This window comes from Crinia signifera, chromosome 6, assembly GCF_055691185.1.
Source record: "Crinia signifera chromosome 6, ASM5569118v1, whole genome shotgun sequence".
Taxonomy (NCBI): domain Eukaryota; kingdom Metazoa; phylum Chordata; class Amphibia; order Anura; family Myobatrachidae; genus Crinia; species Crinia signifera.
Genome location: NC_139222.1, coordinates 271403196 through 271691553, shown reverse-complemented (window position 1 = coordinate 271691553; position 288358 = coordinate 271403196). Strand labels below are relative to the sequence as shown.

Sequence of the window (288358 nt, the reverse complement as noted above, 5' to 3'; positions counted from 1 at the left end):
TCCAGACTGAGATGTGTGGTGGCAGCACTGATCACTGGTACCATGGCGGTCAGAACCTGATCATTAAGAAGGACGTGATCTTCTGCTAGAGTCCCCCTGTCTGAGAGAGGGGACAATCGTTTTACTACCGGTCTACCTAAAAATTCATCAAGTAACTATGAAATTAAATAAGGAATAAAAACTGTAGAGAGAAATGCGAAATAATGTCACATATTACCAAGGCATGCGTCCTCATTGCATAAGCATACCTATGTTACACTACAACAGTATAATACCAGGACCAATGCGCCTGAGGGTAGTTGTCACGGTTACTCACTGGGAGACAGTTATACAAACAATAATGTCTTGTCCATCTCAGCCAATAAGATTCTGGTTCCTCTGTTCTAGCACAGTACAGACAAGTGATTTGGTGCTCTAGAATCCTACACTCCTTACACAGTAACAAATGCCTCCTACTCCCCCAGCTATATAGGACTCCTGTATGGCTCAGACAGGCAGAACTAGAGACACGCCCCTCCTTTTTGTTCTGTAGGGTATCAGGGGAGGGGCACTGACTATGACGCACAAAAGAAGGGCTGCAGGTATTTAACCCGGTAACCTGGTCGATAGGTGAAATAACTGGTTGGTCTGTAGGACCCATTGTCTCAGTTGGTTACGTAACAAGTGATTATGCCACACACACACAAATGTTAGAATTGCGGTTCATCACCTTGCGTGGCGGCCTGCACAGTCAGGGACAGCAGAGAGGGCACCACCGTCTGCTGATAGAAACACAGGGACGGGGAGTGTTCCTGGCACTGTAAAGCCACGTGATAGAGGCTCCTGCACACCGCCACCACATCCTCCGCACCCGTTTCACCTAGTGTGGTAATAAAATAAAATTAATATGTTAGATTTCAGGGTAGGGGTTTTCTAAAATATAAATATATATTAATATTATGGTCTTAAAATCTGTTAGTACCCTCCAACACCCCCTTAGCAGCAAAAAAAAAAAAAAAGGTACTCTTTACTTAGTTGGGCGCCCGTCGCGGTCATCGCGGGTACATTTATGTCTGGCCACGACGCGACCGACGCGATGCCCGCGATTTCCCATTGAAACCCATGTTAAACATGGAAATCGTGTCGGTCGCGTCGCGGCCGGCCATAAATGTACCCGCGATGCCCGCGACGCGATGCTTCCGATTTACCATAGGAATCAATGTTAAAAGGCGCGATGGACCCGATTTTACTGTTAAATGGCTCAATGGACCCGATTTGGCCATAGGAATCAATGTTAAATTGGCCACAGAGCCCATTAACCCTTAAATGTCCCCCCAAATTTTTAACGCCACCCCACGATCCACGCCAACCCAAAGCGTGGCGAGCGCAGCGAGCCCGCGAGGGGCGGCGGTACGCGTCCTCCGACCTTTTCATGCCCTACTATCCACTAGGGCGTGGAGTGAGAATAGAATAGTGTGGCGAGCGCAGCGAGCCCGAAGCGTGGCGAGCGCAGCGAGCCCCGCGAGGGGACGCGGATACCTTCACAGTTATACGCGTCCCCTCGCGGGCTTCACAGGTGTCCGTGGCGACGCCGACACCTGTGAAGCCCGCGAGGGGACGCGTCTACCTGTGAAGGTATCCGCGTCCCCTCGCGGGGCTCGCTGCGCTCGCCACGCTTCGGGCTCTGTGGCTCGCTGCGCTCGCCACACTATTCTATTCTCACTTCACGCCCTAGTGGATAGTAGGGCATGAAAAGGTCGGAGGACGCGTACCGCCGCCCCTCGCGGGCTCGCTGCGCTCGCCACGCTTCGGGTTGGCGTGGATCATGGGGTGGCGTTAAAAATTGGGGGGGACATTTAAGGGTTAATTGTGCCTATTTCGGCTCTGTGGCCCATTTAACATTGATTCCTATGGCCAAATCGGGTCCATTGAGGCATTTAACAGTAAAATCGCGGTCAATCAGCCTTTTTAACATTGTTCCCTATGGGAAAATCGCGGTCATCCCGATTTACCCGCGATGCCCGCGATTTTTACCCCCGACGCCCGCGATTTCAATCGCTGGCGCCCATCTAGGTAAAGAGTACCAAAAAAAACCAAATAAAAGTGGATTTTGGTCCTACCTGTAAAATCCTTTTTTTCTGAATCCATGGTGGACACTGGGACAGTGGGGTGTGGGTGGAGCTTCAGCTACAGGCACCAAGGAGATTATATTTCTTTGAGTGCAGCCCAGGCTCCTCCTCCTCCACGCCCCCTACAGGCTTCAGTTTGTTCAACAGCTAGCCATAAAGGAACAGGAAGAGAAAGAGAAAAAGGAAACCATGCAACCAGAAGGAGGAAAAAAGGTTTCTGAAGGAACCCCCCTATTGCCAGCACTGTGCGTGAGGGTGGGCGCCCAGTGTCCACCATGGATTCAGAAAAAAGGATTTTACAGGTAGGACCAAAATCCACTTTTTTCTATCATACCAATGGTGGTCACTGGGACAGTGGGACGTCCCAAAGCTGTCCCTTTACGGGAGGGAACGCACCTGAGCTGCACTGAGGACACGGCACCCAAAAGCAGAAACTGCTGTGGCGAACGTGTCAAATTGGTAAAAACTAAGGAAAGTATGTGACCAAGAGGCCACATGACACAGCTGCTCTGCAGATGTCTCCTGCCGAGCCACCCAACTGGGTTCTCCTGCACGAGTAGAATAGGCCTGAAGAGACCAAGGAACTGGCATATGCGAAGACAAATACGTCTGTTTGATAGAGAGGCGCCGCCAGCGGGCCCAAGTTTGCTATAACGTCAGGCCGCATCATACACCACAAAACAAAGCACTTGAATGCGCATGGCCGCATCAAACAACACAAGTATTTGAATTGCTGATGTCTATAGTTCGACCAACGGAGCCATAGAGCTCTGACAACAGTTAAAGAACAAAGTTCTGGAGAGTCCTCTGAGGGAGAAAAGGCTGGGAGTACGATTTCCTGATACATATGAAATCGAGCAATAACTTTAGGTAGGAACTCCATGCGGATACAGAGAAACGCCCTATCAGGACAAAAACCCCGATAAGGAGAAACGTGTGATAAGACTTTTCCAAGAGAGCCACTTGAAACCACAGGATCCAGGGGGTCCAATGGAGAGCGCTGGAAGGCCGACAATACTAATCGCAGGCCCCCAGGCTAGATAGGTGGCACAAAGGAAGTCTGTATATGACGCAATTTCTGGAAAAAAAAAGGTCTGGGTCGGAATCCTTTTGGCTCGCCCGCTTTGAAAGAGGACGGAAATTGGTGAACCCTGTACCTTGAAGAAGGCTAATCTCAAGGCCAGATCCAGACCGAACCGAGACAAATAGAAGTCTTGTGGCTCAAATCCCGTAACTGAACACCAATGGTAAATGGTTTGCCACACCCGATAATAAATTCGGGATGAGGATGGTGTTCTTGCCGCGATCACGGTCGTGACCACCACAGGAGGAAGACCCTTAGTCCTCAGGAGTTCTATGTCAAGAGCCACGCCAGTAAAGCCAACCTGGGAATATCCGGGTGCAGGCACAGACTCTACAATAGCACCTCAAGGGAAGCCGCTGAGGAGGCTCCACGGAAATGGCGAGGAGGTCTATGAACCAAGCCCTCTGAGGCCAGTATGGGGCCAGGAGAAAAACCACTGCTGATCTGTGATGCTGAAGCCTGCGATTAAATCACGAGGCCATTAGGTCTATCTGTGGGAGGCCCCAGTGATCTATTAACAACTGGAAATTGTCCTTGTAGAGAGCCCACTCGCCTGACTGAATGTGTTGGCTGAGAAACTCAGCTAAACCATTTTCCACTTCTGGGATGTGTACCACAGACAGTGCAAGAAGATGGTGGTCTGCCCAGTAGAGGATCAGAAGCACTGCTCTCATGGCGGCCATGCTCCCAGTCCCACCCTGGTGAATTATATACGCCACTGCCATGGTGTTGCTCAACTGGTCTCTCTCTGTCTCGGACAGAACCAGACGAAGGGCACAGGTCAGCGCCCCAAAAGGGCTAGGAGCTCCATAATGTTTATGTTGAAGACTGGCTTATTCTCTAAACACCCAAGCCTGCAAGGAGAAGCTACAGAGGAACGCTTCCTAACCTCTAAGACTCGCATTGGTCATTTCAAGTGTACAGTCTTGAATGGAGAACTGACTTCCCTTCCAAAGGATTGGAGGAATAAAACCACCAAAGAAGAAACTTTTGGGGTTTCGAGGTCTATTGGAGAATGGTTCCAATGGCGGAGCATCTCCAGTTGCAGAGGTGTGTAGTGTAGCCTGGAAAATTCTGTAATTTCACAACAGAATACCAGCTTCCCCAGGACCGTTCTGCATCGGTAAATATATACTCTGCAATGCTTGAGGAATGCTCTCAGGGGGGCACAGAGGAAGAGCACCACCAGGTGAATCATAGTTTGTGGTGGGACCATGCTGGACTTCTTTATTAGTCAGCCATGGCATTGAAAACAGGTCTAAGGTCAGTTTGTCTGTGAAGAGTCTCTGGAGACCATGCTAAGATTAGTATAGGTTGTCCAGATATGGCAATAGATGGACTGCCATAGGTCGCAAGAACCCTGCCATGATGGCTATGACCTTGCTAAAAACTCACGGGTCCGTTGACAGTGCCAAAGGCAAGGCCGTGAATAGATAATGGTGATCTTGGACCGCAAAATGAAAGAACCGCTACAAACTACCATATCCTGAAAGCTGCTACGGGTTGCGGATGGGCCGTAAGAACTGTCCAGCTTCTTCACGAGGAACAGGTCAGAATAAAAAACTGTGCCAGGTTGAGGGGAAGGTACCAGTATAATGGTGTCCCCTGACAGGAGTGACTGTATCTACTGAGTACGCATGCACTATGTGCATTGAACCAGGTACTCTGAGTATGAGTTGTGGCCCATTACCTGGCCATGACGCCTGGTAATCAGAACCAGTCTATTCGATAGACTGAAAACTAACCCCAAAGCAAACGCTCTAGAATAGGATATACTGTACTTCCACTAGGTGGAGAGATCAGCAATAAGGCACAGTTATTGTAAACGTTTCTCCCTCTAGGGAGGAATGTCCGAACCTTAGGTAGCAGGACCAATGTTCACATAGCAGACTAGACACTATAGGGAGACCCAATACCATCTTGAATTTTTCCGCTGCTCCCAGCGGAGATGGGAAAAAGTGTATAGAGGCATCCCAAGCATTATAGCCAAAGGGGCCTTAAGTGCCTGCCCAAGTTCTAACCGCTGGGACTGAATCGCTGCATCCTGGCAAAGCATATATTAGTAATGCTCACCCAAAGGGGCCAACTGTCCCTTGTGAGTAACTGCGGAATGGGCAGTTTATCGTCCTACTAAAAAGTAGCATACCACATGTGTGACATGTACTTTTATATATATTACTATGTGCAACATAGGAAAAAATAATCCACAATGCAACCCAATTATTACTCTGTGTAATCAACAGAGCAGACTAGCATAGCCATAGTACATCACATACTCTGTGTACTCTAGGACAGCAGTATACCTCATCTGCAGTACATCATATATTACTTGTGCACTACAGGATAGCAGTGAACTTTTGACCCTTTGCTGCTGAATATGTTTATACAAATATTCAGTAGAATTCACAGCAGCACAGGCAGGGTAAGCAGACTGCTTAATAAGCCCCTGTCCTATGCTATCCATCCCTATATGGGGGAGGAGGAACAGAGGACTGTAAGACTGACAGGTATATACTGTGTATAAGAACAGTTTACCAGCCCACTAAGATAAGCATGTGGCTTGCAGTCAGGCATGAACTGTGTATAACAGTATGCCAGTACACTTAGGTAAGAGTGTGGCTTGCAAACAGGCATGTGCTGTGTATAAGAACAGTATACCAGTACACTTAGGTAAGCATCTGGCTTGCAGACAGGCATGTACTGTGTATAAGAACAGTATACCCGTACACTTAGGTAAGCATGTGGCTTGCAGTCAGGCATGAACTGTGTATAACAGTATGCTAGTACCCTTAGGTAAGCATGTGGCTTGAAGACAGGTATATACTGTGTATAAGAACAGTATACCAGTACACTTAGGTAAGCATGTGGCTTGCAGTCAGGCATGAACTGTGTATAACAGTATGTTAGTACCCTTAGGTAAGCATGTGGCTTGCAGACAGGTATATACTGTGTATAAGAACAGTATACCAGTACACTTAGGTACGCATGTGGCTTGCAGACAGGTATATTCTGTGCAGATAGGCACGTACTGTGTATAAGAACAGTACACCAGCACACTTAGGTAAGCCTGTGGCTTGCAATCAGGCATTTGCCTTTGTGCTTTAGTTTGTACATACGAGTAGGCGGGAGAACGTTTGCTGAGAAGCCTGTTCTCTAATATGCCGCCCCAGATTGGGTAGGAGACCTACAGGATCTGTATTACTGTGGTCTCTCATCCAAGAACAAACCAGGCCCAACACTGCTTAGCTGTGAGGTTGGGCCAATCCTGGGATCTGAACCCAGTACTGTTTGATGATCTGTCTGCTTGTGTGACTGCAAGTGCCCAGCAGAGATGCTTTTTTCTTTTACATTAGTAAAAAGCCTCTAGGACCCGACACCAACACAAAGGAGTGAGGTGGGGAACAGTGTAACCTGACACCAGGTCAGCGTGACAGAGGGTGCAGAAACTATCACTTCACTCCTCAGGCAAATACTGAGGTAAAAGTTTCACACATATATACACACACTGCTGAGAATACAGCAGGAAGTGTAAAGGCAACACACCAACCCTGTACACACACTGAGATAGTGTGGTAGCAGGGAATGCAAGCCTGGTCCCTGACTGTAAGGTCTGGGGGAGGCCGGGTGCCCTTCTCTCTGCTCGCTCTGACTTGCACCTGAGCAGCATCTCTCATGCTGAGAGGGGGAGGGGGAGAGAAGACTCCCCTGGCGGGAAAAACCGAGTAGGCAGCCGCCAGGGGGGGTTGGGACGGAGAAAATGGGGAAGCTCCGTCCCCTCCTGGAACCCCAGGGACTGCTGGATCCCCATTCAGCTGAAAATCCCTGGTGGTCTAGTGGGACGCGGAAACGACCGGGTGCCACTGCCAGGACCGCCGGGAGCGCACCAACTCCCGGCGATATTGCCGCTTAAGTGTGCCACCTCGCCGGAAGAGTGACTCGCATGCTACAGCAAGCAGTTCCTCCCGGCGCCACGTTCCCTCAGCGCACCTTACTGAGGAGGTGAGGAGGCTCCACTTACCTGACCCCTGCACCGGGAAAACGGTTCCCGGCGCCGCGTGCTACCAGCGTGCTAGAGCCCGGAGGAGTCAGCTTACCTGATCCGGCCGCGGCATGTCCCGGTGTGTTGCCAAGAGGGACGGCTGGCAGGCTTGGCCATGAAGGTCAGCGAGCCGGCCCGGACCAGGAGAGCAGCCTGGTATATTGCACAGGCTTGCTCCAGTAAAAAAAAAAAAAAAAAAGAAGATAAAAATAAAATGAAATTGAAGTATAATCACAGGGCTGAACACAGCCCTTCCTTGGACATCCTGTGCCATGAGGCACCAAGAAAAAACTGGAGCCTGTAGGGGGCGTGGAGGAGGAGGAGCCTGGGCTGCACTCAAAGAAATATAATCTCCTTGGTGCCTGTAGCTGAAGCTCCACCCACACCCCACTGTCCCAGTGACCACCATTGGTATGATAGAAAAATAAATATATATATATTTTTTTGTTTATAAATATACCAAGCAAAACCCACCACAGAATGAGGAAGGACCCCTCACCTCCGCTCCAGCGTTTGTACGCCAGAGCTTCAGTGCCACCGCTGCCTCAGCCGCCAGTCAGCAATGACCACAGGTGGCAGGCACGGGGATGTTCGCGGCGGCTCGGGAGGAATCGGGCGCCTGAACTCTTGAGCGCTCCCAAGTCCCCCTGAACATCCCCGAGCCTGCCGCCTACGTCACTGCTGTAAATGGCGATAGGCGGCTCGCGAAGTGGCAGGGGAGCTCCAGGGTACGATCGCCGGAGTGGAGGGGGTGACCGACAGGGGGTCGACAGAGGTGGTGCTCCACTGGAGGCAACACTGGCGTGCACCTACTACATAGTGTTATGCACGGAAATTTTCCGGGACAGCCCGCTGCGGCAGCGCAGCTGAGCCCAGAAAATTTCCAGGCATAACACTCAAGTGGTTAAATATATTTTAATATAATTTTAAAGATACTTCTTAAAGAAAAAAAAAAATAAGAATTTCTGAGCAGTTTTGTTGGGAGAACAATTGTCCCTAAAGCGTTTCAGAGATGACGGTGTTAGTGGGGGCCACGGACGCACATTCTGGAGGTACCTTTCTGCGCTTGCCGGATGTAGCTCAGTAGTATGGGCACCGTTTCTCGAACGATACTGTGATGCGTAGACACTGCTGCCAAGGCTTCCAGACAGCGCTGCCGTATGGAATATTCCGGGACATTATTGCCGGCGCGGTCAGTACCTTCCATCGGCTCTGTAAGAAGCAAACACATCTTATACCATTTACAGGTAAGCATAGGAAACATTTTAGCAGCCCACCGACCACATGGGCTACTGATGGACTGGGGCCCCTTGATCTAGCCCAGCATTTAAGTGCACTAGGTGTGTGCGAGCGGTGCTGCCGCACCAGATGCAGGGCATCATTGCTGCACCCAGGAGGGCTACTGCAGAGCCACCCAGGCATGCTTTCGCTTGTGGAACTGTATCCTTCGGTGAAGCTGGGCACAGTGCAAACTGCCACCATGATACAGAGTATAGTGCGTGCCACACATCACAGTGCATAGCTTCACGGCACACTCCATCTCTCTGCATGCCTGCTCAATAGAGTGTTAGGAGTTCCCTGTGGCAGGACCAGCCCAGGAGGCCATTTGCCAGAACAGTACAGCCGCGAGCAGCATACGTAAGACATTAGCTACAAATTGCATCTTACCAGTCTGTAGCCTTGAACACAGCTGAGGCACCATCCTACTAATAAACACCGCAGGATGGATTCTGGCTAATGTACCGGAGGCTTCAACTGCGGCCTGGCTGCAACAAACAGAGTACAGTCAGTCAGCTCGGTAACAAGATACGATTCGCCAGTTATGCCAATAGAAATCCTGTTCATAATTACACCAATAAACAAAATGAATTTACATTACTTAATCTACACCAGGGGCATTGAACATGCAACCATCCAGCTGATGTGGAACTACAAATTCCAACATGCCTTGCCACATTCTTGCAATTATGGCATGTTAAAACTGCGGCAAAGCATGCTGGGATGTGTAGTTACAGAGCAGCTGAAGGTAGGCATGTTGAATACCCTTTGATTTAAAAAACAAAACAAAAAAAACATGTCGGGCATTTAACTTATTTAATGAACTACACTCCATAATAACATTAAAGATTAGATTACCAGCTCTGAGAATCTGCTTCCTCTACGATGAGCCGAGTCAGGTGGTCAGCGACTAGACCAATGTCATCGGACGACAAGAAACCTTCCAGAAAGAGGAAATATTAGGCCAGCAAACGCAAAACAGACACAAATGAAACACTATGTAATCGTAATAAAGCAGATATTATATACTGGTGGCGTTTTGTTACAAACAATGAAATAAAGAGAAGACATAATCCCACATAATGATAAATACACCAATCAGAGAGCGGGATCACTGTCGTCCTCAGTAACGGCTTACAGTTATTATGTACTGAGCCATTTTAAAACTAAAATGAATTATAAAAAAGACAGTTTCTATGGGAGACGACCGCCTACTGTCGAAAAGTTATAATTCTGCACAGTAAGGTATAAAAAAGTATAATTGACATCACTTTAAGACATGGGGGAAGAGCGACCCCCACCCACCAAAATAGTTTCCTACAATACACATTCTCCTTCATAGATTCAGAGGGATTAGACTCGGTTAAAGGGATAAAAACCTTCTTGTGTGCCTAGCACGGTCATAGCCTTCACAGCCACTAGGTGGAGCTGTGCACTGGGATCGGTTATTGCAGAGAACACCATAGTGCACAAGACTTCTCGGAAGCTACCCAGGCCGTTTCCATCTGCAGAAGAGAGCGGAACATTAATTCTTACAGTTACAAACAGAGTCTTCAACTTTAACAGAACTAAAACAATAAATTATAAGGCGTGTATCTGGACTAATTAAAAACTGCAGTAGATTATATAAGCCAAAAACAATAGGTGTGACATATACTTTTTAGCAGTGTGCGTGTTCCATACATGCATTTATAAACATACAATGGTTTTTAGTTTTTTTTTAGGATTTACCCGGAATCTATGGGTCACTGCAGGTTAGCCGCAGGACTGACATCACGAGAAAGGCTGCTAATTGAATAGCTTCAGGCACTAAACACGGGAGCTGCATTTGCCCCAGATTGCCCCTACTCGCCTCACAGCTACCACGGATTCCACTTTTAAAAGCACCATCATAGATGCAATCTATTCCCACATGCTGGACAGAACTTAGGTCTGGCAGAGCTATGGGTAACAGCCTGGTAGCGCACGCCCCCTACAGAGGAGCACATGAACTACAGCAAAATGCAGCAGCGCCACCACAAATTACCTTCTTCCTGCAGCCACCAGCTCTGCAGCTTGAGGAACCCTAAGGTCATCTCCAGGATTGTTTTACGATGGCTGCTCTGGGATTACACAGAATGAAGAAAGGTCATAAACAGGTTCTTTTGGTAGTTGGATTAGGTGTCACTGATAGGAGCATACAGGGCCGCGAGTCACTAAAGGTCAATGGGAATTAGTACTTGATATTTTACCCATTAGCCAAAAGGGAAGAGGATAAAAGCAAACAAATGCTGCTCAATCCCTCGCACGCTCATGCAGTATTAGGTGGTTGTGTCGGAGCTGGTTGGGAAGGGGGAGAGGATGACCCTCTGGAGACAAGTGAATTTAGTTTTGGGGAAACAATCTGTTGTGTGGAGCCAGGACAAGAGGGAACTGAGAAAACGTTTGCTCTAGGGCCCTGACACAGCAAAGCATGACCATTCCCCTCCATTAATACAAAGCTAAAATGCTGGAAAAGGGTTAAGAAAACAGGATCGTACTTCCTGCCTGCAGATGGGTCCAATGACGATTTCTCCAAAGCACTTCAGAATGTAACAATATAGTAGAAGGACCACTTGCTTGGAGAACCTTTATCACTAGACAGATCTACTGAAGGACTAGACTGGGGTCCATGCGGGTTCTGAGATGGATGCAAGTACTGTGAACGGCTGCATCGCAGATAGGCAGCATGATATAGCAAACATTGGGACTCCAGACTCTTAGGGCACAGGTTCTCAATGTCGGTCCTCAGAACCCCACGCAGTGCATGTTTTGCAGGTCTCCTCACAGAATCAAGTGAAATAATTAGCTCCACCTGTAGATCCTGAACTGTGTGGGGTCCTGAGGACCGAGTTTGAGAACCCCTGTCTTATGCTGGCCACACATCAGACCAACTTTCCTCCAACTATCCAACTAGTTGGTTGGTTGGTTGGTTGGTTGGTTGGACTGAAAATCTGGTACTGTATGGGGGCAAATGCCAATAAGCAATCTGCTCACAAACTCAGGAGAATGGACAAAAACATTCAGTGAAATAGTTTGAACCAAATAGGTCAAACTACAGCACATTCTCTGAGGGACAGTTGTTGTCCATTTACAGATTTGGGAAACAAATGACTTAATTACAGATTACATTTGCTCCTATCCAGTACCAGGTTTTTTTTCCACCCAACCAACTAGTTGGATGGTTGGAGGAAAGTAGGTCTGATGTGTGGCCAGCATTAGGGTATGAGCCCCTGATAGTAGTAAATATTGGCCCCAAACAGAAGCAGAAGCTGTGCTAAGCCCTCGGATAACCAACTAGTCTACGTTAATGGAGATAGAGCGTGATGTGATCTCCGAACGATCCTGTGCGGACTTTGAAAGGCGTTCCAATTTTTTGTGGTCACAGAATATTGCGCCAGAAGTTTTTCTATAAACGTAACAGTGAAAAAAAATATTTATTTTTGCTTTTTAAACGGTAACTATAAATTATAAATTTATGGTGGCAAGCGTAAAAAAGTTCTTAGAAAAAAAAAAAAAAAGGTGGGAAAAATAAATTGTAAATCCCAGTTTGGTTGAGTTACGATCGCGGAGCCTCTTACCTGCGTGTGCTGGTTGTACTGTTCCAGTAGCAGCGGGAGGACGCTGGCAGTCACCTTCAGACACGCCCTGGGGGAGGCACCAGCAGCAGCCTGTAGCAGTTTAGCACTGGGCCACACTAATTTCATATCAGGCTCGCACAGGTGATGTTTGCAGTCTAGGAAAAGACGGAGCTTGTGGGTAAGAGTGTGTGGTATTTAGCGGGGTAACAACTACACAATGACTGTACATCACTAGCACCCAGGCGCTGCTACCTTGCAAAATATTGTTCAGAAAGGTGTCCAGTAAGTCCTCGGAGTCCGGACCTAGCACAGAGCGGGACAGAGAGGCAGAGAGAGCCTGTAGGGCAGCCAGGCCTTCAGCTTCTATCTTCTCACTCGCTGTCTGGAATACCTGTGATATCGGGGACAATGTTAGTGCCACAAGCGCCCCCTGGGAAATGTCCTTATCGAACCACTGGACACAAGAGCTAACTGTAATGGGGAGAGTACCTCTCTGCGGAGGGAAGACCATAGGCCCTGCAGGAACTCCTTCAGCTCCTTCTGTTCATATACTGCACACGCGGCACCCTGTATATAGGTAAAATGTTAGGTAAATCATGGTAATATAAAGGTTGAGTTAAACAGACGTCTTATTCTTAAACAAGTACATTAAAGATAATGAATAAACATACCCTAAGCAGCCATTCACGCTATGAGCATGTTTTTACATGTAATTTCTATGGACATGACACACATAAAATCCACTTCAAAGACTTGTAACATCTACAGTTAGTATCAACATCGTGCTGCCTGTTAGGGCTCACACACCTCCCAAGCACTCTTCGTCAGGCATGGCCGAACTGTGGCCATCCAGCTGTTGTGAAACTACACATCCCAGCATGCCTTGCCATAGCTTTAGCATTCCCTAATAGCAAAACTGGGGCAAGGCATGATGGGACTTGTAGTTTCACAACAGCTAGAGGGCCATAGTTTGGGCTTTACAGGCTTCTAATCAAGACCAGCGAGCAGGGATTCATCCTGCATTATGATAAACTGCATCTAATCTATAATCTATTGCCAGACATTAAGTAGGATGCCGGTGCCAGAATCCAGAATAATAAGACTGTGGCCAGAGAAGTGGGGTGAGGTACTAGTGGGGGAGATGTAGGGTTAGGCTGCTGGGGGGGGGTTAGAGTTACATAGGATACAGGGAAGAAGGGTTAGTTTTAAGCTGCTGGGGGGTTAGGCTACCTGACTGCTGTTGGCTTCTGTATTTTGACTGGATTTCACTTTAACTATACAGAACTACATGAAACACTGGCTCCATATATATAATAATGATAATGGTTTGTGCGTCCAAGTAGGGAACTCAAAACAATGATAGTAGATAATGAGCCTCCTCACCAAGGTTTGCAGTGAGTCCAGTTTGGCACTTTGTACGTCGGAATCCATTTTCTCAATCAGCAGCGGAAGCAGGAACTGCAAGAGAGAGAACAGGGGACGTCAGGTAGGAGCAAAGAAATCCAAAGGAGCAAATTTGCACAGCATGGGAGGGGGTGGGGGGGACTTTGTATGAGAGGGAAGATTTAGCATTGGGAGGGCCGTATCCTCCAGCCTCGGGTCTTAATTCCCATGTAAAGTGAAAGCTGTACAGTATTTGTTACTACCTACATGCAAAAACACCCAGTATTTACCCTGCATTTAAAAAAAAAATGAATCTGCACCCCTTGTATTGCAACATGGTTTGTTCAAGGAGAAAATGTGCATTTTTTTGCCTCTATTCTGGACTACAATGTCAGCTGTGGGGATCACGGTCACAACAATTACCGCGCTTAACACAGGGGCGGTAATTAGATCGGATTTAAAAGAGGTCGTCTTAAAGGCAGGCGCCAAACTGTGATCTTAACCAGTCTGTTGCCAGCAGAATAACCACACCCTCTCCTTACTTTCATGAATAAATATTAGATGGTAGTTTCCCAGATCTCCCACCTGGTATCTACCAGTAACAACTATGGATCCCTTGCAATTGAGATCCGATTAGGTTGACATCTTTCTGAGCCCACATGCTTACAGCGTATTGGAAGGGAATCGGTACATCTGTCCGACCAGACTTAGGTCTACAGTCATTAGGTCGATTGGCCCCAAGGTCGACAGGGTTAAAGGTCGACATGTGTTTAGGTCGACATGCGTTTTTCACTGTTTTTTTTTTTTTACCCGAATGTCGACACAGTCGACATGGACACAGTTGGAGTTGAACCAAAGCCCCTCGCATCACTCGCTATGCTTCGGGCACGGTGCCTCGCTACGCTCGGCACACTATTTTATTCTCCCACCACGCCCTAGTGGATGGTAGGGCATGAAATACCGCCTGTCGGCACATGTTGGCTCGAAAAACAGAGAAAAACTCATGTCGACCTAATGACTGTCGACCTAAACCCATGTCGACCTTAAGTCCTGTCGACCTTGACCCATGTCGACCTTTAACCCTGTCGACCTTGGGGCCAGTCGACCTTCCGGGGTCGACCTAATGACTGTCGACCTAAGTGTGGTCTGACAGATGACCGTTTCCCATTGGAAGACCTTCTGCTGCCCAGTGTCCTACCCCCAGGATAACAGCTATGATGTCTGGAATTAGAGATATGCAGGTTCTGATTTACTCTGATTTCAAAGCAGGATCTTATTGGCTGTCCCAAATCACATGACAGTTGTTGACAGTTGGTAGCCAGTAAGATCCTGCTTTGAATTCAGAGTAAATCAGAACCTGCACATCTCTATCTGGAATATATAAATCCACCGAAAGCATGGCCCCACTGGTTGCTCTCATGGCCCACACTCTTTGTGCCCCATTTGTGATGCCCCGGTACTGCAGTGCCGCCATCACCCCATCCCAGATGGAGGGTTTTATTTTTACAGGGATTTGCTTCAGCGCCAACCCTGCAGTCCTTTATACTCTTCCATAAGGTTGTTTATCTCAAGTTATCGGCCTTGTAGACTTTGGCAAAAGTTCATCCTCACAAATGTATCCATCACTCAGTATAAAAGACTTTAACGAGATTTAATAGTAAATCTTAAAAACTGATCTATCCAAAAACAGCCACAATGGATACCTTTCACCACCTCAAATGAAGAATTAAAGAGCTAGAATGGAAAGTCTTTCATTTCGCACAATGCAGCCCCAGCCGGTCTCCTCCTGTGTGAAATTGCGGTGAAAGTCATATTCCAAGCAGGGGACAGACGCAAATATGTAACCAATATAAAACATTCGTAGCGAAACCAGCCGACGCGACACATGGGGATCAATGCACGAATACGATATTAAAGAACACAGGCAGGCCTACAGATGTGTTCTCCTGCCTCAATGAGACATACAGCGTGAGACTCCTGGTGTGACTGAGCAGATCCAGATGTTGTAACAGACCGACTTGGTCTTTTACATTGGCCTCACTTCAGAGGAGGTTAATGAACACATCACAGTAATTCACCGATCAGGATGTGCAGCTGTGCACTTCAAGTAATTACGGTAGACCAATATCACATATTTTTTGCACACCTTGACGGGATAAGAGGCCCATACACACTGGGCGATTTTGAGCTGAAAGCAGTTCGGTTTTTTTATTTGAGCTGCTTTCAGCTCGAAAGCCGCCCAGTGTATGCAGGCCACCGATGATCACTGTTGCACTCTCCACATCATTGACGGCGGTCGCCAATCATCTTCTGGTATTGCCAGCAAATGCACAACGGGGTGGACGGCTTTCCGTAGTGCCCTGTGAAAATCGCTGGCCAGGGGGAAAAAAAAAACGGTACTTGTGTAGTTTCACGGCGGCACTTCCCAGCAGATCGTATGCAAATCGTGGCGAGCACACCCCCACTATCCACGTCAGACCGAAGCGTGGCATGCGCAGCAAGCCCCGCAAGGAGACGCGGTACGCATCCTCCTAACCTGTTCATACCCCCACTATCCACGGCAGTATGGAGTTGATTTTATAAAGCGTGGCGGGCGTAGCGAGCCACCGTGCCGAGCGAAGCGTGCCCCACGAGGGAACGCGTAAAACAAGTCAAGTAATACATGTCCGCTTGCCACGCTTCGGGCTCGTTTACCGCGGACCCTCGCCATGCTTTGGGCTCAGTGGCGAGCTGATTTTGCCACACTTGGTGTGGCGTGGCTCGGTGGCAAGCTGAGCTCACCACACTTTATAAAATCAACTCCACGCCGACGTGGAAAGTGGGGGTATGAACAGGTCGCAAGGACACTTACCGCATACGTTCGCCACACTTCGGGCTGACGTGGATAGTGGGGTGTGCTAAATCGCATGCGATAGGCATGCAATGTGCATACGATGTGATCCGCAGGGAAGTGCCCCCTTGAAACTACACAAGTACCAAAAAAATATATATATATAAAAAGTGTGTATGTACTGATTGATTTTCAGGCCAGTGATTTTCACATCATCACTGTCCATACAGGCTGGGCAAAATTGTCCACTGTGCATGGAATTTAAGAGGGAACATGTGTAAAGTCGGAGGCCAAAAGGTGCCGGCATTTTCCCACACCGTGCGCCCTTCCTCAATAAATTAATAGCTCCCATAGTACTTTCACAGTTGCAAAATGAACATTCCCGTAGAACACTTATAATACAGATCACTAATGAAGGAACATGGAAGATGTCACGATGTACTATGTAATGTTTTACAACCCTGGCGCAGGAGAACTTCACTTTGTTGATGCAATTTGTTGAACGCATTCTTTGCTCTTGATTTTAATTGCAAGAGTACATGTGCTGACAGAAGCCACATTTACGAAACACACGATGGGCTCACTGATCCATCAATGTCAAGGGGTGCCTCACGTAATGGCTTGTAGATGCATATGAAAGCCAGAGAAGTCACAGTAACCCAGATCTGGAAACACATGACATGACCTAGACCAACAAATATGAATTCACCGGCCGAGGCCACCTTTAGTTCTTCAGCTTCTGCGAAATCACAGCCCTGTCAGGCAAGAACCAAGGATGGCAGGGAATGATGGAACCTTTAGTTCTACAAAAGTAAACCTACTTACCTCCGCAAAACGAGGGGTAGATGCCAATACAGCTCGAAGGCCCAATATTAAGTCTTCCCTGGTGATCCCATGCGGATCATTGGGTGGCTGCAAGAGAAAACCAAGAGGCCGTAAGCTTCCGAAAGCAACATGGTGACAACGTAATGGGTTTTATAGAAACTTACAGGGGTGAAATCGATGGGGAAGTAGCAAGACGTCACCTCAAACAGCTCCTCCACAAACGGTCCTGGCCAAGACATAACAGAAACCGTCAATGTGCGATGTACAAATAATAATGCCAAGAGCTGACGCTCAATGGGGGCTGAAAGATCAGAGATGAAAGAACCGGCATCATTTTGGCAACTTGCCGCTCAATTTAAAGCGCCTTTCGGCAAAACCAGCTTTAGGGTTGATTGCTGCTTTAAATTCTCCCAAATCTTAATGTAAGCGTTTCCCCTATACTTTTTACATTGACCTAGACTGTTACTTTTCTGAGTACTTTGTACACAATCTCATTGGCACCTGGCACCATTCCAAAAAAAACAAAAACGAATGACAAATGGCCGTTAGCTGAATATATAATTAGATAAGACAATATTAGCAGTTATGTAATAATAGATTTCCTCACTGTAACACTCTTAGCTACAGGAGTTATATGAAAGAGCATCGCAGAGGTGGAATTGACTGATTAGGATTCGGGTAAGAAACACAACAGTGATTCACATACCAAAAAGAAACAAACAGCGAGAGTCTGCTTAACAATTATTCTAGAATGCAGCTTCTACCATGCCACAAACCAGTAGTATAGTAATGCTACATTTTACACTAAATAGTATAAAATGAGATTTATGTCTTACCTGGTAAATCTCTTTCTTCGAGGACATCAGGGGCCACAGCTTTACAGTGGGTAATAGGAGTGGGAGAGAGCTCCAGCACCCTAGAGGATAACTTTAACTGCCTCCCAGGCAGTCAGGCTCCTCCCCTCCTATACCCCGCCTCCAGGCCAAGAACCTCAGTTTTTTTAACAAGCCATGGCAGGAGACAAGGGAGAAGGAAGAGAAGCACCACACAGAGACACATTCTGAAACATGTTAGTACCCTCAACAGAGGAGTAATATAACCAGTGAAACGTAACTTTAACGTAACTGAAGCAGGCGCGGCAGGGAGGGATCCCTGTGGCCCCTGATTTTCGAAGAAAGAGATTTACCAGGTAAGACATAAATCTCATTTTCTCCTTCGGGAGACATCAGGGGCCACAGCTTTACAGTGGGACGTCCTAAAGCAGCCACCTATGGGTGGGGACGCGCCTGTGCCGCAGCCAACACACTCTGCCCAAAGGCAGAGTCCTGGGAGGCAAACGTATCAAAAGCGTAAAAACGCAAGAAAGTAGCAGCTGACGACCATGTCGCAGCTCTGCAAATTTGCTCAGCTGTTGCACCGCCCCGAACAGCCCAAGACGCCCCCACAGACCTGGTGGAATGTGCCCGGATACCAGCCGGAACCGGAAGGGAGGCGCCCAGGTATGCCTGCCTGATGACAGAACGAAGCCAGCGGGCAATAGTCTGTTTAGTGGCCGGCAATCCCCGCTTCTGAAAGCCATACAGCACAAAGAGCGAGTCCGACTTGCGAAAGGACCGAGAGCGGCGCACGTAGATGCGCAACGCCCGGACAACATCCAAGGAGGATTGATCCGGAGACGCATCTGACCCCTGAAAGGCCGGAACCACGATTTCCTGGTTAACGTGGAAACTGGACACCACCTTTGGTAAGTGAGAAGGGACAGTACGAAGGACCGCCCGGTCATTATGCAAAACCAGGAAAGGGGACTTACAAGACAGGGCAGACAGGTCGGACACCCTCCGGGCTGATGCTATTGCCAATAAGAAAACCGTTTTCCAGGTGAGCCAACACAGGTCCACTGACCGCAAAGGTTCAAATGGTGGTTTCTGAAGCGCAGATAGCACAAGTGAAAGGTCCCAAGGAGCAACCGGGGGAACAAAGGGAGGCTGGATGTGCAAAACCCCCTGCAGGAATGTGCGGACATCCCGCAAAAGTGCTAATCTTCGGCGAAACAAGATGGACAAAGCCGAGACTTGAACCTTCAAGGTAGATAAGCGCAATCCAGCCTCCAGGCCCTTCTGTAAGAAAGATAGGATCCGAGCCAGGCGATAAGACTTAGGATTGAAGTGGCGAGTCCTACACCAAACGAAGTAGGCCCTCCAAACACGATGATAGGCCCTCGCCGAGGAAGCCTTCCTCGCTCTAAGCATGGTGGAGATTACTCGTGCATTAAACCCCCTAGATCTCAAGAGGGAGGTTTCAATAGCCACCCCGTCAAAGCCAGGCGCCTCAGATCTGGATGCAGACACGGACCCTGAGAGAGAAGGTCCTGACGCAACGGCAGACGAATCGGGGGGGCCACCGACAGAGCCTGAAGATCTGAGAACCAGACTCGTCTGGGCCAATGCGGAGCCACCAGGATCAATGTGCCCCCTTCCGCCTTCAGCTTGCGAATCAGTCGCAATAGAAGGGAGAATGGTGGGAAGGCGTACATCAGCCTGAACGGCCACGGAGCGGACAGGGCGTCCACCAAGATGGCGGCCGGGTCGCGAGCCCTGGATCCGTAAAGGGGAACCTTGTGGTTGTGCTGAGAGGCCATCAGGTCCACTTCGGGTAAGCCCCACCGACGTACCAGCATCTGGAACACCTCCTGATGGAGGGACCATTCGCCGGCATTCAGTGTTTGACGGCTTAGGAAGTCCGCTTCCCAGTTCTGGACTCCCGGTATAAAGACCGCTGATAGAGCAGGAATCTTCCTCTCCGCCCACTGAAAGATGCGGGATGTTTCCACCATTGCTGCCCGGCTGCGGGTGCCACCCTGGTGGTTGATATAAGCCACCGTGGTCGCATTGTCCGACTGGACCTGCACCGGATGACCCTTCAGCCAGGGTTCTGCCAGGCAAAGAGCTCGGAAGACCGCCCTCAGTTCGAGGACATTGATTTGAAGCTTGGCCTCCGATGTAGACCAAAGTCCTTGGAATGACCTCTGGCAAGTGACCGCTCCCCAACCGCGGAGGCTGGCATCCGTGGTGAGAAGGGTCCATTGGTGGATCCAAAATGGCCGTCCCATCGTGAGGTTCTGGTCTAGGAGCCACCACGAGAGAGAGAGACGAGTTGCCGGCGATAAGGTTATCACCTGAGATCGGAGAGAACGATAGGATCCTGACCACTTGGAGAGGATCTCCTTCTGAAGTGTGCGGGAGTGGAACTGGGCATATTCCGCCATGTCGAAGGTCGACACCATTGAACCCAGAACCTTCATGCAAGCATGCATGGACACCCGTCGGGGACTTAGGAGCCGACGAATTCGGGACTGCAGGGTCCGCCGACGGTCGTCTGGCAGGTAGATCCTCTGATGGATGGTGTCCAACCTGGCCCCCAGGTGAACCATCGACTGTGCCGGAATCAGTGAGGACTTGTCCCAATTGATGATCCAGCCGTGTCGTTCCAGGAGCTGTATCACCACAGTCAGGTGGTCCCGAAGAAGGTCTGCAGAGGGAGCGAGAATCAACAGGTCGTCCAGATATGGGAGTATCCGGATACCCTGGCTGCGCAGACTGCTGCCCATCACTGCCATCACCTTTGTGAACACACGGGGGGCAGTGGACAGACCAAATGGTAGTGCCCTGAACTGGAAATGTTGGTCCAGTATGGCAAAGCGCAGGAACCGCTGATGTTCCGGACGGATGGGGATGTGTAAGTACGCATCCTGTATGTCCAAGGATGCCATGAAGTCCCCTGGCTGGAGGGCCAGGACAATGGAGCGCAGAGTCTCCATCCTGAACTTTGGAACACGTACAAACTTGTTCAGCTTCTTTAAGTTGAGTATGGGCCTGTAGGACCCGTTTGGTTTCCTGACCAGGAAGAGGCTGGCGTAAAACCCTGAACCCCTTTGGGACCAGGGGACGGGTATGATGACTCCTGCTTGAAGCAAACGTTGAACTGCCTGTTCTAACGCTTTGCGCTTTTCCAGGTCTGATGGAAGACTCGTGGAAAAGAACGATGTCGGTGGGCGATGCCAAAAAGTTAAGGAGTAGCCTCGGGAGACCACCTCCTGAACCCACGCGTCTGTGGTGGATTCCAACCAGATGGGAGAAAACTCCAACAGACGACCGCCCACCCTGGGATCCCCCAGGTGGGGGCTCACCCCGTCATGCGGCGGGCTTGTCTGCAGGCTTGGGATCAGGGCGTCTGGTGGCCCAAGGACGCTTGCCTCTAGGGCGGGAGGATCTGCCCCCCTGGGAAGATCTGGAGGAGAAGGCCTGTCCCCTACCACGACCCTGGAACCGAAAGGCCGGCCGGGGCCGTGTAGTCGGGATGGATGGTAGAAAAGCCGTTTTTGAGGCTGCCACCGTAGCGACCATCCTATCCAGCTCGGGACCGAATAAGAGGGAACCGTCGAATGGAAGAGCTTCCAAGGCCTTCTTAGAGTCCGTGTCAGCCTTCCAGGAACGCAGCCAAAGTGATCTGCGAGCGGCCACTGCTGAAGCTGACACCCTGGAGGAGAGCGTAGCGGAATCAAGAGCTGCCTCGCCTAAGTAGAGGGCAGCCTGATGTATCAACTCTATAGTCGGTAGTAGAGTTTCTGCTGGGGCCCCCTCAGACACCCCTGCTGTGATGACAGCAGTCCATTTAGTTAGGGCCATAGCCACCCAGGCTGATGCCAGGGCAGAGCCTGCCGGCCGCTCCAGCCGTGGTGTAGATAAGCTTCAGGAAGTTTTCCAACTTCCTATCCGCCTGATCCTTAAGAGACGCTGTAGGGATTGGCAACAGAGAGGCTTTCACCAGTTTTGCCACATGAGCGTCTACCCTGGGGGCTGTCTCCCAGGGGGTCCTGTCCTCCTGGGGGAGAGGATAGAGGGAGGAGAAACGTTTGTGAATGACAAATCTCCTATTAGGGACCTCCCAAGCTTCTTTAATGACCATGTCAAGATTATCCGACTTGGGAAATAGACTTAAGGAGCGTTTAGGGCGCTTAAATATAGGGCCCGACTCCGCAGGCGGATCAGCGTGGTCGTCTATTAGAAGGACCTTTTTAACCGCTGTAATCAGGCCTGGTACATCAAGGCGAGATGGGGGATCCTCTCTATGAGACGGGGGGTTCTCTCCAACAAAGGCATCCCCAATGTCAGCGGCGACGTCAATGGCGTCATCGACGGCCTCCTCCACATAGTCGTCGTCATCATCATCATCTTGATTGTCTTGCTCCTCCTCCTCCTCGTCTGAATCATGCATGAGGAGGGGTCGGAGTGCCGCCGGTCTTTTAACTAAAGACCTGCGTCTATCTGCGGGCAATGAACCCTCCCCCTGGGCATCCAACGCTGGGGGGGTTGCACCCACCGCCGATGAGGACGGCACGGGCTGCTGGGGCAGCGCAGCCGAGACTTTATCAACTAGCTGCGCCATCATCTGCACAAGGGATGAGGCCCAAGCAGGCTCCTGAGAAGAGGCCGAAGGCGTGGGCAGCGCCTGCGCATTGTAGCAGCTTGCGCATACGCCGTCCTGTACATAGTCCAGGGGAGATAGGCCCGCATTACAGGCTGTGCATGACAGCAATGCTGGGGCGTCCCCCTTCTTGGACTTGCCCTTGTTGGGCATAATTACTGTAAGTACAGGAGGACTAAGTACAAAATGACACCAAATACACTGCAGTAGCTATTGGGTTAATAAGTACACATATACAGCAAGCATACATAGGCATACAATGCAAATAGAAGGCAAATGGCACTATGCTCTTGCAGCAGCTATGGCTGACTGGAGCACTCAGAAACTGTGACCTGTGTCCCGCAGGAGAGGTACAGGGGGGACTTGCCCAAGCCTCCTGGCAGTGAAAGAGTGGAACCCCGGGTGGCACTGGAGCTTCTCCATGTCCCTCCTCACGTGCAGCCAGGCAGACAGGAAGGGATGTCAGTGGCGGGAACTCTGTGCGCCAAGCACAGTTCCCTGCCTACTGTCCCCGGGGGAGGGGCTGATGTGGGGGGAGCCACCTCCCCCTGCTAACAAATGACCATAGGGAAGGTGTCCTCATGCAGCGCTGGTAAAATGGCGGGGATCCGGCGCGCGCCGGGCGGCCCCGCATACCAGCGCTGCTGCCCACAAACTAGTATCCCTGGTGGTCCAGCAGGACGGGCGGCGAGCCGGCCGACCGCTTGCTAGCACAGCCGGCGGTCACCCCTCGCCGGCTGTGACAGCCACATCTATGCGCCTCGCTGCGCTATCGCACACGCTCCCGGCGGGGAGCGTGTCTTACTCACAGTGCGTCCCGGCTTGTTGTGAAGGAGGCGCCTGTGGTTCCCGGCGTCCGGCTGTGGCTGTAGGCTCCCCAGTGCCCGGGGGCCGCTGCAGGTCCCCACCCGCGGGTGGCGATGCAGCGCCGGACCCGGGTGTTGGAGCCAGCAGTGCAGGGGTCTATTCAGACCCCCAGCGCTGCTGCTCTGACACTTAAAGTGTAAAAAAAAAAAATTAAAGTTATGGCTGCTAAATAGCAGCCCCTCTTTTGGGTGCATCTGGCTCCTGCCAGCACCCTAGAAAAACTGAGGTCCTTGGCCTGGAGGCGGGGTATAGGAGGGGAGGAGCCTGACTGCCTGGGAGGCAGTTAAAGTTATCCTCTAGGGTGCTGGAGCTCTCTCCCACTCCTATTACCCACTGTAAAGCTGTGGCCCCTGATGTCTCCCAAAGGAGAAATATTAATGAAAAAGGTAAAAAAAAAAAAATTTTTTAACACTATGGTGAGATGTATCAACCCTTACAGACAAGTATACTATCAACCAGCTACTACCTGCCATTTCTCAACCACAGCCAGTAATATGACCAGTTCAGACTGGACTGGTTGGTACTATGGCCCTTATTCTAGTTGTATCGGATGGATGCGTATTTTCGGACGGCCACGAGTGTTCTTAGCCCCGCCTACCGTACGGATCGCTCACATAGTCCGAATGCGGTAAGACACCGAATGGACGTTTCATGTGGACACCTCCATATGTGGGAACCTCCCACATCCTCCAATGGTCGCCGACCATCGAATGCTGGACTGAGTGGTCAGACAGCTACGAGTGCTCCAGATTACTCGGACATTTTTCCGAATGAAAGCAGGGATATAGGCGGGCAGTTGGCATCCGGCTATGTCAGCTGTCCGCCCCCCACACGTGCGTCACGGCCGGATTACCATAAGTACGCCCGGCATTTTCATGGGAACGCCCATGAAAAGCGGGGCGTACGCATATGGTAATGAGCCTTTCACGCCCCTCTCCACCCCTGATCGGATTGTTCCGACCGATCATTTTCTGTATGGACCTCACGCCGTGTTCGTACGTGTGAGGCGTTCGCACATGCGCAGGTACGCCTCCGCACATGCGCAAACACCAACCATCGCCCATCCATCCGCATTCAGAGCCATCCAACTCAATCAGAATAAGGCCCTATATGTCTCTCCGATGTTTAATACGTAGATTACAGTGCCACACTAGGCACATGTATTAAGCCTGGTGAAATGATAATAGGCCAGATACACGAAGCTTCAAAATGTGATGACGTAGAGAGGGATAAACCACCAGCCAATCAGCTCACAACTGTCATTTCCCAACCCTTCTAACATATCAGTTAGGGGCCGATTGGCTGTTGTTGTTTTTTATCACTCCATTTTATCACTTTTTGAAGATTAGTGCATCTGACCCCAAGTGGTGCTAAAGTGGCAGGTGACAACACAGCGGCCAATCAGCTCCTGTCATTTTTTCAAACCCAGCCTCTAACTGGGCAGTTAGGAGCTGATTGGCTGCTGCATGATCACTTCATCAGGCGTAATACAACTGCCTCTCTGTTCTAATGACCCCCACTATGCCCAACACATTAATGATGGGATACAGAGACGGATCTGTCCATGGTCATTACCATCTAGTACATATTAAGTGCTGATACACTGAAGGGATCGCAATACAGACAATGTAATAACCTGTAACCGAAATAGTGATGGACCTGCACAAATGCATCGAAGGCATCTTGGGGGGAAACGCCATTAAAATAAAAGTGTAGTAAGGTTTGTGTTTGGGTCATTAGAAGTTGGAGGCAGCCTAGGGGGCTGTATGTGGCCCTTCCAGTAAAGCGATCACACCAAATACACAGATATACCGGATGGGTCATGGAAACAAAAACTGTGACACACATTCTAGAGTAATGGACTCTCCTTTGTGAAGGGGACTCGTGTGCTAGGAACGGGGTCTTACCAAGAGCATAGTCCTTTGTAATGATCTCCTGAACGATACGGAAGGCCACCAACAGGTTACGAGGGTCCTTTTCCCCATCCATGACTTGAATAAAACCAAAGGTGAAATCTGCTCCTAGTCCCTTTAACTCTGCAGGTAGACGGAACATCAGTGTACAGAGAGACGTGGAGAGGCTTGTGTACGGCTGCTATATATACCTCCTCTCTGATGACATATCTATAGCCAGTATATGACATACTGACATCAGCAGCCTACTAGAGTGACTGACCTATCAGAAGAGCAGCCAGAAGCAGCGCGGTTTTGTGCTTTCTCTCCATTGTATAAATGACAGGACTACAGTGTTACCACCCACATACAATGCCCTGTGTTTTATTTAGGGTAAATGGAATCTATACTATTTACATTACATTATAAAACAGAATATTAACAATACTAGCTTTGGGTGAAACACGTAAATGGTCACCATACACCACAGGTTCTCAAAGTCGGTCCTCAGAACCCCGCACAGTGCAGGTATCATCACAGAATCACAAGTGAAATCATTAGCTCCACCTGTGGACCTTATAAAATGTGTGTCAGTCAGTAATGAGCGCACCTGTCGGGCGACCTGGAAAACGTGAACTGTGTGGGGTCGGGAGGACCGAGTTTGAGAACCACTACCATATCCACATTCATGATGTCGGCAGCATGCTGACAACGTTGACAAGCAATTTTAAACCACTAACGCGTCGTACGTCGACATTTGCTTCATAACAAACTAAATTTGAAAATATGGTTCTAATATAGACATTATAAGTTTTACCTTCTTCACGGATCCTCATAAAATTAGTGATGACCATATACACGGTATGACGATCGAGCATCATTAATGACTGCAAGAAAGTAAAGTGTCAGCGCTTAGTGTTATATATATTTAAAAAGACAAAATCTTAATAGAGAAAGCTGGACGGCTACCTGCACATGGACTTCTTGGAATATGGATTTCAGCACGGACACGGCCCGACCGGGCGGGAATACCTCAGACAGGCTCTATTGTAAAGGGGAACATACAGGTTATCAACGCACATTGTCCTTATAAACACACCTTCATGCTTTACTGTACAGGCTGGTATTCAATCCTGGCCGAAATTTGCGCTTGTGGAAAAAATCAGCAACTTTCACCCGTTTTTTGGGGCTATTTTGATTCACCTTATTCAATTTTCCACGTGGGCGAACAATCCAGTATCGGTGAAAACCACGTGTCCGCAAATTCACATGGTTTTGGCAAATTTGCGGCGGTTTTAGTCCAGACCGATTTGCTCAAAAAATAAAAATTATGCAAAAAATTACTCAAAAATGAGCGAAAATGACTGATTGAATACTGAAAGGTGAATCTTCGCCCCACAGAACCACACTATCACAATCTAATCTTTATAGGGACATAAGTGAACATCACTGATTTAATTTTAAGGTATGTTCGCCTCCACGATTCCTATATAAACTCTTTCAAAACTTTTCTATTTAATCTCTATGGGGGTTATGTGTAGTAGGTTCAGTGTACAAAGAACCAGCATAACTTCCGCAAGATTGTAGGTAAATTTAAATGAACGGTTGCCATGGCACCCAGGTAGTGCAGTTGTTAATGACATGTCACAGCGACAGATGGCAGTTACCGATCAAACAGACTTTAAGATAGTCCTGATCCCTTGCATCTGGGATGGCTAGTTAATTTATGCCCACGCGTGCAATAATGTGGGCAAGTTTCTCATAAGATTTCCGTGGCGATTTGGATGACAAATGTACTTGGGTTGAGTATGCGGTATATAGGATCGTTAGAAATCACTTTCAAACCATCTCCGGTAAAACGGCAAAAAAAAAAGATAAAAAAAACAACCCGTTTCATACTAAAATTAAAAAAAGGTAACTTGCACTTTCCACAACCTGCAAGGCTATTGCATTTGGTCCCGAAGCAACTGCCAATTGCACTTAACTAGATCTACCTGACATAAATCCTGCCCGTGGCACTATCACGGAGATGTGGCTGTGTGGTACATGTTACTTACCAGAGCCTTGAGTCCCTGAAGGACATACGGTATGATGACGTGATGATCCTTTAGCCGGTTTTCATAGAACTCAACCAGGACCGCCACTAAATGATGGAAAGTGTGATTAGAGAAAGCGAACGTCAGTACCGGCAGATGTAAGGGTTGGCCGGGCTACCCTCACTGAGGTGCCCAACAAAAGAGACATGCCAATTATAGACCAGTGACAGCACCAAGGGGCGGTCTCAAGTGTCTTTATTTTGATATACTTTTAATATGCCATAGCAAAGGAGACTCAATTAATTATTGCATGAGATTGCTACATAGCAGACAAAGATGCAGCATTGTGCCTCTGCAGCACCTAAGACACCACGGCCAGAACCACAGCGTACAAGGGTGCCGCCACTGGCTGCGACACGCCTCCAAAAACGAGCATGTCTGTCATTTAGTACCCGTTACCTCCAGCAAACACCATGCGTCCCAGTACACACTACGACCAACCTGGTAAGACCATCGCAATACATTCAACAACAGAAAGAACATCCTCCAACTGCAAAAATATCAGAATTACTTCCAGTCTCAAAGGCCTCCTACTACGGTACAGTACGATACGATACGATACATGTTTCATTGTGGGGGTCGGGGATTCGATTGCTGGGGATATGCTGACAATTATCCCCTTGATGCAAGGCAGCTTGCATATGGACTGCTTACTGTATTGCCAAGACCACAAGTTCTCCTGCATAGTAACCTGTGGCAAGTACAGGGAAAGCAGATCGAGCCATCGTGCCCGGTGCTAAGATACAGATGGAGCAGACTGTATCTTTGCAGGGGCTGGCGGCCGGCTCTCGCCAGGGGCAAGCTCACGAGACGCCTCCCCGGGTGCCCCTCGCTGTCCCCCCATCCCTGCCCGTCTCCCTGAAGAGGAGACGGGCAGGATGCTGCTGCGGCGCCGTCCTGAAACTGGGACACACACGTGCGTCCCAGTCACATGGAGCGCCTCTGTGCCGGCGATCACCAGCGCAGGCATGCTGGCGATCCCCGGCCAAGGATCAGAGGCACTCCATCTGTAGCCTGCGAGGGTCTACGTTACTACAGATGGTGGTCACAGACCATGGCATATACAAGATGTGGCCTTAGGAGCCTGTTAACTTACTCGCCAACTGTCAATCAAGTCAGTGTAGATACTCTATACCAGGGCCCTCCAGATGTTGTTGAACTATACATCCCAGAATGCTTTGCTACAGTTTCAGCATGACCAAATAGCAAAACTGTAATCCTACTCGTCACTTTAAGCACAGTGCGAGTGAATCATCCTTAAATATGGCAACGTGCGGAGATGACACGAACCACATGAATATGCATTCCTGTGCAGAGATGGTTCATGATACAGAACGGGCTTGCAGTATTGTATGGCTGTAATGGGCCATCCATATCCGCTCTTCCCATGACATTCTGGATAGGAGACGATAAGATCTGGCAGTGATGAACGGACCAAAGAGCCGTAGCGTTTGATCGCATTTATTTCCCGTGCGCATCTTCTTTTTTTTCCTATTTTGGCCACCCACTATGTCAGCTGCTCACTCCGTGTGCTGTGTGTGCTGTTCTGCTGATGGTAATGCTTGATAAGGAATATTTACAGGAGCAAGCTCTGCAGAGCTTTGGAAAACATCTGGATGTGCCCATTAATAGACAATTACACAGGAACAGAACCCCCTTCCCCCCACCCCTCCCCAACTAAATCAATCCTAACATTTGTTCTGACACAGCGGAATGATCACAGTAAATGTAAGAGTGTCCTGATGGTAGCCTATATAATGGGAGTTGCTCGCTAGTGACGGCTGTACCTTCTTTCTCTCTCAGTCTGGAGTAGCACTGTAGTAAGACCTGAGACAGAAGCTGCACCCCTCGCCCCCTTGTCCTCGGTTCAGGGTTTGCCAGGCACGACCTGCGGAATAAAACATCGGCAGAAGTTACAGGAGGCTCTCTGTAGGCAGGGAGAGCAGACATATCTATAAAAGGAAGGAATCTTCTCGCTTGGTAAAACAGCCTTCAACCGATGGAGCCTCTCGCGCGCCACTTTCCGCCGGAGCTCACGCGCCACCTCCCCGGTCCCCACCGAAACCCCCCTAACCCTGCTCATCTCCCTGAAGCGGAGACGCAGGGTCACGCCGCCCAGATACTGAGTGACTGGGAGGCGCGCACAGAGCGCACATCCACAGGCCCAGAGCGCACATCCACATCCACAGGCCCAGAGCGCACATCCACAGGCCCAGAGCGCACATGCACAGACCCAGAGCGCACATGCACAGACCCAGAGCGCACATGCACAGACCCAGAGCGCACATGCACAGACCCAGAGCGCACATGCACAGACCCAGAGCGCACATGCACAGACCCAGAGCACTTCATTTCTTAAAGGACACAAAAGTAATCTCAGTAACCCCCCCCCCCCCCCGAACATCACCAGACTGTATACAGATCCCCAAGTCTTATACACAGCACACACACAGACCGGCTTACCCAAGTGCCTCCACCAGCTGTAACACGGTGAATGCCCCATCCTTTACACCTGCAAAACAGAGCGCAAAACTGAGGCACATAGAGGAGGGACGGAAAGCAGTACATGCATTTCTATATCAGTGTATACGACCCCTATGTTTGCTTTATTAATAGAAATAGCTGGAGATGAAACAGACACCTGCATAACCAATAACGCAAAGGGACAGGTGCGAGACTAAGGGGTACATTTATTAAAGCTCCTACAAATAAAAAGGTGATGTTTACCATAGCAACCAATCAGATGCGGTCTATGATTTCTCTACTGCATTCTAGAAAATGAAAGACCGAACCTGTATGGTTGCTATAAGACAACATCACCTTTTTCATTATTCAGGAGCTTTAGTAAATGTACCCCTTATAATTCTCATCCGCCCCAGGAACAACGGGTTGGGATCATTTGGTCTACAGCATGACGGTCAACAGTCATTAGGTCGACATGGGTCTAGGTCGACATTGTTATAAGTCGTAAGGTCGACAGTCAAAAGGTCGACATGGTGTTTTTCACTTCTTTTTTACCTGAATGTCAACATGGACACAGTTTAAAGTGCACCGCATCCCCTCGCTGCACTTTATTCTCCCACCACGTCCTAGTGGATGGTAGGGCATGAAATACCGCCTGTCGGCACATGTTGGCTCAAAAAAACAGTGAAAAACTCCATGTCGACCTTTTGACTGTCGACCTAGACACTGTCGAACTAACAACCTTTCGATCTAGAACCATGTTGACCTTTCCCCATGTCGACCTAATGACTGTCGACCATAATGCTGTAGACCAGGCATGTCCAACGTTGGCCCTTCAGATGTTGTGAAACTACACATCCCAGCATGCTTTGCCACAGTTTTGCTATTAGAGAATGCTAAAACTATTGCAAAGCATGCTGGGATGTGTAGTTTCACAACATCTGAAGGGCCAACGTTGGACATGCCTGCTGTAGACCAAATGACCGCATCCCGATACAACACGTCACTTATTTTCTATTTAAACCCAACAACTTAGTTCAGCCCACAATAAGGCCAAGTCCAGAGAGCACAGGTGACCTATACACTTTAAATTAAAAACATTTTTGTAAAACTCATGTAACAGAGAAAAATAAAACCACAGCGGATCACTATAAATGTTACAGACTGGGAAAGAGCGGAATTGGGGCACCGTAGTATGCAATGTGGCGCAGTCATTGAACGGATCGGTCTGTGAAACTCAAGAGCTGTAATAAATAATGGATTCCATCACAGATGTGAGATTGGTTCCAGCTACAGCGACCAAGGGATTCCCAGCTCACGCTTCCATCAGCGAGCAGAGTCTATGGCAGAATTCAATGACATCTTCACTGGCTGTTAGCAGATTGTATTTCTGACACACACCATGCACTGCTCTATAGCTACTGCGGCGTGTGCTTACACAGACAGCTGCTTTCAGGTAGGCGGCAGACGAGGAGGTGTATTGAAAGATCTATAGTCAATAGGTATACATGCATTTTTCACAGATTTTGGTGTCAGTGTTGACATGAACATCAATTAATGCAGCGCTTTGCTCATTATTGTGCGCTCAGAACACTTTACCGTTGGAGCCCGCATGGATGTTAAAGTCGGCCTGGATGAGTGAGGTCACTGGGTCCTAGAAAACAGGCCGCACGCTGCTCAGCGAGGTCACTGGGTCCTAGCAAGCAGGCCGCACGCTGCTCAGCGAGGTCACTGGGTCCTAGCAAACAGGCTGCACGCTGCTCAGCGAGGTCACTGGCTCCTACTAAACAGGCCGCACGCTGCTCAGCGAGGTCACTGGGTCCTAGCAAGCAGGCCGCACGCTGCTCAGCGAGGTCACTGGGTCCTAGCAAGCAGGCCGCACGCTGCTCAGCGAGGTCACTGGGTCCTAGCAAACAGGCCGCACGCTGCTCAGCGAGGTCACTGGCTCCTACCAAACAGGCCGCACGCTGCTCAGCGAGGTCACTGGGTCCTAGCAAGCAGGCCGCACGCTGCTCAGCGAGGTCACTGGGTCCTAGCAAACAGGCCGCACACTGCTCAGCGAGGTCACTGGCTCCTACCAAACAGGCTGTACGCTGCTCAGCGAGGTCACTGGCTCCTACCAAACAGGCTGCACGCTGCTCAGGGAGGTCACTGGGTCCTAGCAAGCAGGCCGCACGCTGCTCAGCGAGGTCACTGGGTCCTAGCAAACAGGCCGCACGCTGCTCAGCGAGGTCACTGGCTCCTACCAAACAGGCTGCATGCTGCGTAAGGTCACTTGGCAAACCGCACCAGGATAGGATTTGCTTTTAACATCGGTTTCTCCTCCTGACCATCAGGATTTTCAGTGTTCTGAAACATGCCCACTAAGCTGCAGCACATATTAAACCATATGAGCAGCCCCTGCCCTTTCAGTGGAAGAGATGATTGTACGGTGTCCCAGAATAACACTTGGGCTCCTGTTCCACATTAAATGGACAAAGCACATCAACTATGGGACAGAGAGAAGAACCATCTCACTCCTCAATTAGCTGAGAGTTCCTCCCTCCGGGGGAAACATTGCTTATAATCTGGTAATTAGATTTAAGTGTAGATCATCAGAACTACTTGGAACACAGACCTGGTGATCTATCGGCATCTCCGGACACGAAGCAGAGACTCCCCGCAGCCTTTCGCCCCTCTGTGTTCTCCTTCTACCCTGTTACAGTGCATATTATGTGTATATCCCATCTTCATGTTTGAGTTTATGACAGGCTGCATGGACCACCGGTTCTAAGTGACAGGCTGCATGGACCACCGGTTCTAAGTGACAGGCTGCATGGACAGGGACGTTACCGGTTCTAAGTGAACTGACAGGCTACCTGGACAGGGATGTCACCGGATCTAAGTGAACTGACAGGCTGTCTGGAAAGGGACGTCACCGGTTCTAAGTCTGGACAGGGACATCATCGGCTGTCTGGACAGGGACATAATCAGTTCTAAGTGACAGGCTGCCTGGACAGGGACGTCACCGGTTGTAAGTGCACCGACAGGCTGCCTGGACAGGGATGTCGCCAGGTCCTAAGTGACAGGCTGCCTGGACAGGGACGTCACCGGTCCTAAGTGACAGAACCGGTGACGTCCCTGTCCAGGCAGCCTGTCACTTAGGACCGGTGACGTCCCTGTCCAGGCAGCCTAAGTGACAGGCTGCCTAGCCAGGGACGTCACCGGTTCAAAGTGACAGGCTGCCTGGACAGGGACATCACCAGTTCAAAGTGACAGGCTGCCTGGACAGGGACATCACCAGTTCAAAGTGACAGGCTGCCTGGACAGGGACGTCACCAGTTCAAAGTGACAGGCTGCCTGGACAGGGATGTCACCGGTCCTAAGTGACAGGCTGCCTAGCCAGGGACGTCACTGGTTCAAAGTGACAGGCTGCCTGGACAGGGACGTCACCGGTTCTAAGTGACATGCTGCCTGGACAGGGACGTCACCAGTTCTAAGTGAACCGACGGGCTCCATGCTTGGTGATGTATGTTAATATATTTAAGTGCATTTATATGCTAAATACGGATGGATGCTTCTGGCCATGTGTGGGTGTATAAATGCCATATTACAACAACCAAGCCAAACCATTTATAATTTATTCAGGACAAATGTACGCAGATACTTTACCTAAAGCTACAACTGCACAACGTGTTCTGCTTCATTTCTCATCTACGCACTGCTCCATTCAAAGCAGCCTATATCCCAACACTGACCGGATACTTGCAGCCATTGCCGACCAGTAACTTTGGCGGATTGTCCAATAGCATACCAGCCAGCCACACTGCCTCCAACACTCGGCACTCGCTTAATGCGCCTGAGCTTCATATAAAACCAGGCGTGCATCATTTCAATGCTCAGAAAGTGCACTCTCTGCCTTCCCAGTAATCATGGATGGAACATTCAAGTTGTTGATATCCCCCCCATAATTTACTAAGGTAATAGTCCTGAAAGGGGCATACAGCGACACTCCAGGCAGGGAACAGGAACTGCATGGGTTTTCAAAGATAGCGGGTGCTAGAATTAACACTAAGATCTCTTTGATTTATTCTGCGGAACCTTAATTCCCAAAGCAGCCCCTATAAGTTTCAATGGAGGCTGATAGACTGTCGGATTCACTAAGCTTCAACATGCGAGCGGTTTGAAGATGGCACTAGCATATGGTAGCCTATGGGCTACGGTACCGTTAATCGTTTTCAGAGAGGAATCCGGAGATACCCCAAAAAAAACACATGCGCTTGGCAGCGATCTCGCAAGTGTGGTAAGTGCACAAATGCAAACCTGGAAGCAGAGCGGTCACGCAAGTTATCCCTTCCAGCATTTGGGTAGCCTCTGAACACAGACTGACTCCCAACTAGAGATCCTTACAGTACACTTTCCGCACTGAAAATGCTGACTATGCTAAATATGCCCCTGAAAAGTCATTGGTTCGAACAACAATATGCAGATGAGCGGCGACGATGTGGAGCATGTATCATCGCTCGCCCTTTTTGAGCTGAAAGTGGCTCAAAAGACGAAACGGAGCAGCTTTCTGCTTAAAATCACCCAGTGTGTATAGGCCTTTAAACCGTTCCGAGCTTGTTCATCTCAGAAACATTTCTCTGGACAAGTGAATGCTTAGCCGGCAATTGTCCAGGAAACCTGTCCATTCATATTAGCATTAAGCAAAATGGTCCAATTATTTGGTGGAGAGATATTTTATACATGCATTAGAAGTAGTACATGTACTTATACCATGGGATTCTTCTTGAGTCATTATAGGATTACTTAATGATCTGGCGCAGAGGTATTTTATATATGCATTATAAGTAGTGCACGGGTTTAGAACAAGGAATTCTTCTTTAGTTATTACCTGATGATTTGGCACAGTGATATCTTTATATATGCACATTAAAGTAGTGCATGAATTTATACCATGGAATGTTTATTTGGCCATTACAGCATTACCTAAACTCTAAGACGGCTCAGGCATATTTCATACAGCTCTTTATCTAGTGGTGCTGCTAGGATCAGGGCAGGGTATATGTGTACTGGGGCAGTATGAGTGTGTGAGATGTGGGCGGGACGTCGCTGTCACCACCAACATGGGTGGGATTGCACCACTAATGTCACTGTGATAAGGGCGTGCCTGGCCACCACTGTCACTGATGGGGGCTTGTCCAGCAGCTACATAGGTGATGGGCTTCCTCCAAGCTCTCTGGTTGATGTGAATAGATGCTGGGTGCATGCACTGAGCATTTATTAAAGGTACGCAGTGCGAGCAGGCGGTTTAATCTTGGTGCTGCTAAAGGTGTAGGGTGCAATTTGCCCTTTAAAGATCACGGGGCTTTGCCTATGAACAATAGGAAAAGCCCTGCTCTGCACAGATTGCTCAGCACACATCGTGGTGGCACTGTGTGTAAGGGGCTTAACACTGCTCCTTACCTTTATAAGTGTGAGTGGGGGATTCAAGTGCTCTGCACACTGACAGCCAGAAGATGGTGGCCCGAAGGAGTAATTAAAGCATTACTTTGTTTGGGCGCACACAGCTGCCGGTGCTCATGTTACCGTTATGTTGTTCCGTCAGTCTGACATAAACTACCGAAAATTTTACCAAAGTTACAGGTTCACATGGTTCAGGCAAACTTCAAAGTATCTGCTACATAGTAAAGCCTGTGTGTGCTGTGGGTTGTGCAGGAAGTGACTACTCACACTTATTAGGTAATTGAGGTTAAGTCTCAGTAGGTGGAGCAGTGACACAATTGCTACCAATACAGACTATACACATCTCATGAAAATACAGTGGGGAGAACAGAAAAAAAAGCTCAAGAGTGAGTAAAGAGTGAAAAATCAACCAATCATGTTCTTGGAAACATATGGGGTAAATGTATGAAGCAGTGATAACAGTGGAGAAGTGCGGGGAGAAAATACAAACTACACACAGTTAGGGCCATGGTGGGAATAAAACCCATGACCTCAGTGCTATGAGGCGGTAATGCTATTACACTGTCCCTACTGTACTTGTAAAGATGAAAAAAATGGCATGCACAACCCAAGACAGGACAAATTTAAATTACATACTGTATATAATATCACAATAAAATGTGCATACCACTGTTACAAACATCAAATTATTATTATTATTATTATTATTATTATTATACTTTCTACAAGAATTTGCAGAGAGCTAAACACAGATACACACGTCGACGGCATTTCAGAAATTTAATAAGTTAGATGTATTGTTACTAGCGTTCATTCTAGCACCCTGAAGTCTGGTCTGTAACTCAACACTTATATACAGACCTGACTTTGCTTTAATCAGCAAAGCAGTGTGTGACAACCGAGACAGGAAAGAGGAACTGGACAGGTTTTGAAAGGTGTAGGGCAGGCTTTCCCAACCACGGTCCTCAAGGTACACCAACAGTGAAGGTTTTAGTGATATCCAGGCTTGAGCACAGGTGACTTAATTAGTACCTGAGTGATTCTGATTAATCATCTGTGCTGAAGCTTGGATATCACTAAAACCTGCACTGTTGGTGTGCCTTGAGGACCGTGGTTGGGAAAGCCTGGTGTAGGGGGAATGCCCCACTGTCAGTGTGTAAGAGGGAGGGGCCATGCCCCACTGTCATTGTGTAAGAGGGAGGGGCCATGCCCCACTGTCATTGTGTAAGAGGGAGGGGCCATGCCCCATTGTCAGTGTGTAAGAGGGAGGGGCCATGCCCCATTGTCAGTGTGTAAGAGGGAGGGGCCATGCCCCATTGTCAGTGTGTAAGAGGGAGGGGCCATGCCCCATTGTCAGTGTGTAAGAGGGAGGGGGTCTGGGTTCAAATACCACTGTGCGAATGGGGAATAGAGAGGTAATGCAACACTATCAGTATGTATGGGGGGTGGGGGTCATGCACCACTATCAGTATGTATGGGGGGGGAGGGGTCATGCACCAATACCAGTGTATAAATGGGGGGAGGGGGGTCATACACCACTATCAGTATATATGGGATGGGGGTCTATGTATGGGAGGTGGGGTTCAGGCACCACTATTAGTATGTATGGGGGATGTGGGGGTGGCATTCACTTCTATCAGTATGCATGGGGCTCATGCGGGTAGGGTGTGCAGATTCACACAACCCTACACATGCACAGGTCGGGTGGGGGTGATGTCATACCCCCATTATAGCAGGATAGTGGGCCCAACCTCAGGAACCCCAATAACACCAGCTCCCCGACCTCACCTCCTGACACCTCAGCAGCCTTGCTGTCTTGCTGCCCAGACACGAAGTCCTCCACCAGCCCCCACAGCGCGCTCTGCGCTTCAGCCATTGCACTGCTGCTGCAGGAACGGGGGCACCGCGCATGCGCAGATCACACACACGGCGAAGCCTGCATCACGTGACAGGACGCATGGCAACTAGAGCGCACTAGAGACCGAACTGTGAATGCGCCGCTGCTCATATTCAATATGATGTCATGTAAACAAACAGAGGACTACGGGAATATGGCCGCCGTCGCACATATTACTGAAGCGCAGACTTTCGGCTCAAATAAGATTTCCAAAAGGTTCTACGTAGAACTGTCACGTGACACGATTTTCATTCAAAATCTAAAACTTTATCGACACTCCACAGGTATTGTATGTTGACATTGTATTATAAGATTTTGGGTAGACCTATGAAGCAGTGATAAGGGAGGATAAGTGGTAAAGTGTGTGGTTTTTATCACCGGCCAATCAGCTCCTACCTGTCATTTTTCAAACCAAGCCTGTAACTTCACAGTTAAAAGCTGATTGGCCAGCGATAAAAAAAAACCAGAAACTTTATCTAGGGTTACCACCCGTCCGGGATTACTCCGGACAGTCCAGTAATTGGACCGGGTGTCGAGTCCGGACAGGTGCCGTTACCGGACTATAGAATGTCCGGGAACTGGAGACCAGACTGTAGATCCTGCGCAGCGCTGCCGGGGACAGACAGCTAGAGACCGGCAGCGCTGCGACTGTGAGGAGAAGGATGAGCAGTTCCGCCTGTGACTATTTCAAATATCGCGCCTGCCCTGCTCGCAGTCAGCCAGCCAATCGGGTGCGGCGGCTCCTGATTGACAGCTGGACTGCGAGCAGGGCAGGCGCGATTTTTTAAATAGCGCGACGGCCTCTGGGCGCAGCAGCTGCAGTCAGGTCAGGTGGCCGGCTGACCCTGCTGTGACACGGGGCTGACGGAGGGCGGGGTGAAGCCTGGCCAGATTGGCTATTACGTTTACCGGGGAATGTCCCGGGGGGGGCGATTGGTGTACGGGGCCGCCTGTCATACGTGGCCCCGCCCTCGCCTCCTTCCGTGCACAACACGCTTGCTGACTGACTGATGTATACCGCGCACACCCACCGGCCCGCATTAGGAGAACAAGCCCCGCCCACCCGGCTGTCAGGAATAGGAGGTCCGTGGTAGAAGTAAATATGAGTCCATTTTACACAGTCTGACCATTTCCTGCTCTGCGCTATTTATGTGCTGTCCCTGGTAGGCATAATCTGTATCTGATGTTTCACTTGTGAGCCCTTAGTCCTGCCTGCTATTTAGGTTTAGGCTGTCACAGAGGGTTAGGGTGAGATTTATTAGGATGAGAGATTCAGAAAATGAGAGATTTGGGAAGAAATCTCCAGTTTTTTTTAAAGCGGCAATCATTTACACTGCAAAACCAGGTTGATTTTGCAGTGTAAATGATTGCCGCTTTAAAAAAACTGGAGATTTCTTCCCAAATCTCTCATTTTTTGAATCTCTCATCCTATTAAATCTCACCCTTAGTGTTAGGCTATAGGGGCGGGAGAGTAAGGATTAGAATGTGGGGGGGGGAGTGTAGGGTCAGGACTCGGGACGGGCGGGTTAGGGATTAGGGTTATTTTAGGATTTTTAGAGGGGTCAGTATTTTCCGTTTTGGGATGTCGGGGGAGTTTAAGATTAGGTAGGGATAAAGTTAGGCTGCAGGGTAGGGGTTAGGTTTAGGCTGCGGCGTGTGTAGGGTTACCACCCGTCCGGGATTACTCCGGACAGTCCGGTAATTTAGACCGGCGTCCGGAGTCCGGACGGGTGGCTTCCCCGGACTATACATAGTCCGGGAATGAGTCCCCCGTCTGCCTGCCCCGGCCGCCCGGCTCCCTCCGCTTGTTTATGAGGTGGCAGTTGTGTCTGTGTTGTCCCTATCTTCGGAAAAAATTGAGTCCTGGCATAACAAGTAATAAGCATAATGTGTAATGGGCATCATCGTGTGTGGCATAACATGTAATGGGCATTATGGCATGTGGTATACTATGGCATTTTGTACACTATGTAATAGGTATGTGACATGTAATCAGCATTATGTTGAAAATTTTTGGAGCGCGCCTACGGCGCGCACTGTCTGTATTGTTCCTCCTTACCAAAAAAAAACATTTTTAGTTCTGGCATATCGTGTAATGGGCATTACTGTGTATGATGTAACATGTAACTGGCATTATGGTATGCAAAATCAAGAATGAAATTGAAGCAAAGGTTAAAAATCAACATAAGGCGGGTCAAAGGGCGGAGCTGGGGCGGGACATGGGTGGGGCAGTGGGTGTGTTAAGGGGCGGGCCACTGTCCGGGAATCTCTCAACAAAAAGGTGGTAACCCTAACTTTATCCCTTTACCGAGCTTAATAAATCTGCCCCAAAGCATAGTTGCCTACCTGACCCTCTCCATGCGGGAGAAAATGCTCTGTTCCTGGACTTCCCTGGTAATGTATGATTGCCATCATCATACCCTGCAACATCTGAAGGGCAAAATTCGGTACACGTTCAAAAGGGGGCGTGGCCATAGGCAAAGGGGGTGTGGCCACATCCTCTTTCCGAATGTGTATTGGGCATTGATTGGACACTTTTATTTCCCCCACATATTTACAGTTATATAAATAGATGTTAGATCAGGCACCTGGGGCAACAGAATAACATATATAATTGTCATCCTAATTTAAGGAACTCATGGGCAATCATTAACTTAATATGTACCCCAGTATGAGCTGACTGAGACACTGCTGTGGCTGGCGGCTACAAATCCAGCCACAAACGTGGCTCTGCTGCACAGCTTTCAGGGTCCAGCTATATCAACGGCGCACAGAAGGAGGAGGTAAGGCATTGAAGGCAAGTGTTCAGCGCTGACAAGCCGCGGCACCCGGAAGTGACGCGGCATCAGCGTATGTGCGTTCCACCTGCAGGTGGAACGCATGCCGACAGGAGATGTTTCAGCATTAAATTGGCTGCCCTGACTGGATCACAAGGCCCCACGGGATAGGGAACGGGTGCTGCTACATTGCTAGCACAGAATTCCCGATCCAACCAGCGCAGCCACCGCAAATCATGAAAAATCGGTACATTCGGTACATTTCTTTTTAGCCGGTACAGACCGTTAAAATACGGTACTGTACCGGCTAAATCGGTACACTTGGAGGGTATGCATCACCTGTGGGGAGCTAGGTAAAGGTGTCAGCACAGGTGATGGCAATCATACATTACCAGGGAAGTCCAGGAACAACACATTTTCTCCCGCATGGAGAGGGTCAGGTAGGCAAGTATGCCACAAAGTGCCTGGTACTTTATCACCGGCCATAAACATAGTATATTCAGAAAATATCTTCCCTCCTGCAAAGTTATCTCCTCATTTGTCACTGCAGAATCTTCTTCATATATGTAGTTTAATACACCTGGAAACAGCTCTAATAGAGGCGGCTGAATGGGATGCGGTCAAAATCCCAAATGGGTCATAATACCGACAAGGTCAAAATTCCGACATTTAAAATCCCGACAAGGTCAAAATCCCGACATATGGAATGTACAGGTGAAACAGTCAACATGACTTTTTGTCGACAGGTCGCGAGGTCGACATAGTGTTTTTTCACTGTTTTTTGACCCGACATGTGCCGACAGGCGGTATTTTATGCCCTACCATCCACTAGGGAGTGGTGGGAGAATAAAATAGTGCCCGAAGCATCAAGAAGGGCTGAGGTTCACTTCCAACTGTGTCCATGTCGACAGTGTCGACATTCGGGACAAAAAAAACAGTGAAAAAACCCATGTCGACCTCGCGGCCTGTCGACACAAAGTCATGTTGACTGTTTCACCTGTACATTCTAAATGTCGGTATTTTGACCTTGTCGGGATTTTGTCCTTGCTGGGATTTTAACTGTCGGGATTTTTACCTTGTCGGTATTATGACCTATTCGGGATTTTGACCGTCGGGATTTCATACCGAATCCGGCTGAATAGTGCTGAGTGACATATTTATTATTATTATTGTTTTACAGTAAAAGTTTTGTAAACAAAAAAGATCCCTGGATTACTCTGGACTAGGGATGGCCATCGTTGCCATTGCTATCGATGGTTGCCATCGAACAGTCCCTTCACTGCCGCAGTACGCTCCGCACCGCCTGCCATCCTCCATTTAACAGCGGCGGGCCACGGGTCATCCTCTGCCGCATCCCGCCACGCACCACAAACCATCCTCCATTTAACAGTGGCGGGCAATGTATATACTACTGGCACCACTGCCCACCATTGATTATTTACTGAATTTATTAGCCAGTAATATATACCCGGCTGTCTCAGAGCAGGTCCATCCGTCCATGGCACGGCTATTTCAAATGACGCACCGGCTCGCGACTCCTGAGCCAATCGGAGCTAGCGGCTTGGCAGCCAATCAGGTGCTGCCAGGCCACGAGCTTCGATTGGCTTGCGAGTCACAAGCCGGCACATCATTTCATATAGCCACGGATGGATAGACCTGTTCTGAGACATCTGGATTTCCCACCGCTCTGCCCCGGCTTTCTCCTTTATCACAGAGTGCAGTGCACAGAGTAACTTCCCCTGGCAAAGAGCATGAAGCCCCTGGCAAAGAGCATGTAACCCCTGGCAAAGATAAAGAAAGCCCTAGCTGGCAGCGTAGGACGGGGTTTACCTGATCGCTGGGCTACGAATATACGCAGCCCAGCGATTAGTTCTGAATCAGGCCCCAAGAACAGAAATGCACTAAATACAATGGCCTCTGCTCCCGCCCTTGGAATTCAAACCCCGCCCATTATGTAAATTGCCTTTTAATGAAAGATTTTCAGCAAAGTCTTTTGCCTCCTGAAAATCTTTTGCTCTTTGGGAAAATAGCTCAGTGTGTACGCACTACTTTGGTGAAAGATAAATCTATCAGAGATTTTGCCAAAGACTTTTGAAATTAAAATCTTCTAGTGTGTATGGGCCTTTAGGGTTTGGCTGCAGTAAGTTTTAGGTTGCGGTTAGGGTAATGTTTATGGCTTGGCTGCAGTTTGGGTTAGTCTTAAGCATACCTCCCAACTTATCACCTGAACAAATAGGGACACTCGCGCGGCGAAGCTGCGCGAGCGCCCGAAAAGGGGGCGGGACGTATGCAAATGAGGGCGCGGCTTATGCTAATTAGCCGCGACCTCATTTTCATTCGAGAATAGACGCTGTGCGCATGCGCACAGCGTCTATTCTACTAGATTGGGGGGTCTCCCAACTGCCACCCCCCGCAGCGGGACAATGCCTGCCGCGGGTGGGACAGCGGGACAGGATCCGAAAATCGGGACTGTCCCTCTAAAATCGTGACAGTTGGGAGGTATGCTTAAGGTCCATACACACTGGGCGACTATGCCCAGTGTGTATGGGCAGCGATGATGTCAATCATCGCTGCGGGGAAAGCCGCTCAGTGCATACACACTGGGTGTCTTTCCCCCTGCCCAGCGCCGACGAAGGGGGGAGGACGGAGTTGCATAGCGCTCCGCTCCGTCCTGAAAGCCGCTCATCTGCTGTTATCATAGGTGTGCACACATTGAGTGTTGGCGGTGCACAGGCACCCCCAAATGCTGTGCCTACCCTTATGAACAACTCCCTGCAGCTAGCAATACCAGCAATACCTTTTACCAAAGTCTTTTGCTTTTTAGACCTGTATTCCATCAAAATTAGTGCCCATCAATCAATTGTGTTTTGCATTGTTAATTGTAATAGACCATTGTCATATCACTACATACCTCTGCCATCCATATATATTTTTTACTTTATATGCATGTACTGTTATACAGAGTAATATGAATATTAAAACTGAAATAGAGACATTTTATATTTTAGCGAGTACCAATATATGATGTAAACATGCATGATTGGCGGTGTTAGACACACCCAATGGGCAATGCTAGACCATAGTTGCCGACTTTTTGGCTGCCCTCTCCGGGAGAGGGCAGCCAGCTCAGTAAAGCAGGGGGCGGGGCCATCTCCGGGAGGGGAAAGGGGCGGTTCGGGGGTGGAGCCACATGGCTGGCTGTCCTATTAGGGGCGTGTCCATAGTTATCTCATCATTTTAGCCCCGCCATGCTATGCCTGTATTTCAGGCATTGCACGGCAGGGGGCGGGGCTAAAAAGCCGCGATCGCGTCATTTAACCCAGGGAACCCCCGCCGGGTGGGGGTGTCCGCCGGTGATGAAGGGCAATGCGGGAGGGTTGCCCCCCTTTCCGGGGGGGCCGGGAGGGGGACCCGATTTCCGGGACCCTCCCAGCCATTCCGGGAGGGTAGGCAACCCTGTGCTAGACACACCCTTTTGAAGGTGCACCCCCTAATAAAATGGTATTACCAGCAGATGAGCGGCTTTCCCGGCGATGATGCGGGAGCGCGCTGCAGCGCTCACTGCTCGTCGATGGGGCATACACACTGGGCGGCTTTGAGCTGAATGCCGCTCAAACTGGGTGTTTTGAGCGACTTTCAGCTCAAAGTCGTCCAATGTGTATGGGCCTTAAGGCTGTGGTTAGGGTTAAACTTAAGGCCCATATACACTGGGCGACTTTGAGCTGAAAGTCGCTCAAAACAGCAGGTTTGAGCGGCCTTCAGCTCAAAGCCGCCCAGTGTGTATGGCCCAGCGATGAGTGGTGAGCGCTGCTGCACGCTCCCGCAACATCGCCGGGAAAGCCGTTCATCGGCTGGTTATACCAACAGATGAGCGGCTTTCAGGACGGCTCTGCACTATGCAACGCCGTCCTCCCCGCCTCCATTGGCGCCGGGCAGGAGGAAAGCCGCTCAGTGTGTATGCACTGAGCGGCTTTCCCCGCAGTGATGACAGCGGTCATCGCTGTCCATACACGCTGGGCATAGTCGCCCAGTGTGTATGGACCTTTAAGGTTTGGCATTTGTTAGAGTTAGGTCTAGAGTTTGTCTGCGCTTGTTTGTTAGGCTTAGGGTTTGGCTGCCGTTAAGGTTTAGCGATATTGGGGGTTAGTCTTAGGGTTTGGCTGCGGTTAGGTTTAAGCTGTGATTAGGGTCAGGCTTATGGTTTAGCTAAGGTTAGGATAATACACACCACTTACATGCATAATGTTGTTAAGTTTAATATGTCGACATTATGTCATGGTCGACATAGTGATGTCAACATAGTGACTGTGGGACTCCAGGCAAAAAGGGGTAAAGACTCCATATTAAAATATAAGTATTTGAATACAATGTCATTACCATCGCAGTTGCTATAATGGTCACATATCTGCTCTGATAAAATCTCACACACCTCTTTACTGTATATATTGATGTACAGTATACAGCGTTGTACTGTATGCTTCTCCATAGTGAAGCAGCATAAGCAGGTAGTGTATAATTAAAGGCTACTGATCCTGGCACCAGGGATTTGATAAAAATAGACGATGCACTCAGCTTAATGGTAACTAGATAGGCTTAAGGATCTCTGCCGCCAATTTGCTGGCAGATCAGTGATTTGCAGGCTGCTCAGACCTAAGATCTATTCAAAGGGTTTTAAATAAATAACTAACATACAAGTGTTTAAAATGTGCGTTTGCCTGTGCGACACAAAGGGACTCTAACCTCAACATCTTCTTTGTTAGTGACTCAGGCAAGTGTGAGCGTTCTCAAGCAATCCCATATGCTCCTGACCTTATTTACCACTTCCTTTCAAATGTCTGATAAGAGAGTAAAGTGCCCCCACCTACATTCTGGCATGGTGAGATGTATAATCTGGAGAGAAAACAGTGGTGGGGCTTCAAATGGTTTAACTACTATGTGTAATTTGGGGGGAGATTGACCAAATCTTGGAGAGAGATAACATTGACAAAGATGAAGTACAAACCCGTACCTCCCAATTGGCCTGATGGCAGTGGGACAGTCTTGCTGATTGGTCACTTTCCCACTGTTCCTCCCACGGGCCACGGTACGTCGGTGGGGGAAGCCTGTGATCGCCATTACTCTGCACTGCACAGAATTTAGCAGTGCTGGTAGTGAGCCGGGGGTTGCCTAGCTGCTCCGAAACAGCTGGGCACGCCCCTTAAATGGAGAAAACGGGAGTCGTGGTTAGGGGAACCAATCCCGAGGCACTTTTTTAAAAACGGTGCGGGCGGAAGGCAGGCGGTGTCGCCGAGGCAGGAGGGCATTGTGCGGGAGTGAGGCGGGCAGTGCGGCTGTACGGCCTGCGCAGAGTAACCTCTGACCACGTCACGCTGAGCAGAGCGGCACAGCCAGGGACGGGAGAAGCCAGGCAGCTTCTGAGCGGGTGCTCAGGCGCTGCCCGGCATTAAACTGTGCATGAGTAATCTAGTCCCAAAATCTTAGCAATTTTGGGGCCAAATCCTGGCCAAGCCCACCCACTAGAGGCCCCATCCCTTTTCCGGGCACATTTGCACCTCGGGCACGGAAGGCACACTTTCCTAACTGGCAAAGTTGTGAGGAATGCAAACCAATTAGCTCCTAACTGTCATCATTCCAAATCTATGACTCCTGCTGCAATCCCTTCTGCCCCACCCCATTAGGTTAGTATGGAGGGATGCAGAGCTGCCCAATGTATCAACAAAGGCAGCATCACAGTGGCTCCCGGGGCTACCACCATTCTGAGATGTGGTAGCCCATTGTAGCTTATGGACTACATACCGCACTACCAGCGGGACAGTGTGGTCAGCGGGGTAGGCTGGAGTCAGAGGGGTAGGCTGGGGTCTACCACACATGCGCAGACCCCCGACACCCGGCGATGCAAAGGGCAGGTACGGTCTCCTTTCAGAGCCCCTGCATAATACATTCAAATGAAAGGATCACATATTGCATTGCGATCCTGGCCGGTAAATGCCCCCCAGATTGCATTGTATATGTAGCCCAATAATAAATGGGCCCATAAGCATTAAGAAATCTCACCCTGCCCTTTCACAGAAGTTACAGAGAGTCTGAGAATGTGCTCGGGTGCATAGGCACCGATTCTGTGGGTGCTCAAGGGCCCGAGCAGTCACAGAAATTAATGAGCACCCACAGGCCCGGGTCCCGCTGCTGGGCTGTCATATTAACTTGCTTATTTGCAGCTGCAACACCCGCATCGCTGGACACAGCCTGTGTGTGCTGAGCGGCGCCGGCGTCAGAAGCTGGTGACAGCGCGCACTGATTGATTAGCTCAGCAGCGGCCCACCTGCCCGTTTCCCACCGCACTCCCCCTCCCTTGTCGATGGCACAGGTACTGTGGGGGCATTTATGTACTTGGCACTGTGGGGGCATTTACAGTATGTATTTGGCTGTAATGTGTAAAAAGGGGGACTGCGTAATATAAATTGATATTGTTTTGTGGTCACGCCCCTTCCCCATGAAGCCACTCCCCTATATTTTTGGCTGGAGCACCCAACAGGAAAAACATCAATCACCACCTATGGGTGAAATAGTCACAGTCCATCAATAGTCACAGTCCATCCCACTTCCACTTTAGGACTCATTCATTAAGACCCTTTTCCCCCTAAAATACTGCCTGGTTTAGCTTCAGATGTGTCTTAATTCAATTATGGGAGTTAGAGGACAACAGGATTACCTGTAACACATTTGTTTGAAGACTGTAATCACATTGATTGGAGCGTGACATGTGCTATCCTGCAGCGGTACAATGGTAAGGTGCAGTATCAGGCCTGTACATCCCTGCATTTCCCTGCACAATGAAACCACTGTTACACCGCCGAAAAATCCGGGTCAGCAGCGGGTCAGACCCGGATCTTCGGCGGTGTAAATCCCTAACGCCGTGTCCCTTTACACGAGACTTCTACCTAGGTCCTGACCTGGGTAGAACACGGCTAGGACCTAGGTAGAGGGCGGTGTAAATGGGAACGCCGGGTCGGATGACCCGGCTCCCATTTACATGAATGGGGAACGTCCAACCTGCGGACCGCAGCGTCCGCAGGTTGGACGGATTGTCAGTCTGACACTGACAGCCGGCGCTGCTGTCTGCTATACTCTGCAGACAGCAGCGGCGGCGGGGGAGGGAGGTGAACGGATGCCTGTGTGCGGCATCCATTCACCTCCTGTCCAATAGCGGGGGGTGCGCGCGGGGACTGGGAGCAGCCTAGCAGCTTACCTTAGTGCTGAGCTGCCCCCAGCAGCATTCCGGGTACGACGGCGTCGATCGGTGCTTGAAGATGACATCGCGCTGTCATCTTCAAGCGCCGGGAAGGGGCGGGAGGGGGGTGCGGGCGTTTAAGCCCGTCCGGTGTAAATGCCCCTAAAGGGTCCAAAAAGCTGGGTGCGACCCGGCGTTTTGGTCTAAAAGGGGTATTAGATACACATCGGGAAATTTACTTAGATTCAGTTGGTACTAATGCACCCATTCGATCCTATTTACAGCCGTGAACCGCTGATCGGCATATTTGGTTGTACGAGTTGACGTTTTTTTCAAATGGCAAATTTGGCTGTACGAATTAATAGACCATCAATAGAACTCGGCCATGGAGTTCTATCAGATCGACAAATTTATTATCATTCGCATGAGTTCATTCGGACGTGAATTCAGCTAAACATAGGAATGGAAAATATGACACATTTACCATTCATATTTGATGAAGCCTGCACGGATCAGTCAGATCTGTGCAGAGGCGTAACCCTGGGAGGCAATGGAGTCATCTTCCGCTGGCTCCTGCTTCCAAGGGGGCCCTCTCCTCTCCTGCGAGTTATGAATGAGTTAATCGTAAGCCCTTGATATCACTTCTGTGACTGAGTCCCCCTCCTAACATCAGCAAGTGTCACACCTTGTAATAGAACCCATGACCTGTCTTACTGAAGACAGACACCTTACTTATTAATTGAGGGGCACCAATATTTATCTTGCCCCTGGGCACTGGGACAGACTTACGCCACTGGATCTGTGCTTGCTTCTATGTGTAAAACATGAGAAAAACTGTGTGGGGTCCCCACCTACCCGCATAACCAGCTCCGGCCGCTTGACCGGTCCTGCTTCCAAAAATTTGGTGGATAAAAGGAGTAGGGGTCTCCCATATTTTTTAAAACCAGCACCGTGCTTCACAGGTTAATGCCACGGTCAAAGTATTGCTCTGTGACTGGTCAGTCCTGGCTGGGGTCCACGGGGGAGTGGTGACCCCCCCACCCAATAAAAGGGTCCCCCACAGTCCGAATTCGTCCCCAGCCCCAAAGGTGAGCCACTGCACATAAGTGCTAATGCGCATTTCGGTCCCCTGCAGCAAGTTCCTTCTGCTAAATTTTCATTTGCCGGGGTGCTCGCTGCCTGATTGACAGGCAGTGGACATTGTGGGGTGGGCCCCCGGCATTTCATAAGAATGCCACAAAAATGGAGGACCCTAGCAAATGCAGGTGTGCCCCTGCCTGATCGGGGAGGACGAAATACGTCACATGACATCGGCGCATGTACCCAATTCGCAGAAGACCGTTCCACTAAAAAATAAGTCCCGGCTGTCACCTGCGAACAGAGAATAACTAATTTTGATGGCGAGTAACTGTCCAGTGATCGTTCCTCTGTGCAGGAGCTTGTGAGCAGATGTGTGTAAGCGTAGCGAAGGGATTCGGCCAGCACTGGGGGGGGGGGGGATTTCACCAGGGTGGTGCTAAACTGCTCATTAGGCACTAAATGTACCCAGCTTTAATCACGCCCATTGTGCATTCGCCTACGCTGACATGCTAATTATGCCAACATTTTGACCATGCCAATATTCTCATGTCACTGTGATAACTGTCCACCTACGGTACCGCACCTGGGGAACCACATAGTTGGCATATGCTTTGCGTACAGCAATCAGGGCAACCTAATACTTGCTATTAATGATCAAAATTGTTATCTGAGCGATTTGCGATTTAAATTCCCCATTAATATTTATACGGTGTCGGGGCACGGAAGCATCATGGCAGCTGTACAAGAGGTGCACCTGTGGGTGTCAGCTTGGAATTCACTAACAACAGCATTATAATGTTTTGTATTGTAATGTATTAAGCTGAACCAGTGACAGAGGAAGTCTGTGATCCCTTCCTTATTCATTGTCTGTGCACACACTGGCTGCCATTCCTGTGCACTGTAGTCACTCACTGACATAATGACACGGACATTCCACAGTACACAGGCTCATCGCTCCGCTGTCATAATACTATGATCCCCATCACGTGTGCTTGCATTCAGGTGTTTTCTTGATATGTGTACTGGAAACTGTATGCACTGGTTACACCATGCTTGTCTACCCTCCCGGAATGGCCGGGAGGCTCCCACAAAATTGGGTCCCATTCCCAGCCCCTGGGATGGTGGGCAAGTCTCCCGTAATCTTCTTGAAACCCCCCGCACCCCCCCCCCCCCTTCCCTGCAACTACTCCTCACCTCTAAGAGGTAAAGGAATGCCACTGACCACTAAAGGCCAGTCGATGGACCAAATTACTCCTCTGTGTGCTAAAAGATGTCATAACAGAAAGTGAAAGCTATTTTTGTAGGGATACTAATCTGTTGCTGGATATAGGGTGGGAAGAACCAAGCAACTGTGGTACATCCTGCCACACATCACAAGTCTACTGATTGCATATGTACTAACATGTGATAAGAGCTGCCCTTTGCGAATCAGCCAGCAGGGGGTGAGCTCTCCTCCTCCTGCTCAGATTGCTGCATGGGCTGCCAGGCTCCACCTCCTTCTACCTCCCGAGGTAGGAGGAGGCGGAAGAGGTGCACAGCAGGGGGCTGCCCGGACACAGGTGAGGGGGAGGGCGTTGATCGGTGCAGAGCGGCAGGGCAGTGGGGGGCGCGAAAAGAAGACCATAGGCTGGCGTAACCCCAGGCCGAAGCCCCGGCGGTGAGGCTTTAATGCATACAGGGCCAGCGCCACCACTAGGCAAGTCTAGGCATTTGCCTAGGGCGTCGGCCACTGGAGGGCGGCATTTCGCCCCCCATGCCACGGGGTACCTGTTGTGCCGTCTGGGGAGGAAGGGGTGTCTATTCCGGGATCTGACAGGAGCCTGCGCGGGTACCTGTCCTGCAACGCTTTGTGTATAAACCTGGCGGCGGCGGGGGTCCCTGCAGTGAATAATAAATAACTAGCACTATGCGGCGGCGCGGGAAGCGCTTCTATTTTGAAAACACTGGCCGCACGCTGATTCAGCCAATCAGCGTGCGGCCAGTGTTTTCAAAACAGATGCGCTTCCCGCCCGACCGCCGGATAGAGCTAGTTATTTATTATTCACTGCAGGGACCCCCGCCGCCGACAGGTTTATACACAAAGCGTCGCAGGACAGGTACCCGCGCAGGCTCCTGTCAGATTCCGGAATAGACACCCCTTCCTCCCCAGAAGGCGCAACAGGTACCCCCCCCCCCCCCCCACACACACACACCATGGCACTGGGGCGCCCCCACCCCGACTCGCCTGGGGCGAATGGAATGGGGTGTCACAGCTCAAAGTGAAAGGTACATTGTGTAAGCCGTCATTTTGACGTGCTTTATCTAGTAAATATATAATGTATGCACTGAAGTCACTGTGAGGAGCTCTGCTAAACAAGTAGAATTTGGGGCTCCTGCTTGCGGTGAAGGTGCGGCCTAGTGACTAGTGGGCATGGTCTATGCTTGCGCAAGGTCACGCCCCATTTTTGCCACTGTGCGGCCATGCCTAGTGGCTCTGCGAGCTGGTGGCCATACCCCTCGGCCCCTTCGTGTGCATGCTCACAGCGTCTATTCCCCACAGCAGAGCAGGCTGGGCAGTAGGGACTCCCACTGCGGGACACCGCCGGCCCCGGGCGAAATGCAAGACCGTCCCCCCCAAAAAAGGGAAAACTTGCATAGTCACAACCCATTTGCATACATCAGGGCAGGCTGGGCGTGGGTGTGGCGGCGGCCACCCTTGGGAACGCCCAATGCTGGGCGTTCCCATGGCTACTCAGATGGGCCATACCTCCCAACAGTCCCGATTACAGAGGGACAGTCCCGATTATCAGGGTCTGTCCCGCTGTCCCTCCCGCGGTCGTCAGTGTCCCGCGGTGAGGGGGGGCTGTTGGGAGTCCCCCCTGTCAGCTGCTAAGCAGCGGGGAATGAACGCTGTGCGCACGCGCACAGCGTCTATTCCCGTAGCCAGGGGGCTGGGGGCATGGCTAGAGGCTCACAGAGCCTCTGGGTCATGCCCCCATTGCGGCAAAATGGGGGCGTGGCCTCGCAGGGGGAGCCGCGAGTGTGGACCACGCCCAAAATTAGGCCACGCCCCCGAATTTTCCGGCGCGCGGCAGCTGCGTCCCTCCTCGGACTCCTCCAAAGTTGGGAGGTATGGAAAGGCTGATGCCCAGACGTCATCCACCCGCCCCGGACGTCAGTTCAGACTTTTATTTGTGAAGCCAGGAGCAATCGTTTGATGACTGAATGATTTCTCGTGCAGCAGAGGCATGAGATGGGATGTGTTTTCATCACATATCCCCTCGCATTGTACCGTCATCCTATGTTATTGCCAGCAGCAACACGTGCGTGAGTACAAGGCTGTATGTTGGCCCCAGATAACAGGGCTTCCCTGTGCATGATTCATACCTTCCCTTATTCCAGCCCAGATCACATTCTCAGCGTCCAAAGTGACCTTTATAAACAATCCCAGAACAGTTAACTCTTTCTCAACTTGGTCTAGTTATTCAATGATATATGATAACTGATTATTATTATGATATTTTAATTATAATAGTAATGATGATATTAATGTGTAATATAGATTTTTAGCAAGGATGTAAGAGGTCCCGTGTATATTCCAGGGTCGACGTCATACCGACGTGTATACCGACGACGACATCCTGGCGGCCTTCAGTAGAACGGCTCCGGAACATTAAAATCCATCAGGATAGCGACACCACTATACCGCCGGAATGCCGATTGGTGGGGGAGTTACCGCCAGAATGCCGATTGGTGGGGGTGGGGGGTGGGTGGGGGGGTTAGGATTAGGCTGCTGGGAGATATCAGATGATATCAGATGACATGGTTTTGTCCATCTAAGAAGTATTTTGTCAGAAAGAGTGAACCAAAATAAGGCCCAATATGTTTGACACGCACTGGGAATATACAGTATATGTGGTAACTACTATGTGTTTTGCATTGAGGGTTATGTTGGTCTGAGCATTCTGGTGCTTGGTGTAAACAACAGGGTGTAATGGTACAGACCCTTCCTCACAATCCCTGACTGGGACTTGGGTGGAGCAGACCTGACTAGATCGCTCTAGAACACACTGACTGAGCACATACACCTGCAGTGGATGAACACGGATGTTGTAGGTGGTACAGTGGATATTAAATATCAGATGATAGTCTCTAGACAAGGGGGAATATGTCATAGGGTAAGAGGTCGCTGGAAATGTGGGACGGTCTCAGGCGATCATATGAGAGGCAAAACCTTTCCTCCTTCATGGATTACGGTGGTTAAGGTCACAGTCAATAGGGCGACATGCATTTAGGTAGACATTGACAAAAGATCAACACAAGCAAACTGTCGCTGTGTCGACAAAAAAAAAGTACAAAAAAAGTCGAGGTGTGTTTTTCACGTTTTTTTCTTTTAACCTTTACGATCCACATGTACTACAGTTGGCACTGTAGCATGGCGAGCGCACGTGTTACAGTAATTGGTTGTCCATGTCGACACTGACACAAAAAACGTGAAAAAAAAATCATGTCAACCATTTCCAAGTCAACATCTTGTCCATGTCGATCTTTGTCATGTGTCAACCATTGTCATGTGTTAACCTTTTCACTGTCGACCATTAGTGGTGGACCTATTCACTGTCGACCTAATAACCCTGTTAAGGTCCATACACACTGAGCGTTTTTTCGCACATTTTGGTGATTTTTCCTGGGGATGGACGACTTTCCATAACAGGACGCTATGGAAAGTTGTCCACCCCTCACTCATATGCTGGTAATACCAGCAGATGAGAAGCCAGGGCAACAATGACCACTGCCCCTGCACACTACTAGTAAACTGAGCGGCTTTCAGCTCAAAGTCACCCAGTGTGTACAGGCCTTTACTTATGCCCCCATGCCTTGCAAATACAGGTACAACACGATTTTCCAGCAAATGATGGTCCGGAACCTCTTTTAATCCAGACACATTAGGTGCCAGGTGGAACTTAGGCTATGGGAGGTTTTAGAGGCTAGGGAGCAACACTGCGCGTCGGCTATTGTCAGAAAGGTTCTGGTTGGTACAAGGGCATTGTACCGATCGAGGCAATCTATCATGGCCACTACAGCAGAACGTCAGCATTTTATGGGAACCTAAAGCACACATGACTGACTCCATACTACTGTTATACCGTTTTGCAATGCCCGCACAGTGAGCTGCGGCATGACTACAGATTTAATGAGACGCGCACCTCTCTGGCTGAAAAGAAATGTATCAGCACACAGCAACGTGCAGTAAGCAACTTCTGACTCCTTTTCACCATCAACCAGAGCTTTTCACACATTGGATTAGAAGAAAATACAGTTTATCCACTTAACAATGTACAGGTGTTAATACTTGCGGCCTTGGTCGTCCAGGTACCTTATCATTTATTTGCGGTATATGGTGTGTATGTTATGTAAATATATAACTGGTTACTGCTGTGTCCCTCATCGCTGCCGAAAGCTGTGTCACCATTTATGGCGGATATGTGTTTTGGTAACACTTTAGAGATCCCTATGGGGAGTATACAACTATTTCTCTACTGCATTCTAGAAAATAATAGAAAGAATCTTATTGGTTGCTAAGGGCAATAGCAACTCTTTTCATTTTGAGAAGCTTTAGTAAATGTACCCCTGAGGGTAAAAGTGCTCAGTAAAAGTGTGTGTCCAGTTGGAGTACACACTCTTCAACGAAGAAAGAAAAAAGTTTAGAGATTATTGGAGTTTTTAAATCTTTATACCAACCAATCAGATCCTGCCAAGCTCTAGAAAGATTATTGTTACAAGCTGATTGGCTGGTGCTTTATTTCTCTCCAAATTTGATCCATCTCACCCTTGGAAACTAGATGTTAGGACTAAGGACATTAATAAAGGGATATTACTATAGGATCGCATATACAAAGGGATCTGGGAGGGATCTATCGCCCAGAATCACACTGCAATATGCATTCCTAACAGGCAAATTGATGTCCGGGCATTGGCAGGACCAGGGGCTGTGAAAGGATCCCATCCCTGCAAACTGCTCAGCCGGGTGCCAGGGGGTCTGACCCCCGGCTGACCGCACTGCCCCGTTAGCAGTGTGGTAAGTAGCCCATAGGTGACTTTGGACTACCCCTATCACAGATTGGCGGTAGCTGCGGGACCCGGGGGGGGGGGGGGGGGGGGGGGTAGATCCCACTAAGTTGCGAATGGATGTGACTGTGTAGGGTGGGTGCCGGCCTTGTGAATCAACCAGAATAACCCCCTATGCCACAGGTTCTCAAACTCGGTCCTCAGGACCCCACACAGCGCATGTTTCCCAGGTCTCCTCACAGAATCAAAAGTGAAATAATTAGCTCCACCTGTGGATCTTTTCAAATGTCCCAGTCAGTAATAAGTGCACCTGCCAGGTGACCTGGAAAAGGTGAACTGTGTGGGGTCCCGAGGACCGAGTTTGAGAACCACTGCCCCATGCGATACTCCATATTGGTACATCGGGAAGTATCGCATCCCCCAGGACAGCAGCAGGTATATGGGAGATTCCTGCTGTGGTCTCTCCTAGATACATTCCTGAGGAACTTAATATTTGCAGCTAGCCCCCAAAACGGGTATTTTCTGGGAATGTCACAAATATTTAATTGTAAATGGGCCCCTTCGCCTGAGCATCTAGAACTACTTATTAGGCTGCAATGGGCGAGGCCAGGACAGGCATAACCAATACAAATGACTCCACAGTACGGGACACAGTGCACTGATAACAGTCCCAGAAATCCCTCCGGTCAGCGTCATATGCTTATCAGAGGAATCACTCTTATTTACTAATCTGCTGAAACCACCACACAAACCCTCTTGTGTGTGTTCCTGCCCTGGGAGGGCACTACATGAGCCTTCTCTAATCTCATTAACACAGAAGTCCTGCTCAGCAGGACCCCCGAGCCCCCCTGCCATGGCATTCTGTATAATGGGGGTAGGGAGAATCACTGACCCTAGATTACTTGGGAAGATTCTTTAGGATTAGATGAATGGAAGGAAGCAGAGCTCAGGGGTCGCTGTGCTGAGATACAAACCTTACAGGGCAGCTTGGGATCTCATCAGGCATTGTCATAAAGGGGAGGGGGTAATGTAAATGTGGTATGCTAAGTGAGTGTGGGGCAGGGGGAGCGGTGACTGCAACGGCATGTGTGCTAAGTGAGTGTGGTGCAGGGTGGGGGTGACTGAAAGGGTTAATGTAGCATGCATGCTAAGTGAGAGTGGGGCAGGGTGGGGGTACTGTAGGGGACTACAAGCATATTAGGTGTGTGCATGGTGAGTGTGCACTGTGCAGGAGGTAGGGGTGACCACAAGCATAGTGAGTGTGCAATGTGCAAGAGGGAGGGGTGATCACAAGCATAGTGAGTGTGCACTGTGCAGCAAGGAGGGGTGACTACAACAAGCATAGTGAGTGTGCACTGTGCAAGAGGGAGGGGTGACCGCAAGCATAGTGAGTGTGCACTGTGCAGGAGGGAGGGGTGACTAAAAGCATAGTGAGTGTGCACTGTGCAGCAAGGAGGGGTGACCACAAGCATAGTGAGTGTGCAATGTGCAGGAGGTAGGGGTGACTATAAGCATAGTGAGTGTGCACTGTGCAAGAGGGAGGGATGACCACAAGCATAGTGAGTGTGCAATGTGCAAGAGGGAGGGGTGACCACAAGCATAGTGAGTGTGCACTGTGCAGCAAGGAGTTGTGACTACAACAAGCATAGTGAGTGTGCACTGTGCAAGAGGGAGGGGTGACCACAAGCATAGTGAGTGTGCACTGTGCAGCAAGGAGGGGTGACTACAACAAGCATAGTGAGTGTGCACTGTACAAGAGGGAGGGGTGACCACAAGCATAGTGAGTGTGCAATGTGCAAGAGTGAAGGGTTACCACAAGCATAGTGAGTGTGCACTGTGCCAGAGGGAGGGGTGACTACAAGCATAGTGAGTGTGCACTCTGCAGGAGGAAGGGGTGACCACAAGCATGGTGAGTGTGCACTGTGCAGGAGCGAGGGGTGACTAAAAGCATAGTGAGTGTGCACTATGCAGAAGGGAGGGTTGACTATACGCATAGTGTGAGTTTGCAACAAGCATAGTGAGTGTGCCCTTTGCACATGGTGAGTGTGCACTGTGCAAGAGGGAGCATGGTGAGTGTGCATCAGGGAGTAAATATGTACTAGGGTGGAAGGGGAGCATGTAGAGTGTGTGCACTGTGCAGGAGGGAGGGAGAAGTGCAGTGTGCACTGTGCAGGAGGGAGGGAGTAGTGCATGACTGCATGGTGAGTGTGCACTGTGCAGGAGGGAGGAGTGCTTGGTGACTGAGTGTGCACCGGAGCAGCAGGGTGCCTCGGTGTCACATGCTCACCTGAATGGGGAGGAGGGAGAGGTGGATCTTTTTGCACAGTGAGAGAACATTTCCCAACAAGCAGCAGATAGCAGCAGACTGTATACTGGGAGCAGGCGGCACCCGGGCTGCGGTGCAGGAGGTCGGAACCACTTTGCTCGGGGTTCCCAGGACGGGTGGCTCAGTGCCATGCAGCCGGATAAAGTTGCAGGAGAGCCGTTGCCCCGGGACTAGCGCCGCCCGGGGACACTGGGAGACCGGTAGGGATCGCTGGAGCACGCTTGGACTGAGCAGTACATGGGGACTGTGTGACCCAAGTACTGGCCATGGGAGGCTGCATGGGACGACCCCGGGGTGAGAGCCAGAGATCGCAGTCCAGGGCCTCCGGCCACCCCCGCAAGAGAGCAGGTATGTGGTTCATCCGTATGGGGGGTGCAGCGCGCTTTGTGGCCGCTGGGGGGCGCTATGTGGGGGTTGCTGTTACATTGTATCAGGAACTACAACAGAACTGGAAATGCAGCATATTTAGTTACTCTTCCTGGGGACATGAGTATACCACAGACACCTGTCCCTCTCCCCGGTCTTAGGGTTCAGTCTCCATCTTTAACCCTATGTCCTATAGTCCCCTAATACCACGTACAGGATGACTGATCATTAGGCCCCTGAGACAGAGTAACCCATCTAGGTATAATTACTGGGGAAACAAAGTACATTGATATATTTTTTATTATTTATTTATTAACAGTTTCTTATATAGAGCAGCAGATTCTGTTGCGCTTTACAAAAGGAGACATACAACAAACAGGGTATTTACAGACAGTGAAAAGGTAGGAGGGCCCTGCTCGCAAGCTTACAATCTATATTCTTTTTACATCGTACTAAGCTGGAAACTTTGCATGTGTATTGCAGTAATAGGGGCTGAATTAATGACTTCCTAATTAGAGGGTCAGACTCCCAGGGATTAGGTCAGTCTGGGGGTCAGTAGTGATGCCTATTTATTAACAGTTTCTTATATAGCACACACATATTCCGCAGCGCTTTACAGAGGATATTAGAACATTCACATCAGTCCCTGACCCAGTGGAGCTTACAATCTATATTCCCTACCACATGTACACGGACATATTCTAGGGTTAATTTGTTGGGAGCCAATTAGCCTACCAGTATATTTTGGGAGGAAACCGGAGTACCCGGAGGAAACCCACGCAAGTACGGGGAGAATATACAAACTCCGCACAGTTAGAGCCATGGTGGGAATTGAACCCATGACCACAGCGCTGTGAGGCAGTAATGCTAACCATTACACAAACCCGGGCTGCCCTAGTTGTGTACTTTTTGTTTTCTGGCTGCTCATGAAACTCCCTAATGCACAGGTTCTCAAAGTCGGTCCTCAGGACCCCACACAGTGCATGTTTTGCAGGTCTCCTCACAGAATCAAGTGAAATAATCTGCTCCACCTGTGGATCTTTTGAAAATGTGTCAGTGAGTAATGAGTGCACCTGTCTGGTGACCTGGAAAATGTGATCTGTGTGGATTCCTGAGGACCGAGTTTGAGAACCACTGCCCTAATGGAAAGAGGTAGCCCAGTATGGTTGTGACCACTGACCCCCTCCGAGTGATTGTTCTGGGACTGTATAATGTAATGTACAATATAGATTAGTGTAACCTGGCCAGCAGGGCCCTCCTCACCTCTTTGTATGTTTGTTATTACCCAGTCTTATAGAACCGTTTTGTCCTAATTGTAAAGCGCAATGGAATATGCTGGTAATATATACATATATGTTGATAATATAGGCCAAAGAAGATGTATAGAAGTTATTTCGTTATAATCGATCTGTAGCTGTATGGTCACTTTAAAGCTGGCCTCACATCTACAGATCGATTGTCAGATTGGGCTGGTTGGAACAAAAACCTGTTGGTATCTGAATGGCCGTTTTCCAGCATTTCAAAGCAAATGGTCAACTGTCATTTGCTCTCATCCATTACCAAGATTTTGTTCCAACCAGCCCAAACTGACAATCGATCTGTAGATGTATGGCCGGCTTAATTTATGCACAGATCTTAAGATCACAGATCTTTCTAGTGTGTAAGCACGGTAAACTATTTTTTTTTTTTTTTTTTTTTTTTATGTTCATGTCCTTTCATGCAACTACCATTTCTATGTCAAACTTTTGCTTGTGTTGACCTGGTCAATGTCGACCACTTGACCTTTTTATACTGTTAACACTTCTAAGGGTTCAATTTTAACATAGTGGTTTACCCACGTACTTCAAAGATTGTTAGCGCTGGTTTGCAAGTAAAATTATTACACTGGTATATACTGAAATGTTAATTGAAAACTATTTATTGGGACACCCAGTTCCAAACAAAAAATATGGACACCTGGCCTTATGCATGATAGCACCTAGGAACTTCTTACCCAATCCATACGGTCAGTGCTGCCTAGGGGCCGATTGCATTCATTTGGAACAAGTCCTTTCACTATAATTTCTGTAAATTAGCAATTTGGGTCAACTGGACAGAGGTCAATGTGTGAGGCTACCTTTAGGCACCGGGGTGGCCGGTTGTGTTTAAACACCTGAGGGGCCTGTTTATCATATTTGCAGTGATCCCTCCTCTGCTGGCAGCTGCATTGGTTTCTATGGGGGTTTGTGATGCTGCTTACTGTATCAATATCGGGCACCATGGCATCAAGTATCGGGGATACCGCCATTCTGAGATGGCTGTAGCCTACGGGCTACAGACTGCTGCACTGCCGATGGGGACTGCACATGCCCAAACAGCGCCTACCCTGCAGGTGCCACATTTAATAATGGGCGATCGATGGAGCAATTCAATTGTTGCTCTGATTGGGCAAGAATGCCACAGATGCCCACACTTCTGCCCGTTGCCTCAGGTGGAAATCAGAAATGTGTGAAAAAAAATCTATGGTCTGTCAGTACTGGGCACCCAAAACCAATTGAATTGCTCCATTGGGCACTCATTAATTATCGCGTTAACCAAAACAACTGAATTTCCCCTTAGAACCACTTGACACCAGCGGCACCACTGAGGCACAAAGCCACTAGCTGTTGGCATTCTGATTAAATTCCCCTCCGAAGACTGCCTTGCAGCCCCTTCCAGTACCGTAAACACACTCTTTTTAGCTTGGCAACTGATAGGGCAGCGGACAAAATCTGCCAGTTGGTGGTACCTTTAGGGCAGCATACACTTGCACCCATGTATATTTGGCAGGTAACAGGATTCCCTTTAAATACACTTCAAAACCAACACTAACTTTGTGAGACTCGTTAGGCTTATGCGTCTTAAGTGCACCATTGTCTCAGCTCTGGCTGCAAACTTTCCGTACACACGCCAGACAACAAGCTGAAAGGAGAAACCATTCACTATACCCAAGGAATAACTTATCTCCTCCGATCAAACGCATTCTAGTCAACTGAGTGTCACCATAGAACTCTTATTGTGTTGTCGGTCTGGATTTTCAGACTACACCCAGTATTAAATGACCACGTGCTGGATGGTTTGCATGTCATTCCCGAAAGACCTTTAAACGGTACTTTAAATTGTTACGTGAGACTGCAGCTGCAAGGTGATGATACATAATGGTGCTCAGACATAAACATAATATATATATTTTTTTTATTTGTCACAAAAAAAACTTGTGCCTGACCTTTTTTTGTGTTCCTCTGAATGATGATTTTCTATTCACCTCTGGTGATTAAGCCCTTATCTTTCTCGCTGATGAGGATTTGAAGTTCTGTAATTAAATATCATCAAAGTAAAAAAAAAACAGTTTTCCGTCCTTTTGTTGTTCCACTGTCATTTGCAGTTTCTGACGTTCTTTGTCAGGTCACTAAGCAACAGATGACATTGTGGACTCCACCATTTGGAGTATCAGGTGTTGGTTCTGACATAGGACGTAAAGAAAGTTACCCGTGCTATGGCTACCGGTAAATGAACACTAAATCTGCGGCTTTCGATGCGCGTGTTGACCAGTATGATTGATATGTGATGAGAACGCTTCGGAGGGCTGAATATCTGGCAGCTTTATTGTTCCGTATGTCCTACACTACTCGGACTATCTCCACGAAAGGTTGCTGAGAAAAGCTGTTAGACCAACACTGTATACTAGTAATGGTTGACTGGCAAAACAGAGTGATTTGGCCAGCCAGCTGTATAATTTCGGTTTGATCAGGGTTGGACTGATTAGCAGCACCTGTGCTCTCCTGATATAAGTGTTTCCAGAGCAGCGGTTTATTGCTTAAAGGTGGAATAGCTGCCCAAGTGATAGGCGGGGGTGTGGCCTACGGTAAGGACCACTGGAGCGTTTGTACTATGCTGTGACACCGGTATGCTGCAATGCTGTAACCATACTTGCTTATGCTGATAACCTGGTAAACTGTTCACCTGCTACAAAATAAAGACCAATACTTCATCTTATCCAGCATGTGTGATTACCTGTCACGGTATATGTGTAAAGGCATGCACTCCGACATTGCAGCAACCATATTCTCTTGCATGTGTGTACACACATACAAGTTAAAAAGTTAGAATCGTTCAATACCTGGATCATATAAGCGACTGTTTAGTATTCATTCTACCTCCCCTGCCTCGTTAAAAGCCATGCAGTTTCTCTTCCATACCTGGGGTGCTGATCTCTGTTTTGGTGCATATAGCACAAGTCTGGTCTGCATATTGGTGCAGAAATACAGACCACACTGTGCTAGAAGCAATACAGCGCATGGAAGAACTACTGCATGGTTTTTATAAGATGCAGGGTGCCAGTAGTATGAGCACTACCTGTTGGTATCAGGCAACTGATGACCAGATTTCTGGGATGAATGGAGTCAATTCCAATTATGCCGTGCCTTCCGTGCCCACATGTGGGGACAATAAAGTTTTATTGTATATTTGGGAAAATTACACAATTGCGTCCAAATTGTCAGCTCCTATTTTGATTAGGTGGCTCCTCTACGTAGGTGCGGGAAATCGGAAACTGCCAGACTGACTAATGTATATTATAAAATACCCGTGTGTGCTCTGTATTGCGCGTTTTTTCTCCTCATCTAAAACCTCGTAACCGACATATTATGAAATGACCTGACCTTTAGTTCTTTCAACTATATCAAGTGAGTCACCTTTAAGTATATCCTAGTCTGGAAATGTACCTATGACCTTATGAAATGTTATGCATTATATACACCACTCCACCCTCTTGTGTTTGTCCCGGTTACTAGGCCAATAAAGTAACTAGATTAGTCTGGCATAAATGTTCACTGTAAATACTGTAAGACACGTACTGTGGGATAGGGTGATGTGTTGCTGACAACATGAGGTCGTCTAGATCGAAGTCTAGGGGGTCATCTGTTACCTGCAGTCATAGCCGAGCCTGGATGTCAGGGTGGATCTATATCCATGTAGTCTGACATCAGTAGTTCACCGCGTAGACCAGGCATTCCCAACAACGGTCCTCAAGGCACACCAACAGTGCAGGTTTTGTAGATATCCAGGCTTGAGCACAGGTGAGTTAATTAGTATCTGAGAGATTCTGGTTAAACCATCTGTGCTGAAGCCTGGATATCACTAAAACCTGCTCTGTTGGTGTGCCTTGAGGACTGTGGGCCGTAGACGGATCATATAGCTGTTGTCCACCAACCATATGAAACCGGGACTAGTCCTCGCGCCATAAGGACGGTGTAGTCATGCTGCACAATGGGACTGGTCCTCGCGCCACGAGGGTGGTGTAGCCATGCTGTACAATGGTACTGGTCCTCGCACCGTGAGGACGGTGTAGCCATGCTGTACAATGCGTGGCCACGCCCCTCCGATTGACCGCACACTTTTTTTTCTAGGTGCCCGGCAGTGCTTTCAGCAGCCCTGGTTGTATTTAGAAAGTCATAAGCTTTCCACTGACATCACAATGCATGAAAACCACAGAAATAGCAGAGACCCTTATGACTGCACCCTTAAGAGTTTGTCCGATTAAAACTATCTTCGAACTTAGATTGTCCCTTAAGATGATAAGGTAGTGTGCAAAGTTTGAAGATGATTAGTTAAAGCGTTTGAGAGTTATCGTGGAACACACACACACAGACCTCCATTCAATTATAGTTATGTAGATGATTATGTCTTAACCTATCAGGATGGTTTTAAAGTGTAGGGGGAATCCCCTTGTGTCAGGAATCCAGCTCATGGCCTCCTTCTGTAAGGCGGTAATGCCATCCACGTTGCTCCATTCAAAGATAACTCTCCCGCGGAATCTCTTTAAAATTTGAGTAATTATTTACAATTTTTTGGCTGCGGACATCTCCCGTGGCAACTGCTGATTCATCGAAGTAGTGTCAGTTCAGGCTATTTGGGAAGCGGGGTGTTTCCATTCCAGAGGCATTATCAGCAGATCTATCTTTTTAACAATTACTCCCTCTCGTCTAGAAATCTGTAATTGAAATATGCGCACTCCGAACTTTACACAGCAAAGTTCACACAGAATACAGCCAAAATTATTTCCACACCTAACTGAAAGTGAAATCAATTTCTGGTAAAACATTCTGTACATACAGATCTGCCCCCTGGGGCTATTACATGCCTAGATGAGATCTCCAGAGTGCAAAGCCTGTTCCAACAGGCTCCGAACATTAACTCCGGCGTCACGGACATCTGAGCTCATACTACTAAGTGAAAACAATGTTACCTTTAGAGACAGAAAAAAGGCCTTTGTAGCTATATAAGGTCCAGCAAACACTGATCCCTTTCTTATCAGTCATACTCCCTTTCTACTAGCAGAAAACAACCGGTAATTTCCACGGGGATGAGCATCAACCCGGGTTTTCTGCTAGTGGAAATGCTTTCTTGTCAAATAACCCGGGTTTGGAAACCCCGGGTAATTACCAGGTGTAATGCCCTTGTCATTTCGACCTTTTGCTCCGGTTACGTTGATCTTTTTGACACGGTTATCCAAATGTAAGCCGACATAACGGTCTACCTAGACATTGTAGATATTGTTAGTGTTATCTGTGCCAAATTGCCAGGTTCAGTTGATCAGTAATAGGTGGTTATGTTTCTAGCTGATCGTGTAGTCTGCAGCAGGAGGGGTCCATGCAGTATCGCCAACATGGCGTGTCCCAGTTGTGTATGCATTGGTACGCATAGACAGGGGCGGATCCAGGATAAAATGACAGGGGGGGTGGCACCATGACAAAAGAGGGTTTAGGTGGGAAGGGGCGGTGTTATTAGTGCCAGTGTACATGCTAAGAGAGCGGCAGAGAGAGGGTGTGAATGGGATTAAAAATAGGCCCTGGCATTTAAAATACGCAGGCCCACCATGGCGACAAAAGTGAAGGAAGTGGTTGTGCGCGTGCCGAAGGTGCGCTCTGGGAAAAGGGGGATGTGGCCACTCAACAGGGGGCGGGTCCTTGAGTGTAGTGAACAACACCATATACAACTTCTACACATTATGCAACAAAATACTAGACCCCATTATACTTCCCCTTACACATGATGCCAAATGGAATGAAACTAAATTCACATAATGCCACATGGATTGAGCCAAAATTCACATAATGCCACACGGAAATGCATTCCCAGGTTGGCCCCTTTTACACCTGCCTAGTCCCTGCATTTTCTGGTTTGAGGGGGAGAGAAAACCACCCCTTCCCCCCCCCCCCCCCCCCCCCTTTAACAAGTTATCTCATTTAACCGGCTATATCTTCAGAACCAACTGACCCATTTACATGAGACAAATATCATATTGAAGAACTTTTGAGTGGGCTTTGAATGATTTTGGTCCAGTGAAACTGGAACATTAGGTTCCAGAGTAATCTGCCCTCAAAGAACATGAACAGCCATGAAATTACATTTAAAAAATAAAAATATCGGTTTACATGCAATATCTCTGGAACCGATTGACTGATATGGACCAGCCTGGTATCATATTGAAGGCCCAGCGATTTGGAATTGAATGAGATCAACCTCAAGCTTCTGTAATGCCAGAGTGGCAACTGGCAGCCGTCGGAACCAGGTGGGGGTCGGAATTGACAGGTCCCATAATATCCTATGGGGGAAAACGTTACAGCTTTGCCAAGCGTTATCTCCGGTTCTCGGGGGGGGGGGGGGGGGGGCTAGAGACACGGGACTGGGCTCGTTAGAAAGCTCTGGTCCTCAGCTACAAAATGAAATGATGGGGGGCACGTGCCCGGGTGCCCCCCCCCTAAATCCGCCACTGCGCCTAGAGCAGGTGGCTGATGTCCTCTCACCCTGACAGGCTTTCATTCTCCCAGGTAACCAATGCCTCTCTGTACATCTAATAACTGCTGGATACCAAGTTACATGCCAGGTGTATTACAGCTTGCACAAATAACCAGGGCTCCGTTTACCTGCATCAGACCAACTGACAGGACCTTGTGTGTAACCTGTATTTGGAAGGGTGCCCAGACATGGTAAATGGTGTGTTACAGATGCTGTAGGCAGGGTGGGAACGTTGCTGCTTCTCCCCAGTCTGCAATTTTTCATGCAGTTTATTTCTTTTCTATATACATTTTTCGGATCTAGCCTTCAGTGAAAATGCTGGGTATTGGTCTTGTCCTGGCGTCACCCACCTGCACTTTTATTATTACTCTGTGGTCACCACAGCAAACAAAATACTGCTGCACCGTCTATCATATGATATTGTTCGTGCAGCGGTAATAATTCCGTCGTTACGTGTACCGGCGCAGTTGCGTAGTCCAGGATGAAGGGAGTTTATTCTGAACATGGGCAAAATTGCTGGTCGGCCTGATGTGAACACATTTATGGCCAGATGCACTAAGCATCAAATAATAATAAAATGTAGAGCGATAAACAACCAGCCAATCGGCTCCGAACTGCTATGTCACAGACTGAAAAATGACTGACTGGTGGTTTATCACTAATCACTTTTTTTTTCCCCCAAGGCTTAGTACTGGGGTATCCAACCCTAGTCCTCGAGAGCTACCAACAGTGCATGTTTTGCAGGTCTCCTCACAGAATCACAAGTGAGCTAATTAGCTCCATCTGTGGATCTTTTAAAATGTGTCAGTGATTAATGAGTGCAGCTGTGCAGCAGCTAGGTTGTCTGGAAAATGTGAACTGTTGGTAGCTCTCGAGGGCTAGGGTTGGCTACCACTGGCTTAGTACATCTCACCCTAGAGTGATATAGCCAAGCTTTGCCTTCTTGGAACGACAGTGTTGTCTAATGTGTGTACTGGATTGCCTGCTTCCACGGATCTCATTTTGACATCTTCTAGCTGCAAATGCAACATGGCCCACCAGACGATATTGTGTGTGAAACTGTGCAATGTAATGTAGCACAGAACGAGAGGTCGTTAATTACATCGTGCAATCTGCTCTGGTTCGGGGTAAAGGGCAGTCATCCCCTGACCAATCTGCACAATTACCGGTTTGTACCCAGGGAGAATCTGAAAACACAATTTTTTTTTTTATATTATTTTTTTTTTAAAGCAACGGTACTTGTGACGTTTCACGGCGGCACTGGGATGCAATGTAGCGCACTCCCAATATCAACATCAGCCTGACGAGCGCAACGACCCCCGCGGTACGCGTCCTCCCGCCCGAAGCGGGGCGAGCGCACTCTGATTACTTGACGTGTATTCCGCGTCCCCTCGTGGGGCTCGCCACACTTCGGGCTGACGTGGCTAGTGGGGTGTGCCGCATCACATACAAATCGCATGCGATCCACGGGAGGCGCCGCCGCGAAACTACACAAGTACCATCTCATCACATGCGATCCCAGTGCCGCTGTGAAACTACACAGGTACCAAAGTAACCGTTTTTTTTTTAATGAGGTGAAGTAACTGAGCTTGCTCAGTCAATTCCCTGGTACTAATTTATAGTTGACCAATAGAAATGTAGAGTGATCTTATGCCCATCCTCCCACAACCGGCCCTGCTCAGCTGTGTCACCCTCTTACTGTGACTTTGAGAAAACCGCCATTGCCTGACACTATGCTCCCAGTCTGCCATACTCTACCCTGGATTGGACTGTAGGAAGCTTAAGTTCAATCATTTGCATGGTGTAGTGTGCTTGCGATCAGACGCAGCTGGGTGTCTCACCGCCTCCAAAAGTAAAAAACAAACAAACATTGGTGTTGACGCCTGTTCTTCTTCTTTGCTAATGACTAGCGTTCTATTGATGACCAGTTGTGTAATGTAGCCTGATCTGGCCACAAGTAACCACTGCACCCGGCCTCCACTGTCCCAATATCCACATCCATTTAAATGATTCAGTTTACTCTTCATGCATGCTTTCTGTTTCCAACCCCATTATATGTTAACTGGACAAACCATGCTGCATATATGCATGTACTAAGATTATATCGCTGCGCCATATACTTCTGTTTTGCATATTGTATTCCTGATTTGCTGTAATTATTTCTTGCGCCTTGTAATTATGCTTTAAATTTGTCCTTGTGTTATTGTCATGTATTATTTTTATGGATTTAGCTGTAGTCATACATATAATTGACCGCACGCTTGTACTTTGGTTGTACGATGCCGTGGAATTTGCGGCGCCATACAAATAACTGACCAAGTCTGTCTGTTGTTACCCAGTTTGTTTAATCTACAATTTTAAAGCGCAACGGAATCTGCTGCGCTGTATAAGAGACTATATAAATAAAATGATGGTGCGGTAATGGTCTGATTTCTGGAGTAAATGAGTCCCGTTTTGCCTGATTGGAGCACCTCCCTGACCTTATCCGAGTCAATCTACACTGCTCTGGGTGACCTTGATAAAGTATCAGTGATGGAACTCTCTCATTTTGGCTTATTTGCATTTAAATGAAATGTGGCGTCATTATATAGCAACCCAGTCTGAGTTTTGCATAGTATTTTACTTTGTATGTACGGTGATATTTGTTTAGTTTTTCTCTGGTTTCCCAATATATTCCTAAGCAAATAAATACATTCAGTATATACAAATACCGCATTTAGGTATTCAATGTGCCAGGAACCGACGTTGTCAGTGTAACCAATCAGCAGTGAGCTTTTATCAGTCCAATGCAAGTAAATCAATAGGAAATCTCTAATTGATTTGCTGTGATCTTGGCCTACATCTACACTCGGTGTACGGAGATGAGCCTTCTGATTGTCTTGGCTTTCAAACGTTAATGTGTCAGCATTCCATTTATTTATTTGCATGCAGAGAAATTAGGGTTTGTGAGGGGATCCATATGGTCATACTGTGCCTCATGTATGTAAGTCAGGACTATTAGAAGGCTAAGCGCTTCTTCAGGCCATAAAGTGTAGGTATCTGGTCACGATCAACCAGCCATATACAGTAAAATCATTAAGGGCGTGATGGACAAGAAGTGGCCACAGGGTGTGTATCTGCCGCTCTTTAACCCCTAACTGACCAGGCGATGAGAATTTATATCTTCAGTGGGAGTTTAGTAAATAGACCGCTAAACATCCTGTACACCAGTCTTTGTGGATGGTCCTGACTGAAATTAGGCTTGGGGTAGATGTATAAAACCTCTTGCTTCCTGTGAGGGACAAAGTATTTTATTTGTGTTACATGTGGGGACAAGTGTGATTTTTTTTTTTTTTTTTTTTTTTCTGTGGGGACCAATGTGTTTTTCCATGTGGGGGTTTGATGGCGTGCCTTGGCAATTTTTTAAAATCTTGTTAGGTGTGTCTCAAAAAATTACTGCTGGGGCACCATTTATCATACACAAAGAGTTTTAAATGGCTAAACCTTTGATAAATGGGCCCCTGAGAGCTATGCCTCAGATTCCTCCTTTTTTTTCCAGAGCGATGGAAGCGCTGGTTACAGTAACTGCAGTGATAAGCAGGTCTCCTGTTCGGCTCCTGTGCAGACTGCATGAAAGCAGCTGACGCCGCTACATAGGGACTGGGCAGGCTGCAGTCTCATCTTCCTTTTTAATTACATAGATAAGTGGGGATGAATATAATACCCTGGCTTTTCTCTCTTTTTTTTTTTTTTTATAAATCTTTTATGTTTCTCTGTTGGCGTTCTGTCCCATGCTCCGTATGCAGCTGATTTAATTGCTGTGTAAAGTACGATGTGATGGTCTATTTGGGGATTTGGGTAGAACAACCCACATGACGAGCGAGCCAGGTGCACGACAAACATAATGACTATTTTACTAGGTATACGGCTGGGATGGGATTGTAGCTTTGCCTGGTGCTCTTTGTGTGAGGCCGCCTCTATGTTGTGGTGATGGAATGATGACATGGAGATAGGTCGTCTTTCTTTGTGCGCTCTGTGGTCCATAAGGTCTTTGCAATCTACAATATAGGCAGCAGCAAAATGAAAGCCTTTGGTCACTCTCCATTTCTGAGGGGTCCAGTAACCTGTAGATAGTGGCACTTTACTACCAGTTTGTGGCCGGTGCAGCTACAGAAAGTATTGCTGCAATATATACTGTTACTGCAGCCACTGAACCACTGATAGACCCACATATGTCTTTGCAGAGCGTAAGCTGGCGAGCAGGGCCCTCTGACCTCTTTTTATCATGTTACCATGTCTCATTTGATTACATTTTTTTTTTTTTTATTCCCAGTTGAATGTGAACCGAAGTATATTGGCACTACTTCATACATATAGGCCCTTATTCAGATCTGATCGCAGTACAAATTTGTTCTCAGAATGGGCAAAACCATGCTGCACTGCAGGTGGGGCAGATGTAACCTGTGCAGAGAGAGTTAGATTTGGGTGGGGTGTGTTGAAACTGAAATCTAAATTGCAGTGTAACGATAATGCAGCCAGTATTTACCCTGCACAGAAACAAAATAACTTGCACAAATCTAAATCTCTCAGCACGTTACATCTGCCCCACCTGCAGTGCACCTAGTTTTGCACATTTTTGGAACAAATTTGTACTGCGATCAGATTTGAATAAGGGCCATAATGTTCATAAATCATAAAATTGATCTTCAATACTTTTATAATTAGAAATGCTTTTTTTTTTTTAAACATGGGGGCTTTTTTCCTCCATGCGCACGTAGGTGTCTTTAATGTTCGGCGCACAAGTGGTTATGTAATGACAGTAGCGAGGCCGTCTGTAAGCCAGCTGAGAGCGCGGTGTTCTAGATTGTACCGTCTCTGTTTAGTGATAACAACAGGCTGATCCTGTGGCCTTCGCAGGCAGGTACACACAGGTACTTACTGCCCTTATGTTCTGTACTCCTGTACATGGCTCAGCACAGAGTTCACATATGATTAGATAGAATTGTTCGTGCTGTGGGTGTTCCAGCGTTTCACATAGTTTCATCCTGCAACAGAAGAAAGTAAACTGCGAGTCAAAGAAAGTGCGTACGTGGAAAAATCAATATAGATGTTTGTCTTTATTGTGTTATGAGAGCCGCTGCGTATGGGCAGTTTTCATTGTCGGTGGAGAACAGCTAGAGTGACTGGGTGTGTATTAGCGCACAGACTATGTCCAGGTAGACATGACACTCTAAATAGGTCGACATGTTGTTGTTTTTTGGTGTCCATGTCGACACGTGATCCGCCATGCTTCGCGACACTTTACAGTTACCAGTTGGAGACCACATGGATGGTAAAATAAAAAATCACGAAAAACTTCGTATCAACCTGTTGCGTCGACCTTCACAATGTCCACCTTTTTTACTTGTGTCAACCTAGTGTGTGACTGTAAGTAAAGGGGATTAGGCTGTGGGTGGGTTAAAATAAATACTGGGGTCCATCAGGATTTCAACTGCCTGCATATCCTTCCCGATCCTCCTATGTCAACATTGTGTTGTCCTGCTGTTGACATTGTGAACGGCAGAATACTGGCTGCATATACCCCTTATGCACAACCTGTACGGAACGATTCAGCCATGTTTTCTATGCCAATGCCCATGTGACTAATTTAACCACCCAGCAGTTGCAAGTAATTATATTGTTGTGTTCTGTTCGCTGCTACAATACACAGAAGTCTGCTGTGGATTAGCTGTAAAAGCGATCTGTCCTAATATGCAGCTCTGCAAATAGCGCCTCTCCCGTGACTCAGACAGAATGTCCTCAGCGTCTGCCGGATTTAAAGGGCCAGCACAATGTTTCGGGCGTAGAAGTGACCTGAGCAAGCGAGCTGCCATAATTCTTGCAGGCCGCGGTAATCACAGGTGGCGGGTACAAACGCAGCACTGGCGTTCAGTCGCGCATGTGCCGTTTCTTTGTGATTTTGTATCGCGCTAGCAGGTTATGCCATGACGTAGAACTGTAGAGTAAATATTCATTCATAAATGTTCTATCCTAATGGAGCTTTCGAACTATTTAAATGTCCTCAACTTTTTTTTTCATGTGTTGGCCTGTCGCCCCAATGACAGAGACCCCCTTTTCTAGAAACCATGAACAGAGGAGAGGCCTCCTTTTCTGGTGGATCAGCTGTCCGGGTTATTCAACCCACGTATAAGGGTACCCGGTGAGGCAGCCATCTTGAACACGCTACATGGGTTACACTGGGGGACATTATACACAATCCTTAAAAAAAAATCATCAGATCATACCCTATCGAGGATTATATAAATGTGATCAAATCATGCTTTACCAGTTATGAATAAAAGCATACAGGCATTGGGATCCTTTTTGCAGGTACTTTGGATTTCGGGCCTCTGGTTGTCAGGACGTTTTTTTGCTGCACCCGCTCCCCTATAAATAATGCATGTGACTGCAAAGTAATGCGATCCTTCCTGTGGCAGAGGAATGACGCCGATCGGATGATATTCCCGGCTTTCTGTCTGAATGAACCCTGCACCTCATCTCGCAGCTGCTTTTTCTCCACTCATATTGATTTTTAACCCAGTCTGCGCCAGCGACCTCTTTCTCTACCAAGTGATAATGTACCATCACTGCTAAGTGTACATCCGCCTTGTACTCCAGTGGGCAGTCCCTGTAAAGTCCTTATTATTCAGCACTAGCCAGTGGCACAGTACAACTTCTCTTGTACTGAATGTACTCCTAATCTAACCTTTATCTGATGCTTCTGGGCTTGTTCACCCATGCCGGGATAAGGGGAGAAGAATGAATGAATAGGAACCGGCTATAATCTAGCATTTGTTTCGAATGTCTATGCCATGGGCTTTTTATGTGCCACAATTGTACTCCTGCAATCTGTTGTACCGCAAATGCACATTTTATATATGGGTTCAGCCTTCATAGGCTTCAGTTACGTGACTGGCATCTTTGACCTTAAGCATTTAATTGGTTAAAGCAGGAATACTGCATTAAAATTGTGTAGGGGTCATTCTAGCACCCTGGTGCAGTTCCGCTTCCCTGCCTGGGACTTAGCTCTCTACTGTGGTGATTCTAGCACAGTGTGGTCTGTATTTCGGCATGATATGCTGAAATACAGACCACAATGTGCTAGAAGCACTGCAGCAGAGAGCGACGGCCCCGGGCAGGGAAGAGGAACTGCACAGGGTTTTGTACGATGCAAGGTGCTAGATGAACACTATATATGGGATACATTTACTAAAGTTTCTAATAATGAAAAGAGGTGGTGTTGTCTAGAGCAGGCATGTCCAACGTTGGCCCTCCAGATGTTTTGAAACTACACATCCCAGCATGCTTTGCAATAGTTTTAGCATTCTCTAATAGCAAAACTGTGGCAAAGCATGCTGGGATGTGTAGTTTCACAACACCTGGAGGGCCAACGTTGGACATGCCTGGTCTAGAGCAACCAATCTGATTTGGGGCGGATGCTCTAAAGCAAAAATGCGGTAAAAACCTACTTATCTGAGTTTTTCTAGAGATGTGCAGGTTCTGATTTACTCTGATTTGAAAGCAGGATCTTATTGGCTGTCCCAAATCACATGACAGTTGTTGACAGTTGATAGCCGATAAGATCCTGATTTGAAATCAGAGTAAATCAGAACCTGCACATCTTACCTCGTTTTTGAATGCACTTAAAGCCGCACGCTAGGTTCCCGCAGAAAGGGGTTGATGGCAATACCCCATAGAAGCCTATAAGCTGGCGAGTTTTAGTGCATACAAAAATGCAGTAGAAACTCAGATAATGGGGTTTTTACAGCATTTTTGCTTTCGGGCATCCCGCCCCAATTCTGATTAGTTGCTATGGTCAACATCCCCTCTTTTCATTGTTGAGCCTGGCTGCTGCGGTGGATCTCCTCATCATCCTCCCTGCACCCAGAAGTGGCGGTGCGGTGCTACGGAGGAGGAGGTCACTGGTCCGGGCAGCACAGCAGGAGGATGCCCGGACACAGGTGAGGAGGGAGCGGCGCAGCAGGAAGAGGGGGGAGCTTCCGGGGACCCGCTGTCACGTTGCCGGCTGTATCACAAAGGGCAGCTCTTAACTGAAGAGTTGGCCTTTGTGATAATAATCGCATATATTACTGCAAATGTGATTATTATCGAAGAGGTATGCGGCGGATGTTGGTGCATTCTCCCCATCTATTATTTTTTAGGATGCATTAAAAAGAATGATAGACCGGATCAGGTTTCTATGGGCAGCATCATAAAATGTAATTTTTAGAAGCTTTAGTAACTTTACTCCTAGGTGTTAACAAGCCTTATAAGTCGGTATGGTCTCCGGATGAGGGATAGTCAGTCAATAGGTCAGTACCATACGGTCAACTGGTACAAAAGGTTACATAGTATTTAAGGCGGAATAAAGACTCAGTCCATCCAGGTTGATGTGACAATGATGGGCACACAACATTTTGGGGGTATGGACTTATTCTGGTTCAGGGGAGCAGATGTAAAATGTGCAGAGAGAATTAGATTTGGGTGAGTTATTTTGTTTCTGTGCAGGGTAAATACTGACTGCTTTATTTCTGCACTGCAATATAGATCTCCCTTTGAAGTAAAACCCCACCCAAATCTAACTCTCTCTGCACATGTTACATCTACCCCACCTGCAGTGCACATGGTTTTGTCCATCTAAGAAGGAATTTGCCAGAAGGAGTGAACCAGAATAAGGCCCTATGTTTGGGAACAGTTTGTATCTGTCGATCGAATGCTTGTCGAATTTATTTGGTGTTAATCTGTTGACAACCTAAATACTGTAGAATTCAGGCATGTCCAAACTGTGGCCCTCCAGCTGTTGTGAAACTACACATCCCAGCATGCCTTGCCATAGTTTTAGCATTCCCTAATAGCATAACTATGGCAAGGCATGCTGGGACGTGTAGTTTCACAACAGCTGGAGGGCCACAGTTTGGACACGCCTGCTGTAGATCTTCTGCACCTTATATAGACTGACTGGACCACAGACAGCCATCCGGCCCCCAGCTCCCAAGTTTGTGTCCATCTCCCAGATGATGGTGATCGTATGACTTAGCCATGATTACATATGCGTGTTTCAACAGATCATGTAACGGCTTAAGGGGGAGATGTATCGAGCCTTGGAGAGTGAAGGAGAATTTGGCCAAAGCAATGGACGCTGGCATCTTTGGGGCCTGTGTCTGTGATCCTGTATGCATTGATTATGCACCCGGTCTGCAGGATCATAGGGTCCACCAGGATGATGCTGCTAGAATGCTCTGCAGCTGTGCTGCATTCTGTACACCGTTGCTGAGGTTTGCAGAGCCGCCGGTTGGTTCTAGATACAAACACCGGTTGCGGAGACAATCTGATACTGTGCGGATTTTCACACAGTATCTGAGTACAGCATCACAGTTGTGAATGCGATAGTGTACAACTCTGAAGCAGGCCCTGTGTCACTGCTGTGATAATGCTCACGATAGTATATACATGGGATATCTTTGGTCTGTGAGGCACTAATATGTCCGTGTGGGGGACCCATCGGTGTCACTATTTTACAAACTGCAAATATGATCCGCTGGCAGCACAGCAGGAGAATCTTACACCCTCCATGGGTGCCAGCCATGAATGTCTCCTCTTCCTGGTCCTCAGGGGCAACAGTGACCCCTACAGGCGGTGAATCCTGGTTTCCCAAATGACTAAGGATGTGGCGCATTACAATGTGTATGAGTCCAATTGTACAAGGGTAAAACCAATATGAAATGGTAAATGTTCTAGCCCACAACCTGCGGGGATCAGTGCGACTGTGGCAAGACTGACCAATGATACAACGCAGCAATTCTTTAAATGGCAGTAAAAAGAAAAAAGTTGTTTTCGCCATTTTAAATGGTTTCCGCTGTAAAACATCACACAGAATCTGTCGGGATTCTGGAATCGGCATTCTGTTCCATTTTGGCGTTATGGCGCCATTTGGGATTCTGACGCTGGGATTGTGTCAGCCAGAATCCGGACTGTCTGTATTTTAAATGCATCCCGTTAAATTAAAAGTAGATCCGTTTCCATCAGGCGTTTTACATGCGTTTTTATATTTTTTATTTCATCTCCCTGGTGGTGAGAAACCTGAAGATCTTTGCTTCTTTCCAACCGTAAACAACACTCCCAGTGACATCATACGCCAGTCTCGATGACCTCACTATATATATATATATATATATATATATATATATATCCATTACCCATTATCACCCCTCAGCGAGACTTACAAAAGCAGAGTGTACATCCCAAATTTTTAATCGATAACTTCAGGACAAAATGAAGCCCCTCCTATGTTTTGTGTGTAACACTTTACGATTGGTCCTTGTGACGCACAGTAATGTATGAGGACCTGTCCAAGACACTCCCACATTATGAAGACCACACCCCTTTATAGTTCCGCCGATGTTTGTAGTCTTCCCCCAATGTAGTGGCTGTTGGGCGGTTGTATCTACTAAATCGTTTGGAGTTTCGCCAACATCGTTAACGATATCGCTCGTGGAGCGTAACCTATTAAGAAATGGATCAATCTTCCAATATGACCGGTTTCAACCATATGCCTAGTTTTATTCTCCTATTACCATATCTTTTTTTATTTATTAGTTACAGGGGCTAAATAAGTGATAATGATGAGATTAGACATTATGTTGAAATAGGAAATACCTTTTATAATATGCTGCTATTGTCACTTATGTTTATAATGATCGGGGACCGCAGTCTTTCCCTGCTGACTAGTTTCTCGGCAGCTATGAACCAGAGGGCAAATGTGATTTCTGTATTTGCAAATTTTTATTTTTTTGCAAATTCTAAGCAAAATGTCATGGCTGCAATTATTGTGCTTCTGATGCGAGTCCGTAATCCTGGCGTGCCCAGTGGCTACATGGTCCGAAGGTGACTCCGCAGAGATTTCAAACCTCGGTGACAAAAATAGACACGTGGAAACGAATACTATGCTCATTTTAATTGCATGGTCTTGACTCTCATTACTCACTTGTCATCCCCTGTGACAGAGACGCACAACGCTAGATGCTGGAGCTGGCTGTATTTCACATTTCATTTGATTATTTTTTTAAGATAAAATATAGGATATTGGGTCTGCTATAGAGGAGATGGAATTTATTTATGTTGTTTGCCCTATGTTGTTAGAACACCAAAGTCATTTGAAAAATATGAGCCTGGTGCACTCTGCCATATTTCTATAAAAATCCATCCCGCATCCCAAGATAATGAAGTCAATGGATTTTTTGCTACCTAGAACACAAATGACAGGCACATATTATTATATTCCGCACACATTCCTCATTAGGGTGAGCCAGCTAGATCTATCTGTACATGTACATTGAGTTATTGAGTGCGTAGCTAGGCGGGCGTCCGTTGTTCCAGCGCCATTCCAGCCTGTAATACTCAGATGGAATTACACCATCTGAGGATGGAAAAGGTTTTAGGTTAATCCACCTAGAAGAAGCAAAATCAATATAGTCTGTTTTTTTCCTAGGATCTTGATATCGGTCTGGCTCCAGAATCAAATCCTTAAAAAGGGGCTTCCAAGTGCAGCGGATTAATTCTGAGATTTCATCTCTCAAAATTCAATTTGCAAATGGTCGTAAAGGCACTTATCTGGGGCTCTGCGGATCGTTGGCGTATTGTAGTGGAATTAATGAAATTGGCCTTTGCCTGAAAAAGCGGAGCGTCTACAATGCAGTCTTATTCTCATTTTGTGTGATCAAACGGCGGCAGGGTCACTGTAGTTGGTGAGTATGTATCCCCGTGTCTTGTAGGTGCTCGGTTTATATATTCCTGCGACTTGGCAAAGTTGTTTGTTGCAGGAAGGACTGAAGCTCGGGCGGAGAGCGCTAAAGTTTTTAAAACCCTATATACGGCACTAATACTGTACAATAATTCAGGACGTGTTGTAGAAGCAGCCTAGGAGGGTATTCCATGTTGCCGATCTGCGCTAAAACAGCAAAATTTAGTCCATTTTTGCTCAGTATAGAAGGAATTTGCATTCCCATTCATGGTTTACATTTTTTGACAGTGAAAGCTACATCTTTTTTAACACAGGGACAGCTGCTAATTTGAAAAATTAGCAGCCGTTTCCGCGTATACCGGCGCGACTCTGCAGCCATGGAACACAGGTCCTTTCGTGGGCGAAAATGGCCGGGATTGAATTCCGCAAATCCTGTTATTTCCTCAGAGAATCCGAAATAACAGGAAATATTGGATACCCCTAAAACTTGTTGGACACAGTCGGCTTTCTCCCTGTTGCTTCCAGTATGGGAGTGGGACAACACTGTGCCAGCCATTGCCCAGCCCCAGCACGTTCCCCTGCATGTTGGCATGCGACCACACTTACCCTACTATGACGCAGTGGGAGGAGTCAGTAACAGGTGGTTACTGACTTTGTGAGGGGTTCCCTATACCCCAAGAGCGGCTACTCCTGGAAGTGTGAATAACTCGCCGTTTCTCAGTACCGGTGAGCGCGGTAAGCCCATCCAGTCCCTGCAATAATACTTGATAGAACTAGGAACATCCTTGCCAGCCCAGAGTCACAAGCCCTTCTTAATATTGTGACCTTACTACACGCCTCACCAACCGATGGAACTCCAGCTGTTTTAAAACTACACATCCCAGCATGCCCTGCCACAGTTTTGCTATAAGGAAATGGGTACTTGTGAGTTATCCGGGCGTCCGATTTTTTGATTGTATGCCTTAAGTTAAGGCATACAATCAGATGCGATGCGATGTGATATCGCATCGCATCGCATGCGATCATCGGATGCGATGACCCGATTTTTCCATAGGAATCAATGTTAAAATGATTCCTATGGAAAAAGGGGTCCTTTTCATACCCCTACTATCCAAGTGGGCATGGAGTTGGATATAAACCTGTGGCGAGCGTAGCGAGCCACCGAGCCCGAAGCGTGGCGAGCGAAGCGAGCCCCGCGAGGGGACGGTATTCTGTGTCCCCTCGCGGGGCTCGCTACGCTCGCCACGCTTCGGGCTCGGTGGCTCGCTACGCTCGCCACAGGTTTATATCCAACTCCATGCCCACTTGGATAGTAGGGGTATGAAAAGGACCCTTTTTCCCATTGAATTCCATGTTAAAATGGACTCAGTCCATTTTAACATTGATTCCTATGGAAAAATCGGGGCATCGCATCGCATCCGATGGTCGCATGCGATGCGATGCGATGTCCCGATCCGACCCGATTTAAAAATCGGACGCCCGGATAACTCACAAGTACCAGGAAATGCTTAAACTGTGTCATGGCATGCTGGGATGTGTAGTTTTAAAACCGCTGCAGAGCCACAGGTTGGCTAAACCTAGAGCCACATGCACTAAGCTTCAAAAGTGATAAAATGGAGAGTGACAAACAGCCAGCCAATCATCAGAATTGATCTAGCTGACATACTACCTGCACCATTTTATATGCCAAGGCTTTATGCCGGTCCCAATTCTCTACTCTAAACCCACTGAAATAGTAGTTGGCATCTCTGCCTTGTCATGTGACGTCAGTGACCTTTCACTTCATAGAATATATCCAGCCAGCATGGGGTACAGGACGCACAGCCAAGTTCCCATTACTGTCCCGCGGCTAGATATTGAAATATGTCTGGTTATTTTTAAATACTTAGAAAGTCGTTAATTTTACGACTGGCGGGGCTCTGGCGCCGGAGGTCTTGTTTACTAGTTGGGTAATTCCTTGGCGTTCATCTCAGCCCTAGTTCTTCCAGCATTCGTGGTCAGGTGGGGCCGGTCTGGGAAAGCCGCCGTGTTCTGTTCATCTCCCGCAGCTGGTAAGTTGCTTCTTGTCATGGAAAAAGGTGACCCGGTAAATACGAGCGGTTTAAAGGGACGGCAAATTATGTTGATTTGTATTTGGGGGTAAACATGGATGTTAGGAGCCCAGAGTTTTGCTCTGAAGAGAAATGGTGCTGCAGCTAATCGGCACCTGTTATGTGTTGGAAAAATGGCAGTTGGGAACTGATTGGCTGATGGCACCATTCATCACCGGTCCGGCAACAAGTTTTTAAAACTCGTTGCGTGTAATAAAACTGAGATAAATGTGCCCCTGGGTCGTGTAGTACCTAGTATTCTTATGAGACTTGTTACAAAGCGCCAACACTTGCAAATCACCGTTGTGCTCAGCTCTTGTCGAGACCCAGTAAGCCAGTTCTGATTGGCTGCACAAATCCCTCTGAATTACAGTAGAGCAATGACGCCTAGTGTTTTTTATTATTATTATTATTATTATTATTATTATTATTATTAATCGTGTGTACTCAGTAGTCGCCGATGATCACTCCTGCGAGTCGTCAGCGGATTCTTCAGTCATCCGTTCATGCAGGGATGATACTGGAAACGAGGGCCGTGTTGCGTAATGCAGCATGGCCTCCGCTCTGCCGCTGCCTACACCGGCACGCGTGTATTCACTAAGCCTTGGAGAGAGTACCAGCCAATCAGCCCCCAACTGTCATTTTTCAAACACAGCTTGAATGGTAATTGAGCTCTGTCCACTTTATTGCTCTCCAAGAGGCCGGAGGAGGGATAAAGTGGAGAGGGATAGAGTACCAACAGATCAGCTCCTGTAACTTTTAAAACCCAGCCTGTAACACGGCAGTTAGGAATTACTTTATCGCTTCCTACTTTATCACTTTCCAAGGCTTAGTATATAGGGGTGATTCTGTTTGACTTGCTAAGCAGCGAAAAATCGCTCCCTAGCGTGTTATCTAACACCACCCATGTGAATGCTCCCACCCCCACGCGCTCCGAACATCCCATCGCTTTACATATAACATCCATTCGCTGTGTAGCATACGGTGACGAAATGATTCGATGGTCACCGACCATCGAGTGATTTTTACCCTGCGCCCTCCAGTCTAAGAATGGGGCAGGCGGCTGACGTCCTGTGACAGGGGCGCCCAGCGTTTCCTGGATGCAACCAGCGTTTTCATGGGCACGCTTCAGAAATGTTGGGTGTCCCCATGCGTACACCCCCCCGCCCACCTCGGCGAATATGCAAGTCGCCGATGGCGACCCCACATCAGCCCTGCATATGCGTGGAGCCCAATCATCGGTCACCAGTGCGAACACACTGGGGACCGAACAGATTAGAATGGCCCACATAGACCCCTAGGCGTCTAAACAGAGTGCGGAATGAGGAACTCCTCACAGTCGGGAAAATGAAAGTACCCAAAATTTTGGTGCAGTGCCTGAACTGGCTATTGGCCGGCCAAGGTGGACAAATATACTTTGGCCCGCCCTTCGCGGCCCCCCTGCTGTCCGCTAGTGTCAGTATGAGTGTGCGGAACCCATTAGCAATGCGGCATTAGTAAGGTAGGTAAATCCTAACTGTTGTGCTGTACGCAGGGCTGTTTGCTCAGTGGCAGCGCGTCAGGCCCCAGGTAAGGAACGCCTGTGAAATAAAACGACCTTGGAATGCGCCAGATTTCCCTGAATCAGCTTAAAATTCACTGCTGTGCACAGCTTGAAATAAAACCATCACTCGCTCTCCATCTGCAATCTGCCCCCCTCCGCACGCACAACGCATAAAAAACTCATTTACTGTGTACTAAAAAGGCCAATTTAGCATGTTTTCATGTGTACGGGCAGAGAGGCGATGCTCGTATTCAGCTAACAAATAATGTTGTCAAATAATCTTCAGTAATAATAATAATGATGATGCCAAGCTGGGTAATCTAACCGCGTGCTAAATGGCCGAGTTCATGCTACGTTATGGATGTAAGAATAAACATTTCGGGGACATTAGGAAACCATAAAGCAAATGAATATATAGTAATAATGCAACATTAGGAGCAGCAGTTGAATAATTGCGGTTCAGGGATGATGTCATACAAACAGATATACGGGGAAGGGTGTTGCCCATATCGACCAATCAGATTCTTGTTATCGTTTTGACCGAATGCATTTGAAAAGATGGCTAGGATCTGATTGGTCGCTTTCGACAATACTTACACTTGTCTACGTTAGGAAGTTTGATAGACTCAACAATCATTTATTTGTAACCGTCTCGTAGATGCAACTTCCCAGAGTAACTAATTAGACACAAATGATTTATTTGTGAATTTGCCAGGTTTACATCACGGTAATCCGCTGCTGTGCCAGATCCTATATGTAATCCTACGATTGTTCTCAGATGCTGTAGATTACGTACATGCGGCTCATTCATTGTGCTATAAATACTTTTGTGTAACGAAAGTGACCTTTAGGCTGCGGGCAGCACCCACTCTTGTTGTTTGGTGACTGTAGCTGGGTTTGGGATGAGTCCTATGGGCTGTGTTCTGCCGGAGTGTGCAACCGTCACGTCTGAGTTGTGTTGCACAGGATGTGTGGTAACTTGCAGTTGCAATAAATAATTGTGTTTAATAAATTACATTTTTAAAGGAACATTCTACACGGATTATCTTATATTTTCAGAAATGTACATATAGATCAGATGTGGTGTAATGCATAAACAAAACAAAGTCAGTACTTGATATTCTTCGACTTATTCATTATCAGGTTCTCTTATTGTAGCTATAACAGAATATGTTCTTCTGGGATGAATTGAGAAATGCACAGGGACATGTGCTCTGCTACTTCAGGACCCTGGGCTATGGGAGCTGCCATTACCAGGGAGGGATCCAACAGATCCCTCTCCAGGTTTATTGTGAGATCTGCAGCCCATAGGCTGCTGTTACTAAACCGGCATCGGCAAGTGCACACCCACACACACACTTGATGGGCGCACGGCACTCTCTAACAAAATCCTTTGTTATTGCGCGTATTGTCTAGTAAACAGGTTCTCAAACACGGTCCTCAGGACCATACACCGTACATGTTTTATAGGTCTCCTCATAGAATCAAGTAAAATAATTAGTTCAACCTGTTTATATTTTAAAATGTGTCAGTGAGTAATGACTATTCCTGTGCGCCTGCCGGGTGACCTGGAAAACTGCGAACTGTGTGGAGCCCTGAAGACCAAGTTTGAGAACTACTGGTCTACTAGATCATCTAGCACAGTGGTTCTCAACCTCGGTTCTCAAGGACCCCCAACAAGTGCATGTTTTCCAGGTCTCCTCACAGAATAACAAGTGAGATATTTAGCTACACCTGTGGATCTTTTAAAATGTGTCAATGTGTAATGAATGCACCTGTTGGGTGGCCTGGAAAGCGTGCACTGTATGAAGTCCAGAGGACCGAATTTGAGAACCCGTGTGCGCACCATAATGCAATGTGATCAGAAACTGGGGAACTAAAGCAGATATTGTAGACCTACCCCATACATATATCCTAGGGAATAGGGATGCTAACATTTAGCATTTTGGGTATTTCCCACAAAGTTAGTTTAATAAATATGCCAGTATATATGGCTGAGCTGGGGAATATACATCACAATAACTGGAGTGATTATTTATACTCTGGGAGGAATGTTCACCTGCCGCCATTTACATATCTGCAGCTGATTGGAGGAGAAGAGCTTCTGTGACTAAACCGACTTGTCTGACCGCATTATTACAAAGGAACGGGAACAGAGAAGCGACATCTGAAGTTTCTGTTTTCTCTTGTGCAACTGATTACCCGTAATTTGCAGGCGGTTATATTTATCCCCATAAACTTCTAATGCTAACGTTCAAATGCAGCGTGACCTCTGAATATGGGTGTGGCTATGTAATCCTGAGGGCGTGACCTATATAAAGGGTAGTGCATACACTCATTCCTGTTATCAGGGCCCCTATGCAGCTGAGTGCACAGATATTACAATGTGAGGGAGTCAGTACTCCGCAGTGAAATGCATCTGCACTTTTACTTTTGGGAGTTCACCATTTCCTTTTAAAGGGGATACAGTCGTATTATCGACCACACTTAGCTCGACAGTCATTAGGTCAACACCGTTGGGTCAACATGGTTTTAGGTCAACAAATGCGTTAGGTCGACTGGTCGGGAGGTATGGGGTTTTTCACTGTATTTTTTGTGCCGACATGTGCACATTTCATGCCCTACCATCCACTAGGGCGTGGCGGGAGAATAAAATAGTGTGCCGAGTGCAGCGAGGCACCGTGCCTGAAGCATAGTGAGCGATGCGAGGGGCTGCGGTTCAATCAGCTCTGAAGACTGCTATATGTGCAGTGTGACATAGTGGCTTTATACATGTTCCTAACTAAACAGATCCGAAATGTGATGTAGTAGGCCCTGGCGAGGGACAAGAGAGAGGGTATCAACCAATTGACTCCTAACTGTCATTTTTCAAGCACAGCCTGTAACATGGTAGTCCAGGCTTAGTACTCTCTCCAAGGCTTAGTACACACCCCCCCCCCCCCCTAAGTGCTCAAGGCACCCAAACAGTCACAGATCTAATAAAATACACTGAGGTACTAATTAATTCACCTGTGCTAAAGAACGGGTATCGCTCAAACCTGGTGCCTTTAGTTTAGGAATCGGAATCCACTCTGTTGGCCAAGTATATACCCGTATACCAGGAATTTAACTCCATAGACAACATACAGACCTGTTGCAATACATGATACGACAATATAGAATTCCATACAATAAAACTTCTATAATTAAAAAAATATCCTACATTCCAGCAGTAGCAGATCATGTAAAAAAAAAAACACTCCTCGATTTGTTCATCAAACAACAATAACTTTATACAATGTCACTTGTTTATCACTTGAAGGCTATGAAGCAAAGGACTTTCTGAGCCGTGATGATTTTTAAACAGATCTCTAAATACAAACTTTTTTTTTATTTTCAGGTCGCAATGAGCCATTAAAGAAAGAGCGGCCAAGGTGGAAGAGCGACTACCCAATGACGGACGGCCAATTGCGCAGCAAGCGTGACGAGTTCTGGGACACCGCGCCAGCGTTCGAGGGGCGCAAGGAGATCTGGGACGCCCTGAAAGCCGCCGCCTATGCGGTGGAAGCCAGTGACCATGAGCTGGCTCAGGCAATTGTGGATGGAGCGAGTATTACATTACCCCACGGTACGTATAATATAATTGATTTTTTTTAAACCACTTTATTCCTCTCCCATGTCTCTTAAACATTGGCTTTCAACACGGACCAGTATGGAAGAGTCCAGTTTGCTGATCTGGTCACCTGACCAATGACGGTCGCAGTAGGACTGTTGACATTCGTTCTATGAGCCAGTATGATTGGTATGCCACGTCTGAGCCCCAGGCTACTCCACCTCTGTTGTCAGTGACATGACACTGGGTGTTTTATTGCTGCAACTGGGAAATTATCACATAGTCAATGCAGCAATTAACCAAAGGAATGTCCCATGATTCAAGTTCGCGTTGTAAAACCACATTGTTATATCGGGATTACTCCTGTTCCGCGCCTGCCTTCCAGATAAATGCTGGCATTTGTAGTTCCGCATTAACTAAAGAACCATATATTTCGTAGGCACTTTTTTTTTCAATTAGCAAGTTAATAAATCATGACTGTTAGTGTATCATAATGTTCCACGGATATATATGTACGGATGGACACGGCTGGAGGATCACACCGCATAATCTATGAACAAGGCATTGGAAGATCAATAGGGGCATCTCCTCTTAGGCAGTTTTTAAAAGAATATATCATTATATGACAGTGGTTGCTAATTGTTTATCCTATATAATAAAAGGCTGAGGCTACTCCTCACCTCTATGGGGGGAGGGGGGGATCAAAGTTTTGTGTGCCGGTCACTAGATGGTGCCTGAAGACCAATTCAAGAGGGGCCACCTTGGTACTTGTGTATTATCTGGGCGCCCGATTTTTTTTTTCATCGCAGGGCAGAAAATCACGTTGCATCGCATACAATCATATCGCATGCGATGCGATTGGACCTGATTTTTAATTGAAAAGAACCCAGATGCCTGATTCCTATGTTAAATGCCCCCCCCCAGATCCGATTTTTTTTTTTTTATTGTACACCCATCTTGATGGGTAATTACTATGTGAAATGGCCCCCCATTGTTAACGCCACCCCACTATCCATGCCAACCCGAAGCGTGACGAGCCCACGAGGGGTGGCGGTACGCGTCTTCCGACCTTTTCATACCCCCACTATCCAGGTCGGCGTGAAGTTGATTTTATATAGTGTGGCGAGCCCCGTGAGGGGACGCGGACTACTTCACATATATTCCGCGTCCCCACGCTTCGGGCTCGGTGGCTCGCTACACTATATAAAATCAACTCCACGCCGACGTGGATAGTGGGGATATGAAAAGGTCGGAGGACGCGTACCGCCGCCCCTCGTGGGCTCGCTGCGCTCGCCACGCTTCGGGTTGGCGTTAATACTGGGGTGGCGTTAACAATGGTGGGGGCATTTCACATAGTAATCACCCATCAGGGTGGGTGTACAATTAAAAATTGGGTCTGGGGGTGCATTTAACATTGTAATCAGGCATCAGGGTGCCTGTACAATGTAATATCGGGTATAATCGCGTTGCATCGCATGTCATTATAATGGCATGCGATGCGATATTAAAATTGTACACTCTGCCTGGGAAAGCCTCAAAATCGGGTTGCATCGCATGCCTTAATTAGTGGCATGCGATATATCGGGCGCCCAGATAATACACAAGTACCCAGTTTCTTATATAGCGCAGCAGATTCCGATACAGTTTCTTATATAGCGCAGCAGATTCCGATAGTTTCTTATATAGCGCAGCAGATTCTGATACAGTTTCTTATATAGCGCAGCAGATTCCGATAGTGTCTTATATAGCGCAGCAGATTCCGTTACAGTGTCTTATATAGCGCAGCAGATTCCGATACAGTTTCATATATAGCCAGCAGATTCCGATAGTGTCTTATATAGCGCAGCAGATTCCGTTAGTTTCTTATACCGCGCAGCAGATTCCGTTACAGTTTCTTATATAGCGCAGCAGATTCCGTTACAGTTTCTTATACAGCGCAGCAGATTCCGTTACAGTGTCTTATATAGCGCAGCAGATTCCGTTACAGTGTCTTATACAGCGCTGCAGATTCCGGTACAATGTCTTATATAGCGCAGCAGATTCCGTTACAGTGTCTTATATAGCGCAGCAGATTCCGTTACAGTTTCTTATACAGCGCAGCAGATTCCGATAGTTTCCTATATAGCGCAGCAGATTCCGTTACAGTGCCTTATATAGCACAGCAGATTCCGTTACAGTGCCTTATATAGCGCAGCAGATTCCGTTACAGCGTCTTATATAGCGCAGCAGATTCCGTTACAGCGTCTTATATAGCACAGCAGATTCCGTTACAGTGCCTTATATAGCGCAGCAGATTCCGTTACAGCGTCTTATATAGCGCAGCAGATTCCGTTACAGCGTCTTATATAGCGCTGCAGATTCCATTAGTTTCTTATACAGCGCACCAGATTCTGATAGTGTCTTATATAGCGCAGCAGATTCCGTTAGTTTCCTATATAGTGCAGCAGATTCCGTTAGTTTCCTATATAGTGCAGCAGATTCCATTACAGTGTCTTATATAGCGCAGCAGATTCCATTACAGTGTCTTATATAGCGCAGCAGATTCCGTTACAGTGTCTTATATAGCGCAGCAGATTCCGTTACAGTGTCTTATATAGCGCAGCAGATTCCGTTAGTGTCTTATATATCGCAGCAGATTCCGATACAGTTTCTTATATAGCGCAGCAGATTCCGTTACAGTTTCTTATATAGCGCAGCAGATTCCGTTACAGTGTCTTATATAGCGCAGCAGATTCCGTTAGTGTCTTATATATCGCAGCAGATTCCGATACAGTTTCTTATATAGCGCAGCAGATTCCGATACAGTTTCTTATATAGCGCAGCAGATTCCGTTAGTGTCTTATATATCGCAGCAGATTCCGATACAGTTTCTTATATAGCGCAGCAGATTCCGATACAGTTTCTTATATAGCGCAGCAGATTCCGTTAGTGTCTTATATATCACAGCAGATTCCGATACAGTTTCTTATATAGCGCAGCAGATTCCGATACAGTTTCTTATATAGCGCAGCAGATTCCGTTACAGTTTCTTATATAGCGCAGCAGATTCCGTTACAGTTTCTTATATAGCGCAGCAGATTCCGTTACAGTGTCTTATATAGCGCAGCAGATTCCGTTACAGTCTCTTATATAGCGCAGCAGATTCCGTTGCGCTTTACAATTGGAAACAACAGTTATTAAACAAACTGGGTAGAAACAAACCGACATGGAGGTAGGAGGGCCCTGCTCGCAAGCTTACAATCTATAGGGATAATAGGAGGGATACATAAGGATAGAATTCCATAGCATGGCAGTCCCACCAGATTGCAAGACCGTCCTGATGGGATGCAATTAGATATAAATGCTACTGGAGGTTGTGTGGGTGTTCCTGAATATGATATCTAGCCTGAAGAGGTGAGTTTTCAGGGATTAGTATTAGAAGTACAGTATTTACAGTTCAGACAGAAAAAATATTCTCTTTAGAATGTGATCAGACTTGTCTATCGCAGGTTCCGGGAAATTCCAGGAAAGGGGAATGCAATATTTTTATATTGCCCTACAAGCATAGCTGGGAGAATCAGCGTTTCATGATCAGACCTGTAAACAATCTGCTGGGAAGCGAGCGATAAACATTCACCTCGCTTCTCCTAGAAATCCTCTAGAAAGCAGTGTTTCTGAAACTCCGCCTTCAGGACCCCACACACAGGCCATGTTTACCAGGTCACCTGTGGATTTTCAAAATGTGACAGTTGGTGATACACCGCGCTCCTAACGGGCTGACCTGCAAAACGTGATGTGTAGTCCTGAGGACAGAGTTCAAGAAACACTGATCTAGAATAATGCACGGCATTCCTGCTCCATCAAAAAACCATTGTAACATGGCACATAATAACGTTTTGTCACATTTGGGAACACCTGAAATTAGGAGCACAAAAAACGGTGATGTTGTGATGATGCTGTCAGGAGTTCAGTATTGAAACTACCATTGAAAGCAGAAACAGAATTAGTAGTTGCCTCCTCTTTCACGCCTGGGGTGGGGCGGTCTAGCGTGGTGGTGTTTCTAGCACAGTTTGGTCTGTATCTCAATACAGACCAGACTGTACTAGAAATGCCAAAGCAGACCGCAACACCCCAGGCAGGAAAGAAGAACCGCACAGGTTTTCAAAGGTGCATATAACGAACGTTCTAGTTTGCACCAAAAATGAGCATAGGCCTAGCCAGTGATGGGCAACCTGATTCACTTTAAGTCAGGTATGTCCAAACTGTGGCCCTTCAGCTGTTGTGAAACTACACATCCCAGCATGCCTTGCCATAGTTTTAACATTCCCTAATAGCAAAACGGTGGCAATGCATGATGGGACTTCTAGTTTCACAACAGCTGGAGGGCCATAGTTTGGACATACCTGCTTTAAGGACTACACATGTTGTCATGCAAACTTTAAAAGGGCTGCACATTAATTAATAATGAAAAGGGAAAAAAACGGCTTCTAAAAAAAAAAAAACAACGCAGATCTTGCACTTTTTTAAAAACATTTAAAAAATAGCCACATATGGAATCTGGCTGCCCACATTTAGACTCATTCTACATTTAAAGAAAAAAATAAAAATGAACAAAACGATTGGGAGCTGTCAGCTCTCTAGGACTTTGCCAACAACCGTTCTAGACAAGTAAGGCAATAGATGGGATTCATAAGGATGACTGGCGGTCAGAATACAAATGTCGATATCATGAAGTGGGGATTCCCGACAGTGGTACTTACACCCACCCCAACCCTCTCTTCCAGCAGTCTAAACCACCACCACACACACACACACAACCATAGCCTGACCTTAACCTTCCTTGCTAGTGCCTAAACCCTTGCCGGCAGCTAACCCCCCCCCCCCTTCTGTGTGCCCAATCCTCCCTTCATGCAATGTAACCCTCAAGTCCCCACAATTAATGCCCGCATAGTTCCTGTCCAGCACCCTAGCAGTTGGGATTCCAGGGCCAGCACCATGACCGCATACCGAATAGACGGTTAGAGGCCTAAGGGGCATATGTATCAAAGTTTGGAGATATCAGCTCCCGTCCGTTTACAGACTAGGTTTGAAACTTGCCAGAAGCTAAATGGTTGTGACTTTATCTCTCTCCACTTGATCACTGTACAAGCTTTGACACATATGCCCCAAAGTTCCTTCAAGAAAAAGGTGCAAAACCACAAGCTGTAATTGACAGATGAAGTCGCAATGAAATCTAATGCCGTATATGTGACCCTCGAGCAAACGCCATCAGGAACATTAGTGGTACTTGGTGATACTATATTATTCAAACAATGTAAAATGTATTTCAGAAGATGTTCTTTTAAACTTTGCGTTGACTTTTTGTGAGAATTGTATTTTTTTTTTAAATTGCAAATTGGTCATTTCAGGCACTCTAACTGAATGTTACGATGAACTTGGAACACGGTACCAGCTGCCGGTCTATTGCCTGGCCCCACCGGTCAACCTGATCATGGAGAGAAGCGACGAGGATGGAACGGATGCCCCCGACCTAGACCCCAACGCCAGGCGGGAATTCCAGCTCAAGGTCCGCCTATCCACCGGGAAGGACGTTAAACTCAACGCCAGCATGTCGGACAATATTGGCCAAATGAAGAAGCAGCTATATTCTGTGGAGGGTATTGAACCTTGTTGGCAGCGATGGTTCTTCTCTGGAAAACTCCTCACGGATAGGATAAAATTGCAGGAGACCAAGATTCAGAAGGACTTTGTGATACAAGTTATTGTCAACCAACCAGTAGAGACACAGAACTGAATAATCTCCATGAAATATGAATGTCCGGAGGTGACGGGCAAAGACGGGAGGGGCTACCATGCCCGCCACCTCAATCCTATTGATCTGCTTGAGAAATTATGAGAACTAGACGTCCCATGAGATACCAAAATGCTGCACTATTTCTGTTGTCTTGGTTTCACACCAAATACACCTCTGGCGGGATAATGTTTTCTGTCTGTGATCATTGACCCGATTCCTAACTAGCATAGGCCCGTGTGGGGGGGGGGGGGAGGGGAGCGCTGTAGGGTCTGATCACCTATCCTCCTCTGTCTATCCGCGATACTGCAACAAGTAAATAATCGCTAAACCTGGTTTGATTTTTACATTTTTTTCCCTAATGGATCTGATGGGCATTTTTAATTTTTTTTTTTTTTTTTTTTTTGTGGTTGGTAAGCGCCATTTTATTATTTTAATGGTCAGGCAACGCTAAGACAATATGGGAAACTCTCCAGTCTTTGACCGTTTAAACCTTAAAACACCACTCCACCAACACACAAGTGTAACACTGGTTTACAGGCGCACAGCTTGAGTTACATGCAGAGCATTTGAGACTACTAAACATTAAATGGAGATCTATTTTTTTTTTTTACCCTATGGACTAGACCCCCCCCCCATCATCTTACCGCTACGTAAAAAATCCACGCCGTTCATTCCCAATTTAAGATGGCTTGTTTTCATGAAACATTTCCTTTCTTGTGCCTAATTAATGAAACGCTATTATTTAAATGTAATATTGTTTAACTATATCTACCTTAACCTCGAACAGTTGCCTCAAGAACAAATATAAATAAAATGTATATATTTGGAACAGGGCTAAATCAAATCTGGTTAATGTTGACTTTATCCAAAGCTGGACATATTGTACTGAAGCTTCTAACAAATGAAAAGGGACGTGTTGCCAGTAGCAACCGATAATATTCTAGCCAACCTTTCCCTATAACATTTTAGAAACCGGCAGAATTTGGTCAGTTGCTACAGGCAACCGCAACTTAAACCTTAATATTGCAGAACTTGTCTGGTTACTGCTGGCTACTTCTGGATAGTGTCAACATAACCCAGATTTCAGTGTATAGAATATTTAACAGCAATAAAAACTGAAATCCATTGATGCAGTACGTTGAATGGGATTGTGTACTACTGATCGCTATAGTTTGATACGCTGACAGACCGAAAGTGGCGTCCATTGCTGTAGATGTGGCATCTCTTAACTGTAATGTTTGAAATAATACCGGTTTATGCTTCTTCAGGAAAGAAGTGTTTTAATCTCCTATACAATCGACTACCTAGCCCGTCTCTCTGTAGGATGCACATTTGCCAAACTGCTGTTCGGCAATGTTCGCTTAATTACTACCTATTTATTGAACGTGGCCAAGGCCAGCACAACCGTAAACACAGCTCATGTCAGCTACATCTTATGACGAGTTCAGTGATCCCTATTTTTTTTCTGAGGGAACGCCAGCTACTTGGTTCTTATATTTTCAGAACTTGGCCAGGATTCAAATAAACTTTACATTTTCCAGTAGCCCATCCCTGACAAACGATGGAGGTAGCCATTTTGTAGCCTTAACCACAGTATCTAAAGGGCTCTGGCCTATTGAGGTTTTAGAAACAAGAGACCACCTGTGCCTCATGTTCCAATGATCTTACCAAATACAACTGATCATTGACCTGCTCATGCATATTGTTTGGGCCCACAAAATGGCTGCCTCCGTTGTACCTCAGAAAGGGGCATAGTTTGCCTTTCACTAGTTTATTTTTTTTTTTTTTGCGTCCTATGCACAGAGATGTGACGATTCCACTTAAAACCTTGTACAATTGTGAAAAGAGCTTTTCGTGACACAGAACACATTACTGTTTTTTTTGTGTTTCGTATCCCTTATTCAGACTGGATTGGAGGGATTGCCAGTGTCTTCATTATTAACATGGCTGCTTTTATATGAGTGACTGTGGTGTCAGTATGCAGTAACCTGTCGCCATAGAAGCCAAAGCAAATTGATTATTGATGATGGAATTTTAAAGGGGATTTATATGGCTGCAGTGGGTACGGGCACTACTAATTAATAGAAAGGGGGCGGAAGCAATGTGTTAAATAAAAGTATAAGTTCCAATAAAGTATGTACTACCAGTAAATCAGGGGTCGCCACGTTAGTCCTTGAGATCTACCAACAGTCCATGTTTTCCAAACCACCTGTGAATCTGTAGACTGTGTCAGTTAGGAATGATTGCAGCACATGCTTCAAAATGTGACCGTAATGACTACACCTGTGCACCAGTCAGGTGGTCTGGGAAATGTGTAATGTTGGTAAATCTCAGGGACTGGTTTGGCCAGCAGTGCAGTAAATGAATCTGAGGGGAAGGCTTAATGAAACTTCTAAAGGAAAACCGTTGCCCAGATCAACCAATAAGTTTCTACTTCTATTTTTTACACTGTACTAGATAAATGATAACTCCAATTTGATTAGATGCAATTTAACTTTTCAGAAGTTCTAGTAAACCTACCCCATGATGTTGGAAATCTCTAAAAGCCTGCTCTTTTTCTGTTTTGTTACCTGTTGCCTACAAACGGTGGAGACGGCCATTTTGCGAATGCTTCAGGGTTGGCATGAGTAGTTCCCAGGCTGTACTGCAGCATACAGCAGTTAAGCCCACAAAATGGCCGCCTGCACAGTGTGTGTGTTTCGGGTGCAGACTGATGCTTATCTCTGTCCTAAATAAAGGCAATGTATCAAGAATTGTACAGGGTCTGTTGTGCTCGTACATAATGCCCCTCTAACTTACATATATGCTATGCTTTCTGCAAAGAGAGACTAGCCAGCTGCTTAATGTTCATGATTTTTAATTATGGCAGGAATGTTAGTGACTGAGCAAATGCATAACTTATTTCACTGTACTCGTCTGTGTGTTTTATTGTTAATTGTTTTTAGAATATACTTGAAATGAGATGTATATCTCCTGGTTAATGTTTTGTAAATAAATGAATTCATCAGGTACTATGGTGTGGAAGTTAATCAGTACGGTTTGTTTCAAAGGGTCTTTCTACAGCAGGGATGGGGGAACCTTCGCTCTCCAGCTGTTGAACTACACATCCCAGCATCCCCTGCAACAGATTTAGCATGGCCAAATGGCAAATCTGTAGCAGGGCATGCTGGGATGCATGGAGCTGGAGGGCCGAAGGTTCCCCATCACTGATCTACCGTGTACATGTACAAGAGTTGGGGAAAAAGTAGACTCTGAGTCAAATACAAGCTACAGATGTGTCAACGTTCATCTATCCTCCATTCGATACATGTTGCATTATACAGAAGTGTAACTCTATAGCGCTGGGAGTCCTTTTTATGATTTTTCTTTTTAAAGCGCAAAAAGGATGCACAATCAGCTTTTGCTGATGAAAATGATCTGCAGCGTGCCTATATTCAGTGTGTGTGAATGCCGATGTATCTACATACGAAATGGAATGTCTGTGTTTTCCTGAATAAACTAATGTAGCTTTCATATGCAGATAGTCAGGGCCGGCGCCACCACTAGGCAGCGCTCGACTACCCCCTCCCCCCTGCAGTATCGTCCGCACTCCCCCCTGAGGGGGGATTGTCTGGTTTGCAGCGGCCCTGGATACAGTCACACACTTTAATATAGACGTGTTCTCAACAAATTCCTGATAATCCTCCCCGTTTCCAGGTTTGCGGCCATGAAAGCACATAGGTCCATGAATTTATCTTGGATCCTATCTGTTAATGCCTGAAAATGGATATATATATATATATATTTTTTTTTGGTTTGGGGGGGGGGGGGGGGGGAGAGACAGGGTTTAGTTGAAGAGAAACATCGTCGAAATTGTGATAAAACCATTTTTTTTTCCGGTACTTGTTTCCTAGCACGGCGCCGATCGCATCGTATACCATAAGCCTTACAATGGAATGCGATACGGTGCAATGGCACTTGATGATATACAATTTAAAATCGTATACCATTGTATATGGCATACAATGCGATGGTATACGATTTTAAATTGTATAAGCACCGTAACGGGTGCTTACAGTGTTAAAAGCACCCCCACGCCACCCCCAGTATCAACGCCAACCCGAAGGGTGGCGAGCGGCGGCGGTACGCGTCCTCCAACCTTTTCATACCCCCACTATCCACGCCGGCGTGGAGTTGATTTTAGATAGTGTGGCGAGCCCGAAGCGTGGCGAGCGAACGCAGATTACATGTAAAGGAATGTGTCCCCTGCGCTCGCCACGCTTCGGGCTCGCTGCGCTCGCCACACTATCTAAAATCAGCTCCACGCCATCGTGGATAGGGTATGAAAAGGTCGGAGGACTCATACCGTCGCCCCTCGTGAGTTCGCTGCGCTCGCCACGCTTCGGGTGGGGTTGCATTTAACATTGTAAGCACCCATTAGGGTGCATATACAATTAAAGATCATATAGGGGGGCCAAAATCGCATCGGCATGGGATGCGATACAATGCATAAGATGCCATACGATTGAAAATCGTGGGTGCCGTGCTAGGGAACAAGTAACTTTTTTTTCTCCTGAAAGATTATTGTGGTTTAGTAAATTACAGCACAATGGGCGAGATTCACTAATAACCCCGGCTGCACATCGCCGGCACTCGCATTGTTAATAATCGCATATGCGATTATTAACTCAAATGCGATGGCCGGCGATGTGCAGCGGGTTCCCCCTCCCTGCCTGAACCCTTACACGGCTGTAAGGGCTCCGTTTCCTCCCCCCTGCACTCGGAGGAGGTGCAGGGAGGAGGAGATCACTGGTCCGGGCAGCACAGCAGGAGGCTGCCCGGACACAGGTGAGGGGGGTGAAGCGCGGATCGGTGGGGGACGCGAAGGGAAGGACTGGCGTAACCCCCCACAGTGAAGCCCCGGCAGTGGGGCTTTGCTGCACATGAAAATGCGGTAAAAACCCAGAAAAATGGTTTTTTGCTGCATTTTCAGTTTGGTGAATCTCGCCCAATATATGAAAAGTCTAAATAATACTGCCATGGTAATGCTAACACAGATCATCACTGTAACATAATCCAGTATGCAAATATTTGGAATGATTGGAAACCCTGGAGTGGCCTTTGTTGTATTAAGGGATTAGGGGAAATTCCATTGTTGTGGGTTTGTTGTTGTTTTTTACAGTCAATGGGAGGCAGAAGCACCTTTTATAATGTATACGAAGAGCCCGAGAGAAGCTCTAAAGGCCCCTACATATGCAGAGATGTGTGCCAGAGATACATAACGGGAGATTCAGCACAAGAGATTTCACTCTTGTGACTCATTTCAGACAATGAGCCACATACAGAGAGATTTGTGTCAGAGATTCATAATGGGAGATTCAGCACGGGAGATTTCAAATCTGTCCCAGAAAGTGAAACACTGCACTTCATCACAAAAATGTTATTATTACTGAACACGTCTTCTTTAATAAGTATTCTTTCACTTCCCCTAATATGCTACCCCCCCCCCCCCCCCAAAAAAAAATTAAATCATGGTGGCTAGTGGTTCCCCCTGAACAGAATGCAAACCCATATGCAAACTATTAAACGTTGGTGGTACAGTGGAAGCTGACAAAAAAATACTTACCAAGTCCGGGGTCCAGCGTCTCATCCGCTGTCATACAGACAATAATTTTGTAAAAAAAAATGGCATGGGGTCCCCCCCCCCCAGGCATGACCAGCCCCGGGCTTTTTGAGTGGTCCTGGTTCCCAAAATCCAGAGGACAAAGTGCGTGGGGTCCCCCAGATTTTGGGGACCAGCACCAGGCTCTTGAGCTGGCCCTGGTTTCCAAAATACAGGGGACAAAATGAATAGGGGTCCCCCATATTTTGGAGACCAGCACCAGGCTCAACTAGCAGGGGGTGTAATGCCATAGCCAGGGGACACGCTTGATGGTGTCCCATGGCCAAAGCATTACCCACCCTAACTAGTCAGCCCAGGCCGGGAGTTTTTGGGGAGGTGGGGACCCCCCAAATAAGGGGGTCCCCCCTCTCCAGGGCACCCCAGGCCTGGGCTGCAGCCCGGGGCTATCCCCTGCACCCCTGGGCGGTGGGTGCAGGGTTGATAGCTTATTTAACAGTAATATTGTCTTTTACAGTAGGACTACAGGTCCCAGCAAGCCTGCCCCACATGTGGGCACTTGGGAGAACCACAGGTACCAGCATGTGGGGCATTAAAGGCCCGCCGGTACCTATAGCCCCCCTGTAAAGGAAATATTAAAATAAAACCACAAACGCTGGTTTTAAATGTTTTATTTAATAAAAACACAAACACAGAGTTTTTAGTATTTTATTAAACTGCATCTGGTCTTCACCTGGGGGCAGCGGCCCCCTAAGCTCTTTTGCATGGCCGCCGCCTCCCAGGGCTTCTGCCTCTTCATCTGTGTTCTTCACCTGGGGGGCAGCAGCCTTTTAAGCTCTTTTGCATGGCCGCCGCCTCCCAGGGCTTCTGCCTCTTCATCTGTGTTCTTCACCTGGGGGGCGGCGGCCTTTTAAGCTCTTTTGCATTGGCCGCGCCTCCCAGGACTTCAGGAGCTCTTCACTCCTCCTCCGCCGTCGGACTGACTGCCCCGACCCTGTCTCGAGCTGGCTAATATAGCCAGCTCTAGGGGGCGGGGCAATGACGCGGCGAGCCGTGATTGGCTGGCCGCGGCCATTTTGAAATTTGAATTTTTTTTTTTTTTTAACATCTCCGTGACCCGTCCCGATGCTGCCGCCGAGAGTAGAGGTGAGGTGGGGGTGGCGATGGGTGCTCCTGCTGGTGGGGGAGGGAGGTGCGGGGTGCGGCGGTTCTGCGGTGCGGGGTGCGGCCGGTCTGCGGCGTCCGCAGTCGCTCAGTCCTGCTCATCTGCCCGCAGCCACACATGCGGGAGATGAGCAGGAGCTTTCTGAGCGACTGCTCTGAATTGTACAGCCCGTCCGTTCTGAATCTTGGACAGATTCAGAACGGCGGGTGCGCGCATGTAAATCGCTGTGTGGGCTATATACACAGCGATTTACATGCATCTTCAGGCATTTTCTGAGCGATTTGTTAGAATCGCTCAGAAAATGCCTGAATATCGTGCTGTATGTGGGGGCCTTTAGTACAGCAAGCTTTGGGATTATCTGTTGATTGGGGGGGGGGGTGCTAAAAATGAGAAAAACCTGTTTGGCAGGGCTGAGCTGCCCACTACAGAAGGCTGCACAACACATTTGTTGGTAAGCTGCTCAATCAGAGGTCTGTCACTCAGGTGCCAAAAGGGAGGGGCAATTCTGGTTAGGAAAACAACATTTTGTATCCCAATTGCACACTGAGGGCGGGATGTATCAACACTTACCGCAGCGCTGACATCCCGTTTCCGCATCCGCAGTGCCTTCTCTTATGTACTAATAAAGTTTCGCGTTCTAAAAAAAAAAAAAACTCCGCCTGTCTAAACTATCGCAGAGCTTCCGACGCGGCTGACACTTGCATTGGGTCCAATGTAAGTTGAAGCGCTGTGGAATGTATTAACATTCGTTGCGCTCTGATCAGCCCTGTTTTTTTTCGCCAAGTTTGAGTGGCGTTACAGCCTATTTTGCCCGTGATCCCTGCCACCCAATACAGCAGCCGGCAGACCCAGCACTCATCTCTCACCCCAGCAATGCCCAGCTTTATTTCCAGTGGTTCCGGCATCAGACTCGGCAGGAGACAGTGGGGTCCAGCAGCTCCATGGCAGGAGGAGGGTGCTGGAGGAGAATAGCCGGGGATGAGGGAGCAGCGCCCGGTACACGGGAGGGTGTAATGGTCGGACACCCCGGGATCTCCTCTCTGCACAGCGCGGGTCACATCTGCAAAGTTCTCTCTGAAGAGAACATTAAATTAAAAGCAGGAGACTTCCGGTTCCGGAGCTGGAGGAGCAAGCAGCTCAAGCCTAGAGCTCCGGGCGCTCCCCAGCCTTATTCCACCACAACCGGCTCTAACCTCCAGAAAACCCGCTACAACAGCAGGAGGTGACTGCAGCTACATCCCTCACCCACCACAGAGACTCCGGGCGGCTTCTTCCCAAAGCTACGGGCCCCGAACAGCTGAACACGGCACACGCCATTGCTGAGCTCCGGGCGCGACCACGTGACCGGCGGCGAGGCACATAAATACCTCGCAGACGCTTGCTGAGACGGCTGGCCGGCACCGCAGGCACTCTCCCGACTCAGCGAAACGGTACCTTGCTGCTTCCCCTCACAGCCGGAGCCCCCGGAAGACTGACACAGCAGCAGCAGCTATTGCGGAGATCTCCGCACAGACACGTGCCCAGTGGGAGACACGCACGGTCCCCGCTGATACCTGGAATTTCTGGGACTCTGTTTTCATTCAATTTAATCACTCCTGGCTCTCCCCTCTATACTCCCTGGCATCATGGACAGAACAAAGGAGCTGAACGCCACGGCTGACACCCCCAGACACCGCTCATCTAGCAGAAACGCTAGAGACAAGATGGCGCCTACCCCTGCAGCCATGCCACAATCGAAACAGCAGCAGCCGATGGGAAGAGGAAGGAAAGGGGCAGAAACAGCAGAGCCCTTGAAGCTTACATCTCACGAAGTAAGTGACCATCCCTCTGATTCAGAGGAATCCCCTGAGGCCCCGACACCTCCCCCAGACACGGCAGCCCTCTTTCCCCCGGCTGAGAACACAGCATCCCAGTCTCAACGTGCACATGAAGGCCCTATAACCTATTCTGATATGGTTAAGGCCATTCAGGACACTATTGGCCCCATTATGGAGGCACACGCTAACAAAGTCTCACAGGCGGTGCAGGACCTTAAATCCCAATATAAGCAGATCTCTAAGAGACTTACTGGCATGGAACAGGTGGTGGGAGGAGTATTTCAGGATTTCACAGAACTGAAAGATAGCTCCATTGCCATGCAAAAAACACAGCACCAAATGCAAGCAAAATTAGACGATCTTGAAAATCGTTCACGCAGGAATAACCTACGTATAGTAGGTCTCCCTGAAACCCTGAAAGGTCCTGCCCTGTTCACGTTTATTCAAACCACTCTCCCGGAACTCCTGGAGGTGGCCGACGAATGTTCTGGGATGATAGTGGAGAGAGCCCACAGAATTGGACCACAAAGATCCTCAACAGATGCCCGTCCTCGCCCTGTGATTCTTCGCTGCTTAAATTATATTCACAAGGAAACACTATGGTCAGCCTCACGCCGAAAGCGTGACTTGACATGGAATGATATGAAACTTTTTATTTTTCAAGACTATTCGGCAGAAGTAGCCAGAGCTAGAAAAGAATTTGCCCCTTTGTGCTCCCGCCTAGCAAGAGGCAACCGTAAATTTGCTTTGCTATACCCTGCTCGTCTCCGTCTCTTCTCCGGTTCGTCCTTCAAAGATTTTTCCACTGTTAGAGATGCAGAGGATTTCATAATAGAAGAAGACACCGAGACAACTTCCCCCTCCTCCCCTCCCCAGGACCAAAATACTTAAGAACTTGGGCCTATAAATGAAGATAGACTCAGTTATCCTACTGGACATTCTGCCTTAGTCCAATTAGCCGAGATCTCTGGGATTCTAATCCTTAAGATTAAGCGGGTTTAGGAAAATTATATGTTATAAGATTGATACTATCTAATTTAGAGCGTTAAAGGTTGATGATATCTGATCCAACACCGTATTGGTGTTATTGTTTATTTGTTTGGCAAGGCTGGGGGGACCCCGAAGCCGCTGGTTCGGATCTAGGGCCCTATGCCTGATCTTGCCACACTTGTTAATAACCGGAAAGTACTATTTAGAAATGTTAGTGTAGCCAGAAATGGCTGCTTTTTTGTTGTTGTTGTTTGTCTGTATGTCCCCCTCCTTTCCTTCATGTTTTTCCCTTCATGTCTCAGAACCTGTCTAACGTCAAATTGTTTTTTCAGTTCTCTTGAGCATAAAACACCTAATGTTTTGGATCTCGCGGATGACGCTTTGACCTCCAGGACCTGTAAGGTATCATCTCTATTGGTAGATAAATGATCTCTCTAAAATTTGGCACATTTAATGTTGGGGGCTTTCATTCACCGGCTAAACGCAAAAAAATACTTTTGTATCTATCCAGATTAGCCTTAGATGTGGTATTTATACAGGAGGCACATTTGGTCCCTGCAGAAATGCTTAAATTAAACACGAGGGGATGGACAGTATTGCTGTCTGCCCCATATAACTCCAAAGCAAGAGGGGTAGCCACATTGATTAGAAATAATATTCCTAATACGACCCACTCATCCCAAATCGATATAGAAGGAAGGTACTGTATAGCAGATGTAACCTTACATGGAACCCGATATGTCCTAGCGAATATATACGCACCAAACTCTAATCAAAGCCAATTCTATATTAACTTAGCTACTAAATTACTTCCCTTCACACACCAAAACTTGATATTGGCAGGAGACTTTAATCTAACGGCATCTCCTACTCTAGATAGAAATATACAGACCTCTACTAGGCGATCTAATCCAAAATATGGATTGACATATCTCTTGACCCAATTGCATCTCATAGATGTATGGAGAGCATGCCACCCGATTGAAAGAGAATACACGTGCCTCTCTGCCGCCCATGGCTCTTTATCTAGGATAGATTATGTTCTCATGTCTGCCCCATTATTCCCGAAGGTCATAAACGCGGAATTAGAGCCAATCATATTATCTGACCATGGGGTGAGCTGGGTAGAGGTGGCGACAGAGCTAGACAAAGGCCCTAACAGACAGTGGCGATTCCCATCACAGCTTACAGACACTCAGAACTTTCGAAATATGTTAGAGGCATCTTGGATGGAATACAAGCATAATAATATACAGGCAGAGGAAGAATCCCCCTCATTGTTTTGGCAGGCCTCTAAATCTGTGTTAAGAGGAAACATTATCTCCTACACTTCTAAACATAAAAAAGATGCCCAAAAATTATATTTAGATGCCCAGAGGGGATTAACCGAAGCGTACCAAACATTCCAAAATAACCCAACATTGACCAACAAAGCTAAATATAATGAAAAAAAGACTTTATTTGATGCCCTTTTAACCCAGTTAGAGTCCAAAATCACATTTCTGTCACAAGCCAGATTCCATAGATTTGGTAATCGATCAGGCAGGTTGCTATCTAATTTATTGAAAGGCCAGCATCCCCCTAGTGTCATCCAAGCACTTAAGACAGTAGATGGTTCAGTGGTACACTCTGGACAGCAGATTACTGACACACTTCATAAATTCTATGAGACATTGTATGCTCCACCTTCGGGGGGGGACCAGCGGGGGGAGACTTTCTGGGAGTCTCTCACACATCCAACCCTAGATCCAGATTCCTCAAATTCTCTACTGACACCTATAACGGAGGAAGAGATATTAGCTACGATTAAGACACTTAAAATAGGTAAATCTCCAGGCCCGGATGGATTATCTAATGAATATTATAAATTACTGGCCCCTAAAATTGTAAAACCCCTATCCATATTATATAATTCCATGTTACAAGGAACACCTCCTCCGTTATACTTTAATTTGGCCCTCCTTAAAATTATACACAAACCTGGTAGAGACCCTTTACTCCCGGGTTCCTACCGACCCATATCCCTTTTAAATTCTGATTATAAAATTTTTACAAAAATATTAGCGGATAGACTCAAACTCAAGCTTCCCTCGCTGGTACACCTTGATCAGACAGGTTTTGTTTGGGGACGCCACTCAGTTCTTAACGTTCGTAAGGCCCTCACAGTTATGCAGTGGGTGGAGTCCACTGGGGAGCCCGGACACCATGCTTTGCTTTCATTGGACGCTGAGAAATCTTTCGACTTAGTCACATGGCAACACCTATATGATACCATGGAAAGGTTTGGGCTACCAGGGGACTTCATCCGCACTATTAAGCTATTATATACAGACTCAAAATCCCATATCTTAACGAACAATTATTTATCGGACCCGGTTTCACTATATCGAGGCACCAGGCAGGGTTGTCCTCTGTCACCCCTGCTATTTGCACTCGCAGTAGAACCATTAGCAATAGCTCTGAGAGCTGCGAGCGAATTTACTGGAGTAAGGGTGAAAAATATGGAGATCAAACTTAGTCTCTTTGCGGATGACATACTTTTATTCATAGCCAATCCCACGATTTCGATCCCTGCCATACAAGAGATTATATCTCGTTTCTCTACATTCTCGGGCTTTAGGGTAAATTATGATAAATCCCGTTTACTACCACTGAATTCCTCCTCAGCATATTTTAACTCCCCCTCCTTCACTTCTCAGTTTGCCATATGTCCGCACTCGCTTAAATACTTGGGAGTCCAAATCCCTAAAAAACTAGATGACCTATATAATGTAAATATTAACCCCTCATACCTATCGATTGAAAAACTTTTGAATGGCTGGATGGGATTGCCGCTGTCTCTAGCGGGCAGGATAGCTGTAATTAAAAATATAGCCTTTCCCAAGTTATCCTACCTTATTCAGATGTTGCCACTACAAATCAGAAAGGGAGATCTGCAAAGATTCAAATCATTGTTTCTTAAATTTGCCTGGGCGGGAAAGGGGGCACGTGTACCCTATACTAGATTAAAACTTAACAAGGCGGATGGAGGTTTTGGCATGCCTGATATACAAGCATTTACTCTGGCGGCACATTTCAGATATATCACGGACTGGTTCACAGCTAGGGCAGAATATACTTCCCCCTCTCTTGAAAAACAATTATTCCACCCTTATTCACCAGCAGCGTTATTACATGCCCCAATAAGGTTAATACCCAAACCAATCAGAGATTTAGTTATATTTAAGGACACTTACAGGTCCTGGAGGCAAATTAATAAAATATTGCACAGACAATATACATCATCCCCATTTACAACTTTATGGGGGAACCCCCAGTTCCTCCCGGGACTTGATAATGCGGAGTTCCTTGGCTGGAGAGACAAGGGTATATCTAATGTTCGTACATTATTTGACCCGGGGGGCTCAATACGCCCATACCCTGAACTGGTAGAAAAATTTGATCTACCTAATAGACAATTTTATATGTATCTCCAGTCGAGGCACTTTGTGCAGTCTCAACCACCCTCCATGAGTTTGACCACTCAGACAGACCCAATTGTGTCTTTAATACGCCCGGATTATGTCCTGGGCTATAGGATCAAATATTTATATTCAGAACTTATTTTGGCAGGGAAGGATTTGCAACTTCAGAAACTCCACACTAGATGGTTACTGGATATCCCCGACCTTCCAGAGCCAAATACTTTATATAACAAATTGTCACTCTCTATGAGGCATCTGCAGTCGGCTGCTTTGCAAGAAACCCATTCCAAATTTATAAATAGAGCATATATGGCTCCAGAGTAGAGAGCGCACTATGTCCCCACTGATACTGGGGCATGTTACAAGTGCCAAAAATCCAATGTCTCTTACATTCATAACTTTTGGGAGTGTAGGAAAATTAGATATTTTTGGGACAAAGTCATCAATTATATAAATGGTATTTATTCCCTGAAACTACGAAAGCACCCGACTGCATGCCTATTTCTATGTTATCAAGTCTGGGACCTCGGCCCTAGGAAACCCCAGATCATACCTGTTTTGTCCATTATTCTAACTCTAGCAAAAAAACTGATTCTTACACATTGGATTCATGGAGTTGGCCCCTCTATTACTGAGTTAAAAAAATCTATCCTGAGTACCCTGTTTTATGAAAGACAAGCAATGAGATCTGATCTGGAGAAAGGGGCTCCGCGCTTCTATAAAAAATGGGAAATTTATATACTGAGTCTGGACCAGCAGGTACAATTACAAATACAAAAAATGTTTGAGTCCACTACCTGGTTCCTCCTTCGACAGTTATAGCTTTCATCCCCACCCTAATGTGATGTCTGTGGACCCGGAGAGATCTAATTATTGAGAATTGATAGATAATATGGAAAGAACTGAACCTTATACTGGAAATTATGATAGGTTTTGTCTCATGTCTCCCCCCCCCCCCCTCCCTCTCCTCCCTCTTCTTCCCTAACCTTATTTTACCCACGTGTCACTATTGTTAGAGTGATGTATAGAATAATGCTAATATGTTAAGAATACTTCATAGAAACGATACAAGTTATTGTATTTTACAATTTCTTTATTGAAAACTATGTATACTACAACACTTGAAAATTTGTTATACAATCGTGTTCAACTAATTCTGACATTTGTTGTATATATTGTTCTATTTTGCTCTATTTTTGCAAAACAATAAAAATTGTTTTAAAAAAAAAAAAAAAATTAAAAGCAGGAACACTTGCCCGGCCCCATTGCGCATGCGTATAATGATAAAAAATTCACGAAAAAATAACGCAGGAGAGCTCCGTTAACGCAGCCCATTGAAATTGAAAAAATAATAGTACATGACGTGGAAACTTCCGGAAAACGGCTGCGAAACGGGCACGAAAAAAAATAGGTAAGAAAACTTTACACTCACGAATATTGATACATCCCGGCCACAGTGAGAGATATCTACACAATAATCAGATAATACAGAGATCTTGGTTGCAAATATCTGCAGATATAGGGCTAAGCCCCCAGGCCGTACGTCAAGGCATCTGTCACTGGGGGTCCCTAATACTGGGTATGGGTCTGGGGTGTGGGCCCCCAACATGCCGACACAGGCTGAGTACTCCAGGGAAGCACACAAATGAAAGATTGGCTACAGAAGGCTACAAGGTACATTAATAGACCAGGTACCAGGTAGCCTGCTGCACATAGGGGGTTTCTGAACACTCTCGGTGTCTTGTACTTTTGTAGTAACTTCTCTAAAGACCAAACAATGAACATTTTATGCAAAGAAGAAAATATATTTTCTTTAACATTAAAGGAGGAGGAAAGGGATCCAGGAGTCATTATTTCAGGTGAATTATGCTGCTTTCAGACCGCATAACTGGCTTTGACCCTGTATTTGGAAACGTTTCCAAAAACGGGTCTGCCAGATAAAACCCCTTTCACACCGCAGCACTTAAACGGTATATTACCGTTTAAGTGCCGATTTTTTGACACTGGCAGACCCGTTTTTGGAAACTTTCCAAATACAGGGTCAAAGCCAGTGCAGCCTTCAGCCCTCCCCTCCGTGCAGCTCCCCCCCCCCCCTCGCGTGTCGACCGAGAGCATGTCGACGCCCCCCGCGCATGTCGACGCCCCCCGCGCATGTCGACGCCCCCCGCGCATGTCGACGCCCCCCCACCCCACCCCGCGTGTCGGCGCCCCCCCCCCCCGTGTCGACTTACCCCATGCCGGTACCTCCGTTGTGGACTGCAGCTCAGTATGCTCGGAAAGCACTTATGAAAAAAGTGTCTTCCAGAAAATGGCTGCCCCATAGGAAACCCTGTTTAAAAAAACTGTCTTCCGTATGGGGGGCAGCCATTTTCTGAAAGACACTTTTTTCATAAGTGCTTTCCGAGCATACTGAGCTGCAGTGCCGGGAACCACAACGGAGATACCGGCACGGGGTAAGTCGACACGGGGGGGGGCGCCGACACGCGCGGGGGGGTCGACACGCGGGGGGCGTCGACACGCGCGGGGGGGCGTCGACACGCGCGCGGGGGGTGTCGACACGCGCGGGGGGGGCTCCAGTGCTGTGAATACTTAATGAGCGCTCATTAAGTATTCACTGTGCTGAATTTAGGACCCAGCTCATTGGCTGGGTCCTAAATACCGTTTCTGAGCCGATTTTTGCGCTAAAATACCGGTTCAGAAACGGGTAGGACCCTGCATTTTAACCGGTTAGAAAAAACGGCATTTTCTAACCGGTTAAGTGGGACTGGACCTTTCAGACCGCACACATTACCGTTTTAAAACGGTAAAAAAACGGCAATTTACCGTTTTGAAAGGGGCATTAAAGGCAGGTCAGCAATATTATACTGGTTTCACATTGCAAACCTGCTTTCAACCCGTTTTTGTAAACGTGTCAAAAGCCAGTTAAACCCCTTTCATATTGCATGTTGTAAATGGTATATTGCAGTTTCAATACCGTTTTTTGTACCTTTCAGATTCAACCCATAAGAAAGCCATACAATGTCATTTTAAATGTTTATTTCCTGCTTGTGGGCGGGGATCATGCAGGGAGATAAGTTATCATTTGTAGCAAATACCGGTTCTGAGCTGTTCAGACTGCAGTTAAAATGGCTCAGACACGTGTAGGATCCTGCTTTTAACACGTTTCAAAATACCGGTATTCTGTAATACCGGTATTCTAAAACCTGACAATCTCTCAACCTAACCTGTCTAAGCTCACTTCTTCGCCTTCTGTGTCACCCCAGTCTGTCTAACCCTCCCCTTTAGAATGTAAGCTCTCACGAGCAGGGCCCTCTCTCCTTATGTGCCTTTCTTAGAATATATAAACCTTTGCCACCCTGATAATTGCTTCAGTGTCCTGTCCCCTGGTGCACCTATCCATATTAACCATGTACTTGTCCGAAACTGTCTTGTACTGTAATTTGTTATGTGTTTTTGATTATAACTATGCTCTGTAAAGCGCTGCGGAATCTGTGTGCGCTATATAAGAAACTGTTAATAAATAAATAAAACTGGTAAATCGACAATGGCGCTTTCACACTGGAGCTGTTCCCGTTTTAAAATGGTAAAAAGCTGCAATGTGAAAGGGTTTTAACAAAGCAATGAGGAAGGAAAGTCCGATGCTTGGCTGAATAGGGAGAGGAATCGGCAGCAGAAAGAAAGAAGAAGTAATGCCACCGTATAGGTCATTGGTACGGCCTCATGCAGAATACTGGATCCAGTTATTGGTCATTGGTACGGCCTCATGCAGAATACTGGATCCAGTTCTTGGTCATTGGTACAATGTCCTCTAGAATACTGTGTCCAGTTCTATATAGGTCATTGGTACGGCCTCATCTACACCTCATGCGCAAACCTCCACTGCAAACAGCTTTTGCGATTTACAGTGTCGCTGGGCCGACCACTCTGTCTTCATCTCTACTGACATATTAGCGAGGGCAGGAGAAATCATTCCATGGTCGCAACCGAACCCGGGCAATGCTGGGTACCTCAGCTAGTTTTATTTATACCATAAAAACTCATTTTCCATTTATCAGACCAAGGGCGGGATGTATTAAAATACATTGCCGCCCTTCGCCGCCCCCCCCCCCTTTGCAATGCTGCCGCATATGTACTAACATATGCGGCTGGCATCGCGGTGCGGTGACGGAGGCCCCCCGCGATACCTGTACACTGGTGTGCGGGGGGTCTCCGTCACCTCCCTGCCGCCACGCTCTCCCCTCACGCCGGGGACAGCTATGCATGCTGTCCCCGGCGCTTCCTCCTCCCCCCTGCAGCCGGAAGGATGTCCGGCTGCTTCACTAGGGGAAGGCAGGGCTTACCTTCCGGGGTCCAGAGGACCCTTCAGGAAGGTAAGCCAGAGGGGGCGTCGGCGGGCAGCGAAAAGAAGCCCATAGGCTTCTATAGGGTATCGCCACCCAAAGGTGGCGATACTCTTCAGTGTGGTATCATTTTTGATACATTGGAAAATGCAGTAAAACCGGGGTTTTACCGCATTTTCCATTTGATACATCTCGCCCCAACCCTTAAGTTTTTTTTTTTTTTTATGTTCCTCTGCAAAACTGAGACATCCTCGTCTGTTTTAATAACCCCACACAATTTAGTGTCGTCCGCAAAAATGGACACTTTTCTTAGTAGACCTTCCTCAATATCGTTATTAAATATGTTGGAGAGACGTGGCCCCAGCTCCTATTGCTGAGGTACACCGCTCAATACTGGAGCCCAATTTGAAAATGATCCGGTCACTACTACTCTCTGTTCCCTATTATGTAGCCAGTCCCCACCCCCTGCATTGTATCAGATGCCTTGGCTGAGTCCAGGAAAACCTCCCCTTTGTCTAAATTCTCACTAGCTTATAGAAACTAAGTTGATTTTGCATATTTCTCACAAATCCATGCTGGTTCCCACTGATTAATTTTTTTATTTTTTTGTAGTAAATATTCATGAATATAATCTTCTAATATTTCCTCTAATACTTTCCCAACAACAAGGTCTCTCTGGCCCAAATATGACATGGCTGACAGCGCATCAAAGAAGCCCCTCCCAACTTCTCTTCCCCGCCACCCAACCAATGAGAACCAGTGCTGCAATAACCTGGACTAATCAGAAAGATTGCTGCATCTAGCGCCTAACCAATATTTTTACCCAGATGTCTTTGCCTGAACCATTATATAAACTACTCAAAAAAATGGTACTTATGTAATATCTGGGCTCCCGTTTTTCTTATGAGACCGCGTCCGCTCGCCACGCTTCGGGCACGGTGGTTCGCTGCGCTCGCCACACTATATAAAATCAACTCCATGCGTAGTTGGATAGTAGGGGTATGAAAAAATGGGGTGCATTTAACATGGGAGCCCAGATAATACATAAGTACCAAAAAAATAAACTGTACTTGTGTATTATCTGGGCGCCTGATTTTTTCATCGCATGCCACTACTTAAGGCATGCGATGCGATGCAATGCGATTTTTTCATTGTAAAGACCCGATTTTTAATTGTATAGTCACCCATGGGTGATTTCATACCCCCACTATTCAACTACGCAAGGAGTTGATTTTATATAGAGTGGCGAGCCACCGAGCCCGAAGCGTGGCGAGCGCAACGAGCCCCGCGGATTACTTTACATATATTCTGCATCCCCTCGCGGGGTTCGCTGTGCTCGCTACACTTCGGGCTCGGTGGCTCGCTGCGCCCGCCACACTATATGAAATCAATTCCATGCGTAGTTGGATAGTGGGGGTATGAAATCACCCATGGGTGACTATACAATTAAAAATCGGGCGCCCAGATATTACACAAGTACAAAATAAACCCAAACAAGTGGCTCAGGTAGTGCAGTTCGTCCAGGATGGCACATCAATGCGAGCTGTGGCAAGAAGGTTTGCTGTGTCTGTCCAGAGCATGGAAGTGCTACCAGGAGACGTGGAGGAGGCCGTAGGAGGGCAACAACCCTGCAGCAGGACCGCTACCTCCGCCTTTGTGCAAGGAGGAACAGGAGGAGTACTGCCAGAGCCCTGCAAAATGACCTCCAGCAGGCCACAAATGTGCATGTGTCTACTCAAACGGTCAGAATTAGACTCTCTGAGGGTGGTGTGAGGGCCCGACATCCACAGGTGGGGATTGTGCTTACAGCCCAACACCGTGCAGGATGTTTGGCATTTGCCAGAGAACACCAAGGTTGGCAAATTTGCCACTGGTGCCCTGTGCTCTTCACAGATGAAAGCAGGCTCACACTGAGCACACAGACGTGACAGAGTCTGAAGATGCCAAGGAGAACGTTCTGCTGCCTGCAACATCCTCCAACATGACCGGTTTGGTAGTAGGCTCTGATTTACTCTGATTTCAAAGCAGGATCTTATTGGCTATCCCAAATCACATGGCAGTTGTTGACAGTTGATAGCCAATAATATCCTGCTTTGAAATCAGAGTAAATCAGAGCCTGCACATCTCTATTTGGTAGTGGGTCAGTAATGGTGTAGGGTGGCATTTCTTTGGGTGGCCGCACAGCCCTCTATGGGCTCGCCAGAGGTAGCCTGACTGCCATTAGGTACTGAGATGAGATCCTCAGACCCCTTGTGAGACCATATGCTCGTGCGGTTGGCCCTGGGTTCCTCCTAATGCAAGACCATGCTAGACCTCATGTGGCTGGAGTGTGTCAGCAGTTCCTGCAAGATGAAGACATTGATGCTATGGACTGGCCCGCCCGTTCCCCAGACCTGAATCCAATTGAGTACATCTGGGACATAATGTCTCCCTCCATCCACCAATGCCACATTGCACCACAGACTGTCCAGGAGTTGGCGGATGCTTTAGTCCAGGTCTGGGAGTAGATCCCTCAGGAGACCATCCGCCACCTCATCAGGAGCATGCCCAGGCGTTATAGGGAGGTCATACAGGCACGTGGAGGCCACACACACTACTGAGCCTCATTTTGGGGGAGATTCTCTAAACAAGAAATGCGGTAAAAAACCCGTTATCTGGGTTTTTACCGCATTTTGGCCCCCGGGTTAACGCGGCGGGGGGCATCACCAGAAAAATCTGGCGATGCCCGATAGAAGCCAATGGGCTTCTACCGCATCCCACCGCCGCCCCGCAACGACCCCCGACCGCCCCGCATCGCCCCCTCACCTGTGTCCGGGCAGCACAGAGCTGTGCTGCCCGGACCTGTGACCTCCTCCCTGCACTAATCCTCTTCCGGGTGCAGGGAGGAGGAGAGCCCGGCGCAGCAGCAGCAGCGCCGGGTGTGTGAGGGAGGGGGGCGGCCAGGACCTGCTGGGACCCGGCGACTCTCACCGCAAAGGATAGCTCTTACCGCAAGAGCTGTCCTTTGCTATAATTATCGCATATGTTAGAACATATGCGATAATTATAAATGCGATGGGCGGCGAAGGGGGTCGGAGATTCTTAGAGAATCTCCCCCTTTGACTTGTTTTAAGACATTACATCAAAGTTGGATCAGCCTGTAGTGTGTTTTTCCACTCCAAATCCAGACCTCCATGGGTTAATAAATTTGATTTCCATTGATAATTTTTGTGTGATTTTGTTGTCAGCACATTCAACTATGTAACGAACAGTATTTAATAAGAATATTTCATTCATTCAGATCTAGGATGTGTTATGTTAGTGTCCCCTTAATTTTTTTGAGCAGTTTATAATAGAATTCACTATTAAGTGAGTTAGTATGGTGGATTGGTGAGCAGCTGCACAAACACATTAGACCCAATGGTTGAGATTTAATAGGATGAGAGATTCAGAAAGTGAGAGATTTGGTAAGAAATGTCCTGGGTTTTTTTAAAGCGCCAATCATTTACACTGCAAAACCAGTTTGATTTTGCATTGTAAATGATTGCCGCTTTAAAAAGCCTGGAGATTTCTTAGCAAATCTCTCACTTTCTGAATCTATTAAATCTCACCCAATGGGCGGTATTCAATGTGCACCGTCACTGCTTCGCATGGCGATAATGAAATGTTATCGGTTGTTTTGCATTGCGTTATTGTATCGCTTAATACCTTTTTCCCGCTATTCAAAATTTGTGTGACGCGTAACGCGTAATTGCGATAAAACACCTATGAGGCGAACGGTGGGAGTTGCTATTTCGCTTTCCCGCCATCGATAAAAGGTATATATTGGCATGCACGTGCGGATTTTAGTCATTGTGGACACGTGCGTCGTAGATGCAGTTAGCTCGCAGTCACCTGTTTCGTTTTTTTACTGCGACATCATCAGGAATTTGGATTCAATATTAATGGTTTATATATATAATGGTATAAAAAGATCACATGAGGCACCCGAGCATCATGGGTAAAAGTTAATGTAGAAATATATTACTGAATAAATTAAATATATATTTATTTACAAATGTTACAGCTTTAAAAATGATTTATATAACATTCAGAGAAAAAAAAGCATTATTTCAGTTATGTTATTATTTATAAAATCGTTATTTTACTTTCATTGCGCATGTAAATAAAATCGATAAGAGGTGGCGATAATTACACCGTGAAATGTACAGAAGGCTGCATAAAGTAAACATCGAATAGGTGATAAATTAACGAGCTCTTTCTAAGGCGATAAATAAAAGATATAACAATGCGAATTTATCACTGAAAACTAAGCGAAAACAAACGAACATTAAAAAACTAGCGAAAACGTATCGACATTCCATAATTCCAACTTTGAATAGGTGAAAAGTATCGAACATAGAAAAAGAGCGAAAAAATAAGAAACTGCGAAAAAAAAAAAAAACTATCAGAGAACATTGAATACCGCCCTATGTCTCTCCCCTGTCTGTAAATCATCCAACTCATCTTTGCAGTAAGACGTCTCTGCCAGTAACGCATCTGCCAACCTGACTCTGGAAATCTGTTCCGCTCCATAAAACTTTAAACTTGCATTGTAAAATGATGGCCATACCACATTATACTTTGTAACGATAGCAATATAATACAGTTCTTAGAAGATGCTGGCACTACTGCCAGAGGTACAGACGGAGTTCTGAGTACATTCCACCAAAGATTGCTCCTATAACTCGTGACGGAAACGTTAACCACTTATAGCATCCTACTTTGAACCCCTGGAGATGTTGGAGTTAATGTCTTGCATCTTTACAGCGAGAAGAGTTCTGAAACTCTCGGTTCTGTTTTATTACAGATCTTCATTTATAATTTCTTTCTCAGAATGACCATGCTGTTGTATGAACAAAGCCCTCCTTTCAGCCTAAGGTGGTGTACGGTTTCCACCTCAATCAGGATACTGTCACATAGACCTCAAGTCAAGGTCAGTCTTTAGAGGACGAGGGATCTCTTCTCCTGCTGGATGAGGATTTATCCTAAGGCGATATTAAGGTCCCACAAAAGGCATCTGTGGTGCCATCTGTACCAAAACATACAGCCACACGGTTCAAACATCACTAATATCCCAAATTCCAGGCTACACCGAGGATTTTGTACATAAATCCAAACCAGGTGCAACCCGGCAGAGACCTTTCAGAGTGGTGGTAGGACCCGACTCAGTGATGTCACTTGTCACGTGTGCTGTGACATCACTAGGAGATGAGATTATCTCTAGTGCTGGCTCTTCCTATGCAGTATATGGGTCCCGGCCGGGTCACATCGCCTCGGTTTACCCGTTTACATTACACAGTGACCCAGGACCAACCCTGCCAGCTAGCCAGGTTGGATTCCTAGGTCACATGAGCCATTTCCACTGACAGAAATCCCAGGCTCACGTGATTTCCTTATCAGTGGAAAAGAAGTATAATAAATACCATTCACTTGAAGTCTGATATGTCAATAATTTTTACAGAAGCCCCATTATTATATAGCAGATTAACATAAATAATGTATAGGTAGAAAACAGGGCCGGTGCAAGGCACCGGAGCGCCCCAGGCGAGTCGGGGTGGGGGCGCCCCGGTGCCGGGGGGAGGGGGGTGGTTCCTGTGGAAAAAACTTGCGGCCCCGGCGTCCCTGCAGTGCTGGGGCGGTCAGGGGTGTCCGTGCCACAGGGGTACCTGCGGCGCCGTCATGTGTATAAAGCTGGCTGCGGCCGGCGGGGTCCCTGTAGTGAATAGAAAATAACTAGCACTTCCCGCGCCGCCGCGCGCATAGCGCTAGTTATTTTCTATTCACTACAGGGACCCCGCCGGCCGCAGCCAGCTTTACACACATGACGGCGCTGCAGGTACCCCTACGGCACGGACACCCCTGACCGCACCAGCACTGCAGGGACGCCGGGGCCGCAAGTTTTTTACACAGTTCGCTGGGGGTGAGGGGCGAACTGCCGCCCTCCAGGTGCCGGCGCCCTAGGCAAATGCCTACAGCTGCCTAGTGGTGGCGCCGGCCCTGGTAGAAAACAAACCACCTTATTGTTTTATATTAAACAAAAGAGTATGAGGGGAGGGTGGGGGGTCTCAACATTGACCAATTTGTCAGCTGTGAACTAAATCTGATCCAACCTTTAATAAAAACTAAATAAAAAAAAACCTGTTGGAAGCCAGAAATGAATAATCTGAACTGGATTACTGTATACAGCATTAACCAGCAGGTGGCGCCAGAGTTCCCATCATTTGTTTTAAGTGTCCAGTTGCTCTGTTTTTTTTCTTTTAGGAGGAGGAAGGTGTGCAGGTACAGACTGTATATTATGCATGAACTTTCCATTCTTCTGCCGGTAACATTGTTATATGCAGCAAGTCACCCAGCGTCTTCTACAACCTACACCAGTGGTTCCCAAACTAAAAGTATTCCTAGGCACCAACCAACTCAAATTATTTTTGTAAAAATGTATCAACCAAAAACGGTACTTGTGTAGTTTCACGCCGCCCGATATATCAGATGTGATATCTGGTGGCTGTGGAGTAATGGTGGATGGTGGGCGTGTACTGTTACCACCCTCCTGCATTCTGCAGGAGACTCCCTGAACTATCAGTATACTCTCTCTCTCCCTCATTAGTCTAGCAATCTCCCTCATGTCACCTAGCCCACATTACATTGTTACATTTTTGGGGAAAAAAGGAATGAGAGACAGATACATTTACATTGAATCATCAGCACCATTTCCCAGCTCTTTACCAAGTATAGAATCTCTTACTAACTGCTTTGGGCCTCATCTACATTTGTATTATAAAAGATTCCTCTCAGATGTAGCAGTGCACGCCCACGCTTCTAGGTGCCACGTTCACAATCTCTTTTCACAATCTCTCCATACATGGAACTAGCCACGCCCTTTAAGGTGGAGCATGACACACCCCCTCAATGCGGCACTGTGCAAAATTCTATTACCAACTATAATCTCCCCCCAAACTAGTTTTAAAAAGTAGGCAAGTATGGATAACCGGCTGAGGCTGGCAGCGTTCAGAGTACAAACGCCGGCATGCCCATGGAGGGAATCCCGACAAGGGTCAGGTAAGTAAACTTACATCCCCGTGTCCCCTGTTAACCCTAACTCTCCCTCTTTGCAGCCTAAGCCCCCCCCCCTGCCCCACAGCCTAACCCTAGCCACCTCTTCTAAGTGCTTAACTCTGCTTCCCACAGCCTAACTCTAACCCCCCTTCCCCACAGCCTAACCCTAGCCACCTCTTCTAAGTGATTAACTCTGCCTTCCCACAGCCTAACCCTAACCCCCCCTGCCCCACAGCCTAACCATAACCACCTCTTCTAAGTGATTAACTCTGCCTTCCCACAGCCTAACCCTAACCCCCCCTGCCCCACAGCCTAACCATAACCACCTCTTCTAAGTTCCTATCTCTGCCTTCCCAGAGCCTAACCCTAACCCCCCCCCGCCTAACCATAACCACCTCTTCTAAGTTCTTATCTCTGCCTTCCCAGAGCCTAACCCTAACCCCCCCCCCGCCCCCCAGCCTAACCATAACCACCTCTTCTAAGTTCTTATCTCTGCCTTCCCAGAGCCTAACCCTAACCACCCCCACCGTAGCCTAACCCGCATTTATCGCAAATATTAAGTATCCCCCAATGTATCACCCTCTGAAATGGCGATAGCCCATTGTAGCCAAAGGGCTACTCATCGCACTGCCACCGGGAAAAAAACGCGAAAAACCCCATGTCACCTTTTGAATGTCGACCTTCCCCATGTCGACCTAATGCACGTGTCGACCTAATGACATGTCCAACTAACTCATGTCGATCTTCAGTCATGTTAACCTTCATTCATGTCGACCTTCATACATGTCAACCTAGTGGTGTCAACCTAATTCTTGTCGACCTAGTTACTGTCCACCCAATGATCCCATTCCGTCTCATCTAATTCCATAAACTAAATCCCCCCTTCCCAAGCGTAACCCTAACCTGCCCTGCAGGCTTACGTTCGGCATCTCAGCAGTCAGTATTCCAGCAGCGAAATCATCATTAACGTTGGGATTCCGGCGTCGGTCTCCTGGTGGTAGCTGGGATGCCGGCATTATTACCATGAACACCGGCATATACACGGAGGTGCAAGAGCATATGATGGTATAATGGGAAGCCAGAATATACATGTGATTTCCGATCATTGAAAGAAAGATCCCTGTTATCACCCTGCTGTACGCAGCAGCAGAGCCACCTGTTGGAGGCCTCAGACAATAATATTTGTAGTTCTGGGTCCTACAGCATTGATGTTTAATTTAGTATTAACAGAGTGTCATCTGCAACAAAGCAACACTATGCGCAGCACAGCAGCAGGAATCTGTGGCTTGCTGCTCACTTGACCTCAACAACATAATGTACAAAGTGACTCTCCCTGGTGTCCTAAATAGACATCTCGGGCCCCAGGCGGAATGAAGGCTTCTGTACATGGCTCCCATTCTCTAGATGAAGTCACGCAGGCCTTAACAGCTGCTAGCCCAGTTCTCCCTCCGTGAGGTGGCGCTGGCAGTGCCAATGATAGGAGCAGTCTCCTGACTTATTTGACCATGGCCTGAGCCTCCTCAGTCGGGGTCCCAGGATAGCAGAAACCGATAGCACATCCAGTTGGAGGATCGGGTGACAGCCTGGGTGGGCCTGCACCTTTCACTACGCTTCTCCTTTCCTTTCTGCTTACTGGCGATCACTGGCTCTGGCAGTCTCAAGGGACAAATGCGGATCTTCGGAATTCATTCATTTTACCACATTCCATGGCCATGGGCTGAACGGAGTGGTGGAAATGCATCCCGCAAAGGGAAGTTTTTGCGGGATGACCAGACCAGCAAAACGAAAAACATTAATGGAAAATTAGGTCAAATTCGACTGTCGGATTTGGCCGCTGCTGCTACTCACCTGGCCGGCGCTGGGACCAGGTGAGCAGCGGGGGCAGCGCCGGGAGGTGGAGGGCGCCGCGTGAGCTGCTCTCGCACGGACTCACGGCAGTACGGGTGAGCAACGGAGGAGGCGCCAGGAGTCAGGTGAGAGGACGGCGCTGGGTGAGCTGCTGCTGCTGCTCACCCAGCACTGTCCTCTCTGCATAGGAATTGAGATTGTCGGAAATGGGACCAAAGCCTGTCGGATTTTACAAAAGCAGGTAGATCAGTGTTTTTCAACCACTGTGCTGTGGCACACTAGTGTGCCTTGAGCTTATCTCAAGTGTGCCCCGAGATCTAGAGATGCCCAAACCAGTTTACAGCCACCACCAGTTCAACTGTTATTTACTGGTCTCTTCTTTTCATGTAAAGGGCCAATGTATTTTATTTTTGTTACCTGTGAGGACCAGTGTGATTGTTTTTTTATATGGGGACCAATAGGTTTGTTTTTTTTCCTGTGGGGGCCAAAGTGTTTTGCCCCGTGGGGATCTTATTTAGTGTGCCGCAAGGTAAAAAGGTTGAAAATCACTGAGGTAGATCCATGGCTATTCCACCAATCCATGTGGTTTCCAACAGGTTGGAGCTTTCCATCCCTTATTGAATAGGTCAGAACCCCTATTATTTAGGTCGGAAACTGCCGTCTTTCCAACAGCAATTGAATATACCCCATTGAAGGAAACATTGTATTTAGACAAATGCCTATTAGCAGGGACTAGATGGGGTTGTAGGAGCTCTGAGCCTGATTCATGTTTGTAAATAAACCAATCAGCTGTGTTGATCGCAAATGAAAAACCTTTCTCAAATGGACAAAACCATGCTGCACTACAGGTGGGGCAGATGTGACATGTGCAGAGAGAGTTAAGTAGTGTTCAAGCGGTGCGATTTACTTTCTATTCAGTCCCAATTCGATTCCGATCCAATTGGGATCAAATCACATGGTGCGGTGTACACATTTGATTTAGACGATATAGTACAGGTCTGTCTCATACAGTCCTGCCGGCACAGTCTGTTTTTGTATTCAATTTCACATCAGGATCAAATGCGTTCGATTTTCATTAAATTTCGCTCTGATTTTGTTTATATAAGCATATAGAAAATGAAACAAAATCAAATCGTGTGAACGCCACATTAGATTTGGGCGGGGTGTGTTCAAACTAAAATCTAAATTGTAAGTGTACAAATAAAGCAGTCCGTATTTACCCTGCACAGAAACAAAATAACCCAAATCTAACTGTCTCGTGTTAAATCTGCCCCACCTGCAGTGCACATGGTTTTGCCCATTTGAGAAAGAATTTGCCTTTTGCAATCAACTCTGAATCAGGCCCTCCATGTCTGGGACAAAGCATGGGCCTGATGGGTGGTTCACACGCAGCGCTGCCAATTTAGCAACACTGCGTATTTCGCAACGCTGCGTGGGATTTTAATGCTTTTTTTCTGTGCAGGGTAAATACTGGCTGTTTTTGCATGCAGCCGGGGGGGTGGGGGGGGGTGTGCTAATTACCCCGGCCCAGGCTTGCTGGAGGGGCCCGGTTGGGGCTATGGGCTGACCCCCCCCCCTCTTCCCCCTCCTGGGCAGCAGCACACATCTCTACAGCATGTGCTGTGCTGACAGCAGGCTCAGCAGGAGCATCTCACTGACAGCGTGAGAACTCATGCTGAGCCTGCTGTCAGCACAGCACATGATGTAGGTGTGTGATGCTGAGTTGAGAGTTTTTTTCCCCACCCCCCTCTTAGCATTTTGGGGGGTGTGGCCTAAGCGTGCAGGGGACCACACCCCCCACATTAGGCCACATCCCCACCATTTTACCAGGCCCTGCATGCAGCACACAAATATTAGACTCCAGTTTGAACCATACTACCTACTCTCCTGCAAGCAGTCTCCTGTACCCATTGAAAGTGCGGCCTCATCTCCTGCATCCCGCTCGCTTCCTTGTGAAGACCAGGACTGGAGGCCACATAAGAAATGTGTGTGCATATTGAGCCGCATTGCAGTCCTCCAGCTGCTGTGATATGCACCCAAAATTACAGGGGTATGGGTCATAGGGTTGCCACTATTAAGTCAACCACTTAAGGTCGATAGGGATGAAGTCGACACATTAAATAGGTCGACAATGGGAAAGCGACAGGCTAAAGGTCCACATGAGTTTTTCACATTTTTTTTGCCCTAATTTCGACATAAATTGACATGGACACCGTATCGGTGTACCGCGTCCCCTAGCATGGCCCGCTGCGAGCAGCATACTATTATATTCTCTCTCTACACCCTAGTGGATGGTAAGGTGTGAAATACCGCCTGTCGACACAAGTCGGCTCAAAAAAAAAAAGGGAAAAACTCACGTAGACCGTTTGACTTCCCATTGTCGACCCCAGAGCCTTGGAGCGCTCAACGATATCCTGGAGTCTCCCGGACTGAGAGATGATGTTATGGTCGGGATTTACAGCATGTACCGTGGGCGGGACACGTGACCACAGCTAGGTCTTAGCCAAACACGCTGCGACTTGCATTTTATTTTTAAAACTGGAATGTAAGGTGCAGAACGCAGAGGAGGTATTACAGCAGCATCCAAACTAGGAAGACAATGTCATCCTGGGCTTACACAGGGGGAGAGTTATCAACACTTGGAGAGAACCAACCAACCAGCTCCTGTCATTTTTCAAACACAGTCTGTAACATGCCAGCTGGTTTATAATGTATCTCATTCCACCTTATCTCTCTTTGATAAATATCCCTCTTAACAGGGCCGAAACTAGGTGTTTCGGCGCCCGGGTCGGCAGCGGGGGTCCGGGGACTGGAGAAGGTTATCTCCGGCTCCTAGCGCTGCCGGGCGGTGGGCGGGAGGCAGATTTTGAAAAGAATTGCCGGACGCTGATCGGCTAGTCTTTTCAAAATCATCAGCGCTTCCCGCCGCCAGGCAAATAGCGAGCGGCTGTGTATGTGACCCCCGCTGCCAACATACCTGTGTGTAGCGTCCAGGGACTGGTGTAGCGGCAGCCTTTACTCACTCCGTCTCCTGGCGCTATCTGCCTGGCGGCGGGAAGCGCTGATGACTTTGAAAAGACTTGCCGGACGCTGATTGGCTGAATTCAGCCAATCAGCGTCCGGCAAGTCTTTTCAAAACCTGCTTCCCGCCCACTGTCCGGCAGCGCTAGGAGCCAGAGTTAACCCACCAGTCCCCGGGACCCCTCTAGGACCTGGCATTAACCCACCAGTCCCCGGACCCCCGCTGCTCATCCCAGGGACCACGCTGCTGGGACACCACACTAGCGTCCCCACCCTCCAACGCCCGGTGTGCGTGACCCCCTAGCCCCCCCTAGTTACAGCCCTGCTCTTAATGGCAATCAGTCAATACTTACTGTCCAGTCCTGATCTACACTCCCAGAGATCAGGGGCCAGACTCACTAAGCTTCAAAAGTGATATAATGGAGAGTGATAAACAGCCAGCCAATCAGTTCCTACCTGTCATGTCTCAGGCTGGGTTTGAAAAATGTCAGACAGGAGCTGATTGGTTAGTTGTTTATCACTCTCTATTTGATCACTTTTGAAGCTTAGTGCACCTGGCCCCATCTGAATCTTAAAGTCCAGTGGGGTGGTACAGAGTTATGTACTATGTATCTCATTGTTGCACCCCTGCATTGTAACATACCTCCCAACTGTCCCACTTATCGCAGGAACGTCCCAATATTTGGGGAAATCCCCGCATCCCGCCCAGGTCCGGCAGTGTCCTGCAGCGGAGGGGGGGGGGGGGGGGGGGGGAGTTGGGAGTGCCCACTGTCACCCATGAATAGATGTCAGCGTCTATTCATGCCCCATAGCGGCGAAAACGCCCCCAAAATTTCCGTCGCTCCTTCGGCGCACATGTGTGAGTGCGTCCCTCTGGCTACTGAATGAAAGTTGGGAGGTATGTTGTAATTCCATCATTAGGAAGTTTCCCCAAATACTTTGGTACAATTGGCAAGCATACCACCTGCTGTGTTCTCCCGGAAAGGGCGTGACCTCATCAAAAGGTGGCGTGACTATGCTGCCCCCCAAAAAAATCACAAATTACTGAGTTACTGAGTAAGTAACAATCCATGGTTTCCCCAGTAACCAGTCTAGAACTCTACATGATAATAGAATTCAGACATATTGGTTACATATATGTGTAAGTTCCCAAGCCGTCGTCGGGGCTTCTCTCTATATTGTGGGTCCCTAGCGCTATATCTAGGTGTGGCACCCCCAAAAAACAGCATAGGCTAGAAAGCCCAGAAAGCACCCCAGTGAAAATACTAGTGTTAATAAATATTAGTGATAGGAAGCCAAAGCTATATACCTTGTATATAGAAAGAGAGAGAGATAGATAGAGAGAGAGAGAGAGTATATATAATAATAAATTGTAACTAAAATATAAAAAAAAGTGAAATGTGATAACACAGCAGCCAATCAGCTCCAACTGTTCTTTTTTAAACCCAGCCTCAGTCTAACCTGACAGTTGGCTTATTATAATCTATTGTTTTTAGCTGCAATACAATACATACATACGTTCCCATGCTAATGCGGCATGACGGACAGGCGGAGGGTGGGCAGCTGACCATCAAAAGGTGTGGGAGGTTCCCCTGGCCTGCGAATGGATGTTACTGTCCATTCGCATGCCTTGCGTGCGAATCGTGCTTGCAAATGGGTGGTGCCAGCCAAACATTCTAAGGCGGGGTTTGGTGGACTCCCAAGGCTGCGAATTCACAGTCTTGGAAATCAACCAGAATAACCCAGGAGTTAGGTGGTCACCACAATGCTGGGGCCCCCTCACCATCCAGGGACATACATCACCCTCCCAAACCCAGGTAAAGGGGGACACTTTTAGGAAATGTTTTTCGGGCCACTTTAAATTCTCAATCCGCCCCATGGTAACGGGCTGTGTATTACTCAGCTTAATCATATACCTGCAATAAATGAAGTGTTTATATGTAACTAAATAAGTTCGTAAGTCCATTATCCTCCCCTACAGCCCTAAGAAGTAAGCTGCTGTGTTAACAGCGAAGTATATGGATTGTGTGGGCTTGTGGGTTCATATAAAGTAGTGAGGGCAGTGATGTCACAGCAGCTTAACTGACTGAAATTATTTTTCTTGCAGATTTACAGAGTTTTACTTGCTGATTTACACGGGGATGTTTTTTATTTTTTGTCTGAGTCGCGGCTATCTACTCGCAGTCATCTGCATCTGCGCAAATTAACGATCAGGTCTGAGTCAGGCACATCGTCTGGTTGCAGATGTGTCTGCAATGGCGAACATAGAGAGTATTTCTTACTAAAGATATAGGGGCCCATTTATCATGATCGCATTTACAATGCGATCTGGGCGGAATATTACCGCCCAGGATCGCATTGTAAAATGCGATCATATCGGGGCAATGTATCAATATTAGGGGCGCAGGGACAGGGCTCCGATAGGAGCCCGTCCCTGCGAAGCCCTAACCCAGAAGCCGGGTGGTCTGCGCATGCGTGGTTATGCGCTGACCCCCGCCGACCCCTCTTACTGCTCGGGCAGTGCGATGTGTAACCATAGGCTACAATGGGCTATTGCCACATTACAATGGCGATAGCCCAGGGGTGCGATGCCGGGCTGCCCGTTGTTGATACATCGGGCAGCTTTGCATCCCCCATAGAAACTCATGGGGGATGCGGCTGGCGGCGCTGCAGGGAGGATCGCAGCAGGGATCGGAGATCCCTGCTGCGGTCCCCCTTTAATACATTTGGGGTATACTAAATATTTGCGGTGAACCCCCGAAAACTGATGTTTTCAGGGATTTAACCGCAAATATTGCTTGATAAATGTGGCCCATAGACACTGCAGGGACTGTCTGGGGGGACAAAAGCCAGCCAGACAGAACGCCCCTCCTAAGACACCAGTTTTCGGGGGCAAGTCACAAATATTACGTATCACCCTGATGTACCATAGGGGGACCGCAGCAGGAATCTTCAATCACTACTGCAATTCCCCCTGTGCACCGCCGTCGGACACATCTCCCATAGAAACCTACGTATCAACATCGGGCAGCCCGGCTTCGCATCCCTGGGCTTCCGCCATTCTGGGATGGCCATTGTAGCCTACGGGCTACTGATCACACTGCCGCCGGGGCAGTGCAGTCAGTGGGGTCGACAGGGGGGGTCAGCACTAATCTCGCATGCGCAGACCCCCCATCTTCTGGCTCAGCGCATCGCCCCCTGCGCTAGGGGGATGATACATCCCAGCGCTAATATCGCATTTTACAATGCGATCCTGGTGGGTAACATTCCGCCCAGATACATGATTGTAAATGCGATACATGATAAATGGGCCCCTATGAGAGTAAATCTTCTGTGTGTGTGTGTGTGAAATTGCAATCCAATCACTGCAAATGCAGTGATGTCTAATTGGTCCAGTACGTACCACATCTGCAGTGTATACATCCCTGAATCCACCACTCTACACCACACACACACACACACACACACACAGACACACACACACACACACACACACACACATCATTTTAAATATTAGATAAAAGATTCAAAACCTCAAAAATCTTTCCTGTAGAACCTTCTGGTTCCCTCGTTAAAGCTCCCAGCCCCTGTGTATAAGCGTGTCCTCAGTCGTACTCTGTGGCAGTTTACACGTCTATAACTGGTTTTATTATGGCGGTATGGGATACTTGGTGCGGCTTTCATACGTTCTGTCTTTAGACCGCGTACATTGCACAAGGCTTGTTTTCTCCCCGTCCGTCTGGACACAGACAGCACATACAGCAACGTATCAGCATCAGATTCTTTCTGTCATTTTCTACAATGCAATAAAGAAATGATAGACATGGCATGGGGCCTTATCAGGGCCGTAACTAGGGGGGGGGGGGGGGGACAGCCAGCGGAGGTCCGGTGACAAGCAGCGGGGTTCCGGGGACTGGTGTAGCCGCTGAAGCGGCAGCTTACTTTGACTCCGTCCGTCTCCTACTAGCGCGGCGGTGGGAAGCGTTGATGACTTTGAAAAGACTTTAATTCAGCCAATCAGCATCCGGCAAGTCTTTTCAAAGTCATCAGCACTTCCCGCCGCCGCGCTAGTAGGAGACGGGCGGAGTCAAGCTGCTGCTACAGCGGCTACACCATTCTTGCCTCACATGCTGTGGCGTGAAAGGAGGAGTGGAGGCTGAGCGAGGAAGCCCGGAGAGCGAAGCTGGAAGCAGGCGGCTGCACAGACCGCGATCAGCCACAGCCAGCTGTCCGCTGCCGCCCCACGTGACCCAGCCTGGCCATTCACAGCAGGACGCACACAGCTGAGTTGGACGGCGGGTCACTGGTGACAGCAGCAGCACGGGATGAGTAGGAGAAGGGCAGCAGCCGGGGCAGTGAGAGGACTGTGGGGGGAGGGGGGGTCTCCGGCGCCAGGGGCAAGGCGGTCACCAAATGACTGTCTTGCCCCGGGCGCCGGAAACCCTAGTTTCGGCCCTGGCCTTATTCATGTTGGCTCGCTAAGCAGCGGTCGGTCGCTGCTTAGCAAGCACCTTAACGCTTGTACACATGCGCAGAGCCACACCAACGGTCCCCGGTGCAAATACGCTGGAGCCCGATCTTTACTGAATCAGCCCCTTAATCTTCTTGGTTGACATGAGCAAGATCCCCATTTTACATTTTTAGAAGCCATAGTAAATTGACCCCATATAGAACCTGATTTGGCCCTATTTAGTCTGCCGTAAATGTACATGTAGACTCTAGAATTAACTTTGTTGGGAGTCAATTTACCTACATGTATATTGGTATACTATACGGTCATTAGGTCAACAAGAATTGGGTCAACACCATTAGGTCAACATGCAGAAAGGTCGACATGGGTCTAGTTCGACAGGTCATTAGGTCAACACAAACATTAGGTCAACATGGGCAAGGTTGACAGTCAAAAGGTCAACATGGGGTTTTTCACTGTCTTTTGAGCCGACATGTGCCGACAGGCAGTATTTCATGCCCTACCCATAGGCGCCGATTCTGTGGGTGCTCCGGGGCCTGAGCACCCACCGAAATTGTTCAGCACCCACGTGCCACCCAAACCCCACCCAGGGGTGTGGCAGCGGTGCACACCGCAAATAATCCTGAGTGCGACCCCCAGAACTCAGTGTGCTGCCAGGCGGCGGGGCACCTGCCCGCACGGTCCGGTACCAGTAGCTGCCCGCAAGTCTTCCACTTTAACAGTAATCATTGATAGGGGGGTGTCTCACTAAATAAATCTAATATATGTAACGGGATTATTTGGTGGCCACGCCCCTTCCCCATGAAGCCACTCCCCTACATTTTTGGCTTGAGCACCCACCAGCAAAAACATAAATCGGCACCCATGGCCCTACCATCCACTAGGGCATGGTAGGAGAATAAAATAGTGTGCCAAAAGCAGGGTGAGCGCAGCGAGCCATGCGAAGGGACACTGCGCTACATTTCAGTGTCCATGTCAACTGTGTCAACATGCTGGTAAAAAAAAAAAAACACAGTGAAAAACCCCATGCTGACCTTTTGACTGTCGACCTTGCCCATGTCGACCTAATGCTTGTGTCAACCTAATGACCCATTGGCCTAGACCCACGTCGACCTTTCTGCATCTCGACCTAATGGCGTTGACCCAACGCTTGTGGATCTAATGATCCATGTTCTGTATATCTTGAGACAGCAGAGCCAGGAGGAAATGGGAGTACCAATAGGAAATCCACTCAAGCACAGGGAGAATATACAAACTCATGGTAATTTGCATGTCGACTTTTTGCTTGTGTCAGCATTTTTTCAATGTCAACCTAGACCATGTTAACATTTTTCATGTGTCCAACTATTGCCTGTCGACCAATAGCGGTTTCCCTGTTAACTACTAGAATCCGAGAGGGTTGCGATTTTCGGGAGCCTCCTGGCCATTCTGGGAGGGTAGGCAACCCTGAGATAAACTAGGTAACTGTCACAATGTAGCAGATATATGAGGCCTGTTGAAGTGATAAAGTGAAAGGTGATAACACAGCAGCCAACTGTCCTTTTTCAAACCCAGCCTGTAACCTGACAGTAATGCGTTGATTGGCTGGTGCATTATCACCACTTCATCACTTCACCAGGCTTAATACATCTGTCCGCCTGTAGACATGTAACTGCCACAAACCTCTCAGGACGGCCAGTGAGTAACATAACTATTTGACAAGGGAGGACGTTCCTGGTAATATGATGGCATGAGACAGTTCCTGACAGTTTGAGGAGGAGGTGACATAAGGTCAGGGAGAGAGACATGACATAATGTGCTGGGATGATCTCATGCTGAAGCCTCTCAGGTTATGTGCACGGGGGCTACACCTGTTGGTTTGGAATGGCGGGCCCTGGGACCTCTGAGAGAGAGAGAGATGGGTGGAGCTGGCCCGGGCTGCCAGCTATAAAGTCCAGTGTGTATTGGGACAGAGATGGACAGATCCCCTCACTACAGACTCACCACCCTTCCATCACCCACACAGCTCCCTGCAGCCCACCCAGCGCACGTTACCCACCCGGACTTTATTCCCAGCATCTGCCACGTCCTGATTTACCGCCACGGTTTACAATATGGAATTGGAGATGGAAGACGAGGTGAAATGGGCCACGGAGATCATTGACCAGAAGCTGGAACTGGAGAATGAGGTGAGTGTATTACAGGAGGGAATCTTGTATCGGCCTTTAGGGCAAAGGATGCAATCCATGTGGGGGAGATGTACTAAGCCATGGAGAGTGCTAAAGTGGAGAGAGATAAACTACAGATGGAGCCCCTCTCATTGAATCCCAATGCCTGCCAGAATGTCCCCTCTGGCGAGCACTGGCTGAGAGGGACTCCATTAGACTGGAACGATTGGGTGTCTCACACTCACGTGCATCCCACTCACACGCGGCGGAAACCCTGCCCGTCTCCACTTCTGGGTGATGGGCAGAGTTGAGGAGGGGGAGGGTTCGGGGAGGCGTGGGGACCAGCGATGGCAAACAGAGAGGCGGTGGATGTCAGCGGGAGCTCCATCAGAAAGGGGCACACGAGCCCCCTTACGACGGATGGCGGGGCCTGGTGGCTGGCGAGGTCTGGCGATTCATCTGTACTTTATCTCTCTTTACTTTCTCCAAGGCTTAGTACATTTGCCTCCTGGGAAAATAACACATTTGCATTTAGCAAACAAATACAGGGCATCTGTGTGTTTTACTAAGATTTCAAGGTCTATTTCACATGGGCTGTTGCTATAGGCAACCAATCAGATTCTATTATGTTCTAGAGCAGGCATGTCCAACCTGCGGCCCTCCAGCTGTTGCGAAACTAAACATCCCAGCATGCCTTGCCATTGTTTTAGCATTCCCTAATAGCAAAATTGTGGCAAGGCATGCTGGGATTTGTAGTTTCACAACAGCTGGAGGGCCGCAGGTTGGACAAGCCTGTTCTAGAAGGTGCTAAATAAATAAGTAGATTCTGATTGGTTGCCCATAGCATGTGAAATAGAACTCCCATCTTAGTCACCTTCCCCCATAGAATATACTATTCGGGTTGCTCTGGTTGACTTGCATGGCTGCGAATTATATAGTAATGCGGTTGACATTGGGTATATCCACACCCAGCCGCTCACTGGGAGTTCTCCTGATTGTGTCTTTCTAACGCACCTAAAATATGAGCACCAGAGACATAACTGTGAGGCAATGGAGTCATCTGTCGCCGGGCTCCTGCTCCCAAGGGGGCACCTCTCCTCCCCTGCAAGTTTGAATCAGTTAATTGAAAGCCGCCATTATCACTATATCGTATGTGTCTCTGTCGCCTGGTAAAGCTCCCGGCGGCATCGTTTGTGACTTCTCCCCTCAGCAGCCTAGAGGTGCCCATACATTTAAAGGATTTGGGCCCTTTTTATCTGATTCCGACGTATCGGGCTGATAGCTCCGATTCTAATCTGATACACGGTCCCATGTGAATCAGATCACAGCCGGAGATCGCAAGGGCTTCACTAAGATTTATCGGATCTGGCAGCCTTGGCTTGGATCGCATAAGATACATTGTATGCAAAAGGACCATATACCATATGGGAAGCTGCCGGGCAGGTTACAGGAAATCCGATCCGAGAAGTCGCACTCTTCTTAGTGCCTAACCCTCCCTCTCTCTGCAGCCTAACCCTATCCCTCCCCTATAGTCTAACCCACCCCCTAATGACCATCTACCTGCAGTAACCTCAGCCGCTGTTGCGCTCTCTGCATGTCTCCCTGCACCGTTTGCTGTCTGACAGCACATGATATACACAGGGCTGGTCACAGAGAGTTCCAAGGCAGCAGAAGTCACTGTAGGGAGCCATCCAGTCCGGTGTTCCGGAGCCTGGACCACTCTGGCTGTTCCGCTCCTATTCTGTTTGCACGAGTACAGCAGCTGTGGGTCGTGTAGGGGGGGGGGGGGGGGGGGGGGGAGGAGGGGGAGGGTTCGGGGAGGCGTGGGGACCAGCGATGGCAAACAGGGAGGCGGTGGATGTCAGCGGGAGCTCCATCAGAAAGGGGCACACGAGCCCCCTTACGACGGATGGCGGGGCCTGGTGGCTGGCGAGGTCTGGCGATTCATCTGTACTTTATCTCTCTTTACTTTCTCCAAGGCTTAGTACATTTGCCTCCTGGGAAAATAACACATTTGCATTTAGCAAACAAATACAGGGCATCTGTGTGTTTTACTAAGATTTCAAGGTCTATTTCACATGGGCTGTTGCTATAGGCAACCAATCAGATTCTATTATGTTCTAGAGCAGGCATGTCCAACCTGCGGCCCTCCAGCTGTTGCGAAACTAAACATCCCAGCATGCCTTGCCATTGTTTTAGCATTCCCTAATAGCAAAATTGTGGCAAGGCATGCTGGGATTTGTAGTTTCACAACAGCTGGAGGGCCGCAGGTTGGACAAGCCTGTTCTAGAAGGTGCTAAATAAATAAGTAGATTCTGATTGGTTGCCCATAGCATGTGAAATAGAACTCCCATCTTAGTCACTTTCCCCATAGAATATACTATTCGGGTTGCTCTGGTTGACTTGCATGCCTGCGAATTATATAGTAATGCGGTTGACATTGGGTATATCCACACCCAGCCGCTCACTGGGAGTTCTCCTGATTGTGTCTTTCTAACGCACCTAAAATATGAGCACCAGAGACATAACTGTGAGGCAATGGAGTCATCTGTCGCCGGGCTCCTGCTCCCAAGGGGGCACCTCTCCTCCCCTGCAAGTTTGAATCAGTTAATTGAAAGCCGCCATTATCACTATATCGTATGTGTCTCTGTCGCCTGGTAAAGCTCCCGGCGGTATCGTTTGTGACTTCTCCCCTCAGCAGCCTAGAGGTGCCCATACATTTAAAGGATTTGGGCCCTTTTTATCTGATTCCGACGTATCGGGCTGATAGCTCCGATTCTAATCTGATGCACGGTCCCATGTGCATCAGATCACAGCCGGAGATCGCAAGGGCTTCACTGAGATTTATCGGATCTGGCAGCCTTGGCTGGGATCGCATAAGATACATTGTATGCAAAAGGACCATATACCATATTGGAAGCTGCCGGGCAGGACACGGGAAATCAGATCCGAGAAGTCGCACTCTTCTTAGTGCCTAACCCTCCCTCTCTCTGCAGCCTAACCCTATCCCTCCCCTATAGTCTAACCCACCCCCTAATGACCATCTACCTGCAGTAACCTCAGCCGCTGTTGCGCTCTCTGCATGTCTCCCTGCACCGTTTGCTGTCTGACAGCACATGATATACACAGGGCTGGTCACAGAGAGTTCCAAGGCAGCAGAAATCACTGTAGGGAGCCATCCAGTCCGGTGTTCCGGAGCCTGGACCACTCTGGCTGTTCTGCTCCTATTCAGCAGCTGTGGGTCGGGATGGGGGGGGGGGGGGGGGGGGGACTGTACATCTCCCAGCACAAGTAGCTGGTTCAGTCCGTTGTTCTGTAGTCGGGACCGTTCTGGCTTTCACCCAATCCCCAAATTTGTCCGCCCGTGGTTGGGTGATGTACTTGAAACTAGAAGTGATTTTGGTAGATGGTTATGGCAGAGAATATTATCTTACTGATATCTTGTACTAAATAGAAGACAGTGTTCCTTCATTAATTTATGGGAGTAACCTAGGGAAAATTTTCATTTAAATAGACCAAGAGCCTCTCTACAGTACCTGCGCATATGTTTGGATAGCTTCACTCCCGAATGGTAATATTTCCCCTGTTGCCACTGTAATCAGAGGCGTAACTGTGGGAGGCAATGGAGTCATCTGCCGCCGGGCTCCTGCTACCAAGGGGGCACCACTCCTCCCCAGTGCATTTGAATTAATTAATTAAATGGCGTTGATATCACTTATGTAGCTGAGTCCACCTCCTAGCAGGACAATAGCCGTCACACTCTCTTTATTCTAACCCCTGTATTAGAACCCATGACCTGTTCCACTAGAAGCAGACACCTTACTGATGGAGATATTTGCTCCTGCATAGGAACCATACAAATTCTAGCTATATAAAGTTACACTACATCCTGTAGCTCTGCCTAATAGTAATGGTTTTGAACTTACACACAGTCAAAATCTGCATACTTACAGCGCGAGAGCAAATAGCTCGATACAGTAAGGTGTCTGCCCCCAGGGAAACAGGTCACAGGTTCTAATCCTAGGTGTGACTGCTAAGCAATGTATTTGTTTAACCCTTTGACGTCCACATTTTTTTTGTTTTGCGATTCAAACATGGTCTACAGTGAAGGTTGAACGATGTTAATGGTGTTATATTAAAGTGTCTCACCACTGGTTCTGCTACTAGCACTAGGGCTGCTGAGCCTGACTAGACGTTGGACCTGAAAGGGTTAAAATAAATGATAAAGTGAATAAGGGCCTGATTCAGATCTGAATATACGCTGCCTAGCCAGCAGGTAAATGCCGCCCAGTGAATGCAACCGCCCCCCCCCCCCCGCCAAGCGAACCTCACACTAGCATGCGAGTAGATGAATGATTTCTCTAGTCTTCACTCTGAAAAGTAAGTCTGTACTTTTTAGATGCTCACTATCTGGCGTGTGACGTCAGCTGCCCGCCCCAGTAGTGCCAGTTACATATCATGTCCCCAGTAGTGCCAGTTACAGATGTCCCCAGTAGTACCAGTTACATATTATGACCCCAGTAGTGCCAGTTACATATTATGACCCCAGTAGTACCAGTTACAGATGTCCCCAGTAGTGCCAGTTACATATTATGACCCCAGTAGTGCCAGTTACATATTATGACCCCAGTAGTACCAGTTACAGATGTCCCCAGTAGTGCCAGTTACACATAATGTCCCCAGTAGTGCCAGTTACATATCATGTCCCCAGTAGTGCCAGTTATAGATGTCCCCAGTAGTGCCAGTTACATATCATGTCCCCAGTAGTACCAGTTACAGATGTCCCCAGTAGTGCCAGTTACAGATGTCCCCAGAAGTGCCAGTTACATATCATGTCCCCAGTAGTACCAGTTACAGATGTCCCCAGAAGTGCCAGTTACAGATGTCCCCAGAAGTGCCAGTTACAGATGTGCCCAGTAGTGCCAGTTACAGATGTCCCCAGTAGTGCCAGTTACATATCATGTCCCCAGTAGTGCCAGTCACAGATGTCCCCAGTAGTACCAGTTACAGATGTACCCAGTAGTGCCAGTTACAGATGTCCCCAGTAGTGCCAGTTACAGATGTCCCCAGTAGTGCCAGTTACAGATGTCCCCAGTAGTGCCAGTTACAGATGTCCCTAGTAGTGCCAGTTACAGATGTCCCCAGTAGTGCCAGTTACAGATGTCCCCAGTAGTGCCAGTTACAGATGTCCCCAGTAGTGCCAGTTACAGATGTCCCCAGTAGTACCAGTTACAGATGTCCCCAGTAGTGCCAGTTACATATCATGTCCCCAGTAGTGCCAGTTACAGATGTCCCCAGTAGTGCCAGTTACATATCATGTCCGCAGTAGTGCCAGTTACAGATGTCCCCAGTAGTGCCAGTTACAGATGTCCCCAGTAGTGCCAGTTACAGATGTCCCCAGTAGTACCAGTTACAGATGTCCCCAGTAGTGCCAGTTACAGATGTCCCCAGTAGTGCCAGTTACAGATGTCCCCAGTAGTACCAGTTACAGATGTCCCCAGTAGTGCCAGTTACAGATGTCCCCAGTAGTGCCAGTTACATATCATGTCCCCAGTAGTGCCAGTTACAGATGTCCCCAGTAGTGCCAGTTACAGATGTCCCCAGTAGTGCCAGTTCCAGATGTCCCCAGTAGTGCCAGTTACAGATCATGTCCCCAGTAGTGCCAGTTACAGATGTCCCCAGTAGTGCCAGTTACAGATGTCCCCAGTAGTACCAGTTACAGATGTCCCCAGTAGTGCCAGTTACATATTATGACCCCAGTAGTGCCAGTTACATATTATGACCCCAGTAGTACCAGTTACAGATGTCCCCAGTAGTGCTAGTTACATATCATGTCTCCAGTAGTGCCAATTACACATAATGTCCCCAGTAGTGCCAGTTACATATCATGTCCCCAGTAGTGCCAGTTATAGATGTCCCCAGTAGTGCCAGTTACATATCATGTCCCCAGTAGTACCAGTTACAGATGTGCCCAGTAGTGCCAGTTACAGATGTCCCCAGAAGTGCCAGTTACATATCATGTCCCCAGTAGTACCAGTTACAGATGTCCCCAGTAGTGCCAGTTACATATCATGTCCCCAGTAGTGCCAGTTACAGATGTCCCCAGAAGTGCCAGTTACAGATGTCCCCAGTAGTGCCAGTTACAGATGTGCCCAGTAGTGCCAGTTACAGATGTCCCCAGAAGTGCCAGTTACATATCATGTCCCCAGTAGTACCAGTTACAGATGTCCCCAGTAGTGCCAGTTACAGATGTCCCCAGTAGTGCCAGTTACATATCATGTCCCCAGTAGTGCCAGTTACAGATGTCCCCAGTAGTACCAGTTACAGATGTACCCAGTAGTGCCAGTTACAGATGTCCCCAGTAGTGCCAGTTACAGATGTCCCCAGTAGTACCAGTTACAGATGTCCCCAGTAGTGCCAGTTACAGATGTCCCCAGTAGTACCAGTTACAGATGTCCCCAGTAGTGCCAGTTACAGATGTCCCCAGTAGTACCAGTTACAGATGTCCCTAGTAGTGCCAGTTACAGATGTCCCCAGTAGTGCCAGTTACAGATGTCCCCAGTAGTACCAGTTACAGATGTCCCCAGTAGTGCCAGTTACATATCATGTCCCCAGTAGTGCCAGTTACAGATGTCCCCAGTAGTGCCAGTTACAGATGTCCCAGTAGTGCCAGTTACAGATGTCCCCAGTAGTGCCAGTTACAGATGTCCCCAGTAGTGCCAGTTACAGATGTCCCAGTAGTGCCAGTTACAGATGTCCCCAGTAGTGCCAGTTACAGATGTCCCCAGTAGTGCCAGTTACAGATGTCCCCAGTAGTGCCAGTTACAGATGTCCCCAGTAGTGCCAGTTACAGATGTCCCCAGTAGTACCAGTTACAGATGTCCCCAGTAGTGCCAGTTACAGATGTCCCCAGTAGTGCCAGTTACAGATGTCCCCAGTAGTGCCAGTTACAGATGTCCCCAGTAGTGCCAGTTACATATCATGTCCCCAGTAGTGCCAGTTACAGATGTCCCCAGTAGTGCCAGTTACAGATGTCCCCAGTAGTACCAGTTACAGATGTCCCCAGTAGTGCCAGTTACATATCATGTCCCCAGTAGTGCCAGTTACAGATGTCCCCAGTAGTGCCAGTTACATATCATGTCCGCAGTAGTGCCAGTTACAGATGTCCCCAGTAGTGCCAGTTACAGATGTCCCCAGTAGTGCCAGTTACAGATGTCCCCAGTAGTACCAGTTACAGATGTCCCCAGTAGTGCCAGTTACAGATGTCCCCAGTAGTACCAGTTACAGATGTCCCCAGTAGTGCCAGTTACAGATGTCCCCAGTAGTACCAGTTACAGATGTCCCTAGTAGTGCCAGTTACAGATGTCCCCAGTAGTACCAGTTACAGATGTCCCCAGTAGTGCCAGTTACATATCATGTCCCCAGTAGTGCCAGTTACAGATGTCCCCAGTAGTGCCAGTTACATATCATGTCCGCAGTAGTGCCAGTTACAGATGTCCCCAGTAGTGCCAGTTACAGATGTCCCCAGTAGTGCCAGTTACAGATGTCCCCAGTAGTGCCAGTTACAGATGTCCCCAGTAGTACCAGTTACAGATGTCCCCAGTAGTGCCAGTTACAGATGTCCCCAGTAGTACCAGTTACAGATGTCCCCAGTAGTGCCAGTTACAGATGTCCCCAGTAGTGCCAGTTACAGATGTCCCAGTAGTGCCAGTTACAGATGTCCCCAGTAGTGCCAGTTACAGATGTCCCCAGTAGTGCCAGTTACAGATGTCCCAGTAGTGCCAGTTACAGATGTCCCCAGTAGTGCCAGTTACAGATGTCCCCAGTAGTGCCAGTTACAGATGTCCCCAGTAGTGCCAGTTACAGATGTCCCCAGTAGTGCCAGTTACAGATGTCCCCAGTAGTACCAGTTACAGATGTCCCCAGTAGTGCCAGTTACAGATGTCCCCAGTAGTGCCAGTTACAGATGTCCCCAGTAGTGCCAGTTACAGATGTCCCCAGTAGTGCCAGTTACATATCATGTCCCCAGTAGTGCCAGTTACAGATGTCCCCAGTAGTGCCAGTTACAGATGTCCCCAGTAGTGCCAGTTACAGATGACATTCTGGAAACTATGGTTTTCGGAATAATTTGGATAACGGATATTTGGATAAGGGAAACTCAACCTGTATTGTATCACTGAAAGACTATAACAGGAAGATACAGTACGAGGGACTGTACAACAGCTATTCACATTTTTGTCTAAAACTGTTTTAATTCAGATGATAAAACCTCGTTTTCGGAAGATCGGTGTGATTGGCATGGAGAGCAATGGATTCGATGATGAGGACTTCACACCCCCAGTTAATCGAAGTATTGCCAATTTGAAGGTAAAATCAATCAATTTATTTTGCTGTGATGCATGAACGTGCTATTCCGTCATTATTTTATTGGCAGCTCTAGGAATTGTTTCTGCTGCAACATCCCATCAGGGCCGTCTTTCCCATTGGGCTTAATGGGCAGTTGCCCAGGGGCCCAAGGGTTGTAGGGGCCCACCCCAATGGGGAAGACAGCACTGTCCTGGGGAATGGCGGCGGGTGATGGGAAACCAGGCAGCGACTGTCAGAGGTGACGCAACGGCGGCGGTGATCCAGGCAGCGGGGGGCTTGATGTAGCAATCTGGGTGGGTTGTGTCGGGGATCTGGGCAGCAGCTGTCAGCGGCGACTCAGCAGTGATCCAAGCAGTAGGGGGCTTGATGTAGCAATCTGGGTGGCTTATGTCGGGGATTTACGCAGCAGCTGTCAGCGGCGACTCAGTGGTGATCCAGGCAGCATGGGCTTTACGTAGCAATAAGGGCAGCGTGTGTCTGGGATCCAGGCAGCAGCTGTCAGTGGCTGTCCAGGCAGCGGCTACTCAGACCTTGATGTAGCGCTATTTGCTGAGTGGGAAGCGCTGTTAATTTTGAAAAGTCTGTCCGGACGCTGATTGGCCGGATGCTCAGCCAATTAGTGTCCAGGCAGTCTTTTCAAAATCTGCAGCGCTTCCCGCCCGGTGGCAAATAGCGCTACTGTACATCAAGGTCTGAGCGAGCTGCCTGGATGTCCGCTGACAGTGGCTGCCTGGATCCCCACCAAATGCCGCTTGGATAGCTAAATCAAGCTCCCAGCTCTCTCACTGCCTGGATCACTGCTGGGTCACCACTGCCTCTGCCTGGACGTCCGCTGACAGTTGTGCCTGGATCCCCGCCACATGCTGCCCAGGTAGCTACTTCAAGCCCCCAGTGCCCCCTGATGCTGCTGCACATAGGTGGGTGGAGAGGTGTTGTGAGGAGGAGAGGGGGCCCTAAAAAATATTTTGCCCAGAGGCCCACTAGATGGTTAAGACGGCCCTGCATCCCATCTTCAATAGGACTCCCATCTTAGTCAATTTACTTCATAGGTGGGATTTACTAAGATCAGATGTGTACGCATACACCTATTCGTACCCATTCCATGTCAAATACGGCCGGTAAATGAGCATTTGCTAATTTACTATCAGCCGAATTTAGCTGATTTGCCGTATTTATATATGGTAAGGTCAGCCGAATTTGGGTTTAAAAAAGAATACACATCCGTGCCGTTTTGGCATCTCATACATATTTGGCTGTCCTAAATCCGCCAGCCAAATACGAATGGTTTCGCCATCGGTAAATACAAATCTGAAGACTACAGCTGTATTCTCCATTTGTATTTTCAGCTGATTGCGGCCGATCCCGGTCGTACTGGTTCGTACACGGGATCATCCGTAATCGGCCTTCTAAGTAAATGGATCTGGATGGTTGGCTATCTAACCTGTCCAATCCGCCAATCGTTCAGCTGACTCCAGACTATGAATAGAGATCATCTCCTTACATATTGCAGCTAAATTTATTGCACCACCCGTTATGTTTCACTTGGGCATCTTCAATTAAATGTCATTTCCGAAATTGTGCAACTTGCATATAAATAAAATTGCAAATCACTATGAAGCGACTAGAGAGATATCTCTGCTAGTTCAGCACCCCCCTCGCCCTTTCTTTTCTTGATGCCCCTCTGACAGCGGGAGCCTGGCAGCCAGTGGCTCCAATGTCTCTGGGAGTTACACCACTGCCCTCCAGTCAGAGTTAGACTGGCCCACAGGTGCACAGGGGACTTACTCCCTCCTCTATGGGTTGATTATTTGGTGCGGGATCATGGGTAAACTTTGGTTGTTTCTCAGGAAACTACACAGAAATGATCTCTCTTACCAATCAATGGGGTGGTCATGACACACCCCCTGTCCCCTCCTTTATAAAGGGACCCTGTTCTGTACACGTCCTTAATGAGGGTTGGCTAAGCCGCAGTAGTGTCTGGCCACCCCCTCTGGTGGTTGACCACACCCCTTAAGCTTGGACTCCTACCACTCAATTCCTGGTGGGCCCTTCATGCCCCAGTCCGACACTGCCTCAATCATTGGTCGGCTTCTAGATAGCAATTATCCACTATTATCCCCTATAGGGTGCTTTTTCTGCCCAGAAAATGAAACTGGCATTGAATAAAACCGTTATAAAAATATTTACCAAACCCTATAATGTTCCTCCCAGTATTCCCCGCACTTGTCCTGCCTGCCAGATGTGCACATCCATTGTTAGAGTAAGCACCGCCTGTATATTCACTCTCACAGATAGTATATACTGTACCTCCGCAGGGCGACGAGCGGGTGAGGAAGACATCGGTGGACTTGCGGAAGGAAATTGTGGATGTTGGAGGGATCCAGAATCTCATAGAAATACGCAAAAGGAGACAGGAGCGCAAGAAAAGGATGTCACAGGTGGTAGCGCCACCGCCGGAGCCCGAACCTGAAGAGATTGTAAGTAAGACCGGTGTTTTGGGGAAAAAGCCACAAATATTTTTTTATAGTGTTTTATGTGTTATAGTTGTATAGCTCCTGTGGTTTATGGAAGCTTGACTTGGGTGCGGATGGAAAGGTCTACAGTGTCTAAGTCAAGCATGTCCAACCTGCGGCCCTCCAGCTGTTGTGAAACTACACATACCAGCATGCCTTGCCATAGTATTGCTATTAGGGAATGCTAAAACTATTGCAAGGCATGCTGGGATGTGTAGTTTCACAAAAGCTGGAGGGCCGCAGGCTGGACATGCCTGGTCTAAGTCATACTTGCCACTGGAGATGAGACTGTCAGCTGAACTTTGGGGGGGGTGTCGACTGATTATGATGTCATCAAGCCCCGCCTCCAGTGCAGGAGATACCGCCTTTTGTGGATCTGTGTTGAGGAGGCGTGGCTAAAATGATGCGATTTGCATGATTTTAGCCCTGCCACCTTATTGAAGAGCTGTAAATCACAGTGATTCATTGGCAGAGCAGCTGAGATGCAGGCGTTGACTATTGTCACTGTCACTGATCTATAGTAGAAATGAATGCAGCAGGTTTGAAAATGTGACAGTTAATAATGGCTACAGCTGTGCAGCCGCTAGGGAGTCTGGGAAATGTGACAGTGAGTCATGACTACAGCTGTGCACCAGCTAGGGAGTCTGGGAAATTTGACAGTTAGTAATGACTACACCTGTACACCAGCTAGGGAGTCTGGGAAATGTGACAGTTAATAATGACTACTGCTGTGTACCAGCTAGGGAGTCTGGGAAATGTGACAGTTAGTAATGACTACAGCTGTGCACCAGCTAGGGAGTCTGGGAAATGTGACAGTTAGTAATGACTACAGCTGTACACCAGCTAGGTGATCTGGGAAATGTGACAGTTAGTAATGATGACTACACCTGTACACCAGCTAGGGACTCTGGGAAATGTGATAGTTAGTAATAACTACACCTGTGCACCAGCTAGGGAGTCTGGGAAATGTGACAGTTAGTAATGACTACAGCTGTGCACCAGCTAGGTGATTTGGACCGTTGGTAGATCTCGGGGACCAGTTTGGCCTGAACCACATTGATTTAGCAGCTCTGGAATTGATTCCTTTTCCTGTACTTTAATCTTCAACGTACCAGGGGTCATGGTATAGTGTCTACGTCTTCAGTCACTAGGTCGACCACTAATGGTTGACAGTGACTAGGTTGACACCTGAAAATGGCCAACATTCCATAGGTTGACATTGACAGAAGGCTTAAGGTGCCCATACACTAGTAAGATTTATCTTCAGATCTGACTGGTTGGAACAAGAACATGGTTATGGATGAGTGACAGTTTGGCAGTTTTCCAGCATTTCCAAGCAAATGGTCAACTGTCATTTGCTCTCATCCATAACCAGGTTTTTGTTCCAACCAGCCTGATCTGAAGATAAATCTGCGTGTGTATGGCCACCTTTAAGGTCGACATGGACATGGTCAGCACCCACAAAGTCGACATGATTTCTCATGTTTTTTTTTATGTAGACCGACTTGGTTCATATTTTACTATCCAAGTGGGCATAGAGTGAGACTATAACAGCGTGCCAAGCGCGGCGAGCCATTACAGTATACTTGCTTGTGACTACAGAGGTGGATGTAGGGTGAGACCATTGTCAAGGTCCACTATGTGCATGCCAACCTTTTGGTGAGGACCATTGACTGTCTATCTAGGCACTGTTGACCTATCCTCTGGATACCGTCATTTCATTCCACTGAAATTATGAATGTATGCGGTTTCTGTTCCGTAGACCGGGCCGATCAATCCGGAGGTGTACCTGAAGGCTGCTGCGGAAGGCAAGATGAATATAATCGAGAAGTTCTTGGAGGATGGCGGTTCTCCAGACACTTGTGATGAGGTGCGTCTATAAAAAGAATGGAAGGGAACATGCTCCCAGGCTTGCCCACGCTGTCTGGGCATCTTGGGTATTAGATTGCTACATTTCTTGGCCCGCTCGCGGCATTTCACTCTATAACTTGAGACGAAGCTGTGGATATGTTTCGGTGTTAAATTGTGTAATTAACGTTCGGGATTATCAGTGTAACTCCCTGGCCACATGGGTGGAACCCGCGAGCGCTGCACATACCCAGCAGACGGGCTGTAAAACGACCCGCATATCTCTGCGATCATTAATTTATTAGCTTATAAATAGAAACACTGAGGCCATTGGGAAAGACAGTTGTATCTCAATTAAAGTACATGTAAGATCCTCAGGTTTAGATGTAGGGGTGAGATTACAGACAAGTGACAAATGCCATGGCCAAAACACAGGGCGCCATACCATATTTAGCGGAATCACCTGTTTACCTGAAGGCTTCTTAAGTGGACCTTTTCCATGTCAACCTTTAACTTGTGACAACCTTTTTCCAGTGTTGACCTTGAGCATTTTGACCTCTTGGGGTCAATCTAGTGACTGTTGAAGTCTCAGCTCTCTGGTCAGCTAGAAACATCAACACTGTGTCTTAGCATCACTCACTAATCTCTGGCCAACTGGAAACATCAGTGTTGTGTCTCATTGTCACTCACTAGCTCTCTGGCCAGCTGGAAACATCAGCGCTATGTCTCAGCATCACTCACTAGCTGGAAACATCAGTGCTATCACTCACTATCTCTCCGGCCAGTTGGGACCATCAGCGCTATGTCTCAGCATCACTCACTAGCCCTCTGGCCAGCTGGAAACATCAGTGCTATGTCTCAGCATCACTCACTAGCTCTCCGACCAGCTGGAAACATCAATACTGCATCTCAGCGTCACTCACTAGCGCTTTAGCCAGCTGGAAACATCAGCACTGTGTCTCAGTGTCACTCACTAGCTCTCTGGCCAGCTGGAAACATCAGCACTATGTCTCAGCATCACTCACTAGCTCTCTAGCCAGCTGGAAACATCAGCACTGTGTCTCAGCATCACTCACTAGCTCTCTGGACAGCTGAAAAAATCAGCGCTGTGTCTCAGCATCACTCACTAGCTCTCCGGGCTGGAAACATCAGCGCTGTGTCTCAGTGTCACTCACTAGCTCTCTGGTCAGCTGGAAACATCAGCGCTGTGTCTCAGTGTCACTCACTAGCTCTCTGGGCCAACTGAAAACATCAGTGCTGTGTGTCAGCGTCACTCACTAGCTCTCTGGCCAGCTGAAAACATCAGCACTGTGTCTCAGTGTAACTCACTAGCTCTCCGGCCAGTTTCAAACATCAGCGATGTGTTTTAGCGTAACTCACTAGCTCTCTGTCAGCTGGAAATGGCAGTGTGGAGTCTCAGCGTCATCTTACTTGCTCTCCGTCAGCTGGAACTGACAACGGGGAGTCTCAGCATCAACTGCGCCATCCCAGCATCACGTATGGTATCACGGCATAAGTACAGGCATGCGGCTCCTTGCTTATCGTCTGATTCGTTTAGCGATCTTGTCGCAGGATGGTATCTCTGGGATAGATGTATGAAGCAGTGATAAGGTAGGAGAAGTGAGCCAGAGAAGTGGTCCATGACAACCGTGCATCTCGGTACAAGTTCTAGGAAGGTGATGTCTTTGAGGCATAAATAATATAACTGAATGAGTGATGTCTCTGGTACATAGTTAATTGATAAGATGCATATTTGCCTAAATAAGATTTTGTGCCTGCATGATAATGGGGTAACACTATATAATATCAGGGTTATTTTTGTGTTGCAGTTTAAGAGAACAGCTCTCCACAGGGCTTCCATGGAGGGTCACATAGAAATCGTCCAGAAACTCATAGACAGCGGCTCATCGGTCAACTTCAGAGACCGGGTAAGATTGTAGGATCACTCAGTAATAACAAGGCCGGTACAGATATCTGAGGCAGCTGCAGAAACAGCAGAAACGTTGGCATCTCTGCAGGATTTATAGATAGTGATAAACCACCAGCCAACCAGCTCCTACCTGCCATGTCACAGGCTATGTTCGACAAATGACAGGTAGGAGCTGATTGGTTGGTGGTTTATCACTCTGCAATTGATCACTTTTCAAGACTTAGTACATCTCGCCGTTAGAGATCAATTAACCCTTTGAGTGCCAAGTGAATTTGTCAAAATAGGTGTGAAAATTGGCCTTACCTAATATAGGCACCCACATCACTGGGTCATTACCATGGGAACGCCCAGCGTCTTCATGGGAATGCCCACGAAACGCTGGGCGTTCCCATGGCCGCATCCCCCCACCCGCAGTGTTGTGTGCGAACACCAGAATAAGGTCCATTTTGTACCTCTCTCACAGAGCTGTTGGCACTTAAAGGTTAAGCTACAGAAGCACCAGCAGAAGCAGCTCTCTGAAGCAGAACTATAACCAACACATGAAGCACATTTTTAGAAAGTATGATCTAGGCCTGAGCAGTGATGACAGCACCGATCAGTGGTTGGCTGCTGCAGATGCCAATCATCGGTCTCTATTTGCCCTGCCCCTGTCCACCTTTGTCTATGGCAGTAAGCCTCTTTTCCTTCACTCTCCCTCTATGCGGCACTCAGAGGACACACATGCTGTTCACGGCCAGTGTTAGAGAACGCATGTCTCCTACCTGCCCTCCTAGGCCTAATAGGTAAATGTACTAAGATGGGAGTTCTACTGAAGATGGGACCAATCACAATCTACTTCTTATTAGGCATCTCCTAGAAGATAATAGATAGAATCTGATTGATTACCCACAGCAGCATCACATATTCAGTAGAAGTCCCATCTTAGTAAATAAACCCCTAATACCCCTGTCACACCACGCAAATGCCCTCGTTTTTCAAAATGGTGCTTTCGCACCGCACAGAGACCCGGGTCCAGTAACCGGCAATCTGACCCGGGTTAAAAGAAGTGTGGCTCCTCTGCGGGCAGTTCTGTCGCGGCGTGACGTCATGTTGCACAGCAGTAGAGGCTTTCCAGCGGCTTGACAGCCTGCTTGAGCGCTGGGCAGCAGGCAACTCGCAGGCAGGCGCTGGTAAATGGCTGGCGGGTGTTGTGCGGCGTGTAGCGGCAGCCGATGACCATCAGCCCAGTGGTGCTATACAATGACCCAGGCCCAACCCTCTGTGCCAAAGTGGCAGGACCCGGACAGGTGTATCCATAGCACCCCCCTGATGGTGGCCCTGTTTATCGGTAGACTGTGCACGCGCCACGGTAATCTATCGATGCTGCAAAAATATAGTGCTATGGATTGTTTGAGGAGGGCCCCAAAACAGTTGCTTGCCTAGGGCCCCAAGAGTTCTGAATCCGCCTCTGAGTCCGACACTGTTCATATGCATGCACCCACCCTCCTCTACATGCGCACATACATGTAGAACTTACTCTTTGTTAATGCTTTGTACATTCTTTCTCTTGTGTATTTAATTTGGAACATTTTCTATGGCACGCTCCATTAGGTGTATTATAAAATCCAATGAAGCCTTAATGAGTGATGACAATGAGGATCAGTTCTATGCTTACTGTATATTCCTCCTCTCCGAAACAGCTGGACAGCACGGCCATTCACTGGGCCTGCCGCGGGGGCAAGCTGGACGTCATACAACTCCTGCAGCAGAATGGGGCTGATATCAATCTGAAGGACAAGGTAACAGCCACAGGATTACATTGTTCACCAGAGACAGGACGACCTTGGTAGCCGGGGCTGCCGCAGCTGCAGGGAGCATGGCTGGGGGGGGGGGGGGGCTCCTCTTGTGCACATTCCAAATACATACCTCCCAACTTCTTCAGCTTTAGAAGAGTGACACATGGCTTATACAAATTAGAAAAGGGGCGTGTTTCGCCGTCTGCATCGCTAAATAGCGTTTATTCCCTTCAGGCTGGGGGGACTCACAGCTTCCCCCTACCTCCCGCCCCCCCCCCTGCCGCGGGACACCGTCGGCCCTGGGACGGGACTGGCCCAAAAAACTGGAATGGTCCAGTGAAAAACAGGACAGTTGGGAGGTATGCAAATATCTATGTATTCTTCTGGGCGATACATGGGGCATAACTGCCCGCCCCTACAGAGTGTTCAGGACTCCTGAAATTTTTGAACAATACGAGTACTTCTGGGAGTAGATCAGAAGTGGGCGGACTGGGGTCTCTGATGTGAATTGGGGTGTGTTCACCGGGGCAGTGTTAACCTGCTCACTAGGCACCCTAACAAGCAGCCCTGAATTACCCCCACTTATAATACACAATCCTAAGCAATATACACTAGCACAGAGCACTACAGCCCCAATGTAATATCATCATTTCATAATATCGTTTTTAAATGCCTTCCATCGATAAACCATAAATGATGCAGCTTCCAACAGATCATTGAAATCTAAGAGCAGCTGATCAATGGGAAGTGTTGCCGCAATCACACATATCTGGGAGAATGTACATTATGGGGCCGATTCAGGATCTCTCTTAGCAATCCGAATTCAGCTCCAGCCCGATGGTCGAGCGGTTGCTGCTTAGCGATCGTGTAGGATCACCCGCTGTGTTGTTACCCAGCTATTTGCGTTATGCCGTCTTCTTTCCTGTGTCGGAGCCTGAGCTGTCCTTGCTGTATTTTCAGGTGCTCAGTACCCCGCTGCACGTCGCCACACGCACTGGGCAGGTGGATATAGTGGAGCATCTGATTGCCACAGGGGTGGATATAAACTCCAAGGACAGGGTAAGTAGAGAATTTGTTATACTGTTTTGACAGCCAGAGCAAGTTATTCATTACCACTCATGTGACATAGATAATATGGAGAGAGATAAAGTACCAGCCAATTATCTCCATGCTACAGCCTGTGTCCCTCACTCTCTATAATGCGCCCTACACATGTAGCGACCCTAAGGCTCAGCAAGATCGCTCAGCGCACAGCTGTGTGTCGGCGATGTCGGGACAGTGTTCTCCACTGAGAATACTGACTCTGACCCCAGTGATTAACTTACTTTATCTAGCATGCTAGATATAATCCCCTTGAGTCGTGGGTTTTCCTGTCCCAGCAAAACCCACCACAGAGCATAGGCTGCCTTCCACCCACTTGTCTGGGCACCCCCCTCCTCCGCTCCGGCGTTTGTATGCCGGAGCTCCTCTACTGCTGATCGCCGGAGCAGAGAGGTGAGGGGCAGCGACGGGATGGGAGGGGAGAAGAGGTGGGGGGTGCCGGGACAGGTGATGCCCCAGTGTTGCACAGCTGCAGGCACCACTGGCGCACACCTTGATATTAGTGGTATGCCTCGAAATTTTCCGGGACAGCCCGCTGCGGCAGCGCAGCTGAGCCCGGAAAATTTCTGGGCATACCACTCAAGTGGTTAATCGCAGGGAAGATAGCAACTCGTGGAGCCGCACATTTCTATCGCTACGGCCTCTACACACAGAGCGATGTAGGGGCATTTTCTAAGCAAGACATCTAAGTGATGTATATCCATATCAACCGAGACTTTAATTATTGTCTATTTATAAAACCACTTGTAGTTGATATTCTTATACCCCTTTCACACAGAAAAGCAAATTACCGGGTCAAACATTTCTAGCCGCTAATTTAACACTCATCGCGGGTCCTTTTCTTGTGTGAATGGGTCAACCTGGGTCTTTGACCCTAGTAAAACTTGGGAAATTTGACCCAGGTTGACCCTTTCACACACAGAAGAATTACCTGTGTTGATCATCCAATTACTGGGTAGAAATGTTTGACCACTGGGACCGGAAAAACAACACGGCACTCTGGGTAAAAGCTGGGATTCAGGGACAATTCTGTCTGAAAGGGGTATTAGAAAGGGGAATTGTACATAAATATCCTGCAATTAGTGACATGTTTATTAGCAGTAGTAATGTAATGGATCTATAATTAAGAGATCATAATGCGTTTGTTTTGGTTACAGGAAGGTGACACGGCGCTGCACGATGCGGTCAGGCTGAACCGGTACAAGATTATCAAAATGCTGATAATATACGGAGCCAACATGATGACGAAAAACGCAGTATGTATCTTCAACACCACAGTGTCTGTCTACTTTAGACCAGGGGACTCTAGCTTCAGTGGAACCAAATATCCCAGCATGCCCTGCCACAGTTTTAGCATGCCCTAACAGCAAAACTGTGGCAGGGCATGCTGGGTTGCATGGTTCCCCAGCAGCAGGTGATTGGCACGATGCTTAAGGCTGCTTTAGACAAAGGAAATGAGGACATACAGGAGGTCAGGATGATAACGGTCGGAATACCGCCGCTGGCATCCTGGAGGAGGGAATCCCAACAGGGGTCAGGTAAGTATATTTACACTCTCCCGGGAAGCTGAAGGCAGGAGAATTCAGCAAACACTCTCAAAAGAATGGACGGCTGCTGATTGGTCAAGAGAGCTCTCTCAACCAATCAGTGGCCACCTGTTTTTGTGAATGTTTTTTTTTATTTTACGGCCACCCACCACAGAGTGGGGAGAGCGCCTCTTCTGCATGGTGCTTCCCCACTCGCATTGGATGCGATACATTGCGGGTCCTAAAAAGCACCTGCCATGTACCGTTGACGGTGCAGCCCACCCGACCTCCGATGCGCAAAGGACTGCGCAGCGTAACGGATGTCAGACACATCCGATTTGGGTCCGATCCATTGGAATCAGGTGTAATCGGTCCCAAATCGGACAAGTGTATGGGCACCTTATTCCCCCCTAAATGGACTTTGCCAATGAGACTTATACCCCTTTCACACCAGCCTAATTTCACGGGTTGGGCCTGGGAACAACCTGCGACAAGCACTGGTGTGTAAGGTTCCCGGGCCAAAATCCCGGGATTTCAACCTTGCTATGGAGCAGGGTTGTTCTCGGGTTCAACCTGGGGACCTGGCCGGTGTGAAAGGGCTAGGGGTTACTTACCCGCGTTGCCATCCTCAGTGTGCTGTCAGGCCGGGGATCCACACAGGCGGTGGGCGCAGATGACAGGACAGGCGACGGATGAAGATGCTGAAGCTATCCGGCACCCTCATTGCCGCCGGAGAGCTGTGTCATCTGCACCCACCGTCTGGCCTGTCATCTGCGCCCGCCGCATGTGTGGATCCCCGGCCTGCACCGAGGACCAGCAACCGGGGTGAGTACTCGCTGCCATCCTGCCGCCATCAATCTGCCTGCCCGCTTCCTTCCTGCCCCCTTCACACACCAGAAAATGCATGGACTTTTCTGGTGTGAAAGGAGCCAACCCAGGAATGGCCCGGCATGATCCCTGGGCCATATTCCCAGGTGGTTCCCTGCATTTTCTGGTGTGAAAGGGATATAAGGGGCGTTATCTATGCTTTACGGATATATGCCATTGGCCCATCGTTGGTAATATCATGTCACTAACTGGTTACACGTTCCTCCTTAGGATGGTAAAACACCTACAGATCTTGTGCAGCAATGGCAGGCCGACACCCGGGAAGCTTTGGTGAAACGGGCAAACCAGGCATCAGAGAAGCAGGTGTAATGCGGAGACCAGATGTCTACTATGTTATTTATTGCTGCCATGCAGACAGTAGGGGGCAGTCTGGATGTGATTAGCAAGTGCTTCAGAAAATTATTTTTTTAATGCAGACTGTTTGATATAGTGTATAGTTTATGTACAGCCGTTTCTTTCCTTGTTCTATTGTATGAATTGTTGTAAAAACCTTGCTGCTTAGCAGAATAAAGCTGAAATGTGTATATTGTGTATATTGTGTACAGTGTTGTAGTACTTTACATTCTATGACCCCATCCGCTCTATTTCCCATCCGCCTCCAGCTTTCCCACCTCTTTACTCCATTCCTCTCTGCCAACATTTTCCTGTCTTACGTCAAACACTCGCGTCTCCTATTCTCAAAAAATTCTTTCTCAACCTCGCCCTCACCTCTAACTACCACCCCATGTCTCCCCTCCCCCACCAAATTACCTGGGCAGCTTGTTAGTAATGGCTTAACCATCTTCCTTATGGATAACGCCCTCCTTGACCCTTTCCAACAAGGGTTCCACCTTTACCACTACACAGAACCTGAACTGCTTACCATTCTAAGGGGTCGTATTCAATCCCTGGCGCTATTTCTGACAGGAGAAATAATGCTGGACGCCTATTTAATGCTGTCTTGGCTGACAGCTTTGAAGAGACAGATCGACAGAATGGGCCCGACTTTGAAAGCTGTCAGGCCCGTATTGTCGACTACGGCCGTGAATTGTCGCACATCTCAACAATCCACGCCCGTTTTCGTTGGGCACGCCCCCTTTTCGCAGATCAACAGGCGGGACATTGAATCCCGTCTGGTGATATGCATTCAAGCAAAAACAAAAATGGGCCAGGGTCACTTCTCCTAGCAACTGGGGTTCCCGGGGTTCTGGTTTGCCGCCCTGTCCTTCTTTCTGCATAACCTCTGGGGTTCCAAGCACTTTTTTCATGCTTGGGCTGCCGGAACACCTACAGGTGCGAGAAACTCACAAATAATTGGATTGACCCCTAATCTGAAGAATAATTTTTAGGAAGTGTGTTATTCTGGGATATTTCATGTTACCCGGTAACATAGTGGTGCTGATAACAGTAGCCATATCATAAACAGGGACGTATTGAGAGTGGTGTGACTGGTGCCACCACGCAGGGAGTCCGGCCGAAGATTGTGAGGTGACATGACACCGGTGTTACCAGAAACAGCGCAGGTTACCTATAACTACTGCCTTGAGTGCTATGTCTTGAGTGGCGTCATGAGGGGAGGATAAAGTGAGGAGACCACTTCATATGGGGCTGTATTAATACGCTGGTCCAGCAGGTTAAATGCAGGCTACACAAGGAGCACAGGGGGAGTTGTATGAAGCAGTGAAGAGTGGAGAAAATAGATAATGAAGAAGTTGCCAATGGCAACTAATCAGCTGCTATGTATAACTGTATAAAATGCACTGGAGAAATGTGACTTTGTAGCTTCAGGCCGCAGTAGGGATGGCCATTGGTGGATTTTCCATCGATGGTAAAATGATAAGTAACCACTGATGGTTGTAATTAAACTATGTATTGATAACCATTGATGGAAGGTCGACATGTTGACCTAACGACCCTGTCAACCTAAAGCCATGTCGACCTTTTGAGGGTGTCGACCTACGGCCTGTCGACCTAGTGACCATATACCGGCCTTGGTATGGCTGCTCACTCTCTTCGAGGGGTAAATTTACTAAGATGGCCAGAGCTGTCCTTTGCTAAAATCTTCCTGCATAAACGATGATATGCATGTGGAGAGTGAACCTTTGGAGCCGTTGGATTTTGTAGGGAATTGCTGATGCAGAAAATAGAATGGAGGTCTCTCCACTGATAAATAAGTGAGGGCAAACATGGGGGGGAATTCAATTGCAGATGATATGCATACCTCCCAACTTTTGAAAAGGGGGCGTGACCTCGCGAAAAGGGGGCGTGGCCTCACGGGGGGGGGGGGGTGACACGAAATCCGGCCACGCCCCCGTTTTCGCCGCTCGTCATAATATTATCGTGGTTTATATCTCCCAACCGTCTCGGGAAGCCGGGACTGCGGTAAGCAGTACCGGGACGACGGGACATCGGCCGTAAATCGTGAATGTCCCGCCGAATCCGGGACGGTTGGGAGGTATGGATATATATCTTGCCTGGCTGAATTTACAAGGCACTCTTCGTGGGTGAACACAGGTGCAAATCAGCGGTATGAAGACTACAAATCAGGCTGCCGTTGTTGGCGTTCAAATGCCGCAGCAATGGCAATTTGCCCACTCGCTGGCAATGGTAATCACCCTATGGGCAGGATGCGCCAAACAAAAAATGCCGTAAAACCCTGTTCTCTGGGTTTTTACCGCATTTTCATATGCAGCAAAGCCCTGCCGCCGGGGCTTCACTGCGGTGGTTACGCCAGTTCTAGATGGCGTAACCCGATGGAAGCCTATGGGCTTCCCTTCGCAGCCCCCGCCGCAGGGAGGACGAAGTGGAGCCCTCACAGCTGGGTAAGGGTTCAGGGAGGGAGGGGGGACCCGCTGCATATCGCATGCCATCGCCTTTGCGTTAATAATCGCATGTTACTGCATATGTGATTATTACCAATGCGAGTGGTGGCGATGTGCGGGGGGGGGGGGGGGGGGGGGGGTTATTAGAGCAACCCGCCCAATGTATGTATGTATATATATATATATATATATATCAAAGGGCCAGATGAATCAAGCTTCACAAAGTGATAAAGTGGAGAGTGATAAACAACCAGCCAATCAGCTCCTACCTGACATTTTTCAAACACAGACTGCAACATGGCAGGTAGGAGATGATTGGCTGGCTGTTTATCACTCTACATTTTATCACTTTTTGAAGCTTGATACATCTGGCCTATATATAATGACTAATATAAATATAATACATTGCTGGTTAGGGTCCCATCAGCAGCAATGAGGGCTGGTGGGACCCTAGTCCTGAATCAAGCAGGTATCAGGGAGACCCTCACTCAGTCAGTGATAGTAAACTCTGAATCCAGCAGCAGCAAATGGCAGCTAATCCCCAGCATGGGCCGGAAGCCAGCAGAGGAGGCCCCCATTAATCATTAACCCCCGGCGGGCACTGAGAGCGGCTGCCCGGGTACACAGCGCTGCACATAATGCTACTGCTGCTGCAGAGAGCGCTACGCCCGGCCTGGGCCCGGGGACTCTGCGGAGCAGGGAACCCCCGGCACATGCACCGGAGCCTGGACATCGCCGGCATCTACCCGCCCATCTCAACCCCCTTCACCCCCGACGAGAAGGTGGACTACGGCCGGCTGGAGGAGAACCTGCGCAAGTACGCCGCAGTGCCGTTCCGTGGTATGTACAAGATGATTGCGAGCTCGTCTGCCAAGACAACACGTGACTGTGTCCAGCTGCCGGGGGCAAGCTCCAGCTTGTAGAAGGCAGCACCAGTATAGGACCTCTACTCCACCTGCATATACCGTACACTACAGTCCTGTGATTACATAGGTGGTGTGGACCCTACACCTGTACTTAGGCAACATAGGGGGAGATGTAGCAAAACATGGAGAAAGATAAAGTGGAGAGTGATACAGGGCCTAGTCCATGGTTGTACACAAATGCAACTGTAATTAATGTGAAGGTGCCCTCCAGGAGTATAGAGTTGCCCCCACCTGCTCATCACAAGCTCATTTGCAATTGCGCACACATTAACGGACTATGGGCCAGAGGGTGCCGGGCGGGGTCCCAACAGGCATTCACCCGACGTCGGGATCCCGACTGTCAAAACACTGACAGCCGAGTTCCGACGGCCACCTGCTATTTTCCCTCGTGGGGGTCCACGACCCCCGGAGAGGGAGAATAGAATAGGCGGTGCGCTCACCATGCTGTCTGGGTCCGGCCAGTCGATCTCGACGTCGGGATAATGACTGTCGGGAACCCAACTGTCGGACCCCTATACCACACCCGGGCCAAATGTACTAAGCTTCAAAAGTTATAAAATGGAGAGTGATAACCCACCAGCCAATCAGCTCCTGCCTGACATGTCACAGACTGTGTTTGAAAAATGTCAGGTAGGAGCTGATTAGTTTTTTTTTTTTAATCATTCTCCAGTTCATCACTTTTGAAGCTTAGTGCATCTGTCCCTATGGCCAGGATGTACTAAGGGAAAAATGTTTTCAGGGGTTTTACCACATTTTCAAAAGTACCAAGACCCGGCCACCGCGTTTTCACCACCCAGGGAATCGCCACCTTTGGCAATCCCTAACATAAGTTGGCTGCTGTGATCCTTAACATGCCTGGAATGCACAGGATTGGGCTGTTCCTTGTTGCACTAACCCACCTGGCAGAGCTTCTAGTTGCACATGAGGGGAGAGTTCAGTTTGGTTGGTGTTCCCGACTACAGCGAGGTCCACCGCACCCCTGAAAGACAGTGCGGCCCAGTGACGTGATGTGACAATATTGCTTCACCATACACCCTACACCAGGCATGGCCAACGTTGGCCCTCCAGCTGTTGTGAAACTACACATCCCAGCATGCTTTGCAATAGGTTTAGCATTCTCGAATAGCAAAACTGTGGCAAGGCATGATGGGAACTGTAGTTTCACAACAGCTGGAGGGCCAAGGTTGGACATGCCTGCCCTACACGGTCCGATGTACAACGATGCACTATATGGTGACAAGGTTAATGTAACAGCAACGCACCTTTCGTGGAATAATCCCACCTGACGTGCGATGGTCATGTAGGGTGGTCGAGCGTGACAAGATAGTGGGTAGTGGGTGGACGCGGAGTGTTTTCCCCTTGCATTTTTCACATCCTCTGAGGCAAAGATCTCATTCTGGCCTAGATTTCATTTGCGCTTTCGTCGTTCCTATACCCAGTGCACAAGGACAGCGTCTATTATCAATTCTCATGCAGCTCGCAAACAATTATCCTTCCCTTATGGGTTACGAATGAATCAATAAATAACTGGCAAGTCAGCCATTCACGTTCATTAGTGTAATGTGCACTAGATTTCTCAGTTAGTGTGTGATTAATGGAGGCTGATGGCAGCACTTTCCCCAGTTTGTGCCTGATTCAGACCTGTGTGTAATCGCAGCCTTTCGGTAGCATGCGAGGGGATGTATACGCTAACACAGAGGTTCCCAAACTTTTTAAAATCACGGCACCCAGAAGTATCAGAATTTTTTTCACGGGACCCCTAGACCAAGAGTTTCTCAGAAATTTAGAAAGAAATATTAAGTGAAGTAAATTGTGTTTATATCTCATCCTGGGGTCAGTTATGTGGTAATGGACAGGATTCACTTCTGTTTGTCCACAATTTGACTATTACATTGGCCTTATTCACTAATAAGTCAGTCTAGACTGACTTTTATTATGCCTGCAGATCCCCAAATTTGAAGTGGGAGGCTGAGTTTATGTGAAGCCACCAAGCAGGCATCGTCTACGCCAGCGTATACAGTGTTTTTATGGGGACGCCCTGCTGCCGCCTCCTGCCCATCCCCTCTGTGTATAGTGAAGGCTGCATTCTCACCCCCCCCTTTTTTTTTCCAAATACTATTTTTGTATTATCTGATTATTATTATTATTATTATTATTATTATTATAAGATGTTCTTCTGTAACGGCCTGCACATTGCTAGCGCCTCATATGGTTGTCACTGCACGATCTAGGGGGAATTCAATTGATGGGACGAAATTAAAAAAAGAAACAAAAACCCCCCACATCTACGCTGGGTTTTGCTATTCAATTAGAGGAGAGAAAATGAGCTGCGGTAATTCCTATAGAAATCACAGCGTCTTTTTGTGTTGCACCTCTAGAACAAGTCTGAGTTTTACTAAAATTGTTAATTCAAGGAAAATCTGTAGGCTAGTATATGTGCCTCATAGGGGCTATTCAATCCAGGATTCCGACTGATAGAAAGTCCCGACGTTCGGAATCCTGGTTCGTTTTCTTTCGATCCAACAGTAACTAGACAGTCGGAATTCAATGTTACGGCTGTCGAGTGTCGGAAAGTCTGTGCATCGGTGAAAATGGCTGGGAATTCGACAACCTGCGGCCGTTGCCGACAAAACAGATCCGACTTAAAAAAAAAAAAAGTCGGATCTTACTACCTTTAATGCTGTCGGTAACAGCAGCATTGAATAGGTGAGTGCCGCTATTTCCGTTGGTGGAAATAGTGACACGGATTGAATCCCCCCCCCCCCCCCCATAGTTTATCAACTGGAATTGCTGTTCACTATTCAAGGCTGTAACTGAGGAGAAGGTAAACTAATCTGATTCAGACCCCTCCCTCCATGTATATGATGGAAGAGGAAGGGAGGGGCATTGTGCTATGAACACGCCCCTGTTTGGTGACTGGGAGGTGGCTAGTAATGAACGCAAAAGTAGTCCATTCGGTGGGCGTTTTATGGGAGCACTACAGGTGTAAGTGGCTGCATTCACTTTCGCAATCGTAAAATGCAGTAGTCATTCAGAGAATCTGCATCTGTCATTGTACTGGTGCAATTATCAAAGCTTCACCGATACCTACTCTCACGGAACTAATTTTAAAGGAGTCCCCCGTCTCCAGAAGACAATTTGGCGCTTTTGTATCCTGCCACTTCCCAGGGCAATGGGCGTAACTAGGAGCAAATGTTTGTGAATTGCAGGTCATTGGGGAGGGGACGAGACCAATATGATTCAAATCCATAGGAGCTGCATTGTTTTGAAGCCATATCTCACTCCCTTCAGAGAGATTTTGAAAAGGAGATACTGCTTTGTAGGATGGCAACCCAGATAAATGTTTAAAAGGTTATTTAAGGAAGATAAAATGTGATATAGTATTAATGTTTCTGTTACAGAAAAAAACACCTTTAGACCCCAAAAACATGCCTTCCTCTCCACTACCATAAATGACTTTACTTTGCGACATGATTGGATTACAGTGTGTGAAATTTGGTAATGACTACATAATTAGCCATCACTTAATGAGTGACACTAAACCACAGATATTCACATTACAAAATGGAATCATGCTGACATGGGGTATTAGCAGTAGGGCATTATCGCATTATCACGTTGCACAAGTAGAAATTAGATTTGGGCCTTTGGCCAGGTTTCCTATGATGAAGATTTAATACGATGGGTTTTAAACCACCGTCTCATATATATATCTACTGCAGATCATCTTGCACTATCCTAGTCCAGGAATACACACATAATGTTTTTTTTAGAAGTGTGCACAAACGTGTTTAGTTAAGTAACATAGGGTGGGATGTTGTAACATCCGCCGCCCGTTTTCGCCCCCTCCGTCAGCTACCGAAACGATACTAATTGCATATGCTCTAACTTATGCGATTAGTAAGGCAAAGGAAAGCTCTTGCTGTTCTTTGTGATGTCCTTTGTGATGCATCGTGGCCCTTGGAACTCCGGGTCTGAGACTATGCAAGTCTCCGGGGGCCCCGCTGCCTTCATGAAAGGGGCGTGCCCGGGCCACCGCCGTCATCTGAAGGGGGCGGGGCTTGCCTCCACTGTCATCAAAGGGGGCGGGCCCGGGCCCTCCGAAGCCTCTATGCTGCCGGGGAAGCGCCGGGCATCGCTGGGCTTCCCCGTGAGGCTGTTTTAGTGGGGCGCTGCGAGAGGGGCAGGGCGCATTTTGCCCTTTAAAAATCGGGCAGGGCGCAGCGCCCCGCTAAAACAGCCTAGCGGGAACACTATATGCGCAGGCCGTCAACATTGGTCCCCGTTGTGAATTCGCAATGGGGCGATCAGACCAGAATAACTCCAAGATCTATAGGATCTAACACTTTATTAGTGTCAATGTCGACTGTGTCGACATCTGGGACAAAAAAAGTAAAAAAATGTCAACCTTTTAACTATCGAACTTTTGCTTGTGGCGACCTAATGGCCTGTCAACATAACATAACATAACATAACCCATGTCGACCTTCATGCATATCGAGCTTCAGTCATGTCAACCTTCATGCATGTCGGCCTTCAGTGGTCGACCTAATGCTTGGAGACCTAATGTATATCTATCTAATGATCCATACCCAAATCGGCCCAAATCGGATCTGTGTTTTTCTTCGGAATTTCTCAATAAAAAAGTTTTGGCCTAGGTAAAGGGTTCCATGAAAAACTCGAGGGTGCTGGGATTCTAAAAAGTTTGTGCACCACTGCGGTAACCCATTCGCGCATGGTGAGGGCAGATGTAACATGTGCAGAGAGAGTTAGATTTGGGCGAGTTATTTTGTTTCTGTGCAGGGAAAATACTGGATGCTTTATTTCTACACTGCCATATAGATCTCACTTTAAAGTAAAACCCCACCCAAATCTAATTCTCTCTGCACAAGTTACATCTGCACCACCTGCAGTGCACATGGTTTTGTCCATTTGAGAAGGAATTTTCTTTTGCGAGGGAACCAGAATAAGGGCCTATGTACGTTGCTAGGCGCTGCGGAACCCTGTGACATTGTATAAATAAAGAATGATAATAATAATAATAAAAAAAATCATGTTACTTAATCCTCTGTGGGTCTCCATGCTAGGTTTATGTATTCAGTCACCTTCTGTATCTATAACAGAAGCCGGAGCAGGTGGTCAGGTAGAAACCAGGCACTAATACCCATCTGTCCTTATTGCAGGAATTGTTGTTCAAGGTTCAACCGGAGAATATGTCTATTTGAGCCGGGAAGAGCGGCTGGAAGTTGTACGCAAGACCCGTCAGGCGGTGCCCAAGGAGAAGATTGTTATTGCGGGGTCGGGATGCGAATGTACGTAAAGTGGTATCGATCATTAATATTTATCCATCATATGAGTATATAGGGGGGTTATGTAATAGGTTTCGATACGAAGGAACCACCATTATTTTGTGTGTGTCGGTTCTTTCATCTTGGAATTTATATCATAGCTTCATATGTATTAAATAATAAGAGGTCCAGTCCGATTTGGTATTTTATCATCACATGTCGGAGGGACAACACTTTTTATAGATTTGACTATAACATACCCTGAGTGGGTAACCTTTCCGGAGCTTGTTCCCAATAGGCAATGCCATTTATAGATGACATTGCCTAATCTGTTGGTGTTTTCCCTTATGTGCATCTGAGCAAGGACGGAAACTTCCACTTGGTCCTTATGCACCACCATCGACCAGCCCTGTGGCAGATTCTGCGCCTCCTATGTCTGCGTCGGTGCATCCTGGAACTCCGCTGCTTTCATTGACACACCCAAGACACTCCCATGTTACGCCCACTGAGCGGTCCTTCTTTGCAGGACCTAGTAGCCATCTCCCCAACACCTCCCGCAAATGCCCACAACTTCTCCGCAACACTTCTGATACGATATGAATCTATTGCAACAGCAACTTTGTGCATACACTCTGGGACAGCTTCCAACGTCCTGTGGTGGGTTTTGCTGTGGCAGGACAGATCTGCCCTGGTAGGTTTGTCCTGCCCCAGCAAAACCCACCACTCAAGGGGTTAATTTGACAAAGTAACAAACAATCTACAAACATGAGTAATGATCCACTTTTGTCTATGTGATCACACATAGTATTCACACTTATGTGTTATGTTGAAATCTAATAATTAACCCTGTGTTCTAGTACCTTTTTAGCCATGTGGCTCTGACTCTATGAATCTCACTTCCCTGCACATTTTTGAGAGACCCCACTCTAGAATTCTTCAAAGTCTCAAGACTTTCCTGTTTACTCAAGCATTTCTATAGTTCCTTTAAGTATAGTTTATGAAAGGTTTTCTGTACTTCATTGTTCCTGTACTGTATTACATTAATTATATCTGTTAAGCGCCTTGAGTCCTATTGGAGAAAGCGAGTTATTTAAATAAAATGATTATTCTTATTGTTACAATATTTCCAGCTACACAAGCCACTGTGGAGATGACCGGTGAGATGGCTGAGGCTGGGGCAGATGCGGTTCTTGTGGTGACCCCTTGCTACTATCGGAGCAGGATGAACAGTTCCGCTCTGGTGAATCATTATACTAAGGTAACATATGTATTTACTGGGGAGTTTGTAATGCCGGGCAGCGTCAGAGCTGGCCATCACCTGCTGTGTCGCTCTGCGTCAGAGGTCATGGTGCGCAGCCTGCAGGCTGCACTGCTGCACCTCCGCTCTGCCGGTCCCAGCCGCACCGTGCCCAGCTCACGGACACACCACCCACCCACCCATGCAGTGTGTAACACAAACCTGAAGGCTGGAACCCAAACCTGCGAATGGTCCTGCTATGGGGAGCAGCCTCATCCTTCCAGTGCTGTAACAGTACCGTGCACCTGAACCCGGTTACTATTTCCCTGGTCTTCTACTCTTTGTCTTTTTATTTAGTTGAATGAATAATGACATTGTAAAATATTAGCGTTCTCTTAGAAACGAGAATGGGATTTTGACATTTTTGGATTTGGTGAGGGCAGGATGATTATTAATTATGTTCTGATATCTACTGCATATAATTAATAGAGCAGGTTATTTTTACTTGGTTATTTTTTACATGAATTTCTTATTCGATTGACACCATCTCCTACCTGTCTGGCTGTTATGAGATGGGCAGGCCCAGTAATTGATTATCCTTTTAGAATAAAAGGGTGAAATGTAATAGGATGAGAGATTCAGAAAGTGAGAGATTTGGTAAGAAATCTCCAGGTTTTTAAAGCGGCAATCATTTACACTGCTAAACCAGTTTGATTTTGCAGTGTAAATGATTGCCGCTTTAAAAAAAAAAACTGGAGATTTCTTACCAAATCTCTCACTTTCTGAATCTCTCATCCTATTACATTTCCCCCATAGGCCTTTATTCAGATCTGATCGCAGTACAAATTTGTTTGGAAAATGAGCAAGACCATGTGCACTGCAGGTGGGGCAGATGTAACATGTGCAGAGAGAGTTAGATTTGTGTGAGTTATTTTGTTTCTGTGCAGGGTAAATACTGGCTGCATTATTTTTACACTGCAATTTAGATTTCAGTTTCAACACACCCCACCCCAAATTGAACTCTCTCTATACAAAGTTTGGGGAGAACATTATAGATGTGATATAAGTTTCTGATCTGCATTGTAGGGTTGGGGGAGCTACATTTGCTGCAGTAGAGTCTGGTTACTCTGCGCCTCACAGTCCTCATCCGGTTTCCCTCCAGGTTGCAGACACCTCCCCAGTGCCTGTCATTCTGTACAGCGTGCCCGGGAACACTGGGCTGGACCTGCCGGTGGATGCTGCAGTTACCCTGGCACAGCACCCGAACATCATAGGGATGAAGGACAGTGGAGGAGACGTAAGTCACTCGCTGGGTGATGTATCTTGTTCTTTAATTAACTCCATCAAGGAAGATTAAGAAATTCCCCAAAACACATGTACATTGGCGTATAAGACAGCAGGTCCCACAAACGTCTTTGTTACACCTCTCTGGCATTCGGCCAACTTCAGGCTCTGACCGGAGACTGCCTTTATGCATCGTCTAGTGTTTGGAGGTGTTCAAACTCTTGGGGATTCAGCTCTTCCCCTGTCCCTGTCGACTAGTCTGCTGCACATGTTGGGGTCTGATCCCAGAGTCCGTGCAAAGGTTGTTTAATACAACAGTTAGAGAGTATTTCAAGGCCTGACGAATCACAGAAACCAGACGGCTTCGGATCAGCAGAGAGAGAGAGAGAGAAGCCAGAATTAGGGAAGCCAATCCTGGGAATCCCGCGATTGGGCATTTTTCAATCCAGAATTCCGGGATTGAAAAAAATGCCCTGGGATAGGCATCCCAAGCCACAATGGGGGCAGATGCATTGAGCATGGTGAAGTGATAAAGTGAATTGTGATAACGCAACCGCCAATCAGCTGTGTTTGAAAAATGACAGTTAGGATTTGATTGGCTGGTGCGTTACCACCTTCCACTTTATCAAGTGTAATAAATCCGCCCCATTGAGTATTATACCAGGTTTTAGTGTGGCCGAACCAGCGGTAACGTGCCCAGACCTGCCGCGCCATTAACCAGCAGCAAGCTGTCCCATTCATAAATTAGCACCCTTTAATACTGGAATTATTCTGGGATTTTGTTTATAAGGCTGCTGTTAAACTGTAGTGTTAAGTTTACGAGGTAAAGATTCTTCCTGGCCTTTAAATAGAAAAGTGATAACTGACAAGTCGGCTTAATAGACTCTGCTCTCAATGTGGTGCAGCTATTAACACGCTCTTAAAAAGTCTTTGACGTGTTCCTGTTTCACGCTGTGCGGCATGGACTCTACTGTCTGCATCTTGTACACAGCCGCTGCTGGGGGACTCGCCATTGAGACTGGCTGAGTGCCGCAAGTTCTGTCCTGGGCGTTTATTTCATGCTTCCAGTGATGCACTGGAGTCCACCCTATGTCATTCCTTTGGGGAGATACTGCTGCCTGCTCTACCTGATGATTGGATGGATTTTATGGGTGTGGTATGACCTCCCAATAGGAGGGATTCCAACGGTCACTAGACCGAACCATTATACGTGTAGAGTAGAGTAGTTCAGGTGCATTTATATTGTGATCCGAGGAAAGGGGGGAGGGGCTATGGACAGGGGCTCATCTAATTGGATACTTTTCTGCCTTAGGTGGCACGTATAGGGCTCATTGTGCACAGGACCCAGCACCTGGGCTTCCAGCTGCTGTCCGGGTCTGCGGGCTTCCTGCTGGCTGGATACTCTGTGGGTGAGTACAGCAGAGACCGGCTCCAGAGGTTCTACCAGAACTGTAATTGTTCTCATTGTGACTCCAGGTGATGTCTCAGAACCAAACCAGTGTACATGCAAGCGGGTCTATTTACTAAGCCGCCGTGGAGAGAGAAACTACCAACCAACCAGCTCCTAACTGTCATTTCTCACACAGCCATTACCCACATGACAGGATCTGATTGGCTGCTACTTGATCTTTATATACTTTGTCTCTCTCTAATGCTTAGGACGTAGGGCCTAATTCAGACCTGATTGCAGGCCACATTTTTTCTCAAATGGGGCATGCTGCACTGTAGGTGGGGCAGATGTAACATGTGCAGAGGGAGTTACATTTGGGTGAGGTGTGTTCAAACTGAGATCTATATTGTAGTGTAAGAATAAAGCATACAGTATTTACCCTGCACAGAAACAAAATAACTCACCCAAATGTAACTCTCTGTCCTGCCTGAATTAGGCGCATAGGTCCCAAAGTACCATCAGATCTGCTCCGAACTGGGTTCAGTGTGATTTCCCGACGGTCAAAATACCGACATGTTCAAAATGACGACATTCATTATGCAGACATGGGAAAAATGCCGACATTTAAAATGTCAACTTGTAAAAAAGGCAACTTTTTTGTGTGTGTCTATGTCGACACACACATGAAGTGAGAACAATTTGGTTTCAGAGAAAAAAATCATGAAAAACGCATGTCGACTTTTTAACATGTTGACATTTTAAACGTCGGCATTCTGACTGTGGACATTTGACCATGTCGGTGTAATGAATGTTGACATTTTGAATGCCAATGGTTGTCAGTATTTTGACTGCCGGTAAATTGACTGCATCTTTTTTTCAAATGTAGGGTCCTATGTACTAAGCCCAGATGAAGATAAAGAGTGAAAGTGACCAGCCAACCAGCTCCTAACTGCTATTTTTTAACACAGCCTGTAACATGACAGTTGGGAACTGATTATTCTCCTGTGGGAATAACACCATGTGCATCACCTGGTTCTCTGCCTCTGTGATAACATCGGGCCATATGGTGGTTGTCACACACCGGCTCGTTTCTCAGCTCAGGACCCTCACTGTGTGGTTGTATGTAGTGTAATGCACATGTCTGCAGATGCCACATCTACCGTATAATGGTTAGAAGCAATTGTTGTGGTTCATGATCTTACATTGAAATTGGAAATATTGCCTCACATACAGGGATTCGTATGGCAGGAAACTTGCAGTAGATACAGTATATAAAAAGCTCTCTGCTGGTTGGTCACAGTACAATGTCTATATAAAAATCTCTCTGATTGTTGGTCACAGTACAATGTCTATATAAAAAAGTTCTCTGCTGGTTGGTCACAGTACAATGTCTATATAAAAAGCTCTCTGTTGGTTGGTCACAGTACAATGTCTATATAAAAAAGTTCTCTGTTGGTTGGTCACAGTACAATGTTTATATAAAAAGCTCTCTGCTGGTTGGTCACAGTACAATGTCTATCTAAAAATCTCTCTGCTGGTTGGTCACAGTACAATGATTATATAAAAAGCTCTCTGCTGGTTGGTCACAGTACAATGTTTATATAAATATCTCTCTGATGGTCGGTCACAGTACAATGATTATATAAAAAGCTCTCTGCTGGTTGGTCACAGTACAATGTTTATATAAAAAGCTCTCTGCTGGTTGGTCACAGTACAATGGCTATATAAAAAGCTCTCTGCTGGTTGGTCACAGTACAATGTCTATATAAAAAAGTTCTCAGCTGGTTGGTCACAGTACAATGTCAGTAAGATAGTAAATAACCCTTATTTCTGGTTACTTTTCTTTTAATACTATTTTTTTAAAAACATTTTAAAATAAATAATGTTACAATATCATTTCGGATTCTTAATCTTTGCAACCTTCACATTTCGGGCCTTATTCAGAGGTGTACGCAGAGCCGACAGTTTTCGTACTTCCCTGGTATTAATTAAACTATTCATGTGCAGTTTGGGTTCTGCGTTGAGGCTCAGTGTTGCCAGTGTCGGCATCCTCCAACACAGCTTCACTGGCTCAGAAGGCAGATGGCCACACTGATGATCCAATGCTGGGACCTCGTATGCAGCAGCGGATCAGAGGAAGTGGCAGCGGGCAACTTTATACACAAGACGCCACATGTGGAATCACCGTATTTTTGCACAGCAGCTGCATCCAAATAAGCCCCCCTGCTGAGCTAATTGCATCAATCTTTGTTTAAAAACGTACTGTCCGCCTCTGTCAGGGTACAGGCAGAGGACACGGTGTTCGGGAACTTAGTAGCAGAGGCGTACAGAGCATTTCACAGCGAGATTCTGCAGTGGCTAAAGCATGTTCCGGGGAAGTAACAGGACTTGATGTTCCATGGCAGGCTCCCTGGGTATGAAGACCATTATGGGAATGTCATTGTATAACTGGGACGTGTGAGTCTCCAGCACAGGACAAGCGATCCGCCTGCCAGTCACAGTGTCCGAGCTCAGTATGTGGGGACGTTATCCGTGGAATGGAATCTGTGCAGTCACAGATGAAGCCTGTATGTATCAGGGTGACCTCCGCACCGCGGGACGCTGGCTCCAAGTATGGACTCATCGTGTTTCATATTCCCCGAGGGCCACCGTTATCCCTCTTTAAGGATAGAGTTATAGTTATTTTTGCTGTGTAGTTTATCGGTTACAGCTAGCAGCGTTTTAGGTTTGCTGCCGGTATTTATTTCAATTTGTGGTGCGGTAATTCAAAGCCAAAAATAAAAACCAGGAAAGGCAAAAGGACAAACATAAAAAAACCCACAAAGTAATTGTTGCGGTGGGAAATGGGAAACTGGGATTACCGGCAAATACCGGAAAGGAGTCTGGACCGCTGTTGGGCGTGGGGAGTGGGGTCGCTCCTACGTCATCGGATCTGAGAAGTGGCGTTAATGCAGCAGTAGGCGTCTTTTTGTTAAAAGACTTCCAGATCCGTTGCATGCACTCGAAGACGCAACATCGGATAATCATTGCAATAAACATCGGACCACCTGCGCAACGCTAAGGTTTCTCAGAGTGGCTAGTGCAACAAAGTTTAGGGATGGCCATCGACTATCGATGAGTCAAAATCATCGATGGTTTATGGTCGATGTACATTAGTTTTGTCATCGATAGGGGAAAATCCCTCTAGCGTAAACAAATAGTTTTTTTCTTTTCTCCCAAAAGGGCCGGAACACAAAGCATAGCTCCGCCCCTGACACCCATGAAGCCCCACCCTTGACACCCATGAAGCCCCGCCCCCATGTTTTGATTGGCCCACATGCCAATCAGTCAAATAAAATGGATGAACATTGATAGGTTACAAACATTGATGGTTATCTATTGAATAGTATACCACTAACAATGGCCAGTTGCTCTTTTGCCATCGATGACAACGATCGACGGCAATGATATCCATCTCTAGCTAAGCTGCGAGGCCGGTGAATATGCATATGCATATGAGGACACAGTCGCTGATGTAGGCTTCCTTCCTTTGGCCATTGGTGGGCTCTTAATCAATGGTTGCCATTGATGGGGAACTGTAAGTGTCCAATTGATGGTCATCCACTATGCTGTTGGAGACCATGGATGGTCTTACCCATCAATGGTCATCTCTGTATTTTCAGTGAATGTCCTGCTGGCCAATCACAGCCTGGGGCGGGGCTTTGCAGGTGTCGTAGCAGAGCTATGCCAGTGTCCCAACACCTTGCCATATAAAAAAAAAAAGTTTAATCTGTGCCATCGATGGTTCTCTCCCATCCATGGCAAAACGTTAGGAACCATCAATGGCCGTCCCTAATCTGGTTTGAGAAACATAACGCCATCTCTGGTTGCCTTTATATGTCGTATTACCGGAAGTAATAGAGAAGAGCAGGCAAGAGGCATTATCTGTCAGATTTTCTCTAGACTTCCCTCGCGGCTCTCTGTCTTCACCACTCACCTAGACAGCTCTGCGTCAACAACTGACATGATTGACGCTGAGCCTGGCATTAAAAAGACGTTAAACGAAGGATGTGAACAATCTATTCTCTAGAACAGCCCATGTTTTACATGACCTGTCACCGAAGAAGTTTTTATGTAAATACAACGAAAAAACATCTTCGAAAAGCAGCGACGCAGAATCACCTGCAGTAAGTCATCTGTATTCAATAAACCCCTGAATCTCTCCGTAGATAGCGATAGCAACACTGACCTCTACAGGTTTTAGAGCATTTTTCACACTATGCGGAAAAAGAGATACTAATCCCAACATCTAAACTGAAATCCAATGAGAACTGTGCTGGTGAATACATTTAGACCCTTATGGCATGAAGGATCGACAGTTAATAACTAATAAGGTCGTTAGTGACAAGGTTTGCCCCAAATTGTCAACATGGACAAGGTTGACAAGAAAAATAGTTGACATGTGAAAGTCTATTGTATGCATGTCGTCTATATTGCATCGTCATATTATCAACCAGGCAGATTTTGCAGCTGATTCACACAGGTCCTAACTCGGCCCTGTCCCCGATGGTGCGGGTCTGTGTGCGATTATGCGCCTATGAAAACCACCACTGCGTTCGCCTTCGGCAAATTTTTCATTCGCCTGGGCGCTCGCTGCGTGGGTGAAACACGCAGGGGGCATTCTGACAGGCCTGCCGAACATTGCATGGTGGTGCTCAGAATTGGGGGGGGGGGGGCCTGTCAGGTCAGGTGAATTTGGCTGAAAGCGTCCTGGCTTACTTTTCAGAATGAACAGAGGAAAAATCATTCGATGGTGAGCGACCATAGAATAAGTTTTCTTCTGTGTGGCCGCATGCGAGCGTATACATTTGCTTGCATGGAAGTGCAGGGATTTGGGTGGCAGGGGAGGGCACGGGCGTTTGGTGGTGGGTGGGGGGGTTTACCTACTCGACAGGCAGCGCATAAACGCAGCCTAGCGCGCAGGTCTGAATTTGTGCGGAATTCTGATGGAGTTAAAAATAAGGGTACTTATTTCCTAGCATGGCGCCAACGATTTTAATTGTATCCATCGGGTCCGCAAAAATCGCGTCGATCGCATTGCATGCAACCAAATCGCATGCGATGCGATCGACCCGATTTTTAAATTGGAACCAATGTAAAATGGTCCCCGAGACCCGATTTTACATTGGGCCCAATGTAAAATGCCCCCCTAGACCACAATTTTCATTGTATACCCACCCTGATGGGTCAAATGCCCCCCCATTGTTAACGCCACCCCACAATCAACGCCAACCCAAAGCATGGCGAGCGGAGGCGCATTACTTCACAGGTATTACGCGTCCCCTCGTGGGGCTCGCTGCGATCGCCACACTATATAAAATCAACTCCACGCCGACGTGGATAGTGGGGGTATGAAAAGGTCGGAGGACGCGTACCGCCGCCCCTCGCGGGCTCGCTGCGCTCGCCACGCTTCGGGTTGCCGTTCATCGTGGGGTGGCGTTAACAATGGGGGGGCATTTCACATACAAATTACCCATCAGGGTGGGTATACAATCAAAAATCGGGTATGGTGGGCCATTTAACATTGTTCCCTATGTAAAATCAAGTCCATCGCGTTGGTCGCATTGTATGCCATTCTAATGGCATACAATGGACCCGATTTTACATAGGAATTTAACATTGAGTACAATGCATTCAATGTTAAATCGCGTCGGTCACGCCGTCGCATCGCATGCCATTATAATGCACCGGCAGTAACGTAACCACCACGCTGTCCCGTCAGCCCGGCAATGCACCGGCGGTAGCTTAACCACCAGGCTGTCCCGTCAGCCCGGCAATGCACCGGCGGTAACGTAACCACCAGGCTGTCCCGTCAGCCTGGCAATGCACCGGCGGTAATGTAACTACCAGGCTGTCCCGTCAACCCGGCAATGCACCGGCAGTAATGTAACCACCAGGCTGTCCCGGCAATGCACCGGCAGTAACATAACCACCAGGCTGTCCCGTCAGCCCGGCAATGCACCGGCGGTAACGTAACCACCAGGCTGTCCCGTCAGCCCGGCAATGCACCGGCGGTAATGTAACTACCAGGCTGTCCCGTCAGCCCGGCAATGCACCGGCAGTAATGTAACCACCAGGCTGTCCCGGCAATGCACCGGCAGTAACATAACCACCAGGCTGTCCAGTCAGCCCGGCAATGCACCGGCGGTAGCTTAACCACCAGGCTGTCCCGTCAGCCCGGCAATGCACCGGCGGTAACGTAACCACCAGGCTGTCCCGTCAGCCTGGCAATGCACCGGCGGTAATGTAACTACCAGGCTGTCCCGTCAACCCGGCAATGCACCGGCAGTAATGTAACCACCAGGCTGTCCCGGCAATGCACCAGCAGTAACATAACCACCAGGCTGTCCCGTCAGCCCGGCAATGCACCGGCGGTAACGTAACCACCAGGCTGTCCCGTCAGCCCGGCAATGCACCGGCGGTAATGTAACTACCAGGCTGTCCCATCAGCCCGGCAATGCACCGGCAGTAATGTAACCACCAGGCTGTCCCGGCAATGCACCGGCAGTAACATAACCACCAGGCTGTCCCGTCAGCCCGGCAATGCACCGGCAGTAACATAACCACCATGCTGTCCCGTCAGCCCAGCAATGCACCGGCAGTAACGTAACCACAAGGCTGTCCCGTCAGCCCGGCAATGTACCTGCAGTAATGTAACCACCAGGCTGTCCCGTCAGCCCGGCAATGCACCGGCAGTAACGTAACCACCAGGCTGTCCCGTCAGCCCGGCAATGCACCATCGGTAACGTAACCACCAGGCTGTCCCGTCAGCCCGGCAATGCAGCGGCAGTAACATAACCACCAGGCTGTCCTGTCAGCCCAGCAATGCACCGGCAGTAGCCTAACCACCAGGCTGTCCCGTCAGCCCGGCAATGCAGCGGTGGTAGCTTAACCAGCAGGCTGACCCGTCAGCCCGGCAATGAATCGGCGGTAACGTAACCACCAGGCTGTCCCGTCAGCCCGGCAATGCACCGGCGGTAACGTAACCACCAGGCTGTCCCGTCAGCCCGGCAATGCACTGGCTGTAGCTTAAACACCAGGCTGACCCGTCAGCCCGGCAATGCACCCGCGGTAACGTAACCACCAGGCTGTCCCGTCAGCCCGGCAATGCACCGGCGGTAACGTAACCACCAGGCTGTCCCGTCAGCCCGGCAATGCACCGGCAGTAATGTAACCACCAGGCTGTCCCGGCAATGCATCGGCAGTAACATAACCACCAGGCTGTCCCGTCAGCCCGGCAATGCACCTGCAGTAACGTAACCACCAGGCTGTCCCGTCAGCCCGGCAATGCACTGGCTGTAGCTTAACCACCAGGCTGACCCATCAGCCCGGCAATGCACCGGCAGTAACGTAACCACCAGGCTGTCCCGGCAGCCCGGCAATGCACCGGCGGTAGCTTAACCAGCAGGCTGACCCGTCAGCCCGGGAATGCACCGGCGGTAACGTAACCACCAGGCTGTCCCATCAGCCCGGCAATGCACCGGCTGTAGCTTAACCACCAGGCTGACCCGTCAGCCCGGCAATGCACCGGCGGTAACGTAACCACCAGGCTGTCCCGTCAGCCCGGCAATGCACCGGCGGCAACGTAACCACCAGGCTGTCCTGTCAGCCCGGCAATGCACCGGCAGTAATGTAACCACCAGGCTGTCCCGGCAATGCACCGGCAGTAACACAAACACCAGGCTGTCCCGTCAGCCCGGCAATGCACCGGCAGTAATGTAACCACCAGGCTGTCCCGGCAATGCACTGGCAGTAACATAAACACCAGGCTGTCCCGTCAGCCCGGCAATGCACCGGCAGTAACGTAACCACCAGGCTGTCCCGTCAGCCCGGCAATGCACCGGCAGTAACGTAACCACCAGGCTGTCCCGTCAGCCCGGCAATGCACCGGCAGTAACATAATCACCAGGCTGTCACGTCAGCCCGGCAATGCACCTGAAGTAATGTAACCACCAGGCTGTCCTGTCAGCCCAGCAATGCACCTGCAGTAACAAAACCACCAGGCTGTCCCGTCAGCCCGGCAATGCACCAGCAGTAAATTAACCACCAGGCTGTCCCGTCAGCCCGGCAATGCACCGGCGGTAATGTAACTACCAGGCTGTCCCGTCAGCCCGGCAATGCACCGGCAGTAATGTAACCACCAGGCTGTCCCGGCAATGCACCGGCAGTAACATAACCACCAGGCTGTCCCGTCAGCCTGGCAATGCACCGGCAGTAACGTAACCACAAGGCTGTCCCGTCAGCCCGGCAATGCACCGGCAGTAACGTAACCACCAGGCTGTCCCGTCAGCCCGGCAATGTACCTGCAGTAATGTAACCACCAGGCTGTCCCGTCAGCCCGGCAATGCACCGGCAGTAACGTAAGCACCAGGCTGTCCCGTCAGCCCTGCAATGCACCATCGGTAACGTAACCACCAGGCTGTCCCGTCAGCCCGGCAATGCAGCGGCAGTAACATAACCACCAGGCTGTCCCGTCAGCCCGGCAATGCACCGGCAGTAACGTAACCACCAGGCTGTCCCGTCAGCCCGGCAATGCACCGGCAGTAACGTAACCACCAGGCTGTCCCGCCAGCCCAGCAATGCACCGGCAGTAGCGTAACCACCAGGCTGTCCCGCCAGCCCGGCAATGCAGCGGTGGTAGCTTAACCAGCAGGCTGACCCGTCAGCCCGGCAATGCACCGGCGGTAACGTAACCACCAGGCTGTCCCATCAGCCCGGCAATGCACCGGCGGTAACGTAACCACCAGGCTGTCCCGTCAGCCCGGCAATGCACTGGCTGTAGCTTAACCACCAGGCTGACCCGTCAGCCCGGCAATGCACCCGCGGTAACGTAACCACCAGGCTGTCCCGTCAGCCCGGCAATGCACCGGCAGTAATGTAACCACCAGGCTGTCCCGGCAATGCATCGGCAGTAACATAACCACCAGGCTGTCCCGTCAGCCCGGCAATGCACCTGCAGTAACGTAACCACCAGGCTGTCCCGTCAGCCCGGCAATGCACTGGCTGTAGCTTAACCACCAGGCTGACCCATCAGCCCGGCAATGCACCGGCAGTAACGTAACCACCAGGCTGTCCCGGCAGCCCGGCAATGCACCGGCGGTAGCTTAACCAGCAGGCTGACCCGTCAGCCCGGCAATGCACCGGCGGTAACGTAACCACCAGGCTGTCCCATCAGCCCGGCAATGCACCGGCTGTAGCTTAACCACCAGGCTGACCCGTCAGCCCGGCAATGCACCGGCGGTAACGTAACCACCAGGCTGTCCCGTCAGCCCGGCAATGCACCGGCGGCAACGTAACCACCAGGCTGTCCTGTCAGCCCGGCAATGCACCGGCAGTAATGTAACCACCAGGCTGTCCCGGCAATGCACCGGCAGTAACACAAACACCAGGCTGTCCCGTCAGCCCGGCAATGCACCGGCAGTAATGTAACCACCAGGCTGTCCCGGCAATGCACTGGCAGTAACATAAACACCAGGCTGTCCCGTCAGCCCGGCAATGCACCGGCAGTAACGTAACCACCAGGCTGTCCCGTCAGCCCGGCAATGCACCGGCAGTAACGTAACCACCAGGCTGTCCCGTCAGCCCAGCAATGCACCGGCAGTAACATAATCACCAGGCTGTCACGTCAGCCCGGCAATGCACCTGAAGTAATGTAACCACCAGGCTGTCCTGTCAGCCCAGCAATGCACCTGCAGTAACAAAACCACCAGGCTGTCCCGTCAGCCCGGCAATGCACCAGCAGTAAATTAACCACCAGGCTGTCCCGTCAGCCCGGCAATGCACCGGCGGTAATGTAACTACCAGGCTGTCCCGTCAGCCCGGCAATGCACCGGCAGTAATGTAACCACCAGGCTGTCCCGGCAATGCACCGGCAGTAACATAACCACCAGGCTGTCCTGTCAGCCTGGCAATGCACCGGCAGTAACGTAACCACCAGGCTGTCCCGTCAGCCCGGCAATGTACCTGCAGTAATGTAACCACCAGGCTGTCCCGTCAGCCCGGCAATGCACCGGCAGTAACGTAAGCACCAGGCTGTCCCGTCAGCCCGGCAATGCACCATCGGTAACGTAACCACCAGGCTGTCCCGTCAGCCCGGCAATGCAGCGGCAGTAACATAACCACCAGGCTGTCCCGTCAGCCCGGCAATGCACCGGCAGTAACGTAACCACCAGGCTGTCCCGTCAGCCCGGCAATGCACCGGCAGTAACGTAACCACCAGGCTGTCCCGCCAGCCCAGCAATGCACCGGCAGTTGCGTAACCACCAGGCTGTCCCGCCAGCCCGGCAATGCAGCGGTGGTAGCTTAACCAGCAGGCTGACCCGTCAGCCCGGCAATGCACCGGCGGTAACGTAACCACCAGGCTGTCCCGTCAGCCCGGCAATGCACCGGCGGTAACGTAACCACCAGGCTGTCCCGTCAGCCCGGCAATGCACTGGCTGTAGCTTAACCACCAGGCTGACCCGTCAGCCCGGCAATGCACCCGCGGTAACGTAACCACCAGGCTGTCCCGTCAGCCCGGCAATGCACCGGCGGTAACGTAACCACCAGGCTGTCCCGTCAGCCCGGCAATGCACCGGCAGTAATGTAACCACCAGGCTGTCCCGGCAATGCATCGGCAGTAACATAACCACCAGGCTGTCCCGTCAGCCCGGCAATGCACCGGCAGTAACATAACCACCAGGCTGTCCCGTCAGCCCGGCAATGCACCGGCAGTAACGTAACCACCAGGCTGTCCCGTCAGCCCGGCAATGCACCGGCAGTAACATAACTACCAGGCTGTCACGTCAGCCCGGCAATGCACCTGCAGTAACGTAACCACCAGGCTGTCCCGTCAGCCCGGCAATGCACCAGCAGTAACGTAACCACCAGGCTGTCCCGTCAGCCCGGCAATGCACCGGCTGTAGCTTAACCACCAGGCTGACCCGTCAGCCCGGCAATGCACCGGCAGTAACGTAACCACCAGGCTGTCCCGTCAGCCCGGCAATGCACCGGTGGTAGCTTAACCAGCAGGCTGACCCGTCAGCCCGGCAATGCACCGGCGGTAACGTAACCACCAGGCTGTCCCATCAGCCCGGCAATGCACCGGCTGTAGCTTAACCACCAGGCTGACCCGTCAGCCCGGCAATGCACCGGCGGCAACGTAACCACCAGGCTGTCCTGTCAGCCCGGCAATGCACCGGCAGTAATGTAACCACCAGGCTGTCCCGGCAATGCACCGGCAGTAACATAAACACCAGGCTGTCCCGTCAGCCCGGCAATGCACCGGCAGTAATGTAACCACCAGGCTGTCCCGGCAATGCACTGGCAGTAACATAAACACCAGGCTTTCCCGTCAGCCCGGCAATGCACCGGCAGTAACGTAACCACCAGGCTGTCCCGTCAGCCCGGCAATGCACCGGCAGTAACATAACCACCAGGCTGTCACGTCAGCTCGGCAATGCACCTGAAGTAATGTAACCACCAGGCTGTCCTGTCAGCCCAGCAATGCACCTGCAGTAACAAAACCACCAGGCTGTCCCGTCAGCCCGGCAATGCACCAGCAGTAACGTAACCACCAGGCTGTCCCGTCAGCCCGGCAATGCACCGGCGGTAATGTAACTACCAGGCTGTCCCGTCAGCCCGGCAATGCACCAGCAGTAATGTAACCACCAGGCTGTCCCGTCAGCCCGGCAATGCACCTGAAGTAATGTAACCACCAGGCTGTCCTGTGAGCCCAGCAATGCACCTGCAGTAACAAAACCACCAGGCTGTCCCGTCAGCCCGGCAATGCACCAGCAGTAACGTAACCACCAGGCTGTCCCGTCAGCCCGGCAATGCACCGGCGGTAATGTAACTACCAGGCTGTCCCGTCAGCCCGGCAATGCACCGGCAGTAATGTAACCACCAGGCTGTCCCGGCAATGCACCGGCAGTAACATAACCACCAGGCTGTCCCGTCAGCCCGGCAATGCACCTGAAGTAATGTAACCACCAGGCTGTCCTGTCAGCCCAGCAATGCACCTGCAGTAACAAAACCACCAGGCTGTCCCATCAGCCCGGCAATGCACCAGCAGTAACGTAACCACCAGGCTGTCCCATCAGCCCGGCAATGCACCAGCAGTAACGTAACCACCAGGCTGTCCCTTCAGCCCGGCAATGCACCAGCAGTAACGTAACCACCAGGCTTTCCCTTCAGCCCGGCAATGCACCGGCAGTAGCAAAACCACCAGGCTGTCCCGTCAGCCCGTCAATGCATTAGCAGTAAGGTAACCACCAGGCTGTCCCGTCAGCCCGGCATTGCATCTGCAGTAACGTAACCACCAGGCTTTCCTGTCAGCCCGGCAATGCTTATGTCTAGAGACAGGATTATATGCAACATAAAAAGCTTGAAATATGCATGCAAATATGCATGAAAAATACTTAAAATATGCATGAAAAGTGTTAACATATGCTACATCAAATAATAAAAAAAGTACTTTTTAACGTATTTATTTAAAAATCAGCATAAAATTAGTTGTAAATAAACCTAAAAAATAGTCCCACAGCATCTGCAGATGTCTAGTGCTGTACACAGGACTTTTATTCTTCCTGGCTGCTACAGCATACTGCAGCGTCTAAAGCTCTTCTTGCATCAACTACAAGGACCCTCATCTCTAGCGCCGATGGATCAAATGTCAGCATAGCATGTGAGGGCGGCGCAGTGGAAGGCTTCCTCCCTGTGCTGCATACTCACTGTGACACGGCATTTCCTCCGTGCCGCGTGATGTCACAACCCTTCCGCCCGCCTCCTCTGCTGCAGAAGTCTGTCTCTTGGTGTAAAGTACCAGGTCAGGCGCAGGCAGAGGTTCAGGAGCTTCGTAATGGCATCCGCCCCAAACAGACTTTTATCAACATGGATTGGCAGCCTAGAGCAGTGTCAGACATAGCGTACATCCAAGGTTTCCCACACTGCGCACATATTGCCCCAGCCTGCACACTCTACCACTACCTGGCCAGCAGCAGCAGGGCAAAGCAGTGCTGTAACTCGCGGGTGGAAAGGGGGCGGGACCTAAAATATGCACCATCACTAGATTTTGGGTAAAATATGCAATAACCAGTAAGAATAGGCAAAAATATGCAAATGCATATGCAAATATGCAATTGCATATAATCCTGTCTCTACTTATGTCTAATGGACCATAATGAATGACTGGGGTGAGTCCCTCAATACATCTTCTGCTCACAGGGGCAATAATAGCACCCACTATACAATGCAGAGAGTCCATTAGCCGTATTGTAAAAGCATTGCATACAGTAGTTAATGACCATTACATGATGCTGTCACACTGAGAGTCAGTGATACCCTGTGCAGGTTATTACAGTACATTCTGCTTCTGTGAGCAGCATACCGGCTGTACACCCGCATTCATGCAGCGGTCGTGCTGTTTTACTAGGGATGGCGAGTCCTTGGCTCGCTGTGACTGCTGAGCGACGCTTCCTGAAATAGCAGTAATGCTATAACTCATCCACACGTCCATTCACAAGATGGGCCGGAGTAATGGGGGCCTGCACATTGCCTATATATACTGTGAGCACCTTACCAGATGAGAGAAGCCGCTGGGCTCTTGTAGGGATCATGTGGACATAGGCACGTAGGCAGGGACAGGCATGAGAAAGGTGCATAAGACAAGAGTGGGGATCCCGTCACTAGCTCGGCCTGGTTTAGGTTGACATGCATTGTGTCGACGCCTGAAATAGGTTGACATGGCTAAGGTCGACAGGGTTGTGGAAGGTTGACTCAAGCATTAGGCCGACAATAGCTATGTCGACAGTCAAAAGGAGTTTTTCATGTTTTTTCTTTTGCCGACATGTCCCCTTCTATGTACATATAGTATGTGCTGCCTCTCACGCAGATGTAAGATGCCAGTTGCCCCCCCCCCCCGCACGCGTGTCATTGGCGAGTTTCAATGAGAACACCCAGCACATGCGCAGACCCTCACCATAAGTGACTGAGCCAAATTCGGACCTGTGCGAACAGGTCTGAATAGGCCCCTTAGTTACCAGCCAAACAGCTTCTAATTGTCTTTTCAAAGGCTGTGCTTGAAAAATGTCAAGAGCTGGTTGGTTGGTGCTTTATCTCTCTCCATGTTATCACTCTCTAAGCTTTTGAATGCATGGGTGAGACTACAACACTTGTAGCTTCAGTTATTTGCGGTGAAATGAGAGGGTTACTAAAACACAAATGAGCAAATGTGCTAAAGCTTCTAAAAATGAAAAGAGGTGATATTGCCCTTAGCAACTAATCAGATACTGTCTATCATTTCTTTATCGCATCCTAGAAAATGATAGACAGGCTCTGATGCGTTGCTAGGGGCAAAATCACCTATTTTCGTTTTTCAGAAGCTTTGCTAAATTTTACCCCAAAGATTGAATCATCCGAGCGCAATGAAGTAAATTAAAATTGAAATGAAATTAAAGCAGCAATCCTGTTTTTTTAGGACATGAATCACGGTTGCAGGCCAATAGAAACAACTTGGTAATGACCATTGGTTTCTTAGTTTGCTACTTCAAGCTGTTATTAATGATTGACAATTGTGCTTAGAGTTGTGACTACCATGGCAACCACAGTCACATGGCACATGATGTCAGGAACAGAGAGGCTTTGAAATGCCCCTTTGAACGCTGTCTGTTCTGTCACTCTTCTGCCGTCACATGACATGCTGAGAACCGTGCCTGTAGCAGACAGTATGTACCTGACATTTCCATTCTGTGTCATCTGCTTTGTCAGCCTGTGGGAGTTAAGAAAACCTGGAAAGCGTTTTCTGCGCCAACAATTTTTTCGACAAATGAATTCCTGTAGGTAGGAGTCCAGATTCTGGCGCGCAGTGCCCCATTGACGTTTGTTACGCCACTTACAGATCCCCAAAGGCGTTCAGTGTTTTGGGTGTGAACCCCAGTGTCCGGATCAACAAAATTGTACCGGTGGTTCACCCCGAGCATGGTGGTACCCCGCCTGCTCCAGCTGCTCGGTGTTATATACACGCCAGCAATCTGAGTAAATAGTTGCCCCCGTTTCGATGTATTTGTTGATGGCGGCCATCAGGGTGCTGGCGTCACGTCTTTCCACAGTTGTCACGAAGCGCTCACCGGAGTCTCCGGAAATGCCACCGAACAGCCACTGTTGAGGCAGCATCCGTCCTACATGACTTTTCCTCTGTACAAAGAGGCTCTCGTCCACCTCAACTATTTTCCCTGGACCACTAATCCGCCTGCGGCAGGTTAAAAATGGCTAATTTGTCGGCTGCCATAACTGATACAATGTACTGTGTAGTGCTGACTGACTATGCTGGTTGCGGGAACAGTACGCTGGCTCTGACAGGGACGCTGGCTACGTTAAGAGGCTGAGGGAACACTACGCTACGCTGATTCTGACAGAGATGCTCACGGAAACACTACGCTACTTTTAACTACGCTGGCCGCGGGAACACTACGCTCATTCTGACAGGTACGCTACGCTGACTACGTAACCACGTAACCATTACTGCTACTTCAATTCTATTAAAACTAGAAGTCTGCTGCTTTCAGTACTACTGGTTACTAGGCATTAATACTCAATGACGGCCTCATATTTTGACTCATTTGATAACCAGCATGAACCACTTGAGTGTTATGCCCGGAAATTTCTCGGGCTCAGCTGCGCTGCCGCAGCGGGCTGTCCCGGAAAATTTCCGGGCATACCACTAAAATGATGGTGTGCGCAGTGGTGTCCAGGTGTGCACCACTGGCGCATCACCCCCCAGTGGCCGCTCTGCTGTCCCCTCAGCTCCCCTGCCCCCGCCACCATTAGTTCTAGTGATTGACAGGAGGCAGGCTGTGGTGGGTTTTGCTGGGGCAGGACAAACCTGCCCTGGTAGGTTTGTCCTGCCCCAGCAAAACCCACCACTCAAGGGGTTAAATAATGTTGTACAATATGAATGGGTGAGTAGAGGCTGTAGTACCCCCACGCTGGAGAAGGGCGAGGCCCCCTCTACCTACCCTCGGTTGATGATAGATGTGCTCGTATATATAGCTGAAAGCCACTTTCAATGACTGAGATGATGGATCTGAGAACATTAGAGGCTTCTAAGTAATCCTGCCTGGTCCTGTGGTCACCGTGACAAACTGCGAACAGCTGAGAGCCGACTCCGACCACTTTACTGTATTTTACAGTTACTGAAATAAATACCCCAGGGTCTTGCCCTAAATGAACTTCACTTAGAACTTACTTGACGCTGCAGGGTGATTGGGTTTACAGCACAGCGGGGAGGACATCCAGCTGGCTGAGAGCTTGTAAACTCCAAATACCGAGCGTGATCATTCCTCCGCGCCCCTCGCCCTTACACTCAGCAGGCAGGGTTCGGTGTCTGTACGAATGTCCGTGAAGATGCCACCTATAGAGTCAGTGACAGCACACGGGGGGCACTTTCTATGTACACAGCTGGGCTTCATTCACTGCATCGTCTCTGCTGGGTGTGGATTAGCTTTGCAGATAAAGGAAAGTCTATACTTCATTTTATGCTGCACAGTGAAGGCATTCATTCCGGGGGTGTACACATGCCGAGCAGCCCCTATATAATAAATGCAAAATACTACTTGTTGTGATGTTGGGCCTTTTATATGGCCTTCAAACCTCTGGGTGACTTGTAATCTATGTAGGGGGGGTACCGGCCCACCCACCCGTGCCATTATTGTGTCTCTGTCTCATGCCACAGGTGCAGTTGGCGGGATCTGCGCTCTTGCTAACGTACTCGGCGGCCAGCTGTGCGAGTTGGAGAGACTGTGCGTGAATGCCCAGTGGGACCAGGCCAGGACGTTGCAGTACCGGCTAATAGAACCAAACGCGGCAGTAAGTATTCAGTCTGAAGGTTGCGGGGTTGTTTCACTTATATCTTTGGGTACTTATGTATTATCTGGGCTCCCATGTTAAATGCACCCTATTTTTTCATACCCCTACTATCCAGCTACGCATGGAGTTGATTTCATATAGTGTGGCGAGCGCAGCGAGCCACCGTGCCCGAAGCGTGGTGAGCGCACACGGTCTCATAAGAAAAACGGGAGTCCAGATATTACATAAGTACCCATCTTTGTTACTTTGATGGTAGGTGAAAGCGCGAACATGTGTGTTGCTACTGACTACAATACCCAGCATGCCTTGTTACTCATAAGGGGTGTGATTGAGAGTTGCTCTCAAGTTGGAGTGCGCCTGGATCTCTCAGATTGCGGTATAATGCGCCAAAGACAGATGTAGATATGCGCAAGAGGCACAGGGTCTATTTACTTAATCTAAGAGAGAGAGATAAAGTACTAATTAACCATCTCCTAACTGCCAGGTTACAGCTTGTGGGGTCTGTGTATTTCATCCTACATCAGTGGTTATAATGGACTTTAACCCAATGCGACATTGGAATAAAGTGGAACTTGTAAACAGCTCAGCCCAACACCCCTGGCTGCGGTCTCTCAGCTCCTCTAATGGGTTGGCATCAAATTGCCCGTCTAAGTTGTTAGACCCCCACCATAATAGCCACTGCGGTACACTCTACATTCCTTTGGCCATATGTTTCCTATATGCTTTTGGCTACGCGGTGTATGTTACTAATTGTCCTTTTATATTGGTAAATGTCTATTTTACTGTTGGCAGCACACGGAGCACAACCTGCTAAAGTATCACTGTGTGCAATAAAATGTTGCGGTCCTACGTGGGCCAGCTAATATATAAGGGTGGCAGGTCATGAGCTTTTGTGGTACACAGAGATTTATGGGCACCCAGTATGCTGACATTAATATGACAGGAGAACTGACATAACGTACCCTGCGGAAACCTTACCCACAAACCCGGCATCATCCGATACATCAATTGTTGTCGTGTATTTATAGGACATGACTGGCTGTCATTCATGGGAGGAATATGATGTTGTAGAGGCTGCACAGCTGAATAACTCGCAGAACTTTATATCACTATAAATGACGAGCTATTACTAATAATGATTTAAGCATACATCTCAACATGACCCATTCCAGGAGGGACAACATGCTCTGCTCCTGGACTTCCTTGCCAATGGCAGTTGCAGAGGTGGGACTGTACCACTGTCCGAAATTAAAATAGGGGAGCCACACCAACTGCCAGTGAGTCCCGGACTGTGGTGGCAATAGCTGGGGCTCCCCTATCTGAATTGGACTGTGCTGCAGCTCTGTAACTCTGCAACTACCCCTGGCATGGAAGTCCAGGAACAGAGCACCTTGTCCCTCCTGGAATGGGTCATGCTGGGAGGTGTGTAAGTTTGATGCCTGGGAGCAGATGATATGTTTTTTACTGATATTTTAAAATGAATTTCTTAGGCCAGATCACAGTTTTCCCATGTTTTAGCTTCTACGGGGCCTTCTGAGGGAATAAAATAGCTCCTAAGTTTGGCGGCTGTTGGCATGGTAACCAAGGCCTAGAACTACGCTGTATGACATTTATGTACGTTTCGTCCATTTTTCTACATCCTTCCTCAGTAAAGCCTCATAATAAACCACCAAACAATCCACTCCTAACTGTTATGTCACAGGCTTCTAACTGTTATGTCACATACTGGATTTGGAAAATGACAGTTAGGTGCTGATTGGCTGGTGGTTTATCACTCTCCATTTCATCATTTTTCAAGGCTTAGTACATCTCACCCATGGGGTTGGATTAACTAAGTAGCCGTTTTGCCCCCCCGAAATGTATGGTGGCGATTACACGATGTGTGATCCACAGAACAGGACCAGATCTTTCTGTGAAGTCGGGTGTTTTGGGGCGGTAACTGGGTGCTGACACACCGATGACATGCAACCACCCTGACTTGTGGAAATATCCTGGGCGTACGGGGAGCCCATATTGCCTTCTGTACTGAATATCTTTTATTTGTGTGTTTTAATGACAAATAAATAACGGGGCCTCTGTTGTGATGTTTTCCTGGATCTCATTTGCACATACTGAGCCCGTCTCTCCTTCCACAGGTGACTCGCAGGTTCGGGATCCCAGGCGTGAAGCAGGCAATGGAGTGGTTCGGTTACCATGGAGGTCACTGCCGTTCCCCACTTGTGCCATTGACAGAACAGGAGCGGCAGGAGCTGAGGACGGCGTTCACGGACAACGGCTGGCTGGAATCCCACAACTGATATATCAGTGATTTATTAAATCGTTTGACATGCACTAGGTTGACATTGACAAAAGATTGACACGAGCAAAAGGTCGACATGGAAATGTCAACACCTTGAAATGTTGAGTTTTTCACTTTTTTTATGTCAGTGTCGACACCTGAGAACATGCTTCGGGCCAGGTGCTGCGCAACTGCTGCCCTCCGCGCACTTTACCATTTCAAAGCGGAGTGGACGTTAAAGTATGAAAAAATTGTGAAAAACTCCCGTCAGCCATTGTGCCACGTGTTTGACCTTATGTCATTGGTCACCTTTTGGTGTTGGTCAATTGACAGACAACTCTGTTGACCTATCATCCGGATCCCAAGCAGATAGGTAATGAACGAGCACCGTACCAGGGAGGTGGCACTAAGGACAATAGGACATTTGGTCGACCACTATTGGTCTAAAGGCAGGTCGCCACATGAAAAGGTGGACATGCATTAGGTCGACAAAAGGTTGATACAAGCAAAAAGTTGACATGGGAAAAGGTGAACATGAGTTTTTCATGTTTTTTTGGTGGCAATGTTGACATGTACATGATACCTTTTGCTTGTGTCAACCTTTTGATCACGTCTGACCTAATACATGTCGACTAATTTCGTGTGTCAACCTTCTGCATGTCGATCAACAGTGGTCGACCTTTTGACTGTCGACCGAATGACCACATACCCAAAAAACAACCAGCGTAATGCTATTTGGGGATATTTGCAAATACGTATCATAAACATTAAAAATGATTGCTGTAAAAGGGGGACATCCGCCCTCATATTTGTATTACCGTGCTGCCCTGGTGCAAATAAAACCTTTTATAACAGCTACACTCCCAGCGGGTCACTACACCCCCAGCGGGTCACTTCCAAAAAGATTGAGGTCTACAGTTTTTCTAGAAGTTTCAGTACATAAGGTTACTAAGAGGCCCTTATTCTGGTTCACTCGCAACGGCAAATTTCTTCTCAAATGGACAAAACCATGTGCAGTGCAGGTGGGGTAGATGTTACTTGTGCAGAGAGAATTCGATTTGGGTGAGGTTTTACTTTAAAGTGAGATCTATATTGCAGTGTAAAAATGAAGCAGCCAGTATTTTCCCTGCACAGAAACAAAATAACTCACCCAAATCTAAATCTTTCTGCACGTTACATCTGCCCCACCTGCAGTGCACATGGTTTTGTCCATTTGAGAAGGAATTTGCGAGTGAACCAGAATAAGGGCCATAGTGTTGCAGTACAGCAGAGGACTTGGGGCAGGGAGACCATCCATCATACTCTACCTCTCTGTCAGGCGCCTCGTGTCAAACATGCGTGTGAACAGAGACACATGGAATATGATATTTATCTCACGTCAGGGTGGAGGAAAGGCCTGATAAGGTCACGGCCACACTTGTGGTAACACAAGACGGCCGCCGGCAGTGTGATTGTCACCGACAACACCTCACCTTGGTGACTTTCTGCAGAGGGGCAGTAACAATATAGACACACTTTAGTCACAGAAGGGAAGGTTCTCCCAAAGTTTAAAAGTAGCGGTCAGGGGCAGTTATTAGTTATATGTGACTGTGATCCTAAATTATAGGCAACAGCCTTATGTCCCCATTAAAATGTTGGCCGGTCCCCTTGGAACGCAGGTGGGCTGATGCCAACATTTTCATGGGGACGCCCATAAAACGTTGGGCCTTCCCCTGCTCCAGCACCGTTTCCACCCCCCATCAGCCCCACCCCCGTCCCTGTAACAGTATATGGGCATGTGCAAACCTCGACCATCGGGGCTGGAGCTGAATTCGACCACACCGCTATAATGTTCTCATTTTCTGAGCCCTTGTAATGGATTGTTTAAAAGTCATATACTGGCCTGTACGAACGGGTCGGAATCGGATTCCTTTGCCTTGCAGAGCCCCCCTATTACTCGCCAGTACAGCTCCGCCCCATACTGACCAAGCCGCTTTCTCTCAGAAAGTCAGTAACTATACCACTAGGCATTATATCATTACTGCATGATTCCAGGCAGCCTGATCTCCCATTAGCACGCTGTATAAACTTGCGCATCATGAGCTTCCTGCAGATGATTGGGGACAGCGGGAAACCTATCGCTGTCTAGGGTGTCCAGGAATGATGGTCACATGATCCTCAGGACCTGGAAAATGCCGCTGGAACCGCCAGGATAAAATGTTGACATCTCATCACTCTCTACAAGACGACTGCCAACCACTAAGCCATGTGGGCATAGGATACTGCGTGTGGATTACACTGAGACACTAAGGGCAGGGAATATGCATGGGCAAGGCCTGAACATTAGCGACAAGTGAGGGTGTTGTGGTGCTCAAGCCGTAGGACCCCATTCTGCCCGTGTACTAGGCCTGAGTCTGATACATCCACGGCCACGGAAGCCTACTTACTCACTTACCACAATCATCATTGGTATGGGGAACTGCGCCCCACTCATGCTGGGTGACAAAGGCCAGAAGCTGCGGTGCCATCCTTAGCTGCATACTGTCTGACTCACATGCCTGCGACATTCCCACGAGATGGGCCATGGTTGGGTTCCACATGGCCAATACCCCATGAGGTTTTACGATCTTGGTCGACAGGTTGGCTCAAGTCAACATCCATGATGACATGGTCAGCATGTCGATTGTGGCCATGTTGACATACATGGATGACATGACAGAATCATGTCCCTGGCGGCAGACCCAGCAGTAACAGCGTTTCCCAGGTCCTGGCAGGGGATACGATCATTAGGTAGACCCTATGAAGGTCGACATGCAACACTGAGGGCCGACAGGGCTTAGGTGCATGTTGACCTTCATGCAGTTGACCCTATGACCCATACGCCCTGGCAGTCATGGCAGCAGCAGGACCCTTGCTGTTTCCTCTTAGTAACCCTAACCAGCCCTTCCCCCACACTCTAACTCTCACTATTCTGAGAATATCGACATTTCAGATGTTGACACTGTGAGGATGTTGACATTCTAGTGCCGCCATTGTTGACCTTCTGATTGAATAGTTCACCAGTGCCACGATCCTTTCATCCATTCCCTGGTCTGCAATTCAGAAACCTCCTGACGCCTCCACAGAAGAGCAGGATCATTGATTAAGAGTTACTGAAGGCACCACTCTATACCAGGGTTGCCGACCCTCCCGGAATTTCCGGGAGTCTCCCGAAAATCGGGTACCCCCTCCCAGCCCCCCGGAAGGGTGGGCAACCCTCCCGGATTCAGGGGGGACCCCCGGATTGCGGCATTAAAATGCCACAATCCTCGGGTCTCAGAGGAGGGGGCGGAGCTAAAATGGCACAATCGCGTCATTTTAGCCCCGCCCCCTCCACGGAGATCATTGAAGTCGCTGCTTTACCAGCATGGGGCGGGGCTTAGTGATGTCACTCGTAAGCCCCGCCCCCTGAGCGGCTGCTGAAACTCTCCTCTCCGGGCTTCTCCCGGAGAGGAGAATCTTAAAGTCGGCAACCCTGCTCTATACCAACCGCACACACCATGGGGGGAATGTAATAGGATGAGAGATTCAGAAAGTGAGAGATTTGGTAAGAAATCTCCAGGTTTTTTAAAGCGGCAATCATTTACACGGCAAAATCACACTGGTGTAGCAGTGTAAATGATTGCCGCTTTAAAAAACTGATCTCTCACTTTCTGAATCTCTCATCCTATTACATTTCCCCACCACGTCTTTGCAGATGTTGTGGTACCAGAAGTCTCAGGGTGACATCTGACTATCCACAGCAGGCAGAGAGCCACTTATACAGTATACAGCTAGCGATAGAATCACACAGGAACAGAACATAATGTTACACAGACACAGAGAGAAGAGTATTTATCTTTAATGTCAACTTCATTTCAAGTATAGTAGAATTCCGACATGTGACAGCCAAGGCACAATGCTCAATACAGACAGATATTTGTGTACGTTACACATTCATAGACTGTAAGTGGATACTACGCACATACAATAAGCAAGAGCTGACCGCATATATAAGAACCTGTAAATAAATAAATAAATAAATACCACATCCTCTATGTACAGCCAAACTCTCAGTACATTGGTTACCCCAGAATGCTGCTCCTGGGAGGTGCTTAGTCCTCTGTGTAGGGATTACTGACGCTCATTTACGGCCCATACACACTAGCCGATATATCCGCAACCCTAGGAATGATAACAATATATCGTTCATTCGCTCAATATCGTAAACAATGCACGGGTCGTTAACGTTAGCCACTGTCATCTGAACGATGTAGTCAATGACTGCATGCTGAGCTGGGACCGGGTGACATCACTGGAGCATGTCGTTTAGTGTGCACGCACTAGATCTCTCGTCCTGGAGCGCCGCCGATATGGTTAACGATATCAACGGGGGGAGCAAATAGTTTACGGTGTTCCTGGCTTTACACCTGTATGTCTACAGCTCTATTGGGGGACTATTTACTAAGCCTTAGATGGGGGATAAAGTGCCAACCGACCATCTTCTGTCACAACTGGATGGTACTTTATCAAGAGCAGTGTGGGAATAAGAACACTCCAACAGACCCAGACGGACCTCTCCTGGGAATAACATTGGGCCTGATTCAGGTTTGGATGCAGGGCTGCGAATTGGGCCGCACATGCGTACGGCATCCTGCGGGCGTTTGGGGGCGGTAATGCATTTTCTGGGAGTGTCCCGGAAACCGCAGCCATTGTGAGGGTGGGTCGCCGACGTCATAGATGATCGCTGGGCTCCAAAATCTCGCAGCCAAGCAATCAGGTCTGAATCGGACCCATAGTTTGCATCACCCGGCTCTTTGAGTAAACAGCCTAAGTAAGGGGTCTCAGAAAATAGACCCCATGGGGGTCTCAGAAAATAGACCCCATGGATGCGGCTGCTGTCCGACACAGAGGTACTGCAGCAAATATTGGAAATATCTCCTGCCGTCCGTAAGATGGGTGTTAGGTGTTACCACAAAAGTGCCTAAATAAACTATGGTTGAATAGACTACACAATCTGATGGACCCCCCACCCCACCAGGAAGCACAGGAGCCAGGCTACTGAATGCAGCCATTAATATCTTGTGGTCAGACATAATCTTTGAACTCTTGGGGAACCATGATCTGTTATAACACAATGCTGCAGTGTTAATCACACACACACACTGATTAGATTTAGTCACACTTGATTACACATAAGGCAGATAACGCTAAAGGCTGAGTTATTACAGGAAAGAGCTTGATGTCGCCTCCGGAGATTCTCACAGTCACATGCAAAAAGAAATAAAAGTCAAAAAAATCTAGACGTGACATTCAAATTCCACCCGTAACCGAATCAATCAAATCACGATGGTAGGGGAAACGCGGGGCTCAATAACATGTTGTGCAGGATTCGTGACGTGTGCCAGATGCTGCAGCAGCTCGCCACGTTCCCGGGATTATAGAAAAACAGACATCCATTTGCAATCCTTACCCTACCTCAAGGATTGGGGGAACCTTTGGCCCTCCAGCTGTTGTTGAACTGCGCATCCCAGCATGCCCGGCAACAGTATAGCATGGCAACTAAAACTGTAGCAGGGCATGCTGGGATGTGTAGTTCAAATACAGCTGGAGGGCCAAAGGTTTCCCATCTCTGCCCTACATTAACAATGAAAATATAAATGGGTCATCTCTTGCTTCCCCTATGCCATCTCCGTTTTCTGCATGTTGCAATCTCTCACTGCAATCAGAACATCATCTTGTTATGCTCTTGTTATGCTCCCGGGCCAGTTTAGTCTAATCCGACATTAACTCGACAGTTGGAATTCAATTCCGGCTGCCACGTGTTGGAAAGTCCGTGGATTGGTGAAACGGCGTGGATTGTTGAAAAACGTCCGTGATTCTGATATTCCGTGGCCGTTTCAGACAAAAGAGATCAGAATTAAAAAAAAAAACCGGATCTGACAGCCTTCAATGCGGTCGTTAACGGCAGCATTGAACAGGAGAGTGACAATATTTCCACTGTCGGGAAATATCTGCACATATTGAATACGCCCCTGAATCTGCAAACGCTTAGCAGTAGCAGTTTGATAGGAAGCCAGCATTTCTGGGCGGAAACCTGGCATTTTCTGGGAGTGTTTGATAAAAACGCAGGCGCACCTAGCATTTTGGGAGTGTTATTTGCTTTATGCACAGGCTTTTTGGGCAGCAGCTATCTGATCACAGACAACTGCTATTTCTCCGATTAATGATCCCTGCTTAATTAGACCCCCCATATCATATGTTATATATATATATATATAGACTGCAGGTGAAAATGATACCTACAATTTGATTGGTTACTAGTGTTTGCGTATTAAATAAGCCGTTATATTCTGTACAGCTGGCTGGCATACAGGTTCCAGTCGGAGCTGTAAATTAAAGTATACTACCAATGCTCGTCCTAAGACTGCGCGTATGTAAATGCGTCACATTATGGGGGGGGGGGGGGTATTACTTTGGACCAGTCTAACAAATAAAAAAAAAAAAACAATCCCTTCAAATATTTAAAAAAATATAAATGTACATATTTACGAATAAATTAGCACCGTAAATTAGCGTAAAGGTTAATTCGGTATATTCTGCAACTATACAGTCGGTCTTTGGTCCTTTCCCGCTGAGCAATGACTTGTACAGAGGTACCCGTTACCCTGCATCGGGTACAAACATTGCCGACTTCTTTTTCATTTTTTTTTTTTAGTATAACATATTCACTAAATAAACCCTGTGACAATTCTTCTCCTCTGACCCATGCTGTGATTATCGAACCAACCGCCAATACCGTAGCTCGCGTGGGCAGCGGTCGCGACGGAACGCGGAGTTCTCATTCATTTTGCACATAAATAGCCCCTATAGTACTTAGCAGGGTTACAGTAGGTTTTGGCAGAGACTAAAGACATGCAATACAATAAATAGCTAATTAGCAGTCATTAAACAATGCAGTGAAATAGGTTATCAATACATGTGATACACAACGGACAGTGATGGAAGATGCATACATTCAACCTGTCTGACAAACGGACACATAGTGAGAGGATTACACGTCGCTCCCACTGGGCATCTGTTAGAGGACCCGCGTATACAGATAAAGGTCTCATCAGAAATACAATAATAATGCTTTACAAAATTCCTACGGTTTACCGTCTATGCCCACGTTTAATTGACCGTCCATGATTCTCTCTGTAAGGGCAAATGTTCCAACTTCTCCATGACAGATTCATTTAAATGAGGGGATATAGATAACAATGTATGAAGTGCGGGCGCTTCGTCCAGCTACTAGGCCAAGTGAAATAAAAATGGGGTGTCACTCCCAAACTTGTAAACAAGAAAAGGGTAAACTGTTGATAACGGTGCTAAAAATCAGGTTGTGCAACAATAAATTCAGTGAGGCACCATGGGAACGGACACGGACAGCATAAAAGTCCACTGGACTGCACTATGGGTGCATATACCTTGCTATGAAGGACTGCACTAAATGTGTCACATCACAGATATTACATTATCTTATTACTTCTTTTAACTTTTGTTTTTAACTTTTAACTACAAATGTATTTTTTATTTATTATTAAATTGTGGTTTTAATTTGAATTTATTGTTGCGCAACCTGATTTTTAGCGTAGTTATCCACATTTACCCAGATTCATTTAAATGTATATTGCAGTGCATCCCATACAACCGGGGCCAGATGTAATAGGGCGTGATAATCAGAAAGTGAGAGATATTGGTACAGTTTTCCCATTTTTTTTAAAGCAGCAATCATTTACAGTGCAAAGTTGTATTCAGTGTTTATGATTGCCGCTTTAAAGAAATGGGAAAACTCTCGCAAAATCTTTCACTTTCTGATTCTCACACCCTATTACATTTGCCCTCGAAATGTTATTTATAGAACCCTGTTTCTAAGAGTAAGACCCCCATCAGCCAACTGAGCCGGTCTTATATTTTGGTCCAAAGCCATTTTCAGGGTAAGCAACCACCTACAGTACAGCCATCCATTCATTGGGCGTAATGCACAAGACGTCATCAGAGCCGAAACTTCGAAATCCTCCTGTCGGTGACGCCAAAACTGCTGGGGAGAAGCAGTCCGGTGGAGAATCTCATGAGCCATCTCCAGGGAATGCACCATTCTCCCCAACCATGTTACCTGGGGGAATTAACTGGTAAAATATATAAATCCCAGGATTGAGGCCTTCTCTAATGCGACCAAACATATGCATGTCTTGATGATCTTTGCCTGTGAGCAATTTCTTACAGAAACTCCCACCCCTGGCTACCGCACAATTAACTGGGAACCACTTGTCTGGCAGCCGGGTACAGATACATATATACTGTTGCTATGGACTTGGCCTTTCCTACATTCTACAGGCCCAGACGGTATTAGGACATGCGGAATATGTTTGCTATAATTAATACTGTAACATGTGCATTGCTGTGTGTGGGCCTACATATAACATGACAACATACAATGATTACCTGAACATTCCTGTGGGGTTTGCCTTGACCTACTTGCCTTTGCATATGGTGCCTTGCTATAGCATAGCGCACCCAGTTATTGCTCAATAGGTGTCGCAGTTCATTTCTGTGGAATGCATTCTGTTGCAATAAATATTTTATGCCCACGTTCTCACGTTTTATGCCAAACCGGTCCTCAAGATCTACCAACAGTCCACGTTTTCCAGACCATCTAGGTGCACATGTGCCCTCATTACCAACTGTCACATTTTCAAATGTGCTGCATTCCTTCCTAACGGACACATTCTACATATCTGTTAGATTTCGAGGACCAGTTTGGCCACTCCTGCTTTAAATGAACCATCCTCAGTTCACTATATAGCATGGATGCCGGGCTCTGTAAGGGCACATGTCCTCCTCTAATCGGAGATATACCTTGCATTGCGTGTTCTTAAAATATCATCTCCATGCCATCAGCTTTGATATTGTACGGAAGGGCACAAAAAGGAAAAACCCTAAAGTACTTTTTGGAAAGAATTTTAGTGGTGTAAATATATATTAATTTGGGAATATATTTTATATCAATCCTTTCCGTTGAGCAAAGCTCGGCTCTTTGCCTAGAGGCACTGCGTAATTTCCATTGCACTTGGAAGGGCTGAGCGTCCGCTAATCCCGCTCATATATATATCGTATACACATATATACACCGTGAAGAGAAGAGCTCCCGAGAGCCGCAGTCTGTCTGCTGTTACCAGCAGCAGTGTAAACAAGCCAAAGGAAAAGGTGAGTGCACTTGTAGGATGTGACGGGAGGCGCGGTGGCAACGGCGGCCCTGCGAGCGTGACCACCACCCTCTAGACTTGATTCACCGCCAGGCAGCAGGATGCTTTGGAGGCACTTACAGCCCGCTGGATCACCGCTTGGCATTTCTCTTGCTTTACCAGCTTGTTATTCTCGAAGAGACCCTCGTTTCTGGGAACGCCGTGGGAGCCGTCGGAGAAAGTCAGCAGTCCTGTGTGTGGAAGTCAGATAATGAAGCAGATCTAATGCAGAGCACAAGTACGCTGGCATTCCGGAAACAGCTATAAAAAGGATACATTAAGACCATGGTGTCCAGGTGGCTGACAGACAAGTTCTAGGTCAACACCAAAAGGTCAACATTCAGGTCGACCTTGTGCACGGTGACCTAGACATGTCTGTAAGCTCATCCATAACATAAAGCTGGGCATACTATACTGCGATGTCTTGCAGCAGTGTATGCACGGTGCAGCAGACAGCAGCGGAGGCCCAACCTCCATGTTGACCGCAGGACGCTGCGGTCCGGAGGTTGGGCTTTCCCCCATTGCTGTAAACGGGAACCGGGTCGGATGACTCGGCATACCCGTTTACATTGCCCACTACCCAGGTCCTGCCCATGTTCTAACCTGGTCAGGACCTGGTTAGAAGTCCCTGTATAAAGGGACACAGGTTAACCCCTTTTATATCGCCACTGACCAGACCTTAGTAGTAGAAGACAGAGAACCCGCTGGAAACTGAGTAAGTATACAGCCGCGGGTGTGAGGGGAGGAGACGAAGCAAGGAGCGGGGTGTGAGGGGAGGAGACGAAGCAAGGAGCGGGGTGTGGTGGAGCAGCAAGTGACCAGAGGCATATCCTAGGATCACATTTACAATGAAATAAATCAGTCTTTCTGGAATTATTAACAATAATAGAATCTTCTGTAACTGGACTTTCAAATAAAGACATTTTGGTACTTGTGTAGTATCACGGCTCCCATCGCATGCCAAATGTTGTGGCATGAGATGGCATGCGATGCGATGCTTCCCGTTTTTGATGCATTTTTGAAAAATTTTTGATCACAAATGCATCCAAATGCATTTAAATTAGTAGGAAACATTTGAAAAGCACCCCAAATGCCATTTTTCACACTGTACCAGCCCCACTATGAACGCCCCGCTTCAGGTTGGCGGTACGCGTCCTACGACCTTTTCATACCCCCACTATCCACGTCGGCGTGGAGTTGAGAATAGAAAGTGTGGCGAGCACAGCGAGCCACCGAGCCCGAAGCGTGGCGAGCGTGCTTCACAGGTGTCTGCGTCCCCTCGCCACGCTTCGGGCTCGCTGCGCTCGCCACACTTTCTATTCTCAACTCCACGCCGACGTGGATAGTGGGGGTATGAAAAGGTCGTAGGACGCGTACCGCCGCCGCTCGCCAAGCTTCGGGTTGGCGTTCATAGTGGGGCTGGAACAGTGTGAAAAATGGCATTTGGGGTGCTTTTCACATGTTTCCTACTAATTTAAATGCATTTGGATGCATTTGTGATCAAAATCGCATGCGATCCGATCACATGCGATGCGATTTTTTACTATACGATGCCCATCGTGGGAGCCGTGATACTACACAAGTACCGACATTTTGTTTTTATAGTTATTGCAAAACAGATTTCCGAGCAGTAAAAGATCCAACTTACCATATCCGTCAACCCGGCCCGCTTTAAACTCTCCCTCAAACTTCATGTTGTCGTAGCGAGTGAATACACCCGTGCCCTGGAATTTTCCTTGAACGAACTCCCCTTCGTACCTTATTAGCGCAAAAAGAAAACACACAAGAAGAACATCTAAAATAAGCAAAACAGTCAAAAGCATTAAGAAAGCGGATGAGTCGTCATTTCGTCTTGTTGCAATTATAATTTGAATAGCAATAGCGCCACCATCAGGTGTTTTCAGGGACTGCATGCAGTAAAAATCTAGTCAGACGATGGTGCTGTTGCTATGGGGTGTACACATGGGGCGATGTGTGCTTACTTTCTCAGCTTTCCATTTAGCAGATCCACTCTCACCTTGAGCTGTCTGGAAAGTTCAGAACTCCAAAACCGCTGAAAAGTCCATTCTCAAACTGGCCTATGTAGAGGGTCCCATCAGCAAACAGTAACTGGCCAACGCCATGCCTCCGACCTGCAGGTAGAGGGCAGCAGAGTGCTTATTTCCCTGCCTTACAGAGACATATCCTACAGCACAGGCTACAGCGTTCCTCGGTCTGTTTTCGAGGGGGGATTCAATTAGCTCCGGTAAATGTATAATGTGTAATGAATCCCATGGGGGATATACAATTAGCCCGCATAAGCCGTCAAAATCCCCAATAACCAGCCCTGGGAGACACGTTTTTCTGGGTCCGAAAACCTATCTCAAATGTTATCACCTGACAAGGGATCATCGTCGCATGGTGAAAACGGGCTATTACTGGATAGCCGTCGCTGTAAATGCCTGTTTTTGCCGTGCAGTAAATTACCGCTGGATGCCCCCCACAGTGATATTACAGTGAGGTGGCAAATAAAAGGGCAACATATTGAAAATGAGGGGCAGATTTATTAAGCTCGGTGAAGTGATAAAGTGTCTGTTTTTTTTTTTATCACCGGCCAATCAGCTTCTAACTGTGAAGTTACAGGCTTGGTTTGAAAAATGACAGGTAGGAGCTGATTGGCTGGTGATAAAAACCAGACACTATCACTTCACCCACTCTAATAAATCTACCCCTCAGTCATTTTAATGCTCTTTCTTTGTGAATACTGGTGCAGATGTATTAATGGCGAAGAGATAAAGTGTAAAGGTGATATCACACCAGCCAATCAACTCTCAACTGTCATTTTCAAACCCAGCTGGTGCATTATCAACTTCTACTTTATGTCTTCTTCAGGCTTAATAAGGCTGCCCCAATATGCCTTATAATACATGAGATGGGCAGTGATACTGTAGTTTACAAAGGGTGTGGTATAGATCTACACTGTGTAGGTTAACAGGTATTGAAGGTTGACACGACAATGGTGAACAGAATTTTTTGAGGGGTCAAATCTTTTATATTTTATCATGTGACCGACCATCACGGCAAACGTGTACCCCCGTGGACTTAATTTGCTCGCCACAGGTTACTATTCCCTATGGATAGCCACGTGGATATGTCTATGACCCGTACAACTACATGCCCAGATCGCACTGCAAAGGTGATGAATGGGCCCGAGTGTGTGTAGCCTCCATATTGTTATATCCTGACAGCGGCTGTCCAGCTCACTTGTACCCACATTACTCCTCCAATGTAACAGGTCTGAGATATGGTGCGTACACACTGCTGCAATTAGTCATGAAATCGCTGGCAAAATGGTCGCTCAGTGACCATATTGCCAGTGATTTAATGTGCAGCCAATGATAAATGGCTGGGAGCGCGCTCCCGCGGCCAGCCCTTCATGGTCGCTGGTCGCAGGAGCTTGCTCCTCCGATTCTCCCTAAAAATTGCTGGTCGCTGGTGCACAAAGCACTGTGCACCAGCGACAAGCAACACCTACTATGTCCAGCGCCGGCCGGGACTCGCGGACCCGCCCACCCGCCCTGTCACAGCGTGACACGCCGGCCGGGACCCGCCCACCCTCCCTGTCACAGCGTGACACGCCGGCCGGGACCCGCCCACCCTCCCTGTCACAGCGTGACACGCCGACCCCCCCTGCTTCCTCCTCTGTCCCTGCCCGCGCATACAGCACAGAAGCTGCTGCGCAAATCTCCCCCCCACTGTGCCAGCACCCACACCTCCTGCGCGCCCCACAGCCGCACTAGTCAGTGCATAGGCTGTCTTTAGAGGGCATTGGTGTTGGGCAGCATGATTATGTTCATGCTGCCCATCGATGGTGATTTGCACCATCGGTGGGCAGCATGAGCATTACCATGCTGCCCCACACCAATAGTATGTGGGCTCAATATAAATGAAGGAGGCATTGGTGTCGGGGTGGCAGGGGCCGCACGGCCGTCTTGTGCCCCCACACCCCTGGCAGGAGCGGGGCACTAGCGGCTGCTGCCGCTAGATTATCCTGCCCCTACAAAGATGACCCCTGCTACATCTGTATATACACCATATACACTTTTATTCCCTTCCAAAAGGACTTCACACAACCCATGTCAATCATAAATTAATTTAAATAGAGGGTAAAAAAAAATCTAGTCAAAATTGCTAGCAATTTTCAGGGAAAATTGCTGCTCCCTCTGAAAAATTGGAAACTGAGCAATATATTGCGGAGATATATTGCAAGTACACTGAGCAATATATTACATAGCAATATATTGCAAGCAATATATTGCTAGCAATATATCTCCCCTGTGTGTACACACCATTAGATAGATAGAATCAGATCACACGGTTATGTATTACCCACCTTCTCTCCATTCTCCATAATACTCCTCCCCAGTGGAATATGTAAATGAGGCTTTAATCAGCGTCATATTGCCAGTGGATTACAGCTGTTGGTGAAACCTGGAATGAGAAACCAGTAGCCATAGATGTACTGTATCATCCTCTGTCAGGGGAAAATCTATAGTAATTGCCATATACAGAAATCACCACCTCCCCCTCCAGCACATGTGCTTTGTACAAGTCACTGTAAATATGAATAAACCGCTGTAACAGAGACAAGAGTACAACAATGTAACAACTTTGCCCGTTCAGCACGAGTCTGCAGCGCCACCTAGTGGCAAAGGTCTTGGAGGATTTATTTCGGTTTTCAATACAGTTCGCAGAAATCGCAGAAAATGATTAAACAACCATTATACCCGACATGAAGGACACTTTATACAAGAGCAATTAGGAACATTCATTTATCTGAGAGCGTCTTCCTGAGAGCTATTGAGATGACAAAGTCTCTGCTGTGAGTGCAACAGGCTGCAGAGAGCTATTGGAAGCAGGGTACACGCTGCAAAACGGGGTGGTACTTAGATTTCAGTAGATTTAGTGAAATGTGGCATGTAACAGATGTGCCCTATACCAGCCCCATAATGTGGCATCATGCTGAGGCACACGTAGCATAATACAAAACAAAAATAAAAAGTCCTTCGAGCCGGAATCGAACCAGCGACCTAAGGATGTCTGTATATTACAGCACTACAGTCCTCCGCTCTACCAGCTGAGCTATCGAAGGCTCTGTACAGCGGCCCTGACTGCTGTCCCTACATAGTGACAAATGCTGATGCTATCCGGGCACTGCAAGCAGATGGAGATATACACCATGCTTCTGCTTATAGTAATGATCCCAGAGCAAAGTCAGCAGAGTCTGTGTATAGAAAACTAGCTGCATATATAAATAACATTATCTAACCATATACATATTCCATAGATACATGCAAAACCTGGTGACATAAAAAGTATTATAATATAGATACAATAAATATAAAAATCATATCAATTAGAAGAAAATAAAAAGCTATTTGCGTTGGCCGGGAATCGAACCCGGGTCAACTGCTTGGAAGGCAGCTATGCTCACCACTATACCACCAACGCTGTACATGTAAAGCTGGGGAAACTCAGCCTCTAGTGGATACATCACAGCTCCAAACCTCATAGGGGAGAATCATAGCTACAGCAATGATAGGGTAGCGGGGACAGGGAGTGTGCAATGTACGGCACCAGAACACATAAGGGAGCTATAACTGGCCTCCCCCAACCCAAGCTTCCAGTAATGTGAGCTAACAGCTGGTTTCAGAGCAAGTTCTTATAGAGCACAGATGTACACAAGCTAAAACCTGAAGTACTGCACTGCATTAATAAACAGGAGGAAAATATATGGAATTCTCCTGTAGTGTGTTTAAAAGGTTAAATAAAATATATAGGATTATAAAAATTAAAATAAAAACTTGGAGGATGCGGGCATCGATCCCGCTACCTCTCGCATGCTAAGCGAGCGCTCTACCATCTGAGCTAATCCCCCACACTTGCAGCACAGACACACATAGCAGCTCCTCAGTGCCTGCCTGATCATCTCTCTCTCCGTGCAGCACACAGCTGCTAATCAGCCTAATGCAGGAGACAGCAAACAACAGCCCGAGTGACTTATAGCCCAGCGCTATACATCTCTGTGCGGAGGGACGGTGACGTCATTAACACAAGAGAGAAAGACAACTCATTTCTATAAAGGATTTATACAATCTGAGTAACAATAGAGGCAAGAGACCACTTGGATTTTTATGCACAGACTTAAGTAATGCCCGGATATCACCCAATAATTGCATTATTTCACTAAAGTCAGTAGCATATACCAGGTATAGGGGGTATGGGTGTTGGAATACCCCAACACTAATATAAAGAACAGCCTGATTGGAGTAAGGCATGGGATTAGTATGAGACAATAGGATAGATCAGAATATCTAATAAATAGAAGGGAATTTATTAAAATTCTGTATAAAAAGGATAGTGACAGTGGTTTCTTGGGGTATGGGTAAAAACCGGACCAGGAGAACACCCCCGGACCGCCGGACCAGACATCAAACTCTGCATTTTGGAGCTTGTAGCCTCCGGTCCGGGGGTTGTCCTGTCCGGGGGGGGGGGGGGGGGGGGGGGCTGCCTGTGACACCCATCACCAGGGAGAGGAGGAGGGGTAGAATTAAGCCTCCCTGTGTGGTCCGGGCATGTAGCAAAAACTGGACGGTCCGGACCACAGGGGAGGCTGTAATCTCCTCTTCCCCATGTTCCTGCTGAAAGCTATCACAGGGATCCCCCCGGACAGGACACCCCTGGACAGGACAACCCCCGGACAGGACACCCCCGGACTGGACCCTACAAGCTCCGGACTGCAGATTTTGATGTCCTGTCCGGCGGTTCGGAGTGTAGTCCGGGTCCGGTTTTTACATAGTCCCAGTTTCTTGTGTTTCCGGGTGTGGAAATGAAATCACTGGCAAAGCTTGGTATAGATTCCAGCATAGGGGCATCTCAGTGGCATGGGGGTCTGGGTATGGGTAAAAACCGGACAAGACCATGGAATGCGTACATAAAACTCTGCATTCTGGAGCTGGTACTTGTGTAGTTTCACGGCGCCCAATATATTGGATGTGATATCGGCTGATATATCAGATGCGATATCGGATGTTATATCGCATCCGATATATCGGGCGCCGTGAAACTACACAAGTACCAGCTCCAGAATGCCGAGTTTCATGTACGGCATTCCAGGGTCTTGTCCAGGTCCTGTTTTTACCCATACGGGTAAGGGTTGCCACCTCATCCCTTTAAAACTGGAGACATATTAATTACACAGGTTCTGTGGCTGGCTCACTTCAAGACTCAATTTCAACTGTTTTTTTTTTTTTTTTTTTAAACAGCCATCAGACTTCATTCCAACTGTATTTTTTTAATCAGCCACAGAACCTGTGTAATTAGTATGTCTCCAGTTTTAAAGGGATGAGGTGGCAACCCTACCAGACCCCCATGCCACTGAGATGCCCCTATGCTGGCCTCTATACTAAGCTTTGCCAGTGATGTGATGTCATAAAGGGCCTGCTGATCAATGGCCAGCTGTCTGATTGGCTGCTGTATTTGATTGACAGATTGAATCTGGCAGCTGATTGTCTGTCTAGCCTAAACTGCATTATTTATTTATTAACAGTTTCTTTTATAGCGCACACAGATTACGCAGCGCTTTACAGAGAGTATTTTGAGCATTACACACCCCTGATGGTACCACTGGCTAAGACTCCACCTCAGATCATTGATTAATTCAAAATTTAGAACAATTGATTGATGAAGGGAGGCAGGCCGGCCATTCGATACATCGGGAGCCATGAAACTACACAAGTACCTGCTTGTGCCTACCTTGCACATGTAAACCCTCCTGATACCACATCACAGCTAGGCGGGTGTATGTAAATTCATGCCCGTTTGGAATGTCAGTCTGACTATTAGTAATACCCCTTTCACATCGCAAACCTGGGTCGGACCCGATCTGGCACTTTCAGATTAACCCCAGGTCCAACTATATAGAGTAACCCTTCTTATAAACTGGGTCTAAATGTCGGGATGGTCGACCTGGGTTATTCGGTGTGGTGTTTTCGACCCGGGTTATAAGAAGGGTTAAACCTGGGTTGCCCTCTGTATAGTGGACCCGGGTTTAATCTGAAAGCGTTAGACTGGGTCCGACCCGGGTTATTTGTGCAATGTGAAATGAGTATGTACTCAGCAACAGAGGCGTAGCCATCTCGCCCGCTGAAGTACTGCTAATTCCGTCCCCTCCGGCTCCCCGCTGTGTTCGGCGAAAGATGTGCACAGTGCTGCTATTTAAAAATCACATCTCCCGCTGGACCGCGCTAGCCAATAGGCGCTTGCGGTCCAGCAGCCAATCAACTGGTGGCTGCTGGTCCGCGAGCACCTATTGGCTAGCGAGGTCCAGCTGGAGATGTGACTTTTAAATAGCAACACTGTGCACATCTCTCGCCGAACACAGCGGGGAGCCGGGAGGCGGATTGTACCGCTGCTTTGCCGGCTGTGGGTGGGGTGGGGGTGCCACCGCACACTGTACCCTGACAGCTGGGGGGACTCCACACTATCACTCCCTCCCTGCTCTGCACTATCACACCCACCCACCCCTCCCTTATCAATTACTCACACCTACCCTCCCTGCGAGCAATTTCAGTCCCCCTTGGCAACGAGCAATTTCAGTCCCCCTTGGCATTGAGCATGAAGCCCCTGGCATCGAGCATGTAGGTATGTGTTTAATGTGTAATGGGCATTACGGTTTGTTAAATAGTATGCAATGGGCATTGCGGTGTGTTAGTATGCGATGGGCATTGCGGTGTGTTAGTATGCGATGGGCATTGCGGTGTTAGTATGCGATGGGCATTGCGGTGTGTTAGTATGCGACGGGCATTACGGTGTGTTCTATAGTATGCCATGGGCATCATGTGTGGCCTTATGTGTAATTGGTATTACAAAGTTTGCTAAAATGTGCAATGGGCATTACGGTGTGTGGAATAATGTTGGGCCATGCCCACTTTTCACTGCGCAGGAGCCTCACCTACTACTAATTGCGGGGGCGCGAAACATGCCCTTGCTCCGGGCGCCATGGCACCTAGCTACACCACTGCTCAGCAATCATTAGAACGGATAGACTAGGCATGGCTGCATGCAGGAATGGATAAGTGTGGCTGTATGCAGTAATTGGGTAGGCATGGCTGCGTGCAGTAATTGGATAGGCGTGGCTGCGTGCAGTAATTGGATTGGCTAGACCTGACTGCGTGCAGTAATTGGATAGGCTAGACCTGACTGCGTGCAGTAATTGGATAGGCTAGACCTGACTGCGTGCAGTAATTGGATAGGCGTGGCTGCGTGCAGTAATTGGATAGGCGTGGCTGCGTGCAGTAATTGGATAGGCTAGACCTGACTGCGTGCAGTAATTGGATAGGCTAGACCTGACTGCATGCCAGGGGCGGATTGGGCTGGCGGGAAACCGGGCCGTTTCCCGGTGGGCCGGCCCATTATAGTCATTAAGGGGCTGCTCACCCCCCTGGCTGGGTCGCGGACTTTGTCCCAAACAAATATGGCTGCGCCTGATGCCAGCAACGGCTCGCCTCTTACTGAAATGTCCGCGGGAGGGCTGGTGCGCATGTCATGCAGCAGGCAGCTGCTCCCGCGGTTCTGTTCTGTCTCTTCTGCACTGCCACTGTCACCGGACGGAGGATGGAGCGGCCAGCCGTGAGAGTCGCTCTCCCCGCTGTATATCCCCGCCGCTGCTGCCCTCAGTCAGTCTCTGTGGCTGCCGGCTGCCAGTTCACTGTCACAGTCACACTGACTGCATAAGAGACAGCAGCGCCGGCAGCACAGAGCTGAGCTCCCTCCTGTCTCTCTCAACCCTCTTTAATGTCATCATCACTGACAGCCAGAATCAGATCGTGGAAGGGGGCGGAGCTTCACGAGTGGAAGGGGCGGAGCTACACACGCGGAAGGGGGCGGAGCTACACAGGAGCACAGTTAATGAATGAAAGAAGAAGTAGTAGATCCACAGCCAGCCAGCCAGTGTTTAAGGTAAATAGTGGTGGTGGTGGTGCTGGCGTTACACAGCACTACTACTGGTGCGGGCATTATGCAGCACTACTACTGTCGGCAACTGGTGTGGGCATTACGCAGTGTCACTGCCGGCATCTGGTGAGGCCCTCACCAGTTGCCGACAGTAGTGACACTGCGTAATGCCCTCACCGTGAGGGCATTATGCAGTGTCACTACTGTCGGCAACTGGGGTGGGCATTATGCAGTGTCACTATTGTCGGCAACTGGTGTGGGCATTATGCAAGGATACTAATGTCGGCAACTGGTGAGGGCGTTACGCACTGTCACTATTGTCGGCAACTGGTGTGGGCATTATGCAGTGTCACTACTGTCGGCAACTGGGGTGGGCATTACACAGTGTCACTACTGTCAGCAACTGGTGAGGGCATTATGCAGTGTCACTACTGTCAGCAACTGGTGAGGGCGTTACGCAGTGTGACTACTGTCAGCAATTGGTGAGGGCATTATGCAGTGTCACTACTGTCGGCAACTGGTGAGGGCATTACACAGTGCTATTACTGTCAGCAACTGGTGTGGGCATTATGCAGTGTCACTACTGTCGGCAACTGGTGAGGGCATTATGCAGTGTCACTACTGTCGGCAACTGGTGAGGGCATTATGCAGTGTCACTACTGTCGGCAACTGGTGTGGGCATTATGCAGGGATACTATTGTCGGCAACTGGTGAGGGCGTTACGCAGTGTCACTACTGTCGGCAACTGGTGTGGGCATTATGCAGTGTCACTACTGTCGGCAACTGGTGTGGGCATTACACAGTGTCACTACTGTCAGAAACTGGTGAGGGCATTATGCAGTGTCACTACTGTCAGCAATTGGTCAGGGCATTATGCAGTGTTACTACTGTCGGCAACTGGTGAGGGCATTATGCAGTGTCACTACTGTCGGCAACTGGTGAGGGCATTATGCAGTGTCACTACTGTCGGCAACTGGTGCAGGTGTTACGCAGTGTCACTACTGTCGGCAACTGGTGCGGGTGTTATGCAGATCTACTACTGTCAGCAACTGGTATCGACATTACGCATCGCTACTACTGTCGGCAACTGGTGCAGGTGTTATTCAGCATTACTACTGTCGTCAACTGGTGAGGGTGCTACACAGCACTACTACTGTCAGCAACTGGTGTGGGCATTACGCAGCGCTACTACTGTTGGCAAATGGTGCAGGCGTTATGCAGCGCTGCTACTGTCAGCAACTGGTGAGGGCGTTATGCATTGTCACTACTGTCGGCAACTGGTGCGGGTGTTATGCAGTGTCACTACTGTCGGCAACTGGTGCGAGTGTTATGCAGTGTCACTACTGTAGACAACTGATGCAGGCGTTACCCAGTGTCACTACTGTCGGCAACTGGTGAGGGCATTACACAGTGCTATTACTGTCAGCAACTGGTGTGGGCATTATGCAGTGTCACTACTGTCGGCAACTGGTGAGGGCATTATGCAGTGTCACTACTGTCGGCAACTGGTGAGGGCATTATGCAGTGTCACTACTGTCGGCAACTGGTGTGGGCATTATGCAGGGATACTACTGTCGGCAACTGGTGAGGGCGTTACGCAGTGTCACTACTGTCGGCAACTGGTGAGGGCATTATGCAGTGTCACTACTGTCGGCAACTGGTGAGGGCATTATGCAGTGTCACTACTGTCGGCAACTGGTGTGGGCATTATGCAGGGATACTACTGTCGGCAACTGGTGAGGGCGTTACGCAGTGTCACTACTGTCGGCAACTGGTGTGGGCATTACACAGTGTCACTACTGTCAGAAACTGGTGAGGGCATTATGCAGTGTTACTACTGTCGGCAACTGGTGAGGGCATTATGCAGTGTCACTACTGTCGGCAACTGGTGAGGGCATTATGCAGTGTCACTACTGTCGGCAACTGGTGCAGGTGTTACGCAGTGTCACTACTGTCGGCAACTGGTGCGGGTGTTATGCAGATCTACTACTGTCAGCAACTGGTATCGACATTACGCATCGCTACTACTGTCGGCAACTGGTGCAGGTGTTATTCAGCATTACTACTGTCGTCAACTGGTGAGGGTGCTACACAGCACTACTACTGTCAGCAACTGGTGTGGGCATTACGCAGCGCTACTACTGTTGGCAAATGGTGCAGGCATTATGCAGCGCTGCTACTGTCAGCAACTGGTGAGGGCGTTACGCAGTGTGACTACTGTCGGCAACTGGTGAGGGCATTATGCATTGTCACTACTGTCGGCAACTGGTGCGGGTGTTATGCAGTGTCACTACTGTCGGCAACTGGTGCGAGTGTTATGCAGTGTCACTACTGTAGACAACTGATGCAGGCGTTACCCAGTGTCACTACTGTCGGCAACTGGTGAGGGTTTTAAGCACCGCTACTACTGTTGGCAGCTGGTGTGGGCGTTACACAGCAGTACTAGAGTCGGCAACTGGTGTGGTTGTTACGCAGCGCTACTATTGTCAGCAACTGGTGTGGTTGTTACGCAGCGCTTCTATTGTCAGCAATTGGTGTGGGCGTTATGCAGCACTGCTACTGTCAGCAACTGGTGAGGGCATTATGCAGCGCTACTGTTGTCAGCAACTGGTGTGGTTGTTACGCAGCGCTTCTATTGTCAGCAATTGGTGTGGGCGTTATGCAGCACTGCTACTGTCAGCAACTGGTGAGGGCATTATGCAGCGCTACTGTTGTCAGCAACTGGTGAGGGCATTACGCAGTGCTACAACTGTCAGAAACTGGTGCGGGCATAATGCAGCACTACTACTGTCCACAACTGGTGCGGGCATTACGCAGCACTACTACTGTCCACAACTGGTGCGGGTGTTACACAGCACTACTACTGTCTACTAATGTGGCCAACAGTGTTGATTATGCATAAGCAACGCTGCTACTGTGGCCAACAGTGGGCATGATGTGTAAACCGCACCACTACTGTGGACATTATGTAAGTGTAAGGGTTCTACTACTGTGGGCATTATATGTATAAGCAGCGCTACTACTGTGGATATTATGTGTGTGGAAGGGTTCTACTGTGGGCATTATACTGTATGTATAAGCAGCACTACTACTGTGGATATTTTGTGTAAGGGGCACTACTGTGAAGCGTAATGTAAATATAGGGGCACTAGGTGATGTGCAGGACGGTAACTAGGTGCCTTGCCCATTTGCACTGTGGGTACACCACCTACATGACCACTCACTGCTGATTGCCAGCCACCACTGCTCTCAGAGCTTGTGGTCCAGCTGCAGCAGTTATTGATTGGCTGTCAGATCACAAGCTTCAATTGGCTCACGAGCCGGCACCATATTTAAAAATCAATTCAGCGCCTCTGCAGGTTGTGCTCTCTTCCCCGTCTTCAGTAGCAGCAGCTGCAGCGGTGGTGGCGGAATGCCAGATGCTGGGCTATGGGCTGGACTAGACTAGATTACACAGTTTGCAGTAATGGGGGCATACTGCAATGGGCACTACAGGCATTGTGTAAGGGGCACTACTGTTGGCATTATGTATAATAGGCACTACTGGGTGTAATTTGTAAGGGACAATAATGGGGCATTGTGTAAGGGGCACTACTGGTGGCATTATGTGTATAAGCAGTACTTGGGGCATTATGCATAGCATAATGTGTAATGGGCATTAAGGTGTTCTGCATATTGGCCCTCATTGTGACTGACCCGGTAAGCTGCAAAGCTCACAGCTTTATTGGTGTATTTTAAATGGAATAAAAGTTTTTTAAAAAGCGTTATTGCACCAAGGAGCGCCCGTTCTTGTCTTATATACACACACACACACACACACACACACATATATTGAACTATTTTTTAGAGCCAAGCATATGACCAGGGTTCAGTGCCGGCTCTACCATTAGGCAGCTTTAGGCAGCTGCCTAGGGCGCTGGGATCTGGGGGGGGGGGTTGGCACCAATTCTGCCTATCATAAAATGAAGGATGTCTATGAGGATCCTTGTTGTACTTAATGCAGGTGATGGCTGTGGAACTTCTAAAGCCTAGCCTCCATACTTTTCCTTGGGACATACTTTCCTATTTTGCTGCCCTCTCCTACCCACCTTCCCAATGGGCTGGGAGGACCACCCGATTTTTGGGAGCATCTATTACGGATCGTTAAGCAAGTACATCCCCAGTGCTACAGGGATGGAGGATGCCATCCAGTCGGCGGAGTCTAGATGTTTGAAGTAATTAGAAAAAACATCTATTTATTTTAGGAAGTTAAATTATTTTTTTTGCTGTTGTGGAGCCCAATATGTTTTTATGTTATTCATGTGGGGGCTAGCGTTTAATGTTTTTTTTTTGTTTTTTTTGTCTGGTGTCGTGTTTTTCTCCTGTTGGGGCCACCAATGTGTATTGTTTTCTGTTTGGGACAATGTTTGTTTTTTCTTTGGGGGCCAGTCTGTTTTTTTGATCGTGTGGGGGCATATGCTTTTGTTTTCTGTGGGGTTTTATATTGGGGGTCAGTATGTTTGTTACCTGTTGGGGTTGCTGGTGAAAGTTTCAAAAATTCAGCCAATGGTGGCAGTGTAACAGCATTAGCATAAAGTTGCATATGCAACTGCATCAAAAATACAAGGCAGGCTGCAACTGCATGTAACGCTAAATCAGATTCTATTATTAGGAACCGCCCCTCTTAACAGACTCCACCCCCTCAGCAGACCCCGCCCCCCAGGGCTGCTTCCATAAATTTCCCGGGCTGTTTTTACATCCCAATCCGCCCCTGCTGCATACAGTAATTGGATAGGCTAGACCTGACTGCATGCAGTAATTGTATTTGACCAATATAAGTATTAGAAAGATAAGGCCATGTATACATTATTTAGAATATTGGAAAGAGCCCCATGTGCTCCCTTTAGCAGGGACAGAACGAGGTCACATGTTGTTACAAAGTCTAATTAAATATATGAGGAGTTGGAAGCAGAGGCAATCAGACATAACGAGGTGTAACAGGCGTCTCCTGTACAGTAACCATGGACGCAGAAATAAAGAGGCGCTGCCGCTTGCAGATAAGTACTTAGGTCTGATTAAGTCTGGCCAGCAAGATCAGATGATTTAATAGTGTAATGGATTCTGCAGCCCCCTCCTCACATATGATGTCAGGATGTGATTGCCTCAGTACTCCCTTGGCTCCACTTGTCTTAATAACAGGAAAGAATAAAACGTGGGGCAGGCTCCGCCTCTCTCATATTGAATCCCCACCCACTTCCTACTCCAGACACTGGCTCTGGGTTACAATATACAAATTAAAGTCTGTAACATGGATATTTTTGTATTCTTATAATGAACGATTATTTTATCATATTACATTTAATAAAATCACCCAAAATCGGTGTAAATGACAACTGGTGTTACATTATATCAGCACGCATTGCCGGCTCAAACATTAAAAGTGACCTCAAAATCACCCAGTGTGTATGGGCCTTATCAGGGACAAAGAGCCTAATTCACGTGTGTACGTAAATTACTTCCCAGATTACGGAGTGGTTGCAGACAGACACCCACTCCAGCCATTGCAAAGTCCTCCGTAATTATGTCCTCATACACAGCACTCACGCACTAACGAGGAACACTGACTCCTAGGAGTTGACCTATGGCTGTGCAGACTGGTTGTGGCATTAGCAACGCTGGTACCATGTTTCGCTACGCACAAGATCAAAGTAAAGGCAGATATAGGCCTACGGAACGGCCATGACAGGTCTTACATTTGCAGAACCTCCCACTCTATCTGCCCCAAAGGCCCCTCTGCGATCGCGCTTGCACTGATATTTTAAATGCAAAGGTGACTTGGTGTGTGCGCAGTGTGTTCGCAGCATATGGGCAGTCTGCTGATAATCGCTCCATTGTGAAAACATTGGCGTCATTAGACACATCGACATCACTGAGGCACAGTGCCTCACACCTCACCATGCTCAGATACAGGCCTGAACTTTGCGGCTACATGGAAAAAAGAGCACATCAAGTTCTAAACGATTCAACATTATTATCATTACGCTTCATTTACAATGTGCCAATATATTGCACAAACTGCATACAATGATATGCGCCAGAAAGTGGCTATGAAAATACTCAAAGAAGCTTAAGGGGTATGGGGAACCCCCAATGCAATAAGATGCAGGGGATAGCATTACCCAGTCTCCCTCTGTCCTAGATGTTGCAATAATATAGGAAAACAAATGATACAAAGAGGCAAGAAAATAAATCTAATCCATAATTTGCAATGTGACAAATACATATACATGTATAAAACGCAGAACACTGCACAGCAAGATATATGCATGTAAAGGCCCATACACACTTGCCGACTTTAAGCTGAAACTCGCTCAAAACAGCCGTTTTGAGCGAGTTTCAGCTTAAAGTCGGCAAGTGTGTATGGACCACCGATGCCCGACTAGCGATGATGCGCGCTCCCGCATCATCGCTAGCAAAGTGGGCCGTCTGCTGGTTTTACCAGCACGTCTGGCGATGATGGCTCATATTTGAGCCATCATCGCCAGGTGTGTATGGCAGCCGGGCTGAAAGATGAGAGACTTTCAGCCCAGCTGACCGGCCGCTCCCGCCCCCCGCCGCCGCCGCCCCCCCCCCCCACCACCCCCTGTCGCCCTCACAGTCGCCTCCTCCCCCCGTCTCCCCACCGGTGTATACTCACCCCGCCGCCGTTCCCACGCCGCCACACTGCCACGCTCCGCTCCTGCGCCCGACAGTCTCCCCGGCCAGGCCACACAGAGTCAGGCCGGAGGAACGCCCCGCCCCCGGCTCCCGGCTGACATACTGTATGCATGCAATCGGACATGGATGAGACTTTAAGCCAGTAATATATAGATTGCTGGCACATGCCAGCAATCTATATATTACTGGTACAACTGGCCACCAATGCATAATGTATAAGCCAGTAATATATAGATTGCTGGCACATGCCAGCAATCTATATATTACTGGTACCACTGGGCACCAATGCATAATGTATAAGCCAGTAATATATAGATTGCTGGCACATGCCAGCAATCTATATATTACTGGTACCACTGGGCACCAATGCATAATGTATAAGCCAGTAATATATAGATTGCTGGCACATGCCAGCAATCTATATAATACTGGTACCACTGGGCACCAATGTGTGTATATATATATATATATATCTATCAGGGCCGTCTTAAGACTATAATGGGCCCCTGGGCAAAATAATTTGAGGGCCCCCTCTCCTCCCCTCACCTATGTGCAGCAGTGGCGGGGATCCGGGCAGCAGTGGGTGAAGGGGTCCGTGCAGGAAGCGGCGACTCAGACCTTGATGCAGTGCTGTTTGCTGCCGGGCAGGAAACGCTGCAGATTTTGGAAAGACTGGCTGGGCGCTGATTGGCTAAGCGTCCTGCCAATCAGCATCTGGCCAGTCTTTTCAAAATCAGCACAGTAGTGCTTCCCGCCCGGCGGCAGACAGCACAACATCAAGGTCTCCGCTTCCCGGACGGACCCCGCCACATGCCGCTGCCCGGATCCCCTCCACACGCCGCTGCCCGGTCCCCTGCACACGTCGACCACTGCCCGGGTCCCCTGCACACGCCGACCGCTGCCCGGGACCCTGCACACGCCGCCTGCTGCCCGGGTCCCCATGTACACGCCGCTGCCCTGGTCCTCTCCATCTGCCGCTGCCCGGGTCCCCTCCACCCGCCGCTGCCCAGGTCCCGACCACACGCCGCCTTTCCCTAGGACAGTGCCGTCTTCCCCATTGTGGTGGGCCCCTACTATCCTTGGGCCCCTGGGCAACTGCCCATTAAGCCCAATGGGAAAGACGGCCCTGATATATATATGCCAGTAATATATACATTGCTGGCACATGCCAGCAATGTATATATTACTGGCACCACTGGCCACCAATGTATAATTTTTATGGCGGCAATGTATACATTGCCAGCGCAGGCTAACAATATATACATTACCCCAGCAATTAACATGTAGGTAAGCGGCACTAATGTGGCATATGTAATAGCCATTACGGTGTGTGATAATGGGCATCATGGTGTGTTGCATAATATTTAATGGGCATCAGTGTGTACCATTATCTGTAATGGGCATTATGGTATGTGACGTAGTGTGCATCACAGTGTATAGCATGCATTATGGCCATCGCAGTGTGTGGCATAACATGTAATGGGCATTACAATGTGTGGCATAATGTGTAAGTGGCATTACGGTGCGCAAAATAGATTTTTTAGCAAAGATAATAAAAAAACACTATAAGGCCGATCAAGAGGCGGGCAGTGGGTGGTTAAGGAGTGGGCCACTGTAAGAGAATATTTCAAAACAAAGGTGGTAACCCTTATTATGGCAATAGATTATACATTGTTGGCGCAGGTGAATGGATTTCCCCGGGTGGGGCGGCGTGTACTTGATCACTGGGATCTGAATATATGCAGCCCAGCGATCAGTTTTCAATCAGGCACCAAGAACAGAAATGCACTGAAATAAAAGGGCCGTTGCTCCCACCCTTGGATTTCGAACCCCGCCCATTATGTAAATAGCCTTTTTGTATGAAAGATTTTCAGCAAAGTCTTTCGCCTCCTGAAAATCTCTAGCTCTTTGGGGAAAATAGCTCAGTGTGTACGCACTACTTTGGTGAAAGATTTATCTTTCAGAGATTTTGGCAAAGTCTTTTGAAATGAAAATCTCTAAGTGTGTATGGGCCTTAACTATGTAGATGCCTAGCACACTGCTGGAAAATATTCTCTATCAGGATGCAGTTAAGGGCCATTATTCTGGTTCACTCGCAAAGGCAAATTCTTTCTCAAATGGACAAAACCATGTGCACTGCAGGTGGGGCAGATGTAACTTGTGCAGAGAAAGTTATATTTGGGTGAGTGATTTATTTTTTCTGTACAGGGAAAATACTGGCTGCTTTATTTTCACACTGCAATATAGATCTCACTTTGAAGTACAACCCCAACCCAAATCTAATTCTCTCAACCCAAATCTAATTCTCTCTGCACAAGTTACATCTGCCCCGCCTGCAGTGCACATGGTTTTGTCCATTTGAGAAGGAATTTGCCTTTGTGAGTGAACCAGAATAAGGGCCAAAGAACCGGCAGTCCGGAGGATCCCGACAGTCAGAAGACCGATAGGAGGATCCTGACACATCTCCGAGGTAAGTACAGGGGTTGGGGTTAGGCTGCGGGGCACGGGGAGGTTATGGTTCCACTGCTCTAACAACTCAAGGAAATTTACTGACACTTTATTAAACAACATTGCACCCTCCAAAAAATTCAAATGTGCATATTGGAAAAAAGGACTCAAGCAATGTATGTAGGAGAAATAGGGACGCCAGCGATGCCTGGGAGAAAACAGGGATGCAAGCAGCGTCAAGGGAAAAATAGGGATGCAAACAACAGGAAAAATGGAGATACAAGCAATAGCTATGGGGAAAATAGGGGCGCAAGAAGCGTCTTGGGGAAAATAGGGGCGCAAGCAACATATACGGGAAAAACAGGCACGCAATCAACGTCTACAGGGAAAACAGGCACGCAAGCAACGTATACGGGGAAAACAGGCACGCAAGCAATGTCTACGGGGAAAACAGGCATGCAAGCAACGTATACGGGGAAAACAGGCACGCAAGCAACTTCTAACAGGCATGCAGACAACATCTACGGGGAAAACAGGCACGCAAGCAACCTCTGGGGGTAAAAAGGCATGCAAGCAACGTCTACGGGGAAAACAGGCACGCAAGCAACATATATATGGGGAAAACAGGCACGCAAGCAATGTCTGGGGGAAAACAGGCACGCAGATAATGTCTACGGGGAAAAGGGCATGCAAGCAACGTCTACAGGGAAAACAGGCATGAAAGCAACCTCTGGGGGAAAACAGGCACGCAAGCAACGTCTACGGGGAAAACAGGCACACAAGCAACGTCTACGGGGAAAACAGGCATGCAAGCAACGTCTACGGGGAAAACAGACACGCAAGCAACATCTACGGGGAAAACAGGTACGCAAGCAACCTCTGGGGGAAAAGAGGCACGCAAGCAACGTCTACGGGGAAAACAGGCACGCAAGCAACGTCTACGGGGAAAAAAGACACGCAAGCAACGTCTACGGGGAAAAAAGGCACGCAAGCAACGTCTACGGGGAAAACAGGCACGCAAGCAATGTCTACGGGGAAAACAGGCATGCAAGCAATGTCTACGGGGAAAACAGGCATGCAAGCAATGTCTACGGAGAAAACAGACACGCAAGCAACGTCTACGGGGAAAACAGGCACGCAAGTAACGTCTACGGGGAAAACAGGCACGCAAGCAACGTCTACAGGGAAAACAGGCACGCAAGCAACGTCTACGGGGAAAACAGGCACGCAAGCAACGTCTATGCGGAAAACAGGCATGCAAGCAATGTCTACAGGGAAAACAGACACGCAAGCAACGTCTATGGGAAAAACAGGCATGCAAGCAACCTCTGGGGGAAAACAGGCATGCAAGCAACCTCTGGGGGAAAACAGGCATGCAAGCAACGTCTATGGGAAAAACAGGCATGCAAGCAACCTCTGGGGGAAAACAGGCATGCAAGCAACGTCTATGGGGAAAACAGGCATGCAAGCAACCTCTGGGGGAAAACAGGCATGCAAGCAACGTCTATGGGAAAAACAGGCATGCAAGCAACCTCTGGGGGAAAACAGGCATGCAAGCAACGTCTGGGGGAAAACAGGCACGCAAGCAACGTCTATGGGAAAAACAGGCATGCAAGCAACCTCTGGGGGAAAACAGGCATGCAAGCAACGTCTGGGGGAAAACAGGCACGCAAGCAACCTCTGGGGGAAAACAGGCACGCAAGCAACGTCTATGGGGAAAACAGGCACGCAAACAATGTCTATGGGGAAAACAGGCACGCAAGCAACATCTACAGGGAAAACATAGGCATAATCTAGAGGAAAATAGGGACACAAGCATCATCTAGGAGAACATAGGGACACAAGCATAATCTAGAGGAAAATAGGGACACAAGCATCATCTAGGGGAAAATAGGGACACAGGCATAATCTAGAGGAAAATAGGGATAAATGCATCATCTAGGGGAACATAGGGACACAAGCATCATCTAGGGGAACATGGGGACACAAGCATCATCTAGGGGAAAATAGGGACACAAGCATTATCTAGGGACACAAGCAATGTCTATGGGAAAGTAAGAGGGATGTATAAATAGGGATGTGGGATAGTAAATAAAATGCCCACAGACCATTAGCAGGACAGGATAACAGGTTACTTCCAGCAGCGGTCAGTAATTTGATGACAGCCGGTGGCATGCCAGGCAGGAGTCTGTGATAATATAATAAGACATGTAATAAGACAGTACTCACTGCTCTGGGCCCGGGCCTTCGGGGCTCCCCATAGACAGCGCTCCCTGAATCGTCGGCTCCCAGCCTTGTGGTCCCGGCTCATTCCCTCCGGCACCCGTCTGTGCAGCCCGATGGCCGTCGCTATGACAACGTCGATCACCGCCACCTGTCATTGGCCGGCGCCGGCTCCTCTGTTTACCTCAGACAGGACTGCGGGCGGCCATATTGACTGTGGGCAAACGCCCTCCTGGTTCTTGCGGCCCATTCTTACTTCGGAGAGAGCACCGGGGGGCGGCCCGAGAAACACACAGATGTGTACAGGCCATAGCTGATTTTTAAACACAATAAGAACTTATGTGAAGCCGCGGAGGCCATATTGTAGAAGGGCAATCTGCCCTTACCTCCTATACGCGTATTGGTGGAGGAGTGACAGTTGGCGGTGCTCCCGGGTGACCACGCCCCCGCACGTTGCCATTGGCTCCCGGATCCCGGAAGTGTGCAGTAGCAGCTGCCTGTGAGTAAGCGGATTGTTGTCACCGGGCTGTCCCCGGGCGTCTGTCCGCACCATGGATGAGAACAGCCCGCTGGTGTCCCCGGTGCGGGAGCGTCCCGAGCCCAGCGTACCGGCCCTGCCCTCCCCGGTGTCCCCGGCCCAGATCATTCCCGCCGCCCGCCCCCCGGTGCTGCCCGGTGTGGTAGTCCGGATCCCGCCCTCATCTCCGCAGTGTGGCCCGGTGCCGTCACCCCCCGAGTCCCCCACCGAACAGGAGCGGCAGCCGCTGCTGGATCGCTCACGCCCCCGGGATAAGAACCGCTTCCCGGACGACCCGGAGTTTGCCGAGGTGGTGCGGAGGGCGGAGCGGGCGATCAGCCGGGGCATCTTCCCGGAGAGGATCTACCAGGGCTCCAGCGGCAGCTACTTCGTCAAAGACGAGCAGGAGGTGAGATGTTCCCTGAGGGTGGTGCGACGGACCCCACCTGACAGTGGGGTTGGGGTGGGCCTCTGAGGGGGGCTGTGATGATGGGGCCCTGAGGGGTCTCTGCCTGTTGATGGGGGCCCCTGGCTGTGCCTGTGCTGATGGGGGCCCCTGGCTGTGCCTGTGCTGATGGGGCCCTTCGGCATCGCCTGAGGGGTTCCGTGCTGATGGGGCCCCTTGGCAGTGCCTAAGGGTAGGTGTGATGAGGGGGTTACCTGGCTGTGCCTGTGGGGGGGGCTGTGCTGATGGGACCCCTTGGCAGTGCCTGAGGACCGGTGTGGTGAGTGGGTTACCTGGCAGCGCCTGTGGGCTGTAACGATTGGGCCCCTTGGCAGTGCCTGAGGGCTGGTGTGGTAAGGGGGTTACCTGGCAGCGCCTCTGTGGGGCTGTACCGATGGGACCCCTTGGCAGCCCCTGAGGACTGGTGTGGTGAGGGGGTTACCTGGCAGCGCCTGTAGGGGGGCTGTGCTGTTGTGGCCCCTTGGCAGCCCCTGAGGACTGGTGTGGTGAGGGGGTTACCTGGCAGCGCCTGTAGGGGGGCTGTGCTGTTGTGGCCCCTTGGCAGCCCCTGAGGACTGGTGTGGTGAGGGGGTTACCTGGCAGCGCCTGAGAGTGGTTGTTGTAATGAAACCCCTGATAGTCACTTGGGGCGAGTGGTGATGCGGCCCCTGTGGCACCAACTTTGCTACCCCTGTCTGGGGATGGGGCACTGGGTTATCAGACAAGCTGTCTGCAGTGCTGGTGTGCAATTGGGGCCCCTCAGAATAAATTGGGTGTTTGTCCCTCTGTCACTGTATAAAGAGATACAGTACTGTGCATGGCATGTCCTGCCTGGGACGCACAAGAGTTCATGCCCCCCATGGCTGGCTACCCTGTGATCTGTGTCATGTGCTCCTACACTGCTGTAACCTGTCATTTGCCTTCTGTCTAAGATGTTGTGGAATTTGCAAATGCTTCTTTCACTTCCCCAAACCTTCTGTGTCACTTCCCAAACCTCCTGTGTCACTTCCCGAACCTAGGTATGTCTGTGAGGGTGAGGCTAGGGCTCAGCACTGAACAATCTCAATACATCCCACAACTGACTACTCCCACCGTATGCCCTATTTCACCCTAGATTTCTCCAGAGAGCATAGGTTGCAGAGCAGGATGATAGATTTTGCACGCTAGGTGCGGATCGGTGACGAGGGCAGATTTTAATGTTGATGGGGCTAATATTAGACGTGATACAGAAGCTTTACGTGTTGTACCACTTTGTTTTTTTCCCTCCATCGTTTAGATAAGCCCCAACTGTGCTTGGGACCAACTGTATTTAGGTACGATCATTGTCAGTCACTGAACCATAGTGACCAATAATTCAGATCCAGGGCAACATGTAATAATGTACAAGGTGCAGGCTGTTTGGAAACGTCTTAAAACATCAATCATTTACAAGGCAAAACTAACTTGGCAGACGTTCACGAACAACCCGCACCTGGCACACTATTATATATTGCCCCAAGTCCTACACCCAAATACAGTGGTCATAATGAAACCCTGGTAAATCACTTTAGCTCATAAAAAAGGAAGCTATTGATACGCACAATGTTATTTGCATCAGACCCTCGAATCTCTTTTAAGGCGTGTACACACGTATCGATTTACTTTCGATTTGACCTTTGCTTTCACATTCACTTTTGCATTTGATATAGATTTCGATTTACATTCAAGGCACATTGTACACATTTCATTTACTGGATCGAATTCGATATTTCCTTGCCCGCACAGTTTATTTTTTGTTTCGATATAGAGAAAATGGGAGCGCCCATCGAATCGAATGCAGATCGATTAGCGTCTTAAAAAAACATTCGATTTTGCTTCTATAAGCAAAATCGAATCGAAAACCTGCCAAAATCAAAGCGGGTGTACACCCCTTTACACCAAGACTTAAGATGCTGTCACACAATATGATACATTGTTAACGATAGTTACGATAATTCTATCGTTAACGATATATTGTGCATCTGCACTATATCGCTAACAACCCCTCCTGTCGTCTGTACGTGCAGCTAAATCCTGACTATATCGTCAATTACAGCTAAACTCCTGGATGTGGCCAATGAACGATATCAATTATCATTGAGTTCTAGCCAGTTCAAGGGAGTTCGTTTATGACATCACATCCTTTGTGGTGTCGTCTAATGTATCATTATTTATTTATTAACAGTTTCTTATATAGCGCAGCATATTCTGTTGCGCTTTACAATAGGAGGCAGTGATAAAACAAACTGGATAACCACAGACAGTCAAAGGTGGTAGTAGTAGTACGTTTATTTATAAGGCGCCACAAAGTGTCTGCAGCGCCGTACATAGCAAACAAAAAAAACAAATTACAAGGTAACGTACAGGGTGTGTTGATAAAGTACAGCATAAATAGGGGTATAGCTGGTAGAACTAAAATCAGCATCAGTTTTGAAGTAGGTGTGGAAATTGTCGAGGAGACTGAAGATGAAGTAGAGGAAGGGAAGACCCGGGCAGAAGGACTGGTGAGGTAAAGAGGTAGGGTGAGTACGTGAGGAAGGAGGGCCCTACTCATAAGAGTTAACATACTAAAAGGAGGTGGGTGGATGAATGAAAAACAATAGGATAAGTAGGAACGGATGGAGGGGTAGGGTAGGCAGGATAGGAGGAGCAAAAGAGGTTAGGAGGAGGAGGGATAGGCTCATCGGAAGAAGTGTGTTTTGAGTAAGGTGACCAACTCATCCCTTTAATCCGGGACACATTAATTACACAGGTTCTGTGGCTGGCTTTCACCTGGTTTTAAACTGCCACACCTCAAGACTCCATTTCACCTGGTTTTAAACTGCCACAGAACCTGTGTAATTAATATGTGTCCCGGATTAAAGGGATGAGTTGGTCACCCTAGTTTTGAGGGAGCGCTTGAAGGAGGTAAGGGAATCAGAAAGCCTGATGGGTGGCGGGAGGTTGTTCCAGTGCAGGGGGGCAGCGCGAGAGAAGTCTTGGACACGGGAGTGGGAGGAGGTGATTAGGTGAAAGGTATGAGGGCCCTGCGGTACTTGTGAGTTATCCGGGCGTCCGATTTTTTGATTGTATGCCTTAAGTTAAGGCATACAATCAGATGCGATGCGATATCGCATCGCATCGCATCGCATGCGACCATCGGATGCGATGACCCGATTTTTCCATAGGAATCAATGTTAAAATGATTCCTATGGAAAAAGGGGTCCTTTTCATACCCCTACTATCCAAGTGGGCATGGAGTTGGATATAAACCTGTAGCGAGCCACCGAGCCCGAAGCGTGGCGAGCGAAGCGAGCCCCGCGAGGGGACGGTATTCCGTGTCCCCTCGCGGGGCTCGCTACGATCGCCACGCTTCGGGCTCGGTGGCTCGCTACGCTCGCCACAGGTTTATATCCAACTCCATGCCCACTTGGATAGTAGGGGTATGAAAAGGACCCTTTTTCCCATTGAATTCCATGTTAAAATGGACTCAGTCCATTTTAACATTGATTCCTATGGAAAAATCGGGTCATCGCATCGCATCGCATCCGATGGTCGCATGCGATGCGATGCGATGTCCCGATCCGACCCGATTTAAAAATCGGACGCCCGGATAACTCACAAGTACCGGCCCTGCTCGCAAGCTTACAATGTTTACTGCGGTGGCCCCCAAACTATGCACTGTGGCACCCTCAGATGCCTTGGGACACTTGCGGCTGTGCCTCAGGTTAGTGGCCCTGAAACAATTTTAAATGATTGGCCAATTTAATAAGCAAACCCAGGGCTATTTCCTGCCCATCATAAAATATTTGGACAAGCAGATGCAAATCAATTAAACCTTTTGTGCGCCAAATGAATCTGTCAAATTAGGTTGTAAAAAATTGGCAAGCAAACATGTTTTATTCATCATAATGACCTGTAATGTTTACCATATATAGGAAATCAAATTTTTTTTTTTTTTTACAAAATATTTTTTATTTGAATTTATATAATAAATGTGAGCGACGACGGCGTTTTTAAAACCTATTTTGTACATCTCTGTTGGCGCTCAAAGGGTTAATATTTATTTCTACATTTGTCAATAAGGAACTTTTGGCCTTAAGCAGCTGCAAAAGGAAACTCTGATACTCCTAGTGCAGTGATTCTCAACCTCGGTCCTCAAGTACCTCGGTCCTCAAGTACCCCCAACAGTGCGCATTTATATTTTAACATTTATGTTAACGATATAGGGATGGGGATTCTCAGCGATGTATCCATCTTTGCTGATGTCACAAAACTGAGTAGAGTTATTGAATCAACAGAGGATGTGAACATACTTCAAAATGATCTTAACAAACTAGATGAGTGGGCTAAAAAGTGGAAGATGAGGTTCAATGTGGATAAATGCAAGATTATGCATCTCGGGAGACGTAACCAGTGTGCAAGTTACAACCTAAGCGGGGAGGCATTAGGTACTTCAGCACTTGAAAAGGATCTAGGAGTCCATATAGATAATAAGCTGGGGTGCAGTGTTCAATGTCACATTGCAACAAAAAAGGCCAACAGAATTCTAGCATGTATTAAAAGGGGCATGGAAACTAGGGACTCAAAGTAATTATGCCACTGTACAAGGCATTGGTTAGACCGCATCTTGAATATGGAGTACAGTTCTGGGCCCCTCACTATAAAAAGGACATCATGGAATTGGAAAAAACCCAAAGAAGAGCAACAAAGCTTATTAGGGGAATGGAGAATTTAAGCTATGAGGAGAGATTAAGCAAGCTGGGACTATTTACACTAGAGAAGAGACGTTTAAGGGGGGACATGCTCAACATGTACAAATATATCAGGGGCCAATATAAGGAACTCTCAAGCACTCTTTTTACTGCAAGAAAGGAAACTAGGACACAAGGGCACGAATTTAGATTAGAGGAAAGAAAATTTCGTTCCCTCAAAAGAAAAAATTTCTTTACGGTCAGAGCAGTTAAACTTTGGAACTCTCTTCCTGGAGAGGTGGTGTTGGCAGATACAATAAATACGTTCAAAATAAGGTTGGACAAGCATTTATTGGATAAAAATATCCAGGGGTACTAATAAGAACCATATTCTGTCTTTTACAAGGGATAAGCTATTAAAACGTAGGTTGAACTAGATGGACGCAAGTCTTTATTCAGCCTTAACTACTATGTAACTATGTAACTATGTAACTATGCATTTTCCAGGTCACCCAGCAGGTGCATTCATTACTCCCTGACACATTTTAGAAGATCCACAGGTGGAGCTAATTATTTCACCTGTGAGGAGACCTGGGAAACGTGCACTGTTGGGGGTTCTTGAGGTCTGAGGTTGAGAACCACTGTTCTAGGGGTCTATGATTAAAAAAAAGTTTGGGAACCACGTTTGAGCTGGTTATTACACTTCATGTGGTCATATTTTTTTTCTTTTATTTATTTTCAGCGGTTTGCCACCAATCCGTGGCCTCAGTACAGCGCCTGTGCTTGTTCTATTGCAGGCCGCCTGTGGCAGGTTATTGGGTGCATCAGGCAGCAGATATCGCATTGTGTTGTATAGGCTTATAGTAAATCTGCTCTGGCTTCCACGGTATTACGTTTTCCTCAGCAGCCAGACAATTACTCCATTTATTGGAGCCAGCTGCAAATATTCCAAAATGTAGAAACATAGCAAATCCTTCTAGCCCCAAGCATAAGACTCACAGCAATGTGTTCTACTTTGGCATCCCTGTTTGTAGTCATTCTACAGTTAGACCAGTAGATGTGATAAATATATAACCCTAACACCCCCCCCCCCCCCCATATACATCGCTGCCTAACCCTAAGTCCCCCCACTAGTGGCTATACCTAACCTGCCCTCCACTGGCCACATGCCAGCTGTCAGTTTTCCGGGTTCGGCACCCTGAACATTCCGAGGTTCCGGTGCCGATGCTTAGATGGCAGTTGTGAGCGTCTGTATACTGAACGCTGCCAGCACGACCCCAGGATGCTGACTGCATCTCCGATTATCGATGTGGTCCCGATACAATGACGTGCAAGGTCCCGTGTAGCAGGGTCACACCTTCATGCACACATTTCTGGATAGTACACTAAATAAAGCATCACTTTTAGGCTTTGCTCAAAGCTCTACCTCTGTGTTTTAAGCATCACGCCGATCGCCATGGCGCAAGGCCGCCACCTGACCATGTGATTAATGTAATAAATCCCGGTGAGTTTTATGTTTTCCCAGAGCTGCGTAGAACCTATGGTTATTATATATTCGCATTACTGTAAGTCACAGCAGCAGTTGGTATAGGGTCGTTGGGTCAGTCACTGAAGCTAGACACGGCTAAGGTCGACACCTAAAATAGGTTGACATGGCTAAGGTCGATCGGGTTGGAAGGTACACTTTGACGGTGTCTGTCGACGTTTGGAACAAAAAACGTGAAAAACTCATGTCAACTTTTTGACTGTCAATCTACCCATTGTCAACTTAATGCTCATGTCGACCTCCCATCCCTGCCAACCTTAGCGATGTCGATCTTCTGTGGTCAACTCAATGCACGTCAACCCAATGACCCATACCCCGGCAGTTCTGGTGTCGCTTTAAAAAACAGACATGCACAAATTAATTGGAACAGTCTGTGCCTGGTGCAATGCCCTTATAGCACATGTACATCGTCCTCAGATACCACTGGGAATTATTGTAAAGGGAGAACTTTCCTTTCCAATGAAGCATTGGGGCTTCTTGGTTGGCACTCGCTTAATAATTTAGTTACAGCGAGAAAGGCAATATCTTGTAACTATTTTAGGTCTTGTACATCCATCGTCTTAAACTCCCAGCACATAATTAATGAGCATTAAGTGTACTGCGATGCTTATAGCCTGCGATGAGTGGATCTGTGCACATAGGACCATTCACACTGCGGCATTGACCAGCACCTTATTTCGTCCTTACAGCGTGATGCAAAGTCTAGTTCTAAGCCAGGATCATTTGGAGATTCCCCCGCTGCTTCCAGCCATGTTTAATACCCCCTTGTGTACGTGCCCTTACATTTATTTTTCAGTACAGCTTGCTGTGAAAGCTAGTTTGTCGAGCGGTTAAATGAAATAGGTTTATGTCGCGTTTGTTGAATAATTAGCGCCTGGGGATATAAATGATCAGTGGGACCCAAGAGACCAATTGCTACTACGTGTATGTTTTGCAAAACTGTTGCTATAGGTGAATATTAGCACTGCAGTCCCCATCGCACAAATGTGGGTAGCAGTAGGAACCACAGATAACACTGTCCTGTTTTAATGTCTCATTCACTGACTTGAAGTTCACACTTTACCCTAAATCAGAGGTTCCCAAACTTGGGGCCTTATTCTAGTTCACTCTTTCTGACAAAATCCTTCTTAGATGGACAAAACGATGTGCACTGCAGGTGGGGCAGATATAACATGTGCAGAGAGAGTTAAGCTGCCCATACACGGTCCGTTTAACGGATCCGTTTGGGACTTAAATAGTACGCATCGCATGCCTTGTGCATGCAGTGTGCATGCAATGCGATCCGATGCGATGTGTAGCTAGTACAAAAAGTATGTGCAGCACATACTTTTTGTACTATACTATGTGATGCGCGGGAGCGCGCATCGCATAGTACAGAACGGAGCCGGTCCACAACGGACCGTGTATAGGCTCCTTTCAGATTTGGGTGGAGTTTTACTTCAAAGTGAGATCTATATTGCAGTGTAAAAATAAAGCAGCCAGTATTTACCCTGCACAGAAACAAAATAACTCACCCAAATCTAATTCTCTCTGCACATTTTACATCTGCCCCACCTGCAGTGCACATGGTTTTGTCCATCTAAGAAGGATTTTGTCAGAAAGAGTGAACTAGAATAAGGCCCTTGGTCCTCAAGGCACCCCAACAGTCCAGGTTTTAAGTATGTCCATGGCTCAGCACAGAGGGTTACATCAAATTAACTGAGGTATTAGTTAAGTCACCTGTGTCCATGCAGGGTATATGTAGGACCTGGACCGCTGGGTTGCCTTAAGACTGTATTTGGGAACCATTGCCCTAATGCTGGATACACACTAGACGATTCCCACAGCTGCTGATTAAGTTAATGCAGGAGAATGATATTGAGAGTGTCACAATGATCCCACTCCTTATACATATTACCCAGCCCTCGTGATAGGAGTGTGCACAGACTTCAGCCCTGGGATAATGGTTTATCTAAGGATTGTTTGACATTCCCAGAATTCTCCTTTTCTTACGCCAGGTGATTATTTGCTCAGACATAGTACAAGTGTCCGGGCTTTATTGTGCCACTCTGAACAAATAACTGCGCAGTTATTGTGTCACCCTGAACAAATAACTGCGCAGTTAGCAATCTACTTAAGCAAACAACTCATTAATGCTTAATCTGCCTCCCAGGTGAACACAATGATCCAAAATGTGGCAGAAGCCAATTATTCAAGTGCAAATCTGGCATATTATGGGCATCCTGCTTATTTTGGGGCAGTATTGAAGTGATGGGCCAGTCCAGCCACACCCAGAGATCGGAGCTGGCTGGCTAAGTAGCTCCGCCCCCTTGCACATTCTCAGAGTAGCGAGAGACTAACTCAGCGGCTGCAATGGAAAAAGGCATATCCGGCCTGGAGCTGATGCCACACCCCCTCCCCTAATACAGGCATATCCGGCCTGGAGCTGATGCCACATCCCTACCCCAATACAGGCCTATCCAGCCTGGAGCTTATGCCACACCCCCTCCCCTAATACAGGCAAATCCGGCCTGGAGCTTATGCCACACCCCCTCCCCTAATACAGGCAAATCCGGCCTGGAGCTGATGCCACACCCCCTCCCCCAATACAGGCAAATCCGGCCTGGAGCTGATGCCACACCCCCTCCCCCAATACAGGCCTATCCAGCCTGGAGCTGATGCCACACCCCCTCCCCTAATACAGGCAAATCCGGCCTGGAGCTGATGCCACACCCCCTCCCCTACTACAGGCATATCCGGCCTGGAGCTGATGCCACACCCCCTTCTCTAACATGCTCAGGCCTAGCGGTTTCCTAGGCACGCATGCATTTTTCTTTGTACTCCCGCTAAACGTGGGGTTACCACCCCCAGACGCCTACTGCCTGTCAAATCACATTGTGAATGTCGTGCGAATAGGAAAAGTAGCAGGATTTCATCGGAGGACGTCCTAGAGCATGCGTACTACGAGCCTTATGCAATAAGCGGTGTATCGATAATTAGTCGCCATGCAAGTTTACGATCACGGGCTGTCCCCTGTAATCCCACCCAGTGATGTATTAACAGCTGCCCCCGCAGGAGAAGCGGGATCCGTTATTTTAAAAACGTCTGTGTGATGCTACCTGAAATGTAGCACCACAGGAGTAGGAGCACTATAAGACCCCTCCTACTATATTTATGTGTGTGCAGCATCAGAGCCTCATTCCCACCACAGCAGCACTTCTGACTGCTGTCACATGATCGTCACATGATTGTCACATGATTCCCAGTCCACAGAATGTGACTCACATTAGCTTTGTTAGATAAGGATTCAGCTTCCACCGGTTTATATTGGGAGCCTGATGTCTGGTATAATACAGTTATATGACTATAAATAGCTGTTTTGTACTTTGTAACTGGCCTGCTTTCCGTTATTCGCTTTTACCGCAGAGCAGGAATGTAAAAGAATCGATATAATCATTTTCACTTGAGCCTGAGTGATCTTGCAGGGACACAGAGTTCTATATGGTCATAAGCAATATCGTCCCCTGACAATGTGAGTGTACTGCAATTCCACTATCCTAATGATCCTAGCATTATATGGCCAACAGTGGCTATCAAAAATCAACATCTAAGACCTTGCGGAAATGGATGTGAGATCCAGGCTCTGGTGCTATTTCCACCGTCCAACATTTTTTAAAGCTGCAGCCATTTAAAGGCTAAACCAAACAGTTTTTGCCCTTTTTTTTTTTTTTAAATGATCGCAGTTTTAAAAATACAGACCGACCCACCAGAATCTCCTATCTGTTAATGCTCCTCGTATGACAAACCTTTCTCCTATTAAAAAGCGTTATTTATGCTGTCTTACATTACTGACCGGTCAAGTGAATGAATCAGAATCAGCTTTATTGGCCAGGTATACTTGCGTATACTAGGAATTTGTTTTCGGTTTGCTGTGCAGCAGCCAGGTGGGTAACAAGTAAACAGCGTACAGTATAAACAATAAACAGGTGGGGGAACATGTACAGTCATACATAAAGTTATTCCGAGGGGACACCGTGTTATACGGCCTACACACATGCCGATATTAAGGCATTTTCTAAGCGATTTTGCTTAGTTTTGCAAAGTCGCTTAGCAAATGCCCTCACATCGGTGTATGTGTGGGGGCTGTATCGGCATCCGTGCGCGTCCCCGCGCGTCTTTATCGGTGGCCGAGATTGATGGACAGTGTCCGTCAATATCGGCATCGGCAGTGTTCTCCCACCGGAGAACACTGGCGCTGTCCGCTTGCTTAGCACACAGAGCTGACAGCTCGCTCTGTGTGTGGGCTGTCAGCTCTGTGTGCTAGGCGATATCGGCGCAGAACAGCCCGACCTAGCATAGCTAGGTAGCCCTGCACACATCGGCATGTGTGTAGGGCCCATTAGATTATGTGCAAAGGGTTATGGCGCGACTAGACAGTGAGGTGTTCATGAGTTCACGTGTCAACCGGTGAACCGCTTGAGGAAAGAAACTTTTTAGGCTTCTGGTGGGAATAGCCCTGTAGATTGATACTCTTGGCAGTGTTTTCCCGGGAAACCTTAGGTCCTTAGGTTGCAAAACTACACCCCTTTATGGAAACAGTATTCCCTGATGGCAGTTGGCTCTGTCGGCAGGATAACTTGCCCTTCCACACTGCAAACACTGTCCAGGAGTGGTTTGAAGAACATCACCGAGTTCAAAATGTTGACTTGGCCTCCAAATTCCTCCGATCTCATTCCAATCGAGCATCGGTGGGATGTGCTGGTAAAAAGGTCCGAGCCATGAAGGCCCCCCCCCCCCCCCCCCCCTCACAGCTTACAGGACCTGCTGCTAATGTCTTGGTACCAGATATCCCAGGACACCTCCAGAGGTCTCGCGAAGTCCATGTCTAGCCAGGTTTTGGCCGCATGAGGGGAGTCGCACAATATTAGACAGGTGGTTTTAATGTTAAAGCAGATTGGTGTATATGTACTTTAGAATTGAGTTGCCTTTTCAATGTTTTATTTAATAATCTAACCAATTACATGGATACTTTTTAATATTTATAAATGTTTCTTGATTTCAAACTCAACGTTAAAATGCCCCAGACACCAACATATAGAAACTGCATTGTTGTCTGCAGGGCAGTGTATATATCTTTCTATCTATATATGATTACATGTGAGCGCAGAGCCACCGGTCCGTGCCGTAGTATGGAATAACAGAGGCTATACGAGCTCACCTGCCTATCTCACTTTCTCCTATCTCCGGAGCAGGAGTGAAAATGTTTCTTGTCTCAGATTCCTATCTGCTCGTTTCTCACCTTACCCGTCCTCCTGGGTCACCTTTGTGTGGTTATCGAGCTGTATAATATCGTTCACTGATTCAGAGACTTTATTATGTCTTTTCAGCTATGACTGGTTCCTTTTGTTGCTTTTGTTGTCGTCCTGTATTGATTTTGCGGCAACGCTGCCGGTCCTGCGCTATTGTTGTGACTGCCTGGCAGTTAGATCAGCAGTGTATCTGTTCCTGCCTACGCAGAGAAAGCCTAGCATTGGGGAACTGAGCTGGGTGCTTTGTATGCTGTCCTGCCGCTTTACGTACAGCTTAGATTTCCCTGGATGTTTTTTCCACATGTTTAATCTTTAATGTTGTACAAATGGAGGGTGTAGGGCTCGCGTCATGCAGACAGCGCTGCAGTTGCCAATCAATATCGTACACTATGCGACTTCTACGCTCGGAGACGTTGCATCCAATTCCCCTTCAGCCGCCCGGGACCCTCCCGGGGCAGCAGGATCACATGTGGTACTTCTGCATGTGATCCCCTATCTCCGCTGCCATGAGGGGGTCCGACCTGGAGATCTTATGTGCATGTATGATCTCTGGCTTCGATGTGCGCAGGACGGCGCATCAGATCGGATGGCCGATTTTCACCCGAATTCTCGGCCTGATCTGCTGGAATCAGGTGAAATCCAGCCCTAATCGCATAGTGTATGGTGGCCTCTAGATTTATTTCATTTATTTACAGTTTCTTCTATAGCACAGCATATTCCGTTGTGATTACACAAACTGGGTAGTAGCAAACTGACATAGAGGTAGGAGGGCCCTGCTCGCAAGCTTACAATCTATAGGGATAATAGGAGGGATACATAAGGATACAATTCCATAGCATGGCTGTCCCACCAGATTGCAAGACCGTCCTGATGGGATGCAATTAGATATAAATGCTACTGGAGGTTGTGTGGGTGTTCCTAAATATGATAAGCTGCCTGAAGAGGTGAGTTTTCAGGGAACGCTTGAAAGTTTGGAGACTGGAGGAGAGTCTTGATGTGCGTGGGAGGGCATTCCATAGGGTTGGCGCTGCCCAAAGAAAGTCCTGCAGTTGTGAATGGGAACTAGTGGAGGAGAGACACAGAGTGGAGAGGTCGGGTGGGGATATATTTTGAGATAAGCGAAGATATATAAGTCAGTGTAGTCAGAGTAATGGCTTTGTATGCGAATAGAAGTATTTTATATTGTATACGGTCAAATACAGGCAAACAATGGAGAGACTGTCAGAGCGGATCAGCAGATGATCGTATTGCTAGGAAGATCAGCCTCGCAGCAGCATTTAACATGGATTGCTTGTCAGTTCTTGGGAAGATGGGTAAGGAGCAATGTTCCCTCTAATTTTACGAAGGTTGTGTGCGGCAAAAGATTTTGGCTGTGCAACTTTGGAAGGAAATTTAAATTTTTGTGCGTCAATTATATATAACTGAAAAATGACGTTCAGCATTTGTGTTAACTTTACTTAAAAATGATATTAAACAATTAAACATTCAAAACACAGCACACAATGTAGTTATTGGGTGAAACACACATTAATTGAGTCCACAACTGTAAAAATGGACCACTGCTGCTTTGTGCGCTCAGTTGTAATGTCTGTGCGCACGATTGTCGAGTTGTGTGCGCGCGCACGTGCGCACAGCTTAGAGGGAACACTGGTAAGGAGGCTTAATCAATGGGTGAGCTATTGAGTGCATGGATTAGAGTTGTTGCAGTTTCTTTTGTAAGGTACGGACACATTTTTTTTCCCATCTGCAAGCCGGGTCGCACCCGGGAATTTGTACCCGGCTACAACCTGGGTGCGACCCGACTTGCAAACCCATTCACACTAGGGTCCCCACCCGGCATAATGCCAGCCGGGTGACGTCATCGAGAGGCGGGGTCGGGGAGGCGCTGGGAGAGGAAAACATCACCCAGTGCCGGCTTTTGTACTGTAGTGAACGGGACCCGGGTCGCATGGACCCAGGTTGAACCCGTGTTCAACTCTGGTCGCTACCTGGGTAGAAATGCCGGGTCTCACGACCTGGGTTATTTCTACAGGGAGCGTTTCCACCTGCCTAAAATCCCGGGTTTTGTGCGCTCCTGTGCAAAAACCCAGGATATTTAGGCTAATAGAAAAGGGGTATTAGAGACAGATTGAACATGAGGAACAAAGGGCAGGTCAGAGTCGAGGATGACCCCTAGGCAGCGAGCTTGAGGACTAGGAATGAGTTAGAGTTTATTTGCTCCCATATGGGGAAGGTGCGATGGTAGATTAATGCATCATAGGAATCTAGTTGATCTGAGTGTCCTGGCTGGTAATGCTGGGTACACACCAGGACGACTAGGGCCCGATCCCCACACTCTAGATCCAATTCCGATCAATTGGATGTAGATTGTGTGCTGATTGGGCCCTTTTCTGACCTGGTGTGGACCGATACCGATCCGATGCGCGGTCCCGCGGGTCGGTCGGTCGGTCGGTCGTTATTGAGATCCTACCTGCTGCAGGTAGGATCTCAATGACGACCATACAGCCGGGTGCGGGTCGCCATCGGATCGGACCCGCTCACGGTGCCCCCCCGCGTCATCGTGAGCGGGTCGTCCTGGTGTGTACCCCGCATAAGATGCAAAATTTCATCCCAGAGCTTTTGATAGAAGGGAGAATTCAGTTGTTGGGTTTGGTTCATTGGGTAAACATTGTCTTGGTTGACTCCAACTTGAAAAAAGGTTGACACAAGGAGAATATTTAACATGTAATTCACAACACATGAAAAAGGTCAATATGAGTTTTTTGAGAAGTAAATGGTTATCTTCTAAACAGCCGGGCAGGATGCGGCGCAATACTAAACCAGCCTACACTAGAGCGGACACTAGTTTATTATCTGGGTAATGGTAACTGGGACTGATTAAGGTGTAATGTAGTTGTGTTTGGAGAACACAAGGCTTCCTATGGGGTGAACAGCTCCTGTAGCAACGTGGTACCCCTTTCAGAAAGACCAGTTTGACCCGTGAATCTGCCAGGTCAAGTCTGGGCCTTGCTCTGTGTGAAAAGGTTTACCCTAGTTCAAATCACAGGAGTATCAACCCCGGTTGCTGCCAGAGTTATTTCTGGTGCAACCCATCTTGACTTTCTACGCTGGCAGCTGAACCGGCAATAATGCGGGTTGGTGATGTCGCTGGAGGCGGTTCCCAAGCCTGCGCTTGGAGATAATCACCCAGCACCATCTGTTTCATTGCTGTGAACGGGTCCCAGTCCGTGCAACCGGGTTACACGTTTACGCTGCACCTCAAGTCGGGTTGAATCAGTGTTTGACTCTGAGTTGCTGAATGATGTTGCCTATAGCAACCAATCCTATTCTGTCTCATTTTCTAGGTTGCAATACAGCATTGATAGACCGGATCTGATTGGTTTCTTTTTTACTTTTAGAAGCTGTAGTAAATTACCCCGAGTAGTTAATAGTGAGGGTGTCAGGTAACGGGGGAGCGTAATTGCTACTTGGACAGTTTAACTAGCCCCGAGTCACGCCCACGTCACGCAGACTTAAGTGAGCGCTGTTTCGTGACAGGTTACGGACATCCGTCACAGATTGGAATCTCTTAGAACTGGGTCTGTGACATTGTTCATTTTTAAATGGTAACAATAGCTGTTGGCACGGATAACATGTCAATCACACTCTCCGTCCAATCCTGAGGCGGCATCGCAGCGTGCAGCGACACCACACTTATATAGTCTGGCATGTGGTTTCGCTCCATAACACGAGGATGTTAATAAAATCTCAGCAAGTTCTTGGAATACCTGAAAACTGAGCTCATCTGTATTGGGAGGCTCTACGTTGTGCTGGCAGAGACTGGGGAAATGCAACAAACATGGCAGGGCTTGCAGGAAAGTTACCCATACTAGGCGCTCGGACGGAGCAGTCACTTATATCATTGTTGTCTTTCTCCATACCTCTCTGAAGGGCACACAAATATGGCTGCTACAGGCTCTCAGCATATCATGTGATGGGGAGGGTGAAGATGTCACGGTGTAGATACCAAATACTTTGTGGCTGATTCGACAGATCCACTTGCCCCTGCCCCTGAGTTCTTTCATACTGATGTGTGTCAACAGCAGTTATGGTTCCGGGGGCTTTGATCATGTGAGATAATAAGTTTGCTCCTTGTGACCTGTGACCTTTTACTCCTTACAGGAAATCATTGCGGTCTTCAAACCGAAAACTGAGGAGCCATACGGTCAGCTGAACCCCAAGTGGACGAAGTGGCTGCAGAAGCTCTGCTGTCCCTGCTGCTTCGGAAGAGATTGCCTTGTCCTCAACCAGGGTTATCTGTCAGAGGCCGGAGCCAGCCTGGTGGACCAAAAACTAGAGCTTGATATTGTCCCTAGGACGAAGGTATTTCTATTGCTGTTGTCTGAAAGTTAAATGCACCCTGAGTGGTATGACCGACTGTGCTGTATAGTATGGGTATGCCAGGTGCGGCCCTCCAGTTGTTGTGGAAATGCAACTCCCAGCATGCTCTGCCACAGATTTAGCATGCCCTAATAGCAAAAGTGTGACAGGGCATGTTGGGATATGTAGTTCCACACCAACTGGAAGGCTACATGTTCCATACCCCTGTGCTATGGTATATAATAATGCCCGAAGCATGGTGAGCGTAGTGAGCCATGCAAGGGGACACGGTGCACTTTTTCAGGTCCGTGTCGACAGTGGGGCCAAAAAACTTGAAACGCCCTGTCAACCTTTAGAGGTAGACCCAATGTATGTCGACCGTTGTTGGGTTGACACAATGACCCATACCCTTTTTTGGGTCAATGCAGTTTCCATATTTGCCCCCTGCGGGGTCATTTAAGAAAAAGATCTAAACGTCCATGGGGAAAACCATAGCTTTCTGTCATGTAGTGGGCCTGATTCAGATGTACATGCAATTATGGCATGGGCCGCGTCATTTTCCGCAGTTGCGTCTTTATGCAAAATTGTGCAATGAATTCTGAGTGCGCAGAAAGGGCTCTGGCAGCGGTGCTATTCCGCCTTGTAGTGTAAACCTGCGCAACATCGAATGACTTGAAACACCATCGACCGATTGAGTGCCCCATGAAATCACACAAGCTGGCCGTCGCAGGTCTTACAAGGCTCCATCGGAGGACTGAGACTCGGCACTGCCACAGATCGGTGGAGACAATAACGCGGGATCTGTACATGCGGGGCTGTGACCTGAATCAGGCACTGTGTGTGTGTGTGTGTGAATCTATCTTGGTGATTGCCAAGTTTCCATATGTCTCTTACCCTGTATTTATTAATGTTTGCTTTTTGTGACCTTTTATTAATTGTATTTTCATTTTCTATTGCAGGTTGTATACTTAGCCAGTGAGACCTTTAATTACAGCGCTATTGACCGGGTGAAGTCTAGAGGAAAGCGCTTAGCCTTGGAAAAAGTGCCAAAAGTTGGTCAGCGGTTTAATCGGATAGGATTGCCTCCTAAGGTAAGGTAGGAGAGCCATTATAATAATAATAATCACAATACTCCAGCTTATAGATCGGTGACTTTATGTGCGGATGCCCATGTAATTTGTCATCGCATCTATAGATCTATATATAAATGTAGCTATATCTCCGTCTCCTGAGGCTGCGGCCTTATCCGTAAAGAAGCTGCTGGTCTCCTAACAATAACTTGCTAGGCCCCTTGATCTAAAACAAACACACAAGGTAGATTTAGTGAACACTACGTCTGTGTTGCTAAATCGCATACAATAGTCCTGTGAACAGACCCAGTATATTCCAGACATGAGCTGTACAGCTTTCTATAAAGGCCGTCATTCTTTTATCACATTTATTTGGATGATCCCAGGTCAGCGACAAAGATGTAGCAGGCAAATATGGCACCAACCAGGCTGAAATCCCCTCGCTTCTTGTCTTCTGTATAACGAGACACTGAATGGGTAACGTATCATATAAAGGTGGCCATACATCAGAAAGACCTGCTTACAATCATGATTGTGTCCAACTTTCCCTTCAACTCCCCGGCTGTCCTTGGTGGTTTTTGGACACACAATGCACTCGCAATCCTTCATACAATCCGTCATACAATCCAGCTGCTGCATGATTGTATGATTGAAGCTTCATTTAAATCGGGGGCTGGCCTACTAGGATCAAAAGGATAGGAGTACCTTTTTATTTTTTTAATTTACAGGTTGCCAACAACTACCAATCTGCTCACATCTGCTGTGTTATTCCATTATTAAATAGCCCGAATGCAGTAATCCTCTGAGAACTGTTTTCAGAGTAGTGACAGAATTGAGCAAAAGAACGTCCACCGCTCTCTTCAGCCGCCCGCCAGTCTGCCGCTTCGAAACTTCTGCCGCTTCACTGCCACGGGCTGCCCGGAAGCTGCACCTCTCTTCTCTGCTAGTCAGGGAGGGAGCGTCACATGACTCTGGTTGTATGAGCCATCTAATGACAGATTGCATGTGGTTAAAAGCACATGCAATCTGCTCCCAGTGCCAACTGATTGGAAGTGCAGCACGTCAGATCAGAGGACCAATCCTCCAACACCCCACCCCCCCCCACCCCCGGGGCCAGCATTCCATGATTGTGTGCACATGATGTGCACACAATCTGCATACAATCCCTTGAGATTGTATGATTGGGTACAATGTCTTTTTTTCAGGTGTCTGGGGGCCTTAAGCCCTATATAACTGTTCCACTGATTACAATTGTCTCCCTTCCAAGGTGGGCTCCTTCCAGTTGTTTGTTAAAGGCTATAAGGATGCAGATTATTGGCTGCGGAGATTTGAGACGGAACCGCTTCCTGAAAACACAAACAGGCAGCTACAGTTACAGTTTGAGCGGCTGGTGGTGTTGGATTACATTATCCGGAACACAGGTACATATGTGCATTGGATCAGTAATAGAGTAATGGCTGATCTACAGATAAATGAGAAGTGAAAGCAGATTCCATTCTGAATGTGTCACTTGTACTATAATAAAGGCTTATGGTTCATTGGAAACCACCCAGCTCGCCCTTGCGGTGTTCCACACTCTCCACTTGGCATGTTAGTAAGTTCACCCCCTGGCACCGCTTACGCCACTATTACATAAGACCATTACCACAAATCGCATAGGTGTTGACCATAGGATTAACCCCTTCCCGACATTTGACGTACATTTACGTCATGGTCGGGATGTACTTCCCGACACATGACGTAAATGTACGTCATGACTTTAAACTGTCACCGCGTCTATAGACGCGGTGACAGAGGGACGATGTCTGCTGTCCCTGACAGCAGACATCTTCCCTCATTGCCCAGGGGGGGCACCGAGGCCCCCCCCCCCCCTCAGCGATCGCTGCGATTGGCTGTTCAAACGTGAACAGCCAAAAGCAGCGTTTACTGTGTTAGGTGTATAATTTTGACTCTGCTGCCCCCTAGTGTCCAAAAAAAATAAAAGGAGTTTGAAATAATGATTAAAACATAAAGTAGACATATGATCTTTGTTAGTTATGAACTATTTTGAGTGGTATGATTATTTGTCTCACAAGCAGAAAATTTAACATTTTGCAAATTGCTAAATGTTCAATTTTTTACGACATTTTGGTATTTTTCACAAAAAAAAAAAGACTGTATCGACCAAAATTTACCACTAACTTAAAGTACAATGTGTCACGAGAAAACAATCTCAAAATCACTGGGATAAGTAAAAGCAAAAAAAAGTTATCCCCACTTAAGTGATACATGTCAGATTTGAAAAAAAGGGCTCTGTCAGGAAGGCAAAAACAGGCTGCGGCGGTAAGGGGTTAATCCAAAAGTCTCCCTGAACCGACTGGGATCCCGTCTTGGGTTTGCTGCCCTTACCATCGGAAAGCACCCCAGTAAGTTTAATAAGGATGAAACATTGGGGGTCATTCAGGTGTGGCGGCTTTGCCATCAGTGCTGCTTCCGTGGAAGCAGCCGTGATAGCGCTGTATGATAATTCAGCAGGAACCAGGATTCCTCCTTCTGCAGTAGGGATCTTTCTCCTGCAATCGGGCAGCTTAGTGTCTCAAGCAAGCCGCCCATCCTACGCCGGAAATCCTTGACCATTTCCCACAACCCCTAATTGGCGTTGAGGCACCTGTTTCTGCACCCCCTCCCCAGACTTTTAATCACTGACCGTCTGCTGCCTTCCTGCTTCTGACGGCCCAGGACCTGCGCAATGTACTGAACATCGGTACGTTGTGCATGATAGCGCAAGTACAGCCATATTTGAATGACCCCCACTGAGCGGATTCTCATAATGGAAAAGAACATCATAAGTTTTCATAGGGAGGATTTAACATGTCAAAATTGCCATGAAAGAATGTAAAAGGGCTCCCAGTAATGAGGGGTGTTCGGTTCTCGAAGTTTGTTTATAATAATAAACACTGAGGATTGTAAACCCCTTCTGTAATCCTGTTCAGCACTGATCGCTAAGAGCGTAGTGCGTTCCAAGTATACTAGGTAACAGTATAGAAGGGGAGGCATTGTCCTGAAATGATTTAACAATTGAGTTTGCAGACACAAAATACAATGTAATGTAATGTATTCCCTATCTCTTCCCATCACCGTAGACCGGGGTAATGATAACTGGCTGATCAAATATGACTATCCAATGGAAAATGCCTCATCCAAGGTTAGTAGTGATAACAGCCGGACTCTTTAGTACATATTGTGACCTGTCCTAGTGGTGGTGATGCCTGCTTCAATCACTGTGTCCTGACTTTGTTTAGGATTCAGACTGGGTCTTGGTACGGGAACCGATCATTAAGATTGCAGCTATAGACAACGGTTTAGCGTTCCCACTGAAGCACCCGGATTCCTGGAGAGCCTGTGAGTATCCTCCTCTAGTCGTGTCGCTCAGTGACCTCTAAGCTAAGGAACCTTCAAGCAATTGGGAGTCTGCATGATGCCACTCGAAAACATGTCAAACTAGAGGTAGCGCAGGGCACGTAAAAATAACCTCCCCTCACAGCGTCTGCCATACATTATCGAATAATCAGAATACACTACATATAACCAGGGATAAGTAACTTATTAAACCTAGGTTGAACTCGATGGACGCAAGTCTTTATTCAGCCTTCTCTACTATGTAACTATGTACATCGTTCCCCTTCCTGGTGGCCATATTGGCCCTGTGTAAGTGCGTCACATCTATGTTATGTGTAACGCTGCATTCGCCGTTTGGGAATGTATTATAAAGGTCACTGATCTCCTATGTAGAGTACGTTTATAATGAGTCCTGGATGGACTGCAGATGCTGCATCCAACGGTCTCTCCAGTCTACGCTGGGCATTGTACGGGTTTGTTATCATAAGCGTCAACTATATCTGGGTAGTGGTCATTGGGTCGACCACTGAAGTTCGACAGGCCTTAGTTGGACACCTTAAATAGGTCTACATGGGTAATGTTGACAGGGTTGACAAAAGCCTTACGTCGACATGAGTTTTTTAAATACTTGTACCGAATGTCGACACAGTCGACATAGACATGGTCTAAGTGTACCGCGTTCCCCCCTGCATGGCTCGCTGCACTCTGCACACTATTTTATTCTCCCACCATGATGGCAGGGCATGAAATACCGCCTGTCGGCACATGTTGGCTCGAAAATAAAAACAGAAAAACCTCATGTCAACCTTCCCATTCTCGTCGTAACACACACACACACACACACGGTTGTAAATTTACCAAAGGTTCTAACAATATCAGATAGTGTTTTTATTTTGCAGGATGGAAAGTGTTTTTATTTTGCAGGATGGAAGGTAGCCCTAATATTTAATGCCCCGTGTTGTCTGACTCTCTTCCCTTCTCAGATCCCTTTTACTGGGCATGGCTAACGCAGGCCAAAGTCCCCTTTTCCCAGGAAATAAAAGAACTCATCCTCCCAAAAATCTCCGACCCCAATTTTTTGAAAGACTTGGAGGAAGATCTGTTTGAGCTGTTTAAGGTTAGACGCATTGTAAGATGATAGTTCTACGTTGCTCTGCATCCAAATAGTCTTATGACATCATATAGAAAGCCTGGCTTACTGTTTTATGATTGGTCATGATAATTACACGGCCTTAATAACGGGAATTTTCCTGTTTTTTATTTTATTCTTTTTTTTTTTTCTGTAACTTTTGTTTTACGTTTTATCTATTTTTCGTGGCTTATGCTTTTTATATCTGACTTTGAAAAAAACAAAATAGAGCCACAAAAAAATGTGGGCGGCAGAACATATCTGGTGCCTTCAGGTCCTTTTAAATGTCAAAATGTGGGATATAAAGTTTTTTTTATAGTTAGGAAAAAAAAAAGTGTTGTTGGTAGCGGTAACAATCGTTGTCTCTGTTCTCTATATGGTCACATGTCTTCCTACACTCTGCTACAGTATGATAGGATGTTTCCTGCATTCATTGTTATTGGAAACGACTTTTGTGCACAGGAAACAGCAAATTTTCAGATATTTTAGAAGTATAGAATGTTGCCCTTTATAAGTAAATTAGACCCTTCAGTCCAGTATCCAAAGTGGGCGGTCCTCCTGCAAAAGTGGGCGGGGCCGGCCACCACCAAAATGGATGGGCTTCCTCTGAGCGCTCTGGTCAATGTGAATAGATTCCGGCAGATTTAGCAGGGCACTGCTAAAGGGGCATGGCGCACTTTGCTCTTTAAAAATCCGGCAAGGTGCAGCGCAATTCTAAAATAGCCTAACGTTAATACTATAGGTCTACAGTGTCTAGGCTGATATTGACAAAAGGTTGACGTGTGAACAGGTCAACATGCATTTTCATGGTTTTTTTTCTTAACGTATTGGATTTTATCATACTTCAACATCCACACGGACTCCGATTGGCAAGTGTAAAGTGCCCAAAGCATGGCAAGTGAAGGGATTCCATGACCACCAGTGGCAATATTTTCACTGTAGACCCTTTCCATCCACATTCCTTCAATATAGTAACTTAAATTTGGCCACAGACTTGTTCAATTTTTTCTTTTTAACATTTTCTTGATGTGCAGCCAGTGTGGTTGTTTTGGATGTGATTGGGCAGCAGATACTGTGTAGCCATGGCCTATGCTATTGTACATTTACTGGGCTACATGGAAATGGCCGCAATAGTCAGACCGGAGAATTTATAAAGAGTAGGTTTGTGCAGAGCACTAAGTGTTCATCTAAGTGTTCATCTAAGTGTTCATCACACATAGCGGCCAAGCGAGTCCCGTTCAGTGGGTGGTTCCCAAACTTGTTCATCAAGTACCCCTAACTGTTTAGGTTTTCCAAGTCACCCAGCAGGTGCGCTGTGTATCACCAACTGCCACATTTAAAAATGCACAGGTGACCTGGAAAATGTGAACTGTTGGTGGTACATACGTGAGGACCGAAGTTGGGGAACCACTGACCTAACTTATATCAAGGTACAGATCTGTCCTCCTATATCTAGCCTCAATATTCTAGGCAGTAGCGTATATCGGATGGCTGGCTGACAATGTCTAGGTGACCACGTATGGTCGATATAGTACAACTTAATTTATGTCACCCGTTGCCTGTATGTCGCCCTGCTTGATTCTGTAGCCTGGTAACTGCTGGGAAGACAGTCAGACCTTACTGCTTGGTTACATTGTTAATCTAAGCATGCTTTAGAACTGCACGTTTACCGCAGGACACCAAAGAGAATCCACAATATAATATCCACATTCTTCTCTTACTGCAGAAAGATCCGGGCTTTGACCGAGGACAGTTTCACAAGCAGATTGCAGTTATGAGAGGACAGGTAAGGAATTCCTCTGTTACTTACCTGGTATAGCTATTCTCTTAAGGGTTTCTATACGTGGATTGGGGGGGTCCTAGACACGCGACACCTGTGATTCTGGAAGTTGACGGAGTTCTTCTATGACTGATGTAAATGTTTTAAATTGCTAAAACCCTAATACACATGTGGCAATCTTCACACAAGCTTCCAACACAGGTCACAGATGGTACCATGGCACATCTCAGTGTAGTGCAGGAGTGGCCAAACCGGTCCTCAAGATCTACCAACAGTCCATGGTTTTCCCAGCCACCTGTGGTTCTGTAGAATGTGTCGGTTAGGAATGAATGCACCACGTTTGAAAATGTGACAGTTGGTAATGACTGCACCTGTGCAGCAGCTAGGCAGTCTGGGAAATGTGACAGTTGGTAATGACTGCACCTGTGCAGCAGCTACGTGGTCCAGAAAACATGGACTGTTAGTAGATCTCGAGGACCGGTTTTCCACCTCTGATGTAGCAGAATGGCCGATCATATGCCCATGACCTGCGTAGAGGCAGCAGGTAATAGAGATGGTAGTGCTGGAACTGGTCTCTGTGTTGTCACTACTTCAGAGGATTTTCCTTTGTCCACAGGCAGCTTGTGTGTAATAATAAAACCATTATTACCATTGTATAATAGTACAAGAAAAAACAACAGAACAACATATATTGAATGTTGTGGTGAAAAATAAAAAGTCCCGACTTGTACACCATGTTCTGTGCCAGGTTTCACTTCTGTATGTACAGGGCTGAGCTGGGCTGCTGCTGTCATGCTCCAATGATCTTCTATGTAGAGGAAGGACAGGTCCCCCTCCCTCCCCTGCCTGCGTACACACACACACACACACACACACGTGTGCCTGTGAATGGCCAGATGTAATGAGCTTTTCCACACATTATCAATAAATGTATTTTTCTAAGGGATTACGAAACCTTTTATGAATAGTGGGAGAAGTGACCTAGAGCAATGAGGGAACGGGAGGAGAGAACTGTAGAGGGAAGAACAGGACCAGGTTCTAGTGTCCGGCGAGAGCAGCGATCTACTCCTTGATCAAACTGAGAGGGAACGGGTCAGGGTCGACTCACTGAAGGTCATAATACATTAGGTCGACCACTGAGGGTCATAGGGCTTAGGACAACATGATCGGAAGGTTGACATGAGTATTTTTATTTTTCTATGTATTAAATGGCTTCTTCACCTGTGTTCCCCAGATCCTAAACTTAGTTCAGGCACTTAAGGACGGAAAGAGTCCTCTGCAGCTGGTCCAGACGCCACCTGTGATTGTGGAAACGGCGCGGTCCCATCAGAAGAGCACCAGCGAGTCTTACACACAGAGCTTCCAAAGCCGCAAGCCATTCTTCTCCTGGTGGTAACGCTGGAGATCCGCCCTCCGGGGACAAGAGAAGTGCCGCTGTGTACCGCAGCATCCCGAACCTCAACTACGCGAGGAGGCAGCCTTCACGGGAAACTGACAAGCGACGTTGGGAACGCAACTAGTGACTCATTCACTCTGTCACAGAATGTATGCCCAAGCAGAACCCTTGTGGAGTGTGTGCATGTGGCAGTAGGGAAACCTTCCTAAAAGCGTGACCCCTAAAAACCACTTAGATTGCCTAGAAATGTAAGAGTCGGACATGAAGCTTCTACGCAAAAGGTCGATATGAGTTTTCACGGTTTTTGGTGTCAATGTTGACATCTACCAACATGGACCACCAAAAAGTATAGTTTCACCCGCCATGCTACGGGCATGGTGCTGCATTCGGCACACTTTTCTATACCCAGTTGTAGTCCATGTGGATAAAAACGTCCAACAAAATAAAAAAAATCGTGAAAAACCATGTTGACCTTTTGGCAGTATCGACCTACCAATCAGATACCGCCTGAACCCTTTTCGAAATGCAACCATAAGAAAAACCTTCAACACTACCTAATTTTCAAATCGGCAGCCGGTCACTTATAGCTGTCCAGGAAATGCCAGTGCCAGCAGAGCATGCTGGGACTTGCAGTTCCAGGTCAGTCGCAGAGCCACTGGTCACCTGTCTCTGCCATTAACCAAACTATGAATGATCTGGTCATGCACAGCAGCCTTGCGATGAAATCGCTAAAACTGTAGGTACTACAGTGGAACTCAACATGTGCATGGCTTGGATTACGCAGTGTTATTCTACAGATTGCCACCTAGTGTATGCCGGGAGGTACTGCATGCAGGAGTACTGTCTAATGAAGAAAAATGGGGGAACTCCTTTTTAATTCTTCTTTTTCCCCCCCCAGCATCCTGTTCATGTGTGTATGTGAAAACTATATACACATACGAAGACATGCTCGTTATCCTTGCATATATTCCAAAGTTTATGTGACCCTCAATGAGGGTTGTATTATATTTTTAAAATAAGTAACCGGTATGGTCTGTTATGTGTAATGTTCTTCAGAAACTCCATTATCACTTCTGCAAATCTTTGTGGATTTGTTAGAATAATGATTCGGCTGTTTTTTAAAATAAATGACATGTATTAAACACAAACCTCGTTTAGAAAGAACTTTGCACCTGCGGAACGTGGTATCGCAGATAATCCCGCAAATGGCCTAGTGTCTGGGGCGGCACATGACTAAATGTAGGCAGGATCGGTTATCGTAAACGGTAGAAGAAGCATCATTGGCCATCTGCACCATTCTTCTCCAACCACGCGAACAGGCCACAGCTAAGCCAGAAGTGATCCTTGATCTGAATGTGTGTGGCCAAATTCTCCAGTCATTTTGCACTTGACTTTCAGGCTGTCTGTAGCCAGCTTTACCTAGAGAAGGTTAGAACTGTATTTGCTTGTCGTGTGCAGACTGCACCAATAGTATATCTACTAAGCTGAATCAGTCCCGGACTACTTCTGAATTGTGTTCTACTGTTATGTACTATGAAATGCTTGGGATGCGGTCATTTGGTCTCCAGTTGGACAATGTCAAAGTCGACAGTGAAAAGGTCGACATGGTGTTTTTCGCTGTCTTTTTGAGCCGACATGTGCCGACAGGCGGTATTTCATGCCCTACCATCCACTAGGGCGTGGTGGGAGAATAAAATAGTGTGCCCGACGCATTGCGAGGGGATGTGGTGCACTTTAAACTGTGTCCATGTCGACCGTTTTGACATTTAGGTAAAAAAACAGTGAAAACCCCATGTCGACCTTTTGACTGTCGACCTAGACATTGTCGAACTAACGACCTGTTGAACTAATGATCTTTCGACCTAGAGCCATGTCGACCTACACCCATGCCAACCTTTTCCCATGTCGACATAATGGTGTCGACCATCATGCTGTAGACCAAATGATCCTAACCCAAAATGCTCTCTGGCATGAACTCTTGCATGCAAGGAGCCACATAGTATTTTTCTGCTTTTGACAAAGGGGGGTATTCAATCCCCCGCCGGTATTTCCGACGGGGGAAATAGCGGCGGATGCCTATTCAATGCTGTATTTCCCGACCGCATTGAACAGGGATCTCGGCAGAACGGACCCGACTTTAGAAGCAGTCGGCTCCGTTCTGCCCACAACGGCCTTGGATTGTTGAGCTCCCGGCTGCAGATCGATGATCCGCGGACGTATCTCGCGGCCACGCTCCCTTTTCGGCAGGCGGGACATTGATTCGCGCCTGCCGATTCTTAGTCAAGCTGGGCCGAGAACGGGACAAAGTCACGGTTGTCGGGGCAGCCCAACATTCGTGACCCGGTATTGAATATTCCCCAAAGTCTGTGAACTCGGAACCCAACACAGGTTGTGAATAATAGAGCGGAATGTTATTAAGCACCTAGAACATACGTACTATACGAAGTCCCTTCCTCTAGGACTAGTGCATGGACCTAGAACATCTAGACCAGTGGTAGCCAACCCTAGCCCTCAAGAGCTACCAACAGTGCACATTTTCCAGACAACCTAGCTGCTGCACAGCTGCACTCATTACTCACTGACACATTTAAAAGATCCACAGATGGAGCGAATTAGCTCACCTGTGATTCTGGGAGGAGACCTGCAAAACATGCACTGTTGGTAGCTCTCGAGGACTAGGGTTGGCTACCCCAGATCTAGACTCTATGCTTCTAGCAGAGGTATGCGTTTAAATAACTGGGTTGCTGCTGTTCCCAGGTAACCACACCTGCGGGAGCTGCACCGTGTCGCACAGGACGCGTTCGTGTCATTGAGAGTTGCTTGCAGGCTTAATAACATGTTTTACATATATTATACAACACCGCGTAAGCTCATTAACCCTGCTATGTGATAGGCTCCACAGATCCATCCGTCTATTGGTCGGAATACAGTATGCTGGTGGTTCGTAAACTTTACGACATCCTTGGGGATTAATCTACAAAAATGAAGGTGATGTTGTCCATAGCAACGAGACTGTTTGTTTTTAATTTTCTAGGATGTAATCGCAAAATGATAGACAGAATCTGGTTGATATGGGGAACGTCAACTCTCTTCATTTTAGTGCTGTGAAGCATCATCATTATCCCCTCGTGGGCTCGTTTCGGGCTTGGTGGCTTCCTCCACTTTGCACCACACAACTTTACTAAAGGTAATACATGGTGGCGTGAACACAGGAGGGTGGCGTGGAACCCTCAGCGAAAACCCTTACGTAGCGGTTATGTACCGGCTAACATAACTGGCGTAACGGTGGCCACAAAGTTAAGGAAGTACCTTTACCCCTTAGTATCACAGTGGGACCCCTAGATGAAGAGTCCTATTGAGCTATCCAGCAAACATTATTAGAATCAGAATATTGAGCCTCTCTGCCATCCGTAGGTTTAGTTCTGCGGTGTTAGATGGTTGCGCTTATGGTCCTATTGAGCAGAAATGTAGCATAAGACAAGTTAGTGCAAGCCTGGCTAACCTGTGGCTTCTCAACTGTTTTAAAAACTACAAGTCCCAGCATGCACTGCCGCAGTTTTAGCACTCTCTAATAGCAAAACTGTGGTAAGGCATGCTGGGACTTGTAGTTTCACAACAGCTGGAGAGTCTCAAGTTGGTCAGACTTGAGTTAGTGGATCGTGGGATGAAAGAAAACAGTGGATTGTGGAAGTAGATAATGGGGGGGGGGGGGGGGGGGGGGGGAGAGAATAGACACAGAGAGATGGAGAGACAAACAGCCACACACGGTGAGACCAGTATATATTCAGAATTTCAGACTGACCAATACAAAGAGGGAGATATACACTAAGATGGAGAGAAAATAACAAGTAGACAGGAGGAGGAGGCTGCTGATAGGCAGAGTTAGGCCTAAACCTATAAACATTCTTGTCCAATTAATTTGAGTCTATAGGCAAGAGCCTGCAACCTGGCCGTTCACTAGGGAACAGTTGATCTCCAATGAGAGGCTTCAGGTCTCACTGGGGAACTGATAGGCTATAGCCTTGGGTCAGCGCCCAATTTCTCCATTGTGTTCATGACTGGTGCTCTTCAACGAAGGCCTGTAGTCTGCTGTTGCCCAATATACTGCACACTGCAACGTTGTTCGTCTGTAAAAGGCAGGTTTATGTTCTAGCATCGTCCCCAAAGCTTCCCTTCTCGATACTACACTTTTGTACACTGCTCCTTATTGGCCGGCCACATAACCAGAGACCAGTTTATTTAATAGTGCATTGTGGGCAGTCCATATACAGCGCTGCCGTGATTGAACTGCCTGCTCGTGCGTCAGCCGCTTCTGTATATAGGTAATGGTAAGAAACTGCTCCGTCCAGAGAGCTGCGAACGGAATAACCCGCTGAAACCACGGTTTTCATTCTGAGAGTATTATGGGCAAACCTGCGCGGCCGCCTCTACTAATTTTAATTCGACTTTTTGTTTCAGCAAGTTTGTGTTAAACATTCTGTAAATTTGTGTACATTCATTTATGTATATAACTTTATGAAACTTAGAGTAAATTGTTAACGTTCACCGAAATAAAACCAGGTCTCTGAAAATGTTTGGCGACTTTTCCAAGAACAACAGTTTTCTCTTTTATTTTTATATTTGTGAACGGTGTTCTGTGTAATGTGTCATTGACTGTCTTAGGCCAGTATTCAATGCCCGCTTTTTTAGGGGGACTGGGCTGTTTTTAAGCGAAACTGTGAATTCTTTCCTCCGAAAATTATATTCGCTGTATTCAGTGTTCACCGAAAGCGAACAGTGAATGCCGGCCAGTTCTCAGTTTCATACTGGCTGCAATTCATTGGTGTATTTTAATGGGGTTTTGACTTTAATTCTCTGAGAGTGTATTCACTGCTAGAACGAAGAACTGCTTTCGCCGTGATTTTCACCAAGTTTCACCGTTTTACATTCGTCATCATCTTTTTTAGGTGAACTGGAATGTGTTCTTTTAAAATAAAGGTTTTCCTTATTTTTTTTTGGTGTCAAAAAAAATCAGTCATTTAATTATTTGAAGGGTCTTGCAATTTGTTTTGTTAAACTTGCTGGGTGTGAAAAAATAAATAAATATATAACACCTGTTCATTTTAGCTATGCTGTGCAAACATTTGCCAGGTTCCCATGAAAATCAGTTGTTAGTGTAGGACTTGCAGTGAAATGGGGTCCCTTGGCGATGGGCTGCAAGCTTAAATGCATTGATCAATTCATGAACTAAAACCCCATTATTTATTTAATTGATTATTTGAATGTTAAGGTGAGTTAGTTTGTTGTAGTGAGTGCTGGGCCCCCTGTGTTTGTATTTACTAGAGTGTGTGGTCACAGGCCACTGCACCCTAACCTGGGAAGTGGGTGCTGTGTGCACCCCATTCTTAGGAATGGCGAGTGTGTTGGTACCTGTGTGTGTGTGTGTATGTGTGTAAGGTGAGAAGCCTGTCTACGTTTCCGGTGTCAGGCGCGCTGTTATGACGTCACCACTCCTATATATAATTTTTTTTTTTTTACAGGTGACGTTAGCAGGGCGGTGGGGACCTGCTCATTAATATTTACTGCACTGGGTCCAGCTCATTACATATGCATGACCGGGACCAGCGCAGCGCTCCCTGCACCTCCACGCCTGCCCCTAAGACAGGGTGGCAGCTTCTGCTGCCTGTGTATCCACCAGCCATCTTTCTCCCCCTGCTGTTGTGTGCAGCGCAGGCAGGGAGGCTGCCATCTCCCTGCCTTCCTCCTGGCTCCATTCACTGGGGGGTACAAGTTCTCAGTCAGGGGCAGCGAGCCCCTGAGGCGTTGAATAGGGGGAGAGGGAGGACTGGCTGCGAATCCTCCATCCCGAAGAATGTTGGCATATGTACAGTGAATCCTAAACAGTATTCGCTGCACAGGGTGAACCACGGCATTGACTACTGGTATTAGTGGGGCAGATGTATTAAGCCTGGTGAAGAGATAAACTGGAGATAAAGTGGAAGGAGATAACGCATCAGCCATTTAGGTCCCAACTGTCATATTTCAAACACAGCTGATTGGCTGGTGCATTATCTCTTCCATGTTATCTCCACTTTATGGCCAGTATTCAATGGCCGGGGGTCTAGGGCAGCAGCGAATCCTGTGTAGGATTCGCTGCACTTTCGCCCAGATTCTCCCTGCTAGGAGATTCGCTGGCAGCCGCCCGTTCACATTATTCAACGCGTCAGGGGCTCTCAGCCCCTGACGGCGATAATTACCCTCTGCGGCGAATTGCACTCGGCTCTCTCCCCTGCTGCTGTGGCTACAATGCCACTGCAGGGGATTGAGCGGAGTCACAGCGGGGGAGCACGCTGATGCTGCCAGGAGCCCCCGCACAGCTTGAGGACGGGTCCAGCAGCAGTAGCAGACCTCCAGCTCCAGCAGTCCCAGCGCTGACATCTGCTATCACCACGCTGGGGCTGCCAGAGCCGGAGGACTGCTGCTGCTGGAGCCTTCCCCGCCCTCAGGCTGTGCGGGGGCTCTGTGTTGATCAGATGTGCCGGAGGTCTGCTGCTGAGAGCTCGTAAAAGCAGCTCCTGTCCTGCACTGTGCACTGCTCTATCTCCTGTCAGCGTCTCACAGCAGCAGGACAAGACGCTGCTGGTGATGCTGCTGCCGCTTGTCAGAGGCTCTGAGCGCGATGAATGGTGAGGGCAGCTTGCACTGCTTTGTCCCCCACTGCTAGGATACACAAGTAGGGGGGTCCTGAAACGCCCCCTGTATTTTCTGCATGACTTATCCCCCATAAAATAAATCATGAACCGAAAGCACGGAGGAGTCCGGGTGTCTAACAACTTCCCCCATTACAGGCTGCTGCTGCTGCACAGAGCTCTCCTGTGTTCAGGGCTGCCCCACACAAGTGGTGAGTTAACTGTTTGAAGCCCATGGCTTCTGTAGCAATTGCTCATGCATACCTTGGCCAGTATTCAATGCCTCAGATTCGCCGTTTTTTTCAGTGAATCTGGCAATTCCCTGGTTGAATGGCGAATTTTCTGTTAGAAAAAACAATTCGCCATATTCTATGGAGGCAATTCGCCATAAATGAACCACGAATGTCTGCCGATTCGCCGAAAATGATTCTCCACAATTCGCCTGTGATTTTCAATGGGGTTTTCAGTGGAATTCGCTGACAGTGTATTCAATGCTCAATTCGAGTGCTGCATTCTCCATTGAAATTCGCCATGAGTCTCCGTTTAGCATTCGTCATCTTTTTTAGGTGAACTGTAATGTGATCTTTTAAATTAAAGCGTTTTGAATTTTTTTTTTTGGTGTTAAAAAATCTGATTTTTTTTTCTATGAAAGGGCATGCTATTTTTATTCATATACTTGCAGCACATGAATATATTTTTAATATTTAATTTTTTTTTAAACCAAATTTTTTTTTTTTTTTTTTTACACATTCGCCAGCAGGGGGCCGGGAGCCGGAGCCGCTCATTAATATTCATATATTCACTGCACACTGGTCCCGATCATTACATAGGCACAATCGGGACCAGTGAGTGCAGTGGCTCCGACCCCAGCAGCACCCTGCAAGCCACTAGTGGTGATGGTGGACAGATACAGTGACATCGATAGTATTGATAAGAACATGGAGCTAGCAGCAGCGCAGGCAGACGGGGATGATGGTGCCCCTGCCGCTGGGCTGGATAAGCAACCAGTACCTCAGGTGAATGAGAATGAGGGTGACGGCTTCTCCGACATCAGCAACTCTGAGCTGCTGCTGCTGCAGGACGGAGCGGCGCATGGTGAGTGACGGAGAGACTTCTCCTTCTGCTCTGCCTGTGTCCCTTTAAGCCCTCCTTCTCCCCAACAGAAATTCAGGGGCAGGCAGGGAGGCTTGCCTTCCTCCGTCCCCCGGCTCCCTGCGGCATTCGCAGCAGGGGCTAAAATTCGCCAGCAGGGGCAGCGAGCCCCTGCTGCATTGAATAGGGTGACAGGGAGGGCTGGCAGCGAATGCTGCAGCCCTCCGGAACCCTGCGAATGTGCAGCGAATCCAAAACAGGATTCGCTGCACATGGAGAAAAAAATCATTGAATACTCCTACTTCAGTGTATGGCCAGTATTCAATGGCCGGGCTGGCGGCTGGCAGCGAATCCTGTGTAGGATTCGCTGCACTTTCGCCACAATTCTCCCTTCAGAGAGATTCGCACAGCAGCCTCCCGTCCTCCCTATTCAACGCGTCAGGGGCTCTTTGCCCCTGACGGCGATAATCACTCTCTGGGGCGAATAGTTCAGGGCTCTCTCCCCTGCTGCTGCGGCTACACTGCCACTGCAGGGGATTGAGCAGAGTCCCGGCGGGGAAGCGCGCTGATACTGTCAGAAGCCCCCGCACAGCATGAGGATGGGGACGGCTCCAGCAGCAGTGGCAGACCTCCGGCTCCAGCAGTCCCAGCGCTGACATCTGCTATCACCGCGCTGGGGCTGCCTGAGACGGAGGTCTGCTACTGCTGCTGGATCTGTCTCTACGTCAGCTGAGGCAGGTCTGTGGGATCGGGGAACAGAGCGGGCGGGGTGTACTGATGAGCAGTATCTTCACCCCTTTCCCCTCCGCTGCCTGTCAGCTCATGTCCCCTCCTCTTGCCTGTCAGCTCATGTCCCCCGCATCCCCTCCCCCCCACCACCACAATCAGCGCAGCAACACACATGTGTCCCACCTGTGGGGGTGTCCAGTCACTTTGTGGGGGTGAAGAAAGGCTCGCAGGGTGCTGGCAGGGTGCTGGGATCGGAGCCGCTGCACTCACTGGTCCCGATCAGTGCAGTGAATATATGAATATTAATGAGCGGCTCCGGCTCCCGGCCCCCTGCTGGCGAATGTGTAAAAAAAAAAAAAAAAAATATTGTTTAAAAAAACTAAATATATATTAAAAATATATTCATGTGCTGCACGTATATGAAGAAAAATAGCATGCCCTTTCATAGGAAAAATATTCTGATTTTTTAACACAAAAAAAAAAATTAAAAACGCTTTAATTTAAAAGATCACATTACAGTTCACCTAAAAAAGATGACGAATGCTAAACGGAGAATCATGGCGAAAATCAATGGAGAAAGCAGTTCTCCATTTGAGCAATGAATACACTGTCGGCGAATTCCACTAAAAACCCCATTGAAAATCACAGACGAATTGTGGAGAATCATTTACGGCGAATCGGCAGACATTCGCTGTTCATTTGTGGCGAATTGCCTCCATTGAATATGGCGAATTGTTTTTTGTGACAGAAAATTCGCCATTAACCCAGCGAATTGGCAGATTCACTGAAAAAAAAACGGCGAATCTGAGGCATTGAATACTGGCCTATGCTTTATTTTATAAAGTACATGTTCAGTTCTCCATAAAAAGCTGCCGAATGCTAAATGGAGAATCATGGCGAATTTCAATGGAGAAAGCAGTTCTCCATTTGAGCATTGAATACACTCTCAGCGAATTCCACTAAAAACCCCATTGAAAATCACAGGCGAATTGCGGAGAATCATTTACGGCGAATCGGCAGACATTCGCTGTTCATTTGTGGCGAATTGCCTCCATTGAATATGGCGAATTGTTTTTTCCAACAGAAAATTCGCCGTTTAACCCAGCGAATTGCCAGATTCACTGAAAAAAACGGCGAATCTGAGGCATTGAATACTGGCCGAATTGTGGAGAATCATTTACGGCGAATCGGCAGACATTCGCTGTTCATTTGTGGCGAATTGCCTCCATTGAATATGGCGAATTGTTTTTTGTGACAGAAAATTCGCCATTAACCCAGTGAATTGGCAGATTCACTGAAAAAAAACGGCGAATCTGAGGCATTGAATACTGGCCTATGCTTTATTTTATAAAGTACATGTTCAGTTCTCCATAAAAAGCTGCCGAATGCTAAATGGAGAATCATGGCGAATTTCAATGGAGAAAGCAGTTCTCCATTTGAGCATTGAATACACTCTCAGCGAATTCCACTAAAAACCCCATTGAAAATCACAGGCGAATTGCGGAGAATCATTTACGGCGAATCGGCAGACATTCGCTGTTCATTTGTGGCGAATTGCCTCCATTGAATATGGCGAATTGTTTTTTCCAACAGAAAATTCGCCGTTTAACCCAGCGAATTGCCAGATTCACTGAAAAAAACGGCGAATCTGAGGCATTGAATACTGGCCTATCTCTTCTCCAGGCTTAATACATCTGCCCCAGTGTAACATGGGTAAACCAAGGCGTGCCCAGCCTGAGCACCTCAAGGCGGTGGCTGCAGTTACCCAGTGTCACTATCTGTGTCCCATACAGTATCTCATATCTATAAGCACAGCTCAGCCAGAACTGCCTCTTCTACAGTATAAGGATATCCAGCCCCATTACAGGTGCTTATACTATAAAGGGGTGGATAGGGATGGTTAACACAAGCAGGAAAATGTGGACACGAGTTTTCAGTGTATGGCGACATGGCTGCGCTCGCCTTGCTGTGCTAAACACACATTCTCCCTCTATACCAATTTGGATTGTGACGTAAGAACAAGTAGATGAGGGGAAAAAACATGAAAAACCCGTGTCTATTCCAGTTGTTTGCATCAACCTGTCAATTGCAATCTAGGCGTCAGCTTAGTGACTGTTAACCTAGACCAGGCATGTCCAAACTATGGCCCTCCAGCTGTTGTGAAACTACAAGTCCCATAATGCCTTGCCAGAGTTTTGCTATTAGAGAATGCCCCCCAGGCTCCCATTGGCTAGAGGCAGGCTTTAAAGGAGCGGAGTCAAATGCAACATGCCGAGTTCAGTGTCGGCTGTTAAGGTGCCCATACACTGCTGCAACGTCTCGCAGCAGTGTTTGGACACCCAATAGCCTGCGAAGCCGCCAGAAGGCAGGTCCCAGGATGGGTGGTCGGATGGGCAGAAGGTCCAACCACCCCGTCGGGTCCGATGCGCATCGGACCCGGCCGCATGTTAGGGAGAGGCAATTTGGTAAGATTCAGCAGGCCGATTGGCCAAAATTGGACCAAATCCCCTCAGTGTATGGGTACCTTAAGGCAAGCAGCACTGCTCATCTCTGGGGATCTGCAGCCAGCACATGTTACATACATCCCTGCACATATCTAAATATGTGCTAACCAGGTCCCACCCCCTGCACCGGGCGGTGAGGGCGATAAGCCAGGGGCTGCCACTGGTCTCATGTCATATTAGTGCAAAACATAACTTGAGATGAACCTAATGTGGGAGTCGGTTTGCACCCGAATTTGTGGGAAACGTTATACGTCCTAGGTTGTTTCAGGTGCACATATGAAGAAAAACAAAGGAAACAAAAGTTTTATTATTTTTGGTTTTCAACTCCAGTCCTGAAGTCACTCAGACAGACTATTATGTTTCCAGGATTTCTAGTTGCTGAAACTGGTGGGATAATTATTGACCCAATAAAAAAATATGAGAAATAAAGGGAGCATTCCATCAATAATCGCCATTGGTTTTATTTAGTGCTAAAAAAAAAAAATGGTTTGGTTTCCCACCGGTGTGGGGGCTGGTATTGTGGCAATGTATGTGTGTGCAGAATTGAAGCGATCTGAAACCCTGACAGTCAAGATACCAACGGTCACAATACGGACAGCGGCATTCAGATTGTGAGAACCCCGAAATATTCTGCCCATAAGTATAAAGGTGCCCATACACCAGTGCTGTTCTGTTGCAATCCCTGGTTGGATATACAGACTCTTTAGTAAAATGATCTAGCCCAGTGATGGCTAACCTTGACACTCCAGCGGTTGTTGAACTACAATTCCCAGCATCAGTTTTAGCATGGCCAAAATAGTAAAACTGTAGCAGGGCATGCTGGGATGTGTAGTTCAACAACAGCTGGAGTGTCAAGGTTAGCCATCACTGTTCTAGCTGGGACATATCATACTTAACTTACTTCTCAGATCCGCCGATAATTTGCCTATCATCGCTGGCAGGTTGGGAGATCACACCTGGAGATGTCTTAGCACCTTTAGCAATAGGCTGCCAGAGGTGGAGGGTAAGTGTTCGTACCTACCAAATGTAGAGATTATGGACAGTTGGGACACCTCTGTCTGTATTTTAATAGTCAGCATCCTGACTTTTGGGATCTCGTTCCCAACCCATCCCAAGCACAAGGGAGGTGGCGCCCTCTAGTATTTGCATACATGTTTGGGGACTGGGGGAAATGTGGGCACTAGAACATCCAGGATATTCAGCCCCCCATCTAGATGGGAGGGGTCAATACTAGCTGCAAACATCAGCAGTTATGACACAGAAATGTAGGAAATTAACTATAACTGCAGAATAAGGCATTGCTTACATTAGGTATTATTAGTAAACCTAACCCTAGGATTCTATTCTAAAATCCAATTTATTTATTTTTTATCCTCTTGTCTGATTAAACCTAATTGGGGTTTGATTGCACCAAGTGTTGGGGCCACCTAACTCTAATGCAAAACAATTTGTAAATAAATAAATAAAAACCCCACTCCGAGTACACTCTTATATGGTTACAATGATTCTGTACAGCAGCTTTTTAGATTATTATCCCGGAGATCAAAGTTCAACAACAGCCTCTAAATATGCAGTGGGAGAGGTTTCGGTGTGCGGTCAACAAACAAAAACTGGCCAGCGCTTAGTCAGAAGGGAAACGCCGCTTGAAACTGATGTTGCCTTTAAAAAAAAAATGCTGGGAATTCCATTAATTCGAAAAGCTTAAAATAGAACATCTGCCTGACAAAAGGTCCACTGTACGATTCTAATTAACTACTTGCGGATATTGTCAAATAGTATCAACAGTCTGTTTCTCTTAGCTCTATAATACGTTGGAACTAGCACAATAATTTTACTTATGCAGAATATAAAGATATAACGGGGGGAGGGCGGGCATTCAACTATGGCTATAATTCATTAACTTATTGCACCAATCACGTACTACTTCTGCTTATCGCTAGTATGCACACTCACTCTCACCACCCAATTCAATTAGAGGACTTCATACGCACAATAAATACTTGGTTGTGTTACAGGCATTATGTATAGGTGAAAGTTGGGTAATCTGCCTGCACCCACAAAACAAACCAATATAGGATTATAAAAAAAGGGCAACAAATAATAAAAAAGGGATAAAATACACTAACTGCTACTTGCAATCCTAAAAACACTTGTCCTACTTATAAAGTACCCCCCATATACCTATCCTATTTCTCTTTCGTCCAGTCCGGTGACACAGCTCATGATGGGATGTAGGAGGGTCCGCCAGGAGCCAGGCACCTATGCTTCTAATTTCTTTGGGAGCAGGCTCCTCCCTACTGCATCCCATAAGGCTTCAGTTAGTTTTAGGTGCCCACAGGAGTGGGTGCTATGCTTCGCAGCTGCGTTTTTTTCTTTGGATTTTTTCGATGCTTCTTCGTGGGCAGTGCGTCATGGGGCCACAGCGGAGCAGCTGTGCAGGGCAGCCACCTTGTCCTCTGTTCACACCTTTACAAAATTCTTCAGGTTTCATGAGTTCGCGCCGGAGGACGCTCATTTGGACGGGCAGTGATGAGAACTGGCGGTCGGAGCGTACCCTCCCAAAGGACCAGCTCATGAACGTCCCATCGTGAGCTGTCACCGAACTGGACGAAAGAGAAAAGGGGATTTTTGTAAGAACTTACAGTTCGAACCCTTCCTCTGAGTCCAGTCCGGTGACACAGCAATCCCTCCCTAACGCTCAGTAAGTTGTACCGTTCATGGTTGCCATGTTATGTGTTATAAGTTGCATATATGATGTTCAGGCATTGTACTGAGTTATGTATCCTAGTGTGCTGTTGAAGTTTAACTGAAGCATGATGGGATGCAGTAGGGAGGAGCCTGCTCCCAAAGAAATTAGAAGCATAGGTGCCTGGCGGACCCTCCTACATCCCATCGTGAGCTGTGTCACCGGACTGGACTCAGAGAAAGGGGTTCGAACGGTAAATTCTTACAAAAATCCCCTTATGTACCCCAATTTCCTGCAATTTGCATTTTTTTTTACCCAAAATGACATGTCAGTTTAGACCAAATTAAAATAATGAAAAACATTTTTACATGGCTAGTCAGTCATTAAGGTAGTGGTCTTGTGGTTCTAAACCAAGTCCTGCCATTTAATCTCAACAGGGATTTTCCTTAATCTTATCACCTGCTCAGGCGATGAAAATAAATCCTTAAACCTATGAAAAATGATCACTGGTAAAGTTTCCCAAATAATTGGATAGGTCATAATAAAAGCAAACTGAACAATGCATAGGATTGGATTTGAACCAGAGGATTCTAAGCAGGATCTCAAATACACCCTTACATTTCCATAACCATCCTATGGGTGGTATTCAATCCCAACCGCTATTTCCGACAGCATTGAAGGCAGATTTCAGAAAAACAGATTCGACTTTTAAAAAAATCGGAACCGTTTTGTCGAACACAGTTGTGGATTGTCGAATCCGCGGCCAATTCGCCGACACGCCCACTTTTAGACACTCAACAGCCAGAACATTGAATTCCAACTGTCGAGCTGAGTGAAAACGGCCCGGGATTTCGACTGTCGAGATGTTCCGACAGTCGGAATCCCGGATTGCATCCCCCCCACCCCCATTATTGGACACATCCGTGCTCAAGTAAGCAGTTCTGGAAAACACGCACTGTCAGACCGTCAGATCTGCATAGAAAACAAAACTCTGTAGCAGCGTGTTCTTTGCCTTTATATAAGTTGAGACTTTACAGCACAAACAAAACGAAAATAAATTTAACATTTCAAGTATCTCCACGATGTTTGTATTGCTGGATAAACATGGGAAACTCAGACAACAGACATAGCTAGACAAGGTTCTAGGCATGCTTACCGTACTGTCCATTTAAACTGGGACACTCACGCATTACACAGGTTATGTGACTGCTTAAAACCAGGTGAAATGTAGGCTGGAAGTCAGCCAGCCACAGAACCTGTATAATACATGTGTCCCGGTTTCTAAGGGTAGTAGGGTAAGTCTATCTCTAGGTCACAGTATTATCACAACACTTATGTTGTTGTGTAGAGTGCAAACTCATCCTAGGAATAAGCAGATTGCTGGAATGGTCACAATATCGCCCTTTTCATATTAGTATCAGTGAAACATCAGATCATACTTCCCGAAAGCAATTCGTGCTTTAAACTTCCAATACAGGGTTGTCTACCCTCCCGGAATGGCTGGGAGGATCCTGGAAATCGGGTCAACCTCGCGGCCTCCCGGAAAGTTATGAGAGCCTCCCAGAACCCGGGCAGCCTCCCACAGCTGGCAGGGTCCGTGGGAGCAAATGACACGATTTGTGTCTTTGTTGCGCCCCCCCCCCCATACTGGTCACCCCCCCCCCCCCCCCCCTGCCTCAGGAAGTAGCCAACCCTGATATAGAATAAACAAAAGGATTGGTTAAAGCGGTTGCAATGTGTGACTGTAGTTATTGCGGCTTAATTAACAAACTCATGCGAAGACTAAAATATCAGGACTATACCAGGTTCCATGAGCACTAGTGCAACCAGCAAAGAGGGTATGTGCGTGCGTGTATATATATATATATATTTGCATATACCCCATGATAACTGGAATGGCTTATGAACTAGACATACGTAGTGTTTCACAGCTGCCGCTGTCCTCTCTTCTTTTACTCTTCCTATATGTAACAAATATTTTCTATACTGCCAGTTTGGTTATAAAACAGGGTTAACGTATATATAGGGTGCTATTCTATTACGCCCAATGTATTTTTTGCCGATAAACAGTCAGATATCGCGATTAATGACTGATGGGTCATTATCGGCCTAAAAAAAAAAAAGGACCTGGGATCAGACGAAAACACATGGGAACAGTTATAAATTCTCAATCTCATGTGTTACCGCTTCTCCTAAAGCAAGCATGTCTAAACTATGGCCCCCCAGCTTTTGTGAAACTACAAGTCCCATCATGCCTTGCCACAGTTTTGCTATTAGAAATGCTAAAACTATGACAAGGCATGCTGGGATATGTAGTTTCCCAACAGCTGGAGGGCCACAGTTTGGACATACCTGTCTTAAAGCATAATACCCAATAATAGCGGGTATTGGAGCTAATGCCCTGTACACACGGTGCAATCCCAACTAGCTTTCGATTCGATTATGACTATATAGTCTAAATCGAATAGACATCGAACGGTTTTCAGCAGCATCGAAATCAAATAGAAATATAGACTGTGCAAGTAGGGATGGCCATCGACGATTCGAAATCATCGATGGTTCATGGCCGATGTCGAATACTTTTGCCATCGATGGGGGGAGAACCAGATGGTTTCCCTCCATCGATGGCCAATCAATCAAACACAATGGATGACCATCGATATGTAAAATATCGATGGTCATCCATTGCATAGTTTAGCACTATCGATGGCCTGTTGCAGAATTGCCATCGATTGCAATGGCAACGATGGCCATCCCTATGTGCAAGTCTGTACAATATAGTCAAATTCGAATGTGTCTTGCGATTAGATCTCGTTTCGATTCAGATCAAAATCGGGATCAAATAGCAAGGCAATCGCACCATGTGTACACCCCTTAAGAGACGCGCCGGTATCGGGCCTAATAGGATAGCCCCCAGCAAATCTATTAGCAGCAGTGAAGCCACATTAGTTGGGGCAGATTACATTCTCCAACATGCACGGTAACAACAACTGAACGGGAACATTGTCCCGGAGTGTTAAGCATTGTCCCACATTATCTATAGCGAGTTCCGATACATCCAGGAAGCGGCTTGTTAGTCATTACAGTGGCCTTGTTATTGCAGTGCGTTAGGATTGGTAGGTCTCTCAGTTCATCTCTTTATTTGGTGCAGGTAGCCGGAGGTATGTCGCTGCTTCTGCAGACTCATCAATTTGTTTTTGGTCCTTTGCGGTTCTGACAGTTTCTTTGTTCCGCAGAGCGATGGTCTATCCTGGTCTATGCTGCTGGACTCGTCAGGGTCTTCCTCTGTGGAAGTACTTCCTCTGTGACCGGTTTCATTGATGCTGCAAAATGTATGAAAAAGTAGATTATAGAGACCTTTATCCCCAGAGATAACTATACACGTCTTCTATCAATACATTATTGTCTGGGAGATCATTTACCAGGTGTGTCCAGGCTGATGCACCTGTTCCTGGGTATATTCAATTAGAGACGGAAATTGCCGTTTGTCAATAAACGCCAGAATCCGACTTTTTGTTAGTCTAATCCATGATTTGACCTATTCCATTTTTTTTTTCAATCCGCATGCTTTTGTCGGAAACTGGGCCAAATTCGACAGGTTTTGGCACGTTTCCGACAATCTCAAATCAGACTTTAAAAAAAGTCAGATTGAGGAGATGAGGCAGGGAGGATGGGGCTGGGTGAGCAGCAGCAGCCAAATCAGACAGTCGGATTTGGCCGCATTGAATAGGTATTGTCGGATCCATTTAGACAAATGCCTATCGTAATGCATCCGACTCATTGAATATACCCCATAGTCAACGCAACATGTTACAGCCAGTAAACTGCATCACGTTAGGGGTATAGAATGTATCTTTCCATTCGTAGATTTAGGCTGGTATTCAATTAGCCATACTAAAATTACCATGGGTGAAAGAGGGAGCCTTGGGCTTTAATGCCTGGGTCTGTTCAATTTTATTCCCTTTTTCACTCCATCACCTCTTCAATAGAACTCCCATCTTAGTAATCATTATACCCCGTAGTGTTCTTCCTAGCACCCTGCCTTTTCAAATCCCACACAATTTCTCTTCCCTTCCTAGGGGGTCTCTGCTGTGCTGCTTCTAGCACAGTCTAGTCTGTATAGCATTGCTGAAATGCAGACCACACTGTGCTAGAAGCTGCACAGCAGAGAGCAACACCCCAGGCAGGGAAGAGGAACTGCACGGATTTTGAAATGCAGTTATAGAATTTCTGTTTTCACTTAAATAAGACCCTTACCAGAGTTTCTTGAAGTTCTGCATGGTGAGACCTCCAATCCGGTCACTGCTCAGTTTGGGAGATGACGAATGAAGACCTTTGCTCTTTTTCTTCCTCCGGAGCTTGAGTAACGCTTCTGCGATGCGCCTGTCACCTGCGCAATTGTAAATGATTTGAGCGCGCTCATCGGCGCATTCGTCCCCGCAGGTGCGGAAGAGAGTCTGTATCTGCAGTAGGTCAATGTCTTTAAAGATGTTGGCAGAGGCCTTTTTCCTGGCTCGCGGCTGCGGGCCCTGCCATGGGACAGCAGGGGAGCTGATTACGGATGCCGGGGTGCCCATCATGTGATCGTTCTAGGTCGGAACTGCAGGATGCAAACAACAAATAAGTAAATGTTTGTGCTGCGTACATAAGTAGCATTCTGTTTATACCGCCTCACAGCAAAGAAAGGGAATGTGTGTTCCATCTGCATTATGTGTGCCCTGGCTTCAGGTTATAGAAAGCAAACTCCTATATAATGATAAAAACTGCTCCTCAGCTCTTGGTGGGAATTCAAGTGCTGATTGCATCAGAGGACACTAGATGGCACCTCATGGAGCAATTCAAGTGATACTATGCCGCTGCCAGTGTAGACATTACTGTTATGTCATTTTAACTAGAGATGTGCAGGTTCGGATGTACAAGATCTCAAAACGGGATCTTATTGGCTATCCAGCTGTCACATGATTTGGAGTCAAAACATGTGACAGCCGATAGCCAATAAGATCCCGTTTTGAGATCCGGGTAAATCCGAACCTGCACATCTCTAATTTTAACTGGCTGGTAACTAGTCAATACATAAGACTCATCCATGGGTGTAACGTATCTGGTTGGTGGCACTTCCTAAACAGACACTAACGGCCATATTGCTGCTATATCCCCTTGCTATTGCAAAGATCCGCAGTGCAATCGCAATCTAATTGTGATCCCATAGTGACTTCAACTATTAGGGTCAAATCCTGCCTATGCACTCTGGCAGCGAAGGCAGGCACACCACCACCATCTATTCATCACACGGCCGCCCCAAAAATGGTCTGGACCACTCCCCGAAAACACCACATCACCAATCCCTCCCCCAACGGCTGCCGCTGTCAAGCACAGTGCAATCCCATTCTTCCGCAATCACAGCGCATGCACAATGCGGTCTGCGATATTCAAATTATTGAATCCCATAATGAATGAGGACCATAATCCACTAGTGACAAAAATACATACGCAGGAATTGAATTGTTTATCACCCCAATCTTCTATCTAAAGTGACTGGAGACCATGGGGTTGTATTCAATTGCGCTTGGCGCACCCAGAGAAGTTGGGTTTAGCCTCACAAGGCAGCTGTACCCGACCAAAGTAATGAGAGCTGTTGGGTGCCATCTGCTGGCTGCCGCGGGGTAGACAATTGAATTTCCCCCATTAAGTCTAAATGGAAGTATACAAACTACCAATCCTGTGTCAGCAAATGAGTTTTTGCTGAATGAAAACAGATGACAAAAATCTGTTCTGGGTGGTAGATTCCTGATCAACAATAACATCAGACAATGGTTTCAGTTGACGGAATCCTGAGAAATTGGTAACATTTCTTGGGTTGGGATCATTTGGTTGTCAGTCATTAGATCGACATGGGAAAAGGTCACTAGTTCGACAAGGTCTAGCTTGACATGTTTTTTTTTTTTTTTACTGTTTTTTGACCTGAATGTCAACACAGTCGACATGGACACAGTTTAAAGTGCACCTCATCCCCTCGTTGCGCTCGCCATGCTTCGGGCACGGTGCCTCGCTACGCTCAGCACACTATTTTATTCTCCCACCATGCCCTAGTGCAGGGCTGGGCAACACCGGCCCTCCAGATGTTAATGAACTACACATCCCAGGATGCTTTGCATTAGTTTTGCTGTGTGGCCATGCTGAAACTGATGCAAGGTATGCTGGGATTGTAGTTCATCAACATCTGGAGGGCCGGTGTTGCCCTGCCCTAGTGGATGGTAGGGCATGAAATACAGCCTGTCTGCACATGCCGGCTCAAAAAAACAGTGAAAAACCCCTTGTCGACCTAGACACTGTCGAACTAACGACCTGTCAAACTAGAGACCTTTCGACCTAGAACCTTGTCGACCTAATGACTGTCGACCATCATGCGTGTGCATCAACCATAAAGTAAGGTATACTGCTTCAACAGAGTAGTAAAACTAGACAAGGTATAATAGATGTAGTCATTAAACATGCCATAAATGGAATAGTTCACTTATTCATGCCCATAATCAGTGTTGTTCTTCTATGTATGGAATAATAATAATAAAAGTGTATGTACGTATGGTCAGTTAGATCCAAGGAAAAGATGTATCAGAGTCTATACCATTGGTGTCCTGTTACTGCTTCTCTGCCTATGCTATTACAGCAGTGAACATCTGAATGAGAGAGCGCAGGGGACAACGGACATTCTGACAGAACAGAGAAAGATTGCATTTGCAGGGATATACCATACCGGTCACCCATGTTATTATAAAACCAGTGCAGGGGAGACACAGAGCCACAATGAGTGTCAGACACCAGATAATATACAGATAGACAGGAAGCATATGGGTGGTGTGCAGAGCCTTATAGTATGGAATGGCAAGCGTCTCATCACGAAATGCATCAGCTTGGCATTCCACACTACCACAATACTACATAGTTACCATAATTAGACACAGCGGTCTAGCATCAATAAACGTAGATACAAATACCAGGAGTTATATCGTAATCCAGCAAGTGCACTGATTGGAACCACTGTACCGTAGCTGGATACACAATTTACCCATGTGTGGCTTGTTCACCATGGTTACATCATTGATAATTCAGCCAAGAGCAATCTTAATAGCATTGCAGGCTCAGGATAAAGCAATGCACCGGGCCCCTTACCCACCCATTCCAGGGAATGAGTAGAAATGATAAAAGGAAATCATGGTGAACTGCACCTTCTCTACACATGCTTGTAAATGTCTGGCTGCAGGCTGTGAGGAAGGTAGAGAAGGTGTAATTCACAATGAATGGCTGGGCAGCATTCTCTACCTGCATCCCAAGAATCTCCTAAGGCACCATCTGGGTTTGGTTGGGGGTGTTGTCAAAAACCAATTAACTTATCAGGATGATTTTGAAGCATGAGGAGAAACATGGAGAACATGCAAACTACACACATATGTACCATGAAAGATTCTTCACCATAGTGCTGAGACGGCAATGCTAACTCTGACAACACAGCCTATCCCTTCACTAGGAACCAGCGACATCACAGTGCAGCCTATCCCTTCACTGGGAGCCAGTGACATCAGAGCGCAGCCTATCCCTTCACTGGGAGCCAGTGGCATCAGAGCGCAGCCTATCCTATCACTAGGAACTAGAGATTTAACTGAAGGCACATAATTAATCAGTCACCACACATATTAACAACTGTTTAAATGTTGGTATAACACAGCAATTGACAAGAAAAAGAAAAATCCACATAAGGGTATCTAGCAAATGCAAGTGGTGAAACAAATACTTCTGTGGCTTTTGTGTAGAAACCCATGTGACAGTAATGTGAAGGCGTTCTCTCAGACATGCCTATGCTGACGTACTCAGATTATACACGGGACATATAGCTGGCAAAGGCAGCTGGTACTGAGCGTCTCTGTTGCCAGTACAGGATGTTACCCACCACACAAACATAACAAACACAATTACTTCCCATCGCTACAGTACACAGGGCAGTGATACACAGTCACAGAGCAGTGTCACTGGTGAACAGCCTTCCCGCCACCATTATCCTCACGCCAAGCTGTACAAATCTGTCAGACGCTTCCTGATTTATGGGATTAACAAGCCCTGCACATCCCAGCTTGGCACCCTGTCCGCCCCATGATCAGGTTCAGCCCACATGAGTCACATAAGTATTACACATATATAATATTATATCTGTGCGGAGGATAATTATTATATGTATACCTCCGTGTACATCCCCCAATGTTGCAATGTTTAGTCATTATTTATAGTTTTATGTGCAGGCAAGACTATATAGTTAAAAGCGCAAGTGTACACTGCTCCTCTCTGCACAGGTTACATCTGCCCCATCTGCAGTGCAGCGTTGCTTTGTGAATCTGCAAAAATTGGGTAACAGGAATGAATCAGGCCCAATGATACAAGAATGCAAATTCCCCCGTCACAGTTTTTTTCTTTCCACAATAGAACCGAATACAGAAACGCAATGTGGTTCATCATGTGGTTAATCAGCATGCATGGTAGATGGCAGCGCACACGCCAGCAATGAACAGTCATGGGATGAGTGCACTATCTTCCCGACTGCAGCACATAATGAACAGGGAAATGTCAATATGGGCAGCGGACCAACTCCAGGCTGTGACGTCAATCCAGCAGAGATAAGGGATGAATAACAGACGTGTGTGCTGGACACTGCACCCATTGCTATTGCAGTACAGTCACCCTAATGACATACTACCAATATATCACTGGGCAGAGAGACACCAAAGTAACTGCGCGCACAGCACAGACCTTCTAGAACAGGGCTGGGCAACACCGGCCCTCCAGATGTTAAGAAACTACACATCCCAGCATGCCTTGCATCAGTTTCAGCATGACCACATAGCAAAACTAATGCAAAGCATCCTGGTATGTGTAGTTCAACATCTGGAGGGCCGGTGTTGTCCAGCCCTGTTCTAGAAGGTGCTAAATAAAATAAGTAGAAATTGATTGGTTGCTATGGGCAACAGCCCAATGTTGGATATGGCCGAGAAATTGGACAACATCACATGTGTAGGACATCCACTCTGATGTGCTGTCCCGCGCACATCGGAAAGGTGTCGGACCTACAGAACATCCGACATGGTGCATGTGGCAAAGGCGAACAGATCGTTTCGTGGGCATTCCCATGCAAATCGCCCGGTGATATGGGTGCGGGCAGGCAGCGGACATCACCGGATATCTAAGTGACCTTATATTCACTTAGATATGCGTGCACCTTCCACATCATTCGATGGTCAGTGACCATCGAATGATGTGGGTGTCACCCCATAGGCTGCAAATGGATGTTTTGTCAAACCATCCATTTACAGCCAGACGGGCAACGTGGCGTGCGAGGGGGGGTGGGGGTGGTTGGACCTGCAAGCGGTAAAGACCACATTCAACTCTGCGATATTCACAGCATTGCGTGTGGACCAGAATAATCGCCTGTGGTTATTCACTGTGTACCGATCTTGCCAACAGTCGGAAAGCTTTCTGTAATCAGTGTTACCGATCGCATTAAAGCCGGCCAAACCGGCTGCTGGACTGTCACATCCGCGGATCTTTTCAACCGAATCCATGTGTATTCCGACTTTTGGAACAAAACCAAAAGTTGTAAAGGTGCCCATACACGTTGCGATTATCGCATGCGTTTTGAACTTTTAAGTTCAAAACGCATCGCATGTGGTTATAATTGCACCGTGTTTCTGCAGGGAGATGGGCGTCCCCGCGAGTGCGATATTGTATAGCACAAAAAGTATGTGCATGCGATGCAATGCAATGTACTTAGTGACAATAAGGAGACTATATACTTTTTTTTTTTTTTTTTAAAGGCTAAAATCGCATCGCACCGTACAGTACATCGCATCCCATACAAGTGCCAAAATCGCACAGCACCAATAAAGTACAAAACGCACAGCACACTAAAATTGCAACATGTATGGGCACCTTAAGACTGAATACCAATGGTCGAATTGATGTCGGACTGGCAGGGATCCCGATGGTCAGAAATGTTCTGACAGTCAGAATCACACTTTGAATTACCCCCCCCCCCCCCCCCCATTGTATGACATGAAAAGTCTGTAAACATGTTGTATGCACAATGATGTGTATGCATTATTACGGATTGTTTGCACGGGATACGGTCGGTTGGTCGACCTAAAGATGGTCGACAGTCATTAGTTACACAGGTCATTAGGTTGACACAAGCATTAGGTCGACAGTCAAAGGGTCCACATGGGGTTTTTCACTGTTTTTGTGTCACTGTGCCGACAGGCGGTATTTCATGCCCTACCATCCACATGGGCATGGTGGGAGAATAAAATAGTGTGCCGAGCGCAGCGAGGCACCGTGCCCGAAACATGGCGAGTGCAGCAAGCCATGCGAGGGGACGCGGTGCACCTAATACTGTGTCCATGTCGACATCCGGGTAAAAAAAAAACAGTGAAAAATCCCATGTCGACCTAGACCATATCGACCTAATGCTTGTGTCGACCTAGTGGTGTCAACCATATGATCCATACCCATTTGCACGTGTAATAGTACGTTGAATACATGACAATGAACGGACCATGTTATGCTGACTGCACTATGGTGATTGGCGGCGTGTGGCAACATGTATGCATGATGATTATGAAAGCGGTGTAATAGCATGTTGCATGATGGATGGCTTGCATGTTATCAGCATGTAGATATAATGTGTGTATAATAGAATGCTAGTTGTATGCATCGTTATGAATGGACCGTGTGTGAGAACATGTTCACATGAGGATGAATGGAAACTGTGGCAGCAGGGCATGCTGAGATTTGTAGTTCCACATCAACTGGCCAGGCCCGAACTAGTGCATGAAACAAAGTATGTTGTACTAGCGGTATGTATGACTATGGCGAATGGACTAGGCGTGTTATGGCATGTTGTATGCATTATGTATGTGTGATGGCGGCATGTATGACTATGGCGAATGGACTAGGCGTGTGATGGCATGTTCTATGCATTATGTATGTGTGATGTGGGTAATAGAGGTATGTATGAATATGGCGAATGGACTACGTGTGTGATGGCATGTTGTATGCATTATGTATGTGTGATAGCGGTATGTATGAATATGGCAAATGGACTATGTGTGTGATGGCATGTTGTATGCATTATGTATGTGTGATGTGTGTGATAGCGGTATGTATTACTATGGCAAATGGACTATGTGTGTGATGGCATGTTGTATGCATTATGTATGTGTGATGTGTGAGATAGCGGTATGTATGACTATGGCAAATGGACTATGTGTGTGATGGCATGTTGTATGCACTATGTATGTGTGATGGCGGTATGTATGAATATGGCAAATGGACTAGGCGTGTGATGGCATGTTGTATGCATTATGTATGTGTGATGGCGGTATGAATGAATATGGCGAATGGACTACGTGTGTGATGGCATGTTGTATGCACTATGTATGTGTGATGTGTGTGATAGCGGTATGTAGGACTATGGCGAATGGACTATGTGTGTGATGGCATGTTGTATGCACTATGTATGTGTGATGTGTGTGATAGCGGTATGTATGACTATGGCGAATGGACTATGTGTGTGATGGCATGTTGTATGCATTATGTATGTGTGATGTGTGTGATAGCGGTATGTAGGACTATGGCGAATGGACTATGTGTGTGATGGCATGTTGTATGCATTATGTATGTGTATAGAACTTGTATGCATGATGATGAAGTACATATTGCACCATGAACCATGTGTGTCATAGTATGTTATATGTGATAGCACGTTGCATGTGTGTGTGCGATAGCATGTAGGATGTATATGTGACTGAAGGATGTATGCAGCATGTGATCCTAGCATGTTACCTGTATGATGACACATGTAGAATACAGGAAGATGAGGGGGGAGTACACCGCAGGCTATGATGAGGCAGCCATCCCTCTCATCGCGCTGGCTGTCCCGGGCCGCCTCTGGCTCTCTCTCCCCCGGCCAGGCCGGGAGCGCTCACTCACACTCACTCTGCTCCGGAGTCCACTCCACACACAGCAGCGGCGCCCGCCCGGCTCTCTCTCCGGGCTGCTGCTGCTGTTGCAGAGGTGACGCAAGGGCACGGCTCCGCCAATCAGGGAGTGCCGAGGGCGTGGCCGGGGAGAGCGTCGGGTCACGTGGCGGCTTAGCGGTGCGAATGACGTCATGAGGTCGGGCTGAGGGGACCAGTCACCAGCAGCGCGTGTGTGTCTCTGTGTTTGTTTGTATACTATATAGTGTGTGTGTGTGTGTTTGTTTGTATACTATATAGTGTGTGTGTGTGTGTGTGTGTGTGTGTGTGTGTGTGTGTGTGTGTGTGTGTGTGTGTGTGTGTGTGTGTGTGTGTGTGTGTGTTTGTGACCACCACGGACAGGATGTGCTTCATGGTTGGCAGGCAGGGGGCTCATACTGCACATAAGGACGCCTGTAGCTGTGTGGATTATTAGGTCAGCAATGTCTTGGTTGACAGTGAAAATGTCGACGTGCACTAGGTTGACCGTGACGTTATACGGTCGTTGGGTTGACACATAATACAGCGACATACATTGGGTCGACCACTAAAGGTTGATATGGCTTAGTCCAGCGCAGGAAATAGCTTGACATTCTTAATGAGGACATGGATGGAAGGCATAATGTTCAAATATTCTCTGTAAAGCGCTGCGTAATATGTATGCGCTATATAAGAAACTGTTAATAAATAAGGTCGACCGTGTCTAGGCTCCACAGTCAAAAAGGTCAACATGGGTTGTTTTACTTTTTTTTTTATCTGCCGACAGGTGGTATTTCATGCCCTACCATCCACTAGGGGGGATACGGTCACTAGGTCACCAAGCATTAGGTTGACAAGCATTAAGTCAACCACTGAAGGTCGACAGGTCATTAGGTCGACACAAGCATTAGGTCGACCTAGGGGAGGTCGACCTTCATGCATGTTGACCTTCAGTGGTCAACCTAATGCTTTGAGACCTAATGTATGTCTGTCTATCCAATGATCCTATTCCCACTACAAAGTCCATGTTGACATTCGTGACAAAAAAATTGTAAACCCCATGTCGACCTTTTGACTATCGACCTAGACACTGTCGACCTAATGCTTGTGTCGACCTTCTATCCATGTTGACCTTGAGCATGTCGACCTATTTTCCGTGTTGGCCTAAGCCATGCCGACCAGTGAGCCACCCAATTTATGTCGACCTGATATTGGTCGACCCAATGACAGGTCGACACAAGCAAAAGGTGTATTTGGAAATGGTCGCGACACTGGAAAAAAATGGCACAAATTTTTCACATTCTTTTTGTCTATGTCGACATGGACCCCCAAATAGTGTAACGTGTGCTTTCGCATGGCTCACTTTGCTCGGAACACTTGTCAGTAGTAGTCGACATGATTCGTCAAGCATGAACAAGTTGGTTAAAAGAAAAAAAATCATGAAAAACTCAAGTAGACCTTGTCATGTCTAAACCATTGGTATGCCGACCGTTTGTCAAAGTTGACATAGCATGTTGATCTTTTGACCATGTTGATCAATAGTGATCGACGTATTGACTCTCATCCTAACAACCGTAACCAAGCTGTCTTATCGTGGCAGGGCCACAGTAACCATCCACATACGCCCCTGCAGCATCCTGGTCTATGCAATTATTTCCAACGTTGTCCCAAGAGCTAACCCAACATACCTTAGGGCAGTGATGGCTAACCTTGACACTCCAGCTGTTGTTGAACTACACATCCCAGCATTCCATGCATCAGTTTTAGCATGACCAAACAGTAAAACTGTAGCAGGGCATGCTGGGATGTGTAGCTCACAGCTAGAGTGTCAATGTTCCCCATCCCTGCCCTAAGCCTTTGGGCAGGGATGGGGAACCTTCAGCCTCCCAGCTGTTTTTGAACTACACATCCCAGAATGCTTTGCTACAGTTTTAGCGTGGCCAAATAGCAAAACGGTTGCGGTGCATGCTGGGATGTGTAGTTCAGCAACAGCTGGAGGGCTGAAGGTTCCCCATCCCTGCCTTAGGGTAACCTAGGTCCTTATCTGGTGTTAGACTGGGGTGCCCAGTGGTGGCTCTGATGGGAATCACTGCAACCATGGCTTTAGTGGTATACCTGCTACACAGATATCAAAACCAATGAATGTAGTACAGAAGATGTAAGTAATAAAGCAGGGTGTGAATCATTAGGTCTACAACACAATGGTCGACACCATCAGGTTGACATGGGTCTAGGTTGACAGTTAATTAGATCGACACAACCATTAGGTCGACATTGGCATGGTCGACAGTCAACAGGTCGACATGGGGTTTTTCACAGTTTTTTCACCCAAATTTGGACACAGTCAACATGGACACTGAAACGTAGCATCGCTACGCTCGGCACACTATATTATTCTCCCACCATGCCCTAGTGGATGGTAGGGCATGAAATATCGCCTGTCGGCACAAAAAACAGTGAAAAATCCCATGTCGACATTTTGACTGTCAACCTTGTCCATGTCGACCTAATGCTTGTGTAGACCTAATGACCTGTTGACCTAGACCCATGCCGGCCTTGCTACATGTCGACCTAATGGTGCCGGCCCAATCCTTGTCAACCTACTGACCGTATCCCATACAGCAATAGACAAATCACAACGGCTAAAAGAAGAAAGCCCAGTGCGCACAGTCAGCATAATGCAGAATTGGTGCAGGCATGTTAGGGAATAGCTTGTGTATTCCACCTCACAAGGCACCAGGTGAGGCAGCCATCTTGGGCACACTGCGAAGGGTTACAATGGGTGGAATAGGTTACCCCTAAAAGATAAGGCAGACAATTAGGTGATTGCACCCCATTTTGTGCTAATGATCAGACTATGGTAAGACCCATGTATTTTTCATCCCATCAACAAGCGTACCAGATGAACATAGAAACATAGAATTTGATGGCGGATAAGAACCACTTGGCCCATCTAGTCTGCCCCTTTTGAAGCAGCCATGTTGGCCGCACTGAGAAGTAGGGATGGACATGAGTGCAGTAGTGGATAAGTGGAATAGCCTCCCATCAGAGGTGGTAGAGGCTAAGACAGTAGAACAATTTAAACATGCTTGGGATTGGCATATGAATATCCTTACAAAGAAATAAGGATTAAAAAGGGCTGAGATTACCTGAAGGCTAAAAAGGGCAGACTAGATGGGCCAAATGGTTCTTATCTGCCGTCAAATTCTATGTTTCTATGTCACCATCGATGGCAAAACTGCAACCAGCCATCGATGGTAATAAATTATGTAATGGATGACCATTGATAGTTTTAGCTATTACTTTGACTGACTGGCCCGTGGGTGGGGCTTTAGGGTGGTCAGGGGGTGGAGCTATATTCAGTGTCCCTGCACCTTGAAAAAAAACAAAACATAGGTTCTTATGCAGGGTTGCCGACTTTAAGATTCTCCCAGAGAGGAGAGATTCAGCAGCCACTCAGGGGGCGTGGCTTACGAGTGACATCACTAAAATGACGCGATTGTGCCGTTTTAGCTCCAACCCCTCCTCTGAGACCCGAGGATTGCGGCATTTTAATGCCGCGATCGGGGGGTCAGCGGGGGTCCCCCCTGAATCCGGGAGGGTTGCCCACCCTTCCGGAGGGCCGGGAGGGGGACCCGATTTTTGGGAGACTCCCGGAATCTCCGGGAGGGTCGGCAACCCTGTTCTTATGTGCCATCAATGGCAAAAAGTATTCGACATTGGCCATAAGTGATTGATGGTCAATGGCCAGCTTTACTTAGAAGTGGAGGTACTGTTACACACTTCGCAGACTTCCAGCTTCAGGACCGCCAGTCTGGAGCTGCATGGAGAGCAGGGGCTAATTATGTATTAATCTCCACGCAGCTGCAGACTGACGGTCCCCTGGCTGGAAGTAGATTTAATACTTTCAATCAACTGCAATTCCGGAGACAATATAACAGTCTCTGCAAATACGAAATAAACAGCTATCTGTGGGTACGATCACTCATCCCCCAGTCTAGACAGGGAGTTACATTGCTTCTATTGTTGCAAACTCCTATTGACTAGAACATCACACTGTCAAAATACCATTACATAAAGTATCAATTTATAAATATAGACACAAGAGATTTGCAAGGAACAATGGAACAATGTCTTATCGCTGCACTGGTTGAATAAAGTCTCATAAACAGAAGCATATATGAGCACACTTCGACCTAATTAGACAAATTGAGGGCGAAATGTATATGAAATGCATTTTAATAGTAAAATTAATAAAAGTTATGTTTTAATACTTGTTATTATTTGAGCAAAAACTTTAGTGAAACCTTATATTGGATTCCAGAGCATACTTGCCTACCTTAATGTAGGGTACACACCAGAACGATCATGATGGCGAGATGATGGTGAGACAATCGTACGACGGTCACATGATCTGTTGAAGCACATGATTTGCATACGATCCGATTAAGATCTGTACCAAGTTGAATGGATCTTTTACAAACCCTGACTGCAGCAGGTGGAATCTCCAAAATGACCAAACGACCAGCGGGGATGCGCATCGGATCGTAATCGGATCTAAAACCCAATTTACATACAATCAGTCCAAATTGCATCAAAATTGACTGGATTGAGGCCAAATCATTCTGGTGTGTACCATATACAAGTCTCCTCTAAAGGCCCCCATACATTAGGCCGACTTGTCCTAGGGACAAGTCGGACCCAATTTACCTGCAAGCCGCCCGGCAGCTCCCCGGGAGGCTCACATACAATTTGGCACTTGATGTGCCATTTTTTACATGGGATAAATCGCATGCGATTTATCCCATGTAAAAAAAAAACCCGGGGAGCTGCAGGGCGGTGAGGAGTAGTGGGGGCGGGCAGCGGCGGCGGTGGTGGGGGCGGGCAGCGGCGGCCAGCGGTGGTGGGGGCGGGCGGCGGGTGCGGTAAGCGCTGCTGACCTGGCCGGGCAGTGTACTCACACATAGCAGCAGCGGGGACTGGCAGCGCAGTGGCGGCTATTATATTTTTAAAATACTTGTCAAATGACCGGCCGCTCCCTGATTGGCTGAGAGCTCTCTGGCAAATCAGAGAGCGGCCGGTCATTTGACAAGTATTTTAAAAATATAATAGCCGCCACTGCGCTGCCCGTCCCCGCTGCTGCTATGTGTAAGTACACTGCCCGGCCAGGTCAGCAGCGCTCACCGCACCGGCCGCCCGCCCCCACCACCGCTGCCCGCCCCCACCACCACACGGCCAGGTCAGTCAGCAGCACTCGCCAGTGCTCAGGGACCCGCTGCCCCGGTGTCTGCATGCATATGCCTGTCAGGTGGCAGGCATATGCATACAGGGAGGTCGGACGTGATCGTATGTACAGACCGTCCGACCTCCCTGATCCGGTCCGATGCGCACGGGACCGCGCATCGGATCAGATATCACACACCTACGATTTTGGGCCGATTTCACCCGATTATCGGCACAAAGTGCCGAAATCGGATGAAATCGTCCCAAAATCGCATAGTGTATGGGGGCCTTAAGGGAGAAGCCCAGGGAGGAGACTCTCTGCAGTTTTTCTGTGGGTGGGGCTTGTCATCCTTAAACCCCGCCCCCATTCCTTTAAATGTCGTGATTCACGGCTCTTCGGGGAGGGAGTGGTACTAAATGACGCGATATTGTGTCCTTTTAGCCCCTCCCCTCACCAAAGAGCTGCAAATGACAGGATTTGACCGGCAGAGGTATGGGGTGTGGGGGCTGATACGGGGGCCCCGCTAAATGCAGGAGGCTTGCCCACCCTTCTGGGAGGGGGACACGATTTTCAGGACCCTCTCGATCATGTAGGTAAGTATGTTCCAGAATGTACTGAAATAATCTCTCCCCTTTCCTCTTCTCTTCTGTTTCATCTCCTGTGATAGGGCCTGATTGAGAAAAGCCCCCCCCCCCCCCCCCCAAAAAAAGGTACTTTTGTGTCTGGTATAAAACATGTTGTTACACTAGGGGAGAGTATTGCTGGGTTGGTCAATCAGAGCCAGGGTCTGAGACTGGCTGTGTACTGTCCGCTCACTCAGTATCTCCGAATGGGTCTGTCTCAGCAGCCGTGGACAGTCTCGATGAGACTTTTCTCCCAATAGGACTAAAGTGCTTCACCGTTGTCTTTACAGCTCAAAATACAAAACAAGCTGAACAGTAGATGTCAGTGAAATGCTTGAGTAAATAGGAATGTCTTTAGTCTATTTGTAAAGGATTCTACAGTGGGGGCTTCTCGCACTGTGTGAGGAAGAGAGTTCCACAGAGTTGGAGCAACAAAGTTGAAAGCTCGCCCCCCAGATGAATTCAGGGAAATCCTGGGTACTGTTAGTAGTCCTTCTTCAGCGGAGCGTAGTAATCAAGTAGGACAGTAAGGAATCAGCAGCTGCTGCAGGTACCTTGGGCCCTGGTCATGTAGGGCCTTGAAAGTGAGTAAGCCAAACTTGAAAACAATTCTCCATCTGGTAGGCCAGGCCATGATGTCTGATTATGTCACCCAGTGGGAGCATGTATACTGCAAAAAGCATGGGAGATAGTATAGAACCCTGTGGGATGGATGTGGGACCATTTGTAGACAACAAGTAGATAGACAGCCATTAGTTCGACACCATTAGTTCGACAACTCAATAGGCCGACATGCTTTTAGGTCGACATACCATTAGGTCGACATGTCATTAGGTCAACATGTCATTAGGTCGACATGCCATTAGGTCGACAGTGTCTAGGTCGACAGTCAAAAGGTCGACATGGTTTTTCACTGTTTTTTGGCCGAAATGTCGACACATTCGACATGGACACAGTTTGAAGTGAACCGCAGCCCCTCGCATCGCTCGCTTCGCTCGCAATGCTTCGGGCACGGTGCCTTGCTGCGCTCGGCACACTATTTTATTCTCCCACCACGCCCTAGTGGATAGTAGGGCATGAAATACCGCCTGTCGGCACATGTCGGCTCAAAAAACAGTGAAAAAAACCATGTTGACCTTTTGACTGTCGACCTAATGGCAGTGTCGACCTAATGACATGTCGACCTAATGACATGTCGACCTAATGACATGTCGACCTAATGACATGTCGACCTAATGGTATGTCGACCTATTGAGTTGTCGAACTAATGGTGTCGACCTAATGGCTGTCTATCTACTTGTTGTCTACAAATAGTCCGGATACCCTGTGGGACACCACAGGACAACGACACTGGTGGTAAAGAGTATACTCCCGATGAAACTCTCTGTGACCTGCCAGCAAGAAATGATATGAACCAGCTAAGGACTGTGCCACCCAGGCCAGAGAAATTCTTCAGGCGCTCAATTAGAATCCCATGGTCAATGGTGTCAAATGCTGCAGAGAGGTCCAGGAGGATTAGGATTGAACAGTCTCCTCTATCCCTTGCATTTGGATGTCCAATGCTTTCACACTGCAAAACCTGCTCTGACCCGGTTTTTGAAACATTTCTTTAACCGGGTCACCGTGCATGTTTTAAATGGTTAATTACCGTTTTTGTACATTGATGTACATTACATTGAACCCGTTGTGAAAGGTACAAAAACGGTAATCCAGTAATATACCACCCATTCCATGGTACCTGGCCTGCCCCCCCCCCCCCCCCCTCCTGGTACCTGGCCTGCGCCCCCCCTCTCCTGGTACCTGGCCTGCCCTCCCCCCCCCCCGCCAGTTCCCTGGTACTAGGCAGCGTGTGGGGATCGAGACAGTGGGGTCCATACTTGGGAGGCAGCGGGCTCCATGCTGGGAGGCAGCGGGGTCCGTCCGTCGAATGGGAAGTGTGTGGCATGGTCCGGTCGGCAAATGGGAACTCAGCGGCAGGGTCCCTGCACCGGATGGGAACTAGTAACGAGTAGTTCCCATCCGCCGCAGGGACCCCGCCGCTGATCTCACATACACTGCAGAGACCCCTGCCCGCCAGCGCTACCAACCTGACCCTGCCTCCGTGCATATCTAATGAGCGGGTCCCGATCACTAACTATACACTGCGCTGGGTCTCGCTCATTAGATATGTACGAAGCGGGACCAATAATGCTCACTGCTTAAGGGGTACCGTTTCAGACCCGTTCAGACTGCCAAAAAAATGGGTCTGAAATGGGTAGCACCCTGCTTTATTAGGTCATGACAGTCATTAGGTAGACCACAAAAGGTCAATATGCAATTGATCGACAGGGTCAAAAGGTTGACATGGGCCAAAGGTCGTCATGAGAAAGGTTGACCGGGTCAAAGGTCGTCATGAGAACGGTTGACAGGGTCAAAATGCAGGCATAAAAAAGATAAGACACATGAAAAGGTCAACATGATTTTTGCACAATTTCTTGTTGTCGATGTCGACAACTGTCAACATGTCCCCCCAATAAGTGTAGCGCGTATGCCCGCCATGCTTCGAGCACTATTATATTATTTCTCCTTGCCGACATGGATGGTGAACTAAAGAACAAGCTTGTTTAATTTTTTTTAAAACTCATGTCGACTGTTATGTGTCTACTTTTTTCATGTCGACATTTTGACCCTGTCAAGCTATTGTATGTCAATCTTTTTTTTTTTTTTTTACCTCCCCCCCTGTCGATTTTTTTTTCACCCTGTTGACTTATTGCATGTCAATCTTTTTGGGGTAGACCTATTGACGATCTATGGAGACCCTGTAGATCTATCAGCCGGAACCAAGGTAGCAGTAGATTTATAGAAGTTACAGCTGTGTTTTTGGGGCAGACTAGTTTCACATTTCTTTGGTTTGATGTTGTACCGTGAACCTTTAGTAACAACATCTAGCAATGGTTCCGCAGCATACTTTCCCTTAATCCACCTCTGGAGGTGAATGTGCTTATATGCTGACATCATAGGAATGCGATGACGCAGCTGCAACAATTACACCACACAGCAGAGAAATGTTGCAGCCTTATGGCAGTCACAGCACTACAGGAGCTGCCACAGACGTGTTTCATGGTGATTGGTAACTGTCACCTAGGACCTTATTCAGGTCCGTACACTCGATGCAAATTCACAGGCGAGCTCGATGTTTTGTTTATGTGCATGCACAGCCACATTTCTATAGAGTGTAAGCTTGCGAGCAGGGCCCTCCTACCTTTTGTTTGTCTGTAAATACCGTATCACTGTCTCCTTTTGTAAAGCGCAACGGAATATGCTGCGCTATATAAGAAACTGTTAATAAATAATATAACTACATTTCTGCGCATGTGCGTAGGCCGGGTGCGGGTGGTGGGCGGAGGGGGGGTTCAAGGGTGTGGGGCGGCAGGCTTGGGTACTCGCTGGGTGACGTGGGCCCAGGGGACAGGCAGCTGACATCACCGGATGTCAGCTGCCCGCCCATTTCAGTCCAAAACCTGAGAGTCACATTATATGTGTGTGCATGCTGTAAAATCTTTCGATGGTCGGCAACCATCAAAAGATTTCGATGTTTCCCCGCAGCCTACGAATGGATGGTTACGGTAAAACTTCAATCGCAGCCAGTGTGTGCAAACACACGCTGCCAATGGGTGGTGGCCAGGCCACCATTTGCAAGGTGGGGTTTGGTGACCCCCGCCCACGTGGTTAATAGCTGGATGGAATGGAGGGGTGGTAGGCGACAAATTACAAAATGTATTTAATGGCGCTAGGCGTTGAGTGATTAAGTGTGCATTAATGTTGTTTCTGGGTACCGCGACTCTGGACCCCGTCGGCGGCTGTGGGATTCCTCTATGTGCAACCATTGGCACGCTGGAGGTGGAACGAAGACAGCACATGTGCCGTATTATCTCCAGGCAGCTTGGCTGGATTATGGATTAATGGCAGGAAAACGTTGCTGGGAAACCTCTTTGGTTTACACTATTGATAGCTATCAGTGGAGGAGGGACATTCAGGGAAGGGGTGGGGCATCACAGGGTGAGGCTATGATCTGTGCCCCTGAGGAGAAAATAATAAAAATCATTGCCAGGGTCTCTGCCATCGATGCCAGTGAACCAACTAATCTGTGCCATCATCATTAATGGTCAATGGTCATCCTTGAGGTCACCTGTTCATTCACAGGACAGTAGTTGCAAAAGTAAGAAATAGCCTGGGACAAGGAGGCATCTAAATAAGTAATGTTGCTGGTGCAGAGCAATGGGTTCTGTGAGGTGATTACTGAAGGGGGTGCCTGTGAGGTGATTACTGAAGGGGGTGTCTGTGAGGTGATTACTGAAGGGGGTGCCTGTGAGATGATTACTGAAGGGGGGGCCTGTGAGGTGATTACTGAAGGGGGTGTCTGTGAGGTGATGGGACCTGTGAGGTGATTACTGAAGGGGGTGCCTGTGAGGTGATTACTGAAGGGGGTGCCTGTGAGGTGATTACTGAAGGGGGTGCCTGTGAGGTGATTACTGAAGGGGGGGCCTGTGAGGTGATTACTGAAGGGGGTGCCTGTGAGGTGATTACTGAAGGGGGTGCCTGTGAGGTGATTACTGAAGGGGGTGCCTGTGAGGTGATTACTGAAGGGGGTGCCTGTGAGGTGATTACTGAAGGGGGGGCCTGTGAGGTGATTACTGAAGGGGGTGCCTGTGAGGTGATTACTGAAGGGGGTGCCTGTGAGGTGATTACTGAAGGGGGGGCCTGTGAGGTGATTACTGAAGGGGGTGCCTGTGAGGTGATTACTGAAGGGGGTGCCTGTGAGGTGATTACTGAAGGGGGTGTCGGTGAGGTGATTACTGAAGGGGGTGCCTGTGAGGTGATTACTGAAGGGGGTGCCTGTGAGGTGATTACTGAAGGGGGTGTCGGTGAGGTGATTACTGAAGGGGGTGCCTGTGAGGTGATTACTGAAGGGGGGGGCCTGTGAGGTGATTACTGAAGGGGGTGCCTGTGAGGTGATTACTGAAGGGGGTGCCTGTGAGGTGATTATTGCATACCTCCCAACTGTCACGATTACAGCGGGACAGTCCCGATTTTCGGGTCCTGTCCCGTTGTCCCACCCGCGGCAGGCATTGTCCCGCTGCGGGGGGTGGCAGTTGGGAGACCCCCCCAATCTAATAGAATAGACGCTGTGCGCATGCGCACAGCGTCTATTTTCGTATGAAAATGAGGTTGCAGCTAATTAGCATAAACCGCACCCTCATTTGCTTCGACGCGTGAGTGTCCCTATTTCATCAGCACAGAAGTTTGGAGGTATGTTATTGAAGGGGGTGCCTGTGAGGTGATTACTGAAGGGGGTGCCTGTGAGGTGATTACTGAAGGGGGTGTCTGTGAGGTGATTACTGAAGGGGGTGCTTGTGAGGTGATTACTGAAGGGGGTGTCTGTGAGGTGATTACTGAAGGGGGTGTCTGTGAGGTGATTACTAAAGGGGGGGCCTGTGAGGTGATTACTGAAGGGGGTGCCTGTGAGGTGATTACTGAAGGGGGTGCCTCTGAGGTGATTACTGAAGGGGGGGCCTGTGGGGTGATTACTGAAGGGGGGACCTGTGAGGTGATTACTGAAGGGGGGGCCTGTGAGGTGATTACTGAAGGGGGGGCCTGTGAGGTGATTACTGAAGGGGGGGGGGGGGGGCTGTGAGGTGATTACTGAAGGGGGGGCCTGTGAGGTGATTACTGAAGGGGGGGCCTGTGAGGTGATTACTGAAGGGGGGGCCTGTGAGGTGATTACTGAAGGGGGGGCCTGTGAGGTGATTACTGAAGGGGGGCCTGTGAGGTGATTACTGAAGGGGGGGCCTGTGAGGTGATTACTGAAGGGGGTGCCTGTGAGGTGATTACTGAAGGGGAGGGGGGTAGTGCTGTGAGAGGAAGACATTTGGGAGTAAATTTACTAAGATGGGAGTTCTATTGAAGATGGGACGTTGCCCATAGCAACCAATGTTATTTATCTTCTAGAAGCTGCTAAATTAATAAGAAGTACAATCTTATTGGTTGCTATGGGTAACATCCCATATTAAACAGAGCTCCCCATCTTAGTAAATTTACCCTTAAGAATCAGTTGTAGAGTTTGAAATTGGTTATAAGGATGTGTTTAGAACCCAAGTGCCGGTTACTTATCAGGAGGTCTGTTATTGAAGCGTTGTTCTGTATTGATTAATAGAATGAAGCAGAGAAGAATATTTTGTCATCATAAACTTATTACCTTTTACTGTTCTGTTAATATTTGTTTATTCTACTAGAATGGAAATACTCACCTCAGTGCGTAAGTTCATATCAGGTGCCCAGAGGCCATATAGAAGTTGGAGCCCCCTAGTGGCTCCAACTTGCACCTGCACTGATGTCTCAGTGATTTACCAATGGCACATACAGAATGTGAGAATAAAGATTCCTTACTGCAGCTAATTGTGGTCATTAGGTCGGAATCTTTAGTTTCAGGAGCTGGCTGCAAATGATAAATAATAGAGGTTTTTATTTATATTAAAGCTCAGCGAGAGATGAAATTGTGAGAGATAAAGTACTAACCAAGTAACCAAGAAGCGGCCGCTACTCAGAAGACCACGGGGGGAGGGGGGCTGCCCTGCACCACTTTACACATACGGCCGCCCGCACCAATGCACATAAGGCTACGGGGAGGGGGCCCGCACCATTTCATGCCGCACAAGGCTATTGGGGAGGGGACCGTCTGCCGCACAAGGCTACGGAGGGAGGGGGAAGGGCACCTGCCGGCACCACTACACACAAGGCTACGCCCGTGCTGTGATGTATAACATAGCCGCTTGCCGCTGAATAAGTGCGGCAGCGGCATTAATGAGAGGAACATTGGAGGCAATGGAGACAGTGCCCCCCTTAAGCCTGGAGCCCGGCGGCAGGTGACTCCATTGCCTCCGGGAGTTCCGCCACTGAGAGGAGACATTGTAAGTAGGCAAGTATGAACAAACTCTAACACATCAGCTGACATCCTGGGGGTTGATGACTAAAATGCGATCACATCATTCTGAATAAACGCACACACCCGGATTTTTTATAAGATAGTAAATATAGAGTACATGAGTGTATTGCTCCACAGAACTCAATTGGGGAAGTAAGCACCCAGCCCCTGTTCGGCAATCTCCGGACCAGATAAACGTCAACACAGACGGACTTTTATTTGTGAGCGGGAGAACAATCATTTGATGATCGGTGAAAGCATGGGAATGGGTGTGTCATTGAACATATCCATTCGCATACTGCTGCGGGGATTCACTATTTGCTTGCCTAGCAGGCGGCGTTTTTCGCTGCTTACCGGGTGAACCTGAATCACCCTATGCCTCTCTTAATAGAACGCTGTGCGCATGCACACAGCGACTATTCCCCGCTCTGCAGCGCCGGGCAGGGGGGATTCCTAACTGCCCCCCCCCCGCGCAGGACACTGCCAGCCCCGGGCGCAGTAGCACACGCAGGGGGGGTTTCCGAGTACCCAAAGGGCCATTGTCTGAAAGCTGAGCGTCCCCTCTTTCCAAGAGTACAAGAATTTTTAAAATCGGACCTTGGGAACCGGAGATATCTGACTTCAAAGCAGTGGTCCCCATCCAAGCCTGTTAATTGCTGTTCCCAGTCAGATATTTCAGGTTCTGTCTATTTCCGGGAACTGGAGATATCTGCAGTCAAGCAAGCTGTCCTCCCACCAGAAAATTATGAATAATAAGCCCACTCCACTATACACCCCTTCTCTGAGTATTAAACATCCTCTACCACCCTAGAAGTTATGTATCAGGGCCCCTTCATTCAGCCCAATGCCCCCTTCTCCCACCATCTGTGCAGTAAAGGGGTAATTAGTGGAAATTACTGATCCAGGCCCTACATGCTGAGCGGTTGATATAATACCCCCTACCACCCGTGGGACATCAAAACATATACTGGGTCACCTAAGTGTCCATCTCCGTACTTTGCTCCGCACCTCTGGAAACCCCCTTCTGAAAATCCTGCGTTTGCCCCTGGGGCGGGATGCAAGACCATCCCCCCAAAACACCAGGATGATCCTTTGAAAAGCGGGACAGTTGGGAGGCAGGATACAGGACACAACAGCCGCTCACTATATACAGTGCACACTACAAAACTATTATTGCACATTTCAGGACTCTTTAGCTAAAGGGGGCTGCAGAGGGGGTTTGTGAGTCAGCACTGACTGCAGCAAATCTCTGAAATGAGTGGAGATAGATCTGTCCCAGTTCAGCAGACCCCTCGGTCTTTGTTTCTTGGTGCCCTTCTGACAGCTCCAGCCGAGCAGCCAGTGTCTCCAATGTCACTCTGGGTATTATGCTGACTCGCCTCACCGCAGGGGGCAGATTGGGAACAAAAGTGACGCTGGAAAATAATGTAGAAGAGACCTGACATAGGCAACACCAGAGGTATAACATGCAGCATCATGGCAGCATCTCTGGTTGACAGAGTTACTTTACTGTAGAGACAGAATAACAGAATGAATGGGGACATTGCAGTGTAATGAGTACGGTGGACTGTCCGCAGGCGGTGAAGCCACATGTCAGCAAACAAAACAGGCATCAGCTGGACATCAGCACACTGGGAATCTTCCCAGTTGACCCTATGTCCAATCCACACCTGCCCAATAGGCTCAGTCAGGGTTGCCTACCCTCCTGGGATGCAGGGTGGCTCCCGAAAATCGGTTCCCCACCTGGCCCCCCAGATACCGGCACCCCCCCGCATCTCCCCCGGGGCAGGGTTACTTCGATTCCCTTCTTTTTTTGGGGGGGGGGGGGGGATATGCAAATCACGTCATTTAGCCCCGCCCCTCCTCAAAGACCTGTGAATTGAGAGAGGGGACTTTAAGGGATGGCCATCTTTGCCATTGCAATCGAGAGTTGCCATTGATGGCAATAGTGCCACTGGTCAATCCATCCAATGGATGACCATCAATGTTTTTACCTATCGATGGTCATCCATTGTTTTTACTGTTTGGCCTGTGGGATAATCAAAACATGGGGCGGACCCAGAATGCCAGGGTGTCTAGTCCGAGGGGGTCCCTGTGATAGCTTTCACCAGGGACGTGGCGAAGGGGAGATTACAGCCTCCCTGTGTCGTCTGGACAGTTCTGGTTTTTAATCCACCACCAGACTATGCAGGAAGGCTGTATTCTCCCCCTTTTCCTCTCCCTGGTGACAGGTGTCAGAGCTGCCCCACCGGATGGGACACCCCCGGCAATGCACCTCCCCGGACCGGACACTACAAGCTCCAGAACTACATATATTGATGAATGGAGCCTTTTCCGGGGTTCTGTCCGGTCCGGTTTTTACCCATACCCGTACAATAGATGTCTCTCAGTCACCGCCCAGTTACATCCCTACAGCCACAAGTTGCGGCGATGCAGCGTTGAGCCTCAGAGTATGCGCAGTGCAGGAACACGCACATTACCCTCAGCAAAACCTAGCTGCGGTCAAACCCAACATTTATTGTCATTGTCTATAGAATGGATAAAGTTAATTGCAGATTGGCTTTTGTGCTTCACTACAAATGACCATATTGGGAGATGAGTCCTACAGGTGGGAATGATTCACCGAGAGATTTCAGCCGCGCATTACATCGGCTGACCAGAGGCAGGGATTGACCTCAATGTCATTAGCAGCAGGGATTATTGTGACAGGTATTGGAGGATTCGATAATCCACACCTCTGTTCGCTGTTAAGTCTCTGCCTTTGATAATCTTTGGGTCGGTGAGTGTTATATAATAATATCAGTTGCGCCTTTTTATGTTTATTAATATTACTGTTCTGTTCTGATCTGTTCCCTGGTGGACACTGTGAGATGCTCTGAGTTTAGATAAGTGTTATTGGTTATGACTAGAGACAGGATTATATGCATTTGCATATTTTGACCATTCTCACTGGTTATTGCATATTTTACCTAAAATCTAGTGATGGAGTATATTTTAGGCCCTGCCCCCTTTCCACCCGCGAGTCTCAGCACTGCTTTGCTCTGCTGCTGGCCAGGTAGTGGTAGAGTGTGCAGGCTGGGGCAATATGTGCGCAGTGTGGGGAACTTTGGATGTACACTATGTCTGACACTGCTCTAGGCTGCCAATCCATGTTGATAAAAGTCAGTTGGGGCGGATGCCATTACAAAGCTCCTGAACCTTTGCCTGCGCCTGGCCTGGGACTTTACACCAAGAGACAGACTTCTGCAGCAGACGAGGAGGGCGGAAGGGATGTGACATCATGCGGCGCGGAGGAAATGCCATGTCACAGTGAGTGTGCGGCGCAGGGAGGTAACCATCCACTGCGCCGCGTTCACACGCTATGCTGACATTTTATCCATCGGTGCTGGAGATGAGGTTCCGTGTAGTTAATGCCAGAAGAGCCTAGGACGCTGCAGTCTGCTGTAGCAGCCAGGAAGAAAAAAAACCCTGTGTACAGCACTAGACATCTGCAGATGCTGTCAGACTATTTTTGAGGTTTATTTGCAACTATTTTATGCTGATTTTTAAATAAATAAATTAAAAAGTACTTTTTTTATTATTTAATGTAGCATATTTTAACACTTTTCATTCATATTTTAAGTATTTTTCATGCCTATTTGCATGCATATTTCAAGCTTTTTATGTTGCATATAATCCTCTCTCTAGTTATGACTAATTGGGTCATTTGCATATCTGCTTTATGCTGTCCATACACTTGTGAGATATAGCATGCAATCACTAGATTTCGACCACATCTGTTCGATAAATCGAATGATTGTATGGACATTTTGTGTACCATGCGACGGGATGCTCGGGCACGCCGGTCGAATCTCGCGACTCATGATTTTATCACATAATATTTATCGAGTTGTGCGTGAGGTCGAACGCTGTTTTGTGCGCATTCGATTTTTCTAACTGCGACTTTCGATTCCTGAAGATTCCTGGTCACTTCCCGGTCACTCCTCTTCCCCCCACTGTGCACAGATCTGTTCTATAACCTGGTGTGTTTTTTTACAGCATTCCATGCAATCGCATTCGATCATGCGATCCTGCCCAAAAATTTTTTATCGTAAGGGGCATTTGATTAATCGCATGATTGAATGCACAATTGTATGCCCAAAAAAAGCATTTTCTATGCGATTTATCGAAAGGTGAGCTTCAAGGGAAATTGAACCCAATATCACGTCAAATGCAATCGCACAAGTGTATGGGCAGCATTTGGGCTCCTAGACACTCTAGTTGGGCATCTCTCTACTAGCTGGGATGATACAATGGGTGTGGATCATTTGGTCTACAACAACTAGGTCGACAAGCATTGGGTCGACACCACTAGGTCGACATACAGCAAGGTCAACATGGGTCTAGGTCGACATGGGTTAGGTGACAGGATCATTGGGTCGACACATGCATTAGGTCGACAGTAAAAAGGTCGACATGGGGTTTTTCACTGTTTTTTTTACCCGAATGTCAAGACAGTCGACATGGACACTGCGCTCGGCCCTAGTGGGTGGTAGGACATGAAATACCGCCTGTCAGTACATGTCGGCTCAAAAAACAGTGAAAAACCCCATGTTGACCTTTTGATTGTTGACCTTGCCTATGTCCACCTAATGCTCGTGTCAACCTAATGACCCCATGGACCTAACCCATGTCGACCTTAACCCATGTCGACCTTGCTGCATGTCGACCTAGTGGTGTCGACCCAATGCTTGTCGACCTTGTTGTTGTAGACCAAATGACCGTATCCCGATACAATATAGCTGGTAGTTATTAGGCAGGAAGAGCCTTGTTACTCTTGCACCCCATTGTCAGACTTAAAGGTGCCCACACACAGTAATGGTGCCCACACACGCACCGATTTCAGTGCTATGCGTTTTTGGCTGTACAATGGTTCTTTACAATTTTTCTGCCAGAATTAAGCATGACCCGATGTGATGGTTATTTTGCTGTCTGCGATGCGATGCTGTGCGATTTAAGCACATTTTTTCACTGGCTTTTTCTGACCTTTATTTTGTTCGAGTTCACATGTTTTAAACCTGCAATAAAGTTGTTGATAACAATTTGTATGTAATTATTTCCCTCAAAAAAAAAAAACCCGTCGTATAGCATCGGCTCGTATGCCTGTATAATGCTGAGCCCGATGCTATGCGATAATGTCCAAAAAAGTACCTGCTGCACATACTTTTTTGGACATCTAAAATTGGCCCCCGGGAACGCGCATAGCACAGCATCGCGTCGCACACGCCGCATGAATACACCCCGATAATTGTACGCACGATGCGTTTTGTACTTTAAAAGTACAAAACGCGTTCTAAAATCGATGCGTGTGTGGGCTGCATAAGATTTTATACACAATCCAATCTCTTGAAATCCAGAACACTCTTGGGCAAAAAAATATCATGCACACACTCACCCACGGGGTCCAATACAGACCATTCAGGTCCGAATTCGGCCCCCCCGTCACCGATGGTGGGGGACTGCGCATGTACATAGGCGGTACTGTGTATGGGCGGACCCCCGCAGTGAGCACCTTCGGTGATATATTCACTTGCCAGAGCATTCACGTAGTGATTGGCAGCCAGGGGACGCTCCTGGGTGGACACCCAGCGTTTCATGGACTTGCCTACAAAAATGGTGGGCGTGCCCATAGGAACTCCACCATCAGCCCACCCCCAATTTGGAAGAAAAGTAAGTCCTTGGCTACTTGAGGGTCTTTTGCGTTGATATATTGCATGGAATCCCATTCCTCGCTGCCAGGAGGATGTCAAACTCATTCGAGTTGTCCACTTTTCACACAATTCAGGCCGGGTGCTATTATCAGACACCTGTAGACCAGGACAACGATGCATGTCAGAGACAGTTGCATTATTTGCGTGCGGTCAGGGGCATATGCTATACTATGATGAATTATACTATGATGAAGTATGACCATTGGTGGTAATGGTGATCCAATGCTGCGTCTTCAGATCTGAAGTGCTGCTAGTAGTATGCGTGCTACAATCCATATGCCTGGGCAGTCGTTAAGATAATCGATAGGTTTGCAAATTTGTACTACTGCAATCAACCCTGAATTGGGCCCAAAGACGCAGCACAGATTTGGATGCATGATCTGTGGATTTCAGTGGTGTCCCTGGGCAGTGGCGTAACTAGATACATGTGGGCCCCTATTTATCACCTAATGCTGAAAAATGTATACAACAGATGATACTTTGACAGGCAAAGTGGGCCCCTTTCAGATTTGGGCCCCATAGCAGCTGCACCCCCTGCACCTATGGTAGTTACGCCCTTGTCCCTGGGAGATTACAGTTATAAAGCCGGCGCTGTCGTGTCCAAAGGCGCACATCCACCGGCACAGCAGGTCACAGTCAGATATAGTAACTGCTCTGCCATAGGGCTGCTGCATATTTGGATGGTACGACTGTTGGGGCACGCACAGACAACACCGGGACTAATTCACACAAGATTCTGTAAGTGGGCGTCTCATTATTAACAAAATCAGCCAAAGACACTGCACCACTGAATCAGGCCCAAAATCCGCTGTACCGTCTGCACAAGCCCTTTCGCCCGGTCCTTTTGCAGGTTTGCTACAGTATTTTTCTGTGCTGTCCGCCCCTCCACCCAATCCCAGAGATGGATCCTGGGCATAGCACATGTCACTTATTAATAGCAAACAAATACATTCCCTGGCTGATTATTAGCCCACTTATCTGCCGACTGCACAGAGGCACAGGTACAGGCCAAACCCTTAATAGTGACAATGTGGGCTCTACATAGAGGAGGAAGTTGCATGCACACATAGCACAGTGATGTACACCCGCTATGTGTGCAGATGTTGTAGCCAGAGGAGGAAGTTGCATGCACACATAGCACAGTGATGTACACCAGCTATGTGTGCAGATGTTGTAGCCAGAGGAGGAAGTTGCATGCACACATAGCACAGTGATGTACACCAGCAGCTATGTGTATGTGTGCAGATGTTGTAGCCAGGGAGGAAGTTGCACGCACACGCTGTGCAGTGATGTACACCAGCTATGTGTATGTGTGCAGATGTTATAGCCAGGGAGGAAGTTGCACGCACACGCTGTGCAGTGATGTACACCAGCTATGTGTATGTGTGCAGATGTTGTAGCCAGGGAGGAAGTTGCACGCACACGCTGTGCAGTGATGTACACCAGCTATGTGTATGTGTGCAGATGTTGTAGCCAGGGAGGAAGTTGCACGCACACATAGCACAGTGATGTACACCAGCTATGTGTATGTGTGCAGATGTTGTAGCCAGGGAGGAGGAAGTTGCATGCACACATAGCACAGTGATGTACACCAGCTATGTGTATGTGTGCAGATGTTGTAGCCAGGGAGGAAGTTGCACGCACACGCTGTGCAGTGATGTACACCAGCTATGTGTATGTGTGCAGATGTTGTAGCCAGAGGAGGAAGTTGCATGCACACAGAGCACAGTGATGTACACCAGCTATGTGTATGTGTGCAGATGTTGTAGCCAGAGGAGGAAGTTGCATGCACACAGAGCACAGTGATGTACACCAGCTATGTGTATGTGTGCAGATGTTGTAGCCAGGGAGGAAGTTGCACGCACACGCTGTGCAGTGATGTACACACCAGCTATGTGTATGTGTGCAGATGTTGTAGCCAGGGAGGAGGAAGTTGCATGCACACATAGCACAGTGATGTACACCAGCTATGTGTATGTGTGCAGATGTTGTAGCCAGGGAGGAAGTTGCACGCACACGCTGTGCAGTGATGTACACCAGCTACGGTATGTGTATTATGCAGATGTTGTAGCCAGGGAGGAAGTTGCATGCACACATAGCACAGTGATGTCAGCAGCAGCAGGGGAAGCGAGGCATCAGGTTACAAGGGGGGCTGATCCACACCCTACAGACAGGGGGGGAGGAATCGGGTCTAGAAAGAAATCTGGAAGCCTGGGGGAATAAGCCAGCCACATCCTTCACTCCATACAGTGCTGCGCCCCATCCAGCCACCCCAGGACTGCCATCTGTGCCCAACGCCCGCTTGCCATGTCCGCCCAAGTCAGCAGGAGTTCCCTGAGTGCCAACAGAGAGTTCCTGAGAAGTTTCCCCGGGGTGCTGCGAGTGCTGCAGCTGGTGACCGGCGCAGCCCTGTGGATCACCATCGCCTCCAACACCTACAGCGGAGCCGTCCACTTCGCCCTGTTCGTGGCCGTCTTCTTCTGGCTGCTGACCCTGTTCCTCTACTTCCTCACCCTGCTGGACAAGCAGGAGCTGGTGCCCATCCTGGGGGGCGAGCGCTGGCTGCTCACCAACCTGGTGTACGATTCCCTGGCTGCGGCTCTGCACATTGCAGCCACCGTGATCATGGGCATCAGGACGGAGGAGCTGTCCTTCTGCAACCTGGACACCTACCGACTGCCCTGCCTGTACAAGACCTACATGGTGGCCTCTGTGTTCGCCGCCCTGTGCTGCCTCTTCTACCTCCTCACCGCCATATGCTTCTCATACAAGAAATGCAAAGGGAAAAGCAGTGTCATCTAAATGCAATGGGAAATGCGGAGATATCTGGATGCAATGGGAAAATGAGAGTCATCTACATGCATTTGGAAAATCAGAGTTATCTACATGCAATGGGAAAATCAGAGTTATCTAGATGCAATGGGAAATCCGGAGATATGTGGATGCAATGGGAATATCAGAGTTATCTACATTCAATGGGAAAATCAGTTAGCTGGATGCAATGGGAAAATTAGAGTTATCTACATGCAATGGGAAAATCAGAGTTATCAACATGCAATGGAAAATGCGGAGATATCTGGATGCAACGGGAAAATCAGTTATGTAGATGCAATGGGAAAATCAGTCTTCTGTAGATGCAATGGGAAAAGCAGTATTATCCTTGATGCAATGGGAAAAGCAGTGTTGTCTAGAATTGCTCACATCTGTGCCCTCATTTGGTGACATTGTCCAGATATCTGACTCCTCTTATCTTTGTACTGAGCAGGGCTGCTGGAGCAACCACCTGTTACACATGGGCCAGAACAAATGGTTATGATTTACTGTAGGTACAGATAAAGAGCGGTACCCCGACCCCCTTTTTATGAGTATTATTATATTAGGAATATTCTTTATTTTGTGCAAATGTAAAATGTTTTGTGATTTTGTATTCTTTTAGTTTTGACATAAACTATCTATTTGCGACTGTTACATTTTGGTTTGTAAGTAAAACATTTCTTATTTTTTTTTTTTTTAAGTGTCTGGTGTTTTACACAACTTAAGTGTTCAGCGTTGTGCAAGTTGGGTGTGTCTGGCTGAGTATGTAAGTATCTCTGTATAAGCCTTTGTTGCATACAGTGTTTTAAACCATTGTTATATGATGATAATGAGGTTTATGGGCCAGATTCAGACCCAATTTGCAGCCCTTCCGATGATCGGGAGACCACACATGTGCACGGTACGCTGTGAGTATGCGCGAGGTCCCCCAGAGAAGGCACCCTGGTCGTTCTCAAGATGGTTGAGAGGTGGCGGGTGCTGCCGAAAAATGCAGGCGGATACCAGGCGTCGGGAGGGAGGGCCGCTGACGGCCCAGATGCAGGAGGGGAAATAATTCAATGGTGATGAATGATTTCAAATGGATTTCCCCCTCTTTGCGCGGCTGCCATTCACAGGGGAAGGATTTCACTCTGGCAAGGGGGGCGCTTACTCATCGCAGGGCAGCAAAAAGTTGCAGCCCAGCAATCAGGTCGGAATCGGCCTATAAGCATTTAGTGCAGAGGTTCGCATTTCAGAATGCAAACACATTGGATGTGTCTGTCACCGGGCACAGGCAGGGACAGGGGCACTATAAGGAGCCAGTCCCGGCTATGTGCTGAGTGAGGTTCTGGAGCTTGTGCGCATGTACGTAGGCCTAACCACCATGCACAGGGGCCATTCCCTGTAAAGAGTTCCTGGATAACCTTGCTGGAACTACATCCCGTGTAGTGTAGCCTATAGAGGATTGTGGTAGCCATTGCAGGATACATAATAGCCAAAAGCCTTTTGGAGGGGGAAATTGGACCCAAAATCATTCTAAAACACCTGCAAAGTTGAACAAAAGTGGTTTTTGCCCATGTCGGATTTTGCAGCCATTCGAAAATAATCGGCACAGGAGCCCAATTCGCCCAAATAACGGGCATTTTTTTAACATTTTGCCTTGGAGACAAATAAAGTGAATTAAGATAAAGTACCAAACAAACAATTTTTCAAACACAGGGGTCTCTATACTGAGCCTTGGTCAAGTGGAGAGAGATAAAGTTGCAGCGAATCCTTCCCCAACTGTCATTTTACAAACAGTCTGTAACATGGCATTTAGGAGCTGATATGCTTGTACTTTATCTCCATCCACTGTATCTCTCCCCAAGGCTTAGTACATAGATCCCACAGTTGTGGGGTGAGGAAGAGAGGGTAGAATAGCAATGCTACTGTGAACAATATGGCTTATCAGTGTCAAATGCAAGTTACGGAAATCACATTCAGGGCTCGGTTAGGATGTGGTCACATTGTCGATGTCTGATGACTGATATTATTATTGTGCACACACATCCAAGCTGCACAGGAATTGTGTCCCAAAGGTTACCGCCGGAGATGCAGAACAAATCTCAGAGAAAGACAGTAATGGTGTGTACACACAGTACAATTTGCCATTCGACTATATAGTCAAAATCGAATCGGGATCGCATAGACATCGAATGGAGATAGAACATGTTTTTAATCTTTCGTCCCTATTCAATGCCGATGTGCACTCAAATCGAAAAAGACAGTGCAGCAATGACTATATAGTGCAGACCTGTACTATATAGTCAAGATTGAATGCATGCATTTTGGCTTGCCGTGCGATTCGATCCCGTTCGAATAGGGATCGAATAGCAAGGCTATCGCACCATGTATATTACAGTGGAGTTTACTGGGGGGGGGCTGCGACAGCTTAAGATGTGTTCACACGGTGCGATTTTGCTTGCAATTGAATCCCGATTAGATTACGAACCGAACAGCAGGCAAAACTCATTCGATTTGGACAATATATTACAGACCTGTACTACATAGACTCGCCTGCACAGCCTATTTCACTGTTCGATTGACATTGAATGGGAGCACGCATTGGGATCGAACTGGCATTGAACGATGCTAAAAACTGTTCGATGTCCATTCGATTCGATTGTGCAAAGATGGGCAAACCCCAGGAGCCAATGGCTTCAGGGAGTCTCACACTCTCCAGGAGGGGCAGGCAGGGGGCAGCAAGTAAATGTGGGGATTCACAATCAAATGAACACTGCCTAGCAAGCAGTTCTGAATTAGGCCGATACTGCGTACCCACAGGGCTGCAGCTGGTGGGGAGCCTCAGTTTGAAGCCCATCTTGGGCTGGAGCATTAGCAAAAGTGTTGCAGGCACACTGCGCCAAGACTGCACCCGCCTCTGAATCAGGCCCTCCTCAGTCTATATATATACTCTAGTGGTATAGCTGGGAAATGGTTTATTTTGGAATAATGCAGGATCTGGAAAAGCAAATAGGGGGAGAATCAGCTTCTGTTATAACACAGTAAATTGACAGGAGGTAATTGGTTTATATTTTATCTCTCTCCACTTTATCTCTGTCCAGGCTTTAATAAATACCCTCTATAGCAGGCATGTCCAAACTGTGGCCCTCCAGCTGTTGTGAAACTACGCATCCCAGCATGCCTTGCAATAGTTTTAGCATTCCCTAATAGCAAAACTGTGGCAAGGCCTGATGGGACTTGTAGTTTCACATTAGCTGGAGGGCCATAGTTTGGACGTGCCTGCTCTATAGTCTTCATACCGCTTCTTTAATGTAGTAACCACACGCTGTCGCCAGCAGAATCTTTTGAAGTGTTCCATCAGGTTTTATGGACATGCGGCCACAAGGTGGCGCCGTTCCATTACAGCCTATGGCTGATGTGTCTGGTTACCCACAGCATGTATTTACCACCCTGGTGGGTGAGATGTGTTAAGCCTTAACAAGTGATAACGTGGAGGGTGGTAAAGCACCAGACAATCAGCTCCTATCTGCCATATTATTATTATTTACAGTTTCTTATATAGCGCAGAATATTTTATTGCTCTTTACAGTTGGAAACAACAGTTATAAAGCGAACTGGTTAGTAACAGACCGATATAAAGGTCGGAGGGCCCTGCTCGCAAGCTTACAATAGGACAATCTGGGTTCGAAAAATGACAGGAACTGATTGGCTGATTCTTTATTACTCTTTACCGCCCTCCACTTTATCACTTGTTATGTTAAGGCTTTAATGGGGCAGATGTATAAAGCTTCAAAAAGTGATAAAGAGGAGAGGGATAAACAACCAGCCAATCAGCTCCTACCTGTCATTTTACAACATGGCAGTTAGAAGCTGATTACATCTGGCACAAAGGGCCTGATTCGCTAATCGCTGCTTAGCGAGTGGTTAAGCGCCTCCCGCCGCCCCAACAGTCAGGAGCTGATTGGTTGGACGTTTATCACTCTTACATCTGGCCCACTATCCCCTGTTGCCTAATGGACAGTAATGTGCTGTACTATTATAACACCTTATAATGTAATATCCTGTACACGGTATAATGCAGAATGGGTGTCGGGGGGGTTTGATCGCTATGTCGTCACTATGAATTTTAACATACATTTGTTGACACTCATGTCGACCTTTTGACTGTTAACCTTCCCATTGTCCCCCTAATGCTTGTGTCAACCTTCTGACCCTGTCGACCGATTTCACGTGTCGACAAAGAGCCCTGTCGACCTTTAGTATTTGACCTAATATATTTTGACCATAGTGTCAACACTATAACCCAGGCATGTCCAAACTGTGGCCCTCCAGCTGTTGTGAAACTACACATCCCAGCATGCCTTGCCATAGTTTTAGCATTCCCTAATAGCAAAACTATGGCAAGGCATGATGGGACTTGTAGTTTCCCAACATCTGGAGGGCCATAGTTTGGACATGCCTGCTATAACCCATACCTGTCAGGGGAGCACGGGAAGCTGGGCAGACCCATACACAGGGCAGAAGTTTGATAGCTGTGATAAGATTCCTATAGATAGTTTATCACTGTAATATAAGGCACACAGGAAAGTGAGGCACTACAGAATGCTGCACCTGTGGAATCCCCACCGATCATATATTTCTGGTGATGTTGTGTGATCATGTAGAATGCACAATTAGTCATTTGCCGGCACATCATCTCTGCGGCATCTTGTAATGTGTCTGGAAGCAGGGACAGGCCATATAGGGGAATGTTTTGTACACTAGTAATAATGAGATGTTCCCACCAATAGCGTTGTCGAGAACTGAAATGGTATCCTGGAACACAGTTTCGTCCGTCCAGCGGCGTAGCTTTGTTTGGGGCGCCCCCCCGCCGTTAATGGGGGGCGCCCCCCTTTCCTGCCAGCCCGTCCAGCGTGCCCCCCGTGCCTGCCCCCGTGCCCCCTCCCCCCAGTGCCGCATGCTTACCTGTCCGGCCGCGCGTCCCGGCTCCCCTCCTGGCTTCAATAAATTCTATGCAGACTGACCACGATAAAATGGCCGCCCCCATACCGCAGACAGTTTCATAGAACAGTCTGCTTTATGAAGCGGCCATTTTATTGTGGTCCGTCTCCATAGCATTGCTTGAAGCCAGGAGGGGAGCCGGGATGCGTGGACAGGTAAGCATGCGGGGGATGGGGGCGGGGGGATTACTATAGCACCGCAGCCCCCCCGGCGCCCCCATATGCACAGCGCCCCCCCGCGACCGCGGGGGCTGCGGTGCTATAGTTACGCCACTGCGTCCGTCAGTGATAGTGCAGGCAGGGATTACTGCTGGCCACACAAGCTGTGATATCTGTAGGGTTAACGAAAAACGCAGGTGCACACTCTACACACGAAGAACGCTGTGGGGGAAATTTACTAAGATTAGAGTTCTATTTCACATGGGATGTTGCTATGGGAAACCAATCAGATAATATCTATTATCTAAATGCTAGGTGATAAATAAATAAGTAAATACTGTTTGGGCCCATAGCAACATCCCGGGTGAAATTTAAGCCCTGTACACACGCATCCATCTTTCCCGATTTTCGATTAGATTTTGCTTATAGAAACAAAATCGAATCGAAACCTAAACGAAATCGAACGGTTTTTGTGTCACTTTCGATCTACATTCGATTCGATGCGCGCTTTTCACAAAATCGAACAGAAAAATTGACTGTGCAGCCAAGGAAATATCGAATTCGATCCAGTAAATCGCATGTGTACAATGTACCATGAATGTATATCGCATTCGATATCTAATGCAAAAGTACAGATCTAATGCCAAATCGAATGCAAAGATCTAATGCCAGATCGAATAGAAAATCGAATCTAACATCGAATCAAAAGCAAATCGATGTGTGTGTACAGGGCTTTAAGCATTAGATATCGAATTCGATATCGAATTCGATATACATTCATGGTGCATTGTACACATGCGATTTACTAGATCGAATTCGATATTTCCTTGGCTGCACAGTGGATTTTTCTGTTCGATTTTGTGAAAACGGGAGCGCGCATCGAATCGAATGTAGATAGATAGTGACACAAAAACCATTCGATTTCGTTTAGAATTCGATTCGATTTTGCTTCTATAAGCAAAATCGAATCAAGAATGGGGAAATAAAAATCGATGCATGTGTACAGGGCTTTAGATAGAAGTCCAATCTTAGTAAATATCCTCCTGATCAGAACAATTATGATAAAGATACTGTGGGGGTTATTCTGGTTCGTATGTTATTAACGTACGCCGTCGGATCTGGGTTTTTTTTTTCTGCGCATGCGTACTTTCCGCAATGCGCAGGTGCGGCGACTTCACAACGCTCACGGACGGGTCTTTCCGTGCGAAAAAACCTGTCCGCAAGAGTACGGTCATTGTGGGCGGCATAGGGGCGTGTTGAGGGGAGCGGCCAAAATAATGAGGGAAACTGGGCGTAAACATGGGCATTCACGGGGGTGTGCACAAAAAATGTACCGTGCCACTACCGCTCGATCGGCGAAAGCACCGTGCATTTCGGACACAAAACAGGCGGCCGCCACCGCCACCTCCATACCATCCCTACAGATACCGCATGAGAGCGGACGGCTGGGTCTGCTAATTAACGCTGATTACTGGTCAAACGCATACACCTGAATGTAATAAGCAATGCTGCAGTCTATTAAGTCCAAACCATGATTTCACTACCTGCAAGCCACACACAGCACTCAAACACATTGGAAGCTTATGTTTCTACACTTCTCTACATGTAAAGGTTGGTTTCATTTAAGGTAAGAATCATTTTAAGACCTGCTTATATATGCCAAGGTAGTTATTTTGTAACCATTTACACACATTCAGTAAGTGTTTTCATATACTTTAAACAGCAGCACACTCAATCTACACAAGTCGACATGTGTCAACCTTTTCACTCTTATACAAACATAGTTTTTTTTAATTATGATAAAAATACATAAACCACAGCTACAAGGATGTGGCAGCAATGTTTTAAGGCCATGGCCACTATTTTGCACACAATCTTTGTATAGTACCCAAAATACATAACTGTACCACTTTCTGATCTGCTATGAATTGTATGTAGTACACTCTGGATGTAAGATGCCACCAATCACATTATTGCAATCACATCTCTCTAAAGGTGCGTACACACGGGGCAATATGATCGCTGGCAATATATTACTAGCAATATATTGCTCAGCGATCATATTGCCCCGTGTCCCGTTTTCATCTGCGACCAGAGATGGTCGCAGATGAAAATTTAAACACTGCTGGGTGAAGAGGCAGGGGATGTCGCTGGTCGGAGGAGCATGTTCCTCCGACCAGCGACCATTCAGGGGCTGAAAACGGGAGCACGCACCCGGCGATTTATCGCT

The 288358-nt window shown here is 47.8% G+C and overlaps 8 protein-coding genes and 3 non-coding genes across 13 annotated transcripts in view; 5 read left to right on the top strand and 6 right to left on the bottom strand.

Annotated features, from left to right (window-relative positions):
• Positions 1-37363, bottom strand: part of MMS19 (MMS19 cytosolic iron-sulfur assembly component) — a 49768-nt gene extending 12405 nt beyond the window's left edge. Inside the window, exons 1-20 of the mRNA XM_083149599.1 lie at positions 37182-37363; positions 29949-29997; positions 29273-29373; positions 27447-27532; positions 26359-26433; positions 26207-26276; positions 25405-25533; positions 17311-17372; positions 17147-17233; positions 13492-13566; positions 12598-12675; positions 12361-12499; positions 12109-12263; positions 10536-10611; positions 9889-10014; positions 9368-9449; positions 8900-8997; positions 8288-8443; positions 710-859; positions 1-100 (exon numbers count right to left, since the gene is read on the bottom strand). Of these exons, the coding sequence (XP_083005725.1) occupies positions 1-100; positions 710-859; positions 8288-8443; positions 8900-8997; positions 9368-9449; positions 9889-10014; positions 10536-10611; positions 12109-12263; positions 12361-12499; positions 12598-12675; positions 13492-13566; positions 17147-17233; positions 17311-17372; positions 25405-25533; positions 26207-26276; positions 26359-26433; positions 27447-27532; positions 29273-29373; positions 29949-29997; positions 37182-37269 (1982 nt within the window). The 5' untranslated portion in view covers positions 37270-37363. The remainder of the gene's footprint in view (positions 101-709; positions 860-8287; positions 8444-8899; positions 8998-9367; positions 9450-9888; positions 10015-10535; positions 10612-12108; positions 12264-12360; positions 12500-12597; positions 12676-13491; positions 13567-17146; positions 17234-17310; positions 17373-25404; positions 25534-26206; positions 26277-26358; positions 26434-27446; positions 27533-29272; positions 29374-29948; positions 29998-37181) is intronic.
• A 42-nt stretch (positions 37364-37405) lies between these two features.
• Positions 37406-92708, top strand: UBTD1 (ubiquitin domain containing 1). Of its 2 annotated transcripts, none has more exons than XM_083149600.1 (3): positions 37406-37574; positions 83704-83931; positions 89304-92708. In XM_083149600.1, the coding sequence occupies exons 1-3, from the start codon at positions 37409-37411 to the stop codon at positions 89687-89689; spliced, it is 780 nt and encodes a 259-aa protein (XP_083005726.1). In that variant the 5' UTR covers positions 37406-37408; the 3' UTR covers positions 89690-92708. The 2 variants fall into 2 exon arrangements, with proteins under 2 accessions (XP_083005726.1, XP_083005728.1); XM_083149602.1 differs by lacking the exon at positions 37406-37574 and adding an exon at positions 56653-57097.
• A 41182-nt stretch (positions 92709-133890) lies between these two features.
• ANKRD2 (ankyrin repeat domain 2) lies at positions 133891-146007 on the top strand. Its single transcript, XM_083145627.1, has 8 exons — positions 133891-133992; positions 136308-136469; positions 138268-138375; positions 140183-140281; positions 141963-142061; positions 143019-143117; positions 144317-144415; positions 145784-146007. Exons 1-8 carry the CDS (start codon positions 133924-133926, stop codon positions 145880-145882), a joined length of 834 nt encoding a protein of 277 aa, XP_083001753.1. The 5' UTR covers positions 133891-133923; the 3' UTR covers positions 145883-146007.
• A 2865-nt stretch (positions 146008-148872) lies between these two features.
• Positions 148873-178518, top strand: HOGA1 (4-hydroxy-2-oxoglutarate aldolase 1). Its single transcript, XM_083149598.1, has 7 exons — positions 148873-149214; positions 154484-154612; positions 155719-155846; positions 156988-157122; positions 158422-158518; positions 175247-175380; positions 177516-178518. The coding sequence occupies exons 1-7, from the start codon at positions 149013-149015 to the stop codon at positions 177675-177677; spliced, it is 987 nt and encodes a 328-aa protein (XP_083005724.1). The 5' UTR covers positions 148873-149012; the 3' UTR covers positions 177678-178518.
• A 5606-nt stretch (positions 178519-184124) lies between these two features.
• On the bottom strand, positions 184125-208566 carry MORN4 (MORN repeat containing 4). Its single transcript, XM_083149597.1, has 5 exons — positions 208309-208566; positions 191315-191412; positions 188960-189074; positions 188591-188700; positions 184125-187133 (listed from the first exon to the last, which is right to left on the bottom strand). The coding sequence occupies exons 2-5, from the start codon at positions 191379-191381 to the stop codon at positions 186976-186978; spliced, it is 450 nt and encodes a 149-aa protein (XP_083005723.1). The 5' UTR covers positions 191382-191412; positions 208309-208566; the 3' UTR covers positions 184125-186975.
• On the bottom strand, positions 191984-192073 carry TRNAY-GUA (transfer RNA tyrosine (anticodon GUA)). The gene is given in 2 exon segments: positions 191984-192019; positions 192037-192073. It is a non-coding gene; the product is annotated as a tRNA-Tyr (tRNA).
• On the bottom strand, positions 192361-192432 carry TRNAG-UCC (transfer RNA glycine (anticodon UCC)). Its single transcript has one exon. It is a non-coding gene; the product is annotated as a tRNA-Gly (tRNA).
• Positions 192787-192859, bottom strand: TRNAA-AGC (transfer RNA alanine (anticodon AGC)). Its single transcript has one exon. It is a non-coding gene; the product is annotated as a tRNA-Ala (tRNA).
• Positions 208567-208763: 197 nt separating the features above from the next.
• PI4K2A (phosphatidylinositol 4-kinase type 2 alpha) lies at positions 208764-235049 on the top strand. 2 transcript variants are annotated; one of them, XM_083149595.1, is made up of 9 exons: positions 208764-209228; positions 224951-225151; positions 226108-226239; positions 227486-227639; positions 229341-229402; positions 229500-229599; positions 230580-230725; positions 232452-232511; positions 233740-235049. In XM_083149595.1, exons 1-9 carry the CDS (start codon positions 208854-208856, stop codon positions 233899-233901), a joined length of 1392 nt encoding a protein of 463 aa, XP_083005721.1. In that variant the 5' UTR covers positions 208764-208853; the 3' UTR covers positions 233902-235049. The 2 variants fall into 2 exon arrangements, with proteins under 2 accessions (XP_083005721.1, XP_083005722.1); XM_083149596.1 differs by having other exon boundaries at positions 208765-209228; positions 230580-230713.
• A 14197-nt stretch (positions 235050-249246) lies between these two features.
• AVPI1 (arginine vasopressin induced 1) lies at positions 249247-259686 on the bottom strand. Its single transcript, XM_083149594.1, has 3 exons — positions 259464-259686; positions 251838-252180; positions 249247-250903 (listed from the first exon to the last, which is right to left on the bottom strand). The coding sequence occupies exons 2-3, from the start codon at positions 252158-252160 to the stop codon at positions 250711-250713; spliced, it is 516 nt and encodes a 171-aa protein (XP_083005720.1). The 5' UTR covers positions 252161-252180; positions 259464-259686; the 3' UTR covers positions 249247-250710.
• A 20594-nt stretch (positions 259687-280280) lies between these two features.
• MARVELD1 (MARVEL domain containing 1) lies at positions 280281-281675 on the top strand. Its single transcript, XM_083149593.1, has one exon. The coding sequence runs from the start codon at positions 280481-280483 to the stop codon at positions 280973-280975; it is 495 nt and encodes a 164-aa protein (XP_083005719.1). The 5' UTR covers positions 280281-280480; the 3' UTR covers positions 280976-281675.
• The last annotated feature ends 6683 nt before the right edge of the window (positions 281676-288358 follow it).

Bases quoted from the DNA above. Each gene is read 5' to 3' on its own strand.
- PI4K2A (XM_083149595.1), top strand. From the start codon at position 208,854: ATGGATGAGAACAGCCCGCTGGTGTCCCCGGTGCGGGAGCGTCCCGAG. The intron at 229,403-229,499 runs GTTAGTAGTGAT...GACTTTGTTTAG, and splicing joins TGGAAAATGCCTCATCCAAG to GATTCAGACTGGGTCTTGGT. The intron at 230,726-232,451 runs GTAAGATGATAG...CTCTTACTGCAG, and splicing joins TGTTTAAGGTTAGACGCATT to AAAGATCCGGGCTTTGACCG.
- MORN4 (XM_083149597.1), bottom strand. From the start codon at position 191,381: ATGACGCTGATTAAAGCCTCATTTACATATTCCACTGGGGAGGAGTAT. The intron at 189,075-191,314 runs GTGGGTAATACA...CTCTACCTGCAG, and splicing joins TTATGGAGAATGGAGAGAAG to GTCGGAGGCATGGCGTTGGC. The intron at 188,701-188,959 runs GTGAGAGTGGAT...TGCGCTAATAAG, and splicing joins AACTTTCCAGACAGCTCAAG to GTACGAAGGGGAGTTCGTTC.
- ANKRD2 (XM_083145627.1), top strand. From the start codon at position 133,924: ATGGAGAGCAATGGATTCGATGATGAGGACTTCACACCCCCAGTTAAT. The intron at 136,470-138,267 runs GTAAGTAAGACC...TCTGTTCCGTAG, and splicing joins AGCCCGAACCTGAAGAGATT to ACCGGGCCGATCAATCCGGA. The intron at 138,376-140,182 runs GTGCGTCTATAA...TTTGTGTTGCAG, and splicing joins CTCCAGACACTTGTGATGAG to TTTAAGAGAACAGCTCTCCA.
- MARVELD1 (XM_083149593.1), top strand. From the start codon at position 280,481: ATGTCCGCCCAAGTCAGCAGGAGTTCCCTGAGTGCCAACAGAGAGTTC.
- HOGA1 (XM_083149598.1), top strand. From the start codon at position 149,013: ATGCTACTGCTGCTGCAGAGAGCGCTACGCCCGGCCTGGGCCCGGGGA. The intron at 154,613-155,718 runs GTACGTAAAGTG...CAATATTTCCAG, and splicing joins TGCGGGGTCGGGATGCGAAT to CTACACAAGCCACTGTGGAG. The intron at 175,381-177,515 runs GTAAGTATTCAG...CTCCTTCCACAG, and splicing joins TAATAGAACCAAACGCGGCA to GTGACTCGCAGGTTCGGGAT.
- UBTD1 (XM_083149600.1), top strand. From the start codon at position 37,409: ATGATGTCATGTAAACAAACAGAGGACTACGGGAATATGGCCGCCGTC. The intron at 37,575-83,703 runs GTATTGTATGTT...TTTTATTTTCAG, and splicing joins ACTTTATCGACACTCCACAG to GTCGCAATGAGCCATTAAAG. The intron at 83,932-89,303 runs GTACGTATAATA...TGGTCATTTCAG, and splicing joins GAGTATTACATTACCCCACG to GCACTCTAACTGAATGTTAC.
- AVPI1 (XM_083149594.1), bottom strand. From the start codon at position 252,160: ATGATGGGCACCCCGGCATCCGTAATCAGCTCCCCTGCTGTCCCATGG. The intron at 250,904-251,837 runs GTAAGGGTCTTA...TACATTTTGCAG, and splicing joins CAGAACTTCAAGAAACTCTG to CATCAATGAAACCGGTCACA.